The sequence below is a fragment of the Marmota flaviventris genome, chromosome 10, assembly GCF_047511675.1.
Source record: "Marmota flaviventris isolate mMarFla1 chromosome 10, mMarFla1.hap1, whole genome shotgun sequence".
NCBI lineage: Eukaryota > Metazoa > Chordata > Mammalia > Rodentia > Sciuridae > Marmota > Marmota flaviventris.
The window spans coordinates 113,013,915-113,226,414 of NC_092507.1; the positions used below are offsets into that span (position 1 = coordinate 113,013,915).

At 43.8% G+C, this 212,500-nt stretch overlaps 10 protein-coding genes, 2 long non-coding RNA genes and 21 other non-coding genes across 35 annotated transcripts; 15 read left to right on the top strand and 18 right to left on the bottom strand.

Moving 5' to 3' along the window:
- Nucleotides 1-385: 385 nt before the first annotated feature.
- Nucleotides 386-457, bottom strand: Trnag-ucc (transfer RNA glycine (anticodon UCC)). Its single transcript has one exon. It is a non-coding gene; the product is annotated as a tRNA-Gly (tRNA).
- Nucleotides 458-888: 431 nt separating this feature from the next.
- Trnad-guc (transfer RNA aspartic acid (anticodon GUC)) lies at nt 889-960 on the bottom strand. The gene has a single exon. It is a non-coding gene; the product is annotated as a tRNA-Asp (tRNA).
- A 504-nt stretch (nt 961-1,464) lies between these two features.
- Trnal-cag (transfer RNA leucine (anticodon CAG)) lies at nt 1,465-1,547 on the top strand. The gene has a single exon. It is a non-coding gene; the product is annotated as a tRNA-Leu (tRNA).
- An 833-nt stretch (nt 1,548-2,380) lies between these two features.
- Trnag-gcc (transfer RNA glycine (anticodon GCC)) lies at nt 2,381-2,451 on the top strand. Its single transcript has one exon. It is a non-coding gene; the product is annotated as a tRNA-Gly (tRNA).
- A 2,622-nt stretch (nt 2,452-5,073) lies between these two features.
- Nucleotides 5,074-5,145, bottom strand: Trnae-cuc (transfer RNA glutamic acid (anticodon CUC)). Its single transcript has one exon. It is a non-coding gene; the product is annotated as a tRNA-Glu (tRNA).
- A 346-nt stretch (nt 5,146-5,491) lies between these two features.
- Nucleotides 5,492-5,563, bottom strand: Trnag-ucc (transfer RNA glycine (anticodon UCC)). Its single transcript has one exon. It is a non-coding gene; the product is annotated as a tRNA-Gly (tRNA).
- Nucleotides 5,564-5,994: 431 nt separating this feature from the next.
- Trnad-guc (transfer RNA aspartic acid (anticodon GUC)) lies at nt 5,995-6,066 on the bottom strand. The gene has a single exon. It is a non-coding gene; the product is annotated as a tRNA-Asp (tRNA).
- Nucleotides 6,067-6,570: 504 nt separating this feature from the next.
- Trnal-cag (transfer RNA leucine (anticodon CAG)) lies at nt 6,571-6,653 on the top strand. Its single transcript has one exon. It is a non-coding gene; the product is annotated as a tRNA-Leu (tRNA).
- An 833-nt stretch (nt 6,654-7,486) lies between these two features.
- On the top strand, nt 7,487-7,557 carry Trnag-gcc (transfer RNA glycine (anticodon GCC)). Its single transcript has one exon. It is a non-coding gene; the product is annotated as a tRNA-Gly (tRNA).
- Nucleotides 7,558-10,183: 2,626 nt separating this feature from the next.
- Nucleotides 10,184-10,255, bottom strand: Trnae-cuc (transfer RNA glutamic acid (anticodon CUC)). Its single transcript has one exon. It is a non-coding gene; the product is annotated as a tRNA-Glu (tRNA).
- A 346-nt stretch (nt 10,256-10,601) lies between these two features.
- Trnag-ucc (transfer RNA glycine (anticodon UCC)) lies at nt 10,602-10,673 on the bottom strand. Its single transcript has one exon. It is a non-coding gene; the product is annotated as a tRNA-Gly (tRNA).
- A 431-nt stretch (nt 10,674-11,104) lies between these two features.
- Trnad-guc (transfer RNA aspartic acid (anticodon GUC)) lies at nt 11,105-11,176 on the bottom strand. The gene has a single exon. It is a non-coding gene; the product is annotated as a tRNA-Asp (tRNA).
- A 504-nt stretch (nt 11,177-11,680) lies between these two features.
- Trnal-cag (transfer RNA leucine (anticodon CAG)) lies at nt 11,681-11,763 on the top strand. The gene has a single exon. It is a non-coding gene; the product is annotated as a tRNA-Leu (tRNA).
- Nucleotides 11,764-12,596: 833 nt separating this feature from the next.
- Nucleotides 12,597-12,667, top strand: Trnag-gcc (transfer RNA glycine (anticodon GCC)). Its single transcript has one exon. It is a non-coding gene; the product is annotated as a tRNA-Gly (tRNA).
- Nucleotides 12,668-15,290: 2,623 nt separating this feature from the next.
- Trnae-cuc (transfer RNA glutamic acid (anticodon CUC)) lies at nt 15,291-15,362 on the bottom strand. The gene has a single exon. It is a non-coding gene; the product is annotated as a tRNA-Glu (tRNA).
- Nucleotides 15,363-15,708: 346 nt separating this feature from the next.
- Nucleotides 15,709-15,780, bottom strand: Trnag-ucc (transfer RNA glycine (anticodon UCC)). Its single transcript has one exon. It is a non-coding gene; the product is annotated as a tRNA-Gly (tRNA).
- Nucleotides 15,781-16,211: 431 nt separating this feature from the next.
- Nucleotides 16,212-16,283, bottom strand: Trnad-guc (transfer RNA aspartic acid (anticodon GUC)). Its single transcript has one exon. It is a non-coding gene; the product is annotated as a tRNA-Asp (tRNA).
- A 504-nt stretch (nt 16,284-16,787) lies between these two features.
- Trnal-cag (transfer RNA leucine (anticodon CAG)) lies at nt 16,788-16,870 on the top strand. The gene has a single exon. It is a non-coding gene; the product is annotated as a tRNA-Leu (tRNA).
- Nucleotides 16,871-17,703: 833 nt separating this feature from the next.
- Nucleotides 17,704-17,774, top strand: Trnag-gcc (transfer RNA glycine (anticodon GCC)). The gene has a single exon. It is a non-coding gene; the product is annotated as a tRNA-Gly (tRNA).
- A 19,187-nt stretch (nt 17,775-36,961) lies between these two features.
- Trnav-cac (transfer RNA valine (anticodon CAC)) lies at nt 36,962-37,034 on the top strand. Its single transcript has one exon. It is a non-coding gene; the product is annotated as a tRNA-Val (tRNA).
- An 8,984-nt stretch (nt 37,035-46,018) lies between these two features.
- On the top strand, nt 46,019-67,618 carry Cfap126 (cilia and flagella associated protein 126). 2 transcript variants are annotated; one of them, XM_027950684.2, is made up of 6 exons: nt 46,019-46,177; nt 64,586-64,761; nt 65,794-65,856; nt 66,030-66,110; nt 66,566-66,742; nt 67,278-67,618. In XM_027950684.2, exons 2-6 carry the CDS (start codon nt 64,735-64,737, stop codon nt 67,500-67,502), a joined length of 573 nt encoding a protein of 190 aa, XP_027806485.2. In that variant the 5' UTR covers nt 46,019-46,177; nt 64,586-64,734; the 3' UTR covers nt 67,503-67,618. The 2 variants fall into 2 exon arrangements, with proteins under 2 accessions (XP_027806485.2, XP_071474883.1); XM_071618782.1 differs by having other exon boundaries at nt 64,614-64,761.
- On the bottom strand, nt 53,110-53,182 carry Trnat-ugu (transfer RNA threonine (anticodon UGU)). Its single transcript has one exon. It is a non-coding gene; the product is annotated as a tRNA-Thr (tRNA).
- Nucleotides 67,619-69,537: 1,919 nt separating the features above from the next.
- Sdhc (succinate dehydrogenase complex subunit C) lies at nt 69,538-110,333 on the bottom strand. Its single transcript, XM_027950796.2, has 6 exons — nt 110,275-110,333; nt 101,472-101,528; nt 99,369-99,470; nt 91,761-91,822; nt 74,261-74,424; nt 69,538-70,373 (listed from the first exon to the last, which is right to left on the bottom strand). The coding sequence occupies exons 1-6, from the start codon at nt 110,292-110,294 to the stop codon at nt 70,269-70,271; spliced, it is 510 nt and encodes a 169-aa protein (XP_027806597.1). The 5' UTR covers nt 110,295-110,333; the 3' UTR covers nt 69,538-70,268.
- Nucleotides 110,334-113,919: 3,586 nt separating this feature from the next.
- Mpz (myelin protein zero) lies at nt 113,920-118,077 on the top strand. Its single transcript, XM_027950806.2, has 6 exons — nt 113,920-114,031; nt 116,600-116,766; nt 117,057-117,270; nt 117,491-117,626; nt 117,786-117,846; nt 117,976-118,077. Exons 1-6 carry the CDS (start codon nt 113,935-113,937, stop codon nt 118,075-118,077), a joined length of 777 nt encoding a protein of 258 aa, XP_027806607.1. The 5' UTR covers nt 113,920-113,934.
- A 5,938-nt stretch (nt 118,078-124,015) lies between these two features.
- LOC139707480 (uncharacterized) lies at nt 124,016-125,902 on the top strand. 2 transcript variants are annotated; one of them, XR_011709043.1, is made up of 2 exons: nt 124,016-124,357; nt 125,169-125,902. It is a non-coding gene; the product is annotated as an uncharacterized lncRNA (long non-coding RNA). The 2 variants fall into 2 exon arrangements; XR_011709042.1 differs by having other exon boundaries at nt 125,172-125,902.
- A 12,585-nt stretch (nt 125,903-138,487) lies between these two features.
- Pcp4l1 (Purkinje cell protein 4 like 1) lies at nt 138,488-158,267 on the bottom strand. Its single transcript, XM_027950797.2, has 3 exons — nt 158,042-158,267; nt 140,377-140,431; nt 138,488-139,785 (listed from the first exon to the last, which is right to left on the bottom strand). Exons 1-3 carry the CDS (start codon nt 158,048-158,050, stop codon nt 139,643-139,645), a joined length of 207 nt encoding a protein of 68 aa, XP_027806598.1. The 5' UTR covers nt 158,051-158,267; the 3' UTR covers nt 138,488-139,642.
- Nucleotides 158,268-168,936: 10,669 nt separating this feature from the next.
- On the top strand, nt 168,937-174,521 carry Nr1i3 (nuclear receptor subfamily 1 group I member 3). Its single transcript, XM_027950723.2, has 7 exons — nt 168,937-169,070; nt 170,002-170,132; nt 171,741-171,910; nt 172,125-172,264; nt 172,879-173,024; nt 173,423-173,528; nt 174,392-174,521. The coding sequence occupies exons 1-7, from the start codon at nt 168,937-168,939 to the stop codon at nt 174,519-174,521; spliced, it is 957 nt and encodes a 318-aa protein (XP_027806524.2).
- Nucleotides 171,388-182,565, bottom strand: Tomm40l (translocase of outer mitochondrial membrane 40 like). The gene is made up of 10 exons (XM_027950724.2): nt 178,164-182,565; nt 177,696-177,943; nt 177,348-177,415; nt 176,957-177,049; nt 176,576-176,677; nt 176,321-176,426; nt 175,998-176,120; nt 175,819-175,895; nt 175,490-175,592; nt 171,388-175,354 (listed from the first exon to the last, which is right to left on the bottom strand). The coding sequence occupies exons 2-10, from the start codon at nt 177,808-177,810 to the stop codon at nt 175,215-175,217; spliced, it is 927 nt and encodes a 308-aa protein (XP_027806525.1). The 5' UTR covers nt 177,811-177,943; nt 178,164-182,565; the 3' UTR covers nt 171,388-175,214.
- Apoa2 (apolipoprotein A2) lies at nt 180,739-181,737 on the top strand. Its single transcript, XM_027950687.3, has 3 exons — nt 180,739-180,790; nt 181,060-181,192; nt 181,569-181,737. Exons 1-3 carry the CDS (start codon nt 180,739-180,741, stop codon nt 181,687-181,689), a joined length of 306 nt encoding a protein of 101 aa, XP_027806488.1. The 3' UTR covers nt 181,690-181,737.
- Nucleotides 182,566-184,450: 1,885 nt separating the features above from the next.
- Nucleotides 184,451-187,691, bottom strand: Fcer1g (Fc epsilon receptor Ig). Its single transcript, XM_027950786.3, has 5 exons — nt 187,552-187,691; nt 185,573-185,664; nt 185,385-185,420; nt 184,957-184,977; nt 184,451-184,816 (listed from the first exon to the last, which is right to left on the bottom strand). The coding sequence occupies exons 1-5, from the start codon at nt 187,598-187,600 to the stop codon at nt 184,754-184,756; spliced, it is 261 nt and encodes an 86-aa protein (XP_027806587.1). The 5' UTR covers nt 187,601-187,691; the 3' UTR covers nt 184,451-184,753.
- A 517-nt stretch (nt 187,692-188,208) lies between these two features.
- On the bottom strand, nt 188,209-198,840 carry Ndufs2 (NADH:ubiquinone oxidoreductase core subunit S2). The gene is made up of 14 exons (XM_027950782.3): nt 198,709-198,840; nt 197,991-198,097; nt 195,638-195,828; nt 192,654-192,774; nt 192,342-192,454; nt 191,782-191,856; nt 191,524-191,601; nt 191,302-191,387; nt 190,967-191,086; nt 189,825-189,954; nt 189,074-189,169; nt 188,818-188,901; nt 188,617-188,674; nt 188,209-188,443 (listed from the first exon to the last, which is right to left on the bottom strand). The coding sequence occupies exons 1-14, from the start codon at nt 198,801-198,803 to the stop codon at nt 188,406-188,408; spliced, it is 1,392 nt and encodes a 463-aa protein (XP_027806583.1). The 5' UTR covers nt 198,804-198,840; the 3' UTR covers nt 188,209-188,405.
- A 2,127-nt stretch (nt 198,841-200,967) lies between these two features.
- On the bottom strand, nt 200,968-203,096 carry LOC139707286 (uncharacterized). The gene is made up of 2 exons (XR_011708925.1): nt 202,853-203,096; nt 200,968-201,323 (listed from the first exon to the last, which is right to left on the bottom strand). It is a non-coding gene; the product is annotated as an uncharacterized lncRNA (long non-coding RNA).
- Adamts4 (ADAM metallopeptidase with thrombospondin type 1 motif 4) lies at nt 202,064-211,323 on the top strand. The gene is made up of 9 exons (XM_027950780.2): nt 202,064-203,104; nt 204,237-204,560; nt 204,812-204,944; nt 205,467-205,637; nt 206,880-207,166; nt 207,271-207,457; nt 207,914-208,089; nt 209,262-209,437; nt 210,120-211,323. Exons 1-9 carry the CDS (start codon nt 202,427-202,429, stop codon nt 210,544-210,546), a joined length of 2,559 nt encoding a protein of 852 aa, XP_027806581.1. The 5' UTR covers nt 202,064-202,426; the 3' UTR covers nt 210,547-211,323.
- The last annotated feature ends 1,177 nt before the right edge of the window (nt 211,324-212,500 follow it).

Consider the following 212,500-nt stretch of genomic DNA (forward strand, 5'->3'; position numbering starts at 1 on the left):
GGTGAGAGCGCCGAATCCTAACCACTAGACCACCAGGGAGCGTGGGGTGCCTTCACCACGCGCGTGCCATCTGGGGCCAGCGCCTCGGTCCCAAGTGCTGGGCGCTACCTGGGCACCTGGCGCGGTCCCCGTGGGTGCCCGTGGCTTCACATGGCAACCTGGTGCAGCCGCCCGCCACCGGCTGCCCCTTGATGCTGGGGGCACCCTCAAAAGAATGCAATGCTCGTCCTCCACCCTGCTTCGCCTCGCCTCGCCTGGGCTCCTTCCCCGCGTGCGCCCACCAGCAGGAGGACGCGCGCACTCACAGGCATGCTACCTCCCACCGAGCCCGCGGGGCCAGAGCCAGGTCGGCCGAGGCCCCGGCCTCGTCAAAAGGACGACTCGCTGCGTTGGCCGGGAATCGAACCCGGGTCAACTGCTTGGAAGGCAGCTATGCTCACCACTATACCACCAACGCCATCCGGCCGAGAGAGCCTCTCCGCGCTGGCCCCGGGCTGCCGAGCGGCGCCCCGAAGTCGTCGTGCCACCGCCGCCTCCTCTCCGGGGGGAGGCCCTGAACCAGCGCTGCGGGGCGAGGCCTGGGTCGGCCGGCTCAGGGTCTTCTCCCCTCCAGCGACCCAGCCCGTGCACTCTGGCTGGGAGCCCTTTTCCACACCCACGCGGGGCGCGGCCGTTGGTCTGTGGCGACAGAAGCTCCGGGCGAGGAGGAAGGCACGGATGCCTGGGGAGGGGTGTGGACGGGGGACCGTGAGGACGGCGTGCCAGGGACGAAGTGGCATCCTGCGCCCAACTGGAGAGCAGGGGGCGCCGAGGGCCGGCGGCGGCACGGAGAGCTAGAGGCCCGGGCGCAGCTGCGGCGGCGACCACCACCAAAAAGAGGGCGACTGCCTCCCCGTCGGGGAATCGAACCCCGGTCTCCCGCGTGACAGGCGGGGATACTCACCACTATACTAACGAGGACGGCGGCGCCCGCCGTCGTGGCGCCGGTCCCCTCTCCGACGCCTAGCCCGACCCCCTTGCCCCTGCCGGTCCACCGCCGGACGCCACGGAGGCACCCTCAAGGAGTTGGACACCACCTGGCCCTGGCCTTAGCCCACGCCCTGGCCCGGTGCCTGGTGCCCGGAGAACGACCCTGTGCGCTCTGCCGGCTTCCCACTGCGCGGGCATCCCAGTGTCGGTGTAAGCAGGGGGGCCAGGGAGCTAGCGAGCACGGCGGCCGACAGGAGGAGGAGCACGATGCGCCGGGTGGGCTCCTGCCAGCACAGACGGTTAGTGGTACCTGGCCGGGCTCGGTGGGGGATGCGACCGCACCGATGCGCGGACTTGGCTTTCTCCCGGCGCGCCAGGCCCGTCCGTCCGGCGCGCGCGCAGACCGCCGGGCACGGCGCACCACCGAGCCAGCCAAGGACACCTGCGCCAACGCCGGGTCCCAGCCAGGCGAGCCGCCACGCGCTCAGGCCCGCCGTCAGGATGGCCGAGCGGTCTAAGGCGCTGCGTTCAGGTCGCAGTCTCCCCTGGAGGCGTGGGTTCGAATCCCACTCCTGACAGGCCCACCTTTTGGCTGCCGCGCGGGCCCTTTCCGGATCTCTCCCGTGGGCAAAATCCGCCTCTGGGCCCCCGCCCGCCCGTCGCCTATCTCTCTCGGCCCTGCAGAGGACCCTGTTCCCGTCGTGCCAGACTGTGGCCGCCAGGCTCCTTCACTCCAGGGCCTTTCCAAACCACCCACGCCTGCCGGCCACTGCACAACACAGCAGTTCAGAGGTAGAGACCTCTCTGATCGCCACGCACCGTGGGGTCACCGGGCGTGGCAAGACAGCCCAGCCCCGGGACCATGGCCCTCGTGAGTGGCGGGGAGAGAACCCTAGAACCGGATCCCCACCGGTGACGGCCGAGCCGCGGCCACGACCCTACCACGAACCCCACGTGGGCAGCGGCTGCCTAATTCCTGCCCACCACGTCCGTGCTGGTTGGGGCCCGCCCCACCCGACCCGGGCTCGGCCCCTGCGACCGGGACTTCGCGGGTGGGCGGAGGCAGCCACCGAGCCACAGGTCCCCTGGCCTGATTGGGGTTCCCGTGAGGGCAAAGCCCGGACCGGCTCCTGGCTTCTTCAGGCGGCAGCGGACAAGGCCGTCTGGGGGGGCCTGGGCTGGCCCGGAAGGTGCAGGGATCCGGAGGTTCGCGCCAGCGCTTCGCGGGGGCACACGCACGCACACACCCCGCCGGCGGCCGGACCCCCGGGACCCCGGCAGGGTGCCTGGAGCCCCTCCTTTAGGAACGGCCCATCCAGCCCCCAACCCTCGGTCCCGGTCCCGAGCAGCAGCTCCTCACCGGAGGCGGTGACCACTGTCGGGCGGTTGCGTGGAGGCGCCTGCCATCGGTGCATGGGTGGTTCAGTGGTAGAATTCTCGCCTGCCACGCGGGAGGCCCGGGTTCGATTCCCGGCCCATGCAGCACTCGGTCCCCTTTTGGTCCCGCAGCCCCGACGTCTAGGCCGCCGCTGTGCACACCTCCCCTGAGCCCGGACCCCACAGCCTGCGCTGCGCGCTCGCTCTGCCCTCTCTGCCCTCGAGCGCCGCGGCGGCCGCTCCGGTGCCTCTCTGACCGTTCCTTCCGTGCAGGCCCCATTCGCCCACCACCGGGCCAGACACCTGACTTCTCGGTGCTTCTCTCTCCGTTGCCTTAACCTCTGCTTCCATCACACTCATTTCGCTTCCATGGAAGCCGGCAGGCACCTCGCCCGCAGATCTACCGCGGGACACCAAGGCACCTCTCCCAAGAGTGACACGCCGGGCCCCTTAGGGACTCACGGCCTCCATTGCAGGGCACGAAGGATTCCAAAGGCCTTGCAGTGATATCATCCCGTTGGTCCCCGAAATCTCTCTCCTCGACCCCCACCCCGCCACAACTCTCACCGCTCCCCACCCACACCCACGCACACGTCGCCTGTTCCGAAATCACTCTGTTGGGGGGGGGGGGGCCGCGGGGACCCTGCTTGGCCCTTGTGCGTTGCGGCTCTTTGCATCTGGATCGCAAGCACCCGGGGACCCCGGCCCACGTGCCTTCCCTACCCGCTTTTTCACACCTCACCTAGACACGCTCCCCCGCCCCCCAGCCCCACCCCACCCCCGCACCCGCTCGTCGCTCTCGTCGCTTCCTTCCGCGCTCGGCACCCCTATCTCGGACGGGAGTGGGAGGGCCTCTCGGACCCGCGCCCAATACGGTTCGTGGGCGCCTCCTCCCCACAGACTGGCGTCGACAGTCCTACTTGGTCATCCCCGCGGACCCACGGACCCTGAGCCGACCGCTCACGGACCCCCGCCGTCCCGGCCTCCTTCGGACTCCTCAGTCCCGCCACCCGGACCGGGCAGACGGGCGCCAGGCCGGTTGACACGTACCCCCGCCCTCCCCCCCACAACACCCCCCCTGCGCACCCGCGGGCCGTCCGCCGGAACCCCGCCTCACCGACAGGCCGCGCTCCCTGCCCTTTCCACGCAGCCAGCGCTTCACCCACACAACCCCCAGTCCCGGCTAAGGCAACCGGCTCCCCACCTCTCAGCCCGCTGGCGCCTGGCACTGCGCGTGAAGACCCTGCATCCTGCACTCTTTCCGTACCGTGGCCTTTGCCCGACCACCGCCAGGGTTGACCCCCGAGACAACGGTGGCTTCCTCTCGTCACTGTCACGCACTCACGATCCTCGGGCTTGGGAGCTTCCCCGGGACTGCTCCCCCCACCCCCACCCCGCCCCACGAAGGCAAGCCCGGGTATCCCAGCAGAGGCGGGCTGCCGACTAGGGGACCCGTCGTCCTCCAGAGAAGTCGGGCCAGCGCGCAGACTGGTGCCCCTTGCCTGGGCGTCCCCTTGGAAGCCAAGCAGAGTTCCAGCTGTTCCAGCAATGACTGAAAAGCCCCGCCGCTGGCTTTCGGCCCGGCCCACACAACGTGTCGTGAGCCGGGCTGGGCAGAGAAGGGATCAAGAGCTGGGGGGGGGGGGGGGCGGGAGTTCTCTGTTTGCTCCTGCACCCTTGAGACGGGGGCAGGGGGTAGGGGGCCGCGGGACTCCTTTCACACCCAGTGTCGTCTACAAGTCTATCCCGACACCCGTGAGTCGCCACCGGCTCCGGCCGGCCTGGCCCAAGGCGGTGGCCCCGCCGCCCGACTCCGCCGCTCTGTGCTCTGGCTCGCCGGGCCTCTCCGGATTCCTTTTCGCGCCTGTCACTCCCGGGCAGCCTGACCCGGGTGTGGGCTCCCACCTGCTCTGCCGGCATCCCGGCCAAAGCCGCGGACACAGCTGGAGCGCAGACCCCAGTGGCGGCCGGGGTATCCGGGCCCTGCCACGCGGCCGACCCGGTCGGAGGAGATCCCCCAGGATGGGGAGCAGTGATGTGTCAGGCGCCAGGCTTGGCCTCGCCCAAGCAGCTCTGAGGAGGAATCCAGAACCTCTCCGGGGCCAGACACAAGAGCCAGCGAGTGGGTTCCCGAACCCGGCTCCTTTCGCCCGCCACCAGCGCCCCCGGTCACTGCCTGAGCACACGGGGCAGCAACAGAGAGGGTTTGTCACTAGGGGGCCCAGGCGCGCGAAGGAGCCGGGGGAAGACTCAAGTCTCCAGTCTCAGGTGCGCCCCCCCCAGGATAGGAGAGTTCTGGGGATGCGCTCACGTTCAAAGCTGATTGCAGGCTCGCCGGAGAGCAGGAGACTCAGCAGGCGCGAAGCCAAGAGGGTTTCTGGAGCAACTAAGATCACCGGCGGTCGGAGCGCGGCGTGCTCCCGCGCGCGCACACGGACTCCAGCGTAGGTGTGTCTTTGGGTGCTGGTGGTGGTGGTGCTGCTGGTGGTGGTGTACCCCCTGGCGGCCAGGGCCGGGAAGAACTGTCGCAAGCGGGCGACGGGCAAGGACGAGGGGGGAAAGTGAAAAGGCATAAACGTTGGGAGGGCTCAGAGTGGCAAGGATCAGTGAAGCTGGACGCCGCGTGTGGCGGGCGTCCATAAGGGTCCGTCTTCGGGACACGGGTGGTGTGAGCGAGCGGACCAAGGCCTTGGCCAAAAGGGGTGAGAGAGGAGGAAGAAGAAAGGCTTCCCTGACCGGGAATCGAACCCGGGCCGCGGCGGTGAGAGCGCCGAATCCTAACCACTAGACCACCAGGGAGCGTGGGGTGCCTTCACCACGCGCGTGCCATCTGGGGCCAGCGCCTCGGTCCCAAGTGCTGGGCGCTACCTGGGCACCTGGCGCGGTCCCCGTGGGTGCCCGTGGCTTCACATGGCAACCTGGTGCAGCCGCCCGCCACCGGCTGCCCCTTGATGCTGGGGGCACCCTCAAAAGAATGCAATGCTCGTCCTCCACCCTGCTTCGCCTCGCCTCGCCTGGGCTCCTTCCCCGCGTGCGCCCACCAGCAGGAGGACGCGCGCACTCACAGGCATGCTACCTCCCACCGAGCCCGCGGGGCCAGAGCCAGGTCGGCCGAGGCCCCGGCCTCGTCAAAAGGACGACTCGCTGCGTTGGCCGGGAATCGAACCCGGGTCAACTGCTTGGAAGGCAGCTATGCTCACCACTATACCACCAACGCCATCCGGCCGAGAGAGCCTCTCCGCGCTGGCCCCGGGCTGCCGAGCGGCGCCCCGAAGTCGTCGTGCCACCGCCGCCTCCTCTCCGGGGGGAGGCCCTGAACCAGCGCTGCGGGGCGAGGCCTGGGTCGGCCGGCTCAGGGTCTTCTCCCCTCCAGCGACCCAGCCCGTGCACTCTGGCTGGGAGCCCTTTTCCACACCCACGCGGGGCGCGGCCGTTGGTCTGTGGCGACAGAAGCTCCGGGCGAGGAGGAAGGCACGGATGCCTGGGGAGGGGTGTGGACGGGGGACCGTGAGGACGGCGTGCCAGGGACGAAGTGGCATCCTGCGCCCAACTGGAGAGCAGGGGGCGCCGAGGGCCGGCGGCGGCACGGAGAGCTAGAGGCCCGGGCGCAGCTGCGGCGGCGACCACCACCAAAAAGAGGGCGACTGCCTCCCCGTCGGGGAATCGAACCCCGGTCTCCCGCGTGACAGGCGGGGATACTCACCACTATACTAACGAGGACGGCGGCGCCCGCCGTCGTGGCGCCGGTCCCCTCTCCGACGCCTAGCCCGACCCCCTTGCCCCTGCCGGTCCACCGCCGGACGCCACGGAGGCACCCTCAAGGAGTTGGACACCACCTGGCCCTGGCCTTAGCCCACGCCCTGGCCCGGTGCCTGGTGCCCGGAGAACGACCCTGTGCGCTCTGCCGGCTTCCCACTGCGCGGGCATCCCAGTGTCGGTGTAAGCAGGGGGGCCAGGGAGCTAGCGAGCACGGCGGCCGACAGGAGGAGGAGCACGATGCGCCGGGTGGGCTCCTGCCAGCACAGACGGTTAGTGGTACCTGGCCGGGCTCGGTGGGGGATGCGACCGCACCGATGCGCGGACTTGGCTTTCTCCCGGCGCGCCAGGCCCGTCCGTCCGGCGCGCGCGCAGACCGCCGGGCACGGCGCACCACCGAGCCAGCCAAGGACACCTGCGCCAACGCCGGGTCCCAGCCAGGCGAGCCGCCACGCGCTCAGGCCCGCCGTCAGGATGGCCGAGCGGTCTAAGGCGCTGCGTTCAGGTCGCAGTCTCCCCTGGAGGCGTGGGTTCGAATCCCACTCCTGACAGGCCCACCTTTTGGCTGCCGCGCGGGCCCTTTCCGGATCTCTCCCGTGGGCAAAATCCGCCTCTGGGCCCCCGCCCGCCCGTCGCCTATCTCTCTCGGCCCTGCAGAGGACCCTGTTCCCGTCGTGCCAGACTGTGGCCGCCAGGCTCCTTCACTCCAGGGCCTTTCCAAACCACCCACGCCTGCCGGCCACTGCACAACACAGCAGTTCAGAGGTAGAGACCTCTCTGATCGCCACGCACCGTGGGGTCACCGGGCGTGGCAAGACAGCCCAGCCCCGGGACCATGGCCCTCGTGAGTGGCGGGGAGAGAACCCTAGAACCGGATCCCCACCGGTGACGGCCGAGCCGCGGCCACGACCCTACCACGAACCCCACGTGGGCAGCGGCTGCCTAATTCCTGCCCACCACGTCCGTGCTGGTTGGGGCCCGCCCCACCCGACCCGGGCTCGGCCCCTGCGACCGGGACTTCGCGGGTGGGCGGAGGCAGCCACCGAGCCACAGGTCCCCTGGCCTGATTGGGGTTCCCGTGAGGGCAAAGCCCGGACCGGCTCCTGGCTTCTTCAGGCGGCAGCGGACAAGGCCGTCTGGGGGGGCCTGGGCTGGCCCGGAAGGTGCAGGGATCCGGAGGTTCGCGCCAGCGCTTCGCGGGGGCACACGCACGCACACACCCCGCCGGCGGCCGGACCCCCGGGACCCCGGCAGGGTGCCTGGAGCCCCTCCTTTAGGAACGGCCCATCCAGCCCCCAACCCTCGGTCCCGGTCCCGAGCAGCAGCTCCTCACCGGAGGCGGTGACCACTGTCGGGCGGTTGCGTGGAGGCGCCTGCCATCGGTGCATGGGTGGTTCAGTGGTAGAATTCTCGCCTGCCACGCGGGAGGCCCGGGTTCGATTCCCGGCCCATGCAGCACTCGGTCCCCTTTTGGTCCCGCAGCCCCGACGTCTAGGCCGCCGCTGTGCACACCTCCCTGAGCCCGGACCCCACAGCCTGCGCTGCGCGCTCGCTCTGCCCTCTCTGCCCTCGAGCGCCGCGGCGGCCGCTCCGGTGCCTCTCTGACCGTTCCTTCCGTGCAGGCCCCATTCGCCCACCACCGGGCCAGACACCTGACTTCTCGGTGCTTCTCTCTCCGTTGCCTTAACCTCTGCTTCCATCACACTCATTTCGCTTCCATGGAAGCCGGCAGGCACCTCGCCCGCAGATCTACCGCGGGACACCAAGGCACCTCTCCCAAGAGTGACACGCCGCGGCCCCTTAGGGACTCACGGCCTCCATTGCAGGGCACGAAGGATTCCAAAGGCCTTGCAGTGATATCATCCCGTTGGTCCCCGAAATCTCTCTCCTCGACCCCCACCCCGCCACAACTCTCACCGCTCCCCACCCACACCCACGCACACGTCGCCTGTTCCGAAATCACTCTGTTGGGGGGGGGGGGGCCGCGGGGGACCCTGCTTGGCCCTTGTGCGTTGCGGCTCTTTGCATCTGGATCGCAAGCACCCGGGGACCCCGGCCCACGTGCCTTCCCTACCCGCTTTTTCACACCTCACCTAGACACGCTCCCCCGCCCCCCAGCCCCACCCCACCCCCGCACCCGCTCGTCGCTCTCGTCGCTTCCTTCCGCGCTCGGCACCCCTATCTCGGACGGGAGTGGGAGGGCCTCTCGGACCCGCGCCCAATACGGTTCGTGGGCGCCTCCTCCCCACAGACTGGCGTCGACAGTCCTACTTGGTCATCCCCGCGGACCCACGGACCCTGAGCCGACCGCTCACGGACCCCCGCCGTCCCGGCCTCCTTCGGACTCCTCAGTCCCGCCACCCGGACCGGGCAGACGGGCGCCAGGCCGGTTGACACGTACCCCCGCCCTCCCCCCCACAACACCCCCCCTGCGCACCCGCGGGCCGTCCGCCGGAACCCCGCCTCACCGACAGGCCGCGCTCCCTGCCCTTTCCACGCAGCCAGCGCTTCACCCACACAACCCCCAGTCCCGGCTAAGGCAACCGGCTCCCCACCTCTCAGCCCGCTGGCGCCTGGCACTGCGCGTGAAGACCCTGCGTCCTGCACTCTTTCCGTACCGTGGCCTTTGCCCGACCACCGCCAGGGTTGACCCCCGAGACAACGGTGGCTTCCTCTCGTCACTGTCACGCACTCACGATCCTCGGGCTTGGGAGCTTCCCCGGGACTGCTCCCCCCACCCCCACCCCGCCCCACGAAGGCAAGCCCGGGTATCCCAGCAGAGGCGGGCTGCCGACTAGGGGACCCGTCGTCCTCCAGAGAAGTCGGGCCAGCGCGCAGACTGGTGCCCCTTGCCTGGGCGTCCCCTTGGAAGCCAAGCAGAGTTCCAGCTGTTCCAGCAATGACTGAAAAGCCCCGCCGCTGGCTTTCGGCCCGGCCCACACAACGTGTCGTGAGCCGGGCTGGGCAGAGAAGGGATCAAGAGCTGGGGGGGGGGGGGGGGGGCGGGAGTTCTCTGTTTGCTCCTGCACCCTTGAGACGGGGGCAGGGGGTAGGGGGCCGCGGGACTCCTTTCACACCCAGTGTCGTCTACAAGTCTATCCCGACACCCGTGAGTCGCCACCGGCTCCGGCCGGCCTGGCCCAAGGCGGTGGCCCCGCCGCCCGACTCCGCCGCTCTGTGCTCTGGCTCGCCGGGCCTCTCCGGATTCCTTTTCGCGCCTGTCACTCCCGGGCAGCCTGACCCGGGTGTGGGCTCCCACCTGCTCTGCCGGCATCCCGGCCAAAGCCGCGGACACAGCTGGAGCGCAGACCCCAGTGGCGGCCGGGGTATCCGGGCCCTGCCACGCGGCCGACCCGGTCGGAGGAGATCCCCCAGGATGGGGAGCAGTGATGTGTCAGGCGCCAGGCTTGGCCTCGCCCAAGCAGCTCTGAGGAGGAATCCAGAACCTCTCCGGGGCCAGACACAAGAGCCAGCGAGTGGGTTCCCGAACCCGGCTCCTTTCGCCCGCCACCAGCGCCCCCGGTCACTGCCTGAGCACACGGGGCAGCAACAGAGAGGGTTTGTCACTAGGGGGCCCAGGCGCGCGAAGGAGCCGGGGGAAGACTCAAGTCTCCAGTCTCAGGTGCGCCCCCCCCAGGATAGGAGAGTTCTGGGGATGCGCTCACGTTCAAAGCTGATTGCAGGCTCGCCGGAGAGCAGGAGACTCAGCAGGCGCGAAGCCAAGAGGGTTTCTGGAGCAACTAAGATCACCGGCGGTCGGAGCGCGGCGTGCTCCCGCGCGCGCACACGGACTCCAGCGTAGGTGTGTCTTTGGGTGCTGGTGGTGGTGGTGCTGCTGGTGGTGGTGTACCCCCTGGCGGCCAGGGCCGGGAAGAACTGTCGCAAGCGGGCGACGGGCAAGGACGAGGGGGGAAAGTGAAAAGGCATAAACGTTGGGAGGGCTCAGAGTGGCAAGGATCAGTGAAGCTGGACGCCGCGTGTGGCGGGCGTCCATAAGGGTCCGTCTTCGGGACACGGGTGGTGTGAGCGAGCGGACCAAGGCCTTGGCCAAAAGGGGTGAGAGAGGAGGAAGAAGAAAGGCTTCCCTGACCGGGAATCGAACCCGGGCCGCGGCGGTGAGAGCGCCGAATCCTAACCACTAGACCACCAGGGAGCGTGGGGTGCCTTCACCACGCGCGTGCCATCTGGGGCCAGCGCCTCGGTCCCAAGTGCTGGGCGCTACCTGGGCACCTGGCGCGGTCCCCGTGGGTGCCCGTGGCTTCACATGGCAACCTGGTGCAGCCGCCCGCCACCGGCTGCCCCTTGATGCTGGGGGCACCCTCAAAAGAATGCAATGCTCGTCCTCCACCCTGCTTCGCCTCGCCTCGCCTGGGCTCCTTCCCCGCGTGCGCCCACCAGCAGGAGGACGCGCGCACTCACAGGCATGCTACCTCCCACCGAGCCCGCGGGGCCAGAGCCAGGTCGGCCGAGGCCCCGGCCTCGTCAAAAGGACGACTCGCTGCGTTGGCCGGGAATCGAACCCGGGTCAACTGCTTGGAAGGCAGCTATGCTCACCACTATACCACCAACGCCATCCGGCCGAGAGAGCCTCTCCGCGCTGGCCCCGGGCTGCCGAGCGGCGCCCCGAAGTCGTCGTGCCACCGCCGCCTCCTCTCCGGGGGGAGGCCCTGAACCAGCGCTGCGGGGCGAGGCCTGGGTCGGCCGGCTCAGGGTCTTCTCCCCTCCAGCGACCCAGCCCGTGCACTCTGGCTGGGAGCCCTTTTCCACACCCACGCGGGGCGCGGCCGTTGGTCTGTGGCGACAGAAGCTCCGGGCGAGGAGGAAGGCACGGATGCCTGGGGAGGGGTGTGGACGGGGGACCGTGAGGACGGCGTGCCAGGGACGAAGTGGCATCCTGCGCCCAACTGGAGAGCAGGGGGCGCCGAGGGCCGGCGGCGGCACGGAGAGCTAGAGGCCCGGGCGCAGCTGCGGCGGCGACCACCACCAAAAAGAGGGCGACTGCCTCCCCGTCGGGGAATCGAACCCCGGTCTCCCGCGTGACAGGCGGGGATACTCACCACTATACTAACGAGGACGGCGGCGCCCGCCGTCGTGGCGCCGGTCCCCTCTCCGACGCCTAGCCCGACCCCCTTGCCCCTGCCGGTCCACCGCCGGACGCCACGGAGGCACCCTCAAGGAGTTGGACACCACCTGGCCCTGGCCTTAGCCCACGCCCTGGCCCGGTGCCTGGTGCCCGGAGAACGACCCTGTGCGCTCTGCCGGCTTCCCACTGCGCGGGCATCCCAGTGTCGGTGTAAGCAGGGGGGCCAGGGAGCTAGCGAGCACGGCGGCCGACAGGAGGAGGAGCACGATGCGCCGGGTGGGCTCCTGCCAGCACAGACGGTTAGTGGTACCTGGCCGGGCTCGGTGGGGGATGCGACCGCACCGATGCGCGGACTTGGCTTTCTCCCGGCGCGCCAGGCCCGTCCGTCCGGCGCGCGCGCAGACCGCCGGGCACGGCGCACCACCGAGCCAGCCAAGGACACCTGCGCCAACGCCGGGTCCCAGCCAGGCGAGCCGCCACGCGCTCAGGCCCGCCGTCAGGATGGCCGAGCGGTCTAAGGCGCTGCGTTCAGGTCGCAGTCTCCCCTGGAGGCGTGGGTTCGAATCCCACTCCTGACAGGCCCACCTTTTGGCTGCCGCGCGGGCCCTTTCCGGATCTCTCCCGTGGGCAAAATCCGCCTCTGGGCCCCCGCCCGCCCGTCGCCTATCTCTCTCGGCCCTGCAGAGGACCCTGTTCCCGTCGTGCCAGACTGTGGCCGCCAGGCTCCTTCACTCCAGGGCCTTTCCAAACCACCCACGCCTGCCGGCCACTGCACAACACAGCAGTTCAGAGGTAGAGACCTCTCTGATCGCCACGCACCGTGGGGTCACCGGGCGTGGCAAGACAGCCCAGCCCCGGGACCATGGCCCTCGTGAGTGGCGGGGAGAGAACCCTAGAACCGGATCCCCACCGGTGACGGCCGAGCCGCGGCCACGACCCTACCACGAACCCCACGTGGGCAGCGGCTGCCTAATTCCTGCCCACCACGTCCGTGCTGGTTGGGGCCCGCCCCACCCGACCCGGGCTCGGCCCCTGCGACCGGGACTTCGCGGGTGGGCGGAGGCAGCCACCGAGCCACAGGTCCCCTGGCCTGATTGGGGTTCCCGTGAGGGCAAAGCCCGGACCGGCTCCTGGCTTCTTCAGGCGGCAGCGGACAAGGCCGTCTGGGGGGGCCTGGGCTGGCCCGGAAGGTGCAGGGATCCGGAGGTTCGCGCCAGCGCTTCGCGGGGGCACACGCACGCACACACCCCGCCGGCGGCCGGACCCCCGGGACCCCGGCAGGGTGCCTGGAGCCCCTCCTTTAGGAACGGCCCATCCAGCCCCCAACCCTCGGTCCCGGTCCCGAGCAGCAGCTCCTCACCGGAGGCGGTGACCACTGTCGGGCGGTTGCGTGGAGGCGCCTGCCATCGGTGCATGGGTGGTTCAGTGGTAGAATTCTCGCCTGCCACGCGGGAGGCCCGGGTTCGATTCCCGGCCCATGCAGCACTCGGTCCCCTTTTGGTCCCGCAGCCCCGACGTCTAGGCCGCCGCTGTGCACACCTCCCTGAGCCCGGACCCCACAGCCTGCGCTGCGCGCTCGCTCTGCCCTCTCTGCCCTCGAGCGCCGCGGCGGCCGCTCCGGTGCCTCTCTGACCGTTCCTTCCGTGCAGGCCCCATTCGCCCACCACCGGGCCAGACACCTGACTTCTCGGTGCTTCTCTCTCCGTTGCCTTAACCTCTGCTTCCATCACACTCATTTCGCTTCCATGGAAGCCGGCAGGCACCTCGCCCGCAGATCTACCGCGGGACACCAAGGCACCTCTCCCAAGAGTGACACGCCGGGCCCCTTAGGGACTCACGGCCTCCATTGCAGGGCACGAAGGATTCCAAAGGCCTTGCAGTGATATCATCCCGTTGGTCCCCGAAATCTCTCTCCTCGACCCCCACCCCGCCACAACTCTCACCGCTCCCCACCCACACCCACGCACACGTCGCCTGTTCCGAAATCACTCTGTTGGGGGGGGGGGGCCGCGGGGGACCCTGCTTGGCCCTTGTGCGTTGCGGCTCTTTGCATCTGGATCGCAAGCACCCGGGGACCCCGGCCCACGTGCCTTCCCTACCCGCTTTTTCACACCTCACCTAGACACGCTCCCCCGCCCCCCAGCCCCACCCCACCCCCGCACCCGCTCGTCGCTCTCGTCGCTTCCTTCCGCGCTCGGCACCCCTATCTCGGACGGGAGTGGGAGGGCCTCTCGGACCCGCGCCCAATACGGTTCGTGGGCGCCTCCTCCCCACAGACTGGCGTCGACAGTCCTACTTGGTCATCCCCGCGGACCCACGGACCCTGAGCCGACCGCTCACGGACCCCCGCCGTCCCGGCCTCCTTCGGACTCCTCAGTCCCGCCACCCGGACCGGGCAGACGGGCGCCAGGCCGGTTGACACGTACCCCCGCCCTCCCCCCCACAACACCCCCCCTGCGCACCCGCGGGCCGTCCGCCGGAACCCCGCCTCACCGACAGGCCGCGCTCCCTGCCCTTTCCACGCAGCCAGCGCTTCACCCACACAACCCCCAGTCCCGGCTAAGGCAACCGGCTCCCCACCTCTCAGCCCGCTGGCGCCTGGCACTGCGCGTGAAGACCCTGCATCCTGCACTCTTTCCGTACCGTGGCCTTTGCCCGACCACCGCCAGGGTTGACCCCCGAGACAACGGTGGCTTCCTCTCGTCACTGTCACGCACTCACGATCCTCGGGCTTGGGAGCTTCCCCGGGACTGCTCCCCCCACCCCCACCCCGCCCCACGAAGGCAAGCCCGGGTATCCCAGCAGAGGCGGGCTGCCGACTAGGGGACCCGTCGTCCTCCAGAGAAGTCGGGCCAGCGCGCAGACTGGTGCCCCTTGCCTGGGCGTCCCCTTGGAAGCCAAGCAGAGTTCCAGCTGTTCCAGCAATGACTGAAAAGCCCCGCCGCTGGCTTTCGGCCCGGCCCACACAACGTGTCGTGAGCCGGGCTGGGCAGAGAAGGGATCAAGAGCTGGGGGGGGGGGGGGGGGCGGGAGTTCTCTGTTTGCTCCTGCACCCTTGAGACGGGGGCAGGGGGTAGGGGGCCGCGGGACTCCTTTCACACCCAGTGTCGTCTACAAGTCTATCCCGACACCCGTGAGTCGCCACCGGCTCCGGCCGGCCTGGCCCAAGGCGGTGGCCCCGCCGCCCGACTCCGCCGCTCTGTGCTCTGGCTCGCCGGGCCTCTCCGGATTCCTTTTCGCGCCTGTCACTCCCGGGCAGCCTGACCCGGGTGTGGGCTCCCACCTGCTCTGCCGGCATCCCGGCCAAAGCCGCGGACACAGCTGGAGCGCAGACCCCAGTGGCGGCCGGGGTATCCGGGCCCTGCCACGCGGCCGACCCGGTCGGAGGAGATCCCCCAGGATGGGGAGCAGTGATGTGTCAGGCGCCAGGCTTGGCCTCGCCCAAGCAGCTCTGAGGAGGAATCCAGAACCTCTCCGGGGCCAGACACAAGAGCCAGCGAGTGGGTTCCCGAACCCGGCTCCTTTCGCCCGCCACCAGCGCCCCCGGTCACTGCCTGAGCACACGGGGCAGCAACAGAGAGGGTTTGTCACTAGGGGGCCCAGGCGCGCGAAGGAGCCGGGGGAAGACTCAAGTCTCCAGTCTCAGGTGCGCCCCCCCCAGGATAGGAGAGTTCTGGGGATGCGCTCACGTTCAAAGCTGATTGCAGGCTCGCCGGAGAGCAGGAGACTCAGCAGGCGCGAAGCCAAGAGGGTTTCTGGAGCAACTAAGATCACCGGCGGTCGGAGCGCGGCGTGCTCCCGCGCGCGCACACGGACTCCAGCGTAGGTGTGTCTTTGGGTGCTGGTGGTGGTGGTGCTGCTGGTGGTGGTGTACCCCCTGGCGGCCAGGGCCGGGAAGAACTGTCGCAAGCGGGCGACGGGCAAGGACGAGGGGGGAAAGTGAAAAGGCATAAACGTTGGGAGGGCTCAGAGTGGCAAGGATCAGTGAAGCTGGACGCCGCGTGTGGCGGGCGTCCATAAGGGTCCGTCTTCGGGACACGGGTGGTGTGAGCGAGCGGACCAAGGCCTTGGCCAAAAGGGGTGAGAGAGGAGGAAGAAGAAAGGCTTCCCTGACCGGGAATCGAACCCGGGCCGCGGCGGTGAGAGCGCCGAATCCTAACCACTAGACCACCAGGGAGCGTGGGGTGCCTTCACCACGCGCGTGCCATCTGGGGCCAGCGCCTCGGTCCCAAGTGCTGGGCGCTACCTGGGCACCTGGCGCGGTCCCCGTGGGTGCCCGTGGCTTCACATGGCAACCTGGTGCAGCCGCCCGCCACCGGCTGCCCCTTGATGCTGGGGGCACCCTCAAAAGAATGCAATGCTCGTCCTCCACCCTGCTTCGCCTCGCCTCGCCTGGGCTCCTTCCCCGCGTGCGCCCACCAGCAGGAGGACGCGCGCACTCACAGGCATGCTACCTCCCACCGAGCCCGCGGGGCCAGAGCCAGGTCGGCCGAGGCCCCGGCCTCGTCAAAAGGACGACTCGCTGCGTTGGCCGGGAATCGAACCCGGGTCAACTGCTTGGAAGGCAGCTATGCTCACCACTATACCACCAACGCCATCCGGCCGAGAGAGCCTCTCCGCGCTGGCCCCGGGCTGCCGAGCGGCGCCCCGAAGTCGTCGTGCCACCGCCGCCTCCTCTCCGGGGGGAGGCCCTGAACCAGCGCTGCGGGGCGAGGCCTGGGTCGGCCGGCTCAGGGTCTTCTCCCCTCCAGCGACCCAGCCCGTGCACTCTGGCTGGGAGCCCTTTTCCACACCCACGCGGGGCGCGGCCGTTGGTCTGTGGCGACAGAAGCTCCGGGCGAGGAGGAAGGCACGGATGCCTGGGGAGGGGTGTGGACGGGGGACCGTGAGGACGGCGTGCCAGGGACGAAGTGGCATCCTGCGCCCAACTGGAGAGCAGGGGGCGCCGAGGGCCGGCGGCGGCACGGAGAGCTAGAGGCCCGGGCGCAGCTGCGGCGGCGACCACCACCAAAAAGAGGGCGACTGCCTCCCCGTCGGGGAATCGAACCCCGGTCTCCCGCGTGACAGGCGGGGATACTCACCACTATACTAACGAGGACGGCGGCGCCCGCCGTCGTGGCGCCGGTCCCCTCTCCGACGCCTAGCCCGACCCCCTTGCCCCTGCCGGTCCACCGCCGGACGCCACGGAGGCACCCTCAAGGAGTTGGACACCACCTGGCCCTGGCCTTAGCCCACGCCCTGGCCCGGTGCCTGGTGCCCGGAGAACGACCCTGTGCGCTCTGCCGGCTTCCCACTGCGCGGGCATCCCAGTGTCGGTGTAAGCAGGGGGGCCAGGGAGCTAGCGAGCACGGCGGCCGACAGGAGGAGGAGCACGATGCGCCGGGTGGGCTCCTGCCAGCACAGACGGTTAGTGGTACCTGGCCGGGCTCGGTGGGGGATGCGACCGCACCGATGCGCGGACTTGGCTTTCTCCCGGCGCGCCAGGCCCGTCCGTCCGGCGCGCGCGCAGACCGCCGGGCACGGCGCACCACCGAGCCAGCCAAGGACACCTGCGCCAACGCCGGGTCCCAGCCAGGCGAGCCGCCACGCGCTCAGGCCCGCCGTCAGGATGGCCGAGCGGTCTAAGGCGCTGCGTTCAGGTCGCAGTCTCCCCTGGAGGCGTGGGTTCGAATCCCACTCCTGACAGGCCCACCTTTTGGCTGCCGCGCGGGCCCTTTCCGGATCTCTCCCGTGGGCAAAATCCGCCTCTGGGCCCCCGCCCGCCCGTCGCCTATCTCTCTCGGCCCTGCAGAGGACCCTGTTCCCGTCGTGCCAGACTGTGGCCGCCAGGCTCCTTCACTCCAGGGCCTTTCCAAACCACCCACGCCTGCCGGCCACTGCACAACACAGCAGTTCAGAGGTAGAGACCTCTCTGATCGCCACACACCGTGGGGTCACCGGGCGTGGCAAGACAGCCCAGCCCCGGGACCATGGCCCTCGTGAGTGGCGGGGAGAGAACCCTAGAACCGGATCCCCACCGGTGACGGCCGAGCCGCGGCCACGACCCTACCACGAACCCCACGTGGGCAGCGGCTGCCTAATTCCTGCCCACCACGTCCGTGCTGGTTGGGGCCCGCCCCACCCGACCCGGGCTCGGCCCCTGCGACCGGGACTTCGCGGGTGGGCGGAGGCAGCCACCGAGCCACAGGTCCCCTGGCCTGATTGGGGTTCCCGTGAGGGCAAAGCCCGGACCGGCTCCTGGCTTCTTCAGGCGGCAGCGGACAAGGCCGTCTGGGGGGGCCTGGGCTGGCCCGGAAGGTGCAGGGATCCGGAGGTTCGCGCCAGCGCTTCGCGGGGGCACACGCACGCACACACCCCGCCGGCGGCCGGACCCCCGGGACCCCGGCAGGGTGCCTGGAGCCCCTCCTTTAGGAACGGCCCATCCAGCCCCCAACCCTCGGTCCCGGTCCCGAGCAGCAGCTCCTCACCGGAGGCGGTGACCACTGTCGGGCGGTTGCGTGGAGGCGCCTGCCATCGGTGCATGGGTGGTTCAGTGGTAGAATTCTCGCCTGCCACGCGGGAGGCCCGGGTTCGATTCCCGGCCCATGCAGCACTCGGTCCCCTTTTGGTCCCGCAGCCCCGACGTCTAGGCCGCCGCTGTGCACACCTCCCTGAGCCCGGACCCCACAGCCTGCGCTGCGCGCTCGCTCTGCCCTCTCTGCCCTCGAGCGCCGCGGCGGCCGCTCCGGTGCCTCTCTGACCGTTCCTTCCGTGCAGGCCCCATTCGCCCACCACCGGGCCAGACACCTGACTTCTCGGTGCTTCTCTCTCCGTTGCCTTAACCTCTGCTTCCATCACACTCATTTCGCTTCCATGGAAGCCGGCAGGCACCTCGCCCGCAGATCTACCGCGGGACACCAAGGCACCTCTCCCAAGAGTGACACGCCGCGGCCCCTTAGGGACTCACGGCCTCCATTGCAGGGCACGAAGGATTCCAAAGGCCTTGCAGTGATATCATCCCGTTGGTCCCCGAAATCTCTCTCCTCGACCCCCACCCCGCCACAACTCTCACCGCTCCCCACCCACACCCACGCACACGTCGCCTGTTCCGAAATCACTCTGTTGGGGGGGGGGGGGGGCCGCGGGGGACCCTGCTTGGCCCTTGTGCGTTGCGGCTCTTTGCATCTGGATCGCAAGCACCCGGGGACCCCGGCCCACGTGCCTTCCCTACCCGCTTTTTCACACCTCACCTAGACACGCTCCCCCGCCCCCCAGCCCCACCCCACCCCCGCACCCGCTCGTCGCTCTCGTCGCTTCCTTCCGCGCTCGGCACCCCTATCTCGGACGGGAGTGGGAGGGCCTCTCGGACCCGCGCCCAATACGGTTCGTGGGCGCCTCCTCCCCACAGACTGGCGTCGACAGTCCTACTCACCACTATACTAACGAGGACGGCGGCGCCCGCCGTCGTGGCGCCGGTCCCCTCTCCGACGCCTAGCCCGACCCCCTTGCCCCTGCCGGTCCACCGCCGGACGCCACGGAGGCACCCTCAAGGAGTTGGACACCACCTGGCCCTGGCCTTAGCCCACGCCCTGGCCCGGTGCCTGTTGCCCGGAGAACGACCCTGTGCGCTCTGCCGGCTTCCCACTGCGCGGGCACCCCAGTGTCGGTGTAAGCAGGGGGGCCAGGGAGCTAGCGAGCACGGCGGCCGACAGGAGGATTGCCTGCTGCGCCTGGTGGGCTCCCGCCAGCAGACGTTTTGTGTTACTTTGCCGGTCTCGGTGTGGGCTGTTATCGCCCAGTTCCTGTGATTTGCCTCTTCTCTTCTATGCCATCTCTGATTGGCACAGCCAATAGACAGTCCAGCCTTTTCGGGTATCTTCATTTGCGTTTTCTGTTTGGCTAGAAATCCCTTGTTTTGGTTCTCTCTTATTTTCCATTTTGACCTGTTTGCCGATGTAAATGAATTGCAGGTTTTTTCCGCTAAATTCTTGTCTTTCTGAGAAGACGATTTCAAATGTTTTCAAAAATATTTTATGCTTTTGAGTGTGTGCTCACGCACACAAAGTGTTAAGCACAACAAAAGCGTGCTGTGAGAAACTATGAACTCTTTGAACTGTGTCCTTGTTGCTGTCTTAAGAAGATAAAAGAATGGTTTGCAAAGTTTAACATCTGTATAGATGTATATATGTGCTTGCCAACAAATTAACTAACTACAACTCAGATAATAAGAAGTATGGAGCACTGTGACCATGAACAAAGTTATTCTGAGAATGTTTATTCATGCTTGATAATATTAAGCTGCCGAAAAGCTGTGTTTCTTTTTTGCTGTATAAAAGAAGTAGGGGAAAAATAAAGCTGCTGCTAATTTTCTACTGGATGTGTGCGTGTGGGTATGTCTTTCTTTATACATCTCTGCTGTACCAGGAATTACAGATTGTCAGCGGGTTCTGATATTTGAGAATGCCTAAAGATTTCTCCGGGCATTCTTTGCACCATAGAAAAGTAAGTTTTGTTTTTTTGTTTTGTTTTGTTTTGTTTTAACAGCGTTTCCATGACTCACAGTTAACTGGAAAATTAGTTGTATAGTTTCAGTGTTAACATTATTTTTGTAGTAATTATAAATTTGTCATTGTCTATGGAGAATCATGGTCCATTTGGGTTATTTTTTAATAATCCTATTTTTTTGGTGGGTGTGTGGAGGGTTTATGTGTTCAACCTATTCAATCTCTTGAATACTCAACTGTTCTTGCCATGGGATATTTAGAATTTTTTTCTTATTATTTATTTTTTAATACAAGTCTGGCATTTACTATTTTATTAAAATATAAAACATTTAAAAATAAATGCTCGGCTAGAAGGGATATTTATTATTTTTTTGTCCTTATAACTTGAGAATCATATTCAGCGCAAGTTTCAGACTTCACTGCCATATCTTAACTTCATTCTTTTAATTTTTTTATTTGTTTGAATAACTTATGCATGACAGTAAAATGCATTTATGCACTTTGATATACATTAGATGGGATATACTTTCTCATTTTTTTCTGAGCATACATGTTGCAGAATTATATTGGTCATGTAGTCACATATATACCTACAGTAATAATGTCTGTTTCATTCTACTATCTTTCCTATCTCCACGTACCCTCCTCTTCCCTCCCATCACTTCTCTCTACCTAATTTAAGGTAACGCTATTCTTCCCTAGTGCCCCCCTCCCACTTTATTGTGAATTAGCATCCACATATTAGAAAAAACATTCAGCGTTTGGTTTTGTGGGATTATCTTATTTTGCTTAGCATGATATTCTCCAACTCCAAATATTTACTGGCAAATGCCATAATTTTACTCTTCTTTAAAGCTGAGTAATAATGACATTCTTCATAGAAATAGAAAAAGGAATCATAAAATTTATTTGGAAAAATAAGAGACCCAGAATAACTAAAGCAATCATTATCCAAAAAAGTGAAACAGGAGACATCATAATACCAGACCTTAAACTATATTAAAGAGTTAACTTCCTCTTTTAACAATGCTCAGAGTCTGGTTTAAAATTCAAAAAGAGAGATTGAAGGGTGTTAGAGCAAAAAGACCAGGAGGAAGGCAAACTTCACAAATCAGCTCAGCACTTTATTCAGGAACTAAGTCTCACACAGGAGCAGGGGATGCAGGGACGTAATGACACAGTGGTATGTTGGGACCCACCTTCCTGGTGGAAAATGAGCCCCCAAACAAAGAAAGGGCCTGGGCTTATATAGGTTATTCTGAGAGGTGATCTAATAAGCATATTGATTTTCGTTGGGCACCCAGGAATTTGGAGTTTGTTCTATCAAACAGTGAGGGGGTCAGTTCTAGTGCTTAGGAATTTGGAATCTGTTTTACCAAGGGAAGTGGGAGTCTAGGGTCAGTGGTCAATTTCTGGAATTTATCTTACTAGACTGGTGAAGGGCCTGGAGTCAGTGGTTGGTATCTGGAAAGGATTTGTTTACAGAAGAATTAATGCTTTGGCCTCTTCCCAGAGACTGCCTTTCCAGGTTTGATGGACACCTCTTCCTCAGGGTTTGTTTTATCACAGGGAAAGAATGTGTTGGGAGGGGCTGGGGTTGTGGTTCAGCAGTAAAGTGCTCCCCTAGCCCTGGGTTCAATCCTCAGCATCACATTTAAATAAATAAAATAAAGGTATTGTGTCTAACTACAACCAAAAATTTTTTTAAAAAATTAAAATTAAAAAATAAAAAAGAATGTATTAGGAAAGGATAAATGCTCTCAATATATGGCTTTTCTTCTTAATCCCCTTTTCCCAGGTCTCACTACTTTTGGGGTTTGTCATTTTCCATATCTAATAAAGGGCTTCAAAGAACTTTACTGAAATGAAGACATCAGGCTGGCCTCCCAAGCTGGCCTCCCAAACATGGAAGCTAGTTCAAGTGAGCAGCATGCTATTTTTCAAACACTCCCTGTTTACTGTTCCCTACTTCATTAAGCCAATATTGAACTTGACTACTTATTTTCTGGGTCTCAACTGAGGGAGAAAGAGGCCAACTTTCTGTTGGTGCCAAAGCTCTCAAGGACTTGAATAAAGTACTACAAGGAAGTTTAATGTTCTGAGACCTAAACTAGCAATGTTAAGGTGATGAAGCAGAAATTCAGGCAGTAAACTTCACAATTTGATTGAAGTTCTATGGCACAATTGGCTAGTGCACTTATGTGTTCAGCTGCTAATCAAAATGTTGGTTCGAGCCCACCCAGGGATGAGGTAAGTTTTGACCTCTGTCACAGAGGTTGCTTCCTGTCTCCAAAATCCTTTAAGAACTTTTTCCCTGCAGAACCTCTCAGCTAGTTGGCCTTTGTAGATGGGTGCTGGTAGTGTGATAAACAGCTATATGGCTCTTTTCCCAGTCAATTCTCATAGCAGATGCTCAAGAGAGAATCTTGGAGAACCCAATGATCTCTGGCTCATTTGAAAGGGGGCAGCAAAACTCCACCTCCATCCTCTTTAGATTTCCAGCTGGATGGGAGAATTAAATTGACCTAAAGTAGATTAACAGGAAAAGCATATAGATTTCTTTCATATACATTTTATGAACCACAGGAGCCCTGGTAAGGAAATGAAGACCCAAAGGATCAGCTGCATTTAGTTACTTGTATATAAACTGGATTGGATAAAGAGTAATCAGTTGTCGCCAGGCACTGAGACACACACCTCTAATTCCAGACACTTGGGAGACTAACACAGGAGGATCCCATGTTCTAGGCCAGCCTGGGCAACTTAGTAAAACCGTATCTCAAATTGAAAAATAAAAAAGGACCAGGGGTATAGTTCGGTGGTAAAGCACCCTTGGGTTCAATCCCTAGTATCAAAAAAAGAAAGAAAGAAAGAAAAAATAGGAACTTCAAAGACACTGGTAATTTTATTCATTGACTTATTTGAGTTAAGTTTGGTGGTGGGACAGAAGAGTTGATAGGAGTAACTGATTTCCTCATTTTTCACAGCTGATGTTAACATGTGGAGAGTGTTTTGTTGCTGTTTTTGGTTTTCTGTGCTGGGGATCAAATCCAGGTTCTCATGCATGCTAGGAAAGCACTCTACCACTGGGCTATACCCTTAGCCCTAACATGAATGTTTTAAGCACCATACAAGAGAAAATAAAAACTAAAAAAAGAAAAAGAAAAGAAAGAAATGAACTGTCATTACTAAAGTGGATTGAATTGTGTCCTCCATAAAAATAATTTCAAGTCCTAATTGCCAGTACCTACGAATGTGAACTTATTTGCAAATAGGGGTTTTGCAGAGATAATCAAGTTAAGATGAGTTCATACTGGATTTGTGTAGGCCCTAAATCCAATGACTGGTGTCCTTAAACAACAATGACATTCAGAGACACTGGGAAGAAGGCTTTTGCAGGGACACAGAAACTGTGATATTACAATTGCAAGCCAAGGAATACCAAGAGGTACTAGAGTCACCAGAAGTTTAGAAAAGGCAGGAAGGAGTCTCCCCTACAGGTTTCAAAAGCAACATAGCTCTTTGACATCTTTATTTTGGATTACAACTCTAGAACTTTGAGATAATAAATTTCTGGGTTTTTATATCTCCCAGTTTGTCACTGAGCTACAACCCCAGCACCTAAATCTTTAAAAAATAATATAATAATATAAAAGATGTTCTACGCAGAAATAAAAAAACTAAAATGGGGCTGGGATTGTGGCTCAGTGGTAGAGCGCTTGCTTAGCAGGTGTGAGGCACTATGTTCAATTCTCAGCACCACATAAAAAATAAATAAAGTTACTGTGTCTGTTATAGTTAAAGCTTCGTCCCGGGGTTTCATAAACTGACTTCCAGATCACTCAAGTATAATCAAATCAAGCCTTTATTGAAGCACACCAGTGGCGGTTGACCAGAACATAACACTGTTCCTGATCAGCCCCGAACAATTGCAAGGGCACTCCTTATAAATCTGAAAACCCCAAAAGGGATGTTTGGGGGTCTAGCCAATGCAAGCAAGTCATGTTACAGAAGTGGGAGAGTGCAGTCAAGCGGAGAGAATCCTAACCAATCACAGTTAGCCCAGTCACCCCAGTTACAGAAACAGAGCCCCGTTACCCTAGTTACAGAAACAATGCCGCATTAGATAGTTCTGTGTTCTTATAGGTTTCTAAAGCAAAAGGAAAAGAACATCTTGCCCCAGTCATGACCCTTCTACTTGGCATGGTTGTTTTACAGGATGAAGTCATAAAACAAAATGGAGTCACAATTGCTTCTACTATCACATGTCCATCAAAAAAAAAAAAAAAGAAAGAAAGAAAGCAAAAAGCTAAAATGTCTGTAATACTAATACATTTAAAGTAGTACAAAAGGAAGTAACGATTATCTGATTAATCTTCAAATCAAAACCAATGACATTAAATTTTTCTCATTTTGTGATCTTCAAAGTTTGGGAAATATGAACATAAGCATGAACAAACTCAGGTACTATTGGGCCAGGTCTGTAATTCCAGCAATTTAGGAGACTGCAGCAGGAGGATCTCAAGTTCAAAGTCAGCCTGGGCAAATTATCAGAGACCCATCTCAAAACATAAAAATGGCTAGGGATGTAACTCAGTCATAGAGCACCCCCGGGTTCAATCCCTAGTACTGCAAAAACAAAACAAAACAAAAAATCATAGACAGGTTAGAATTCTTATGAAAGTCCAGTTTTGGTTTTTGTAATTCCCTTACAAGACTTTTTTTTTTGGGGGGGGGGGGGGGCATGGTTTTGGCTCCTCTTACCCATATTTTTGTCCTCCTACCTTCTGTAGGGGAGAAAAGTAATATCTTTTCCTCACCCACCATGAGGTTCATAGCTGACACCTAAAACAAAATATGATTAACAATAGGAAAGTATAACAAATTTATTTCATGTAAATTTTACACTACACAGGAAACTTCAGAAACAAAGACCCATAGGCCCAGGGACATCTATGTACCTATAGACAACAAGCTGAAGTATACAAAAGATACAGTCTAATGAAGATAAATGGGAAGAATTTACCAAGTCTTGTTTTCCTCAATTCTTCTTGGTCTCTGAATAAGGGCAAGACTCCTTTGGGATAAAGGTCTTAAGGAAGGTAGTTAGGATAAACCATTTTTTTTCTGGGTGTGATGGCTCATGCCTGTAATCCCAGTCACTAGGGAGGCGGAGGCAAGAGGATAGCAAGTTCAAGGCTAGCCTCAGCAATTTAGCAAGACAGACCCTGTTTCAAAATAAAAAATAAAAAGGGTTGGGGATTCAATCCCCGGAACTAAAAAATAAAGAAAAAAATTTCCCCATGTCTAAGCATGTGTGCGCGCGCACACACACACACACACACACTTCCTATTGAATCTATTTCTCTGGTTACTATCATCCCAAATCCAAGAAACTTTATAGGCCCCTCCTTCTTTCTCATTAACTCCTAGCAGAAGATCTAAATGTTCTTGAAACTTAAAGGAAGTGGAACAGTTTTATAGTATTTTTAATTGGGAAAATGCTATTGAATACAATGTTAAGGGGAAACATGCATATTGTTCATCTACTACCCTGAGCTTGGCACTGTTTAAGCTTGGCAGTGTCTCATTAGAGGGCAAGCCACAAAGGTGAAAACAGGATGTACTTGAATTTTACCAGATTTGGTGAGTAGGGGAAGACTCTGAACTTGTTTTTCCAAGGGTGCTATGATTCACTAGTGGTAAAACCCCTGGGAAGTTTTCCTGGCTGGGGGATGAAGAAATATGATCTCAATTTGGAAAAGTGACTTAAGATGCAACCTTAATTGGATCCTGGGTGGGCCTAGAGGTCAGAGAAGTAAATGGGTTGCTGTAGTAAGAGCTTTCCTCCAACTTTGACAAAAATACCTTCTTAAGGATTTGTGAGGCCAGGTTTGCATTTAGAATTATGTGAATACTCACAATTCTGTACCTGAACATGGTGGTACAGACAGGGCTCTCTCCACTTAACTCTGGCTCCTTAACTCTTGTGTAGGTTTTGGGGCCCTTTGTCTGCCAAGTCTGAGCTCTGTCCATACCCCTACTAATAGCCTTGAACTGACCACTTGCCTATCCTTGTTTGCACACACCGGAGGCCTAAGCTATCTTCAGCAATACCAATGGGGAAAGAGGCCTGGTCAGACTTCTACATTTGTGTGGGTATTTCTCACAAAGAGCGATATTTCTTCAGAGCTTGGCCTAGAAGAGGGATGCACCTCCATGTTGACATGTACCCTTAGTCCTGAATGTTCTTCCATCAGCACTGGGGTTTGGGGATATGGTAGGGGTGGAGGTGGGGCAATCAACTGTGGGAAAACTGTGAAAGTGAGAGAGACCCACAGGTTTTATGAGGGAGGGAAGAAAATAAACCCCTATGGTCAGAGGGAATGACAAAAATGTTGCAGGAGATATTTTCTTCTCCCCTAATTTGACTTATGACAATCTTTCTTCCAACATTTTCACTGCTAAAGCCTCCTGCTACACTCTGACCCCAGTGGCATCAGTGTACCCAGCACCATAAAAATTCCCTTCAAAATATCCTTCTGTAAATTACTAAAATGCACTTAAATTATTCCTGAGATCTTTGTCATGAGTGCTGCTAGGTAGGCCTTCCTGTTTCTCCCTGGAGGTCTAGTGATTTGGATTCAGCACTTTTGCTGCTGTGGCCTGGGTTTAATTCCTGGTCATGGAGGAGTAGCTTTCAGTACTTCAGATAAATGACCTCTATGTGGTTGAGCATTCTAAGTCCATGTTCCATGAACTTTACTTTTTTTTTTTTTAAAGAAGAGAATAATGAAAGGGGTGGGGGAAAGAAAAGAAAAATGAGTCTCTTTAAAACTATGCCTGTGCCAATCAAACACTTCTAGATTTAGAAGACATTTGAAATAACAGATTTGGTTCATGTAAAAATTATTCATATTGATAAAAACAAATTAGTAATTTTCAACAGGGTGAAGTAGAGGTGAGTTTGAATCTGCATAAAGACCATTTTCATTTTTTTCTCCTGGATGCTGATAAGTTATACTTCAGAACATTAGGTCAATGGTTCCTTGTAGGGTGCCTGCAAGAGAACTGTAGCTAAAAACAAGGAGGTGGGAGCATCAGCAGTTTCAACAGGGGATAAAAAAACTACAGCTTTCCCTGACCTGGAATCAAACCCAGCCCTAGTGAAAGCATCAAAATCCTAACCACTAAACCACCAGGGACAGATATTTGTGGGTTATAGGCAGTACCTTATGGAAAAAGATCTTAGGATGAAAAATTTCTCCACTGCAAGCACATGTTAGAAAACTTTCAGGGACATCTGAAAAAAGTTCTCAGCATTTTAAATACTTTCGCTTTTGTGTGTTTTGTAAGTGGAATTCCATGAAACATGGAGATGGCACATGAGCAGAGAACATTCCAGAAATATCCTTGTTTGCCTTTCTTCACTTGATCTTAGTCAAAAGGCAGAGAAACAGTTTTTGCTTGCCTTTCTTGTTGCTCATTTGTATACAGCATTTGCTGTAACTGATGAACCCAGAATTCGGGTTAGAATCACAAGGAAGCTACACTTCCCATTTAAACCAGAACTTACTTCAAACGTAAAAAGTGGATAATAGCATTTTATTTTATTCTTTTTAATATTTATTTTTTAGTTGTAGTTGGGTACAATACTTCTATTTCATTTATTTATTTTTATGTGGGGCTGAGGAACAAACCCAGGGCCTCGCATGTGCTAGGCAAGTGCTCTACCATGGAGCCCTAGCCCCAAGGTAATGGCATTTTAAGAAACACAAATGACAAAACATATCCTTTATTATGTTACTTTCCTTCATTAGCCAACTTTTTATGCCATGGAAAGAAAGGGAAACAGAGGGCAACCACACTTCCTTTTTCTTTCAGTCTTCCCTTATTTATCAGTAAGTGAAAAACAGAAAGTATGGGTAAAATGTGTACATAAAGAAGTGAGTTAAAAACAGTAGAGTTAATTTTGTGTGGTGTTGCCACTGTTACAGTAAAGACAAAAATACATACGCCTGTAGTAACTATGGTTCTACTTATGAGCTAAATGCTTTTTTATATTTACGTTGTCAAATAAAAATAAATCTGAGCCGGGTACAGTGGCACATGCCTGTAATCCCAGCAAATCAAGAGGCTGAGACAAGAGGATGGCAAGTTTGAGGCTACTCTGAGCAATACAGGGAGACCCTGAGCAACTTATCAGGACCCTGTCCTGAGGATGGTAGAATGAGACAGACATTCTTACCCTACATATATGATTACACTATTGGTGTGACTCTGCACCATGTGCAACCAGAGGAATGAGAAGTTGTGCTCCATTTGGGTACAATGTGTCAAAATGCATTCTACTGTCATGTATAACTAATTAGAACAAATTTTAAATTAAAAAAAAGACCCTATCTTGAAACAAAATGGGCAGAGATATAGTTAGTAGTAAAGCACCCCTAAGTTCAATCCCCAGTACCAATAAATAAATAAATTAATTAATTAGAATACATCTGGACCTAGGGGGCTGGGGCTGGGGCTCAGTGGTAGCGCACTTACCTGGTATGTGTGAGGCACTGGGTTTGATTCTCAGCTCCACATATAAGTAAATAAATGAAATAAAGGCCTACCAATTAATTAAAAAGTAAGTAAATAAATAAATCTGGCCTAGAAAAGGAGAGACTTTTCAAAAAGGCTATTTTTGTAGTAAGTAGAATATTCTGATCTCAGAAATCTACAAGGGTCTCTAAATCAAACAGAAAAAGGTCATTACTTTCACAGGGAGAGATAAGCAGGTTTTTTGTTTGTTTGTTTGTTTGTTTTTTGTTTTGGGTGGATGGGTTTTGGGGGGGATTTTTGCAGTATTAGATATTGAACTCAAGGGTACTCCACCACTACAGCTACACCTCCAGTGTAAGCAAAAATTACCAATCCGGTTTCAACACCACGATGAAAATACAGAAAAACGGAATGGAAGCAGACCTCAAACAGATCAGCAAGCTTTTCTTTATTTCACAGCAAAGTCAATCAGTCAGGTATGGGAAGGCTCCTTTTCTGGGTGGAAATGGTCCATGGTTTACAGAAGGAGCCTGGGTTTTATAGGTTCAATGAGGGTGAATTAATTATTGGAGACTGAGGCAGAACGTGTTGATTAGGGCAGTGAGGAAAGAAGTTGTTAGAAGTCGGAACTCATTGTCACAGGGAAAAGCTCAGAACTAGGTGTTCACTGCTTATCTCCCTTCCTCTGGGACCCATTGTCACCTAGAACTTCACTATTTACTTTTCTCCTTCCAGGACTCAAGGGCAATGGGAAACAGTAAAAGTCCAGGGCCCAGCATTTCAATATCCCCCTCCTCCCTTCAGGCCCCACTGTGGTTGGGAAGGAGTGAATGTCTTGCTTTGGGTGAAGATGTGAGGGATGAACCCAGGAAGGGATGAAACTTTGCTTTTTCCCTCAGGGCCCATTGTCACTGGAAAAGGATTTACTGGAAGAGGTTTAGTGTTTGGATAATTTCCCTTCCTTTTTCTGAGCCACACTGTCTTTCCATTCCCCTCCCCCCCCCCCAGTGGAGGGTGCTGAATTTTGGGAATATTATTTTCCATAACTATTTGCCCAGCCCTTTTTAGTTTGTTTTTGTTTGTTTGTTTGCTGTTGTATTTTGTTTTATTTTGAGACAGGTTCTCACTAACTTTTCCAGTCTGGTTTCCAATTTGCCATCCTCCTGCCTCAGCCTCCTCAAAGCTAGGATTACAGGCATGGGCCACTATAACAAACTTAGCAGAAAATTTTAAGGACAATTTGAACAAACAAATGCAGAATGAACAGACATGATGATCAGAGTACTTTCCTAGGAAATATGTCTCCATATGGAACTGATTCTCAGGATAAGTTAATAAGGGGTGCACGTTCTGCATTATAGCCCTTATCCAGGTTGGCTAAGGCACACCTTATATAGGGCCTATGGAGAAAGAAGCCCGATTAAATTTAGGTGGACACAAAGCAAAGAATCAGAAATGGGCAATAGTGAACATTTGGTCAACATTTACAACTGGAATCATACAATGTAAAGATAATGGGTAAATTTGTGCTAATTATTTAAATTACTGATTTCTACATAGAATGACATTAAATGTTAACACAAAAAATCAGAACAAGACAAAGACCATGAAAGAAAGGAAAAAGATTTATAGTTTATTACCTTTAACAGTACATTTTTTTTCTACTTTAGAACAAGTCTCTTGCATTTTCACTTTGCATTGGATCCTATAATTTACATAGTGGATCTTGATACCAGAAGGTAAGATGAGTTTCCGTGTGTGTATGTGTGTGTGTGTGTGTGTGTGTGTGTGTGTGTTTGGCAGTACTGCAAATCAAAACCTAGGACATAGCAATCTGTATATGGGGTAAAAATGGGAGCTCATAACCCACTTGAATCAAATTGTGAAATATGATATATCAAGAACTATGTAATGTTTTGAACAGCCAACAATAAAAAATTAAAAAAAAAAAAAAAAAAAAACTAAAAAAAAAAAAAAAAAAAAAAAAAACCTAGGACATAAAGCACACCTAGGCAAGTGTTCTACCACATCCCAGTCCATGCCAGTTTCATTTTTCAGTTTTATCTCCTCTATTTGCTTTTTTTTTTTTTTTTTTTTTTAATTTTTTATTGTGGGTTGTTCAAAACATTACAAATTTCTTGACATATCATATTCCACACTTTGATTCAAGTGGGTTATGAACTCCCACCTTCACCCCATACACAGATTGCAGAATCACATCAGTTACACATCCATTGATTTACAAATTGCCATACTAGTGTCTCTTGTGCTCCACTGCCTTTCCCATCCTCCACCCTCCCCCCTCCCCACCTCTCTCCTCCCCTCCCCTCCTCTCTCTCTACCTCCTCCACTGTATAACCCTGAGGGTCTCCTTCCATTACCATGCAATTTTCCTTCTCTCTCCCTTTCCCTCCCACCTCTCATCCCTGTTAAATGTTAATCTTCTTCTCCTGTTCTTCGTCCCTACACTGTTCTTAGTTACTCTCCTTTTTTTTTTTTTTTAATTTTTTATTGTTGGCTGTTCAAAACATTACATAGTTCTTGATATATCATATTTCACAATTTGATTCAAGTGGGTTATGAGCTCCCATTTTTACCCCATATACAGATTGCAGAATCACATCAGTTACACATCCATTGATTTACATATTGCCATACTAGTGTCTGTTGTATTCTGCTGCCTTTCCTATCCTCTACTATCACCCCTCCCCTCCCCTCCCCTCCCCTCTTCTCTCTCTGCCCCCTCTACTGACATTCGTTTGTCCCCCTTGTATTATTTTTCCCCTTCCCCTCACTTCCTCTTGTATGTACTTTTGTATAACTCTGAGGGTCTCCTTCCGTTTCCATGCATTTTCCCTTCTCTCTCCCTTTCCCTCCCACCTCTCATCCCTGTTTAATGTTAATCTTCTTCTCATGCTCTTCGACCCTACTCTGTTCTTAGTTACTCTCCTTATATCAAAGAAGACATTTGGCATTTGTTTTTTAGGGATTGGCTAGCTTCACTTAGCATAATCTGCTCTAATGCCATCCATTTCCCTGTAAATTCTATGATTTTGTCATTTTTTAATGCAGAGTAATACTCCATTGTGTATAAATGCCACATTTTTTTTATCCATTCATCCATTGAAGGGCATCTAGGTTGGTTCCACTCTATTTGCTTTTTAGTTATATCTTTTTGTATGTTCTTTCAGGGGGTACACTAGAAACTAAAACTGGCTTCCTTAATTTATGACAGACTAACTTAATTTACTTACCACATCATGAATAATGGAAAATGCTGAGTGTGGTGGTGCATACCTATATTCCCAGCAGTTCAGGAGACTGAGGCAGTAGGTCTGTGAGTTCAAAGCCAGCCTCAGCAATTTAGTGGGGCCCTAAACAACTCAGTGAAACCCTGTCTCTATATAAAAAGATACAAAAAAGGGCTGAGAGTGTGGCTCAGTGGTTGAGTGCCCCTGGGTTCAATCTCCAGTACTATTACTATTACTATTACTACTAATAATAATAATAGACCCTTTCAACCATTCAGTTCCATCTATCCTTCCTGTCATTGTGTCTTATCACATACTTTATTTCTTTATATGCCATATACTATGCTATAAACTCTTCAAGAGGTTGGGGGTGTAGCCCCTGGTATAGTGCTCGAAAGAAAATAAAAACACTCCACATGACATGATGATTATTGTTATTTAAAACAGTCAATAATCCTTCATATGTACTCATTTTTACCCTTGACAGTGCTCTTCATTTGTTCTTATACTTATGTGTTTGTTTAATCAGTTTTTTCATCGCTGTGACCAAAGGCCTGACAAGAACAATTAGAAGAAAAGTTTATTTGCTCACGTTTTCAGAGGTCTCAGTCCATAAATGGCTGACTCCATAGCTCTAAGCCTAAAGTGAGGCAGAACATCATGGCAGAGGAAAGCAGCTCAGGACATGGCAACAGGAAGCAGAGAGAGATCCACCCCACAGCCACGTCCCCAGTAATGATCTTCTAGCTACACCGTACCTGCCTACAGTTACCACCCAGTTAATCCATATCGGTAGATAAATGCACTGATTCCTTTAAGGCTCTCAAAACCCAATTATTTCACCTCTAAACTTTCTTGCACTGCCTCACACATTAGACATATCTAAACCATTACAACCCTGTTCCTATGTGGAATCATTTTCCTTTAACCCAATAATCTCTCTTCAGTCTTCTGGAAATACATTGTTCAGCTTTCATTTGTCTGAAAAATGTCTTTATTTTGCCTTTATGTTACAGATACTTTTACCTGTGTATTATTCCAGAATTGCAATTATTCCTTCTGTTTTTTTAGCTTTTCTCTTCTTTTTTAATGCTGGGTATTGAAACTAGGGCATTGTGCAGAGACATCATTCTTTCTTATGTTGTCATTTAGAATATAATATTGTTTTTTCTCTATCTCCTGTAAGATTCTATCTCTACCTTTGATTTTTAGTAATTTAGTTCTTTTAGTTATTTAATTATGTAAGAAAAAATACTGAGTTGTGATTTTTTTTGGATTTGTCCTTCTTGGGGTTTGCTAAGCTCCTTGAATCTGGAGATAGAGCCATTCATCGGTTTTAGAAAGTTCTCAGCCATTGTCTCTTCAGATATTGCTTCTGCCCATTATCCTTCTGCAACTGAGTACACATCTCTGTTATATCCTATTTTTTCCTGTTTTTGCATGTGCATGTGTGTGCTTCCATTTGGATATTTTCCATTTATCTGTCTTTGAGTTCACTCTTCCTGTCTTCTGTTTTATCAAATTTGCTCTTAAACCCTCCTAGAAAGTTCTATTCTATAAGTCCATTGATGACTCTTTATTGATTCCAGGTGTCTGTTGGTGTTTTCAATCTTTTCATCCACTTTCCATCTTTTCCTTCTATTATAAAAAATTATAATCATAATTATTTTAAACTCTTGTCTGTGACCTTAAACAATTGGATTATCTTTGTTTCTGCTTCTGGTGATTTCTTCTCCCCCACTGCCCACTTCATTATTTGTCACATTTTCCTTTGTCTTCATACATATCTCCTAAATTTTATTGTATGCTAGACAGTGTATAAAACAACTCCAGAGACTGAATTAAATGCTTCCTTCCAGCAGGTTTTCTCTATTCTCTATCAGAGAATGTTATGGGGAGTCTCTCCAGAAAGCACTCTAAGTCCGAATTTCAAATCAATAGAGAGCTTTATTTACCTGGCCAGGGACTGTCACCCACGGCAGAGACCCAAGCTCTTTGGGAGGACAGCAGCCTCCTGGTCCATCCAAGGAGAATATAAGCACAAAAGCCACAACTCAGTGACTTGCTTATCATCATGTAAGCTAGCCAATTACAGAAATTAAAACATTAATAAGTGGGACCTGTGGGCTCTAAGCAGGACTGGAATTTTCCAGTCAGCAAGCAAGCTATAAACAGAAGCAAAAAAAGCATTAGCTTTGCAGTTCAGTTGACCACAGTCCTGGGTTCAAGCAGGTACTAGACAGTTGCATCCTGAATTTGGGCAGGGGTCAGCGGAGCAAGAATCTACTTCAAAGTCATGTAGACCCACAAGGGCATTCAAACCCAGGATGTAGCTCACTACGACCACCACTACATCCTAAGTAGGGTACAATTTATGGGGTACAAAGTACAGAAAGACAATTTTTTTATAAGAAAACAGCTTTCATTTCAGTTTCTCAGAAACAGCTCTTATACCAGTTTTTTTATAGAAGTCAGCAAAATGGAGTCTTAGGCCTGTCTGTGACAGTTCTTGCTTTATCTCATTTATCAAAATCTTACATCTATAATCTATATTTTTTACTAATCTATAACCTATAACTTGCACTCTTATTGATTGTTTTATCAGTTCACACCACAACAAGAAGATGAGATTTTATCACCTTAATTCAATTTAGAATCAATCTGGGTAATGAATAGGGTCAACATTAATCAAACTCAGTCTAACTCTGATATTAGTGGTCTCAAGAGTGAAATCTGGTATGTATTTATTGCTGGCAGTTCCTCCTAGTAGTCTTTCCCCCAAGTACCCAGAGATTGCAGGAGGTATCTCTGCCTTTTCAGCTCAGCACAAAGTCTCCCATGCTTGTCCAGTTCTCATTAATGTTGTGACGGGGAAAACAAACATTTGTTTGATGTTCCAACTGGCATGACCATCAGGAGTTCTACTGGTTTCTCTTTCTCTCAGTAGAGTTTCACTACCTAGGTCATATCTGATCCTTACCTCAGGACCAAACTAAGCAAACTTCCAAGGGAAGAGAACAGTCGTCAATCTCAGATTTTCTAGATGAGACTCTTCCCTTTTTATAATATAATATAAGACTTTTTTTTGGACTGTGGATTGATGTGGCGAGCCAGCCATGGGCTGTGTGGTGTGTGTGTAAACTGTGAGCATGAGCACGTGAGTGGACTGGACTGATGTTGCCTCTCTGTTTGGACTGGCGAAGGTATGTGTTCTTTTTGGTGGCTCTGCCTATGATCCCCACAGAGCACCTGATGGGTGTGGCCTTCCAAGATGTCAGTCAATCTGCTGACCACAGGTCACTAGGAAGCTAGTCTCAACCCCCCTGAAACTTTACCCCTCTCATGGGGTGGAACTTTCTCCAGTGTCTTCCTCTCAATAAAAAGGGGCTTCAGAATGTCCTCTTCCTCTCTTTTTTTCTGCCTCCCTTGTGGGAGCTGGAGCGGACAAGCCATCTCTGAAGAATCGAAAGAAAAAGGTATTTTTTCTGCGTTGTTATTTCATGTCAACTCAAATTCACCTGGAATGACCCTGAATGACTTAGTGGGCAGATTAGACTAGATCCAGGAATACTCTACTGCTGAGCTAGATTCTTAGCCTTTTGTGTATGTTGCTGGGGATTGAACCCAGGGCCTTCCTATGTAAGGCAAGCACTCTACCAACTGAACTATATCCCAAAGCTGGCCTCCAGCTTGCAATCCTCTTGACTCAGCCTCCAGAATAGCTGGGATTACAGGTGTAATGCATCATCATGCCTGGCTATGATATTGCTATTTATGTATATGAGAGAGTGTGTTTAGTTTTATTGTAGTCTGTTTCTTGTTGTTTAACAAAAAATATCTAAGGCTGGGAAATGTGAAAAATAAAGAAGTTTATTTGGCTCATGGTTTATTTGGACACACTCAATATCCAAACCATATTCCCACCCCTGGCCCCCAAGGTTCATATCTGTCTCACAATGCAAAAATGTTTCACACCACCCTTCATTATCCCCAGGTCTTAACTTTGTTCCAATATTACTCAGAAACCCAAGTACCAAGTCTTATCTGAGAGTCAAGAAAAATTGTTTCCAGTTGTGAGTCCCTGTAAAAGAAAAAAGTAGTTTCATATTTCTAAGGTACACTTTCAGGTATAGATACAGCAACCCACTCCTCAGTACCAATTTTTTAACAAAAGGGAAACTCAGATATCTAATACATAGATTTACTTAGCAACATGGAGAGAGTGCAAAATACACCATATTTACAAAAATACAGTGAAAACAGCATAAAACTTATACCATGAACCCATTTTTGTAAGTACATACTATCACATTTTGTAAAATTGCTATAGTTTGAATATGATTTGAGTGTGTCCCCAAAGGTTCATGCATTAGAATCTTGGTATTTAGTTTGTTGATGGTGGGACCTTTAAAAGGTGGAACAGTGGGAAGTCATTGGAGTCACCATGAAAGGTCCAGACATAATAAAATTTTCTTTAATACAATTATCTTGCTTGGCTTTTTGTTCCTTACTTTAAATTTTCTTTTGTCAGAACATAAGAGCTGATGAGGTTTGAAGCTTCAGCTCCCTACTCTCCTGCAACAACTTGACTTCAATCAAGTAGCATGTCTCATTCCTTTTGCACACAGCATAGAAGGACCAAGAGAATTTTTGAGCCTCTGTAAAGACTTGCTTGTATTCTACATTTACCCAGCACTTGAGGCAATATTTTCCCTTTATTATTTAAGCCAATTTAAATGAATTTTCTATGAACATGACTTAGCCTTATAAACTAGAGTTTATAAGGCTAAGTCATGTTATAAACTAGAGTTTATAAGGCTAAGTCATGTTATAAACTAGAGTTTATAAGGCTCAACACTACCATTTCCCAACCCCTTAACATTCCTCCTGTACTTCTTCATCCACAATCCACTTTCTACTCCAGGCTGTTCCATCTTAAGCCAGTCAAATTTACTTCAGTCTCTCCATTTTTAAAACAGTTTTTAATACCGTTTCTAAATGAGAAAGTGTGCAAATGTCTCCTAAATTAAGTGCTGCACCAACCTAAAGTCTATTTTTAAATTGTTTTAAATATTGGCTTCTTTCAGGCCAAGTCCATCACTTTTGTCTCTTTCTGCCTGGGGTTAAATGCTCTATTTTTATCTCTTGCGCAAAGTGCCAGTGAAGCTGGATTCCAGAGCAGTGCACCCAGTAGCACCCTGTAGCCTGATTGACAGGAAAGGAAAGCTCTTGCCTTATGACCTCGGGGTCCTGGCTGGAGACCTAATTGTGCTGGAAGTTTCCTGAGTAGGCACCATCAAGTTCTCTGTGTGTTCCAGTGGTTACAATTCCCCGAGAGTAGCTTGGGCCTAACTCAGGCTTGTTAACTCCTTCCCTGCAGTCTGAATGCGACGGGGGACCTTAGCTGGCTGGCCCCAGACTTTTCCTATGGACTGGGGACGCAGCGATGAACTATTACGTTTCAAGGGTGATTTGCGAAGGACCAACAGCCGACGGTTTCCGTAGTGTAGTGGTTATCACGTTCGCCTCACACGCGAAAGGTCCCCGGTTCGAAACCGGGCGGAAACAGTGTCGGGGTTTCTTCTTTTTTTCGGCATCGTTGAAACCTTGTGAAAAACCCTCCGGTATTGCAATGACAACTCGGGCCTCTCCAGTACCATGCAGGCTGGAACAAACAGTCCAAGAGGCATCCGATGGCGCCCCCTTGCGGAGGTGGTGGCATTGGGTGACTTTCTCCCTCCGGGCCAATGACACAGTTCAGATCAGCAGGTCCCTGTGCTGTCGGGCTCTCTTCAGTTTCTATGTCGTGTCTTTTCTGACCCCGGGAGGGCGCTCCTGATAAACTGGGAGCCAGAAGTGGCTGCTCAAGGAAAGAAATCATTTTGTTTGGATGTGGACCTCAAAGGACTAAGTCCTGGCCCGAGGGCGAGTTCTGAAGGGCGGTCCCTTTTTCAGATCCTTTGTCAGGCTCCAGCCTCTTCGGATCAGGCTGCGAAGCATCGATCTCCTCCAGGTTTTACAAACTGGTATCGAGGCCCAATCGTGTGCCGGATTGCTTTACACAGACTGCCGGATCTTCAGCCCCCACCATAGTACAGAGAAGTGAATCGAAGTGATGGCAGAGCCAGAGTCACAAGTCACTCTGCTCTACCGTGCTGCTCAAACCTGTCTTCATTTTATTTTCCCATATAACCGGTCGCCATCCAGTTCTCACACACGAAAATTCTTCCCTCGTTCTCCCTCCCTGTCTTTCCCACAAGGAATCTCAAAAGACCCTTGCTTTAGATGGAAACGATATTTATTTTCTTTTAATTAAAAAATTATTTTCTTATTCACCCTCCCCAAAGGGGACAAACAGTTTGAACAGACACTTTTTATAGATATTTTTTTTCTTTTTTGCCATCTGTGTATGATCACTGAAGGACATATAGAGATGACAAATAATCACACGAAAAGATTTTCAACATTATTAATCATTAGGGAAATGCAAATTAACAACAAAATGAGCTACCACTACACATATATTAGAATATTAAATAGATTGATCATACTAAGTTCGAAAGGATATGGAAGAATGATAACTTAAAACATTGCTGATAGGAATGTAAAATGGTACAGCCACTTTGGATAAAAGTTTGGTTTGTTCTTTCTTTCCTTCTTTCTCCGCCCTCTCCACCCCATATCCACCGCCACCTTGGTACTGAGGATAGAATCCAGGGTGGCTTTACCACTCTGAACTATATTTCTATGTCCCCTCCCCCCATCCCACATACACACTTTGAGATAGATTCTTGCTAAGTTGCTCAGGATGAATTTGAACTTATGATTCTTCTACCAAGTAATTTGGCGGTTTCTTAAAAAGTTAAACTAGGGCTAGGGTGTAGTTCAGAGATAGAGCATGTGTTTAGCCTGCTGGAGGCTCTGAGTCTAATCCCAGCAGCCATCCTCCAAAGCTATACTACCACAATGTGATTCGTCCACTTAATTTCTAGGTATTTGTACAAGAGGAAAAAAAGCAAATGCCTGTACAAAGGCCACTCTGTAATTAGCCCTAAAGTGGAAACAACTCAAATGTCAGTCAATGGGTGAAAGATGAATCCATACAATGGAATAATATTAACAAAAAAAAAATTGATACAACATCAATCTCAAAATAATTATGCCTAATCAAAAAAGAGCACTGGATGATTATATATATATATATATATATATATATATATATATATATATATGAATGATTATATATATTTTTTATATTATATATATGCCATATATATATATATATGCCATATATATATATATATATATATATATATATATATATATATATATAATATTTTAGAAAGGGGTTAGGGTGTAGCTCAGTCAGTGGTACAGTGCTTCCTAGCATAGTTGAGAATCCTGGATTCAATCCCACTGCAATAAAGACCAATCTATAGTGACAGAAAGTAGATCAGTGATTGCCTGGGGATGGGAGAGGAAGATGGGCAGGCTCTATAGAAGAAATGAAGTGGAGTAAGGGATATGTTCCTTGTCCTAGTTGTGGCAGAGCTGCAAGATAACTTCACTGGCCCTAGGTTCTTTTATCTTTGTGGGCCCCTTCCATCATAAAATTCTGATATTTAAAAATATACTAATACAAAAAGATTTTATAGCTCCACATTTATAAAGATGATTATTAATATATTATAAAATATTTATTTGATATAAAAGACCTTAAAAGAATTTAAACTATATTATAGAATTTTAAATTTAAAATAAATAAAACATGTGTGTGAACCCTATGAAGCATGCCTACCTTGCCTAATGAGTGAGTAAATTTTGGATCTTGGTGATGGTGTTCCATGGGTGGATACAGAAAACATTTTCTGTTTCTTTCATGTCACGATTGTTAATAAGAAGTATGTTTTTTGATAATAAACATATTGAGCTTTGGGAATATTTTTTACAGAAAAAAACATGTGCCAAATACATGTGCTAAAACTTGTACATGCTAAATAAATCCAGTTTATTATATGTCAGTTATGTCTTAATATAACAAAGTTTTTAGTATTTCCTGGTGGGGGAGTGAGCATATTTGAAGTCTCTTCTGAACATTTATATAAAATACATATTTTAAGTTTCTTATAAAAAATGTTGTATAGTTTATGCTTGTAATCTCAGTTACTTAGGAGACTGAAGTAGGAAGATTGCCAAGTTCAAGAGCAACCTGGGCAATTTAGCAAGACTCTATCTCAAAAGAAAAGAAAAAAAAGGGCTGGGGTATAGCTCAGTGATAGAATATTTTCCTAGCATGTGTGAAGACCTGAGTTCAAGTATCATAATCTCTCTCTCTCTCTCTCTCTCTCTCTCTCTCTCTCTCTCTCTCTCTCATACACACACACACACACACACACACACACACACAGTCATATGAAACAAAATTATATTCACAATATTAAATCGTTTTTCAACAAAGCTCAGGAAAAGTGTTAATCTCAATTCATTGCTCTTTATTTATATGGATGGGGCAAGGCTTTTATCTTGCTTATTTTTGTCTTCATTTATTATTTCCTATTATCCTATTCTCTTAAAAATTGTCTTCTTTTTTTTTTTCCTAAAGGCAAAGTTTCACTATATTGCTTATGTTGCCTAGGCTGGCTCAAATTCACAATTGTTCTCCCTTAGCCTCCCAAATAGCCACGATTACAGGCACATGCCACCTCATTCTGCCTCTTTCATCACATTTCTCTATCTTGGTGTGATCCTCTCCAATGAGTTTGAGTTTATATCCTGATAAAATGTATAGTTTTCTTACACATAAGTATTTCTTAATTTTGCATGTGATTTTTTTCACTCAGGATAATGACTTTATGGTCTACCGCTGTTGCTAGGTGCACACCTGGTCCTTTTGTTTCCCACTGCTGCAAGTAATTCCAAGGTAGCTACCTTCCATTTCACTTTTCTTTCTCCATGATGGGTGCCAGATTGTCTGCTAATTCTTGCTCTGATGAAGCCATCATACTTCTTTATTGAACACATATTTACTGAGTGCTTACTACACGCTTGGCATTGTTCTAACCTCTGGGGATTCAGTAATGACATAAATAGGGAAAAAAAAAAAAGAATCCCTACCCTCATGAAGTTTACATTCCTGAGTGAGCAGACAAAAGTAACCTCTAGGAGGGGGAAAAGGGTGGGAGATTGTCTTAATCCCCAATAGTCAATGATTTGATCAATCATGCCTATGCAATGGAACTTACATAGAACCCTGAACAACAGGCTTAGAGAGCTTTGTCAAAATAAAAAGAAAATTTTTAGGATGAAAAACATCATTGAAAGAATTTTTTAAAATGGACTCTAGAAGCCCTGAAGAAGTAGAATGCACCTTAGGATATTGTAAGAGTTCAATAAAAAATAATTTGGTTAAAAGAAAAGAAAAGAAATAGAATGTGTGATTCTAGAAATGTAAACTTTGGTTACTGTTATTGTGTCCCCCCACCCCCCAAAGCTCACATGTGAGACAATGCAAGAAGACAATGCAATAACCCAAAATTATTGGGTTATGCCCTTAGCCTAATCAGTTAGTTGATGGAATTAACTGAAGTAGTAGGGTGTGGCTGGAGGAGGTGGGAATTGGGGCGTGGCTTTGGGTATATATTCCTATCTGGCAAGTGGAGTTTCTCTCTGTTTCCTGGTGGCCATGATGTGAGCTGCTTTCCTTCACCACCCTCTCTTGCTGTGATGTTCAGCCTCACCTCAACCCCAAGGAATGAAGCCAGCCTCTATGGACTAAGACCTCTAAAACCATGAAATCTCAAATAAACTTTTCCTCCTCTATAATTGTGCTGGTCCGGTCCTTAGTCACAGCAGCAAGAAAAAGTGACTGAAATAGTTACCTTTGTTCTTTGATTGCAAGAATCTAGAACAGATAATTATACTGTGCCACTCAAAGTGCATATCAGGAGGTTATCTTATGTTATTTTTACTAAGTATATACATTCTCTGTAGTCTGTTGTTCACATGGCTCTTGTCATACAGTATCTATTCTTTCTCAGTTTCAACAGAAGTTTCTGTTATGAGAAATAGAAAGTCTGGTGGCCCATAGGGGCTGGGGATGTGGCTCAGCGGTAGAGTGCACACCTTGAATGCGTTTGGCCCTGGGGTGGATCCTCAGCATTATATAAAAATAAATTTTAAAAAGTAAAGGTATTGTGTCCAACTACAACTAAAAAATGATTATAAAAAAAAGAAAGTCTGGTGGTCCATTTTCAGAATACAGTAGTAATCTTTAATTGGATCCAGTTGTTGCCCTTCCCTTTTCCCTCCTCCCAAATTCTAAAATTAGCCATTCTTGTAGATTGTAATCCCAAACTCCTCCAATCAGAGTGAAGGACAGCACTACAGTAGATTCAGCAGGCAGACCCCCACCCAAGCCACTTGCTAGTCAGTTTCCTGTGGCAAGCCCTTCTGACAGAAGTAAAATTTTGCCTTGCTCATGCATTTTTGACATGTGTTTGATTTCTTGTGGCACCTCCTTATTTCTAACACTGTTATGGTTTTTAAAAGCTTCAGGGTTGATGCAGAAATGTTCAGAGGTAAAATGATTGGATACTTATAGCTGTAACCTAATCAGTCCATCCTAGTTTGATTGGACTGACTGGGTGGTAAGTGGGTCACTATAGGCAGGTGGGGCATGGCTGGAGGACTCACTGGTGGCATACCCTAGAAGGGTTCATCTTCCTTGTGTCTCCTTCCCTGCTCTCTCTGCTTCTTGAATGCCATAAACCAAGCAGCCCTTCTGCCCTGATGTTCTGCCTTACCCTGGGCCCAGAGCAATGGAGTCATCCTATCATGGACTAAAGCTATGAAACTGAGCAAAATAAACTTTTCTTCCTCTAAGTTGTTCTTTAAAAGAAAATATTAGTTGTAGATGGACACAATACCTTTATTTTATTTATTTATGTGGTGCTGAGGATCAAACCCAGTGCTCCACGCATGTGGAGGCAAGTGCTCTACCACTGAGCCACAACCCCAGCCCCTCTAAGTTGTTCCTATTGAGTATTTTGGTCACAGCAACAAAAAGCTGACTAACAGTTTCCTACAAAAGAATTGTTATCTCTTTGCACTCCTTGCCCACTAAAGTTCCCACTTTCTCTGCCTTATTTGGAACACTGATTTAGAACTTTTTGAACCTGTATGTCTCCCAAATTGAAATTCTTTGGTGTTTTGGTACCAGGGATTAAACCCAGGGCACTTAACAATTGAGCCACATCTCCAGCCCTTTATAAAATATTTTATTAGAGACAGGGTCTTGCTGAGTTGCTTAGAACCTTGCTAAATTGCTGAGGCTGGGTTTGAACTTGCAATCCTCCTACCTCAGCATCCCAAGTGGCTGAGATTACAGGAGTGTCCCACTGCACCTCAGCTCCAAATTGTAATTCTTTTTTTTTTTTTTAATTTTTATGTGGTGCTGAGGATCAAACCCGGTACCTCACACATGCAAGGCAAGAACTCTACTACTGAGTCAGAGCCCCAGCCCCCCCAAATAGTAATTTTCTTAAATCCCCAAATAAACTCCTTTTAATTTTTGCAGTTTTTGAGTTTGGATCAATAAACAGCTTCCAAGTTGGTGAACAGAACAAGGTGCTGGAAGGGTGGCATTCCTGAAAAGAACTTGGAAGCTCCAAGCCCCTCCCTGATACTTTGCCCTGTGTGCCTTGTCCATTTGGTTGTGCTTTGTAAAAAATCCACTACATATAAGAAAGTATCTCCTTGAATATTGTGAGCTGTTAAAGCAGATTATCAAATAACAAAGGGGGTTATGGGAACTCTCAATTTATAACCAATTGATCAGAAGTACAGGTGACAACTTGGGACTTGACATCTAAAATGGGGCAGGGCAGTGTGGGACTGAGCCCTTTCATGGGATCTGCACTAACTCCAAGTAGTTATGTTACCAAACCCAGGTCCAGAAGTTCATCCTTCAGAAAAACAAATGTCTGAGAGATGAGCATTAGGAAGAAAGGCTCTATTTAAAGACCACTGCCCAGGTCAGTAATTCTTCTGAGGCTTAAATACTGCAGGTTAGGGCTACATACACTAATGGGAAAATTGGTTCCATCAGGTTGAGTCAGGAGCCTCAGGCATCAACATTCTGCTGAACTCCAGTAAGAGTACTGGAAAGTTTTCTCTGTTGAAAAACAGCCAATACAAGGCCAAGGCCAGAAAAGCATCTTTAATTATTATAGTTGGGCCCTTTGCCTATAGGGGCAAAAAGTTGGAAGTACTTTCAAGACCACAGAAAGAGTTTAACACACTTTTCATCTTGCATATGGACTGGTTCAAGGTCTCCAAAATACATTGCTAATGGAAAAGACTGGAGTGTGGAGCAGTGTGTAACATATATTTGGGTAAGGAAAAAAATAGAGGAAATAAATTTGTACACATGTAACTACTGTATATACATGTATATACATGTATAGATAGATGATCTACAAGCAACTGGTCATACAAGAAACCGGAATTAGTGGGTGCTTCTGGGAACTCAAGTGCAGAGATGGAGAAAGACTTCTCTTTTAAAAGTCCCCTCCTCCTTATGCAAAGCTTCACTCACTTTCCTCGGCTTCAGTTACCTGAAGTCAGTCTCAATCTGAAAATATTAAATGTAAAATTCAAGAAATAACTAATAAGTTTTAAATAAACTTTATTATAATATTTTGTAATAATTGTTCTATTTTATTGTTATTAAACTCTTATTGTGCCTAATTTATTAATTAAACTTTATCATACAATATTATGTATAGGAAAAAAAGCAGTACTCTCAGCTCTACCTGTGGGTTCTGAACCTATGGATTTAAACACCTGTGGATTGAAAATTTGAGGGGAAAAATAAATATGTACTGTATAGACATTTTTGCCATTATTCCCTAACAAACAATACAACTATTTACATTGTATTAGGGGTTTTTGTTTGTTTTTTGTTTTGTTTTGGTATCAGGGATTGAACTCAGGGGCACTCAACCCTGAGCCACATCCCCAGCCCTATTTTGTTATTTTATTTAGAGATGTTCTCACTGAGTTGCTAAGCACCTCGACATTGGTGAGGCTGGCTTTGAACTCCTGATCCTCCTGACTCAGTCTCCCTATTTTCTGGGATTATAGGTTAGCACTACCATGTCCAATACTAATCCCTTTTTCTAAATCAGACTACACATATAAGGTTCTGTATTCTCCCCAATTTCAGGCATCCACTGGAAATCTTGGACTTACCCCTTGGTTAAGAGGAGGCTAGTGTACACTTTAATGTTTGAATTTGTTTTTATTGTGTCTACATATTACCTATTCAAAAATTATCCAATGTTTTTAAGATGAAAAAATACCATTAAGACAAAATATGGCAGGACACGGTGGCACATGCCTGTAATCCCGGCAGCTGGGAAGCAGAGGCAGGAGGATCACAGCCAGCCTCAGCAATTTAGCAAGGCCCTAAGCAATTTAGCTAGACCCTGCTTTTAAATAAAATATTAAAAAGGGCTGGGGATGTGCTCAGTGGTGAAGCACCCCTGGGGTTCAATCTCTAGGACAAAAAAAAAAAAAGACAAAATACGAACGTGGGAAATGTATGTGACATATTCTTAAGTGAAAAATGTCAGCGCAGCACAAATTGGATTGGGCAGACGAAATAAACATACTAAATATGAGAAATAAAACATACAAAATATGAGAAAGGAGCCAGGCACGGTGGTGCAAGCCTGTAATCCCAGTGATTCAGGGGCTCAGGCAGAAAATCACAAGTTCAAGGCCAGCTCTCAATTTAGTGAGATCCTGTCTCAGAATAAAAAGGACCAGGAATGCACTTAGTAGTAAAGTGCCCCTGAGTTAATCCCCAGGATGATGATGATGATGATGATGATGATAATAAAAACAGTAATAATGATAATATTACAACAGTAATAGTAAAGGGCTGGGGTTGTATCTCAGTGGTAAAGTGTCCCAGGGTTCAATCCCCAGTACAACACAATAGGAAGGGGTTAAAAACAAACAAACAAAAACTAGTTTGTGAAAAATAGATTATGAGTGCGTTTTCAAATTTTTCATTACAAAGATAAAGAAAGCATGGATATGCTAAAACAAAACTGGAGCATTTCCCCCAAATAAATTAGTCACATGGTGGTGACTTCCCCTTTCTATTCCAGAGGGTGTCCAGGTTGCTACTAATCCCCTCACTTCTTTTTGGGGAGGCAACAGCTGAGCCAAGCCTGGGGCCTGCCGGCGCAGAGCGCAAGTCACAAGTGGGTGCCCAGCGGCAGCAGAACTGGGCGCCGACCCTGCACATCCGCCAACTTTGCCGGCCTAACCTTAAGTCGGGAAGACCTCGTCTCCTAGGCGGGGGACCTGACGCCCCAAGAAAACTCGGTGCACTTTCTCACAAGTTCTGGGAGGCCCCGCCCCGCGGAGGTCAGGAGTTTTTCAGGGAAGTCCTGAGTCATCGCGGGAAGGGTTGTCAGGGCTGACCTCATTTCCCAGCAGTGGGGGCAGGACGACAGTCCCCGGCCACGAGCCAATGGAAGGGAAAAGGAGCAGAGCGCAGAGTGTGGCGGCGCCGGGAGGAAGGGCGAGCCCCGACGTCCTGCCCTGGGAGTCTGACGTAGCCGGGGGTCAAGGTCTTTCCCCGGAAGGATAGAGCGGAGCCAGGACTGGCGCACCTTGTACTCTGAGTTCCAGCAGAGGTTGGTTCACTCCAGCTGGGCCTTCTCGACCTTAATCCACTCTCATCCCAATTGTAGGTGTTATTCTAAAGGGTTCTGTGAACACACCAACCAGGGAAATTCTGAGTTTCACAGTTAAGCAGTTCTCTTTCATGGTTTTGGAGTCTTCGTAATCATAATAACTAACGTTTGTTTTACATCGTAGAATCCGACTAACTTATAGTATAATTTAATCCTTCTAATCTTATGAAATAACGATTATCATAATGTTACAGATGAAGAAATAAATTGTAGAGCAATCTTGATATCCCATTCTGTTAAGTGATTGAGCAAGATCCAAACTCTGGTTTCCTTTTGTTGTTATTATGCCAGGATTTGATCCCAGAGCCTCCTACAAGCTAGGCAAGCCCTCCATCAATGAGCTATACTCCCAGTCAGACCCTGGTCGCTCATTTATATTGATTGTTCACAAATTCTTTTTTATATTGGGGCATCACTTAAAACCAGTCCTAAAAACAATACTTCATCTTAAGAGAGGGTAACGTCTAATAAGGAATTGTGATCCCTCCCCCTATCATGGAAGGAGTGTGTCTGACTTCTGCCCTCACCCTCCCACAGGTAAGGCAGTGAGGAAACTTCCAGATGAGGTCTATGGGCCAGCAACACTTCTGTCTTAAACACAGTACACTCTTCTGCACCTTTTGCAGGGCACTTCTGAGTATTCCAGTAAAACCCTGAAGTTGGGGCCGGTGCTAAAAGGAGTGTCAGCCAGGGAGAGGAATGGCAAAGAGAATAGGGGTATTTGTTGCCCAGACTGGCCTCAAACTCCTGGACTGTAACCCTCAGCCGCCTTAAGTAACTAGGACTACAATCCTGTACCAGGGCACCTGGTTTAAACCTCACATTTAGGAAAAAGATGTAATACCTTCTAACAATCCTCTTGAAAAACGCAATCAGCCATAAGATGGAAGAACCAAGCATTTACCTGGAGGTGCTAAATAATCTCAAAATATTCTATCTTGGTTATCTATTTCTGTGTATCTACATGAGAGATGGACTCTATATTCCTTTGTAGTTTAAGTGAGCTTTTGACTTAAGTTGAAGTGATACAAGATTTTTTTTTCTCTTTTTTTTTTTTTTTTTTTTGAGAGTGATACATTTTTCATTTGGTTATTTTAGAATGCACTTGGGATCCAGTGAGCCTATAAGGAAGCAGAGAGACTAGGAGTCTGAGGCAGGAGTAGCACAAGTTCAAGGATAGCCTCAGCAACTTAGCAAGACCCTATCTCAAAATAAGCAAACAAACAATAAAAAAGAACTGAGGAGTAGAGCTTGGTGTAAAGTGCCCTTGGGTTCAATCCCTAGTACCAAAAAAAAAAAAAAAAAAAAAAGAAAAGAAAGAAAATTTCAACCTCAAAGTTTTCAGCCTTTCTATCTCATTCTATTGGTCAAAACAGATCACAGAACCAACCTAGATTCAAAGAGAAGAGAAACAAGCAGCCTCTTGAAGGATAATTGTCCATATTACATTGCAAGGGAGTTTGTGGATGAGAGATATATACCTTTATAGACACAATCACCACTACTATTAAGAAGAAACTACCAGGCAGGTAACATAAATCTGTCATTCCACCTAATTAGGAAGCTGAGGGAAGAGGATCACAAGTTCAAGGCCAGCCTGAGCAAATTAGCAAGAAGACCCTGTCTCAAAATATAAAGGGTAGGGAAATATGGATGAATGGTAGGGTACCTATGGGTTCAGTCCCTAGTACCAAAAATAAATAAATAAAGGAGTAAAATAAAAAAGAAGAAACTACTATATTTCTAATTGGGCATTTAAAATTTTCCCCATTTCTCTGCCTAGTGTGTGCCAGGATTTGGGCTTAATCAACACCAAAAATAAAATAAAATTTCCCCCATTTCTCCCCATATTTTTCGGGGGGTCTACTGGAGATCAAACTCGGGGGTACTCAACCACTGAGTCAGCCCTATTTTTGTATTTTATTTAGAGACACTGTCTCACTGAGTTGCTTAGCAAGCCTTTCTTTTGCTGAGGCTGGCTTTGAACTCATGATCCTCCTGAGCAACTGGGATTGCAGCATGTGCCACTGTGCCTGGCTCTCCCATTTCTCCTCATCTTGTAGGACAGACACTTAAGAACAAAGTTAGAGCAGTATACTGATATTAGATCAGTTATGAAATATCACTCCTGCCCCATGCACATAAGCTCAGCAGTTAACAAGACCCTGTCTCAAAATAAAATAAATAAATAAAAAGGGCTAGGAATGTGGCTCAGTGATTGAGTGCCCCTAGGTTCAATTCCAGGTTAAAAAAAAAAAAAAAAACAACTGGTTTAAACTAGATAGTCTTAGTTTTTGTTTTTGTTTTGTATTGTGATTGAAACCAGAGAGGCTTTACCACTGAGCCACAACTCCAGTCCCTTTTATTTTTTTTATTTTGAGACAAGGTCTCACAAAGTTGCTGAGGCTGCCCTTGGACTTGAAATCTTCCTGCCTGAGACTCCCACATCACTAGGATTACAGGTGTGTACCACCACATCCAGCAAGAGTCTTACTCTTAAGAAATAAAACTGAAGAACACTGGATACCAATGGGAAGTTAGGAAAATTAATTTTGGCCAGGCATGGTCAAAGGAGCATGCCTGTAATCTCAGTGCTACGGAGGCTGAGGCAAGAGAACTTCAATTCAAGGCCAACCTCAGCAATTTAGCAGGACACTGTATCATAATAAAAAGGGTTAGGGGGTCTGGGGTGGCTCAGTGGTAGAGCGCTCCCCTAGTACAGGAGGGGCCCCGTTCAATCCTTAGCACCACATAAAAATAAAGGTATTGTGTTGTGTCCATCTACATCTAAAAAATAAATATTTTTTTAAAAAAAGGGTTGGGAACTTAGGTCAGTGGTAAATCGCCCCTGGGTTTAATCCTCAGTACCAAAAAAAAAAAAAGAAGAGGAAGATGATTAATTTTGATTTTGCTATTAAACTACCACAGATTTCTAGTCAGTGTCTCTCTATCCACAGTTGTGATTATTTAATCCATTCTCCATTTATGTATCTCTATATTTTAAGTCCTTAATACTAAGAATATACTTTTTTTTTGTTTTAGTTATACATGACAGTAGAATGCACTTTGATATATATAATAGAGTATACCATTCTTCTGATTATACACGATGTAGAATCCCACCAGTCACATAGTTATATATGTACATAGGGTGATAATGCCTGATTTATTCTACTATTCTTCCTGCCCCCATATCCCCTCCCCTTCCTTCACTCCCCTCTACCTAATCTAAAGTAACTCTATATCAAACATATTTATATTTTTATTAGTGATTTCATTATAATATTTTTAGATCCTAAATCTGAAAAGGAACTTAAGAATCAACTTTTTCATTTTAAGGATGAGGAAAAAACTTGATAGAAGCTATATAAGTTGCTCCAAGGCAACTGCTTAGTTAGTGGCCTAGCTGGAACATGAAAAGTGATATTTTCATTTATCACCTTACCTTTGAAGTAAAGATGGGAAACATAATAATAATAATGCCTTATATTTGTTGTCCTATATTTATATTTTTCAATACTTCTTTAAAACTGATTCTAGGGGCTGGAGTTGTAGCTCAGTGGTAGAGCGCTTGCCTAGTATGTGTGAGGCACTGGGTTCAATTCTCAGCACTGCATATAAATAAATACATAAAATAAAGGTCTATTAACAACTAAAAATATATTTTTTAAAAAACTGATTCCATCTTAAAACAACCTGGTGTATTTGACAGAGGAGATGTTATTATCCTCCATTTGTAAAATTAAGACATTGAATATTGAGAAGCTTGGTGACTTGTTCAAGGCCATAAATAATTGGTAATTGAATTGGACCTATGAATAAATGTCTTCAGGCTACTCTTTCAGGATTTTAAAAATGCTTTTCTAAAAGTTTTTTTTGCTACATGGAACATACCTGTAATCCCAGCAACTCAGAAGGCTGAGGCTGGAGGATCACAAGTTTAAGGTCAGCTTTGGCAATTTAGTGATCCCCTGTCTCAAAATTTAAAAAGGACTGGGGATGTAGTTCAGTGATAAGAGTGCTGCTGGATTCAATTCCCAGAAATGCAAAATAAAATAAAATATCTCAAATACACAAAGAATATCTATAACTGATAAGAAAAAAAATAAATTGAAAATGGGCAAGAGATATGAATGGGCAGTTCATAAAAGAGGAATTCTTGGAACCAATGAACATATGAAATTTTCCATTTTCTAGTCAAGAAAATGGAAATTAAAAGAATAATGATACATTGTCACAAGCCATCCATGGGCTGTGTGTGTAAGATATGCCCATTTGAGCATATGAAGGGACTGGTCTGGTGTTATGCTCTTATTGGGCTGTGCGACAGAGTGATCCCATTCTGCCTGTGATCCCACATGGCACCTGAGATGGGTGTGACTTGCCAAGAGTCAATCAATCTGCTGACCACAAGACATCACCAAGCAAGACTCCACCCTTCGAAACCCAATCCCTTGCCTTATTTGGGTGGAACTTTCTCTTGAATGTCCTTTCCCCAATAAATAAAGGGGCTCAGGGTGGGCTCACTCTCTTCCTTGCCTCTGTTGCTCTCCTTGCCCTCTTTTCAGTGTGGGAGCTGATCTTTGAGGTCACAGAGCTGTCCCTGACCCCAGCAATTGAGAAAAAGGTATTATCAGGTTTGTGTGGTTTCTTTGCTGTTTTCTTAATTGATACAGCTAGCTCCTTGAACCCAGCTCATCTCATCAGCCTGGTCTGCTAGCAACAATACATCATTTTTCACTCTTCAGATTGATAAAAAGAGTGATAAAGTCAGGCATGGTGGCACATGTCAGTAATCCCAGAGACTAGGGATGCTGAGGCACGAAGATTGCAAGTTTGAGACCAACTCAGAAACAGTGAGGCCCTAAGTACTTAAGCAAGACCCTATCTCAAAACATAAAAAATGGGCTAAGGATGTGGCTAGTGGTTAAGTAACCCCGGGTTCAATCCCTAGTTCAACAAAAACAACAACAACACCCACAGTGAAAATATTCGGGAACTGAAAGGAGGGAAGAAAAGAGGCACTTTTGTATGCTTCTGGTTGGAATATATATCACTACAAAATTTTAAGTTATCTGGCCATGTACATGAAAAATAGAAACACTGCTATGGTTTGTCTAAGTGTTCCTCAAAGGCTTGTGTGTTAAATGCTTGGTACTATTGGGAAGTGGTGGAACCTATAAGAGGTAGGGCCTACTGGGAGGTCTTTGGGTCATCAAAGGTGTGCCTTTGAAGGGTACAGTGGGACTCCAGTCCCTTCCTCATTCACTTGCCAGTCATGAGGTGAGCAGCTTTGCTTTACCACATGCTTCTGCTACAGGTTCCATAGCAACAGGGCCAACTAAGCATGGACTGAAATTTATACTGTGAACAACAACAACAAAAAAAAAACTTTTCTCTTTAGTTGATTATCACAAATATTTGTTATAGTGATGGAAAACCTAACCAAAGGCTTTTGCCCAGCAACAGTACTTTTAAGAATCTAAGCTCAGTATGGTGGCCCGTGCCTAAAATCCCAGCAGCTGGGGAGTTTGAGGTAAGAGGATCACAAGTTCAAAACCAGCCTCAGCAATTTAGGAAGGACTTAAGCAACTCAGCAAGACCCTGTTTCAAAATAAAAAATAAAAATACCTGGGGATGTGGCTCAGTGGTTACGCACCCCTGGGTTCAATCCCTGGCACCAAAAAAAAAAAAAAAAGAGGAATCTAGCCTAGCCTACTGAAATAAAACCATCAGTATATAAAGCCAAATGTACAAAGATTTTTTATTATAACATTGTGGTGTCGAAAAAGTAGACATATTCTGTATTTCTATGGCATACTAGGCCGTTATTTAAAAAATTGAAATAACTACATATTCATATGATTTTCTTTTGGAGACATTTCTGATTCTTTTTGGCTATTGAGTCTCTGAACCTATTTCCTATGTTTAGAGGATATCCCTCCACTTTATAAGAGACAGATATTCCTCATTGCTTTTTTTTAATATATATATTTTTAGTTGTATGTGGACACAATATCTTTATTTATTTTTATGTGGTGCTGAGTTTCAAACTCAGTTCCTCACACATACAATATGTACCACTGAGCTACAACCCCAGTCCCTCATTGCTTTTTTAAAAAATTATCATTATTAGTTTATTATTGTAGTACTGGGTGAACCCAGAGGCACTTTGCCCCTGACCTATATTCCCAGGCCTTTTTACTTTATTTTTAGACAGAATCTCACTAAATTGTCAAGGCTATCTTCAAACTTGGATTCTCCTGAGTCAACCTCCTGAGTGGCTGGAATTACAGGCATGTGTCACCATGTCCAGATCCTCCTAGCTTCTTAAAGCTGCAAAATACTCATTGCGTAGACACAGATTATCTTATTGACAGATATATGGGTTGTTTCCAGTCTGTAACTATTATAAATAATGTTTGATTTAATAGACTTCTGCATACTTCTTTTCATTTTTGCCAGAGTACTTTGAGATTAATTCCCAGAAGTGAGATTGCTTAACTAAAAGCCATCCCTAATTGAGCTAGCCAGTTATTACCAAATTCCTTCCCCACTATGAAGATTGTGGCATTTTGTATTTCCACACTCAACATTTTTTTTTGTACTAGGAATTGAACCCAGGGGTGCTTTACTATTGAGCTACTTTCCCAGCCCTTTTACTTTTTATTTTGAGATAAGGTATTGCTAAATCGCTGAGGCTGGCCTCTAACTTGTGCTCCTCCTTCCTCAACCTCCTGGAGTAGCAGGGATTACCAGTGACATCACAGGCAGCCTGTGAATAGTATGAATACATATGAATAGTATCTGTTTTCTTACTGCCTGGCCAGCAGATTATATTCTCAAAGTTTTGGATTTATGCTAATTTCATGGGGGGGTGCTGGGAATTGAACCCAGGGCTTTGTGCATACAAGGCAAGCACTCTACCAACTGAGCTATATCCCCAGCCCCTCCATGTAGTTTTAATTTGATATATTTTTTAACTTATTTCCTGGGAATTGAACCTAGGGATGCTTTACCACAGAGCTACATCTCCAGCCCTTTTTATTTTTATTTTTTATTTTTGAGATGGGTCTTGCTAAATTGCTTAGACTGGCCTTGAATTTGTCATCCTCTTGCCTCAGCCTTCAGAGTAGCTAGGATTATAGGCATATTCAGCACTTTTCTTTTAATTGTGGTAAAATATTCTTTTTTTTTTTTGTAGTTGTAAATGGACAGAATGCATTTGTTTATTTTTATATGGTGCTAAGGATCAAACACAATGCCTATACATGCTAAGCAAGAATGCTCTGTCACTGAACTCCAGCTCTAGCCCAAAGCTCCAAAGCTCCACTTTTTTTTTTTTTTTTTTGTGGTGCTGGATTGAACTCAGGACCTTGTGCATGCTAGGTAAGCACTCTGCCAACTGAGCTATACCCCCAGTCCTTGTAAAATATTCTTTTTATCTTCTTTCGATGCTTTTAATTTTTAATTTGTTTTTTGGTACTGGGAATTGAACCTAGGGCACTTTACTACTGAGCTATGTCCAGACCCTTTTTATTTATTGCTATTTATTATTTTTACACAAGGTCTAAGTTTCTGAGGTTCTCACTAAATTGCTGAAGCTGGCCTTGAACTTGCAATCCTCCTGCCTCAGCAAACTGAGTCATTGGCTTTATAGACCTGTACCACTGAGCCCAGCCTCTTTTGACACTTTTTAATCAGAATTCTACTCTCTTACATGATTACAATGGCATGATTAATTTAAGGAGAGTTAAATTAAAAAAGAAAAAAATCTAGCACATTTTTAGCTTTCCTGAATCTCTTCTCTTAGATGTTTTACACTACTGGAGACTAAATCCAGGAACTCATACATGCTAGGCAAGCTCTTTTACCACTAAGATATATCCCCAGGCCTAGATGTATTTGTGTGTGTGTGTGCGCGCACACGCTCATATGTGTGTGTGTGTTTTAAGTTGTAGATGAACACAATATCTTTATTTTTTTATATGGTGCTGAGGATTGAATCCAGTGCCTCATGTGTGAGAGGCAAGCGCTCTACCACTGACTACATCCCCAGCCCCTAAGATGTGTTTTTTAAAAAATATAAATACAGCATAGTGTTGGATTTTGCTTTGTTAGTCAATGTGAAAACATTTTCTTTTAACAGGTATGGTAAACCTATTGATATCTATTAACATTATCAATGTTTGGCCTCTGATCTGCCTTACTATTTTAAATGTATCTTCAGTATTCAGAAAGAGTTTATAATTTTGTTCTAATGGTTACCTTAATTTTTTTTTTTTGTACTGGGGATTGATCTTTACCACCGAAGTACACCTTCAGCCTTTTATTTTTGAGACAGACTTTCACTAAGTTGTCCAGACTGGCCTGGAACTTGCAATTCTCCTGCCTCCACCTCCTGAGTGGCTGGGGTTACAGTGTGTGCTACAATACTTTTGTATAATACACAAGTTCTCTTTTTGGCTATTGCTTATATGAGCAATACTAAAATTATTTAGTAACCTTTTATTTTCCCTAGCACTTAACTTGAGGAAAAAATCCATTTAATCTTTTTAAAAAAATTTTTTTTAGTTATACATGGATGCTGCAGTCCGGCTGCAGCAAAATAACCGGGGGGGGGGGGGGGGGGGTGACGAAGAACTCGTTTATTGCAGGACAGGAGCAGTATTTATACATTCCACACAGCTTATCTAATTAACATAAACTAGATACATCAGTCAACCAATCAGGAATCTCCACACTTAATGGCTCGCTTTTGTTACTTCTCAAACCACTCCCTCTGGCATTTTGCCAGGCACCATCCAGACTTGTTTACAAACTCTAACATTCCCCTGGCAAAATGCCAGGTGTATTTTGACTTGTTTACAGACTCTAACACATGGACACAATATTTTTATTTTGTTTATTTATTTTTATGTGGTGCTGAGGATCGAACCCAGGGTCTCTCCTGTGCGAGGCGAGTGCTCTACCACTGAGCCACAACCCCAGCCCCCCCATTTACTCTTAATTAAAATCTATATGTGACAATCAAAATACTTCTATGTCTCATATACTCTCTCTAATGTCTCCTCATTGATAATTGTACTATATTTACAGGATTGTCAAGAAATCTGGAAAAACAAGTAAATATATATTAATGGCTTATTGATATTACATTTTAATACACAATAATAATATCTATTTTCATACTTTTATGGCCACCCTGAATATTGTGAGAGTTTATAGCCAGCATATATGCAATGTTTCCATTATAACAATTATTTATTCTTAGTTATGCAAATAAACAAAATTTAATTCTTACCACTAGTCAGAGCCATTGCTGTCTCATCCATCATTTTGGTTGTTTAAAGTTTGTTCTCTAGATTCCTCAAAAAGGAATCTTTCATGAAAAGAATACTTTTGTGGGCTGGGTTTGTGGATCAGTGGTAGAGCACTTGCCTAGCACGTGTGAGGCACTGGGTTCAATCCCCAGCACACACATACACACACACACAAAACCTAAATAAACAAAATAAAGGTGTGTGTGTGTGTGTATGTGTGTGTGTGTGTGTGTGTGTGTGTGTGTGTATTAGTTTGTGGCATATGGAGGCTGGAGGGAAATGTAATAGCAATCTCCATTAGAGGGAGCCTTAGTCTCAGAAAAGAAAAATGACTTGGATATTTGACATCTATAAGGAAATTCTGAAACTATAGTTTTTATGAATTTTTATTTATGACCATACATTTTTCCAGGGTTTACCATATAACAGAACTGTATTTTCAGTTCCTATAGGGAAATCTACAAAAGCCAGGGTATAAATAGTTCAAAATTGGACCAGCAGCTTGGCTCAGTGAGATCGTCTTAGCTCGGTGAGGCAACTTACAGGGCACCTTGGAGCTACTTGGAAGAAAACTTGGGAAGATGATGAAATAATTAGAGACAGTGATTCAGGAAGTCAAACCATGAAACAGATGAAATACATGCCCAAGTCTTTATTAATAACTAGTTATTCATCATTTTTCTGATTTTAAATTTTTTCCAGGGCAAGAAAAATATGTTATAAGTTCAAGTTGTTGACTTTTGGCTATTATATATTAGAAAGCACTTAATATGATAGTTTATCTAAAACACAAATTTTTGAAAATTTGTGTCACTAGACAAAGTACCATATTTAGTGCTTTTAGAATACAGGAAATAATATGAGATGAAAGCAAATAGCTTAGAGATCTAATCAATCTAGAAAGCCTTCAAAAGCTGCCACAGAAATAGAAGATACCATCAAAAAAACCAAGATGGATACACAGCCGAGTGCTACTAGACTTTTAAAGAAGAACTAATACCAATACTCTTCAATTTATCTGAGGAAATAGAAATAGAAGCAGCACTTCCAGACTCATTGTAAGAGGCAAATATCACCCTGATTCCAAAACCAGGCAAAGACACATCAGAAAAAAAAAAAAAAGAAAGAAAAGAAAAAGAAAACTTTAGACCAATATCTCTAATGAACATAGATGCAAAAATTCTCAATAAAATTCTGGCAAATTGAATACAAAAAAATATCAAAAGGATCCTGCACCATGATCAAGTGGGATTCATCCCAGGGATGCAAGGTTGGTTCAACATATGGAAATCAATAAATGTAATTGACACAATAGACTTAAAGATAAGAATCATATGATTATCTCCATAGATTCAGAAAAAGCATCTGACAAAATATAGCACCCCTTCATGTTCAAAACACTAAAAAAAATAGGAGTAACAGGAACATATCTCAACATCATAAAGGCTATCTATGCTAAACCCTAGGCCAATATCATTCTAAATGGAGAAAAATTGAAGACATTCCCTCTAAAAACTAGTACAAGACAGGGATGCCCTCTTTCACCACTTCTATTTATAGTTCTTGAAACACTGGCCAGAGCAATTAGACAGATGAAAGAAATTAAAGAGATACACATAGGAAAAGAAGAACTCAAATTGGCACTATTTGTTGATGATATGATTCTATATCTAGAAGACCCTAAAATTTCCACCAGAAAACTTCTAGAACTAGTAAATGAATTCAGCAAAGTAGCAGGATATAAAATCAACACCCATGAATCAAATCCATTTCTATATATCAATGACAAATCCTCAGAAAGGAAAACTACCCCATTTACAATAGCCTCAAAAAAAAAAAAAAAACTTGGGATCAACTTAATGAAAAAAGTGAAAGATTTATATAATGAAAATTACAGAAGCTAAAGAAAGAAATCAAAGAAGGCCTTAGAAGATGGAAAGATCTACTTTGCTCTTAGATACAAAAAAAATCCAAAGCAGAATTAATATTATCAAAATGACCATACTACCAAAAGCACTATATAGATTTAATACAATTCTGATCAAAATCCCAATAACATTCTTCATAGAAATAGAAAATGCAGTTATGAAATTCATCTGGAAAAATAAGAGACCCAAAATAGCTAAAGCAATCCTTAGCAGGGAGAGTAAAGCAGGTGGCATCACTACACCAGACCTTAAACTATACTACAGAGCAATAGTAACAAAAACAGCATGGTATTGGCATCAAAATAGACTGGTAGACCAATGGGTACAGAATAGAGAACACACAGACTAACCCACAAAACTACAATTATCTTATATTAGACAATGGTGCCAAAAACATGCATTGGAGAAAAGATAGCCTCTTCTACAAATGATGCTGGGAAAACTGGAAATCCATATGCAACAAAATGAATTTAAACCTCTTTTCTCACCATACACAAAAACTCAACTCAAATGGATCAAGGACCTTGGAATAAAACCAGAGACCCTAATAGAAGAAAAAGTAGGCCCTAATCTCCATCATGTGGGATTAGGATTCAACTTCCTTAATAAGATTCCTTTGGTGCAAAAATTAAAATCAAGAATTAATAAATGGGATGATTCAAACTAAGAAGAAAAAAGTTTCTTCTCCGCAAAAGAAGCAATCTGTGAGGTGAATAGAGAGCCTATATCTTGGGAGCAAATCTTTACCCCTCACACATCAGATATAGCACTAATCTCTAGGGTATATAAAGAACTCAAAAAGCTAAACACCAAAAAAAAAAAAAAACTCAACCAAATAAATAACCCAATCAATAAATGGGCCAAGGACCTGAACAGACACTTCTCAGAATATGAGAATATTGATCAAAAAATATATGAAAAATGTTCATCATTGCTAAAAATTAGAGAAATACAAATCAACACCACTTTCTTGGAAAATTTGGAATGGAACCACCATTGACCCAGCTATCCCTCTCCTCAGTCTATACTCAAAGGACTTAAAAACAGCGTACTACAGGGACACAGCCACATCAATGTTTATAGCAGCACAATTCACAATAGCTAACCTGTGGAACCAACCTAGATGCCCTTCAATAGATGAATAGATTTTTAAAAAACTGGCATATATACACAATGGAATAGTACTCAGCAATAAAAGAGAATAAAATCATGGCATTTGCAGGTAAATGGATGGAGTTAGAGAAGATAATGCTAAGTGAAGTTAGCCAATCACAAAAAAACAAAGGCTGAATGTTTTTTCTGATGTAAGGAGGCTGATTCATAGTGGGGTAGGGAGTGGGGAGCATGGGAGGAATAGATGAACTCTAGACAGGGCAGAGGGGTGGGAGGGGAAAGGGGGGGATGCTGCAGTCCGGCTGCAGCAAAATAACCGGGGGGTGACGAATAACTTGTGTAGATTGATACAGCAGGAGTAGGAGCCATTTATTGCAGGACAGGAGCAGTATTTATACATTCCACACAGCTTATCTAATTAGCATAAACTAGATACATCAGTCAACCAATAAGGAATCTCCACACTTAATGGCTCACTTTTGTTACTTCTCAAACCACTCCCTCTGGCATTTTGCCAGGCACCATCCAGACTTGAACTCTAACAGGGGGACATTGGTGGAATGGTGGAATATGATGGATATTATTATCCAAAGTACATGTATGAAGACAAATTGGTGTGAATATACTTTGTATACAACTAGAGATGTGAAAAATTGTGCTCTATGTATGTGTAATAAGAATTGTAATGCATTCCGCTGTCATATATAAATAAAAAAGTTAATTAAAAAAAAAAAGAGCTTCCACAGAACTGGCATACATGGCTGAAGGGGGAAAACCTCTACAGAAGGCACTTTGACAATCCCTATCAATACAAACATACTCTTTGATTTTACAATTTCATTTTACAAACTTATGCTATAGCTATACTCACCCAAATGTAAAATGACATATGAACAAAGTTACATATTGCCACATTGTTGTAATAGCAAAAATTTGGAAGCAACCTAAATGTCCAACAGGAAATGAATTAAATTATAGAACATCATCAGTGTATTACCCATTTACAGCTATAATAAAAGAAGCTGTTTATGCATTAAAGTGTAATGATATCCATGAGGCAGGAGAATCACAATTCAAAGTCAGCCTAAACATCTGTGAGGCTGTCTCAAAAAAAAAAAAAAAAAAGACATAATGGTATCCATCCAAACACAGTGGTGCCACATCTATAATCCCAGCAACTTGGGAGACTGAGACAGGAGGATCACAAATTCCAGGCCAACCTGGACAACTCAGTGAGGCACTGTCTCAAAATATAAAAAGGGCTTGGGGTGTAGCACAGTGGCAAATTACCACTAGATTCAATCGCAGACAATTGAAAGAGAGAGAGAGAAGAATTGGAAAGAATAGATAAGTTGGGCAAATGCCTGCTTAGGATAAAAACTCTATTTCTGAGCCTGACAGTACCAGCAAGTCAGATATGAAGGCCACAGTGGCTGTATCCACTGGGAACTGAACCACAGTTCAAGTGCTAGTTCTGGATTTTTCAGGAATAATTTAAAATCCAAGTCTAACTTTCCATCCCAAAATTGTACAAACTACCCTGTGCATTTTATTATTTGTTTGTTTGTTTATTTATTTATTTATACCAGGGGATTGAAACCAGGGGTGATTAACCCCTGGTTTAATGCTCAAAACTAAGATTAACCTCATTTCACATATGAAGGCACCAAGACCAAAATGGTTAATTTCCCAAAGTCTCACACTTAAGGCAGAGCCAGAATTTAACTCAGGTAATTCGACTCCAGGACTTATGCTGGTGGTACCCTTACCTAGGTCCAGTTTATACATTGCCTATAGAGCCAAAGTAAACTTGCACTTCGATAGCAGATAATCTCAATGCAAATAAAAGATTTCCTAATGGTCTAATTTCAGACATCAGAGAAATTGAATGATGAAAATACCTTGAGATATTTTGGGAGTTGCAGGGAGCCATCCTTGAAAACACATGAGAATCTTCTCTCAGCATGTAGCCAGGGAGATTTTAGGTTTAATCTTGGGAAACTATCCATGGCTCTCCCACGAAATAGATTGCCCAAGGCACATGACCTTTATCTTCACTCTGCTAGGACATTCTCTCATGGTCACTCAGGAGATGGGTGTAACCAGTTGGGAACTGGACAGCCCACCTTTTATGTTTTTTTGGAGAAGAACATTCTACGGAAGGCCTTTGATGTCCCCCGAAATAAATAAAGCAGGTTCAGGCTTCATTTTGCCAGAGTATAGAAGCTCCATCCCTATGATCAGCTTGCTCATCCAGACCTGCTTTTTGAAATTATTTTCTGTGTCCTGTGGGTTTTTTTTCTTTTATTGTTGTTCTATTTTTCCTAGCTTTTATTTTTCAGCCAGCCCATTCCACAGAGGGGAACCTCATTTCCATTGCCTGCACGGGACGCAGGTGAGAGGGAGTAGGGTTTTTATGAGCCTTTTCAAAGAACTGAATATGGTCCTAATGACCTGAGGTCAACAAGTTCATGTAAAGAAATGCTAAAATCAATGCAATTTTATTAGAAGCTTAATTGCCTATTTTGATTTTTATGACAATTTTCTAGTATCTGTGAACTTTTAGCTGGAAGAATTCATACAGGAGCAAGTTAGGATTGCACCTTAGATTTTAGGTTTAAGAGAAAGAAATAATCTAAAATGGTCATCCCTCTCCCCAGAACAATGGATTATGGGATCCAGAAACAAATCCAAATATATTAGAGAATATGATAAAAGTGGCATTTCAAATTAGTGGGAAAAGATAGTTTATTCAATAAACAATGCCAAGAAAATCAGTTAGGCATCTAATACCTCACCTCTGTCTGTTCACTAAAACAAAGTCCAGTAGGAACAAAAGTTAAATTGTTAAAACTGAAACCATGAGCTAGTCAGTCTTTAAACATTGAAATTTATGAAAATCTATCAAAATCATAAAGTCTAGAAGTATAAAGAGTAATAATTTGACTACATATTGAAAACATAGCTGGTGCATGCCTATAATCCCAGCCACTTGGAAGACTGAGGCAGGGGAATTGAAAATTTGAGGCCAGCCTGGGCAATTTAATGAGAACCTATCTCAAAATAAAAAGGATTGGGCATGTAGCTCAGTGGTAGAATACCTGTAGGTTCAATCTCCAGTACCTGCCCCCTTCAAATGTCCATAGCAAAAAAAAAAAAAAAAGTCCCAAAGAAAACAAAAGTAACAAACTGGGATAAATGGTTGCATCATGTCTGGGAAAGGGCTAGTTTCCCTAATATATAAAGAATTCAAACAGATTAATAACAATGATTGACAGTCTAATCACAAATGACAAAAGACATGAAAAGCCATTTTTATAATCCCAGCAACTCAGAAAACTGAAACAAGATGATCATAAGCTTGAAGCTAGCCTCAGCAACTTAGCAAGACCCTGAGCAACTTAGTGAGACCCTGTCTCAAAACAAAAAATAAAAAGGACTGGGAAGGTAGCTCAGTGGTGGAGTACCCCTGGGTTCAGTCTCCAGTACAAAAAAAAAACAAAAACAACAACAACAAAAACAACCAAAAACCAGCTGGCAGCTGGGCACAGTGGCACATGCCTGTGATCCCAGAGGCTTGGGAAATGAAGCAGGAGGATCTCAAGTTCAAAGCCAGCCTCAGCAACTTAGTGAGTCTCAAAGCAACTTAGTGAGACCCTGTCTGAAAATAAAAATAAAAAGGGCTGGGGATGTGGCTCAGTGGTTAAGTGCCTCTGGGTTCAATCCCCATTATTAAAAATAAAACAAAACAAAACAAAAAACAGAAAAGTAAGTAGGCACTTATTATGCACTGTCAGAACAAACTGACGTAATATTTTTGAGTGATAATTTTAAGTACCTACCAATAATTTAAATGCACAAAGCTTTGACTTTGCAATGTACTTTTATAAATTAATCTCATATATTATATATCTTCATAAAGATACATAGTATATATGACCTTAGAGATATAGGTGTACATACAGTTTTCATTGCAGCAATGTTTGCAACAGCAGATAACTTAAATGGTCACTTGTATGGGTCTGAATAAGTGGTGGCATATCACAAGTGGAATACTATACTGTCATGAAACATAGCCCCCAAGATACTCAAAAGCAAATCACAAAGCATTGCAAACAATTTGCTCTCATAATTGTTTGAATGCATAAAATATCTCTGGAAGAAAACACAAAATATTGACAGTAATTGCCTCTGAGGAGCACAACTGGAAGTTGAAGTCAGATGAAGGTTTGTTTTTTCATCATTTTCTTATAAATATGGGATTCTTCCCCCATGTACAAGCATATTACTTTTTCAATTAAACAAAAACTAGCAACTTTAGACTCTGCAGAGTTCCCACTAGATGCAGCCTCCTGATCATGAACTTTTCAGTATTTGGAACCACGAGCCAAATAAAAAAAAATTTTTTTTGAATGCTAGGGATCAAAGCCAGAGCCTCCTGCATGCTAGGTAGACACTCTACCATTAGGCTATATCCCTACCCCATCCCTCTTTTAAAATTTTATTTTGAGACAGGGTTTTGCTAGGTTGCCCAGGCAACCTTTTTTCTTTATAAGTTAAAAAAAACAAGAACACAGTCATCCCATATCATTATATTCCTATCAGAAAAGCAGGTGAAAACATATCAGCTGAAGACAGAAATTCCAAGAGAAATGATACTTGCTTAACTATCATTGCGACTTTAAAGTCCAAAATGGATATTCTAGAGCAAAGACAGTTTTGGGTCCTTAAATAACTCCCATCTCTTCCATCACTCTTGAGACTAATGAGAACAACAGGGACTAAAGACTCAAGTCCTCTTTCCAGACTTCACATTATCCATCTGGTAACTGTCAGAATCTAGGAAACGAGTTATTTTTTAACCTTCTCTAAAAGTGTGAGGAATGTTCTTACACTTGAATTGGTTGGGATAAGGACTTTGGGAGAAAGAGAATAAAAGGATGACAATTAATTATCCCTTATAGTGCTTCCCTTGTCTCACTTACCTATTTCTTTGGACAATTTATTTTCAAAGTTGGGAGCAAACACAGAGAATCTTGTGCTCATTAGGCAAGTATTTTATCACTAAGGTATACCCCGCAATCTGGAGATCACTTATTTCTTTTATCTTAACAGCTTATATGTAGACAATTGACAAAGCACAGTTCCACTTCCTTATTAGTTCTCCTAACAACCCAGTAGATGAGTATTTTAAAATCAATCTAGATGAGCCTCAGAGGGTTGGTTGCCTAGTCCTATGGACTTTCTGTCATCATCCCTGCTCAATCTCCCTGCACAAGGCTCCAGATCTTACATTATCCTAGCCATTGCTAAGCATCTGTGCTCTTAAGTTCTGTTACTCGAGAGTGACAGAGAGACAAGAGTCATTTAAGGACTACAGACAAGATGTAATTTTCCTTTTGGGAACAAATTTGAGTCAGTCATTTTTTTAGACATTGTTTCTTTGTTATGCAACCTGAGAAAATGAAATAGTGGGCCCTATAAACAGTATCTCACCAGTATTGAGTATGCACCATGATAGCACATTATCTAGAACGTGTGAGGCACTGGGTTCAATCCTCAGCACACGTTAATTAATTAATTAATAGAATTAATTAATTATTAATGATAATAAAGGTATTGTGTTCACCAAAAAAAAAAAAAAAAGACTAGACACATTACTCACTTTATCTCACTTACCTATTAAACCCAGGCCCTTCACCACCACAACAGATATTTAGTGAAGGGAAGCCAGCTGCTTAATGCCATATAGCTTCTATGTTCCTATGTCAAACAAAGATTCAAACCCCAGTTTCTAGCTCTACAGTCTGTAGTATATTATGCTACATTGCCCAACAAACACAGCTCTTGGGATTCCATGGTTTGTTAAAGTTTTTAGAAATACCCAACACAACACGGGAAGTTCTTAAGCAGGGGTAAGTTATGTTAGAGAGGGGAGGGTGGGAGGTGGGTCTGCTATCCAGCTAATTTTCTCATGTTTACAGTGCCTCACTTCTCTAAAATGAAACTAAGTTTCAGAGAGAAATATGGGGGCAATGTGAGCCAATGAAGTAACAGGCTGATTGGAAGGTAGTCCAAGAAGTTCTGCCTTCTGAGGTTGCCAGGCAACAACACATGTAAACAGTACAGGATCATGGCCACCAACTACAGTGCCAATCAGGTAAGTTCTTTCTCCACTTCTCTAACATTAAATTTTGCCTTCCCAATTCTATCTTTGGCCTGGCTTCTCCCATAGGATTCTGATTTTTGAACAGACAGCTGACAGTGGGCTGATTGGGAGGGTCCAGAGATAAGCAAAAGGTGTCTCTGGGTTCAATTTGTAAGATGTAAACCAGAGGTCAGAATTCTTTTCAGTAACAGGTCAGAAAGTAAATATTTTAGGCTTTGCTGCCAAGTAGCAAAGTCAAGAATATTATGTAGACACTTATATAAGAGAAATACTTCTCTGTAAAATTTTTAGCAAAATTCAAAACATAAAAACTGAGCACATCTTTTTTTTTTTTTTTCTAATACTAATAAAAAATGGAATTCTTTCAGGGTGAGAAAATATTTTGCTTAATTGGTATTCATAGTGTTCCATTTTGGCAAATCAATTGCAAACATTTATCTAAATCATTCATAGCTCTCAGGCCATCCCAATACAGGTAGTGATGTGGATTTAGCCCATAAGCCATAGTTCACCAACTCTTGGTCAGCACTGCTCAATAAAAGAGTGGGAGTCACAAATATAATTTCAAATTTTCTAGTAGCTACATGAAAATTAAAATTAATTTCAGTGTTGTAATTTAACCCAATTTAAATCTAAAATATTTGAACATCTAATCAGTATTTTTAAGTTATATTCAGATATTTTATTGTACTATGTCTTCAAAGTCCTTTATATTTAAAAAGCTCTCGATTTGGACTACTCATATTTCAAGTGCTCAATAGCTACTTGTGGCAAGCCCTTAGTTTTAAAATCTAAAGAACTATGTTTAATGCTGGGCATGATGGCATATGCCTCTAATCCCAGCAATTCAGGAGGGGCCTATTCATCATTTCCTAGGTTTGGGACTTGTTTTTCTTTTTAAAGCCATGCTGAGGATTGAACGCAGGACCTCCCACATGCTAAACAATCCCTCTCCGGCTAAGCCTATATCAGCCCAAGCTTGGAAACTTTTAACTTGATACAAATTCTCATTTGTCTCTACAGTATGAAAAAGCTTTCTCACCTAAGATTCTGCAGAACTGGTCTCCTGCCAAACCAACAAAAGAGGTATACCATGTTTGTTATGATCCTTTACATTATGCTCTCTGTAATCCTATCACCCCTTTTTAGTCTTCTCTAAACTTTCTGTCCTCTACTCCCCAGACTCTAGTTCAAGCTCCTCAGATATATCCTCCCTCTATTGTACTATTAAGCATTTCTCTCTTCCACCTCTACCCCAGAAAATCTCTTCCCATGAAGGCTACACCCAGATTATCGCCAATGATCGTGGTCATCTGTTGCCTTCAGTGCCCCGTTCCAAGGTAAGATACCCATCTCCATTCTTATCAAGAAAGGTTAAAGAACTGAGGCATAGAACTGGGAGACTGCAGGCACTCTCTTAAGAAATTAAAGTTCAATCTAATTCATGTTTTGAGTATGCCAAACTCCCAGCTACTTTATCTAATAGGAAAGAGTTGTGCTTAGCATACGAATCTATAAACAGATGAATGAACTGTATAAACAAATGTCCTTGGGTGATGATACTTGGGGGACTCTTGATCCTCTTAGCCTAAGGATGCAGAATTTAGAAGGAAAATGTTGAAAAAAATTCCTAATTGAGGGAGAGGGAAAAGGCAGGGGAGGGATTATGCTTTTAGCCTTGTTTCATTACCATGCACTCCCTAAGGAAGAAAGAATGGAGAGAAGACAAACAAAGGTCCTACCCATAGGAATTTACAGGCAGTGAGAAGCCCTGAAGAATCCCTTTTCCTTTTAGGTAAGTCCCTGGGGTACTTTCATGGGCACCTGGCAAATGCCTCAGAAGATACCCCCTGCTCGAGTGACCTTGACTTCCCGAACAACTGCTGGTGCTGCCTCCCTCACTGAATGGATACAGAAAAATCCTGATTTACTCAAGGCCTGTAATGGGTTGCGTCCTGAAATCTTAGGCAAGGTATTTATTCTTTCTACCTAACCCGAAATCCCATCACCTCCAACCTCAAAAAATGTCTATTGTTATGCCAACATTGTCCCAGCAAGGGGAACTCTAACCATTCTATCTTGTCTAGTCCCTAATCACTTTCTGAGGCCTGAAGGGATGAACTGTGGACTTATTACCAGCCTCTCAACATAATAGAAAATAATCTAATCTCAAGGGGAGGTTAGGAGAACCAAATTTTTATTTGAAACCTACCAAGCATGGTGGTGCAGCTACAGGGGAGGCTGAGACAGGAGAACTGCAGTTGAAGTCCTATCTGGGCAATTTAGCAAGACTGTCTCAAAATAAAAATAAAAAGAACTGGGAATGTAGCTCAGTGGTAAAGCACCCTTGGGTTCAATCCCTAATGCGTGTGTACACAGACGCACACACAATCAGAAACCCAACTTTCTGCCCATGGTAGGGGAATAAGGGAGTCAGGATTCTGAGGTGGATTGGGAATATTCTGGGCCTCACCAGAAACATGTCTGTTCTATTCTCCTCTCAACAGCCCAATGATCCAGAGAGTCAGAAGAAACTCAGGAAGAAGTCTATCACAAAGACTGTACAACAAGTACCAAGTCCAACCATAATTCCAAACTTTATAGCTACCTATCCTAATTCCCCAGATCAACCCCATAGCCCACATCCCTCTGCAGGTCATACTCCAGGTCCCCAAAGCCCAGTTAACTCTTTTAATAGTCCACCTAGAAGTGCAGGTGTGCTGGAACACTGAGATAGCTGAGATACAGAAATATACTTAGAAATCTGCCTAGAGATTGAGTAAAGTAACCAAAAGCACCTAGTCCAAAATGTGGAACAGAGAAATTTAAGACTGGAGTAAAGGCAAATTTAAATAATAAATATTGTTTGTTGAATCTTTACTGATTTGGATTTTCTCTCTCTCTTTTTTTTTTTTTCCCTTATGGTGCTAGGGATTGAGTCCAGGGCATCTCAGATGCTAAGCAAGGCCTCTACCAAATAGCTACATGCCCAGGCCCAGGCAGTATGGCTGCCTCATGTAACCCATAATTAGGAAGGTTGAAAGTAGAGGTGAAAAAAAATGTACAATGGTTTGGGGTGCAAACATTTCCACAAGACTGAGTTAGTTATACTCAGAAATGACCAAGAGAAAACTGGCTTAATTTTATAGCAAAAGGGAAGAACCTCAAAAAATCCATTCTTGCCCTTCATTTTTCATTCTACTTCAAAATCTGAAGTAAAATATATAGAGAGTATGTTTGAAGAAGGTGGCAAGGAAAGATATGGAGGGGCTGAGGGTATATCCCAGTGGCAGAGTGCTTGCCTAACATGTGAGACCCTGGGTTCACCACAACTAGAAACAACAAAAAAGGGTATAGAAATCCAAAGTAGAAGACATTATCCTTATCTAAGCAAAATTATACAGTTTGGAAACTTAAGTATGGAAATGATTAGAAGACACAAGAAAAATAAAATGAGGGAGCAAGAACAAATTTATGGTTGAAAAACAATCATGATGTCCTACTACTCGACTCTTAAATAATTGGACTGGTGACAAGCCACCAAAAAATTCAAGAAGTAGAGGCTAGGGATGTTGCTTAGTGGTAGAGCACTTACCTAGCATGTCCAAGGCTCTGGGTTCTATTCCCAGTATTGAAAAATGAAAGTCAAAAAGCCTCCGATCCATTTTGCAGATTCCAACATGCTTATCATTGACCCTGTTCTGCATCTTCCTGGCTGTTAAATTTAATGCCCTTGCCAATCCTTCCCCAGTTTCAAAGCCAAATCATTCTCTCATGAATACTAGTACCTCACTCAAAGGACAAAGTAGACGTGAGCTGGATTAAGCTGGAGGAAAGCTGCAAGACTTCCCAGAGCAAGGCTAGCAAAAAGGGGAAGTGATCATTACTTAGATGGAAGACTGGGAACTGGGAGAGAAACTGTTAAGGTAGCAGTTTTCACTGTCTTAAGACTTTCCTATCCAACTGACACCAGTTAGAGGTCACTGTTATTCCTCTCCTACCCTCAGGTTTAACTAGCTGGCCAACAAGAACCATCTCTTTCCAGGCAGTGACAAAAGCTTGTAGTATCAGTTACTTGGAGGCCAAGGCAGGAGGATCCCAAGTTCAAAAACTAGCCTCAGCAATTTAACAAGGCCCTAAGCAACTTAGCAAGACCCTGTCTCAAAATAAAAAGGGATGGGGAATGTGTCTCATTGGTTGAATGCCCCTGGGTTCAGTCCCTAGTACCAAAAACAAACAAGACAAAACAAAACCCCCAAATTTGCAAACTATCAAAATAGTACTTCTGCCAAGGGATTTAGGGGCCCAAAGGCCAGACCTATATGGGTTATAAAAACATTAAATGTAACCATTTTATATATATATATATATATATATATATATATATATATATATATATGGGGGGCCCCTCAGATTTCAATACCCTCTTGACCCCCTAAATCTTAGGTCATCATCCCTTAGCTGGTCCTGTGGTGGGATAATTTGCTGAACTGTAATATGAGGCATATAATTCTCAATAGGATTTTGGAGCCTTTAATAACCTAGAAGTTCTGCACATGCTTAGCTTCTTTTCCTTTTCTGTGGAGGCTTCTCTGTGATATTTGAATCTCTGGCTAATCAGATTTTCAATCCATGAAAATTTCTAAGTGGTCAGTTGTAGGGTCCCTCCTGGGAAAATTCACTAGCGGGTATAAATGCCTGAGACCTGAGGGAGGTAAAGGAAAAGTAATTCTCTTGGTTTTCTTAGATTTCAAGGAGAGTCAGAGATAAAATGAGTGTTTTAATTCAGTTTCAGAAAAAGATAATACATGAACTTGGATTAGAAAACATGACATTAAAAGGTTTGCTTTTCCAGAAATGCAAAAACAAAACAAAACAAAAACCTTCATTGCAGTTGATGATAATTTTCTTGATCTTCCTCTTGCTATATATCTTCTTCCCGAAACATCTACTCCAAGAACCAACTCACCCTCTTTATCTCCATGTAGCTGGGCCTGGATAATTCTCTACTCCTACCTATCTCCTTTCAGTCACACTGTGTGGGTGCTAAAGGCCCTGGGCTCTGACCAATGAACAGAACTGTCCTTTAAGCCAGCAACCCACAGGCAGTGGCACCCAAAGCCTCACCCCCAGTTCCCAGGGCAGAGGCTACAGAGCTGGCATTGTTTCCACTGTCTTGGGAAGAAGGAGCCAAACGCTGATCCTCAGCACAAATCAAAGTCCAACATGGAAAGAGAATAAGGGCTCCTTGGCTCAGTGTAGGCTGTGAGCTGTGGGCAGGAAAAGGGAGTTTTTGCAGCCACTCCATCATTAGAAACAAGGGGAAAACTGGACCTTTTTCTACTATTGTGGTTCTACAAGCTACAAAGGGATCTGCAAGCACAAAAGGATTTAAACACATTAGGAGAACTGTTCACTGGAGATAAGAGTGACTGACAAACAGGAAAGTAAATCAATGTAATAATTTGTAGGAAGATGATGCTGGGATCTTCAGTTCTTCACATGGCTGCCAGCCCCAGAGAGGACAATACAGTAAGAACTAAGACAACCACTCCAGACTGGTAGAGTTGGGTAATCTTCAGGCCTTTTCCTAGGTCCCACATCTGTAGAAAAAGGAAAACAAAATTAAAAAAAAAAAAAAAAAAAAAAAAAATCCCCCCCTCCCCTAGTACCCAAGAACCTGGTCACAGCAACTTTCTCAAAAACAAATTATCTATTGGAATAGGCACCTCCTTTCTGCGTGAGGAAAAGCACTTACATCTTAAGGTTTGACCTTTACTCTTCTCAATATGGTACTTAACATCCACTTATCCCAATGACAGAAAATCAAGTCCCACTGTGTGGTGGTAGTAAAAAGAGTATTCTCTAGAACTGCCACAGAACCTTCATACAAAAGCTTCCACACAGAACAGATAAACCTTTTTCTCCTGTCAACATATGTAGTCCACATAGACCAGTGTTTACTGAACTGTGTTTCTCCACAACTTGTTCTGCATAATGTTGTAAGGCATTATATTGAGTGGGGGGAAGTTCCATGGTCATATAAATCTGACAAACATTTAACTGAAAGACTCTCAATTTATTAATGTGTACCGTTAATCTTGAAAAGGGGATACAATATTCATGTATGGTCAATCACAAAATTCCTTGTTAGAACATCTATCAGAGTATTAGTATTTTAAAGAATACTCTGGGATCTAAAATACCGTTTTTCAATTTTGTTTTGACTATGACTCCACTAATATCTTCCAAATTGGAACCAGGTAGAACTCTGTGTATAATATACCAAAAGTTCATGAAACAACAAACATTTACCCACACCACTGTGTACTGCATTTTATATTTTCTATTTTTGGTGGCAGTAACTCACTAAATTTTCTACCCACTGGGTTGAAACCACACTTTAAAAAACACTAGTCTAAGTTGGGCACAGTGGCACACTCCTGTAATCCCAATGAGGCAGGAGGATTCAAGTTCAAGGATAGCCTCAACAATTTAGTGAGGCCCTTGGCAATTTAGTGAGCCCCTACTCAAAACAAAAAAGACTAGGGATGTGACTCAGTGGTAAAGTGCTCCTGGATTAAATCCCCAGTACCTAAATAAATAAATATATGAGTTTAGATTCTTGTACTCTAGGGATATTAACATATTACACTCTAAATTACTATAAGAGCCCCTGAGGAAAAAAGTAAGTTTGCCCACAGTCTGAATTTTATAGACTCGTATAAAATTAATTAAATTGGAGTCACTTTGGGGAAAAAATTGTAGAGAGACCCAGAAAAAAAAAAACAAGGTGAAAACATTCCTTTACCTACACCCCCAATTATGTTCTACCTAAACCAGATTAGGAGTCAAGCAGATTACACAGTATCTGTAAGCTGTTTTGCTTACAGAGGCACAGTTATGAGTCCTACTGGGTGGTGGGTAGTAGGAAGGATATTCTCTACAATGTTCCTACTCTTTGACATCAATATCTTTCTTCATTCCCCCATTAGATCTTCCAACAAGGCAAATACCAAGCTCAGAGGCCAAACACTAAACACTGCCACAGGAAATAGTTAAAATGCTGAATCATACTCAGAGCTAGTACTTTTTAGAAGAAAAATTTTAAATTTAAAGGCTTAAGAAAAGCCTTTAGGCCAGGTACAATAGTACATGCCTGTAATCCCAGTGGCTCGGGAGGCTGAGGCAGGAGGACTGCAAGTTCAAAGCCAGCCTCAGCAACTTAGTGAGGCCCTAAGTAATTTAGCGAGACTCTGTCTCAAAATAAAAAAGGGCTGGAGATGTGGCTCAGTGGTTGAGCACTCCTGGGTTCAATTCCCAGTACAAAGAAGAAAAATGAAAAATCTTTAGGTTCATACATCTCTTACCAAAAAAATTCCTCTAATATGCAGGAACCAGGGCAGAAAAGTCCTGAGTTCGGGAATTGTGTAAAACCTCTCTCCTTGTAACAGTGGTCCACTTTATGCTTTGAATATAGCCCTTGCTGCTCTGCCATTGTAACTTATTTTTAAAATTGTTTCTTTCTCTTCCTCTCACCCTGCTCCTCCCTAATCTCAGGGGAAACAGAATTACCTTTCTTCCCCATCCCAGGCAGTTATCTGTCCCTGAGTACCTACCCACCATAGGAACAAAGTCATCCAGACTTCGGGGATGGTACCAGAAGATCTCAGAAATGACTATCTCCCAAATGAACAAGTGAATTACAACTCCAGACAGAGAACACATGGAATGCATCCTTTGAATCACCACTTTAAAAGCCTCCTGTTCCTGGTGATGGGCAGAATCACAGCCTTTGGAACAGGAGTCCCCTATGTTTCTCCTTTGCTAGCAAAGCAATAGACCTTTTTCCTTTTTCTCAAAACTGTGTCCTCATTACTGGATTGGTATCAGATACAAGAACTGAGCTTTTGGCAACATCCCTTCCCTCTCCTTCTCACCAGGATGTGGATGGAGGAAGCTGATCAGGGATTTTCTTTAGAGAGCTTTGTTCCTTGGAATAAGAAGTCATTAATGGAAATGCCCTTCCTCCCCACTAACTTTCCCTCAGGGAAGTGAAAAGTCATTTTAAATCAAACCAAACACTACCCTAGGGAACAGTTAATAGATACATTTAATTTAATAGGTCATTAAGTTTGTTTTATTTTTTAATTTTTTATTTTATTTCATTGAACCACCTATAGGAAATCTGACAAGTGCTGCATCTCTCTAAGGCTCTAATGTGGAAGGCAAAAGCATCTACCTGACACTTGGCTCAGGTTTAAATGTAATGGAAAACCAGATTTTTTATTGTTTTGTGGTACTACGGAATGGACCCAGGTCATTCTGCAACTGAGCATTACATCCCTAGTTGTTTTTATTTTTTATTTTGATATAGGGACTTGCTAAATTGTACAGGTTGGCTTTGAACTTGCAATCCTTCTGCCTTGGCCTCCAGAGGAGATGGAATTACAGGTGAAAAGAAAATTTTAATTGTCTTTTTGGGGAAGGACACAAGACTAGGAGTAGGGAGACTGACTTAAAAAGCTTAATTCCTGTATTTATTGATTATTTTGGGCATTGGGCATTGATTGGGGTTCTCTACTACTGAGCTAGATCCCCAGTACTTTCTATTTTTTTTATTTTGAGATAGGGTCTTGCAAAGTTGCTGAGGCTGGCCTCAAACTTGGGATCCTTCTGCTTCAACTCCCTAAATTGCTGGGATTACAGGTATGCACCATTGCACCCAACCCCCTTCATTTTCTTCATGAGAAGGACAGAAACACCTGTTCTGAATTGACACCAAGGCCATATAGGAGGCAACAGGAACAGTCTACAGTCCACTAATAAAAGATTCCTAAACCCAAGATAAAAATCTGGGATCCATGGCACCCAGTTTCTGTTAAAGTTGCCCCTTCTCTATAATCACTCAAAAGCAACAAAAACAGTTAATATAATTTAATGTCAAGCTAACAAAAGCTAATATAAAAAGACTTGTCACTTTGTGTTGACAGGAATGGTAAACTGAAAACAGCAACCATGTTCACTTAACTTATAATTGACATCCCCAGTATTTTGAACAGTGCTCGGCACCTAACAGGTACCAATTCATATTTATATAATAAATATGCTCCTATGCCAGATGAATGATTTGGCTTCAGGAGTCTCTTTTAATTATATTTTTCTTAAAACTGGAAGAATTCATACTGACAGCCTGCGAGTTCCTGCCTGGACTACACCTGATAAGGAATGCTGAGGAGGTCTTATTTAACTTTCCCCCAGAGGACCTTGAGTGAAGGTCCAGCACAACTAACCTTAAGAATAGCACTGAGGGTTTAAAGTATTGCTCAGTTGGTACAGCATTTATGCTTAGAATGTGTGAGGCTCTACGTTTAAGCCCCAACGTCAAAAAAGAAAAGAAAGAAGAAGAGCACTAAACTCAACAATGAGGATCCTCTCAGCCTCCCCACTCCCATCACTCAGAAAACAGGCAAATCCATAATCAACTTACCAAGTGTCGAATTCCATTCCAGGTGTGATACATGAGAGGGAAAACAAGTGCAAATTTAGCTGTGTGGATCAGTGATGGTCCCAGACCCAGGGATTTCACAAATTCCAAATATGACTCGAAGTTTCCAGGGAGCAACAGGGCTGACAAGCCAAAGAGGTAGACCCCTAAGAAGAAAAAAAGAGCCCATCACAACTGCATACCAGTTATAAATCATAATGTGTAAAACAGGGTATCATGAAAGCTCCTGGAACCTTATACAACTCTGAAATACATGTTCAAGTTTACAGTGGCAGATTGGTTAAGATGCAACCTGATGGTAATCTCAATACAAAGTTTTCTTTTTAATCTGTGTATTTGGTACTAGGGATTGAACCCAGGGCACTCTTCCACTGAGCTACAACCCCAGCCTTTTTTTTATTTCATTTTGAGAGAGGGTCTTGCTAAATTGCCCAGGCAGGCCTCAAACTTGAGATTCTCCTGCCTCAGCCTTGGATATTGGTACAGGCCACCATGCCTGGCACATTGCAGTATGTTTAGTAGATTATTCCTCCTTTCAACATCCTGCTTTATAACAACCTTTCCTGACAGAAGTAGTCCTCTTGCTGTATCATCATATCAGTAAGAAAGACAGTGTATTTTCTCCAAGGAAAGGAGCAAAAAAAAAATCAAGTGACTTGGGAGGCTGAGGCAGGGGGACCATGAGTTTGAGGCCAGCCTCAGCAAGTTAGCAGGACCCTGTCTCAAAATTAAAAATTAAAAGAGCTGGGGATATAACTCAGTGATAAAACACCCCTGGGTTCAATCCCTAGTACTATTAAAAAATTTTTTTAACTCAAAACGGATCATAAACCTAATTGTTATATAATTAAAATATAAAACTCCTGCAAACCATATGTCTGATGAGAAACTTTTTTTAAATATACAGACATTTATCAGACGGTATTCTTTTTTATTTTGTACTGGGAATTGAACCCAGGGGTGCTTTATCACTATATCCTCAACCTTTTTTATTTTTTTGTTTTGAGACAGGGTCTTGCTAAGTTGCTTAGAGTCTGGCTAAATTGTTGAAGCTGGCTTCAAACTGGTGATCCCCCTGCCTGAGTTTCCTGAATTGTTGGAGATTACAAGCATGTGTCACTGTGCCCAGATATTTGGTGGTATTCTTGAGACCAATACTTGGAAGGAAAAGAAGCAGGATTTGGCAAATTTAATAATTAAAAATAATTTAATTGGACCTTTATCCAGAATACATAAAGAACTCTTTTTTTTGGTACTGGGGATTGAACCCAGAGGGGCTTTACCACTGAGCCACATCCCTAGCCCTTTTTATTTTTTGAGACAGCAGCTCATTAATTTGCTTAGGGCCTCACTAAGTTACTGAGGCTGGCCTTGAATTTGCAATCCTCCTGAGTCAGCCTCCTGAGTTGCTGGCATTACAGATGTGTACCACTGTGCTGGGCTTAGAAACCCAAGCATTTATTTATTTATTTTGCAGTGCTGTGGATTGAAACCAGGGCTTCACAATGCAAGGCAAGCTCTCTACCACTGAGCTACACACACAAAAAACAAAAATCCTGAGGCAGGAGTACTTCAAGGTCAAAGCCAGCCTCAGCAACTTAACAAGACCCTAAGCAACTTAGCAAGAACTTGACTCGAAATAAAATATAAAAAGGGCTGGGGGTGTAGCCCAGTGGTAAAGTGCCCCTGGGTTCAATCCCTAGTACCTAAATAAATAAATAAATAAGAGAACACTCCAAATGACTATTAATTAATGGATGTGTAAATTAAACATGATATGTCAATACCACAGAATATATTATTCACCAATAAAAAGAAATAAAGTAGGTCCATACTATTATATGAATAAACTTTGAAAACATGCTAAGTGAAAGAAACCAGTCATGAAGGACGATACATTATATAATTCCATTTATATAAAATGTTCAGAATAGGTAAGGGTATGGACACAGAAAGCAGATAAGGGGTAGTATGGTTTGAGGAGGATGCGGTAAGGAGTGACTGCTAATGGATAATGAAGTTTCTTTGAGGAGTAATAAAAATATCCTAAAATTAATTTGTAGTACAACTCTGTGAATGTATAAAAATCATTTAATTATACATTTTAAATATGTAATTGTTAATGTGGTCTGCATAAAGCTCCACAAGGCTGTTAAAAGAAATAATCTCTTAGTTCCTATCCTTACATATTTCCCTCAGCAACTGCAGAATGATTCTAAACAGTAGGATGAAAGGGCACACCTGCTGAAAATATATAGGGTTATTTTAATAAGCATTTACTGCTCCATTTCCACTCAAGGCCAAACAGTGGTTAGAATCAAAACAATTCAACTACCAGGAACCGTCTCCTTTTTTTTTTTTTTTTAATATTTTTTAGTTGTAGATGGACACAATACCTTTATTTTATTTATTTGTATGTGGTGCTGAAGATCAAACCCAGTGCCTCACACGTGTGAGGCAAGCGCTCTACCACTGAGCCATAACTCCAGCCCAGGAGGAACCTTCTGATATTAATGTTATTGAGATTGTTGTGCCAACTCCAAGTCTTAAGAGAACATGAAACATTCATAAATGGTAGGAAATGGAAAGCAGGACACAGAAAGTATGATTTTTAGAGGCTTGTTCTATTTTCACATGTAGCAGACACATTCTCTTTTACTTCTTTGACACGTTTTTGTGGGGGGTACCAGAGATTGAACTCAGGGGCATTCAACCACTGAGCTGCAGCCACAGCCCTTTTTGGTATTTTATTTAGAGACAGGGTCTCACTGAGTTGATTAGTGCCTCGCTTTTGCTGAGGCTGGCTTTGAACTTGTGATCCTCCTGCCTCAGTCTCCCGAGCCTCTGGGATTACAGGTGTGTGCCATCGTGCCTGACTCACTGACACTTACTGAGGGCTTACTATGTGCTAAATTTGTGAAAGGAAAACCAAGCCCTCATCTCTGACCTTAAGAAGCTTACAGTCTAGTAGATATATTTAAATACATCAACCTACAGTACAGAGAGAGAAGCACTATAACAAAGGTATATGTGTGCACAGCATGTTATGAAATAAAAAGTAAAAGAATCAAAATCCATCTAGTAGGAGGGGGAGAATATCAGTATCTCCAAAGGCTTTTTCTCAGAGATTTACTCAAGCTAAGTTTTGAGGGAAAAATAGAAAGCTGGTAATCGGGGAGAGGCAGGATATGATGTTCAATCATAAAGGTCCTTATGTGCTAAACTACAGAGTCTAAGTCAGTCTTTTTGGTCAAGGATAACAAGTAGATTTCATCTTGGTGCCAGAGTTCATCTCAGTTCCAATTTCTATCAATTAGCAATATCTGTCTAGAGTACAACAGTAAGAAGGCTTCTTAGGCCATATCATAGATAGAAAAACCTGCCATGGCCTCAGTAAGAGGGAGAGTTACTTGAGGCAAATATTACCATAATTAATGGAACTGGAGAGTCATTAAGCTGGAGAATGATATGGTCAGAGAGGTCCTTTAAAAAGATAAACGTGACATCAATGGGGGATAAATCAAAGGAGAGAAATAAGGCAGGAATTTTAAATAGAAAATCATGTTAATTCTAAGTCTTAGTTGATAAAGCTTAAATAGTTTAAATGGACAAAAAAACAGCTAAAAAAAGACTTAAAGGACTGCAGAAAGCCATCTGTGAAATACATGAGGATCTTCTCTGGGCATGGTAGCCAAGAGAGATAGACCTGGCACTAGAAACCTTCCATGGCTCTCTGATGTCAATAGATTGCCCAGTGCACATGACCTTTCCCTCCACTCTGCTGGGACAGTTCCTCATAGTAGTTCGGGAGATGGGCATAACCCATTAGGAACTGAACAGCCCACTTTTAACCTTTTTTGGAAAAGGACATTCTATAGAATCTCTTTGATGTTCCCCCATATAAATAAAGCAGGCACATGCTCCATTTGATCTAGAAGCTCCATCAGTCTCATCAGCTTGCCTGTCCTGCCTCCACGTTTGAAACTACTTTCTGTGTCTTGTGGGTTTTTTTTCCCATTCTATTTCTCTTAGTTTTAATTTGTCAGCCAGCCCATTGCACCAAGGGGAAACCGCCAACAAAAAATGCAGGTTGTTTTTTAGTTAAGTTCACTTCAATAGTATTTTTAAAATAAATTTAAAAAAATTTAGTTGTAGATGGACACAATACCTTTATTTTATTTATTTATGTGTTGCCGACGATCAAACACAGTGCCCCATGCATGCAAGGCAAGCGCTCTACCACGGAGCCATAACCCCAGCCCTCACCTCAGTAGTTTTGATATGCTTGGGGCTTGATATTGATTTGGGGAGGAGGGGGAAGATAGGTTCATTTTAGAGTATGTTTATATACCAGATGCTTAAGAAACATAAAAGTGAAGATGTTCAATAAGTAGCTAAAGGTCTAAAGCTAACTGAGTTTTGATTTAAAAATATGAATTTGGGGATCATCTGCATGTAAGTGATAAGTGAAGTTTTAAAGTGTGGAAGGGGTAATTCAGGGAAAGTAGAGTTAAAAGAAAAATAGGCAGCCGGGCATGGTGACACACACCTGTAATCCCAGAGACTCAAGAGGCCAAGGCAAGAGAATCCCAAGTTCAAGGCCAGCCTCAGCAATTTAGTGAGACCCTGTGTGGAGAAAGTGGTGACTTGGAATATGGTCTTTGTCTGCTTTGGAGCTGTGGTTGTACTTTTCTCTGGGAACTTTCCGTGTAAAGGTGCAGGGCAAGATTGCCCAGGAGCTATGGTAATGAAGCCCTGCTTGAGGAAGTTTGGGGTACTGAATAATAACATTCTTGACCTTGAGCTCAGACACAGCTGCTAGGGATACAGAATTCTGAACATAACAAGATAACCAGCATATCTTGCAAGTGGGGCAAACTTCAAGCCTGCTTGCTTTGCAGAAACTCTGGACAATGGGCTTCCTGGGTGCAGCAGGATAATAACAGGATGTTCTTAGCATTGCAACAGTAGAATAGCTACAATAATGTTTCTAGTTCTGTAACTTTTTAGTGCACAAAGAACCCCTATAGTTTTAACTTCCTGATTATGAGACCCTATATAATAAACATGCTGAGCTAGCTCCAGGTCACTGGGTCACTGTTCCTCCATCAGAGGTCGGTATTCCACCTGGTTCCAGCTTTCTCTCTGTGTTTGTGTGTCTCTTAAACCCCCATCGCCCCTTGCTGGTTTCTAGGGTTCAGCAGTGCAGGTTGCAGCAATCCTGTCTCAAAATAATTTTTTTTTTTTAAAGCTGGAGCTATGGCTCAGTGGTACAATATCCCTGGGTTCAATCCCCATTTCCACAAAAAAACAAAAACAATACTGGCACTGGCAAAAAAAAAAAAAAAAAAAAAAAAATTAAACCAGTGGAACAAAACAGAGCCGAGAAATGAATCCATGAATATCCATGAATGTCTGAGGTCAACTATGATTTTTGACAAAGATGCCAAGAGTACATCATAGGAAAAGAATAGTCTCTTCTTTAGTGTATATGTGAGAAAGGAGTGGTACTAGAGCCCAGGGGTGCTTTACCACTGACCTACACCCTCAACCTTTTTTTTTTTTTTTTTAGTTTTTTTAAATAATTTTTTAGGACAGCATCTCATTGAATTGCTGAGGCTGGTCTTGAATTTCTGATCCTCCTGCCTCAATCTAGCAAGTCACTGGGATTACAGGGGCGTGCCACCACACCTGGCTAAAAATAGTTTCTTCTTGGGAAAACTGGATATCTACATGCAGAAGAGTAAAACTGACCTCTATATCACACCATATACAAAAATTAACTAATAATTATACCAAGCTAAAAAGCTTCTGCACGCAAAGGAAATAACAGTGTGAAAAGACAACTTATGGGGACTGAGAGAAAATATTTACAAGCCATACATTTGATAAGATTAATATTCAAAATATAAGGAACTCAAACAACTTAATAGCAAAACCCAAAAAACCCAATTTAAAAAATGACCAAGAATCCTGAATATATATTTTTCAAAAGAAGACATACAAAATGGCTAACAGATACATGCAGAACTGTTCCACATCGTTAATCATTAAGGAAATGCAAATCATTCACACGGTCAGAACAGCTACTGGCAAAAAAGAGGAAAGAAAAGTTTCTCAAGGATGTGGAGAAGAGGGAACCCTTGTACACTATTGGAAGGAATGCAAATTGCATAGCCATTATGCAAAACTGCTTGGCAGTTCTTCAAAAAACTAAAAATAAAAATTTCATATGACCTAGCAATCCCACTTCTGAGTATTTATTTACCTCAAAGATTTTAAATCAGTTTTTTAAAGAAATGTCTGCACTCCATTGTTTACTGCAGCACTATTTACAATTGTCAAGTAATGAAATCAAACTAAGTATCCATCAACAGGTAAATGGTTAAAGATGAATGATTAAAGAAAACATTTTTCTCTCTCTCTCTCTCTCTCACACACACACACACACACACACACACACACACATTGGAATACTACTCAGCCTTCAAAAAGAAAATTCTATAATTTGGAACATGGATGGAACTGGAGAACATTAAACTAAATGAAATAAGCCAGGCATAGAAAGACAAATGGTGTGTATTCTCATTGATTTGTGTAAAATAATCAAACTCAAAGAAGCAGATAGTAAAATGGTGGTTATAGAGACTGGGTTGTAAGGGGAGTGGGGTCATGATGGTCAAAGGATACAAATCTCAGAAGGAATAGTTTTTATTTTTTATTTTTCAGCTTTATTGCAAACGTGTTCAATGAAAAAAATAATAATAGTGTATTGTATTGTACATCTCAAAACTGCTAAAAAAGTAAAAAAAAAAAAAAAGCCAAAATCTTATCAAGGAAATTTAGGTGAACTCCAGGTGATATGCTTGGAATTGTAAAATTTTTTTTTTCTTCTTTTGGTACCAGGGATTAAACCCAAGACACTTAACCACTAAGCCACATACATCCCCAGCTGCCCTGCTCCTTTTTTATTTTTTTGGTACTGGGAATTGAGCTCAGTGGCACTCAACCACTGAGCCACATCCCAGTCCTATTTTGTATTTTATTTAGAGGCAGGGTCTCAACATGCTTGACCACTCTGTAGTTTGGGTCACAACTGTTTTCCTGTTTTTGTTTATTTAAACATTTAAATAACCTACCCTCATTAAAATATAGAATATTTCATCTTTCTACTCTTGACTGGAATATCCAGTAACATTAGGTCTGAATTTCTGCATAACAATAATCAGCTGAAGATATACATATATCAATGTATATCTCAGGAACCCTGACAGAACCCTCAATACTCATTAATGTGTCCCCAACATTGAACTAGATGTCAATTATCTCTGTACTCAGACTTTTTTGTTTTAGGAAGGAAAAAAGGTACAATTTTTCTTATGGTTGTGTCTCTATAAAAAGTGGAACAGCTATGTATTTCACTTGATTACTCATCTGCTTTACTTATTTAAGTTACCTGCCTAGCCTTTATAGATTGTGAGATTTCAAGGTCATGCTTTTGCATTTTTCTAACAAAACCAAATCCCAGAAACATTAACCCTAAGAGTTTTATTTTGCTCTAGCTTTGTCTTAGATACACTAACATAATCTTATGTATATCACATATTTTTCTCCTCTCCCCTACAACAAGGTCCTACTAATCTTGGCAAAGTTTGGGAGATTGAGAAAGAATTCTGCCTCCCCTACTACCTATGCTTAAGCTCACTTAACTTTTCAAAATCTAAATTCTCATTTATAAAATGGAAATCCTATCTATTGTAATAATTTTTTGGAAGTGAAATGAAAGTGCTGGTAAAAGTAAAAAGACTAAGCATTCTTAAGATACTATTATTTTCTCTTCTATTTCTTGCTCCAATTCTACCAACCATATCTCTGTCCATAATCTAATTCTTCCGGAAGCCTGAGATCAATATTCAAACCATTCAAAAGCTTCAAAAACTTCTTTTGATCAAGGAGCTCAGTTTCAGGATAAAATATTGATTAAATTCTAAGCAACAGACACCAGTGCACTAACACCAAATGTATTTGTTACTCCCAATCTGACGTCTGTAAAAGAATACTCACTTTTCCATAACTGCAAATATGCACGTTATGGTTCCAGTGTTGTGATTTTATGAACTCTGGAAGATTATCTCCCTATGTAGGAAAAAAAGGATGGAAATTATAAGGTCTGACAGGGCTATATTACATTAGTAAGTAATTATAGATATTTGTGAATATACGTAAATATATTTCCACATATGTGTATAAATATTTCCATTTATGTGAATTTTTTCTCCTAGTGCTGGGGATCAAACCTAGGTCCTCACACATGCTAAACAAGTGTTTTAACAGTGAGCTACATCCTCAGGCCTTTTTATTTTATTTTGAGACGAGGTCTCACTAACTTGCTAATGCTGGTCTTGAACTTGATATCCTCCTGCCTCAGACTCTGGAATGGCTGGGATTATGGGCACGTACCACCACTTCTGGCTATGTATATATTTTTCAAATGATTATAAATTGGTAGGACCAGGTGTTTGGATATAACCACTTAGTAAACAAAACTGATACTTCTTTTGACTTAGCAAAATTGAAAAAAAAATTACTGAAGACACAAGGGTACCATGAAGTGAGATAATTTGAGAAGGTTTAGGAAGACATTATGACCCAACGGAATTTTGTCTTTGATAGTCTGGGTAAATAGGAAGCTAGAGATTGAAGGAACAACTCCACTATTCTTTGATTTTCAGTACCAATACAAAGTTTAGAAACTTCAAATGCCACTTACATTGCTTAGACAGCAGAGCAAACTCAGCCCTGATCTATGTACTAAATGGTACAGCAGGCTAAGAGCCAAGGCCCAGGAATGACCCTCCGAGCAATACCCCTAGAATACAAGGCTGTGATATGGCTGCCTTATCACAGGAAATACCACCTTCTCTCACATAATCTGCCACAGCCAAACTCAATGAAAATCCTGAGATGGGAATAACAGTGTCTTTAGCTTTTGCTTTTCCCATGAATCAAATTATATTGATTAGCTTAATCAATTCAAAAGGAAGACTGTCTCCAAATAAATCAACTATTTCTTTAAACTATTTTACTATACAGGCCCACATCAATGTTTTCAAGATTAGTTTTTTCCTTTCTTTTTGATGCTGAGGATTGAATTCAGGGCTTCCTGCACATTAAGCATGTGTTCTAACACTGAGCCACAACTTGGCCTCAAGATCAGGATTTGACAAAAACACTACTGAGTCTGAAATAACAATTAAAAATCAAGATTTTAAGCAAAGTAGGGTGGTACACTCCTGTAATCCCAGCAACCAGGGGTGCTAAGACAGAAAGATCTTAAGTTCAAGGCCAAGGACAGCCTAGGCCACCTAACAAAGACCTTCTCCCAAAATAAATTGGCTGGAGATTTACCTTGGTGGTAGAATATCCCTGGATTCAATCTCCAAAGCTGCCAAAAAAAAAAAAAAAAGGTGCAGCGTTGGTGGAAAGAATCTGAATTTAGGTTTCAAGTCCTAGCACATTTAAATACTGAGTAAACTTGGCTAATCCTGTTTTTGTTTATTTCTTTAGCCAATAAATGGCTATGGCAACAAATTTATTTGAAATAGCTGGTATGTTCTGGTGGGTTGATTCCTTAAACACACAAACAATACATATTTTTTATTTTTTATATATATAAAAAGTGAAATCAAGTCTCTGGCTATACTCAGAACAGAGGTTATCCCTGAGTGGTGGGATTATGGGGAAATCCTCTGAACCATATATTTCTGTCATATTTTAATTTTCTGTCATTATAATGCTTTTATAATCAGGAAAGAAAAAGTTTTTAAAATATTGCCTCTAGTAGGTCAAGGTGATCTGGAATCATTATACAAATGCCAACCCAGACATGAATTGAAGAGACATAGGTTAGCTGGATGCCTGTTTATTTTTTCCCACAAAAGAAGCTCACCTCTTCAAATAGGTGCATCAGTTAACTCAATCAAAAGTTACCTTAGCCAATTTTTCCCTCATTACATGTGAGAAACATATGAGATGAAATTAAATACAGGATTTCTTAGATCTTCCCCCTGTATATATAATGTTCAGTATACTAGGAATCAGGAAATAGTCTATACTCTTAGAACACGAGCGCCAAAATAGACTCCTCTAACAGTAAAACAATTGAAACTGAGAAAAACAAAGCCACTGAAGCTGTCCCATCTAATCATTAAGAAAAATTAAATGGCACTTTTGTTTAGCTGCCAAGACCAGCCCCTGCTGGTTCCACTGCAGTTAAGTGCTATATACAGAACTGTGCAAATTGTAAGTCTTATTGCCACTTCCAAAAGCCATCAAAAGCTCTTTCAGACACTTTTTCCTAGCAAGCCGCTGCAGTTATCACTGCAAATGAAATTGAAAACATCTACAAGAGCTGTGATAAAGCTGTCCAAGTGATGATTAAAACTCAGGTTGAGAGCATCTGATTGCTCTTTTATCTAAAGTGTTGTCACACTAATCTCACCAGGATGTAATCTGCCCATTGTTCCCTTGCAATGTCTCTTGGGTCAGGAGTATTCATGCACTGAAGAAAAGTAAAATATTTTTGAGAGCATATTCTCCTCTGGTGACAATCAGTTTTTCAAGTCATCCCATTTTGGTGATGCATGAACTACAACAAAATAGTCATAATGTGCAAAGGGCTGAAAATGAGATTTTTTTCCTACCCACAAATGATCAGACATTTTCTGAGATGTACCAGATTAACTATTCCAATTATTAATGTAGCCAGGAGTGGTGATACACTTCTATAATCCCAGTGACTCAGGAGACTGAAACAGAAAGATCACAAGTTTGAGGCCAGCCTAGGCAACTTAATCTCGAAGTAAAAAATAAAAGAGAGGGCTGGGGATATAGCTCAGTTGTAAAGCGCCCCTGGATTCAATCCCTGGTGCATGTATATATGTGTGTATGTGTGTGTGTGTGTGTGTGTGTGTGTGTGTATAAATATATAATAATAATCACCATGAGGTCTGTATTAGAAACTTATATAAAGTATTTAAATTCTCACAATGATAACTAGGCATTATTATATGTAGAAGAAAATGATGATCTAGTATATTAAAAGGCAACCTACCCTTCTCAATTTCTCTCCAAGGATCTCAATGGTGTCAAGAACTCTTGATGTATTTTTTTTATAGTCCAAGTCTACCTGGTCTTTAATTGTCTAAATTAAGACTACAGTACATAAAGCAGACTGCAATGAGTTAGTATATACGGCAGCAGCTGGGGAGGCTGAGGCAGGAGGATCGCAAGTTCAGACAGCCTCAGCAAAAGCGAGGTGCTAAGCAACTCAGATCCTGTCTCTAAATAAAATAAAAAATAGGACTGGGGATGTGGCTCAGTGGTTGAGTGCCTCTGAGTTCAATCCCGGCTCAGTGGTTGAGTGCCTCTGAGTTCAATCCCGGGTACCGCAGTGGTTGAGTGTCCCTGAGTTCAATCCCCAGTACCGCCCCCTGCCCCCACCCAAAATTTAACAGATCAAAAAATAAGAAGGAAAAAAAGAAAAAAAAAAAAAAAAAAAAAGCAAATCAGAGCAAAGAGTTGTGAGACAAATGTCATCCAAGCCAAGTGAGGCCTGATAAATCAGAATCATTCACCCATGTGTCACAAGACTACTTCTCCATGGACTGGAAAATTGGTGTTCTCTGGGTTCAACTCTCTCTACCCTCTGAACTCTTAAGACAATAAGCACTTTCATCACCAGTCCCTGGCATTCACTTTTTGCATTTTCTTTTCTCCTTCCTACCTATTCCTCTCTGATTGTCACCCCCAAGATCCTCTACCCCTCCCAATGAGCAAGCCAAATCCAAGTGCCTACAAAAGCCACACAAATATGTAAGTCAAGCAGAACACAAAAACACGTATTATTTTTAATGGATGCACAGTAATCATACACGCTTACGGGGTACAATATGATGGTTTAATCACATATACATTGTGTAATGACCAAATCAGGGCACTTAGCATTTTTAACATTTATCATTTCTTTGTAGTGAAAACATTCAAAATCCTCTCTTCTACCTATTTTGAAACATATGATACATTACTGTTAACTATTGTTATCCTAATCCAAAACTTTGAAATTATTGGAAGAAAACATATTTGGGAATCACCTTATGACATCAGTATAGGCAAGAATTTTTTTGGATAAGACTTCAAAAGCTCAGGGACCAAAAGCAAAAAGAGACAAGTGGGATTATATCAAACCAAAAAAATTCTGCAACTACAAAGGAAACAATTAACAGAGCAAAGAAACAGCTGACAGGATAGAAAAAAAGGCAGGGAGTCAAGGCATATCCAGAATATATAAGGAACTCAACTCAATAACAAGAAAACAAATAATCTGATTTTGAAAAATTGGCAAAGGACTCAAGTTCTATTTTTTTTTCATTACAGTATGACCAAGCAAAATACATCTGTTGACCAAATATGGCCCACAGGCTGCCAGTTTGTACCCTAAAATAGAATATAATAGTACCAACTAGATTCCTGCCTTACTTAATTCAATCACATTCTGGTCCCATGTCTCTAACATTATTTGGTCATGTTGGTTTATTTAGTTAGTTTTATGGAGGTATAATTGATACATTCAAAACTATACATATACACTGTATACATCATATACATTGAACAAACTGTATACATTTTGATGCATTTGGAAATTTCCTTGATGTTCTCATCTGTACTACAGTATGTCCATAAACTTTCAGTTTATTCCAACAGACAACAAATCATACTCATTTCATAATAATTTATATTAATTTTACAATCCTTAAATTCTAATTGTTGCTCCCATATACAGTAAAAAAGTATTATCTACATTTGTAAATGAAATATCTGAGGCTGGGGGCTGAGGTTGTGGCTCAGTGGTAGAATGCTTGCTTTGCACATGTGAGGCACTGGGTTTGATCCTCAAGACCACATAAAATAAACACATAAACAAAAGTACTATGTCCATATTCAATTAAAAAAAAATTTAAAAAATCTTATCTATCTATCTGTTTATCGGAGGCTAGCACTAGGGATGCAGCCCAGTGGTAGAGCATTTGCCTAGCATGTGCAAGGCACTGGGTTCAATCCCCCCCCCCCAAAAAAAAAATTAAAATTAAAAAATAAAATTAAAGGCTCAAGGAACCAAATAACTTGTCCAATATCTGACAACTACTTAGTGATAGAGTTGCATCTGAACTCAGATCTATCTCATTCCAAAGGTTTTCATCTTCTCTATACTACCTCAGTCTGGAATGACTAGAATTCCTAAGGTGTAACAGATAACATTTAAGAATCAATAAAAAATGTTAGAAAAGCCCAGAGGAATTAAAGGATCCTTTTCAGAATTCATTAGTTACTTACAAATCTATTAGTTCTTTGGCTTTTCTGGGGGGGGGGGGGGGGGGGGGGGGGAAGAATGCCTAAGCAGCAGGTTTGCTTATGAATTAAGGAAATCTCAACCCAAAGTTTTTTTTCTCTCTTTTTTCCCCTCTCTCTCCCTCCTTTCTTTTTTCTTTTTCTTTTTTTTGATACTGAGGATTAAATCCAAGGGTGCTTTTTCAATGAACTACACCCCAGCCCTTTTAATTTTTTATTTTGAGACAGGGCTTTGCTAAGTTGCCAAGGCTGGCCTTGAACTTGCAATCCTCATGCCTCAACCTCCCAAGCAGCTGGGATTACAGGTGCACTCCACCATGTATGGCTCACACCTCAACTAGCAGTCTATTAAAAAGTCAACATTCTTTTTTTTTTTCCGATTCTGGGGATTGAACCCAGGGGTGCTTTACCATTGAGCTACATCGCCAGCCCTTTTTAAAGATTTTTATTTTGAGACAGGGTATCACTAAGTTGCTGAGGGACTCACTAAGTTACTGAGGCTGGCCTGGAACTTGTGATCCTCCCGTCTCCTCCAGAGGTAGTGGAATTATAGGTGTGCGCCACCACACCAGGGCTGGGGTTGTGGCTCAGAGGTAGAGTGCTCGCCTACCATGCGTGAGGCACCGGGTTTGATCCTCAGCACCACATAAAAAAATAAAATAAAGATACTGTGTCCACCTATAACTAAAAAATTAAATAAATATTAAAAAAAAGAAAATTACAGCCTGAAAAACGTTTCCCCAAGAAGTTTTAGGATGAAACTGCTCATTAATACCAACAAGCAAAAAGTGTCAACCTAAAAATTTCTTACTCTAAGCACAAATAAAAGCAATCATTAAAAAAAGTAATTATAGGGGCTGGGATTGTGCTCAACAGTAGAGTGCTTGCCTTGCACATACAAGGCCCTGGGTTCGATCCTCAGCACCACATAAAAAAATAAACAAATAAAATAAAGATATTTTTAAAAAAGTAATTATAAATTTAATCAATAATTCACGCTATTAGTCAATGCAAGCAGGTTTAAAACCAGGAACTACACACAGATTCCTAGGCAACATCATATACCTGCATTCTAATATCCCTTTACCAACCAAAGCAATGATGGCATAAGAATGACACCATCAGATCTTAGGAGTTTCTATCCTTATATGATTACTACCACCAACAACGGGTATGTGTGTGTACATGCATAAGATTAAGAACAGCAGAGACTTAGCTTCAGATAATTCCTGCCAATACCTAAACTATAGCTCCCTAAATGCAAGATCCTACACTAAAGCCACTAGGCTGATGAATCCTTTAGGTAAAGAGAAAAAAAAAAAAAAAAAAAAGTCTACAGAAGTCTAGGAGGGACCCTGAAGGACAGTATGAAAAACAGAAGAGTACTTTTCCAATACCACCATCACTTTACCAAGAAAATCAAAAGATATCTCTTTCTTACCCTGACAGCTCAATCTGTTACCAAATGTCTGGATCAAGCGCATATTACACACTAGGACCTGAAGGCTGCCTGCCATCTGTTCCACTCGGCACAGTGGGTCATTTCCTGGCAAGTGAGCAATGATGCCTGATGTGTGAATAAAACTCAGACTTTGCTCCCAGGCTAAAGTAGCAAAAGAAAGGAGGCAAAGGGACTTGGAGTCTTCCTTAATACAAAACAGTGGGGCTTCTGTCTCTCAGGTATATGACCTCACACAGACTCTAGGCAAGATATGCTCTTACTCTGAGGATAAGGTTAAAGGCATAGCAGGGAACTATCCACAGGAAAAAAGAGTTTGCATATCTGGCATGGATTTATGCTGTTCAAAATCATAACCCCATTTTCCTTTGCCAGCAAAGGGCTTAGAAGTAGCAACTTAAAACAGAAGGCTTGTAGAACAAGTACTTACACCTCATTCTGCATTTCTTTTAGGAAGCATTCTACCACTCTTAGTTTATATTTGTTCCTCTGATGGATTTTTTTTTTTTAATATTTATTTTTTAGTTGTAGTTGGACACAATACCTTTGTTTTATTTATTTATTTTTATGTGGTGCTGAGGATCGAACCCAGGGCATCTACACACTAGGCAAGCGCTCTACCACTGAGCCACAACCCCAGTCCCCCTCTGATAGATTATAAGAGCTAGATTACCTTTGTTAGAAGACAGCACAAGTTTCCAAGATATCTTAAGGAGACTGAAGAAAAATAAATTCAGATTTACCTATGCAGGCCTCTATAACCTCTCTGTGCTTCCTCTCAATCAAGTAGCTTTCAAACCTAAGGAAAGAACCTGAGCATAGCAGGCACTCATAATTAATTGATAAAAAAGAATGAACGAGGAAGCCAAAGTGGTGGCACACACCTGTAATCCCAGTGGCTCAGGAGGCTGAGACAGGAAGATTATGAGTTCAAAGCTAGCCCCAACTTAGTGAGGCCCTAAGCAACTCAGTGAAACCTTATTTTTACATAAAATATAAGAAAGGGCTGGGGATGTGGCTCAGTGGTTGAGTATCCCCGAGTTTAATCCCCAGTATCCAAAAATAAATAAATAAGTGAATGAGGAGCTGGGCATGATGGCACATGCTATAATCCCAGCACCTGGGAGACCAATGCAGGAGGATTGTAAATTCCAGACCAGCCAAGGCAATTTAGTGAGACCCTACCCCAAAACAAAAATAAATAAATAAATAAAGTTGGGTATGGTAGCACATACATATAATCCTTCAGCAACTTGGGAGGCTGATGCAGGAGGATCACAAGTTTGAAGTCAGCCTTAACAAATTAGTGAGACCATCTCAAAATAAAAACAAAAAAGGCTAGGGATATAGCTCAATGATAAAGCACCCCCATATTCAATCCCCGGTACCAAATAAACATATAAATTTTAAAATTAAAAGGGCTGGGGATGTGGCTCAGTGGTAGAATACCCTTGAGTTGTATCCCTAGTACCATGAAAAAAAACAAGAAATGGATGAAGGCTGGGAATATAGCTCAATGATAAACATTTACTTGGCATGTACGAGGCCCTGGGTTCAATTCCTAATTAAAAAAAAAAAAAAAAAAAGCAAAGAAGTAATGGCCATTTTTGCTGAATGCAGTGGCATACAGCTATAATACCAGCTATTCAGAACGCTGACCCAAGAAAACGACAAGTTGGAGCCTAGCCTGGACAATTTAGTGAGTCCCTATCTCAAAATAAGAAAATAGGGCTGGAGGGCTGGGGCTAGGGCTCAATGGTAGCACACTTGCCTAGCACATGTGAGGCACTGGGTTCAATTCTCAGCAACACATATAAATAAGTAAATAAATAAATAAAGGTTCTACTGACAACTAAAAAAATTTTTTTTAGATTTTTAAAAAAGTAAATAAACTTACATTAAAAAAAAAAGTAAAAAAACAAAAAAGGGTAGAGTTAGATTGGTGGGTATAGCTTAGGTGTAAAGTGTTTGCCTAGCATGTACAGGCCTGGGTTCAACCCTAGCACCTCAAAATAACAACAAAAGAGTAAAGTAGAAGAAGGCAGAAGGTGACGGGGCTGCAGAAAGACAAAGGGGAAGTATTGGATCGAAATGAAGCAAATTATGTAATATGCATGTATGAATATGTCAAAATTAACCTATTATGTATAACTATAATGCGTTAATACAAAATAAATTAACTAATTAAGAAGGGGTGGGGACATACCTCAGTGGTAAAGTGCCCCTGGGTTCAATCCCCAGTACCAAGATAACATAACAAATGATGAATGCAGGAACTTAAAGGGACTCGTTATAGCTGGGCCTCTAATCCCTGTGACTCGGGAGGCTGAGGCAAGAGGATCACCAAGTTCAGAACCAGGTTCAGCAACTTAGTGAGGCCCTAAGCAACTTGGAGAGATCTTGTCTCAAAATAAAAAATAAAAAGGGCTGGGGATATGGCTCAGTGGTTAAGTGCCCCTGGGTTCAATCCCTGGTATCAAAAAAAAAAAGACTCATCAATCTCTGAGTTGCAGAAGGCAGTGAGTGACAAGAGTCACAGAAATAGCAGTTCTTCAAAGAAGTGTGTGTGTGTGTGTGTGTGTGTGTGTATGCGTGTATAAAAATGCACATACATACCTCCACTTAAGGCCATACCAGTACCACGGTGGCAGATGGACATTGCCATAGGAAGAGACCAGCTACAAAGAAACACATAAAGACAATTTAAAAACGGAAAAATTGACCCCATAGCAGAGTGTCCATCTTGGCAATGAAAACATACACTAATTCTGAAATAGGCACTATTTTTTTTTTTTGGTACCAGGGAGTGAACCCAGGAGTGAACTCAGTGAACCCACTGAGCCACATCACCAGCACTATTTTGTATTTTATTTAGAGACAGGGTCTCACTGAGTTGCTCAGAGCTTTGCTTTTGCTGAGGCTGGCTTTGAATTCCAGATCCTCCTATTTCAGCCTCCTGAGTTGCTGGGATTACAGGTGTGCACCAGTGCACCAAGTTGAAATACGCACTATTTAAAAAAAAAAAAAAAAACAGTTTTCAAATTCCTTGCTTTCACTTTTTATTTTGAAAACTAGGCTGGGGTGTAGCTCAGTGTTAGGATGCCTTCCTAGCATGCATGAAGCCCTGGGTTCATTCCCCAATACTGCAAAATTGAAAAATAAAATTAAAAAAAAAAAGACATTTATTTAAAAAGTGTCCCTCCTTTTATCAGACTTCATCACTGTTAGAGCTGAGAGGAGAAAACAATTACAACTTCTTTCACAAGGAGAAACAGAGATCACTATGTTGTCACCAATAAAAGTTGGCACAATTAGAGGAAGTAATCATTGGAACATAACCACCTGGATCCTTCTGTTTCTCCAGTTTTAACACTGTAGTGGAAAATCTAAGTGAGTTTTACTTACCCAGTTTCACAAAATATATGATCATTCTTGAACTCTCCCTTATTATATCCCCACAAATATTGAACATACCATTTATTCCCTAATAAATAATTTTGCTGGATTTAGTCCTGTTCCCTTCTCTTCCTTTCCCTTCCCCTGTACTTTAACATTAGGTTACATCCCCAGTCCTTTTTTTATTTTTAGACAGGGTCTCCCTAAATTGCTGAAGATAGCCTCCAAATTGTGATCCTCCCACCTCATCCTTCAAAGTCACTGGAATTAGAGGCATGTGCCACATGCCCAGCTTAGTATATATTTCTTATCATAGTAGTTCTAAAACACTTTGTCATGAAATCAAGTTGGGCAGGATGGCACACACCTTGGGAGGCTGAGGCAGGAGGATCATAAGTTCCAGGCCAGCCTGGAAAATTTAGCTAGACTCTGCCTCAAAATAAAATAAAAAGAGCTGAGGATGTAGTTCAGTGACTCTGGACTCAATCCCCAGAATCCACTCCCCCCCACACAAATTCCTTTTTAAATCATAAATTACCATTTTGCCAAAGCATTTCCATAGAGGAACAATCAACATCGTTATTCTAGACCTGTTCTCATTCTCAAGAGGGAACTGATTGGTAAAATAGAAGGAATAGCAGTCTTGGAGAAAGTTAATGTTCATTTGGAAAATCAGCTTAGAAAGGGAATACTGACCAAAATCAGACCACATATTTAATACCCTAAAGAGAAATTACTGAAGGTTGAAAAGATCTCAAAAAGAAATTCTAGGACTGGGGATAGATTTCAATGATAGAGTGCTTGCCTAGCATGTGCAAGGACCTTGATTCAATCCTCTACCTACAAAATAAAAATGTTCACAATTAAGCCAGGTGTGGTGGTGCACATCTGTAATCCCAGGGGCTCAGGAGGCTGAGGCAGGAGGATTGTGAGTTTAAAGTCAGCCTCAGCATCTTAGTGAAGCCCAAGGCAACTCAGCAAGACCCTGTCTATAAATAAACTATTAAAAAGGGATGGGGAATGTGGTCCCTGGGTTCGATCCCTGGTACCAAAAAAAAAAAAGTTCACAGTTAAGAAAAGAGTAATATTCAGAGAAACCAAAAAAACTCACTAGAGACCATTCTGATTAACTCAGATTTAATGGGATAAATATAAAAGATGGAAGAAGAGCCACATAACCAAGGACAAACAGAACAATGGCATAATTTGGCATGAAGAATCAGGAGAGCTGCAGCTTGCAAAAGACATTAAGGACAACAAAAAGGGGCTTTTAAAATTGCATTCAGGAACAGAAAGCCCCCTAACTAGAATAGGGAATTTTGATGACAAAATTGTGAAACAGATTGCTTAAATATTTTGTCAAAGAGAAAGACTATCAGTCTAAAAAAGAACAAATATTTATTTGAAAGGCCTGAAACCCAAGAGGTAAGGAAATTTTAAGGCATTACTTAGCATTCCAAATGCAGTTTATGGGGGCTCCTAGCCCACATAAATTAACTCCCATCACTAAAAGAGAGAAAAATTCAAATGTTACCCTATTTTTTTTTTTTTTTTTTTTTGTACTAGGAATTGAGCTCAGGGGCATTCAACAACTAAACCATATCCCCAGCCCTATTTTGTATCTTATTTAGAGACAGGGCCTCAGTGAATTGCTTAGCAACTCATTTTTTGCTGAGGCTAGCTTTGAAATCACAATGCTCCCACCTCAGCCTTCTGAGCCACTGGGATTACAGGAATGCACCACCTCACCTGGCAAATGTTACCATATTTTTATTTCTTTATTTGTTTAGTAGCAGGAATTGAACCCAGGGGCACATCCTTAGTCCATTTTTAAAAATTTTTTTGAGACAGGGTCTTGCCAATTTGCTGAAGCTGGCCTTGAATTTGCAGTCCTCCAGGGCATGAACCAACATGCCCATGCCCGGCTACCCTAATTTTCAAAAGTCATTAAACCATAATAGCCCAGTTAGCCTATTACTGAGTGGGTAAGAACATTCTACTTGCCAAAATTAACCACAACATTACTTCTTGTACCACATGCTCTTCCAGAATCTTGTCATTCTTTACCAAGTATTTAGTCCCTTCCTTTAAATCCAGGCAGAACTTCATGACTAACTGCTTCAAGAAACAGAACACAGAAGAAATAAACATGCATGACTTCCAAATTTCCCTTCCTCATGCTATGAGGAAGCCCAAAGTAGTCAATGCAAAGAGTTTATGGGTATATCCAAATGAAAAGAAAAGAATTGGTACCAAGAATGTAGCTCAGTGGGAGAGTGCTTGCCTAGCATGCACATGGCCCTGGGTTCGATCCCCAGCACCACAAAATAAAACAACACCAAGAATTCAAAATTAAAAAATTATGGGAAACAGCCCATGTGGAGAAAATAAGGGCCACTCCCAACAGCCAGGATCAACCCAAGACATGTAAGCAAACAGAACTTGAGATTAGTTTAACCCTTAGACTGTGTTTTCCAGTTGAGATTCCAAACATCATAGAACAAAGATAATCACTACCACTACTCCCTGTTCAGTCATTAAGAGTCTAGTACAGAAAACCAAGACTATTTTAATTCACTTACAAAAAGTGGAAATCAGTATGATTTCACTTAGGAAAAAAAATTTTTTCAGGAAATACTGAGGTTTTTCTTTTTCTTTTCTTTCTTTCTTTTTTTTCTCCAGCACTGGGGACTGAACCCTTGTACATACTAGGCAAGTACTCTACCACAAAACTACATTCCCAGTCCTTATTATTTTGAGACAGGGTCTCACTAAGTTGCCCAAGCTCGTGAATTTACCATTCTCCTGCCTCAGTCTCCCAAGTAGCAAGGGTTATAGGCATCCACCACAGGGCCAAGCCTGAGATCCTTTTTGAAGTTTATTATCTTATTTATCCATTTCCAACTCCTAAAAGAGTATCAAACATACTGGGAATCATAAAAAAAAAAAAAAAAGTCTACTTTTCTATTTTTTGACTTTGTTAATACAATGGTAGGCAACTAGAAACATAAGAATATATGAATTTCAGCAAGTGATCTAACAATTGTGCTACAAACAATACCTTCAAGAAAGTAAAAAGACATGGTAACACACAACTACAATCCCAGCAGCTCCAGAAGCTGAGGCAGGAGAATCACAAGTTCCAGGCCAGCCTGGGCATTTAGAAAGGCACTGTTTCAAAATTTAAAAAAATAAAAGGGCAAGAGATGTAGCTCAGTGGTTATGTACCCCTGAGTTTAACTGCCAGTACCACACACAAAAAAAAAAATGAGAGCCAGACATGGTGGCAAATGCTTGCAATTCCAGCAACTCAGAAGGCTGACACAGGAAGATCACAAAATCAAAGCCAGCCTCAGCAATTTAGTGAGATGCTGTCTCAAAATAAAACATTTTAAAAATGCTGGGGATAATAAATTTTTTTTTTAATTTTTAAAAATTTTTTTAAAAGGGCTGGGGATATGGCTCAGAGGCTAAGCACCTCTGGGTTCAATTCCTGATTCAAAAAAAAGAAAGTAAAGAAAAAGCATTTCTCCAAGGAAGATATACATGATGCTCAACAATCTCTCTTCCAAAACACTCTAGAAGTTACCAATAAAAGTACGATTTCAAATATCTCAGATACATTTCTCTGACACGTCACCCTTGAAACAGGCCCACATTCCTTGATGTTTCCTTTTTGTATCCCACAAGTGTGTATGAAGTTCCATTACTGGAAGAGCAAACAAAATAGTGGTAGGCTTACCTCAGCAGCCTACTACCATTTTTTTGTGTATGTGTGACTTGTAAAAAAAGATCAAGGCTTTTAACATAAATTGAGAATAACTTGGGAAGTTCTCCATAATTATAATCCCCCTCCCCACCAAAAAAACAAACAAACATTTATCTCTGAAAAAAAAAAAAGTTTCACCAGGGACTGGGGTTATAGCTCAGTGGTAGAGCACTTGCCTAGCACATGTGAGACACTGGGTCTGATCCTCAGCACCACATAAAAATAAATAAATAAAACAAAGGTATTGTGTTCATTACAACTAAAAAAATAAATAAATAAAAAATTAAAAGTTTCACCATAAGATATTAAGAATTGAGATCACTAGCCAGGGATTACAGTGGCTTAGAGGCTGAAGCAGAATGATTACTGGTTTGAGGCCAGTCTCAGCAATTTAGTGAGGCCCTTAGCAACTCAGTGAGACCTCTCTCAAAATAAAATAAAACAAAATTTTTTTTAAAAAAGGACTGGGAATGTAACTCAGGGTTCAATCTTTAATGCCCCTGTGCCCTCAAAAAATAACTAAGATCACTTATTAGCCTACTTTTATTTTAGTAAAATGTCTAATTCCTGCCATCAGAATTATTCCTGGAATTTGGGTTGGGGAAAAAACTGAAGGGTTGTGGTATTTGTGGAGGTGGTTAAAAAATGGCCAGCCTCACTGGCAGGAAACCAAGTAGAGGGTAGCAGAGCTCAAGATGTTGCTGGGTTGGCTTTAAAAAAAAAAAGCAGATCAACAGGGACTTATCTTAGGAGGCACCAGCTATATACACTGTATATATAGTCACATATACACAGTGAGGTATGATTGGACCCATATTTATCTTAGCTCTGTCCACTGAGAGGGCCTAGAAACAATGACATGCTGGTAGTACCAAGCACATCTAACACCCAAATACTCATTTCACAGAAGCCATCAATACCCACTGAGCCAACTGTGGTTGGTACATACCTGATGTACCTACAACTAAAGCAAGAGGATTACAAGTTCAAGGCCAGACTCAGTAACTTAGGGAGGCACTATCTCAAAATAATAAAAAAAGGACTGGGGGATGTAGTTCAGTGGTAAAATGTTCCTGAGTTCTATCTCTAGTACCAAAAAAAAAAAGGAGTGTGTGTGGGGGGGTCCATTTGTCAAGTCTGGCTCCATCTGAACATCAAAATAAATGAGACTAACAGAGTATAACCCTCTCGGCAAAATAAGAATCCCTGAGTCCATACTAATAAAGAAGGCAAACTTTACTCTATAGAAATAAATAAATCTAGATGGGACATGGAATTAGAAAAATCACAGTTTGGCAACCATCAGAGTAATAATCTAATTTAGTAAAATATTATCCACAGATGTTGTTGGGTAAGTGTCTGATGAAAAACAGAATATTTAGAGTTTCAAAGTATCTTCCCACAAAATATTATTAATTATTAAATATGCCAACTTTACATGAAAAAATCCAGTAAACATATCTTAACCAGTGATAAAAGCTCATATCAGCTGGGCACAGTGGTGCATGCCTGTAATCCCAATGGCTCGGGAGGCCGAGGCAGTAGGATCGCGAGTACAAAGCCAGCCTTGGCAATGGTGAGGTGCTAAGCAACTTGGTGAGACTCTGTTCCTAAATAAAAAACAAAAAAGGGCTGGAGATGTTGCTTAGTGGTCAAGTGCCCCTGAGTTCAATCCCAGTAACCGCTCCCCCCCCCCAAAAAAAAGCTCATATCACCAATAATGGATTAAATCATCATCATGTACCTCCTGATATAATATACTGAGAAGAACACAGCATCAACTCAGGAGCCTGCCAACAATATATAAATCAAAAGTAGATTGTTTCTTGAGTTTTACAGAAGACAATTAAATGCACCTCAGGAGGTATTATACTCACCCATATCTAATTTTGACAGTGATATTTAGATGAAATTTTAAAACTTGGAGTCAATGCTATAATGGGTTAAAACTTTTGGGGCCAATGGGATGGGGTGAATGTATTCTGCCCATGGGACAAACAATCTCGGGGGGACTGGGATAGGCAGATCAGTTCAAATGTAATTACAAGAGTCCTTAAAAGTAGAAGGGAGAGGCAAAATAGATTAGAATGATATAAAGTGAGAACAAATCTGCTGTTGCTTGCTTTGAAGGTGGAAAAACAAGGCCACAAGCCAAGGAATGTGGATAGCATCCAGAAGCTAGAATTGGTAAAGTAATGGATTTTTACCTAGAGCCAATGGAAAAGAACGCAGCCCTTGCTAACACCTTTATTTGAAATCTATGTCACACTTCTAAACTTCAGAACTGTTAAGACTATGAAATTCTGTTATTTTTAGTCACTAAGTTTTAAAAGGGCTGGGGAGGGAACTCAAAGGTAGATCACTTTTATCATACTGGGTTCCTTTCCATGTGAAAGGAACCCAGTATGATAAAAAAGAAAGAGAGAGTAAAGAAAAAAAAAAAAAAAACCTGTTCTTAACTCATTCAGATATGTCAACAATCTGGGAATCTGCATAAAGGTATATGGGAACTCTGTATAATTATTTCTGCAACTTTTATGTATATTTGAAATTATCTCAACATTTTTTTTAAGTTTTGTACTGGGGATTGAACCCAGAGACCTCCCACAGGCTAGACAAGCACTCTACCACAGAACTAAATTCCCAGCCCTTTTTATGTTTTTAATTTTGAGACAGGGTCTCCCTAAGTAGCCCAGACTAACCTCAAACTTCAGAGTGTCCTGCCTTAGCATCCTGAGTAGATGAGCTTTATAAGTATGCACCACCTCAACAGACTCAAAACATTTTAATTAGTGGGAACTGTATTGGGACGCATTAGAATTTCCTAAATAGTAGTATTGCAAGATAGATTAAGGCTAGATGATAGACTTAAATCATGTCCAAATTTAAAAAGGCTTTATAAGTTATTTCCCTCTACTGTGAAGGGTATCTCATCTACACAGCTACTTTCCATCTGAGCAAATATTTCCCTCCAATTGCAGAGAATATCAGGGAGGCTAAGGACAACCTCCAGAACTTTTACCCATCACCTCTAGATTCTCTGGCTCCAGAAACTTTACCTGTAGATAGTAATATGGGGAGATACAGGACGGTTTGAACCTGTGTTCTTATTCCAGAACCGCTCCATCTCTTCTTTGGCTGTGGTTCCCATCGGAATAGCACTAAAATAAAACCAAAAGATTAAAAATGGATTAAAAGTAAGCTTGGTTTAATTTCATTTGTTTGTTTTTTGGTGACACTGAGGACTAAGCCCTAGGATGCTCTACCACCGAGCTACATCCCCAGGCCAGGCTGACCTTGAACTTGCAATCTTCCTGCCTCAGCCTCCTGAGTCTCCTGGTGCTGGCAGTTTCATATTTTATATAACAAAAATTTAAAAAAAAAGTAAGGTGAGCTGGACAAAGACAAACCCAACAACTTAGGAAAACATGTTCCTCCAATAGTATTATTTTTATGCCAAGTTTGCTTCAGTTAATAACCTTGGGGCTAGGGCTATTGTTCAGTGGCAGAGTACTTCCCTAGCATGTATAAGACCCTGAGTTCCATCCCCAATACCACAAAAACAAACAAACAAAAAACTAATTAAAAACATGATCCCATTCCCCTCAAGAAAATGTCTCAAGAAAAGTGGGTATAGCTCAGTGGTAAAGCACATGCTTTGCATATATAAAGGCCTGGAATCAATACCCAGTACCAAAAAAGAGAGAAAAGAAAATACCTCCTCATAGATTACTCAGGAACTACGAGGGGAAAAGGTAGTAATCTTATGGTAGAAAAAACCTAGCAGACATTTTCTCACTCAAATGATCAAAGTTAAAAGCCACTGATAATGGGACAAATGGCATTATATGACCACTGGTATGATGTACTGATATTTCTTATCATTAGGAAACAATCACGAAAACTCAGCTAACACTACAAAATAACTGTACTGTAGTCTTCAAAAATTCAGCCATAAAAGATAAAGACTAAGACACAGTTTCAGATTTTAAAATATTAAAGAAATATGACAACTAAGTACACGTGAGTCTAGTTAGATCTTGGGTAGAAAATGAGATACTGGATTTCATAAAGTACGTTATTTGGAAAAAATAGAAAATCTGAAAATCAACTGTGCATTAGATAAGCATTCATCAACATTAAATTTCCTAAATTTGATAATTATGCTTGTATAACTATGCTGTGTTATGTAAGGTAATTTCTTGTTCTCAGAAGAAATAGTTACAGGTAAAATATCATGCTGTTCACAACTTACTCTAAAAGAATTCTGTGAAAATAATAAATATATATTAGGCTGGAGCCCAATAAATTGACAACTATTCAACTACTTTTGACCTACAAAAATAACTGTTTCATGTGATACAACCTAAAATAGAATGAATAAACAAACAGCAAAATGTTAACAATTGATAAATCTGGATAAAAGTTGTATTGAATTTCATCATACTACTTTATAACTTTTCTGAAAGTATAAAATTTTTTTTCAAAATAAGAATTTAAAAAAGAAGGGGAAAAAAAGGCAATTAACACCAAAAGACTAGGAATGACTGTTTAACAGGGGGAAAATATTTTACAACTAATTAAGATGTGAAATTGCCTAAAATTAAAAATTACAAAAAAATATTATTAAGGAAAAAAAACAAAGTAGAAAAAGGAGAATTAAATATCAGTGAAGGAATCAAGAAGTTGGAGCACAAATTAAAAATAAAAAATAAAAAGTTGGAGCAAATCAGTGAAGTTAAAAATATCAATAAAGCTCTCACCAGGCATGGGGGCACACACCTGTAATCCCAGTGGCTTGAGAGGCTGAGGAAGGAAGACTGCAGGTTCAAAGCCAGCCTCAGCAACTTAACGAGGCCCTAAGCAACTTAAGGAGACCCTGTCTCAAAATAAAATACAAAAACAAGGCTGGGGATGTCACTCAGTGACTCAGTGCCCCTGGGTTTGATCCCCAGTCCAAAAAAAAAAGCAATAAGGCTGGCCATCTATAGTGGTGCACTCCTGTAATCCTAGTGACTCAGGAGGCTGAGGCAAGAGGATTCAAGTTCAAGGCCAGTCTCAGCACCTCAGCAACTTGGAAGACCTTGTCTCAGAATTTTAAAAAAAGAAGTATCATAACAAAGAAAATAATAATAATAATCTCCACAGACTTAGAGACTTACTTTCTGACATAGAGCTGAGGACTTAGGTGAGCTCGGAGGCAATGACGGCCAACATGTCTGCAAGATAAGAGAATCAAGAATCATACATATTTAAAGGTCAATTTTAATATATCAGCATCCCATTTTTGTACTATATTAGACTTGGGGGAAGAAGGCTAGAATAAAAATAAGATGAAGGCCGAGGATGCAACTCAGCTGTACAGCATACTTAGCAGGCAGAGGACTCTGGGTTCCCATCCCCAGAACCAAAAAATAAGATGAAAACAAAGTCATTATCAGTGTCCCTATTTTCTAGTTCAAATACTACAAATTCTAAGTAACTTAAGAATGATTAGAAGTATTACCTATAAATACAAAATAAAATTTAACTTTTTCAAAATAAAAATTTAAAAAAGAAGAAAAAAAAGGCAATTAACACCAACAGACTAGGAATGACTATTTTGCAGATGTAGGTTGGAATCTATGGCGTGCTCTGTCAGTGCTACTGTTTCCCAGACAAATAACAAAATATAAGGTAAAAGAATAATCAGAGCTGGACCAGCTGTGATGGTGCACACAAGTAATCCCAATGACTTAAAAGGCTGAGATAGGAGGATTCCCAGTTCCAGGCCAGGCTCAGCAGTTTATCAAGACTGTCTCAAAATAAGAAATAAAAAGGACTGAGGATGTGGCTCAGTGGTAGAGTGCCTCTCGGTTTAATCCCCAATAATGCAAAAAATAATAACAATCAGAGTTGATAATATTCAACAGAATACAGAAAGTGATTTTTTTAAAGATAGGTCTCATAGGAGGCAACACTTAAAAGACAGGGATTAAAAACATAAAGGGCAGGGGCTAGGGTTGTGGCTCAGAGGTACTGTGCTTGCCTAGCATGGGAGAGGCACTGGGTTCGATCCTCAGCTACCACATAAAAATAAAGGTATTGTGTCCACCTGTAACTAAAAAATGAATTTAAAAAACATAAAGGGCAGTACAAAACAGAACAGAACAGTAAGCCACAGGCAACATCAAGCACACAGTTTAGCTATAGTGGAGATATGTTGCAAATGAATGAACTAAAATTTGAAGAAGGGATTCATAGAATGAGGGTCCTAATAGTAAGCTAGGTCATTTCAGGAATTAATACAAAGTTCCAGACAACCTGGATGAACTTCAAGTCAAAAAGTCATTTAAAAAAAAAAAAAAAGCCTCTCATATAGTAGTGCAAAAAATATGGGAACACAAAAATAAAATTTTACCACTACCACAAAAAGGTAAAATTTTACCACTCCCACTTTAAAAGGACATGTAAATTCCCTACCTAAAAAGTTGCTATTTTTGAAGTATGTACTTTAGTGCCAGAACTGTTTTTTAAGTCAAAAACTAACATGTGACCAGACATTTTATATAAGAAAAATGTGACCCAAAATTTACAAAGCATTATAAAAAACACAAAACTATTATACCTTTTAGTCACATCAATACATCAAATCTGTACAAAAGTATTTCAGAAAGTGATCACAATGAATGAAGTTCTAGAAGTAAAAATTAAAAATATGTTGCTCTTCAAAAGTTTATTGTGTGCCAGGTTTGGTGGCACAAGCCTATAGTCCCAGCAATTTGGGAGGCTAAGGCAAGAGGACTGCAAGTTCAAGGTCAGCGTCAGCAACTCAGTGAGCCCACAGGCAACTTAGCAAGACCGTCTCAATCTTTTAAAAAAAATTTAAAAGGGGGGACTGGGAATATGGCCCAGTGATTAAATATCCCTAGTTCAACCCCCAGTATCCCCCTCAAAAAAAGGGGAAAGAAGTTTATTATGCATCTACTACATGCAAGACACTATGGGGATTAATAGAGCTCATGATGTTCCTCATGCCACTGACACTAGATCCACAAACATTTCAAGGTCTATGTTTTATAACAGTACACTTAAAGGGCCCACTACTTGAAGGGAAAAATCCAACCAATACTTCCTTCTTTGGTTCTTCCCTCTTCCCTGCTTTGGAGGCAAGAGGTGAATACAGACATTGTGTACCCAATGCTCCCAGAAAGAAGTGGGAACAAATCTCTTTAAATCAACTGAATTGTCTATGAAGTTGCAGGGCATGCATTCCTCACACCAGGCTAGGCCTAGTCAGCCAGCTACCCAGTAAGAGTTTGCAGATGTGGGTTGGAATCTATGGCGTGCTCTGTCTAGTGCTATTGTTTCCCAGACAAATATCAATGCAAGATTTCCACAAGGCCCTTACAGAATTGAGTTGCACAAACTTCATAATCTTATTTAAAATATGACAAAAGTAGATATCTATCCTTGTTTCATGTGAAACCAGGAACTTTGAAAAGACTTTCTTTCTCCACCCATGAATGGTGCTTAAAATATTAGCACTAGAAAGTAACAAAACTTCATATTATCTTTAAGTCAGAACCTATAATTTCTACTAAGTATTGTCCCTTTCTAAACATACTATACAAAAAATGTAATCATTAATTGGATCATTGTTGGTTTGTTGTTTTTGCTATTGTTTTTTGATACCAGGGATTGAACAGCTTTTCCACTAAACTAATTCCCCAGTACTTTAATTTTTGAAACTCTTCTCTGGACTGGGGCAACAACAATACTAGAAAAAAAACACTGCAAAGTAAAAATGATAGTCTTAGATCTGTAACTTGAGTTGTGTAATTTGAGTAAGTTACTAAACTTCAACCTTTTAATTTATAAAATGGGATTGATAATATCTACCCTTATTGATTGTTGGGAGAATTACATAAGAAAATGTACAAGAGCCATGAACAGTAGTACATGCCTATAATCTCTCAACTGGGCTGGGCTGAACACTGGGAATACGAGGGAGGCTGAGGCAGGAGGCACACAAATTCAAAGATAGTCTCAGCAACTTAGCAAGACCCTGTCTCAAAATTTAAAAATAATAAAAAAAAGGGGGGGGGGGGAGCTGTGGATACAGCTCAGTTGGTAGAGTACTTGCCTTGCATGTACAAGGCCATGGGTTCAATTCCCATCACCATAAATAAATAAATAAATAAATAACATTTTTTTAAAAACTGGGGATGTGGCTCAGTGGTTAAACGCCCACAGGGTCAATCCCCAACGCAAAAGAAAATTTAAAAAAAAAAAAAAAAAGAAGAAAGGAAGAAAACATACAGGAAAGCATTCTCTGAACTATAATACACCATTTATGTGTAAGAGATCAGTTCGTTGGTCTCCCTAAGAAGAACTTCATTGGTCTTTAGAATTCTTATCACATTTTCTTCAAAACATTCAGTGATGATAAAAACACTCATTTGGGAAAAAAAAAAAAAAAAAAAAAGGTTATTCAAAGCCATGTCTGTGATCAAACTGAAGACCATTTTTAATTCAAAACAAGACATGACTGCAATATAATGAGCTTCTTTTATATGATTTATAAACTTGATTTGATGGCATTGAAAAGGTCTTATAAACATCTGCATTTGCAATAATAAAATAGATACATATAATCTTTTTTTTTTTTTAATATTTATTTAGTTTTTTTTTTCGGCGGACACAACATCTTTGTATGTGGTGCTGAGGATTGAACCCGGGCCGCACGCATGCCAGGCGAGCACGCTACCGCTTGAGCACTTCCCCAGCCCAGATACATATAATCTTAAATGAAATGAACAATTTATTTTTTTGGTACGAGTGATTGAACCCAGGGCATTTTTACTACTGAGCTATATCCCCAGGTCTCTTTAATTTTGAGACAGGGTCATGCTAAGTTGTTGAGGCTGGCCTCTAACTTGCAATCCTCCTGCCTCAGCCCAGCTTCGGGAATCACTGGGGTCATAGGTGTGCATCTGACACTAACTCCCAAGCTATAACATAAGTCATCTTTGACTTCTCCTTTTCTGTCACCACCTATATATATGCATGGCATCATCCAATTCTACCATTACTATTTAGAAAATTTCATTCCAGTCCATTACTTTAGTCCATATCTTCTTTATATATTTCTCCCCAGAACTGTAACAGGAGCTTCTGAACTGACCTACCTAGCAACAGTCTCTTCCCTATCATTCAACTTCACCAACATGAATGTACTGAAAAATAAAGTTACTCTCATTCTTACATCCACTACTTGCATTGCTATATAAGAGTCAAAGTGTGGGCAAACTCTCCAGACCTACCCTCTCACAAATTCCCATCAGTCCCCTATACTTCTGACACACTGAACATTACATTATGCCCAGACAGAACAAGCCTCCTTATGACTACACGTCTTTGCTCATGCTCTTCTAATTGGAACTCCTTACAGCCTCTTTTTTTTTTAAATATTTATTTTTTAGCTTTAGGTGGACAATATCTTTATTTTATTTTTATGTGGTGCTGAGGATCGAACCCAGTGTCTCACGCATGCTAGGCAAGCGCGCTATTACTTGAGCCACATCCCCAGCCCTCCTTACAGCCTCTTAAACTCATCCATCAAAACCCAACTCCTAGATGGCAAGATCAAGTCACTTCTTCAGCCTTGCTCTATCAGCCAGGCTCTCATACATGTTTCTATCATCATTTGCTATGTTGTTTAATGATTCATCTATTTAACTCTCCTTCTAGACTTTGAGCTCCACAAGGGCAAGACTGAAATTCCTGACATTGATAGCACCTATAACAACTGAGAACTAATTTTTTTTTCTTTTTCCCCTAGTGCTGGGGATCACACCCAGGGCCTCACACATGCTAGGCAAGCACCCTACCACTGTGCTACATATATTGGCCAGACAGTTGAATCACAGTGACTGTGCTTAAGTGGCATAAACATTATTAGATGGAAGCCCAGCTGTCTCTATCTATCTCCTTCTTGGCCTTGGAAAGTCATTCCTTGACTGAGTGTCAATGGAATTCATGTTACTCAGCTGTGAACAGCTCTGGCTGGTCCCTGGACTGTTTAGGGAATATACAAAATATGAAGCACTATTCAAAGGCTATGAAATATAATATTCTTTTTTGGAGGGGAAACTGGGGATTGAAATCAGGGGCACTGAACCACATCCCCAGCCCTATTTTCATATTTTATTTAGAGACAGGGTCTCACTGAGTTGTTTAGTGCCTCGCTTTTGATGAGGTTGGCTTTGCACTTTCGATCCTCCTTCCTCCGTCTCCTGAGCCACTGGGATTACAGGTGTGCGCCACCATGCATAGCTACAATATTCTGATAACTAATAATTTTTAATTAGCCAAGCATCAAAAATTTTTAACTGGAGCCAAGAGTGGGAGTGCACTCATATAATCCCAACAACTTAAAAGACTGAGGCAGGAGGCTCTCAAAATAAAAAATAAAAAGGACTGAATCCGGTACAGTGGAGCACGTCTATAATCCCAGCAACCCAGGCAGGAGTAACTGGAATACAAATTCAAGATCAACCTCAGCAACTTAGTGAAACCATAGGGTCTCTAAGACCCTAAAGACTTAGAGATCCTGCCTCAAAATAAACATAAAAAAGGACTGGGGATGTGGCTCAGTGGTTAAGCAACCTTGGGTTCAATCCTGATACCAAAAAATAGAGTAAAAATAAAAAAGACTGGAGATGTAGCACAGTAGTAAAGCATCCCTGGGTTCAATCCTCAGTACAAACAAAGAAAATTATTTAAGAGAGAGAAGGGAAGAGTTTAGGGAGATGGTGGTAATGGATTGAAAATTTCACTTACATACAAATAAGCTCTAGAGCTCTCTTGAAAACATGGTGATTTTCGATTTAAATTTTAAAAATGTATAAACTTCAACTGATACATAAAAAATTGCACATATTAATGGAAGTACTACAGAATACCTTTATACATGTCTACATTGTTCAGTGTTTAAAGTGGTGATTTATAGTTAATAACAATGTATTATACACTTGAAAACTGCAGCTGGGCATGGTGGCACATCCAGCTACTCGAGGGGCTGAAGCAGGAGGATCAGTTCAAGACCAGCTCTGGCAAGTTACTGAGGCCCTGTCTCCAAATAATTTTTTTTAAAAAAGGGTTGGGGATGTAACTTAGTGGTGGGGCACCCCTGAGTTCAATCCCAGGTACCAAAAAAAGAAAAGAAAAAAAAATTGCTTAGAGCCAGCATGGTGGCATACAACTGTAATCCCAGCAACTCAGGAAGCTGAGGCAGGAGGATTTTGAGATTAGATTAAGCTTCAGTAACTCAGTGAGACCCTGTCTCTAAATAAAATATAAAAAGGTCTAGGGATGTGGCTCCGTGGTTAAACGCCTCTGGGTCCAGTCCCTGGTACCCCCCACCCTCTGCCCCAAACTCCTTAGAGTAGATTTCAAGTATGACACACATACACATACACACAAGTACATGGGTACTACATATGTTGACTAGCTATATTTATCACAATGTATACATATTTTAGAACATCAAATTGTACACCATAAATATACACAATTTTTATTCATCAAGTGAAAATACACATTTTGTGAAATTTATTATTTCTCCTAAGTGGGCTCAAGTTATTACTATTTTCAACTCACAAATGAAGAAACTACAATCATAGAACTAAGGACCCTGACTTGTCCAAAATAAGTGAAAAGCAACCCTTAGAATTTCTTAAAAGATACCTTCCTTTGAGATTAAAATCAGTGTACTATAAACAGTATCAAATTCCTCTAGTTGAAATGGTATTAGGATGGAATCTTCTATGGGGGAAAAACAGTTTTAATTCACTATTTCTCCATCCAATAAATAAATAAAAGCCCTTGTGAGAAATAGAAAAGTGCCCTTCCATAAGAGCTTAAGGTTACCACTAATGAAAAAGAAGTGTATTTCTTGGCATTGAATCCTAGTATGGACAGAACAGTGCTACACAACATAAAACGACACTGTCTGGATACACTTTAATGAATATGGTTACAGGGGATTAGCTGCAGGACCCTCAGCAGATACCAAAACCCATGGATGCCTATATCCCTTCTATAAAATCATGAGGTGATTGCATATATCCTATGTACATTCACCTTATTATTATTTTTTTTAATCTTTTGGTACTGGGGATTGAACACTGGGGTGCTTTACCACTGAGTTACATCCCCAGCAATGCCCACTCCCCCCTCTTTTTCAGATAAAATCTCACTAAATTACTGAGGCTGGTCTGGAATTAGTGATCCTTCTGCCTGAGCCTCCTGAGTTCCTGGGATTGCAGGCATTAGCCAACAAATACAGCTATTCCTATATACTTTAATCATCTCTAGACTATTCAGAATGGCCAATATAATGTGAATGCTGTGTGAATAGTTGTTACATTGTATTATTTAAGGAACCACAAAGAAAAAAAATACATAGTGCAGTCCAGGTACAACAATCATAGTTGAAGACTGCACAGTATGTAAACAGAAAGTGTAGCAATTAACTCTGAAATAGTAAGTTCTGTAGAGAGGAGAGACTGAGAATCTATGAAATGGTGGGAGGCTAACGCAGTATGCCTAAACACTACTTCATTTATGTGGACTCAGCATAATGCTTGGCAGGCAGCAAATTCAAGTAACTTCTTGTAACTTTCTGGAATTTGTTTTTCAAGTATTTGAACCCATGGAGACAAAACCCAAGGATAATAAGGGGTGACTGTAATGACCCTCAGCTTCTAATCACTAATCCTGAAGCTCATCAAATAAACTGTTTAGAACAAATACGATCATTTCAAGCTAAATGTTAACTCCTCCAAAAGCTCCTAACATCTACTAAAATATGATATCAAAATCCAAAGCCATTCAATTATGATCAAGTCAACTGGAAAAAAGGAAGGAGCTCCAGCAAGACTGGCCTCGGCATATCTGAGAGAAAAGATACATACGAAGATAAAAGGCAAAGAGAAAATAAAGGATTAAGATAACTGATCTCAACTCCCAAGAAGAATAATTTCGTCACAGAGAAAAACTAAACAAAATCCCCTATTTTTATATTGCCTGACTGAAGTGGAAAGAGAAATGAGAAGACATTTGGGGAAATCGGGAATTGAAATCTCAACAGCATTTAAGCTAACCTTCCATAACAAATAGTTTCCAAAAATAGGGCTGGCACAAAATTATACTGGGATTTGTACCAGGAACATCCACAGGCGCTAGAGGCTAAGGACTAGAAAGGCTTGGGAGTAGAAAATGAGACCTAAACAGTGGAGAGTTCTAAATGGAAGAAAATCTAGGATATTACTACCGATAGTGAATTGACCTTTTAGAGAAAAGCTGGGATCATCGCCCTTTAACCCCAAGTAAAAAGATAAACTAAAAACGAACTCCCTAGGGTGCAGCAGAGGACCTCTTGTTGTTATTGCTAATCGCCGGCCTCGTAGCGGTCCAGGCTTCTTCCATCCTCTGCTACGGGCCTGTCGGGAACCTGGACAGAGTCACCCATTGCCAGCAACCGCTGGTGTCCGCAGAAGTTAGAAGCAAAAGTAAGAACACCAAGATCTCTCCCTCCGCCCCGAGGCCCAATCCCTAAAAAAGATCTCGAAATTGTAAAACTCATGGTCAGCTGAGTTAGAATATTTTCTGGTCTCGGCTCTGGGTTTTGGGGTCACGAGAGTAATCTGGGGGAGAAGTACTAAAGCAGGGGAAAGTAGAAAGGGCAAGAACCGCGCCACTCCTCGGTACGCAGTTAAGTGACCTCAAAGCCCTACCGAGCTGCACCCAAGCGGCTGGGGGAGGGGGGTGTCTCTAGGATCCCGGAGCGGTGGCCTCCACACCCACGGGTCATTTCCCAGCCCAGGCACAGGGTAAAGCGCTGTCAGCCAAACGTTAAGGATCCGTTCTGGTCTCCCAAGGGTCGCGGACACCGACTCCCAACCCCCGCGCTAAAGTCACCTCAACAAGAGCACAGCCATCTTGGGTTCCGGTCTGGACGGAAGTGACGCAAGCGGCGGGGCGTCTGAGCTGGGGCGGGGGTGAAGCCCGGAAGAGTCGTCACGTGATGACACCGAGTTCTTTAAAAGGCTTCGCGCCTCTGCTCTAGGTTCTGCGCTTTTGGTGGCAGATGTTCGGAAATAGTTTGTTCTTCCCCTCTTCCTAACGGTTTTTGCCAGGACTGCAGCAGAGATTCCGCTGGGTTTAGAATCTGCCACCCGCGTATGTGTTCATTTTTTTTTTTAATCTCCCTTCCAATCAGCAAGAATTGCCCACAGTCTTCACTGAGTCGGAGTTTGACTCCACCTCCCTCCCTGGCCAGCCTAAAAATATCAGAGTTGGTTGGCTGAGACAACGGGGAAAAAGATACTTTGGGCTTCTTCTCATTCTAATGTTTTGGTCAGATAGATACACAGGTTGAGACCCACTCAGGGGAATGTGAGATGGGTCCACGAGAGGACCTTGCAGTCACCTCAACAAGATGAGGAACCCAAGAATGGGGAACGTCTAATCAGGCCTCAGGATTCCTAGGCTTGAGCTGCTGCCTGAGCTAGGCGCCCACCAGCCAAAGACAACGCTCCCTTGTTCCTTGTTTCAGTGCTGTGTGGGCAACACCCACCATCAGAAGAACCTGAGATATGGGGGAGAACCTGCTTTGATTTATACATACTGCATATAAACAGTTTTGAGGAACCCAAACGTGGTGATCAATTTCAGAGAACTCACGACTGGAGAGAGAAAAAAAATCAAGTGAGAAAGGAATAAAACAATGCAAAAGTTCTTGGCCCTTTTGCGGGGAAAGGGAAACAAGGCGGGAGTGGAGGTCACAGCCCAGAAGAACTCCTCTTCTACAATAAAACATGTTCAGTCACATTAATATTCAGATCTCATTTATATTTAGCACTCCCGAATTTTTACTTTCAGGATTTAAATAGCACAAATTCATTTATTTCTGAACCAAATGCTATTTTTGCATTTCTATAATGCTAAACAAAAAAAATAATAATAAAGCATTATTATAGATTTTTTAGGATTGGAAGGGACCTTAAAGACTCTATAATCCAACCTTCTACCAAGGACAAAAATCGCTTCTGAAGCATCCCTAACAGCTGATCTTCTAGACTGCTGGAACTTGTCCTGTGGTAGTAAACAGCTTAATCATTACAAAGTTGTTCTGCTATTGAACTTCCAGTCATTGATCCTCCTATTGAACTTTCAGTCATTGATACTCCTTTGGCCTTCTGGAGTATCACATTAGCAAATAAATGAAGACCTCATGCACTTAGCCTGTTGTTGTTGTTTGGGGTTTTTTTGGTTTTTTTGGGGGGGGGTTATTTTCTTTTTGCTTGTGTGTTTGTTTGTTTGTTTTTTGTACTGGGGATTGAACAGAGAAGCATTTAATTGCTGAGCCACATCCCCAACCCTTTTTATTTTTTATTTTGAGACAGAGTCTTGCTAAGTTGCTTAGGTCTTCACTAAGTTGCTGAGACTGGTTTTGAACCACTGGGCTAGCTTTACTTAGCTTTTTAAGAAATTTCATTTAATATGTATGACCTGTTGAGTTTCTGCCACAGTCTCTGAAAACTACTACAGGGGACTCAAAGACACAGACATATATTGTCCTCAACAAATTTATAACCTTAGCAAGATCCCTGAAGAAATACAACAAAGAAAGTGGTCAACACACAAAACAGGTATAACTAAAAGTGGTGACTAGATAGGAAGAAAGTGATTGTTTATAGCTGGGAGAGGTAAGAATTGCAACATTTGTTGATGATGATTTTACCTGTGCAGTTTAGGACTGGGGTTGTAGCTCAGTGGTAGAGCACTTGCCTAGCACAGGTGAGGCACTGAGTTCAACCTTCAGTACCACATAAAAATAAATAAATAAAGGTATTGTGTCCATCTATACCTAAAAATATTTTAAAAGGTCTTTTACTTATTTATTATTTATGTAGGTATTGAGGTGCTTTACTACTGAGCTACATCCCCAGTCCTTTTTATTCTTAATTTTGAAACAGGATTTCCCTAAGTTGCTGAGGCTGGCCTCAGACTTGCAATCCTCCTGCCTCAGCCTCCTGAGTCACCAAGTCCTATTCCCATCCCTAATTCCACCCCAAAATCTTAAAGAGATGGGTAAAATGCATCAGATTAAATTCACCCTCTTTGAGCTATCATTAAAGGCTCCTTAGGAAAAGGCTTCAACTTTTCTGTTCAGACTTATTTTCCCTTCAAGTTCCCCCAAATTAAAGTGGATGGCTCAAGATCTTCCCTAAGTATCCCCAGTACGTCACAAACCTGTCCAGCTCACACATGCACAAAAATGCATGCACAAAACACATTTTCTCACATTCTTGTACTTAATTTTGTTGTTCTATCTATCTGGTTACTCTCTCTGCTCTTTCCTTATTTTCAAAATGTCACTCATCCTTCAAGGTTGATCTATATCTAACATTACCTCTTAGACCTGAGTGCCTCTTCCTCTGAACTTCATTTATTAAATGCAGTTTATTTTTGTGTTTAATCTCCCACATGACTTAACCTTCATAATGTTGTAGCTGTGTGGGTGCTCTGTTGTATTCCCAGCTCTTTGTTCATTACTAAAGCAAGCATCATGGTTTATTGTAATTGGTTGTTGATGGGTTTGTTTTCTGATCCTCTCTCCCTCTTCCTCCAAACTAAATTTTGAACTTGCAGGAGGGACGTAATTTTTATTCCTCTTTCTATTGCCTGCATTTCCATACTTTACATATAGCATTCAGTACAATTTTGTTGTCTTGCTCTAAATTGAAATGAACTTAAACTGCAGCATAAGTCATCAAAGAACTTCTTAACAAAGAGGGAAAGGTCTAGGATTTCTTCCCTTGAAATTTCTCAGTCAAGTTTCTCTCTGGAAAGAATCTCCCAGGATGCAGGAACATTGTGGGGTGAGGGAGATTCCCAAAGAACCTGGTCATCTCAAGAAATCTATAATGCAACCTATCGTAATCAAGATAACAAGAGAGTTGGAGCTGTAGCTCAGTGGTAGAGCACTTGCCTAGCATATGTGAGACACTGGGTTTGATCCACAGCACCACATAAAAATAAATAAATAAAATAAAAGTATTGTGTCCATCTACAACTAAAAATAAATATTTTTTTAAAAATAACAAAAGATATCCTGTTTTCAGAGTTCTCTGGGGGGAAATTGCTTATAGCTTCTAGGACCTCAGGGGCCTCCTGTCAGGCAAGGAGGCTAAGGAGAAATCACATTTCATGGTCTTTGGATTTAGGTTTCTCTGCCTAACTATCCCTCAGAGAAGTGTGTTTGTGTCCCTTTTTCTGTCCCTCTCCTTCATCTCCCTCCCAACATTCCAGCCTGGGGCAGGGGAAGGCCAGAAGACACAAAGCGCTCTGTGTGTGGGGTGGTATGTGTCCCCCCCATCCCTCCACCCAGAGTATACAATGCCCCTTCTGCTCTCTGCACCCTGTCCCCCCACCACCACCTCTCAACTGCACATGCCAGGCCGTAATTGGTTACTGGCTCAGGACAGCCCCCTCATGCTGGGGCCCCAGGGGATTTTAAGCGGGTTCCAGGAACCCCCGCTCAGTTCCTTGTCCCCCACTCTCTTCACCCCACAGATGCTCCAGGCCCTAGCCCCTGCCCCAGCTATGGCTCCTGGGGCTCCCTCATCTAGTCCCAGCCCTATCCTGGCTGTGCTGCTCTTCTCTTCTTTGGGTAAGTGGAACCACCCCAGTCTAGGTACCCTGCAACTCAGCCGGTTTCAGCATCCCCCCACTGCCTTTGTTGTACCCCTTATTGCCAAAAACCAGTAAGCAAAAGCAGGAAGGTGGTATTGTATTCAGAGAAAAATATATATCATTTGGAGGGAGTCAGGAAAGATATTCTGAGAAGGGAGATGGTAAAAGAAAGTTTGAACAGCATTTAGAGTGGGCATGGCTGGACCCAGGTTGGAAACCAGTAACATACCCCTAGAACCATGCTAAGAACCTGATAGGAATTGGTGTTAGAGTTTGGGAAGAAACAGGATCAAACACTGGCTTCTGTTCCCCATTCATCCCCTAATAGGGCAAGAGGTATCCAACTTTAGTTTTCCAGAAGTGAAAAGTCAGGGAGTATAATCTAAGGAGGGAGCCTGAAGTTGTGGCCTCAGCTCCTTACACTTTTTGTTTTCTTGGAGCCTCACATTCTCTCTGTTGCTCCTCATCTATTAAGTGAGTGGATAGAATAGAAGGAAGTTTCTATGAGATCCCAAGATCTTGTCTCTCTAAATCTGTCTTCCTTCGTTTGTTAGCCCATCCTTTCCTTGCCCTCTGACAAGTGTTGGATAAGCAAGAGAAAGTCAAAACAGTGGATTGAATGGATCCTTTCCTTCTCCAAACTACCCTGAGTCCTGGTGTCATGGGTGACAGTAGGCAAGCTAGGATGAGGGTGAGGGAGAAGTCAGCAGGGGAGGGACTTAAGTTACAAAGCCCAAGGTTCTCTGCTGTCAGGTCCTTGAATCCTAAACCCAGAACCTAGACTCTTACGCACTATATTGAACTGTTCCAAGTACCCTGAGAAAATATTAAGGATAAGGAGTTAGAGAAGGGAGTGATGAGAGAAATGGGGAAAGGTAATCTTGGAGTACAGGAGGGAGGGCGAGTTCAGTCCCAACGTCTGTCCCACTCATAGAACCATTGAGCTGAACTGAGAAGGGCAATGATTGGTATTATAACAGGAGGAATAGAAGTTAGATCCAAAGAATAACCTCCCTTGTTACCTTATGATTCCCAAGAAGGCTGTAAGAAGGAAGTCCTAGGAGGTGAGTAAATAAAATTGATGCTGAGGTGGGAGATTCAGGACAATGGGGGGGTGGGGGCTGTAGAATTCCCCAATATTGGCCAGATAATGGGTCTTTGTTTGGTTGCCTCCTCCTCCTCCCCCCATAGAACAAAAGGGTCTACAGTGGACCCCATCTAGGGCCAGCCCCCACACATAGTCTCCCTGGAATGGCCTTTCTTGTGTGGGTGAGTCTTGCGGGTGGCACTAGGCTAGGCAGCCAAAGAGGAATGAGGATGATTGAACCACAGAGGCTCCCATGCAATGTTATTTGAACTCTGAGCTTGGGATCTTTCTCTGTATCCAACTTCTCCAGAGAAGAGTATGAGTCCTTCCCTCCCTGGCTCCCCAGTCAAAAGCAAGTTGTATGGCAACCAGGAATTCAGTAGTGAGGATTGTCATGCCAGGGAAGACCTATATTCTCTAGTTCTCTCCATTTGGTGGGGTGGAGGGGCAAGAAATTTGAGTTTGCTATACTGTAAAATATCATACATCTGTTGAAAATAAGATTGATGTCAAGACAGGTGTAGTGGTGCATGTCTGTAATCCCATCAACTCAGGAGGCTGAGGCAGGAGAACTGCAAATTAGAGGCCAGCCTGGACAATTTAGGGAAACTCTACCTCAAACTGAAAAATAAAAAGGGCAAGGGATGTGGGTTAGTGGTAGAGTACCCTAGGGTTCAATTCCAAGTCAATTCCCACGGGGGGGGGGGTGGCAGAGAATGTTATGCAATGTATATAAAAAAGCTCCACAAGCAAACTTATCCATTTCTTATAAGTACAATTATATCTTGAGTTTATTGAGTTTGACAACCAGAAAAGCATACACATTAAATTGGTAACTGTGGTTCTGCGAGGCGACTTCAAGAATTGGTTGGAGTGGGTGTGAAAGGAAACTAACTTTATCTGTATTGCTTGGATACTATATAAGAAGAATGCAATTTATATTACCTATATAATTTATAAAAACTTTTAAACTCTGCATCTAAGGGATAACTTAAGACTTGGATACTACCAGGTGTAATGGTGCATTCCTGTAATCCCAGTGACTCAGGAGGCTGAGGCATGAGGATTGCAAGTTTCAGGCCAGCCTCAGCAATTTAGTGAGATCTTGTCTCAAAATTTTACTTGATTAATTAAAAGAACCAGGATATAACTCTAGGTTCTATCCCCAGTACAGAGAGAGAGAGAGAGAGAGAGAGAGAGAGAGAGAGATTTTATCAAAGGGAAAATGAAACTTGAAAACAGCCCATCTTTTGGAAGTCCCCAAGACAATCTGTTACTACATACTGAGAGCTTGAACAGATATAACATTTACATTCATCAATTCAGTTAGTCCAGAGAGGTTCAGGCCTCAAAATATTATTATTTCTTTGACTCAATCCTTGATTGCACTTTGGTCTCACATCCTCCATAACCTTTACTGGGCCACATGTGTTTCTTATTTCCCCTCTGTGCTTGCAGTGCTGTGCCCTGCCCAGGCCATTGTGGTTTACACAGACAGGGAAGTCTATGGTGCTGTGGGCTCCCGAGTGACCCTGCACTGCTCCTTCTGGTCCAGTGAGTGGGTCTCAGATGACATCTCTTTCACTTGGCGCTACCAGCCTGAAGGGGGCCGAGATGCCATTTCGGTGAGTGCCTGGGGGATACTGGGGTTGGATAATAGAAGGGGTGCCTCAAAAAATCAACAGAAAAGAGAACTTGGGCTAGGGAAGGAAAAATCCTTTATAAGCCATAACCCCAACTTTGGCAAGTAAGTTGCATTTTTGTCACCCTGAGTAGGATGACTGTCTGCATTGTCTTTCCACCCACAGCACTACCCTTTCCAGGCCAGAATTACTGGCCCTACCCCCGGGTGCCAAACTTTGACAGCTTTGTTCTCACTAGGGTCCTCTTACATGCTTCCCCTCATTCCTCATAGATCTTCCACTATGCCAAAGGACAACCCTATATTGATGAAGTGGGGACCTTCAAAGAGCGTATCCAGTGGGTAGGGGACCCTCGCTGGAAGGATGGCTCCATTGTCATACACAACCTTGACTACAGTGACAACGGCACTTTCACTTGTGATGTCAAAAACCCACCAGACATAGTGGGCAAGACCTCTCAGGTCACACTCTATGTCTTTGAAAAAGGTGCGACAAGGAGTTCAGAAAGGGGAGGGGGGGAGACTGATAGACTGGGGAAAGAGGCAAAAAGCCCCACCCAACGATGTTTAGGCTTTGGGAGGGAGAGCAGGAGGCAGCCTTGGTTAGGAGTCCTGTATCCCTAACTTCTGGGAATAGACGTGGGTCAATGGACCAGAGACAGAGGTACCGGTTCATTTCCCCCACTTCTTTTCCCTTCTCTTCCTAGTGCCAACTAGGTACGGGGTCGTGCTAGGAGCTGTGATTGGGGGCGTCCTTGGGGTGGTGCTGTTGCTACTGTTGCTTTTCTACCTGGTTCGGTACTGTTGGCTACGCAGACAAGCGGCCCTGCAGAGGAGGCTCAGGTAAGGGGCGGAGCCCGATTCCCCACCCTTAATCCACTATTTCCCATCTTGGTGGAGACCACTTCAGTGGGTGGGAGGGCCAAAGGAAAGAGAAAGCTGCGAGCCGCTCTGCAAAGGTTTTGGGCGAGACCAAACCCACAGCAACCCCTTTTCCTGCAGTGCCATGGAGAAGGGGAAATTGCACAAGCCTTCCAAGGACTCGTCGAAGCGCGGGCGGCAGGTTAGCGGGACTTGGAACTTGGACAAGCTGGGGAGGAGACCTGGGAGTCGCAGGGCAGCCGTTAGGGGCGGGATGGGAACAGTCAAGCCCCTCGGGATTCGTGACTGAGGTGAGCATCCCTCCCCACAGACGCCAGTGCTGTATGCCATGCTGGACCACAGCCGAAGCACCAAAGCTGCCAGTGAAAAGAAGTCTAAAGGGCTGGGGGAGTCTCGCAAGGATAAGAAATAGCGGTTAGCGGGCCGGGCGGGGGATCGGGGGTCAGGGGCAGAGTCCGCTAAAGGTTCTCAGGTGGTGGTCATCGAGATGGAGCTACGAAAGGATGAGCAGAGCTCGGAGCTCCGACCTGCTGTCAAGTCCCCCAGCAGAACCAGCCTCAAGAACGCCCTCAAGAATATGATGGGCCTGGACTCGGACAAGTGATCACCCCTCCAGACCCTGCCAGAGCAGGGGGACCTAGGCTCCTCTTATCCCCCGTCTAGGTGCTTTCCTCCCTTGCTCCTCTGCCCTGCCCTGCCCTGCCCTGCCCTCACCTCCCTTTGAGATGTAAGTTTCATTCTAAAATTCATTCCCAAACACTTGTATCGCCCCCCCCCTTGCCTGACTTTCTGGGATCCCAGGGACTAATCATACCCCTCACCTGCCCCAAGGGCTGTGTGTTTGGTGTCTGTCCCTCAGGCACTGAGAAGAAAGGGAACTTGATAGCCCCTGCCTCAATTCCAGGCCACCTGTTCTTCCATCCCTTGCACCCTAGCCTGACCCCTCTGGCTCTTTCCTTTCCCGCCCCTCCCTCCCCTCCAACAAGTGACCCAGCTCCATTATCTGTCCTGTTAACACTCAGATCACCCCGATCAGACTCTCCTTCAGGGTTTATTTAGGTTGTTGATTATTTTTTATTTTTTAATCCTTTGTTTGCTTGTTTGTTTACCTGTGCCCATGCTCTGCCCTTACCCCCATGACTGAGGACCGATGACGTCATGTGGCTTTTTCAGGCCCCCAACCCCATTAAACAGAGGGGCCCCTGATCCTCAGACCTCAGCTTGATACTTCCTGATCACTTTGGAGCACTGTTCTAGGACTCAAGAACTTGGAGAAGGATGAGGGGAGAGAGAATGGATCCTCAAAGGTCAGGGGTGGAGGAGGGGGGCAAATGAGCCTTAAGAAATGGCTTTAAACAATCAAATAGAAAGCAGGAAAAAAAAAACAAATGGGAAGTAGGGGGAAAAGGAAGAGGCTGCTCTCCCAGCTATAGGGAATTCTTAGGAATTTTCTACATTCTGTATATTGCTTTTCAAAACTCCAAATGTCCTTAAATGTTTAATAAACACTGACATTTCCAGAAGTTTCTGGCTCCCTCTTGAATTCCTAGTTCTCCTGGGAATAATCCCTGCCCCTTCTCTCATCCCCAACATCCTATGATTCTGCCTCATCAACAGTTTAGTTGTTTAGTTTGGTCTTGTGGTATTGTATAGTGGGAAGAATTCTGAAAAAGCTCACAAGACACATTGGGACGTTCAACAAATACCCCAAAAGCTTGTACTAAGCTGGGTCAGGCTTTGTTTTTACATAAGTGAAAACACACTAACCACGATTCAGATTCTAAAATATCCCAGCCACTCTAGCTGTGTGATCCAGGATTGCATTTCATTTCATTTTATTTTATTTTATTAATATTTATTTTTTAGTTTTTGGCAGACACAACATCTTTGCATTTCATTTTAATTTATCTAACTTTGGTAAGCTTGTTTATGCATTTGTCAACAACTAAGATCATGATATCCACTCTGCTTAATGCCCAAGGATGTTGTGAGAATCCATCCTATATATGGAAATCTTGGTAAATTATAAATTGATATACAACTAAGATATTGAGGATGAGTTCTTTAAAGGTGTTTCTAGCTCTTGCTTAAATAAGTACATTTTATAAACTAGCACAGATCTCTACAAAAACCCACATTTGTTTTGTTGGTAAACTATTTTAGCTATAATATTAATATCTCATTAGCTAGTTTGCTGGTATGTAAATTTAGGTGCATAATTAATATCCTTGAATCTTTAAATGATTGTGAAGACCATATATGCATCATCTTTGCTTTGGGTCAAAAAACAAGGCTCTCAAAAGCCATTTCTTCTCCTTATTAAGACTCAAAAGATGTGATTAACACCAGCTTTGCCAAAAACCCATAGTGCTACTGTTTATTTGGGGGTATCTTTCACTACTTTTATTTTATTTTTAATTTAATTTTTTATACTGTGGATTGAACCCAGAGGTGCTTGACCACCGAACCACATCCCTAGCTCATTTTAGTCTTTATTTTGAGACAGGAATCTCACCAAGTTTCTCAGGGCCTCAATAAATTGAACTCATGATCCTCCTGCCTCAGCCTCCCAAGTGGCTGGTGTTATAGGCATGCACTGCAGCACCCAGCTCTTTTCACTGATTTTAAAAGAAACATTTATCTGAATTAATTCTAATATAAAATGGATTCTGGAGAACTTTTGGTTGGGGGAGGAGAAAACAGTCAAAATCAATAAAGTTAGGAATATCTAAGTTAAAGATTTGTTATTAGTGAAGATACTAAAATGTTCATTATTCATCAAATAGTTGTAGCTGAGTACCCTGTTTGAGTTTCCTGGGCTGTTATGAGAGTCAAATGAAACTTTATGTCAGTTCTGATAAATAGCATAGCCCAGAGTATCACATTTCATTACATTTTTGTTCTAAAAATTATCAGCACCTGCATTTTACCAGCTCAGTTTACCCAATTGTTGAATATTTCTGATTCCATCAGGATTTCTGGTACCCTGGAACAGTATTTTGCAAACTTTCCATTAGGTGTTTTCACAATCATTCCATAGTTTTATGGGCTTATTCAGGACTACTTCCCATTTTCCACAATGTAAACCATATCTTTCTCTCTTCTGCAATGAAGCATTAAGTAGAGCCTAGAATAGTGAGTCACATAAAGGAAAATAGCAATATTATATGGGATAGTTTGAATTCCATCAAATTGCTACTTTTAAACAAATCATTTATGATCCTCAGTGCATCATAAATAACAAAATTTATCTAGGCATGTGGCATATGCCTGAAATTCTAGCAGCTCTGGAGGCCAAGGCAGGGGGATCCCAGGTTCAAACCAGCTTCAGCAACTTAGCAAGGCCCTGTCTCAAAATAAAAAATAAAAAGGGCTGAAGATGTAGCTCAGTGGTAAAGTGCCCTGGGTTCAATCCCCAGTACCAAATAAAACAAATAAACAAAATATTAATAATAATAATAATAACATAAATTTGACCAGACATTTGAGTACTTTGAGAATAATTTAAAGCTTTTTAATGTAAATTCAAAATAAAAAGACAAAAATTATAATACAGCTTATGAATATACATAAAAACATTTCAATAAAATATTACCAAATAGAATCCTACAAGTTAATAAAATAATAAATTATGACCATGAAGAATTAATCCTGGGAATGAAAGAATATGTCTATACCACAAGAGGGCTAGGGTGTAGCTCAGTGGTAGCTTAGTATTCACAAGGCTCTGAGTTTGATTTCCAGCACTGGGGGGAAAAAAAAAAGCATAAAGTAATTTGTGGGCCAGGTGCAGTGGTACATTCCTGTAATGCCAGCTACTCAAGAGACTGAGGCAGGAGAATCATGAGTTCAAGTCCAGCCTGGGCAACTTGATGAGACCCTCTCTTTAAATAAAAAAATAAAAATGCATGGGCAACTTGATGAGACCCTCTCTTTAAATAAAAAAATAAAAATGCAGTGATAGAATGTTCCTGGGTTCAATTCCTAGTACTGAAAAGAAAAAAAAAAGAAAGAAAGAAAGAAAGAAAAAAGGAAATATCATGTAAAACACTACACCTCTTTGTCATTAAAATAGAAAACAAGACAGTTTATTCATTACCTCTAAAAGTACTCAACACCATTTTCAAATAATTTAGTTGACATAATAAGTCAAGAATAAGAAACCTCTCTATATATTAGAAGAAAGAAAAAAACTATCTTTATTTGCAGATAGTTGTATTCCTAGGAAATCCTTAACTAGAAAGTTACTGAACTAATAAGTCAATTTGGTAATATGATTATAAGATAAATGTATTGCAATCTATAATGAGAAATCAAGATAGAGACAGAAATAAGAGAGGAGCCCATTATTGACAATGAAAAGAACAAAAACAATCACAAGGTGTATAACTTGTGTGAAGAAAATTATAATATTTAGGCCACACCATGGCCTGGAGTTCTGGAGGGAGAGCCTGCCCTCCCTGTGCCCGGAGATATGCAGTGAGCCACCCTGTGCTTGGGTTCCTTATTCACCAAAGCATGGCTCCACAGCCCAAAATCAAGGTACATATAGGCTTGAGGCTGCCATAGCCATGAAACTGGGATATTGCGGCTTCTATCAAGGGACAACAATAAGGACCTGGTAAGATATCATCAAGGTCCCTGTGGCCTGGCTGCACCAGAGGGTTCTCTACTAGGGGTGCAACAGTTATCCTGTTGCTGAGGTAACAGGGAGTCTTGCATGGGGTTGCCTATCTCTTGTTTCTCCCACTAACAGCCAGCTTCTTATGATTATCCTCTCACTAGTCATATAATCTAATACTTCCATATTCTCACATCCCACCTCCTAAACATCTCAGCCAACCCCTCAGGACCCCCGTCTACCTTTAGAAACTGTAAACCATTACTCAAACCTATTGACTATAAGGTAGAAGATAACCGAACTCATCATTTCTGATTATAGTGACAAAACTGTAAATGTAAAAATAGAAGCTAACTCATATATGGCTGCATATTGGGTACATTGAGTGCTGTAATATTGATCTCTCCCTTAAAAGTGAGCTATTGGTAACCCATAGGAACACTATAAGACAACAGGGCAGAAGCTGTAATACCTCGGATCTACACTGCAAAAGAGGAAGACTCATAGACATCATGAAAAAACAAGGGAGAAAAGTGCCCCAAACAAACCAAGATATACAACAATAGAATGCATAGATAGGGGAGTAGGTTAAATGTCAGAGAAGGAGTTCAGAATATACATAAGTAAAATGATTTGGGAATTAAAGAACAACCTAAGTGAGAAGATACAGGCAAAAATCGATCACTCCAACAAAAAGAGAACAAATACAAGTTGTAAGAGATTACTTCAAGAAAGAGATAAGAGATACTGAAAAAACAAACAAACAAATCCTCGAAATGAAAGAAACAATAAGCCAATTAAAAAATTCAATAGATAGCATCACCAACAGACTAGATCACTTGGAAATCAGGACCTCAGACAATGAAGACAAAATATATGATCTTGAAAATAAAGTTGATCTCACAGTGAAGATAGTAAAAACCATGAACAGAATACCCAAGAATTATGATACCATCAAAAGACCAAATTTAAGATTTATTGGGATAGAGGAAGGTTCAGAGATTCAAACCAAAGGAATGCACAATCTCTTCAATGAAATAATAGCAGAAAATTTCTCAAGCATGAAGAATGAACTGGAAAATCAAATACAAGAGGCCTATAGGACATGAAATGTACAAAATTACAACAGATCTACACCAAGACACATTATAATGAAAATGTCTAGCATACAGAATAAGGATAGAATTTTAAAGGCTGCAGAGAGAAAAATCAGAGTACCTATAAGGGAAGACCAATTCAGATCTCAGCAGATTTTTCAACCCAGACTCTCAAAGCTAGGAGATCCTGGAACAACATATACCAAGCTCTAAAATATAATGAATGCCAACCAAGTATCTTATATCCAGCAAAATTAAGCTTCAAATCTGATGATGAAATAAAAACATTCCATTATAAACAAAAGCTAAAAGAATTTACAGCAAGAAAGCCTGCACTACAGAACATATTCTTGGCAAAATATTCCACAAGGAAGAAATGAAAAACAACAATGAAAATTTGCAAAGGAAAGAACTACAATAAAGGAAAAGCCAACCAAAGGAGAAACCAAGTCAAGCTAAATATCAAAAATGACTGGTAATACAATTCATGTCTCTTTCAACTCATTTTGATAAATTTTTACACATAAAAATTTTAACTACAATATCATCTTATTTTTCAGATTTTTGTTTATTTTGTATTTTTTGTTTTCCATTTCTCTTCACAAAGTTACACAAATATGTGTTAGAGTCTGTAAACAAGTCAAAATAACACCTGGCATTTTGCCAGGGGAATGTTAAGAGTTCATAAACAAGTCTGGATGGTGCCTGGCAAAATGCCAGAGGGAGTGGTTTGAGAAGTAACAAAAGCGAGCCATTAAGTGTGGAGATTCCTTATTGGTTGACTGATGTATCTAGTTTATGCTAATTAGATAAGCTGTGTGGAATGTATAAATACTGCTCCTGTCCTGCAATAAATGGCTCCCTCTCCTGCTGTATCAACATACACAAGTTATTCGTCACCCCCCTGATTATTCTGCTGCAGCCGGACTGCGGCAGATGGTGGCCCGTTACGGGGAGCCCCGGGACACTCGGGGGTAAGTGACAGAAAAAATAAAAGCTGCCCATCCATAGATAGGACGGGAGCAAATCTGCTTGTCCCTAGGCAGATAGAGCGAGAGGAAAAATGACCATTTCGAGAAAATGGAGAAGATTGATACAGTATGTTTGTGTCTTGTTTTGTCTCAGTGTATTGTATTGTCTTTATGATGAAAATATGGAAGGGGTGAGAAGTAAATGACTAAGGGAAGAAGGCACCCCAGTGGAACCAAGAATAGTTAGGGCGTGTGTTTATAGAAGCCCAGGAACTCTAGTCAGAAAGAAACAAAGTTCAGAAGAAGAAAGATTATCAGAGGAGGAAGGATTATCAGGAAAAAAGTTGCAGCAAAAGGCTATTACTGAATACTTTTCGTTACTGGAGGGTGCGTGAAGCGGAGAAGCGGCTGCCGAGTGTGCAAGCCGGTCATAGCGCAGCAAGGATTTTCCAAGAGGCGTCGGCGACTGGCTCTTCCCCGCCTCCTGGCCGGGGAGCTGGCTCTTCCACTGCTGCGAGCCCAAATCTAGACCTGACCTGGAGGCACAGTCTCGCAGGCTCTTGCTCCCTGTGCCTGGAAGCAGTTTGAGTCCGGGACACTCCCCAGGGCTATCTGGGGCTGCCCAGGACGCTACAGCCGACAAAAGATGCTACTGGCGTCCCTGATGTTTGGTCATTTTTAATGCCAATAACTAAGCTACAATGGTTCTCCCACACCTGAAAGCTGATGAGTAATGAGCACTATTAATGCTTATTTCAAATGCAAAAAAACCTTGAGATAATGTACTAAATTGTTCAGAAGGTTGTTTTCTTAGTAGAATGCTACAGGATTTTCTTTAGCCATCCGGAGTTCCTGCCTTCGTCCCAGTGCCGGTAAAGACCAAGGTGGAAGAATTTCCAGTGTTGCTGAAAACCGGACGAGACTTCGGCTGAGAACCAGACAAAACTTCAGATCTAGCTAGCTGCCTGCAGAACTTACCTGGACTGTGATTTAAGCTAACTGCCTGCAGAACTTACCTGGACTGTGATTTACCTGGACTGTGAGTTGATCTGTTGAGACACTGCTTTACCTGGACTGAGACAACAAACTGTAATCTATAACAAATTGTAACTCGGTATCTTTGCTAACAGTGTCATTGCTGGTATAATTTTTCCAAGGGCTTCTTGCATGGAGCCATCAATTGGCTTGGTATTGTGGCATTTTGTATCCTCCCTTTCTGTTTGTAGCAGGTTATTTATGGTGTTTCTGTAAAAACCACTATGGTCATTATTTAAATTAAACAAAAGGGGGAAATGTTAGAGTCTGTAAACAAGTCAAAATAACACCTGGCATTTTGCCAGGGGAATGTTAAGAGTTCGTAAACAAGTCTGGATGGTGCCTGGCAAAATGCCAGAGGGAGTGGTTTGAGAAGTAACAAAAGCGAGCCATTAAGTGTGGAGATTCCTTATTGGTTGACTGATGTATCTAGTTTATGCTAATTAGATAAGCTGTGTGGAATGTATAAATACTGCTCCTGTCCTGCAATAAATGGCTCCCTCTCCTGCTGTATCAACATACACAAGTTATTCGTCACCCCCCTGATTATTCTGCTGCAGCCGGACTGCGGCAAATATGTTCTTTAAAAGTTTTAGCATTTTATATGTTATATTTTAATATATAATTAATCTGGTATGTGTGTATACATTGCCTGTGATATGAGATGAGGTATATTTTACTCTCCTATAATTAAAAATCCATTATTCAAGATTCCAAGATGAAAAAAAGATCAATCAGAATAAAAATTGTTTAATAAGGTATTTATAAAGGTAAGGGCAAGGTCGAGGGAAAAACCAACAAATTTTGTGAAGCACCTTTCCTTCCATAAACTTGGAGAGGTAGGAGGTAAAAGAAGAGAGAGCCATTATGAAAACCTTGTAGGAGAAGGTGACCTAATTGAAGTTATTCCCACCAAAAGCATGAAGAAACCAACCCACAGTCTACTAGAGTCTTACAGGGAGAAATAAAACACCTCGCTCTACTCTTGTATATTCTAAGTTCATCTCTTTGGTGTCCCTTTCTGATGGAATGCAACAAGAAACCACATAACAAGGTGACTTACCATGCACCCTACAGCATATGTCTCATCAAAAGGTGAAAGATGGAAAAAGGAGCCAATATGACAGCCAGTGGTTACATGAGGCCACTGAGTATTTGAAATGTGTCTAGTCTGAATTGAGGTGTGCTATGTGTTAAATAGACATTAGATTCCAAAGAATTACTAGGACAAAGAAAATGAACATGAACTATCTTACTAACAATTATTTTCTTTGCAAATTATGTTGGTAATCTATTGGGTTAAATGGAACTATATTAAAATTAATTTTTCTATTTGTATAAAAAAAATTAAAGGAGAACAAGGTAACATATTCTGTATCTTGATGGTAGTACTATATACTATATATTTTTTTATATTTGTATTATCAAAATTTATATAACTATAAAACTAAATAGGCAAATTGTACCATATATAATTTATATCTCAACAAACATGATTTTAAAAAGAAATCTAGTTCATAAAGTGTTTTAACAGGATTAAGCACATACTAACCACCTGATAAATAATGGCTATTATTATGATTCATTAAAACAACCAGCATCAAGCTGTTTCATAGTAGGGTAGGAGGGGGAGCATGGGAGGAATAGACGAACTCTAGATAGGGCAAAGGGGTGGGAGGGGAAGAAGGGGGCATGAGGTTAGAAATGATGGTGGAATGTGATGGACATCATTATCCAAAGTACATGTATGAAGGCACAAATGGTGTGAATATATTTTGTATACAGCCAGAGATATGAAAAATTGTGCTGTATATATGTAATATGAATTGTAATACATTCCGTTGTTATATATAACAAGTCAGAATAAAAAATAAAATACATAAACTTTAAAAAAAGAAAGTTACAACATGTATAAAAGGGTTTAGGATCTGAATAAACAACAACAACAAAAAAAAGTTTCATTCTACATTCTTTCTTTTTTTGCGGGGATGGCGGGTAACCAGGGATTGAACTCAGGGGCACTCAACCACTGAGCCACTTCCCAGCCCTATTTTGTATTTTATTAGAGATAGGGTCTCCCTGAGTTGCTTAGCACCTCGATAAATTGCTGAGACTGGCTTTGAACTTGTGATCCTCCTGCCTCTGCCTCCTACATTGCTGGGATTACAGGCATGTGCCACCACACCCGGCTTCTTCTACAATCTTAAGGAAGACTGAATAGAATAAAATTGTCTTCCACCAATAACATATAATAATCCACTGGAAATCCCAATAAAATAATTTTAGAAATGTAACTAACTGTTTTAAAATCCATATGAATGAATAAATATGCAAGGGTTTCTGGGAACATTCTGAACAAGAAAAATAATGAGAAGTGTCTTGATACACGACTAAATCAGTCAGAGTCACTTCAGGTGAACTGGGCTGGCATGAAATAATCACACAAAGACAGAGAAAATACCTTTTTCTTTGGGTTCTGTGGTGGCTCCTCTGACCCACCTCCCACAAAATGGGCAAGTCAGGCAAGAAAGAGAAAGGGACACTCCTGGAACCCTGGTTTTATTGGGGGAAGCTGTTTGAATGAACATTCCATTCATATAAAGCAGAGGAGTAATGTTACAAGGGGCAGCCCACTCCCATTGGGTACCGCCCACTCCCAAAGCTTGCTCCTCTGCTGAGCAGAGATGGGGATCCACCTGCTTCCTGGTTAGGGAAGCCAGTCTCCACATTTCCATCACTCAAAGCTAGGGGGTGCTCAGCTCCTACGTGGCAGCTCAGACAGAGAAGTGCACCTTAACACATATTAAGAAGTGCTGTAAAGTACCTGATACAAACAGGTTTAGATGCATATATAAGTAAAACAGAATACAGCATCTAAAAACAGGCAAATGAATGTAGAGTATATTATAGTATATAAACAGTATTACAGTTCAGTGATAAATAGGTTATTCTTGAATTCCTGGGCTCAAGCAATTCTCTTGTCTTAATCCCCCAAGTAGCCAAGAACATAGGGGCAAGATGACATATTGGGCTCAAATGGATTATTTAATAAAAGATACCAGCACAATTGATTTATATGCCTGGAAGAAAACAAAGTAAGATTTTAATTCCACAACATATACAAAAATAAAACCTAAATGTTAAAAAAAATTATAAACATTTAAAATAAATAAGAATATTTATTTAATTTCTAACTGGGAAAGCTCTTTAAGAAAGACAGAAAATCAGCCAGGTGCAGTAGCATGCCTGTAATCCTGGTCTCTGGAAGGTTGAAGGAGGAGGCTCACAAATTCAAAGCCAAAATGGGGAATTTCCCAGGTCTGTGCCCCAAAATTAAAAATAAAAGGAGCTGGGGATGGAGCTCAGTGGTAGAGTATCCCTGGGTTTAATGCCCAGTACAGCAAAAAACAAAAATAAATTTAGAAAGAAAGACCAGAAATCAACCAGTCCAATCATGCCTCTATCCCTATCAATCCACTAAAACTGCTCTTGTCAAAAGGTATTTAACTTACTTTTGCATCACTGTGACCAAAATACCCAACAAGAACAATTTAGAGGAGGAAAAATTAATTTGGAGCTCACGGTTCCAGAGGTCTCAGTCCAGAGACAGCTGAATCCATGGCTCTGGGGCCAAGATAAGGCAGCACTTCGTGAGGAAAGGGCCCCAGACTCAGTTCATGATGCCAGGAGTTGGATGGTTTGAGGGGAAGTGTCCAGAAGCAGAGAGAGAGAGAGAGGGAGTGGCAGAAGGAGCCTCAGGGAGGATACACTCTTCCAGGGCAAGCCCCCAGTGATCTACCTCTTTCAGTCACACACCATCAGCCTACAGCTACCCATTTACCACTCAATCAATCCATTCAAACTAGGATGGACTGATTGGGTTACAGCTCTCATAATCCAATCATTTCATCTCTGAATATTCCTGCATTAACCGGTGCATTGCGGTGGGGGTGGGGGGACATCAAAACCATAACAAAAGGTACTAATAATGTCCATTTTACCAAATCCAATGGTTACTCTCTCTTTCCCCCAGAACTGGGGATTGAATTCAGGAGTACTCTACCACTGAGCTATATCTCCAGCCCTTTTTATTTTTTATTTTGAGATAGGGTCCCCCTAAGTTACCAAGGATGAGCTTTCGTGTTGGAGGCCATATATATAAATTATGGTTTGTTTGAGTCATTAAGGCAGGGGTCCACTTTTTCAGGAACTCCTGGGTGGAATCCCCCTTTGGAGAATGCCCGGATAATGCTGATGCCTGTTTTAGCTCACAGCATTAGGATCAAACAGCTTCTGGGAGATGGGCATATCCTGCCAGATAACCTGTTCACTGCAAGACCCCTGCCACACCAGGAAGCAAGCACCAACACAAGATCCTCACCCCTGCCCACCCCAGCTCTCAACCAGAAACCTTATACCTACCAATCACCTTTGATATGTACCTCTATAAATAAAGAAAGCTCAGGCTTTTTCTTTGTTAGGAGCCAGACCCTTCTGGTTGGCTCAACCGGTCACACCCTTGCTTTGAAAATATATAATTCTTGCCTTTTTGTCTTTTTTTCTGATATATTACTTTCACAACTCCTGCCTTAGTCTTCCAAATAGCTGGGACTATAAGCTGCACTGCCACACCAGGCTCAATGGTCACTTTTGAATCTTTCTCCTCTTTTCAGCAGAATTCAACAGTTTCAGCCACTTCTTTCCAATAACATTATCCCTTTGCTTCATTTTTTTTTCTCCTACCTATTTCAGAAATGCATAAATTTAGTTTAAAGCAGAGATTGCAACAAGCCATCTTTTTACTATTGTCCCACACAATGTGTTTGTTTATTCAAATTAGTGCCACAATTGTCACTGGGCTACAGTCACCTGGAGCTGAATATTGTTTTTCTCCCCTAGAAGGAGTGGGGCATCCTTGCTTCTCTCACTTTCTTATCTGCCTAACCACTCAACATATGAATTTTCTACACTGCCTTAAAATGTCTAAGAAATGGTTGGACAGGAAAAGCTCACGGCCCACTCCTGTAAATCCAGCAACTTGTGAGGCTGAGGCAGGAGGATCACAAGTTCAAGGCTAAATTCAGTAATATAGGGAGACCCTGACTCAAAATAAAAAAGGACTGGGGATGTAGTTCAGTAGTAAAGTGCTCCTGGGTTCAATCCACAGAAGAAGGAAGGGAGATAGGGAGGGAGGGAGGGAGGAAGGAAGGAAGGAAGGAAGGAAAATACACCAAGTTATCAAGTTACTACAGTCTTCATTTCTGCAACTGGTCAAGGAGCCATAATTGGACTATGAACTTCTTCCATAACCCTTTTTTATCCCCATCCCCGCCCACCCCAGCTCTTAGCCAGAACGTCAGGTGGTCAGGGTCCTTTACCTATAGAGAGGGAATTTCCATTTCTGACTCAAGGTCTGAGTTCTCTCAATTGTCCTCCCTTTTTCGGGTTGCTGTATCCCATTAATCTTTGTTTATGTATTGATTTCTTGTGCATGGGTGTGTCTTGCTACAGCCCCATGGGTGAAGCTATGCTCACCTGTTCCTTGTAAATATAACCCCTTGCCCTGTTTAGTTTAGAATCTTCCATGGAAGTGCCTTGTGTGTGTCCCCTTCTCTTACTGTGCCCTTGGGTGTGGCCTATCCAGGTGTCAGTCAACTTGCTGACAGTGGACATCATGAAGATACTCAGCCCCCTGAAACCTGACCCCTGGCCTCATTTGAATAGCTTCTCCTCAATAAAAGCGGTCAGTCAACGTGTGTGCTCTCGCCCTCTCTCTTTCTACGGACCATTAAGGTCAGAGGAGCTGTCACAGCGACCCCAAAGAAAAAGGTATTTGTGTCTCTTGTGTGGTAATTTCGTGCAGCCCAGTTAGCCCAGTTTAACTTGTGAGGCTCAGATCCCTCAGATCCCACAGGCTTGCCAAGATGTCAATCAACTGCCAAGACATTGGGAAGTAAGACTCTGCCCTTGAAACCTTATCCCTGCCTTTGATGTACCCCCTTAAATAAACCATGGGAGCCATTTCTCTTTGTCTAGTTCAAGAACCCATGTGGACTAGATCTATCAAGGGCTTTGCTGTTTGTAAATATATTTCTGAGTGCTTGTGTTTTATTATTTGTTAATTATTTGAGATATTAAGATTTAGGGTAGCTTGGACTCCTCTGGGCAGGAGAACCCCCCAGTGAGATGCTAGCTCTCTTCCTTGCCAAAAGAGAGTCCCTGAGTTCAATCCTAGTTCAAAAAAAAAAAAAAATTAAGGATTGTCTAGATACTCACCTGTTTCTGGTAAGACCTAAAATGAGATCAAACTACACCTGGTTTATGTTCCTGCTGTAGCTCTGTGTGACCTAGGACAAATCACCTGACTCCAGAAACTTGAATTCTGTGAAGTTAATATCTGATGGTTTATTTAAGATAGCAAATGGGAGGATATATGAAAATACAAAAAAAAAAATTAAGTGTTTGGCATAGAGTAGAAGCACCATCCATGCATGTTCCTAGTTATTCCCTTTCTCCCTCTGTTCAGTTGAAGGGAGTGGGGGACTCTCCCCCAATAAACACTCAGAGATCAGGGCCCAACTCACCATCCAGGGGTCTAGTCTATCACTGTCTGCCTCATAATCAGACTGCATCACAACTCAGGTACTATCCTTTTGTCCTGCGAACCCTTTTCCTTCTAGGCATTAAGTGTGTCTCCCAACTGAGCCCCCACAGTCTATCCTGCAGTCCTGTCTTGAGTGTCCAGCCCATGGCAAATAATTGCAGCTTGACAGTGAGGTTTGGGGGACCCTTTTAGAAGAGGATTGGAAAGAAGAGAAAGATAAATCCAGGAGCACTTATCACTGAGCTGCATCCCTAGCCCTTTGGTTTTATTTATTTATTTAAATTTATACGTGACAGTGAAATGCATTACAATTTTTAATTGCACATATAGAGCACAATTTTCGTATCTCTGGTTGTATATATAGTATATTCACACCAATTTATGTCTTCATACCTGTACTTTGGATAATAATGATCATCACATTCCACCCCTTTTGGGTTATTTTATTTTATTGTAGTTGTAGATGGACAGAATGCCTTTATTTTATTTATTTTTAAGTGGTGCTGAGGATTGAACCCAATGCCTCATGCATGCAAGCAAGTACTCTGCCACTGTCCAGTACTCTGCCACAGTCCCAGCCCTGTTTTTTTTTTTTTTTTTTTTGTTTGTGGTTTTTTTTTTTCAGACAGGGTCTTGCTAAGATGCTAAGGCTGGCCTTGAGCTCAGAATCCTCCTGCCTCAACTTCCCAAGTCACTGGGATTACAAGCATGTGCATCACTGTGCCCAGCCAACTACTTTTAATTTCAAGAGAGCCTGGATACATGTTCCCTGGAGTAACAGGGGAGGCAGCTGGATCAAGGCACTGATACAATTCGGCAGGAGTCTGCTAGACCAGTCAGATAAAGCTAGCATCTGATCCTGAATAAGAGAGGGTTCAGGCCTTACCTGTCCAGGCTAGAAGAAACCAAATTAGATATGCCTGAGCTCAGCTAAGGGAAACTCTGCTCTATTCCCTCTAAGCTGGACAATATCCTTAATAACCAATCTGGCTACACTTCATTTATCCAACCCTTTATGTAGTATTAAAAAAAAAAAAAAAAAGCACAGACTGATTGAATCAGACTGCCTGAGTTCTGGGTCTAATTCAACTACTCATTTGTTTTGAGAAGGTCCTTCAATATCTTTGACTTCTACATTTGTAAAATGGGGATATAATAGTATATAATAATATAAAGTATCTGTGTCATAGGCTTGTAATGAGTTAATATATATGAAAATGCTTAGAACAGGATCTGGCACATAGCACTTTAGGAACTTTATTTTTTTAAAATATTTATTTTTTAGTTATAGTTGGCCACAATACCTTTACTTTATTCATTTATATGTGATGCTGAGGATTGAACCCAGGGCCCCACATGTGCTAGGCGAGCATTTCACCGCTGAGCCACAACCCCAACCCCAAGGAACTTTAGATATTACTATTATCACCATTCATATCCTGTATGCAGTATGAAGCTAGAGAATCACCAAAACGTGGAGAATGAACATCCCTTAGGACTCTACCTATGAATAACTCTAAGTTGACAGGACCTTATATGCGAGTAAGAACACTCTCGAGTACTGAAGATGGCTTTTCTTGCTTTGTTCTTGAAAATCCAGGTGATTTGGTAAATAAAGAACACTGATGATGATAATGATGGTCATCATCATCATGAGAAAATAAAAGGAAAATTTTGATAAAAGAAATATTGAGAAAGCTTTTTAAAATGGAATCAGAAACCAGGCATGGTGGCGCAGGCCTGTAATGGCACTTACTCAGGAGGGTGAGGCAGGCGGATCACAAATTCAAGGTCAGCCTTAGCAACTTATTAGGACCCTGTCTCAAAAGAAAAAAGAAAAAAAGCTGAAGAAGGTATAGTTCAGTGATAGAATTGGATTCAATCCCCATTATAAAAAAAAAAAAGTCAGAGGTGGTGGCACACACCTATAATTCCAGCGGCTTGGGAGGCTGAAGCAGGAGAAGCACAAATTCAAAGCCAGCCTCAGCAATTCATCAAGGCCCTAAGTAATTTAGGGAGACCCTGTTTCAAAATAAAAAAGAAAAAGGGCTGGGGATGTAGTCTAGTGGTTAAGTGCCCCTGTGCTCAATCCCTAGTAAGGGAATTGAAAGGCACTATGTGAACAAGTAGTTGCCTGGGAATGTGAACTTTTGGGCACTTTGACCCCTTAATTGCAGGCAGCTGGAATGACCAGATAATTACACTGTGACCAGAGACTCAATATGTATGTCAAGCGATTATAAGATTGTTGTTTTACAGACATTTTAAATACATTTATACATTCTTTTCTTTATCTGATTAGTCTCATAGCCCCTGCCACTTAAACCCTGTTCTTTCTCAACTTAATAGAAATTTTCTTCAAAGGAATTTTTACTGCTTTGCAATAAATTAGTACTACTTGTCTACATAAGTTTCCTTTTTTCTTGCCTCCTTTGGAACATTCACTCCGTGGTATCTGAATTTGTTTCCTAATTGTAACCCAAATAAATACCAAATAAAGTTCTTTTATGTTATCCATGATGGCACACACCTATAATCCCAGCTGCTTCAGAACCTAAGGCAAAAGGACCACAAGTTTGAGTATAGTCTCAGCAATTTAGCAAGTCCCTGTCTCAAAATCAAAAGGGCTGAGTCTATAGTTCAGTGGCACAGCACCCCTAGATTCAATCCCCAGTACTGGAGGGGGCGGGGGGGGAAGCAAACTTCCTAACCACCCTTCACAACCCCTCAGTTTTCAGAGGCACAGACAGCAGAGGGACCAGTTGGGGAGATGATTAAGGACAGGAAGAGGGGCTTGTGGGTATAACTCAGTGGCAAAGTGCTTGCTCAGCATGTGTGAGGTCCTGGGTTTAGTCTCCAGTATGGGGGGAAAAAAAAAAGAACAGGAAGACAACAGCTCACTGGAAAGTGATTCCAATTTCCAGTCAGAGTTGGTTCGCAGAGACTGAGGATAACAGGAGCAGAGATGCTGCCAGAAACTGCTTCCAACTGCAACAATTTCAGAAACTCATCAAGGGCAAGAAGAAGAGTGGAGAGAGAGAGGCAAAGAGGTGGACAGGAAGGGGGAACTGGAAACTCCCAAAAAAAGGATATTAAGGCAGGATTTCATTGTAAGAGGAATGGAAAAGACAGAAGTGGAAGAAGCTGACTCTACATTGTGGCCAGATGAAGGTGAGGTCAAGAGTTCCATTCAGCAATATCAAGTCTCTGAAAGTAGGACGTGAAAGGTTGTCTAGGAAGCAGAATCCTTGTCCCTTTCACTACCTGAATTTTCCACCCAGAACCTTCATCTCCAAGTTTGGGTTTTAGAAACATATTTAAAAATATATCACTTACTTAGACCTACAGACTTTCTCTGCCTTTATCAGGACTATAGTTCTGTTATACTGTACAGTTGAAAATACACCAGAAGAGTAATCAGTTATTTGGATGTGATACTAGGATAGACTAAGAAATACATATATTTGGTCTTCATCCTCAGGTTCTGGCACAGAGCTCCTAAAGCCCTTGGAATTTCTTGAGTGATGACTGTTATTCATGATAAACCCCTCTTGACCATACTACATATATGCTAGTGAGGTGACTCTTGAAGGGTGGAAGGCTTACTGCTAGAAAAACCAATCTTATGATTAGAAAATTGAACTTTCAATCCCTCTCCCATCTCCAGAGGGAGAAGGGCTAGAGATTGATTAAATCAAGTCACTAATGACCAGTGACTTAATCAATCATGTTTATATAATGAAGCCTTTATAAAAATTGTAAAAAATAAACTTCAGGTTTCAGATAGCTTCCAAGTTGGTGAATATACTTATGTTCTGAGAGAGTGGTGTCCCCAGAGATGACATAAAAAGCTTCACGTATCATCCTCCCTACACCTTGTCCTATGTATTTCTTCCATTTGACTTTTTTTTTTTATCTCCTATAATAAATCAGTAAAAGTAGGTAACACATTTTCCTGAGTAATGTGAGCCATTCTAGCAAATTATCCAACAGGAGCAAGGGGTCCTGTGACCCCCTGATTTATAGCTGATTAGTTGGAAGTACAGGTCACAGCCTGGGACTTACAATTGGCAACACACATTTGGTGTCAGAAGTGTTGACTCTACTTTTCATTTTCTTCCTCCCCCCCCCCCCTTCATGTCTTATCTGCTAAGCCATTTATAACAGAAATCAACAATTCCACAAAGACTTGTCATTTTTATTACACAAAATAAACTACTCAAGAAAAATCCTTCAGTGATTAGTACCCAAGGATCATTTCTTTAGCTGTACATACTAGAGGGAAGAGAAACAGGAATCTAGAGCCCCAGGAATGAGATCCCAGTGGCTGAGGACATAGCTCAGAGAAGAGGCTCAATTTGAATATCCATGGTAGGAACACGCAGCCTGGCAGGGAGAAATCAGCTTTTAGAACTATTATTGAGATCTACCATTAGTTTGGTAAAGATACCTGTGTAAGTTATTTTTTCATCTCTGTGACCAAAATAACAAACAAGAACAATTTTGAGGAGGAAAAGTTTACTTAGATTCCTGGTTTTAAAAGTGTAGTCCATGGTAGGCTTCTTCCCTTGCTCTGGGCCCAAGGTGAGGCAGGATATCATGGCAAAAGGGCACTGCTTGTGTTATGGTGGCCAGGAAACAGGGAGACAGAGAGTGGAAGGAGAAAGGGCCGCAGGGAAGATGCATCTTTCAGGGTACGTCCCCAGTGACCCACCTCCTCCAGTCATGCTCCTCATACTATGGTTACCACCCAGTTAGTTCATTCAAACTAGGATGGACTGATTAGGTTACAGCTCTCTTGACTCAGTCATTCACCTCTGAATATTCCTGCATTAAAATGGGAGCTTTTGGAGGACACCTCATATCCAAACCATAACAATGCCCAAGGCTCTCTTTTGGTCAAAATTATCCTTCCCAAAGTAATGACTATGTGTTTATTACTAAGGACTTAATTTAAAAATATGCATGAGGATAAACATAACCTTTTTGGAGTAAGAGATGGTGAGGGGAAAAATCATTCAGCAATATGCTCCAGATCAGTGTGGCAAGGAACAAATTAGTGGAGATCCCGCAAGCAGAAGATACTATAGAAAGGGGCTGGTGACAGAGAATTCCATCCTTGCCTTAGCAACAGCCAACTCTCAAGAGCCCAAGGCTCTAAGAAGAAGGAGCAATTTAGTCTGACCACAGGCAAAGACTAAAGTACAGCACCAGTCAATTCTCATCTCATCCATGGGATAAGGGAACAGGAAATACTCCTATTTTACTAGAATATGCTGGAATACACAAGGTGTAGCAATAAAGTTATTCTCGTATTTGCCTAAGAGGCTGGAACTAAAGGCCACTATCATTACTATACTGCCCTCAGAACATAGTCCAAATATAACAGTAAAACTTCCTTTTCTCTAGCATCAGGAGGAGGGAGGTACCGCCTTTTACATATGGCCTTCCCATGAATCACTCTTTAATTCTCCTAAAATGCCATATGCCTGGTAGGCATGGATATACTTTGGGGTAAAGTTTGCATTCCAGTGATATTGTCCTTTGTTTCTTATTCATACCTGCTATATGTTGTTGTTGTTCTGCAGTTCTGGGGATTAAACCCCAGGGTGCTCTACCACGGACCTACATCCCCAGACCTTTTTATTTATTTTGAGACCGGGTCTAAGTTGTTTAAGCTGACCTGAAACTTGCAATCTTTCTGCCTCTGTTTCCCAAGTCATTGGTACGTCAGGCATGTGCCACCATGCCTGGCTTGCTATTTGGTTTTGACTTCTATATTCTTGAATCAAGAAGGGAAGTATAAATACTAAGAAGTAAGGGGAAATCTTAGAGACAGGGAATGAGACAGTGTTTTCTAGAGACTGGTAAGAAAGAGAATAGGGAGTTATTGTTGAAACGTTTCAGTTTTACAAGATGAAAAGTACTATGGAGATAGTAGTGAAGGTGGTACAACATTGTGAATGTATTCAATACCACTGAACTGGATAGATAAAAAATAGTTGAGATGAACTAGACATAGTGATGCATGCCTGTAAATCTCAGCCGCTCAGGAGGCTGAGACAGGAGGTTCACAAGTTCCAGGCTAGCCTGGGCAACTTAACAAAACCCTATCTCAATCTTTAATCATTTGATTTCTGGTTTCAATGTATAGTCATTTTACTTCATTTGTGATTTGAACTCTTCTGTGTAACACTGGTGCTCTCTAGTGACCGTAATCATTGCTACCTTCCCTTAAGTTTGATAAACACTGGCAGAAGAAGGGAGAATGTGGGAGGAAGAACAAGCAGGATAGGTCATTTGGGGATAGGGAGCAAGGAAGACTAGTTTTGTTTTCAGAGTGATAATTACCAAGTTTGCTCTTGACTGGCAGGAGTACAGGAAGATGAACTCCCTGCAGGTGCACACTGTGGGTGGTGAAAGCAGCAGACACAATGTGGGAGGCACATCAAGGTGAGGGCAAGGTCAGGAGAAGGAAGGCAGGACTGGCTTCACCCTGAAAACTATTCAGCCAGTGTTGGTTTCTGTACCACCATGTAATCCATGCAGTTGCTCTACCATTCTCCCTGGGTCCAGCTCAGGCTTAAGTTCACATTCCTCCAAGACAAAAACACTAATAGAGTTAAATGGCCCCAACTTGAGGCCTTTTTATTATCGTTGTTGTTACAATTATTAAACATGCTAAAATCACATAGAGTGGCTATTTCATTTCTGCCCTGACTCCACAGTGGGGCAAGGGGGAACTACAAGGGTCACATGCCTCTTGTGGCTTCTGGGGATGTCTAGAGTTGGGGGGTTAGAGGTAGGCAGGTTAGCAAAGCCCCAAGAGAACAGGGAATGAAACAGTGTTTTCTAGAGACTGGGAAGAAAGAGAATTTCTTCAGGTAGTACACTTTTACTGACAATAACTTGTAGCTTCAGAGACTTCCCCTTCTTCACTTTTCTTTCCTCTCTAATACACCCTCCTCCTCATTCCCCTGCCTATGGCTCCTTAGGACCTCTTCTGCCTGTGCCTTTTGTGGTCTTAGACTGAAAGATGAAGGAAACTTTTCCATGCCTCTACCACTCCCAGTCTCCCTTCCTTGAAACTAATCTACTCAGCATGCACTAATGTAGTAAGCTGTTTGATTTAGGGCCACCAGGAGAGAAAGGGAAGCTCAAGTTCCCATTGTGGCTTTGATCATAGGAGGGAGATTGGAGGTGTTGGTGCAGAATAATCTGAACGGGAAAGAAATGTTACTTTAAGTATGAATGTTACAACTGGCAGAACAGTGCATACACGTACCCTTGGACACCCTACTCTGAAGTTTTTTTCCTCCTTCCCATATCATTGAGGGGTGGGGTCCATTCTACTTCAAAGCCTCTTGTTTTCCAACCCCACAAGGCAAGCATAGGCATTAATGAGAGAGCCTGAGCCCAAGGAGAAACTGATCCACCCTTTGGCAAGTGGCTGCCAATTGAAATCTTTGTCTTCTCTGTGTCCCTGTATCTCTCCTGCTGTGATGTCTCAAGAGGGTCAGAGAAAAAAATATTTAAAGGTTGAACCTGCCTCAGTGAGAGGCCAGAGGGATAGAGGGACAAGATACATGGGAGTCAGGGCTACAGAGAAAGGGAAAGAAGGTAGCAGGGTGAAGGGCTAGGCTAGCCATTCAGGAGCTGGGATCCTTTTTCCTTTTCTGGAATCGTCGGAACTTGCCCTGAATGGCGAGGGCAGCCTTCTCTGTTTCCGGTGCTGTCAGATCAATGTCAATTTCCTCCTCCTCCTCAGACTTCTTGACACTGCCAGCTTTCCCTGTGGAAAGTTGGGAGATACATTAATGAATTAACCTGCTTATTCTAGCCTTTTCTTCCAAGCTCCAAATATAGTGGGTAAGGTCCATTTTGTGCTACACTCTTTGGGGTAGACCCCAGTCTTTTCTAGGACTATGAATGCCTGATGATTCTCCAAGAAGTTTGAGTCAAGGTACTAAGTCTGGGAGTCAGCAATAGTTACTGAAGCTTTGCTGTTTTTGAACCAAACGACAAATGTCTTCTATCATCACTTATTCCTCAATTCTACAGTTCAAGTCCCAAAATGCATTCACTTTCCCCAGTTTTTCCTCAATTTCCATTGGAGACAGAGACTGATATTTCTCCTGCCTCCCCAACAACTTCTGACCTAGTTTCCAAAATCAAAGAGGAAATACTGATAGGTTTACTTCTTAGTAAAAAGTAGAAAGAAGCCTATAGATGATAGTAGTTCTAATATAGTCCTTTGGCCCATTTTTTCACATTTTTATTCCATTGACATCTGGCCTTAGGTGCTTCCAGATTTGCAGCTCTACTTGTCTTCATGTTCCCACCTTCACTAGCTCTACAAATGGCCTAGCCCAACCCCACTCACCTTTCTCTTCTGGGCCAGACGCCTGGTTGCTTCCTGGAGATGTTTTGGTGTTAAGCTGGAAAAAAAATCAGGATATCAGATATTCATGGAAGTATTAAGGTACCATCCCTTTAGATCACTTTGGTATACCTAAGCTCTGCTGCATTCCCTTAGTCTCTGGAAGAAGTAGGTCTTAAGATTAAGAACAGAAGAAAAATTATCAAAAAATTTATCAAATGAATATTTATTGGTGCTACAGAAATCACAGAGGACAAAACAAACAAAGAAACCCTGCCCTTATGGAGTTTGTTTAAGAATATACTCCAACAAATAAATAAATAATGATGATGTTGGGTGGTGGTAAGATTTATAGGGAAAAGGCAGAGAAGAAAGATAATGAATGCTGGGGGAGAATAGAGAACAGTTTGACATAGAGTCATCAAGAAAAGTCACTTGCAAGATGGCATTTGAGCAAAGGGCTGAAGGAGATGAGGGAGTAAAGTTTATTTTATCAATGGCAAGAGCTTCCAAGGGTGCTGGAGTGGAAGCATGATTAGCCTATTTGAGAAATAGCAAGAGACCAGTGTAGCTGAAGAGGAGAGAGGGAGGAGGAAGGTGGGAAATAGATGGAGATGAAGTCAGAGCTAACTGGGGCTGGAAGCAGATGATGTAGTGCCTTGGGAGTCATTTTAGGGAGTTTGACTTTTACCACAAGTGAGATGGGAAGCCATTGGAGACCTTCAACTGACACAAAAGGGGCATGAGGGAGGAAGCAGACATGCCTGTTAGGAGGTTATTGCAGAAAACCAAGCAAGAGATGACGGTAGCTTGAATCAGTATGCTGACAATAGAGGTGGCAAGTAGTTGGTCTTGGGTGTATTTTCAACTTATGACCAACGTGAATTGTTGACTAAGTGGCATTGTGATAGAGAAAAGTCAGGGATAACTTCAAAATATTGGCCTGAGGACTGAAAAACATGGAGTTGCCATTTTCTGAGATGGAGAAGCCAGAAAAAGGAACAGGTTTTAATGAGAGGATCACCAGTTTGTTTTTGAACAAGTTTGAGATGTCTATTAATTATCCAGGAGATGTTTTTATAAGCAATGTATATTCAAGATGAGTTTAAATGTAGAGTCTGGGCTGGAGATATAAGCTAGAGAGTTATTAACATATGGATGGATTTAAAGTCATGAGACTGAATGAGATCACCAAAGGAGTAAGTTTAGTTAGAGAAGATAAAGGATCAAATCCTGGGGCATTCCAGTGATTAGAGTTGCAGAATGAACAAAAATTAGCAAAGAGAACTGAAAAGAAGTAAGGTAGGAAAGAAGCCAAGAGATTATAGTAAAGTGGAAACCATGTGAAGAAAATATTTCAGGAAAAAGAGAGTGCTTAACTATGCCAAATTCTCAGTAAGCCAAATAAGATGAAGACTGAGATTGACCACTGAGTCTTTCTTTGTGGTGATCACTGTGACATTGACAAGAGAAATTTTAGTGAAGAAATTTCAGAGAGAAAAGTAAGCTAAGCATAGTGGCACACACCTGTAATCCCAGCTGCTCCAGAGGATGAGGTAGAAAGATCACAAGTTTAAGGTCAGTCTGGGCAACTCAGTGTCTCAAAACAAAATTTTAATAAAGGGTTGTATAGGGCTGGGATTATGGCTCAGTGGTAGAGCGCTCGCTAAGCACGGGCGGGACCCAGGTTCGATCCTCAGCACCACATAAAAATAAAGGCATTGTGTTGTGTCCAACTACACCTAAAAAAATAAATATTTAAAAAATAAATAAATAAAATAAAGGGATGTCTATAGCCCCCCAAAAGAGGTTAATCCAAAAAACTAAAGGCCAAATGTTCTGTCTGATATGTGGATGCTGAATCACAATAGGCATAGGGGTGGGGGGAGTGGAAGTTCACAGGCTGGGGGTGGGGGACGGGGATGGGACAGGAAAGACAGTAGAATGAAAATGGGACATAAATTTCCTATGTTCACCAGTGTGACTCCACATCATGTACAACCACAAAAATGGGAAGTTATACTCCATGTATGTAATGATATATATCAAAATACATTCTATTGTCATGTATAACTAAAAAGAATAAAAAATTTTTAAAAAAGTTTAGTCCACACTGAAAAAATATGACATAGATGGATGTGCAGTAATAGGATAACAGCCAATTGTCCAGACAAGAGGGTCAGGGGTCAAGAGGCAAGTTCTATAGTTCTATGATCACTAACTTCAAATCCTCCTTTCTCTATTATCAGAAAATCCCTGTCTCTCTGATTTTTGCTTTAACCATTATCCGTTAGACTCTAAACCTGTTGCCTTAATCCATCAACTCTTCTCCCTCTTCCCACCCCTCCCCTTTGAAGGAAAAAAATCTGGATTCCCATTCTAAATATCTCTTCTCAGGTGGCTGTTTCCTCAAATTTTCTTATATCAGCTGACCTTGAGAATTCTTTAATCAAGAGTGTCAAGATTGAACCACCCAGCCTGCCACTTTCCCTGCCAGCTGCCCCACTTCCTGAGCCTCTCCTGAGATTTCTATCCCTGGAATGAAACAGTGGCTCAGTTGCCATCTGGCTTTCCAGGAATCCCAGATCCATTTGCATTAAATTTATGAAAGAGCAAGGGTCTCCACTGGGGAGGACAGAAAAGTGTGTTGTAAGGAGAAGAAAACTCCTAATGCTCAGAATGCCCCTTACACCTTCTGTTGAAAAGCAGGGTGCTAGAGCTTCTACCTCCTTCTCCTCCTCCCTCCATTTTCTCTAGTCAGTTCTCAAAATAGCCACTGTAGACACTGGCTTTAGTTGTTTGCAACTTGCTGAGGTTGCCTCTCACCACTTATATGGTACTCATTCCTTCATTAATTCCTAGACTTTGCCTCAACTTTCCTATTCATTTTCCAGAAATTCTGTAATTTTAGATAAATTGAGGTTCTCTGGTATGTCCATGTACAGGCCATCAGACTAGCCATACTTCAGGTAAACTAAGGAGGCATGGAAGTCCACTCTGCATAAACCAGAAACCACACTGTTTGTAAGAGTACCTTTTAAAAAAAACTCACACCTCTGGAGGAGTGATGCTAACTCACAAAAACTATACAGATCAGTATTTCCCATCCTCTCAATCCCTCATTCCAGGCAGATACAGATTATATTCCATTATATTCTCAGTGCTATTCCACTTCTTCTAATATTAGGCTTTTCTGATCAGAAATAACAACAGTGAAATGGTTTAGCAAGTCCTTCCTTCTCCTTAGGGAATCCAAGTAGAGAAACTGGTAAAAATCAAGGAGTTTAGAACATTACCTCACTTATTTTACTAATGATCACATGTATAATACTTTGTGCTCATCACTTTCTGTGCACTTTTAAAACACACTGAATCATTTTTAACAGTCTCATAAAATAGATATTGTTATTATTCTCATTTCACTGATTAGGAAACTGAGGTCAAAAGATGTTAATTTTCTTGCCTAAGGTCATAGAGCTAAGAAGTTACAAAACCAAGATTTGAACTCAGGTAGTCTGGCTTAAGAGTCCAGGTTCTTGAACATTATGCTACACTCTTTCTGAAGATCTCCAACCAAAAGCATGGGTCAATGTGTGCACACTTGAGGAGGATGTTGTGTGTGAGATTGATCTGACTACACAAATTCTCCCACTCAGCAAAGCAATTCCCAGATAGAAAGGAGTCTTAAGAATCATGGTTTTATTCCATTCCCACAGTCAGGCAGCTGAACACAAGGCCTGGCTTCTCAATCCCCAGTCCTCAACACTTTCTTCATATACACGACACAGAGAACATAAAGAACTGAGTCCTGTTCTCCCATTATGGAGCAATCTTATGTGTTATGTGAAAACTTAATCCCACACCATACCTGACAGATGACTGCTCTAACCCTGATGTTTGCTCTGTGGGCCTCCTTACACATACTAGGCTGACCCCTAGGGGACAGTCCTAGCTTATGTGTAAGTTCTTCACTCACAGGGCAAAATCCTACCCCTGCAGCATCTGAAAACTCTACATATAGTATCATCCCATTGCTTTCCATTTCACATGACTCCCTTGCTTACATTAAAACCTATTATTACAAGCTTCTAGTGAGCTTGGAGCTTGGTTCAGTTCAGCCTCATTGCCCACACAGGACTAAATGTTTCTTACTTCTTAATACTTACCAAACACTAATTAGCAACAGTGAGGCCCATCAACACTTGCCTTTCCCTAGAGGGCCTTAGTTTCTTTCCTTGCCTACCTTCCTGTATCCCTTTCCTGCTCACCTTGGGATCTGATGTATACCAATGTTCCATTCCATCATCTAGGCAGTAGTTGCCAGTTCTCCATGAGTATGCTTTTGTACCTTCTTCAACTCAAAGTTTGTATCTTCTTCAACTCAAAATTACAGGCTCTCCTTTCTCGTAGGGAAGAAGGAGGTAAAGCCCAACATCTTAGGAGTATTCCCCTCTACACCACCCTTTTAGGCTTTAAAACTATAGAAAGGAACATAATACAGCAACATCCTTTATTCTCTAGTATGTCCTCCAAGAGTATTGACCTTTTTGATTTACTCCCACTTCTAAAAAAAAAAGGAAGCACTATACTATACATTTGCCCTGTCCACCTCCTCCTAGGACATTTATTAACATTCAAATGAGATCTTGTTGTTCCATCTGCGTTCTAGATCCTATCCCCTCCTCCCCAGGAATCTTGATCTTCACTTTCTTATATATAAAGCTTCTCCCCCTCTTTAAGAAAAAAGGAAAAACCCTTTCTCAATCTGAATTCCTTTTTGAGTACCATTAGAATAAAAAGAAGCAGGTCTAGGACTCAGACTTGGGGAACAACAATATTAAAAGGTTAAGGAGATCTTTTCAACAAATAGTGCTAAAATGATTGAGCAGCCATATGCAGAATAAAACAAACAAAACAAAAAAAGGCCCACCTCAAGCCATACCTTGAATCTTATACAAAAATTAACTCAAAATAGATATAAAACCTTAAACTAGCTGGGCATAGTGGCACATGCTTGTAATCCTGGTGGCTCAGGAGGCTGAGGCAGGAGGATCTCAAGTTCAAAGCCAGCTTCAGCAACTTAGTAAGGTCCTAAAAACTCAATGAGACCCTGTCTCCAAATAAAATACAAAAGATGAGGATGTGGCTCAGTGGTTAACTGTTCCTAGGGTTCAATTCCTAATACCAAAAAAAAAAAACAAAAAAAAACACCTTAAACTATAAAACTTTTAGGGAAAAAAAATATTTGCAACCTTGGAGTAGGTAAAAATTTCTTAGATACACCAAATACACAACTCATAAAAGAAAAAAATTATAAATTGAAAAATTAAGAACCACTCTTAGACACTCCTAAAAGAATGAAGGGACAAGCTATAGACAGGAAGAAAATATTTACAAATTACATATCTGACAAAGAACTTGAATCAAGGGTTAAAGATATAGTTCAGGGGCTGGGGTTGTGGCTCATTGTTAGCACATTTGCCCGGCATGCATGAGGTGCTGGGTTCGATTCTCGGCACCACAGACAAATAAATAAAAATAAAGGTCCATCAACAACTTAAAAAAAAAAAAAAGATATAGTTCAGTGGTAGAGTGCTTGCCTAGCATGTGCATAGGCCCTAGATTGTGGAGTGGGGAAAATTTGTATTCAGATTTTTTTCACCAGTACTAGGGATTGAAACTAGGGGCATTCTACTACTGAGCTACATCCCCAGTACTATTTATTTATTTATTGTAGTACTGAGGATTGAATATGGGGTGCTCTATCACTGGGTTATATCCCTAGTCCTTTTTATTTTTTGAGAGAGTTTCTCTTTAAGTTGTTGAGGAGCTCACTAGGATGCCAACACTGTCCTCCAACTTCAGATCCTTCTGCCTCAACCTCTCAAACTGCTAGGATTACAGACATGCACCACCATGCCCAGTGCTTTTTATCTTTCACTTTGAGACATGGTCTCATAAAATTGCCCAGGCTGACCTCTAACTTGTGATTCTCCTGCCTCTCAGACTGCCCAGTCACTGGGATTAAAGTGGACACCATGCTCAACTAATGACTCTCCTTTAAATAACCAGTATTTTCCATGATACTAAATCGAATGCAAAAGTTTCAGCTCCATTTGAGTAGACTCTTGACTACTCCCCCTTCCTTAACACATACTCCTTGCCTGGCTTCTGAGATATCCTAGTTTTTCCTGGATTTTCTCCTACCTTTCTGGATACTTCTGTCCAACATTTAAGGGTTAGAGATTCTCAAGATTTGGGATAAGTCCTCTTCTGTTCTCTCTTCCTAGATGATCTCATCTCTACCTATTACTTCCTAGATGATCTCATCTGTACCTATTACTTTATACCAAATTATACTTTATACCAGCACTATCCAATTCAGAGACTGACAAACCACAACTCACAGGCCAAATTGGGTCTGCAACCTGTTATTGTAAATAAAGTTTATTGGAATGCAGCTATGCCTACTTGTTCACATATTACATATGGCTGCTTTGGCACTACAGCAGTAGAGTTGAGAACATAGTTCCACAAAGTCAAAAATATTTACTTTCTAGCCCATTAAAGAAAAAGTTTGCAGACCCTTTTACTGTAACTTTCTACAGTGCTAGAAAGCTTTTATATCTGCACTATTATGATATCCACCAGGCACATGTGGCTATCGTGTACTTTAAAATGGAGCTAGTGCAATTGAGAAATAAAATTTATAATTTTATTTTATTACATAAGATTTAAGTTAAATAGCAATATGTGGTTAGTGGCTATCATATTGAATGGCACAGAATGGCATTTCTATCCCAGATCACTGCTCTGGGCATCCACTCTGTGGCTAGTTCAGAGGTTGTGGGGAAGGTATCAGAAGCCAGGTCTTAGCCGGGCTTGGTAGCTCACACTTATAATCCCAGTGACTTCAAAGGCTGAGGCAGGAGGATTGCAAATTCGAGGCCAGCCTCAGCAATTTAGTGAGGACCTCAGCAACTTAGCGAGACCCCATTTCAAGATAAAAAATGAAAAGAGCTGGGGATGGGGCTCAATACCATGTGCTCCTGGCTTCAATCCCCCATACCAAAAAAAAAAAAAAAAAAAAAAAGAAGCCAGGTCCTTGCTTTTCTTCCCTTTAGCATATATACCTGAAAAAGTGCTGAGGGTGAAAGGAAGGTCTTCTTAGAAAGTAGAATTCATATTACCTGTAAAAAAAGACCCCATTCCTTTTTCATTTTTCATTTTGAGACAGGGTCTTGCTAAATTGCTTAGGGCCTCACTAAGTGGTTGCAGCTGGCCTTAAGCTTGCAATTCTCATGCCTCAGCCTCCATAGTCCCTAGGATTATAGGCATGCACCATTGCACCTGGCTAGTAATTGTATTTTTTAAATTGATGCATTATAATTATACATAATAGTGGGTTTGTCACTTATTTATATGTGCACATAATAACAATTTGGTCAGTTTCATTCCCTAGTACCCATCCTGGTTCTCCCCTCCTCCTCTCTCTAATTATTATGTCTTATTTCTCCTTCCCTACCTTCAGCACCCCTCCAGACTTCATTTCATTGAAAGCACAGTCCATATATTTTATTTATTTGTGTGCCACCTATAAAAACTACAACCCATATCTTGTACATGGTAAGGTATTCAATAGATATTTGTTTATATGAATTAATATTTTCTCAGACTTTAAATTTCTGGAATGTCAGTGCAGTCAAATAGATCACAATTCATATCCTACAGCTGCATAGACTATTTGTTCAAATCCCAGCTCTGCCACTTATAATTGTGTGACATTGGATAAATTAGTAAGCCTTGCTGTGCTCAGATTGATTATTTGCAGAAGAGAGATAATATCTATTTTAAAAGGTGAAAATAGTAGAGGAAAAATATATAAAGTGCCTAGAGTGTATTAAAATAGTTATTATTCTGAAGTAATATAACCCTGGATTAAATGTAAGAATAGCTCTATGCTTAGCATATGCAAGGTCCTAGGTTCAATCCCCAATATAGGAAGGAAAAACAAACAAACAGTCCAGGTCAAGTTACTGGGGGTACTGCACAGTTAAAGTACTGGGATCAAGAATGGAGTTAGCAGGGCATGGTGGCAAATATCTGTATTGCTAGCGACTCTGGAGGTTGAGGCAGGAGGATTGCAAGTTTTAGGTCAACCTCAGCAACTTGAAAACAAAACAAAACAAAAAGAGTAGAGTTACCACCAGGTGCACTAACATTACAGCTATAGTCCTGGAGACTGGCAGGCCAGGGCAAGAGGATCACAAGTTTGAGGCCAGCCTCAGCAGCTTAGCAAGGCCCTAAGAAATTTAATAAGACCCTGTCTCAGAATAAAAAATAAAAAGGAGTCAGGCATGGTGGTACTTGCCCATAATTCCAGCAGCATGGGAGGCTGAAAAGGGAGGAGGGAGGATCATAAGTTCAAAGCCATCCTTAGCAAAAAAAATGAAGCAACTCAGTGAGACCCTGTCTCTAAATAAAATATGAAATAGGGCTAGGGATGTGGATCAGTGGTTGAGTGTCCCTGAGTTCAATCCCTGGTACCCTAAATAAATAAATAAATAAATAAGGCTGGAGATGTAAAATAAAAAGGGCTGTCAGTGGTAGAACACACCTGGGTTCAATCCCAGGGAACAACAACAAGAAAGTAGAGTTACCACAGAGTAGACCTTTACTAAATGGTGCTGAATAGCTGGGATTGCTCTAAGGGTCCTTGGGATTTATTCTGCAACCAAAGGACCTTACTAAATGATCTTTTACTCTAAACTAATCCCAAGAAAAACAATCTCCTATCTTCCCAGTATCTGTCCTGTCCTCCAAAATGCTAAGAATGGCTCTAAACCTTTGGAAGCTCATAGACACTTTTTTCTTTTCTCTCTCTCTTCTTCTTCTTCTTCTTCTTCTTCTTCAGTTATAGAAGACAGAGATTAGTGCTTAGAAGCAAATAAATCATATCTCTTTGATCAAGAACTTTTGTCCTGGGCTGGGGATGTGGCTCAAGCGGTAGCGCACTCGCCTGGCATGTGTGCGGCCCAGGTTCGATCCTCAGCACCACATACAAAGATGTTGTGTTGCTGAAAACTAAAAAATAAATATTAAAAAATTCTCTCTCTCTCTCTCTCTCTCTCTCTCTCTCTCTCTCTCTCTCTCTCTCCCTCCTCTCTCTCTTTAAAAAAAACAAAAACAAACAAACAAACAAAAAAAAAAACACAACTTTTGTCCTCTCTAGTATCACAAAGATGATTATGTAAGTCTGTTCCTTGCCCCACAGGTTAGTATTGTCTTGGCAAAGCACCTACAGATAGTCAAAAGAGCATCTCAGGTGTTATTTCCCTGCTGCCACTAATGGGAAAACAGTCACCCTATAACTCTAGGCCTGATGCACCCTGCTCCCTCCTCCTGCTGCATTTCTTTCTTCCTTTGTTGCTTTCCTCTTTAATGGTGTTACCACAGCAACCATTGTCACCAGAAGAGGGAAGATAACATTACCCCTGCCTGCTCCAAGCAGTGGGTTAAAATTAATCTTGGGGAGGGTAAACCACCCAGTTTTCCCTGTACTCTTTAAATCATGGAACTCTTTAAAGAGGGATCACAGATTGTTAAGAGCAGCAATAAACAGGAACAGGGTTCACTTTGTTATACCTGGGTCAACTATACCCTGTACTCTTGCATAACATAGTTTGGATGCTGTGCAAATGAAAACACATGATGAACACATACTGATACTGCCACGATCACTGGCAGTTTAGATGAATATGTTACTGGCAGTACTGTTGCCTCTCAGGGGAAGAGGTTAGGCTACACGCTTGTTGCTTCAAAATAACCAGAGTCAAATTGACAGGATGATAAGTTTTAATCGAAGCCAGCTTTGAAGATTTTCCCCAATTTGATCAAACTGCATAAAACACATTTTTCCTTTTTCCATTTTTTTGCTTATTTTGTAAGCTGGTGGGTAGCCAAATACAGCCAGCTAGTAGCCAGGCAGGGTCCCTGGGCCAGGCTCTTGGGTACAAATAAGTACAGGGGGGCTGGGGTTGTAGCTCAGTGGTAGAACGCTCACCTAGCACGTGCGAGGCCCTGGGTTAGATCCTCAGCACCACATATAAAAAATATAAAAGTATTGTTTACAACTACAACTAAAAATAAATAAATATTTATTTAAAAGAAAGAAAAAAATTAAAAAAAAAAAAAAAGTACAGTTACTCAGAATCCTTATGTCCTACAGGCCAGGGCAGAGAACCTTAAAAGAGTTTGAATCCTAAAAATTCTAAATATGAGCCTTAAAAAGGCCCTTTTCTTGCTTTTGTATGGACTTAAATCCTAAGCTTCATAAAATCCCTACTTGCTCTAGAGATGCAAGAAGTGAAGCAGAACAAGAGTTAGTGGATACTTCCAAATGATTACAAAGAGGTTTTCTACCCCACAGCTTCCCAGGGACTCTTTTATCCCTGTTGACATATTATTCTACAATGTTAAATGAAAGTCACTGCTAAAGGAACTTATAGAGGCATCTGGGATCCCCTGGTGCCCCTGGATGACCCTAGACTGCTGTTTTTGGAGCATTGTTGGAACTGTTTCAATTCTTTCAGTGCAGCAACCAGCTGCAGTCCTCAAACAGTGTCAGAAACTTGCTCAAGGTCACCCTCAAGATAATAACAGAAAAAGAATTAGGAATCCTTACTCCAGGTTCCACAGATACACAATCCTCCCCTAGTATATGGAATATAACCCAGATGCCCTACATCTTGGTGATTTCCCAAGAAAATAATAGAACTGAAACAGTTCTAACTCCCAAGCCCCTGGTTTGTCCCTCTTCCCTTAGCCACCCTACCCCATTTCCTGGAATAGAAGTACCCCCACTGAAGTCAGAGGCAGAATTCCTTATCCATGCCAGCTCATGGTATGCAGTGAGTCAACAACCCCAGCCCAATCCCCCCAGCATGGGCTGCCACAATTTAATGAGTGGTTATTTGTGATACTTTGCACATGGCTTGGAGCTGTGCCTTTACCCCATACTGGGGGATAAGAAATGGGGGAGAGAGTAGTGCCAAAGCATCCCTTATTACTATAATCTTCAATGTGCATCCCACCCCTGGTGTTAATGTCCTAAAATAAATGCATTAATCCCCCCACAGCCTACAAGGCAAACACTCAGCTGGAGGGCTTTGTGTGGGAGGAAAGCAGCACCAAGGACAACAGAATGGTAAATGGCACCTCTTTTCCCCAGGTGGGGGTTGGGAAACCTAGGTGGACATGCCTTCAGGAGTCAGCCCAGAGGGATGTAGACAATCAGGATTTGGTGAGCCTGATCAGTGTGGAGAAATTAACAAGGTCTAGGTTTCTAAACACTTGTATAAAAGCACTTTTAAGGGATACAGACTTTTTGCAAAAAGTAGTTTGAATCTGCTTCTGACTTCGCTTACTCTTGCAACTGAAATATTTCTGAGGCAAGTCAAACCATTATGAGCAGCAGGTCTGGAGTATGGATTTAGAAAACCATGCACTTCGAATTTTGGAATCCCAATAGGCTTTCATTACATACATCACTTACAGTCTAATACAATCTTTCCTCCCCACCTCTTCTTACTTTCTCCCTCTGGAGGGCTTTGTACTCCTTTCTTGGAAGTCAATTGGCCAAATAAAGGAAAACGGAGTACACAGAGAGTATATACAGCCTGTTTGGTTGTCAAGTGTACTAATTTTACTTATATACCCTGTTTTTCTGCACTGGGTTCTCCAAGTCAAATAAAAGTAAGAGGGCTATAGCTCAGTGGTAGAATGCTTGCCTAACAAGTGTGAAGCCTTGGGTTTGATCCCCAGCAACCGACACATACACACACACAATTAAGAGAACTGCTTTCATAATAGTGTGCTAGATTTCAAAAAGAAAGCTTCTCCTTCTGGTTCTTGATACCCTATAATTAAGTAATTAAGTGAATCAATGATGGACATCAAAAACTAAGAACCTATGGCTGGGTGTGGTAGCCCACACCTATACTCTCATCAACTTTGAGGCTGAGGTAAGAGGCACAAGTTCAAGGCCAGTTTGAGCAATTTAGTGAGACTCTCAGTAACTTAGTGAGATCCTGTCTCAAATAAATAAAAAGGATGGGGGATGTAGATCAGTGATAAAGTATCCCTATGTTCAATCCTCAGTATGAAATGAAAGAGAGGAAGGAAGGAAGGAAGGAAGGAAGGAAGGAAGGAAGGAAGGAAGGAAGGAAGGAAGGAAGGAAGGAAGGAATTTAAAAGCTATGAAAAGCTGGGTGTGGTGGCACAGGCCTGTAATTCCAGCAGCTCAGAAGGCTGAGGCAGGAGGATTGTAAATTCAAAGCCAGCCTCAGCAATGGCAAGGCACTAAGCAACTCAGTGAGAATCTGTCTGAAATAAAATACAAAATTGGAGATGTGGCTCAATGGCTAAGTGGCACTGAGTTCAATCCCCAGTAAAACAAAACAAAACAAACAAACAAACAAAAAAACTCTTTTACCCCCTGTCAAAAAAAAAGCTATTAAAAGATGGCCTCTAGACTTCCTTTTTCATTCATCCCTATCAGTTTAGCTACTTCACTCCAGTATATTCAATGCAACCTTTGTTTTTTCTTTCTGTTCTAGAATTGAACCCAGGGCCTCTTACATGCCAGACAAGCATTACCACTAAGCTACATCTCCAGCTTCAACGTACCCATTTTTAAAGTGACTAGGCATCTATCAAAATGTGCCCAATTGATAAATGTTATCCCCTATAGGTCTCTCATCTCTATTTTCTTTCTTAATGTTTATTAAACCACAACTGCTTGCATTTCTTATAAAATGCATCTTTAACACGTTCATGGCTCAGTGGTAGATGCTCACCTAGTGAGGTACTGGGTTCAATCCTCAGCACCACATAAAAATAAATAAAATAAAGGTATTGTGTCCATTTACAACTAAAAAATATATTTAAAAAACCTTAATGTAAATTAAATGATTCTATATTCATTTGAGTAACAAGTTAAAGAGGTCCAAAGGAAAGTTCTTTTGGGATAAGAAGGCAGTTGTACTGTGCCCTAGTTTCAATTCTAGTCCTGCGTAAACTTTGATAAGTTTGGGTATCAGTTTCCTCACCTTTTAAATGAGAATAATGGACCAAATGAAAATATCTCTTTAACGAATTTTAAATTATATCACTAAATTTCATTATTTATTTATTTGTTTATTTATTTATTTATTTTGGTACCAGGGATTGAACTCAGGGGCACTCAACCACTGAGTCACATCCCCAACCCTTTTTGTATTTTACTTAGAGACAGGGTCTCACTGAGTTGCTTAGGGCCTCAGTAAGTTGCTGAGGCTGTTTTGAACTCGAAATCTTCTCACCTCAGCCTCCATGGCCGCTGGGATTACAGACATGAGCCACCTTGCCTGGCATCACTAAAATGTTTTGATATTTTATTTGAGATTATCTTGGTGGAAAATAATATATCTAATGTTCTATCTTTAATTTTTTGCAAAATTTAGTTTCTCTTTTTCCATAATAAATCAGACTTATGAAAGACCATTTTAAAAAGAAAAAAAAAAAAAAAAGGAGGGAGGCATTCACAGAACCACTACCTCGAAGAGACAATTATTGATCCATCTTTTCCTTCTGCACAAGTAACCTGATCTCTATCACATTCATCAATTAAGTCATGAAAGATATATTAGGTCTGTGTATTTGGACTCCAGCCATATTATTTACAGTTGCCTGCACCCAGAAACTTGACATTCTGCACCAGGCATGGTGATATACTCCTATAATCCCAATGACTTGGGAGACTGGAATAGGAGGGTTGCAAGTTCAAGACAAGACTGAGCAATTCAGCAAGATCCTGCTTCAAAATTAAAAGGGCTGGAGACACCACTGGGCATGGTGGCACACACCTATAATTCCTGTCTCAGGAGGCTGAGACAGGAGGATGGCAAATTCAAGGGCAGACTCAGTAATTTAGCAAGGCCCTCAGCAATTTAGTGAGATCTAATCTCAAAATAAAAATTAAAAAGAGCTAGGGATGGGGCTGGGGTTGTGGCTCAGTGGCAGAGTACTTGCCTCGTACATGTAAGCCAGTGGGTTCAATCCCCAGCACCACATAAAAATAAATAAACAAAATAAAGATATTGTGTCCATCTATAACTAAAAAATTCTTTAAAAAAAAAAGAGCTGGTGATGTAAATCAGTGATAAAATACTCCCGGGTTACATCCCCAGTACCAAGGGAAAAAGGGGATGCTGTTCACATTCTAAGGGATAATTGATCACAGCTGCCACTTGGGAGAAAGTCATCTATATTTCCAGGTCACAGGATAAAAAAGTCATCCATTTCTACCAAGTAGAAGCTCCTGCTCAAGCAGCTAAACCAGCTAAAGCAACAACCTAAATTGATGGCCAAGAAAAAGGTAAGCAAGCTTAAAACCCAAGTTCTAGTTTCCTTACTTTGGAAGAAAGATATTTCCAGAGATAAAAGGCATTATCAATAAAAAGTAGCCAGTCCTTATTTTATATATTTAATACCACTATAATAATAAATAAAATAAATGAGAGAGAGAAACTTGGATCTCTTCCAAATCCCTACTAGGTTTCCTAACAACTGACTCACAGAAGATATAACAGAATTATCACTCTGACCTAACATCCATTGTCAGGGAGGTTGCACATTCAGACAGATGTGCAAAGGAAAAAGAATGTGATCCCCAAAGTGTGACATCTCATTCCCAGAAGATAGCAAGAAGAAGAATAAATGAGAAAGTAAAAGCCTTCCACTAATGATCTAGTTGATCTGTCCCTTGCCCCTGCCAGCCAAAACACAGGACAGACACCCAGAGGATTGTCACTAGTAATCCATGACTCCCTTTTCAGCAGAATGATTGCTGGACCAAGGGATTCTTCCCACAAGGTTTCTTACAGATGAAGAATGCAACAGGATCACAGAAGAACCTGCAATTCTACTTTTAAGCAACCAGCTACACTGTATGAAAGGGATTATAGAAAAGAGCCCTTTGGGACCAAATGCATCTCCTCTTCTCATCCTTCACTGAAACTAGGGTAAAGTTATTAAACTATAAGAGACAGACTGTGATTCACAGCAATCAAGTCCTGCTTGCAGCTGTGAATGTAGACAAGCTGGAGATGAGTCCCTGTAGCTCCTCTGTGCATGAGTACACACATTTACAAGGAAATGCTCTGCTGCAGTACTGAGTAACAGCAAAAAGCCACCAAGGCAAAGCAGAGCTAGAGATCCGGTAACCCCAACAGAATCCCTACACTGTTAGTTGCTCTAAGTCTGGAGATTCCTTCCCAGTTTTTATTCTTTAGTTGACATGGGAATCTCTTGAAGACATTCCAAATTCTCTCAATATCATGCAGTTTCTCTAAAGCAAGAAAATAAGCAGATGGGGGAGGTGAAACTTACATAATATCCAGGGTACACAGAACTTTCCTGGCCTGGGCACTTCAGCCTGAAAGAGGAAACCCATGGGGCTGGGTTGATAGAAATGAAGCTGGAGTCTCCCTGGGGCTCCAGAGCTCTGGGCAACACTTCCGCTTTTCATCATAGATTTTATAAAAGGAAGAAAACAGGCTGGGTCTTTGCCTCTAGGGAAGCAGAGATCCCTAGGGTATATGGTTTAAAGACAACTGGTCTCTGTGTACACCCAGGTGGCTGCTTCAAGATATTATAAATACTCATCCCTGTAGTCAGGCTTAGCTCTGTATTAGGAGGCAAGCATGTATAGCTAAATGGCTAGTTAGAACCAGTTTGCTCTGACATCTAGGAGGCTAGCCAGTCTTGTATACACTGAATTAGTCCCTATCCAAGAATCCTACTCTCATTACTCTGGGAGCCCCTTCATTGGGGATAGCCAAGGCTTACTATCAAGAAGAGCCTCAAGACTTTATTTCCCCTAGCAAGAGCCAAATTGTTTTCTTTGTTACAAAACAGCTTTGTCACTTCACCAAATGCCACTATAAATGCTAGCCCTTATAGTGTGTCCTACAGAAGGGCCATTCGCTTCTCCCCCAAAGCATAAGCAAACACAAATCTTCAAGTTGGCATAGCCTTCAGATAAACTCCCAGGGGACGGACTGGATTAAAACTCATATTTAGAAACACTGGGGTGGGAAGGAGTGGTTTGAACCTTAGACCTCAGTGAAAATAGAGCAAAGAAAATCTCTCTGCTCATGTTAGAGCTGAAAAAAATCAAGGGGAGAGAAGGTTGATCCATTTTTTCCTTTTCTTTCTGAAGGACTGCCATAGTCACAGTCATAACCAGCTGAGGGACTAAAAACCACTTTGTTTCTTCTTAAGCCCCCCCATACAAGCTGAATTTTCCAGGATAAACTTAGTGGACATGGCAACCAAGACAACATAGCAGTTGGCACTAATTGGCTCCCTAGGTGACAAATTTTAGTAGGAGCCAGCAGAGCTCCTACTGAAAATCTTCATCTTTTGTATCTAAACTGGGACCTGGGCCCCAGAGACCTTCACTAAGATGATATCCTTGGGAATTCTTGTGCTAGTTTTCTATAATACTATAACTGAAAACAGAGACAAATGAACACACAAACACACACACATACACACACAGATAATAGCTAACATACATTGAGTGCCTACTCTGTGATAGATAATGTATACTTTGATTATACCATTTAGTCTCATTTAATCAGAGAACAACCTGTATTATCCCCATTTGACAGATAAAAAGTCAAAGCTCAGAAAATTTGTGTAATTTACCTAAGGCCACATAGCTAAGTAATAGAGCTAGGGTCTGACAGATAGTTGAGAAGCTGGATTGAACACAATCTGTATGCTAGGAAGGATCTGTATGCTAGGAAGAGGACTGCAGAAAGCAAGCTTGTGATGTTACTTATCCAGACAACTTTGCTTGGTACCTTTTTTCAGGATATGAGACTGCCTGGATAAGAGATTACAAATACAGTCAGACAATGGGAGGGGTCTTTCCAAAGTCTTGCTTTGACTATCCCACCATGGATAGTGTTATTTGAAAAGAGTAGATCAGTTAAAGGACTGGACCTGGCTCCAATGAACATCATAGAGCCCATTCGAAGATAGATGTAACAAGCATTGTAGAAGGAGGTCCACTCTTGAAGGGGACATCTCCCATGGAACTGGACATGCATCCACTACAAGGCTTGTGAACGTCAGAAATGGTCCCTCCAACATTCCTGACAATGAGTGAAAGATGCCACCTTCCTAAAAGAGGGAAAGTGATCATCCCAGGGATGGAAATCTTGTTGGTTGCTACATGAGGAATATAGGAGTAATACAACCCTAGGAGACAAGGACATAGGTGAAGTGAGGGGTCAGGAGGAGCCTGAATAACCTCAGAACAGTAACAGATGCAGAGGGCAGTACCCCGAGGAGATGGTTTATCACCCGATAGCAGAGTCCCCTCCCTCTATGGCCAATTCAAATCACCTCAAAAGCGGCACCCACAGTTGGCAGATTTAAAGCCTTCCCTTATCCAATCCAGTGCCCAGAGGTGGGAGCTTTCCCAGAGGGGCAATGGAAACCCCAGAGAATCTCCGAGGTGTCGCACTCTCCCTCACCTCCCTGGGACCCCAAGCCGCAGTCTCCTCCCCGCTGCAGCCCTCTCCCGGAGCGCGGTGGGCCTGGCCGCGCCGCTCACCTCGCTCATCGCGGCAGCGGGACTAGGAGCGCCAGGCGCGGCACGCGCAGGTGAGGCGAAGGGCCCTCGGGGATGTGTGGACAGCGGCCGAGAGTTGCCGGGATCTAAGGCAGAGACTCCGGCTGACTAGGAGAAAAGAGTAAACGCGGAGATCCGCTGCTTCAGCGCCTGCACCCCTTGTTCTCAGCGTTCAGCTTCCCGCCAGAGATCCCCCTTCGACCCTGTCCTGTCAGAGCCTCTCCGCGCGCCTCCGCCGACCCCACTTTTTATAGTCAGCTTCGGTACCCGCCTCCAGCCTGACCAATAGGAGGGCCCCCTGCGGAAGAGTGACAGCCCCTTGCATCCAATAGTGTCAGACTCAGAGCTTTGCTGCATTTCCAAACTAGGGTAGGACAGACGGTGAGCGGGAAGGAGGGGGAGGCCGTCGGGGGATGAGAACATAAAAAACGAAGTACCGAGAGCAATGAAGGAGAGGTAGAATGAAAGGAAGGAGGAAGAGGGAAGAAAGAGTGTGTTTGAGAAAGAAATGAAAGAAGAACTGGGAGAAAATCAAGAAGGCACGAGGGAAACAGGAACCAGTGAATTAAAGGGGCGAAACTAAGATGTGGCAGGTTAAAATTGAATAGTAAGGTGGCAGTCTGGAGAGACAGACAGACAGACAGACTGGAGCAAATGAACAATGTTCAATGCTCTGAAGCAAAGAACAGGAAAATTGGGAAGTGCCTATTTGACGTGGAAGATCATAAATCTTAGGAGTTGGGAGACATTTTAGGATTCATTAATCCTATTTCCTACAGGAGGCTAAACAAAACAAAATCTTTCCAACAGAATGTTGATCTTCCAGGTTCACTTGAATAGATAATGAGCTCTTCCTGTTAATTTACAACTGCACTTTTTCCCCCCAGCTCAATCTAACAAGTTACTCTTAGCCTCTATTGTGTCATGACTATGAGGCTTTTTTTTTTTTTTTTTGGTGCTGGAAACTGAACCCAGGGGTTTAACCATTGAGCCATATCCCCAGCCCTTTTTCATATTTTATTTAGAGACAGGGGTCTCCCTGAGTTTCTTGGGGGCCTCACTGAGTTTGCTGAGGCTGGTTTTGAATGTGCAATCCTCCTGCCTCAGGCTTCGGAGCCGCTGGGATTACAGGCAAGCACCACCACACCCAGAACTATGAAGCTGTTTAAAAAAACAAAAACACACACTGCCAGTGGTAATGGTGCACACCTGTAATCCCAGTGACCAAGACAGCTGATGCAGGAGGATCTCAAATTCAAGGCCAGCCTCTACAATTTAGTGAGACCCTGTCTCCAAATGAAAAGTAAGCTCTCTGCTTCCTACTGCCATGTTCCCAGCTGCTTTCCTCCACCACACCCTTTTGCTGTGATGTTGTGCCTCACCTTGAGACCCCAGGAATGGAGTTAGCCTTTCAATAGACTAAGATCTCTGAAACTGTGAGCCCCAAATAAATTTTTCCTCCTCTTAAATAGAAAAGTAAAAAGGGCTGGGATGTAGCTGAGTGGTAGAGCACCTCTGGTGTGGATACCCAACACCAAAACCAAAAAACAAACAATACAAAAACAAACAAAAAACCCAAGACACACCTTGAACCTATTGTTGTCACTAAAACATGTAAGTCTTGTCTCTTAGAGGCCAGCTTGTTTCCCCTGCAATTCAGGTAGCAACCTACCATTGGGGTGGTAGATATCTAAATACAAAAGCTAACAGAGTGGTCTCTCCCAGAGCATAAGGAACAGATGTGAAAGATGAAGCCCACAATCCAATCTATATAGATTATTTCCAAATAATATGGAAGTTTACTAAATAATTACTAGGCTGTATAGTTTTTAAGAAAAAGATGATTAAGGAAGAAAAGAAATAGAACATCTAGGTAAAAGGTGTAATTCCTGCTTGTCTATCTAGCTTTCATTTTTTCTTTTAAAATCCTTTAAATTCTCATGCCTATGATTCTGGGCATTGTAAAACCTTACTTACAGCTTTAGTCAGCCAAGACTAAATATTTTCAGCTTTAGCAGTTAAAATCTTTTGGTGGTGTGTTGGTTTGTTGCAGTTCCAGGGATGGTATCCAGGGGCGCTCTACCACTGAGCTCCATCCCTAGCCCTTTTTATTTTGAGGAATGTTCTTGCCAAGTGGCCCAAGATGACCTCAAACTTCCAATCCTTCTGCCTCAGCCTCCTCAGTTGCTGTGATTATTATAGGCGTGTGCTACCACAACCAACTATTATAACAATCATGAGAGCCTCAGTCAGCAACCACTTTCAGATCAGTTTCAGACCACAAATAGACCTTTCTCTAGTTAGACCCTCTGTGTTTTTACACTTTCTCTGCCTGGTTGGAAACAAAAAAGATTGGGAAAAAAAGATGACCTCTTTTCTGTCATCCACCTTAGATCCTCGACTCTCACTTTCCAATGGGAATCCCGTTGCCTGAGTTACTAAATTTCTAACCAGCCTACTCCTCTGGCTTCCCCCCTTTCTAATGAACAGCTAATTAGCATTGAAAAGATTGCCTTTAATGAAACAGACCTTTCTGAAGTTTTTAAACAGCTATGAAAATATTCTAAAGAGAATTCAAGACCTTATATCAGGGATCAGCAAGCTTTCCCTATAACAATCAAATGATAATTATTTTAGGTTTTGCAGGCAGTATATGTTCTGTGGAGACTACTTAACTCTCCTATGATAGCTTGAAAGAAGCCTGAACAATATGTAAACAAATAGGTATGGCTATGTTCAATAAAACTGTATTTGTGAGCACTAAAGTTTAAATTTTATATAATTTGCATATGCTACAAAATATCTTTATTTTTAAATTTTAGTGTAAAACCATTCTTAGTTTATATACAGCAAGCTGGATTTGGCTCACAGACCACAAATTGCCAATCCCTGCTATAGATGATTACATGTTCAAGTATGCCACAATACTAAATAGTATGATAATAAATAGTATTGTTCAAAGAAGGAAGACATCAGATAGAACCAAAAGAATCAAAAGATTCCTGGGGAAAATGATAGGTTGGGCCTTAAAGAAAGAGCAAAATATAGGCAAGTGGAGGAAAGAGAAAGGAAGGAAGAAAAGATATGTCTTCCTGGCATCTGAGTAATAATAAGAGAAAGAATGAAAGAAGACAGTTCTATGATCAAGTTGATTCAGGAGATATGTAAAGGTCCTGGATATCAAAATAAGAAAATTAAACATAGCCTTCATACAAATAGAATTTCTATATTATTCTTGCAGAGAAAAGAGCACTGATCTACAAGAGAAAGACTAAAAGCAGGTAGAACTAAGATGGGTATACTGCAGTTGTATAAAACGCAAGAGCCAGGTGACTGTAATGATGGTAATAGAAGAAAAGGCACAGTATCAGGAGACATATGGCATAAGGAATCAATAATACCTGAAGAATAAGAATATTTAGGCGAGGATTCAAAGTGACTCTTGGAATTCAGAATCAGGAAATAGGGAAAATTATAAATCATCCATTGGCTATTAAGCCCACATTATGGCCAGGACCAATGTGGCTGTCAGGATAGAAAAACCCATGCAACACAGATGTTACAATCCAGTAGGCAAGGGACAGTTATGTGAATATAAAGGTATGGTATTGTTGCAGGCACCATAATAGAAGTCTGAGAAAGTGTGGCTGCAGTCCAGGGAAAGCAATAGAAGACTCCTAACTTGAGGAAGCATCAGAAGTAACTACAAAATTGCTGGGCTTACAGATGGCACAGGCCTGTAATCCCAGTAAATCAGTAGGCTGAGGCAGAAGATCTCAAGTTTGAGGCCAGCCTCAGCAACTAAGTGAGACCCTGACTCAATAAAAAGATTTGGAGGTGTAATTCAATGGTAGAGCACACCCCTGGGTTCAATCCCTAGTACCTCCCCATCCTCCCCACCACACACACAAAAAAATATTAGCTATTTTACTTTTTTTTCTTCTTGGTACTGGGGATTGAACCCAGGGGTGTGCAGTATGCCCATCTTGGTCTACCTGCTCTTAGTCTTTCTCTTGTCAGATCAGTGCTCTTTTCCCTGCAAGAATAATATAGAAATGCTATTTGTATGAAGGCTATGTTTAATAACCACTGAGTCACATCTCTAGATTTTTAAAATATTTCTTTATTTTGAGACACTGTCTTACCAAGCTACTTAGGACCTTGCTAAATTGCTGAGGCTGGTCTTGAACTTGCAATTCTCCTGTCTCAGCCTCCCAAGCTATCAGGATTACAGGCATGTATTACTGCACCCAGAAGCTACTTTACTTTTTTACTGAAGACTTTTATATAGAGGAATCATTAGGGCAGAACATTATAACACAGTTATAATGGGGAATTAGGAAAAAGAAGAATCCATTAGAGGAGAAAGAAAAAAATAGCTATTAGTATATTGGTGCAAGGGTTGGGGGTGTAGAGAGGAAGAGAATGTAATTGTCAGGGGTTCAAAAGCAGTAGGAAGGTTGATTGTTGATTAGGAGAAACATGGGAGAAAGCCCAGTGAATTCAACAGACCACGGGAAATCATTGATGATTTTAAAGAAAGGAGATTAAAGCCAGATTATAAAGCTCCAATGAAAGGAACCCTTCCTGTTCCAAGAAGTGCTTGTGCCAGCACCTGGGGTGCCAAACAGATTAGAGCAATAAATAGAGCAAGCCCAGATTAGAAATTTGGCTCAATGGACACCTGAGTGAGGTTGGCCAGATATCAACTATGAACATGGCAGGTAGGAACAGCATGTAGCAGTAGTTAAGAAGTCAAAACCACCCTCCCCCCCAAAAAAGGAAGAAGAAGAAGTCACGAACCAGTTAGGAATCAGACCAGAGGACTAGTGGAGAGCTGGAGGTATAGCTCTGTGATAGAGCATTTGGCTAGCATACAAGAAGCCCTGGGTTCAATCCCCAGGTACACACACACACACACTCTTAATGGAAATCCTGCCAGAGAATCAGGACAGCAAAGGATGACCAACTATGAAAGACAGTAGCTAAGAGGAAAATAGGAATGTATCCAAATGACCCCTTGGAACTTACAGTGCTAGCGAAATGTCTGGCACAAAATAGGTTCCCCTTAAATATTTATTGGACAAACAAACAAATGGCACAAATATAGGATACAATGCCATGTGGAAAGAGCAGGAGTTTGGAATCAGAACTTAATTCATACCCTAGCCCATTTACTCATCCATAAACTTTCATTATATATGCCTGAAGTAATAAAAAGATGTGGCCCTTGACTTCAGCAACTCATAGTTGATTGACAGAGTCAGAAAGAAACAGGCAATTGTTCTGCAACGTAATTAAGTGCTGTGACAAATTTGTGTGCAAAGGTACAGCTCTAGCCTCTACAGCTCACAGGTTCTCCAAAGTGATCTGCTGCATTCAGGCCAGAAGAGCCAAGAGGATCAGGAAAACCAAGGATAGAGTGTTTGAGGTGGGGGTGCTTGAGGTGATTCCAATCAGACAGAACAACAAGGAAAGCTGCTCAGAGGTGAGTGAGCACAGCCTGTTCAGGGAACTCCAAATGTTTAAGCACATCTAGAGCCAGAGTGCTTTGTGCTAGGTCAGCGGAGGGAAGTGAGGTTAGAATAGATGAGGACAGAGTGATAAATAGGGGCCAGATCACAAAGGACTTTGTGTGACATGCTAAAGAGATTGGATTTTTTTTTTTTTTCCCTGAAGGTGATGGAAAGCAAATGAAGAATTTTAAGCAGGGGAGAGACATGATCAAATTTGCATTTTAGAAATAGCAACAGCATGGAGGATGGGTTGGAAGGAGATGAGGCTGGGAATAGGGAGAATAATTTAATAGGCTACTGCAGTGATGAGTGAAAAATGATGAGGCCTTGAACTCAGCTTAGAGATAGTGGGTGGTTAGAAGTCAAGAGACAGAAATAACAGGTCATGGGCATGAGGGAGAGAAATGAGGCTAGGTGACCCCCACCCCCACATCTTCTGGCTTGGCATCTGGGAAAGGGTGGGGAAGGAAAGGAAGAAGGGAAAAAATGAATATGTATCTATTTTCCTCCATGTTCCAAGCACTGTTTGAGGAATTTTACATATATTACTTTATTTAGCCTTCACAATGAACCCAGATAATGGGTGTTATTAACTCTTTCTTCCAGATTAAAAAATAAAAACAAAAATCTAAAATTCAGAGAGCTCAATCCACCAGGCTATGGCCAACACAGGTATTTTTTAGACTCTGGCTCAGGATAGATGTGTTGGAAGAGGATGGGGGCATCAGTTAACCCTGAAGTCTATTTGGATGCCAGGTGCCTTCTGCAGCAGATACCAGTCTCAGTCTGATCCACAGAAGAGACTCTAAAGTTGGGAGACATTTCTGTCTCCCAAGCTCAGGGAGGTCTGTCCCCAAGGCAACTTTATCCCAAAGAACTGTTAGGTGAACTTCTCCATGAACAAAGCTCACAATAATCCCCAGACCTCCAGTCAAGGGACAGCTCTGAGCCAGAACATCTGTCTCCACCTGGCCTCTCCCTAAGCATTAAATATTGACCTAGGAGAGGAAGTGTACCAGTTGGCCCAGCATGATGATATATGAATCCCAGGCCCCATGGAGCTGGGTTAGTCATGACAAATAATTTAGGAAGAAAATGAATTCAAGTATCAAGGGCCAGAGTCACAATTTGAACCTAAGTCTGTATGACTCCAAGGTCCATATTTTTTCCACTTTCTCAAGTTGGGATAGTCACCAAGTTAGATTATACAGAGAAGTTAGTTTGTGGGGAATTGGACATAGTGACATTTTAGACCTAGTGAATTTGAGATGCCTCGGTGACATTCAAGTGAAGTCATCTAATAAACTGTTGGATATATTGTTCCCTTGTACAAATTACTTAAAGTATCTGAGTTGTTGAAAAAAATACTAAAGTCTCTGAGCCTCAGTTTCCTCATCTGTAAAATGGTAATATTATCTATCTTAAAGGGTTAACGGAGGTAAGATTCTTACATAGTACGCTGCTCACATTAGGCAGTCAATAAGAATAAATGAAGCTGGGTGTGGTGGGGCATGGCGGCACATACCCATGATCTCAGCGGCTCCAGAGACTAAGGCAGGAGGATTGCAAGCTCAAGTCTAGTCTGGGCAACCTAGTGAGACCCTGTTGCAAAATTAAAAAAAAAAAAAAAAAAGCGGAAGTGGCGGGGAGGCACTGGCAATGTAGTTCAGTGGTAGAGTGCTCTTGGGTTCAGTCCCCTGAACCAACTACACACACACACACACACACACACACACACACACAAAAGAATAAATGAATAAAGCACTTGCTACCTATGATATTATGCATATTCATTACTGCACAATTTAGAATGTGATTATTTCCTTTTTTAAAAAACATATTTTTTAGTTGTAGATGGACACAATACCTTTATTTAGTATTTTTTATGTGGTGCTAGGGGTCAAACCCAGTGCCTCACACGTGCTACGCAAGCGCTCTACCACTGAGCCACAACCCCAGCCCTGCTTATTTCCTTTTAAGATTTAGTAGTTTAATTAACTTAGTCTCCATAGTTAGACTATAAATTTCTTTGTAATACGGATGCCGTCTTTTGTTATTCCTTATGATGCCTAATCAGAGAATGGGGACTTGACAACTTATTACTAGAAAAAAAATGTTGATGTGGAAGTGGATTGGGACCTAAGTATGGGAGATGCTTTTCCTTTCGTTGTCTCTTTCCCACCGGCTGCTTAATCAACCAAGCTAGAAACCTGGAGCAATCTTTAACTCTTCCTCTTTCTCAACCCAGACATCTAGTAGTCACAAAATTCCAAATTACTTCACCTATATATCTCAAAACTCTGTTCTCTCTCTGCCACTGTCCTAAACCACCTGATCTCTCACCTCCATTATGGGTTTTCTTTCATTTGTTTGTTTTTCTATTTATTTATTTATTTATTTATTTTTATGGGGTGCTGAGGATCAAACCCAGCGCCTCCCACTTGCTAGGTGAGCACTCTATCACTGAGCTACAACTCCAGCCCTGGGCAATAGTAACTGGTTACTTTGCCTCCAGTTCTGCCTCCTCAAATCCATCTTCCAAAGAGTCAACAGAGTAAACTACACAGAACACAGATCTGGCCATGTCATTTCCCAGCTTACCCTTTCAAAGCTCCCTGATGGACTCAAACTGTTTAGTCTGATACATATGGTCCCTAATGCTCTATACATAGCACCACTGTTCATCTGAATATATTTCTTTATGTTTCATTAAAGGTCTGTCTTCCTACCAGCATTTCAATGCCATGAGGTCAGGAAAGCATCTTATTCATCATTTTGTCCCAAGTATCTAAACACATAGTAGATTCTCAATCAATATTTGTTGAGTGAACAAATTAGTATGAAATCTCAGTCACATTTGAGCAAAGACAACAACAAATATATATACACATAGATATACTCACCATCTCCCAAAGACCAGATCCAAACACCTCTCTAAACTCAGCTTATTTTAAAATACCAAGTTATGCATAGTTGAATATTGTACCACTTGAGGTTAAGGATTCTACCAATTCATTCTGGGAACCTAAATGAGGTTCTTTTTTCAACTTACTATTGTGTGTGTGTGTGTGTGTGTGTGTGTTTGTGTTTATGACTCTAAGCTGCACTTGGGTTTTTAACCCATCTTTAAAGAAACAATTATAGGTTAGCTCTTAAGAAACTGAAGACATGAGAGAAAAAGGAAGAAGAAGGAAAAAATTCTCTTTTATTCTGTGGGAACAGTTTATGCAGGGCAGAACCAATTAATACCTAGGAATCCTCAATGAGAAGAATCTCTTTTTAAAATTTATTTATTTATTTTGGTATCAGGGATTGAACTTAGGGGTACTCAACCACTGAGCAACATCTCCAGCCCTTTTTTGTATTTTTTTTTTTTTTTAGAGACAGGGTCTCACTGAGTTGCTTAGAGCCTTGCTAAATTGCTGAGGCTGGCTTTGAACTTGTGATCTCCTGCCTCAGCCTCCCCAGCCCCTGGGATTACAGGCATGCACCACTGCACCCTGCTTAATTTTTTGTTGTTGTTGTTTCTTTTAGTTGTAGATAGACACAATGACTTTATTTTTATTTATTTATGTTTGATGTGGTGCTGAGGATTGAACCCAGTGCCTCATACATCCTAGGCAAGCATTCTAACCCTGAGCCACAAACCCAAGCCCCCTACTTCTGATTCTTAAACGCATTAATCAGAAGTCCTTCATCTTAACTCCAGACATGCTGTGTACATAGTTTTGGAGATCCACTGAAAAATGAAAACCCTTATTTAAAAAAAAAAAAAATCTTATTTCAGGACTGCAGAGCAGAGCATTGACCCAAGCAATGAACTCCTCTGAATGCAGGGCCTAGTGCAATCTACATAGGTCACACCTGAAGTCAGCTCTGGCACAGGAGTTCACAAATCAACCCCAGCTACCTCTGATTTACTAGAATTCACTCTGAATTAATTCTCAGCCATTCATAGTAAGAAAATGGGACCCTCTTCTAGGCTCTTAGTTAGACCAATTCCTCCCACCCCACTTACCGGGGATTGAACCTAGAGGCACTTAACCACTAAACTACATTCCCAGCCTTTTTTTTTTTTTTCTTTTTCTTTTAATATAAGCTGGGAATTGAACCCAAGGAAGCTAGACAAATCTCTACAATTGTAGACAAATGAGCTACAGTTACAGCCCTTTTGTCTTTAATTTTGAGACAGGTCCTAAATTGCTGAGACTGGACTTGAATTTGTGATCCTTCTACCTTGTCGTCCCAAGTCTCTGGAGATTACAAGCCTGACTCTTTTTTTTTTTTCCAGTTGTAGATTAACACAATATCTTTATTTTATTTTTTTAATATGGCTCTGGAGATCAAACCCAGTGCCTCGTATGTGCTTGGCAAACACTCTCCCACTGAGCCACAAACCCAGCCCTTCTGCCTGGCTCTTAAATTTTTTTTATTACATCCTTCCATTTTATTTCTTTCTGAAGCCTAATTTTAAAGTCTTTTTTAAAAGAACTTTTCTGAGTCTGGTATAATTGTAAGATATCATTGTTAGTAAAATAGTTAATTTTACTACTGACATAGTGCATGTGAAAAGTTTGCTCTGTCTCTCCCTTTCTTTCCCTCACAGCTTGTCCAGGATCCATGTATAGAGGAGGCTGCAGATCTACCCTGAAGCTCAAAAGTAGAAAAAAAAACTTGGTGAGCCTGATAAGAAGCAGCTTCTAATGAGTCGTGAGGTCCCGCCCACCAGGAACCCTCCCCATGTGCCACCAACCAGCACCTTGGGCATGCTGGTAAACTTCCTACACAGGCCTTTGCCCTAGGTCCAGAGTATGTGCCCTACCTACCTAGGGCTCTGAGAGCACCCAGAGGCCACATACATAGACATCCCTTGTTTTCCAGGTAGTGAAAAATACCATAATTGCTAACTCCTGAGATCACAAGGAAAGCAGAGTCACTGTGGGAATTTGGCAAGACGCATCCTGCACCAAATTCTGTGGCCTGTGGTGTGTTACCTAAGAGAAGCAGGTAAGAAATCTTTTGGGGTCCAGGTGTGGTGGTGCACACCTGTAATCCCAGCAGCTTGGGAGGATGAGATAGGAAGATTTTAAGTTTGAAATCAGCCTCAGCTAGCAAAATTCTGCCTGGGGATGTAGCTCAATAGTAAAATACTCCTGGTTCCTGGGTTCAATTCCCAGTATCCCCCCACCACCACCACCAAAAAAAAAAAGCTTTTTGTTCAGGGCCAGAGACTTAAGCAACTGTCTTGCTTTTAGTATAAATAGTGCTGGGAAGCAGGTTTGGAAAGAGGCTCTACAGAAAGAAGAGAAAGTCACAAGTGGCTCAGAGCTGTCTGCTAAATCTTCTTACATTCAGGGGTCCATGACAGCCACATCAACACCTGGAATCATAGCTAGTGGGGAAGATGAGCCAAGGAACTGTGTGGTGTGTGGGGACCGAGCCACAGGCTATCATTTCCATGCTCTGACGTGCGAGGGCTGCAAAGGTTTCTTCAGGTAAGACCCTCCTCCTCCATAGAAACAACCCTGTTCCCAGCTCCTATCAGTCAGCCTTTAAACCCTGGCACATGCCCAGCCTTGTCCAGCTACATTCCTCCTGTATTTAAGTCTCACTACTCTGTGGCTAGCACTCTACATCTTGCCAACCACACCACTGTATAAACTGACGGCATGATAAAAGAGAGAGGACCAAATGTTTGTCCCATGCACACAGTCCATTTGTTCCCCCCCCTTTCTGTGTGCGTGTGTGTGTGTGTGTGTGTGTGTGTGTGTGTGTCAAGAGTACTTATTATGTGCCCACTGCAAAGCACTAAGGTAATACTATATTGACTAGGCTTGCCCCAATGATCCTGTGTGTTGTGCTTTATTCACTCCTGAAGTGCTTTGAACTTGTGCTCTATTCACTCCTGAAGTTCTTTGCTGAGTGAAGGTGGGAGACAGCTGTAGTGCCAGCTACAGAGGCTGACATAGGAGGGTGGCAAGTTCCTGGCCAGCCTGGGCAACTTAGCAAGACCCTGTCTCAAAATAAAAAATAAAAAGGGCTAGGTATGGGGCTGGGGTTGTGGCTCAGTGGTAGAGTGCTTGCCTAGCACATGTGAGGCCCTGGGTTCGATCCTCAGCACCACATAAAAATAAATAAAAATAAAAGTATTGTGTCCAACTACAACTAAAAAATAAATATTTTTTAAAAAGGGCTAGGTATGTGGCTCAGTGGTTAAGGCCTCCCCCCGCCCAGGAGGGTTTGATTCCTAGTACCATAAAAATTAAAAATGTCTCTGTTGGGGCTGGGGTTATGGCTCAGTGGTCTAGAGTGCTTGCTTAGTACGTGTGAGGCATTGGTTTCAATCCTCAGCACCACATAAAAATAAATAAAATAAAGGTATGTGTCCATCTACAACTAAAAAACAAAAATGTCTGTCTTTCACAGACGAGCAGTCAGTAAAAGCACGGGTCTCACCTGCCCCTTTGCTGGAAGCTGTGAGATCAGCAAGACCCTGAGGCGCCACTGCCCGGCCTGCAGGTTGCAGAAGTGTCTAGGTGCTGGCATGAGGAAAGACAGTGAGTTGGTCTCCTACCTTCCCAGTTGTCCATTGACTGTCTGTGTTTTGTCTTTGTTCCCAATAGTACATTTTGCATTAACAAGCACAGTAAGATTTTTTTTTCAAATTCGACAGATGATATCACTATTCTACTCAAAACTTTCAATGGCTCCCCATCTCTTTTAAAGTACAAGATCTCTTGATCTGGTTCCTGCATACCACCTTTCAGACTTCATTTCCTCTTTCCCCCTTGCCCAATCCAGTCCAATGACATTGACTTCAATGCTCTTCTTAAACCCACCAATCACACTCTTCCCCAGGACTTTTGCACTCCTCATTCCCTCTACCTGAAAAGTGCTTCCCTTGGTATTCATATGGCCGGCTTTTTTCTTTTATCTCTTGAATATAATGCCTATCACCTAGTAGATGCTCTATAATTTTTAATTAATTAATGCTTTCTCTGTGCCAGGTAACTATGCTATGCTCCCAATAGATGATATAACTGGGACTCAAAGAAGTTAACTTACCCAAGATCAACCAGCTAAAAAGTTGTACAGTCAGTATTCAAATTCAAGTCTTCCTGATACTAAACTCTTGTTTTTTCCATAAGATTGCAGTACTTTTCAATAGGATGGAAAGAAAACTATTTATAAACCAAAAGATCTTAGTTTGAATTCAGTCTGCATCATTTGTTTTATGACCCTGGACCTGTTGCTGGAATCTAAGCCTATTTACATTTCTGAAAAATATGAATAATACCTACTTTGTCTACCACAGTGTTGTTTCATCCAGTGAAATCTAACCTCAGAACCTTTGAAATTATAATGCTGTGTCGTGGTTTGGATCTGGAATGTCCCCAAAGTCTTATGTGTTGAAGTCTTGGTCTCCAATGCAGTAATATTCAGAGGTAGGGCTTTTAGGAAATGACTGGATCATGAGGGATATAACCTCATCAGTGGATTAATCCATCTGATGGAACTAATAATTTGAATGGACTATTGGGACGTGATAGAAACTGTAGGAGTTGGGACCTAATTGGAGTAGCTTACTGGGAACATGCCCTGGAAGGGTTTGTCTTATCTTCTTCCTCATCTTCTTCCTCCCTGTGCTTCCTGCTGCCATGAGCTGAGCAGCTTTTCTGCCATGATGTTCTGCCTTGCCTCCGCCCCAAAGAACAGAACCAGCCAACCATAGACTGAAATTGAGTCAAAAGAAATGTTTCCTCCTCTAAGTTATGTCAGGTATTTTGGTCATGGCAATGAAAAGCTAACATATTATACAAACACAAGGGGCTGCCTTAGCACTTTATTAAGCCCCTCTTTATTGTTTCCCCCCAAAGCCAACCATCTTATACCTTTCCCACTTTACTCTCCATCCTTCTCTCCTTTCCCACAGTGCATTGTTTTCTGCCATGTGCCTTACAGGTAACTGAGGTTGGTGAAAGGGGGCAGGAATTCCCCACACCTGAGGTCTCTAGGAGTCAATCAAGTTCAAGGAAGCCTCAGGAACTCTCCTTCCTTCCCCAGTTCTTCCTTGTGTAGGGCGGTTGAGGAATCCCAGATCAGGGACTGGCTGAAAGATGTTCTCTGCTGGTCTAAATAGCTTTGTTACATCTCGTCTGGTACAGTGATACTGTCGGCAGAAGCCCTGGCATTACGACGAGCAAAACAGGCACAGCGGCGGGCACAGCAGACTCCTACACAACTGAGTCAGGAGCAGAAAAAGCTGGTCCAGACCCTTCTGGGGGCCCACACTCGTCATGTTGGCACCATGTTTGACCAGTTTGTGCAGTTCAGGGTGAGCACTGATCGGGGCTGAAAGTGACCAAAAGGGTATCTAGGAGGTGGCCTAAGGGAGAGGGCTGTGTACCATGTACCAACAGAGGATAGATCTTCTCCAGAACCCCAGTCTGGGCAAGTTCCTCTAAAGAACCTTTCCAAGATAAGGCTGGTGAGGCCTCAACAAAAGCCCTAGGAGCCAGGGACTCTGGCTCACATCCTGATCTCTACAGCCTCCAGCCTACCTGTTCATCCATCATCATCGTTTGCCTACCCTGACCCCTGTGCTACCTCTGCTCGCTCACATCGCAGACATCAACACTTTCATGATGCAGCAAATTATCAAGTTCACAAAAGATCTGCCCCTTTTCCGGTGAGTGATCTTCCCTTCTCTATCATGAAGCAAGGGCTTCATAAATTATATACCATCTTCATCTCACCCCACCCCTAAAAGTTGCTGATCAGATGGGCATGGTGGCTCATGCTTGTAATCCTAGCTACTCAGGAGGTTGATGAAGGATTGCAAATTCGTGGCCTGTCACAGCAACTCAGTAGACCCTGTCTCAAAATAAAAAGTGCTGGGGGTGTAGCTCAGTGGTAGAGAGCCCTTGGGTTCAATCCCCAGTACTAGGGTTGGGGGAGTCCTAACACACATGGTGGTGCATGCCTGTAATCCCAACAATTTGGGAGCTTGAAGCAGGAAGACGGCAAGTTTGAGGCCAGCTTCAGCAATTTAGCTAGGTTTTAAGTAACTTATATGAGACCCTGTTTCAAAACAGAAAATAAAAAGGGCTGGTGATGTAGCTCAGTGGTTCAGCATCTCAAAATAAAAAAGTCATTCAACAAATTACCACACCCCTTAGTCTTTCCAAGCATCAGGTCTCAAAACCAGGTTTGTTGTTAAGTGTGTCACTCGGGACCGGAAGTTCCTCTCCCTCTCCTAAGCTCAGACTTGTCTAAAATGCCCTTTTTTTCATTTCTCCACAGATCCCTGCCCATGGAGGACCAAATCTCCCTTCTCAAGGGAGCAGCTGTGGAAATATCTCACATTGCACTCAATACCACTTTCTGTCTCCAAACACAAAACTTCCTGTGTGGACCTCTTCACTACACAATGGAAGATGCAGCCCATGGTGAGAAGGTGCTAGAGCAGTAGGGGCATGTGTCCTTGTGGTATGGGATGAGGTGAGGTGACCTAGAGGCTCTAAGCCTCATATCTCCTACAGCAGGGTTCCAGGAAGAATTTTTGGAGTTGGTATTTCGCTTCCATGGGACACTAAAACGACTGCAGCTCCAGGAGCCTGAGTATGTGCTCATGGCTGCTATGGCCCTCTTCTCTCCTGGTGAGCATTTCCCAAAGCCCAGAAACTTTGGTCCCACCATCTCTACCCAAACTGGGTCCCTTGAATCCATCCGTCCATGGCCATCTAGCCTTTAAACCTTTGGAGTGGGTCTCTATCATCCTCAGACCCTGGGACACTGTGCAGGCCTCCCCCCTCCCCCTTGTCCCTCCCAGCTCTCTCTCTTACAGATCGGCCTGGAGTTACCCAGAGAGAAGAGATTGATCAGTTGCAAGAGGAGATGGCACTAACTCTGGACAGCTACATCAAGGAACAGGAACCAAGGCCCCGAAATCGGTAGGTGGGAGCCTGGGAGCTTGGAGGCTGCACTGGGGAAAGAAGAGGTTATGGAAAACACTGAACTCTGGATGAATGCTTTTCCTGTCTTTTCCTTTGGCAAACCACATCTCTTGGGGTCTGGTCCTTTCCTCTGGCCATCCCAGTTGCACAGTTCCAGCATTCAAATTGCTCTTACTGATGTTTAATCTCACTTTTTCCAAATTTTTTTTTTATTCAGTAGAGATGCAAAGTAGTAGCTCACAGGCTCTTATAATAGCATTCCTGAGATTGATGACATCTATCACCTTAGCACTACAACTTCTCCAGACTTAAGTGGACCATTAAGAATCTTGCTCACTTTTGTTCCTTGGCCCTTTCTCGCCTCTCCACTTGGCCAATTCCTTGAATTTTTCATTTCCCTTGAAGTTAGGGTCATTCACAGTTTTGTGTCCCTGATTCAGGATCTATCTAGGCTCTGAGGTATGTGCAACTTCTGTTCTTACTCATTCCTCAATAAGTCAGTTTGCCAGAAGGAGGATACTTTGTACCACAGAACAACCCACCCATCTTCTAGAACTTGCTCTAGAAGGCCAAACCCTCAGACTCTACTCAGTTGAAGTTCTGGCAAGGTCTGGGGCTTCTTTCACACTTGGCCCTCAGAGTTCAGGAAAAACTGGGCATTGTGAGAAGATAGTATCAGACAGACACTCCTTTGGGGACTTTTCAACATTTGACAGATTTTCATATCAGAGCATGATTTTCTCTAAATTTCAGACTTAGCTTCACTGAGGGTCAATTCAGTGGGTCAGGGCCTCAGGACAAGACTTCTAGCTGTCTTATTTCCTTCCTCTTCCCTGGTAACCCCACTACTTCCTTCAAAGGTTTCTATATGCAAAGTTGCTGGGCCTGTTGGTTGAACTCCGGAGTATTAACAACGCATACTGGTACCAAATCCAGCGCATACAGGGACTATCTGCTATGATGCCACTGCTCCAGGAGATCTGCAGCTGAGCCCCAGCCTGGCCTCCTTCCCCAGCCCACTTGGGACACACTGGACTGGAAAGGGGAAATTGCTAGGACGAGGAGAAAGGGAGTTCAGTGATTGTAATGAAAGACTAAAGCAATAAATGCCTCTTCATGCGATCATTGGGGTACTTAGGGGTGACCGTGGGGATAAGGTTGTCCTTTGGATGCATAGAAGATGAAGAAGAGGAAGCCTCAGGCTAAGAGATAAAACTTCTGGGAATGGGTAGGTCCCATTTTTCAATGCCCAAAATTTAGCCCTTCAGCCCTACTTTCTCAGCCTCTGGGATGGGAAAACAGGATGGGGAAGCTAATCCCATGCAGTCTTTTCTGCTCTGGAAAGGAAGGAGCTAGGGGCTTTAATCCAGAGGAAAACAAAGATGGAAATGAAGGGGGGAGTTCAACCAGACATATTCCTTAATCCTTCTCCCTTAGTCCAGAGCAACAAGAGCGTGGGGAAGATGATACTGGGGCTGGTGGCAGAAGTGGGAGCCTCAAACCACTGCCTTATCAGCTGACCCAGTGGCAGTGCCAGTTTTGAGAAGGGTATGGTCCTGTTCCCCACTCTGCTCCTAGGACCTAGAGGTCACCCATCGAGGTGGGCTCTGGAGAGGAGCCTTGTCTCTGGCCCTAGGACACCTGACTCAGGTTCCAGCTGTGGGGGCTGACTCTGGGACAACCTCAGCCCACAGTGATGCTGAAGCCACAATGGAATCTGTTGCGCCAATGATTAAGGAAGGCTCCAAGGGCCAAGGTGACGGGCAGCGGGGGCATCTTCTTCTCCAGCACAGCACCTACACACCAGTTACTATCCACCAAGCCTATTGGGAAAGAAAATATCAACTAGGTTATTGAACAAGACTTGGAGAAAAGGGTTGGCAAAAATAAGGTAGAACTTCCCTCCCTCTGCATCCCCTGATCCTTCAGCACTTCTGAATGCTGTCACTAACTCTTACCTCTAAACACCATGTTGGCCTGGGGCAAAGTCAGGTGGTAACCAAAGGAGAAGGTTGTGTCTTGTAGCCTTGTGTTTGCCTCAAACTCCACTCCAACCTGAACCTGAAAAACAAGGGCAAGGATAAGAGGGGGATTCAGTCTTGGTGAAGACCAGAGGGGCCCTGACAGGGGATCAGCAGAATGAAGACATCCATGAAAATGTATACCTTGTGTGGGTAGGAAGAATACTAGGCCAGCAAGAGCCTGGGGGGGTGGGGGGAGGTTGTCTACAGAGGCAAAAGTTTATATAACTGACTTGCTAGCATAGGGCATGAGATCAGTAGCTCACCTGTTCATTTGCCCTGTGGTAATAGCTTGCATGGGCCCCGCCAGATCCCACATTCAATGTAGCTACCCAGTGTACAGCTGTAAAAAACAAAATACAAGGGGAAAGGAGAATTACTGTAGTAGGATGCATTCCAGGGACCCCAGCAAAGTCCAGAATTGCCATTCCACTTCACCCCATACCCGAGTACTTCCCAGCCAGAGTCAAGATGGCCCCCTCTTCGCCCGGCCGCCGGTGATAAACTAGCTCTCCTCCTAGCACCAGTCGATGAGTGAGGCTCTGCAGAAAGTGAGCGACCATGATCACTGTGGGGGAGTGAGGAGACACGGAGTCAGTCATAGAGACAATAGTGAGGCCTACTCCTTCACCCCCAGTTCCCTCCTACAACCTGCCCCAGAAATTCCTTTTCAAACTCCCAAACTGTACAGAAGATGAGGAGGCATGTCCAACATTAGCAAATAGAACCCTGTTTAAGGTTCAAAAGAACCCTGTCCCAACTCCTCACCCGATTCCCCAATCAGGTCAGGATTTCCTAGGGTCAGAGTGGCTGTGTAGTCATCTCCTCGATACTCGCCATCAAACTGCCATGTCAGGAACTTGGCCTGTTGTGTCTGTGTGGAGAGAGCAAGAAGTAAAATCTCCAACCATCTTTTTATAATCACTATTGCCTCTGATCCTCCCCCTGGCTTCCCCGGGGCAGGATACCCATAGAGGAGAAAGAGAAGTGCCTCGATGGATGGAGGCAGGAACTGTGGGTCACCTGGAAGACAGCCTTAGCTCGGAGCCGCTCTGCCAACAGAAGTAGGACCTGGGCGTTGAGACTTCCACTGCTGTCCATATCCCCTACCACAGTGGGGAACACCTGGTGAGGAGTGTAGACAGTAAGGCTGAGCTGGGTAGCATTACTCAACTTAAACCCAAACACTGGGATTTCATTAACATTACTCAGCGCCCCCTGGTGGAGACACAAAGAAAAACTCTGGCATCGTTTCATAGAATTGTTTCCCCACCCTTTGCCATTCAGAAGAGACAGAATCTGGTTACTGTCAATTCTTCCCTGAACACACACATTTCCTCCTCCTCCAGACCTAAGTCCCAGGTGCGCTTTTAGAGAGTGGACCCAGGTATGTGGAGCCCTCACCTCTGTGGGGCTGAGCTGCCAATCCCCTGCATAGGCTGCATGGAGGTGATAGCCAGGCAAGCCCAGGGCACTCATGTGCACAGTGTGAGCCACCTGCAGAAAGAGGAGTCAATGGAGGAAGAGAGCATCCATGTTTCATTTCAATACCTCATCCCACCCGTCATCTTCTCCCCATTCAGGGGGCCTTTTAAGAATCCCAAATATCCCAACATATGCAGTGGGTTAACAGATTTAAAGCACCAAGTCCCGCAGGCAAGGGAGGTAAAGAGAACCCCACATCCTCCCTCATTTGTCCCACATAGCCTAGCTAAGGCTGGAGTGCAAAAAGGAAAGGAGGATCCAAGGATAGGCACGAAGGAATGGTAAGGATGGGACAGAGAAGTGGGAGCACCTGGAAATGGCTGCTCAGAACCTTGTTGACAACGAGCTTCACTCCCTCCATCTGTGCTGGGAATACATCTGAAGGGGGTGGGGGGGAAGGGAAGGAATAAGCACAGACAAGGAATCCCTACCCAAAGAGATAGTCTCCCCTTTCAATCCCATATGAAGCACTGGAGGGATTGACCTCCTTTCAACTCCTCAAACGAAATGCTCCACTTCATTTGGGCACCTGATTCTCCCTGAACTGAATGCCGCAGCTGTGATTTCCCCTTTTCTGTTCCCATCACCGGACATCAGGTTTCAAGACCCTCCCTTCCTCCGCCCATTCAACTTGAGATCCAAATGACAGAGTTCTCACCTTTGCATAGCCGGTGCAGCTCATCGAAGCTCCCAGGGTTGGGTAGAGGTTCCTCTCGGCGGGGGCTCCGGCGGGGCAAACTCCCCATCGGTGCCAGGCCCAAAGTATTACCCATTTTAGTCCAGAGGACAGGGAGGGGCCCGGGTTAACCTGGGAAAGGATTCTGGCTTCCTCTACCCCCCACGGGCCCCACCCCCCATCATCAGGCTCCCCAGTCTCAGAAACTTCCACATGATCGAATGCTAGTCCTGGAACAGGAAGAGTGGGGGGAGAGAGCACCGATGGAGAGATAGAACCCTAGGCACACTCCCACCCCATCTTTGATCCCTCACCCCCACCTGTCACCCCTGTCCTCGCTCCCATTTTCTAATCCTAACCCCCACCACAGACCTCACCTGGATTCCTAGTCTTTCTAATCTTCATTCCCACGCCCTGAGGACAGGCCCGCAATAGAACAGTAGCCCTTACCATCTCAGACCATCCTGCGGTCCCTTTCCCCCCGGCACACCCCGGTCATCTTGATGGGGGCAGCCATCTTGGTTAATGGCAAAGCTTCGGCTTCACATTGCATTTCCAAAGTGGCCATGAGCGCCATCTTGGAACCGGGCAAAGGAAACTACCTAAGACCCAACCCTCTCCAGATTCGGTCCCGCCCAATGGGTGGGAAAAAAGGCACTTCAATCTCCTAGTCGCCAATGAGAAAGAAGGAAGCAAAAGAGTGGCAGGCATGGCAGCCGGAGAGCTTCACCCTGGCGGGGCAGAGGCCAGCGGGATTTGATTGGTGGTTCCTTAGACTTCTGCAGAAGGCCTTAGATTGCCCTGCCTCTCCAAGGTCGAGATAAACCTGTGAACGTTCAAACCACTAGAGGGAGTATCTTGTCGCTTGGGTCACTGAAACTCCTTGCACCGGCCACGAAAAAAGTGAAACTACAGCCTGGAGGCTGTTTTATTTTTGGTACTGGGGATTGAACCCCCGGGAGCTCTACCACTGAACTACATCCCCAACCTTTTTTTTTTTTTTACTTTTTTTGAGATAGGACTCGATTAGTTGCCGAAGCTGAACTTGTGATCCTCCAATCTTAGCCTCTGGAGTAGCTGTGATTACAAACGTGCGCCACCACACCCAACTCAGATTTTGTGTTTAGTGATGAATGATGAAGGAATGTCCCTGAAGACTTCTTTCGAACCTAGTTCATATCATGCCCCACATCCCCATTGAATCCACAGCCCTCCACAGCCCGCCTCTAAATGACACATAAGCACAGCTCTTCCCCAGACACAAACCCCCTCATCTTCTAGAGGTCTACACCTCTCAGGAGTGTCCCCTCTCGGTAGAAAGGAAATGGGTGTGTGACAAAACGTTTGGGGTAGATGAAGCTGCTTGCAATGAGGAGCAGGCTCTGGGCAGAACTATTCCTTAAAATACCATTCTAAGCCCAGCGGCTCCGGAGTCTGAGGCAGGAGGATCGCAAATTCAAAACCAGCTCAGAAACTTAGTGAAGCCCTAAGCAACTCAGTGAGGCCTGTAGCTAAATAAAACACAAAAAAGGGCTGGGAATGTGGCTCAGTAGTTAAGCGCCCCTGGTACACGTCCCCCAAAATAACAACAAAAACAGGTACCTCTATTGTTAATCCTTCTTTCTTTGAGTTTTCAGGCAGGGTGAACAAATAAAACCTAGGAATAAGTTTCCAGACCACAAATGTGCTCTGCCTTAGGGCCAGGGGCAAGCAATAGACTACACTCAAGAACTATGAGCTCTACTGGGGAATAATTGAAAACGGAATAAAATTTTTTAGCCTTTGTTCCCTACCTTCCTCACTAGCTCCCACCACTCCCTCCCATCTTTCAGGAATGTTCCACATACCTAGGGAGCAAACTTTGAGGGCAATAGGGCGGAAGATACAAATGCTTCTGGTATCTAGTTAACTAATTCTACTGAAATGCTTTGGACCTAGGAATGTAACCCCCCCTCCCCTTAATTAGGGCTGGGACAAGGGCCAGGACCTTGGCCATAGGTATTCTATGGCCCCTGCTAATTCAATATTGGCTGACCACTGCCTTGAACTGATAAGGCAGTCAGATGACCAGGTATATTCAACCCTTATCCTAGCAGGAGCCTCTTGTGTCTTTTCCTGCCAGAGCTCTCCAACTGAGAGAGGAAGGGCAGAGGCTGTTTTCTGAATTTGTTTTTATTGGGGGAAGGGTATGCTCATTGATCAGCAACCAGGAGGGCCATTCTGGGCTCTGGGTTGTTTTCTCCCCCTGTCTCATTATACATTAACTGAAAAAGGACAGAGTCAATCACACCTGCCCTCTGACCCTGACTCTCATTCTCCTAACCCCCATTCCCTTCACTACTGCCCCTAATTTCAACTGCTTTTTTTTTTCTTTTATTCTTTTCCCCAATACTTATCTTCAAAGTTGCAGTGAAGACAAGTAGGGTTGGGGAGATGAAATTTACTCAGAAAAGAGATAAAAAATCAAGGATCAAGGGTTTGATGTCAGAGCTTTCCAGAGAAATGATTAGAAATCTTGCTTCCCCACTGCATACAAATCCAAAGATAACTAGCCCCAGATCCCAAAAGAGTCAATCTTAAACAGATGGATGTGTACACTTTTGCCCTTCACTAAGGCCTGTACCCTCTGCTTCTCATTTCATCTCCATGAGTTCCTCGTTTCTTGTCCTCTCCTCCCCCATTTCTCCAATCTGTTTACTTCAACATGGTCCCTCCCCCAATATCTCCCCAGAATCTCTATCACCTGACAGGGGGTGGTGAAATGGACAGGTATATAGTCCCTGCCTTTCCAGCCAGGCCAGCAACAGACACCAAAGACAGAGACGCTGAGTAGGTATGGTGAGAGAGCAAGAGCTGTGGGCAGCATGTGAAGAGGACTGGGCTTTGATGGTGGAAAGGAAGGGAACCAGGGTGGAGAGGGCTTCTGGATGTGAGATCCCTGGGGAGGGGGTGAAGCCCATTTGGCTTCATCATCCTTCCTCACCACCAGCACTATATTCTAGGCCACCTTTCTACTGTCACCACGATGAAGCTACTTGCAATGACTGTGCTTCTCCTTACCATCTGTAGCCTTGAAGGTGAGTATGATATGGAGGGAGGGGGACAAAGAAGAACAGGAGATGGTGGTCCTCACTACCCATTTTCTGTGTTCCTATGCCTCAGTCTGGCAACCACGGAGCTTTCCTCTCTGAAGTCCAGAAAGAAAAAAAAAAAAAATCCAAAGATTTGTCTATATATCTATTTGGAAAGGGGGCTGAGAGCTGGGGTGGAGAATGGCAGAGGTATGGTGGGAGACCAGGACTCATTGCTGGGGACCCAGTTGAGAAAAGTGTGCCTATGTTTCTAGGGGCTTTGGTTCGGAGACAGGCTGAGGAGCCAACTCTGCAGAGCCTTTTCTCTCAGTACCTCCAGACTGTGACGGACTATGGCAAGGACCTGGTGGAGAAGGCCAAGGGCCCAGAGCTTCAAGCCCAGGCCAAGTAAGTGTCAGGGGTAAGGGTTTGGAGGTGGGACAGTGGAGAGAAGGAACAGAAGATGGAAGGTCTTACTGGAGACTGACTCAGGGGTGGGGGTTAAGAAGGATTAAGCTTAAACTGGGGAGAAAAATTCTTCCATTGCCCATAGATCGTGTGTACCTTTTGGACAGATAGAGGCAATAGGAAGTGGTCCCTGAATTTCAATCTCTAGAGTCTATTGCTCTGTCCAGTGGCGGGCTTGATTCTCCTAATAGGTGCTTTGCCATGGCAGGAGGGACCAGATACCTAGTTCATTTTGCTCCTTCTCACCACCAACAAGGCTCCTCCCTGCCAGTCATTAGGTTTCTTCACACTGACCTCTAATCCCTCCCCTATCCAGGGCTTACTTTGAAAAGACACAGGAACAGCTGACACCCCTGGTCAAGAAGGCTGGAACTGATCTGATTAACTTCTTGAGCAATTTCATGGACCTCAAAAAAACACAGCCTGCTGAGCAGTGAGGAGAAAGTACCATTTCTTCCAACCCCAGGGACCAGGCCTAGTGTCCCTCTCCCTACCAACTCCCCATTTTCTACAATAAATGTGGAAGGATTCAAATTGTGAGTCTCGTGTGTTCAGGTGACTGGGAAAAGTAGCAGAGTTGGGAAGGAGTAGAAAGAAGAAAAAAAGATAAATCTGCTTCTAAAAGGGAGAAGGGTTTGGGTGTGGAGGGATGGAGAAAGGGTTGAAGAGACAAATGATTGAAATGATATAGCAGTGGTGTGTGGTATGCCTGTGATTCTTCCTCAAGCCCAGGGAATCTCCCACAGCCCAGGCATGGCTCTGCCGTGGAGTGATAGTGCCACTGCATAGGACATGGAACTGTGAAAGAAAGGAAGGATTCATAAACTCAATCCCTAGACTTCTGAAAATTACAGGAAATGAAGGCATCCTTCAGAATTTCCCCTTAATCGTTCTAGAAAGAGAAAAATATCTTCCTCAAAATGCATCCAGTGGTGTGACCCAAGACCCTTTCTTTCCTTATGAGTAAGGAGAATACTCTTGTTTCTCCATCTCACAATAAAAGAGAAACCATGGTTTCACTCCTTTCCCTAAAAGTGTTCTAATTCTTCCCTCCTTTCAAAACCTCTGAAAGCTTGGACCCATTCCAAGCCCTTCCCCTACCATTATCCGGGCACTATTCAAAGAACTGGCCTAGTAACCATCTTAGAGCCTGGAACTGGTAGCCATTTAAAGGCCTGACAGTTATCTAACTTGGTGGACATGGGATATAAGAGATGCTGTGATACCTGGATTAAATTAAAATGGAAATCAGGTTGGGTTGATAGGGGGAGATACACAGTTCTAAAATGAGGCCTTTTCCAATAAAAATGAATTCCTATTTTACTTATTTATAGTATAAGGAATCAAACCAGGGATTCACACATACTAGACAAGTACTCTACCACTGAACTACAACCTTAGCCTCCTCCTTTAAAAGTTATTTTCTCGGGGCTGGGATTGTGGCTCAGCGGTAGAGCGTTCCCCTAGCACGGGTGGGACCCCGGTTCAATCCTCAGCACCACATAAAAATAAAGGCATTGTGTTGTACCCATCTATACCTAAAAAACAAATATTTTTTAAGAAAGTTATTTTCTCTGTATGTCTAGCTACTTGGAAGGCTGAAGTAGGAGGATCACAAGTTTGAGACCAACCTCACCAACTTAGCGAGACCCTGTCTTAAAATAAAAACTAAAAAGGACTGGGTTTGTAGCTTAGTGGTAGAGTGCCCCAGGTTCAATACCCAGTACCAAATTAATTAATTCATTATAACAGTTATTTCCCTGTCCCGGCTCATTTCATATACAGCATCTGAAGTCATTTTTCTCCAGGAGACTGGAGATGGCTTCAATTTATTCTATATATTGATCAACCTCCTTAATCTGGCATTCAAGACTCTCACCATTCATAATTATTCCCCTACCCTTTTCTTTCAAAATATCTACCTTTTCTCATGAGGCAAAGTGTACAGAAACAAAGATTTATTAGTCTGTTATTTGCAAGGTGACAATTTGGACAAGTTAATTTCAAAAAGCCTGAATTTCCTTAGGAGTTGACAAGTGAATCAAATGGTACAACTGAAAAATAGTTTGAGAAGCATAAATTACTACCAGTACAAAGTATTGCTTGGCACAAGGGGTTGCTGGAAGCTTGGGGACCCTAGACCCATTCAAGAATGCCTGCTGGGTTAAAGGTAGAACTGGCAGCATCTCAGGAAGTTTAAATACTTCCAGGCAGAGCTTTCTGGCAGTTCTGGAAACAGGACAGGCACAAACATGGGATTCCTTGGTCACTCACCCATGGGCTTGGGGGAGATGACTTCTTATCTGGGCCCAATTTGCTTCCCTTTGCCTTACCTGTCTTTAATCCCTATTTGGCCATTTCTCTAAGGTCCCTTTCTCTATGTGTGTATGTGCTACTAGGGATTGAACTGACCTACATTCCTGAACCTTTTGATCTTGCTAAATTGCCCAGGCTAGCCTCAAACTTTTTTACTTTTTTTTTTTTTTTGAGTGCTAGGGATTGAACCCAGGGCTTTGTGCATGCACGGCAAGCACTCTACCAACTGAGATATAGCCCCAGCCGTGGCCTCAAACTTTTGATTCTCCTGCCTCAGCTTCCTGAGTCACTAGGATTACAGTAGTACACCACTGCATCTGGCTCTTAAAAGTTCCTCTTACCTTAGTATTCCCCTTAAAATCACTCTTTCTAGAAAACCTTCTATTAGGAGCTTCACATAACCCTGGTTATCCCATTTTTTTTCTGCATGGTTGGCTTTTCAACTGTGCTAATTCCCATATGCATATACTGGATTGGTACATATCTGGATTGGTGAAAATCTGGGATTGGACAGACAGGCTCCCCCACAATCCAACAATTGTCAATTTTCAGACACAGAAGGCCACATTGTATGCAGATGTCATTTCTTAGGTTCTGATGTCTCCAAACATGGCTACATTCCCAGCAGAGTGGTGTGTAGGGAGCATACTCCCTGCTCTAGTTCTATCTCAGAGCATCTGGGGGTCAAAGGTCTCATCCCTCCCCCAGCTATAATCAGCATTCATTCCTTGTTTGAGCAAAGTAGCTTTTAAAGTTCATTAAACTGTGAGTTCTGTGAGGTCAAGAACTGAGTTTGCCTTACTCAAAACTGCATCTTCAGTATCCTGCCTAGTGCCTAGTAGAGGCTGAATAAATATAAGATAAATGAATGAACAGATAGAGTACAGTCTGTGGCAGCTTTATTAAGGATCGCCCTTCCCATTGTTTAACAAGAGTTGGGGAGGGGGGAAGGGAAGAATGGTTGGGCAAGGGAGTGAGACTAGAAAATAAACACATTGAAGAGCATCTGAGCATAAGTCTTTAAGTGGGAGGAGAAATCCCTGGTGTACATTAACATGAGGCCTGGCATCATTATAGGGATAAGGTCAGTTGGCATTAAGAGTGTGGAGGCATATACAATGCTGACCATAAGGGCTGGGAGGTGAACTGAAAGCCACAGAAAGATGTGACCAAGGATATCTAAAGCTATTGGGGTGGTTTCTCATACTTCAGAGTCTCATATGTCTCCTGGTTCCGGGTGCTCAGGCCCTGAAGGTGGGAGTCAAAGAATGGTCAGGGGTTTGATCTCACCCAAGAAGCCCCACCCACCCCACAGACCTTGCCCCAAGGTCACCCCAAACCCCACCCTCTTTTGCTGATTCTGAGGGGGCACAATTAGGCTCACTCACCGTGTAAACACCATCTGATTTCTGCAGAGAGGAAAGGGGCAAGGCATTACAGACCCATATCTCTTTGAGGGCTCTTCAGCATCTGCTTTCCCACCCAGGGAGTATCTGGGTCACGGTCAGAGTTAGCTGCCTAACACTGGAGGTCATTCACATGATAGGGACATGAATACACATTTGCCAACATGGATACAAACACAAATAACACACAACTCTCATGCATTCATTGTCACCCTGTGCTTGATTCTTCCCTGTTACCTGCCAGACATTTTACTTGTGGCTTGGCCAGCTGGCAGGGTAAATAAGGTAAGGTGCTAAGGTGTATGCAGATCAGTACAAGAGATGCATGCTCTCCCAGAGGACTCAGACCCTAACTCTAGAAGGGCAGAGTCTGAAAAATTATCAACACCCACATGTGGGAAGGTCCATACCTCATAGTTGGCTATAGCTGCCTTTCGAACCTGGATCTGGAGTGGAGGAAAGGTAATCCGTGAAGAGGAAATTAGAGGCCCATCCCCTTCCCTCCAAGTGGGAGAACCCCTTGGGTTCCCCTTCCTCCATTCCACACTGCTGCCACCCTCCCACTTCTCCTTCTAGCCCTCACCCCACTTTGCCTTACCTTGAGTCGACAATAGAGCAGGGTGAGGACAATACCATATAAGAACAAGATGGCGTCCAGGATATAGCAGAGCTGAGGCTCTCCCAGGGCCTCTGAGGGGATAGAGGGTACCAGGGGGTCAGGGACACGGTGGTGGGATCTTGTGCTCAGAGGAGAGAAGGGAAAGACTTAGAGGGAATCCCTTTTAGGAAAGAAACTCTATGGTCCTTTCTGAACTCCTATTTTTCTTACTTTTCTCTATTCTCCCTTACCAGAGAGTAGGGATAGAATAAAAAGGGTTCTATTGCAGTAGGACTTACATGGTTTAAGAGTTGAAGACTTTCCCCTTAACCCCAACCCTCTTTAGCACTGTGGTTCTTTGGGTTCCATTGAGTGCTTCATCTATTCTCAAGGACAGGTCTAAATTCACTGGGCTGAGACCAAAACCTCAGCCCAGCCGGGGAGGGTGATAGAGAGGCAGTGGCAAATTTCAGCTTAAGAAACCACAAGAGTGTCTCCGCTAAGTCCTGTGACCTGTGGCTGAGAGCTGGACAGGAAGGATGTGAGCTGGGGAAGGGAGGGAAGGCAATTACTCTATTATTGGTCATCTCCCAGCCTCAGCCTCATTGCTTTCTGTCCCACAAGACGCTTAAATATGCCAAAAACAAAGTATCTACTTTCCTATGCCTGCCACTGGCTCTGCACATGGAGCTGGGGAAATGACTACAGGCTCAAGGGAATGATCCCAAATTAAATGCAAAATATGAATTCTTCCTCCTGCTACTCTGCCCTGTTACTCACTGTGAGCCTCTCAGAGGGGAAGTTTTGTATGATTAAAAAAAAAAAAAAAAAAAAAAAAAAATCACATAGGATCTGGGCTTCCAAGACTGTTCCCAGCCTGTATCAGAACTGATGGGATGCATCTGACTAATATGGGCCAAGTACTGACATCAGTAAAATACTTTTTATTCTGTAACACATGCACAATATTACATAAATCTCAAAACTACCCTGTGAAGGAAACATCACTGCCGTTTTATGGATGACGAAACCCAGGCTTTCGGAAAAGCTAAGTAACTCATTCAGGGCCACAGTTAAGCAAGAGACTGGAACTGAAATCTAGTATTTATTTTCTGCCTCCAAAGCTTTTCCTATGCCCTGGAGCTCTGGCCTCCCTCTCCATCCCATGACAGCAGATAAGTGGCTCACTTAATCCTTTTTCTCTACCTCAACTGGGTTGGTGGGACTCCTCAGGGCCTTCTCTTTCAATTTCTCCAGTTTCCTTAAAGTTAACCAACTCCTTCCTCCCCAACTGACACAACCTCTGTTCAGAAGAGAGACACCCTCATAGCATAGACAACCTAAAGTAAGCAAAAAGTGAGAGTTCTTCAATTGACTAGAGTCTTAGAGCTAGAACCTTGTTATTTGTGCCTCTGTTTCTCCGCTGATGCCCAGGTCTCTAGAAACAGGCATTTCATATGGCCCACCTTCCTATCAGCTCGTGCTGTAGTGATGATCCGCTGAAACAGCTATCATGCCTACTTATCTTGAATACCCCTTGTCTTGCTCCTAAGTCCAAAGACAGGCCTCTGCTCTCTAAAAGGGAGTTTTGTATATTTATAATTAACTACAGACCAACTCCCCCTAGACAAAACCAAGGATACCACAAAAATAATGCTGATCAGGGAAAATGGAGCCCTCTCATACAAGACCAGCTCTTCATACTAAACAAATACCTGCTTTTCCTGCCAAACTGACAGTTTCAAAGCCATCCTGAAGTCAGTCTGGAATAAGGTTGGAAAGGGACTAAAATCAAAGAAACCATGACTAGTGCCTTGGATAGGACCTGGATAGGACCAGACTCAGGGTCTCTGTATCTCAGCCCTGTGCCCACATGCCTACCACTGCCTCCCTCATTCTGTCCCTGACTAGAGCCCTCCCATATATGCTCTTGGTTAACACACTGAGGCCCAGCGCAGTGACGCTCACCACACTCTCACCTGCTTGTTCAACCAAAAGGAGTAAGAGCAAGATCACTGCTGGAATCATCTTGGGCAGGGGGCTGAGGAGCCGAGAGCTGGGATCAGACGCTGACAGCACTGCGCAGCTGTGCTCTGCGAACAGTTCCCTGACCACAGAGTTCCCCCCTTCCTGCCACGCCTTCCCCCACATTTTGGCCCCTTCCCCTTCCTGCACTAGAGACTGGGCGGCTCCCGGAAGGGCTAACTAAGGGAGCTAGAGGATCTGGACTTAAGATTCAGCCCTTCGATGACCAACCTCAGCCCACGGAACGAGGGGACTCTCAAGCTTGGGAAAGGCTATCTACACTGCCACCTTTCACTCCGCCCCTGTTCATAGACACACGTTTGATAAACTGACTTGATAAACTGCCCCTCAAGATTCCCTCTATACTCTTAACCCTTACCACCTGAAACTTTATACCCAGTCTTGATTAAGGAGCTTACCATTTTGTGTGGACATTGAGGTTAAGGCAGAGGGAACTGAGGGAAAAAGAGGAAATGAGGAATAGAGAAGTGGAAAGGGCAAGAGTCAGCAGAGGGGTGGAGATGAGCAGGAAAAATTGCTGAGACCTAAATTTAACAGAAAAACAAAGTGAAAGACAATAAGATACCAAAAAGACATATCAGAAGATTGGGCATAGGGGCTGCAAGGCAGCTAATTTATTATAATTTTTCCTTTTTAGTACATGCACAGAAAGTCTGTACAGATATATGTGTATGTGTACACACACATACATACACACGCGCGCACACACACACAGACCCATTTTCAATGAGGAACAGGCTCCACAGAGGAATCTGATAGACAGGGCAGGTCAATGCTGTTCCCCTGCTCACCGATCTACTTCTCCAAACACAATATCTTGGGTACCTAGGTCAGAGGATAGAGAGAAGTCGTGTTACCAAAGAGCCAAAGCTCATTACTATGTCCAAGAGACGGAGGCCTCAAGTCCATGTCAGTCTATGCCGAACAGGGAGTGTTTGGTTTCCCAACCACAGCCTGACACCCCTTGTACCTCCAGTACACAATAGGATGCCTCATACCTATAATGGCAACAACATCTGCCAACATGTGTCCCTTAGACATCTTGTCCAAACCAGCCTGGAGAGACAGAGAGAGCAACAGTGTGAGCAAAGATTTGCAGGGTAGGAGGAGATGGAAGGAGATTTCATAAAATCTCAACCAAGGTCAATAAATTTCTGGATTAATTTATTAGCATTTGAATCACTGGGATTGGTTCTTACCAAGTGGGCAAAACCAGGAGCTTTGATCTTGCACCGATAAGGGCGGCTACTGCCATCAGACACCAGGTATACCCCAAACTCGCCCTGTGCAAGGAAGAAGGTTGGGTGCCACTGTTAATAGGAAGAATATTCTTCCCTGCCAACAAAACCTCTCTGTTCATCCTCACATCCTCTTGCTGATGAGAGCATTCTGTTATATATCTGTCTATAGCCACTCACCCCACATTTGGCCTTTCCCCTTCCCTCTTCTCCTCACCTTAGGAGCCTCAATAGCAGTATACGTGGCTCCTGGAGGAACCTGGTAGCCCTCAGTATACAACTTGAAGTGATGAATCAATGACTCCATGGAAGTCTAAAGGGAGGGAAAACAGAGCATTAGTAAACCAGACCCAAATTCTTTCTCCTGAGCCTTCCTCCAGCACAAAAAATAATGTGTCCTCTTCAAGTCTAAAAACCAACACGGAAGCAGAGAGAACACAGAATAAAAGAGTGCCACAAGACGCTCAGAATCTTTACAATGTGCCAGGCCTGGTGGTGCACACCTACTACTCAGGAGGCTGAGGCAAGAGAATCACAAGAACAAGGTCAGCCTCAGAAACTTACTGAGACCTTTTTTTTTTAAATTTATTTTTGAGAGAGAGAGAGAGAGAATTCTAACATTTATTTTTTAGTTTTCAGCGGACACAACATCTTTGTTTGTATGTGGTGCTGAGGATCGAACCCGGGCCGCAGGCATGCCAGGCGAGCGAGCTACTGCTTGAGCCACATCCCCAGCCCAGAAACTTACTGAGACCTTTGTTTTAAAATAAAAAATGAAAAGAACTGGAGAGTAGCTCAGTGGTAGAGCACTCCTGGGTTCAACCCCTCCCCCAGTACCAAACAAACAAAAAGACAAAAAAACAAAAAACAGAAAATTCTTTGAAAAAGCAAAAATAGGATCTAAGGCTACTCCTCCCTGGCCACCAACCCCTTCCCAATACCCTCCTCATCCTCTCCCTACAGCCAACCTTCATCTCTGCTCGCTTAGGTGGAGACACTTTAGCATCATCAACCTTGATCTCCCCAGAAGGCATCTTGTTTAGACACTGTAAGATGATGCGAAGGGACTGGCGCATCTCTTCCACCCGACACAGGTACCTGAAGTCAGTAAAACAGACTCAGAATAAGGCTGAGGAGCACATATGGGGCTGGAAAGATAACTTCTGATTGACCTCAAGAGAGTTAATAAATGGTCCTCACTCTTTTCTCCTAATACAGCATTTCTGCTTAGAGTGGTTACCCATAGAGATCCTGCAGTATTTTGATTTTACTACAGCCTTTCTCCAAATCCTCTTTATTTTCTCAGACCATGGCCTGTAGTATTTCCCTGTTTATCCTCTCAAATACTTTCTGGGACTAAAGAATGGAGGAGACAAGCACAGGGGCAAATGCCTATAATCTCAGCAACTTGAGAGGTTGGAGCCTTGTAAATTTGAGGCCAGCCTCTGTAACTTACTGAGGCCCTAAGCAACTTAGGGAGACCCTGTCTCAAAATAAAAAAACAAAGAGAGCTGGGACATAGCTCAGTGGTAAAATGTCCTTGGATTCAAAGCTCAGAAACAAAAAAGAAGAAAAAAAAAATGAGAGAATCAAATGGAAAAACAAGCAAACAAAACAAAACAGAAAAACAATAGTAGCAAATCTTATTCTAATCTTACTCAGGGTCAGTGAAGAGGAGTGGAATTTAAAGCTTAGAATCTAGTGGAAAGAGCACAGGATCAGGCAGATTCTAGTCTTAACCACTACTAACACAATAATCCCAGGCTAATCCCTAAATTTTATGCCTTAGATTTCTCAGCCATAAAATGCAGCCCAAACTAGTTCTCTCTAAGACAGGGATAGCATAAGGGTAAGATAAGGTACCAGGTATGTGCAATGTAGTTTGGGGATTTTGTTTTGGTTTTGGTTTTTGGTACTGGGATAGAACCCAGAACCTTGTATATGTTGAGCAAGTGCTCTCTCGCTGAATTACACCCCCAGCTCAAGCAACCTAATTTGACACAGGAGCTCCTATAGGGACTTGGAAGTAGGGTAAAAAAGAAAGTAGTAAAGAGACAAGCAGGGGAACAAGCTGGACAAACAGCTGAGAAAGGAAGGACTGGGTCCTTACCTATCATAGCAGTCTCCTCGAGAACCAATCGGAACATCAAACTCAACCTGATCATAAACATCATAGGGCTGAGTCTTCCGCAGGTCCCACTGGATGCCTGAGCCCCGAAGCATCACTCCACTGTAGAATAGACAGCATAAGGGCCACTTTCCACAAACCAAGAAAGGAGGCACATTCTTCCTTAGTCTCCTCCTTCCCTTCCTGACATTCTGGGCATGAGATACAAACTCAGAAAATGGCAAAGAGGGTGCCAAATATTCTTTCAAGCCAAGGTACTGTGCTAGAACTCCCTACTCCTATCCCAACCCCTAAGGAGAGAAGTAGTATTCTCCTACCTAAAGCCATAGTTCAGCGCGTCTTCTGCTGTCACAACCCCAATGTCAATAGTTCGATTTCGCCAGATCCTATTGTTGGTCAGCATCTATTAATCAAGAAAACTGATGCATTAATGCTCTTTATAACAATATTTAAATTTGTCTATATTTCTTTACAATTGGAAACTAAAATTCCACATGTTCTTTTAGGGGGGATTTTTTCCCCATTGACTTCTATCTTACCTCCTCTACCTCATCAATCCGAAGAGAGAAGTTCTTAGAAAACTCATAAATATCATCCATAAGCCCAAGGGGTAGGTCCTAGAAGCCAAATGGAGGTAATAATGAAAATAGTACAGTCTCCATTAAGGACAGTCAGCTCAGCAACTCTCCCTCATGGCTACAGGGTTAGTTTCCATCAGCCAGCACTGCCCTCCAGCGGCCACAGAGGGAAGAGGCCTATACTAGAGATTTGGGAGGCAGGGAAGCCCACTCACTTACCTGGTGCACTCCTCCTGGGCGGATGTAAGCAGCATGCATTCGGGCTCCAGATACTCGCTCATAGAATTCAAACATCTTGATAGGACACATTGGGAATCAGTGACCTCTAAGTCCAACACACTATACCACCTTTTTTTTTTTTTTTTTAATGCTGGGATGAAACTTAAGGCCTCACACATGCCAGGCAAATGCTCTACCAAAACCATTCCCAGCCCCCACTACCCCATCTTCTGCCCTTTTTATTTATTTTTTAGTTGTAGTTGGACACAATACCTTCATTTTATTTAATCCATTTTTTAATGTGGTGCTGAGGATTGAACCCAGGGCCTCACGTGCGGTGAGCACTCTACCACTGAGCCACAACCCCAGCCCATCTTCTGTCTTTTTATGTTTGACTAACCCCTCATGATATGGAGTTCCTAAGAATAAAACTCAAGTAAATATACCTTCTTCTTTTAAATAGTCTCTCCATGTTCTCTTTTTCCTTTTAATCTCGTTTCCTTCATGCCCTCTCTACTTTCACTCTTCCTCCCCTATTCCTATCCTTGCCTCCCTCATACCTTCTCCCTTTCTTCAAACATCCAGAAGAAAGGGGTCATGGCTCCAATGTCCAGGGCATGTGTGGTCACAGCCATAATGTGGTTCAAGAGTCGTGTAATTTCTCCAAACAGCACTGGGGAGAGGCAAAGACAAGAAGAACAGAAGGATATAGCAGCCAAGGATTCATTCTGAAAACAGTCTGGACAGAGCCTGGGGTCAGAATAATGAATACCAACCTTGAATTCAACGTTCCTAAGGTGGAGAAGGGGTAGGGTAGAGAAGGCATGGTACTGTGCTCATAATGGGCAGCAAGAATAAGTGGCAGAGCATACCTCGGATCCACTGTGCCCGGGGAGGAGGCTGGATGTTTAGTAACTTCTCCACAGCTAGCGAATAGGCCTGTTCATTACACATCATGGACACGTAGTCTAGTCGGTCAAAGTATGGAAGAGCCTAGGCAGAGGGAATAATCTAGGTCATATCTAACAAGCCCAGGAAACCACAGTCTGGCTGCCAGAAGCCTTCCTTCCAGTGGACAGGAGTCCCAGCAGTGCAGGATGAAATATCCCAACAGCCAGTAGTATGCTGGTAAATGTTTCAAAACTGGCTCTCCAACATGAGGGGAGGATCCTAATTTGCCATTTTTGTCAATTCCATAGTGAAAATACTCCCACTTTAAAGCTATCAACATTGTGTGATGGAATGCAGCATTGGGAAGAGCAGCACATCAATATATAGTATTTGTAATACAGAAACACAATAGTACCTTAAAGGCAGCCCAGTAAAATATAATAATAAATAAATAATAAATTCTGAGTATTTCCTGCTTTTTAATTTTTTTTGGGGGGGGGTACTTGGGGTTGAGCTCAGGGGTGCTCGACCACTGAGCCACATACCCAGCCCTATTTTGTATTTTATTTAGAGACAGGGTCTCACTGAATTGCTTAGCACCTCACTTATGCTGAAGCCGGCTTTGAACTCGTGATCCTCCTGCCTCAACCTCCTGAGCCACTGGGATCAGAGGCATGCACCACCATGCCGGGCTTCTTTATGATTTTTAATGCATTTTATTTATTTGTTTGTTTATTTATTTATGGCATTGGGGATTGAACCTGGGGATGCTTTATCACAGAGCTGCATTCCCAGTTCTTTGTCATTTTTTAAATTTTGAAACAAGGTCTTGCTAAGTTGCTGAGGGCCTAAGTTGATGAGATCAGTCTCAAATTTTAAATCCTCTTGCCTTAGTCTCCTTCCTGAGTCACTGGGATTTTAGTGCACCACAACATCTGGTTTAATGTATTTTTTAACTAATATACAAAAACATAAAAATTGGGGCTGGAGATATAGCTCAGTTTGTAGAATGCTTACCTCACATGTACAAAGCTCTGGGTTCAATCCCCAGCACCACAAAAAAACAACGTAAAAATTATATATATTAATAAGGTATAATATACTGTTTCCATAAATATGCAGAGTTTTAAGTATTTCTTATCTGTCTTTTTTTTGGGGGGTAGGTTACCAGAGATTGACCTCACGGTACTCAACCACCGATCCATATCACCAGCCCTATTTTGTATTTTATTTAGAGATAGAGTCTCATTAAATTGCTTAGTGTGTCGCTGTTGCTGAGACTAGCTATGAACTCAGGATCCTCCTGCTTCAGTCTCCTGAGCTGCTGGGATTAGAGGCAAGAGTCACCTTGCCTGGCTTCTTATCTGTTTTTGTTTGTTTGTGGTACTGGGAATTGAACTCAGGGGTACTCAACCACTGAGCTACATCCCTAGCCCTATTTTGTATTTTATTTACAGACAGAATCTTACCGAGTTGCTTAGCACCTCGCCATTGCTGAGGCTGGCTTTAAACTCACGATCCTCCTGCCTCAGCCTCCTGAGCCACTGGGATTATAGGTATGTGCCTCCATGCCCTGCTTCTTATCTGTTTTTAATTAATGTATTGTCATAAAATTAAATTTTTTAAAAAATCACAACCTTATATAGTTTAATTTTTAATAATGTCTGTGTTCAATAACTGGCTCACAAAAATCCCCGAAAATTTACCATTTACTCTCTTGCTAGTCAGTATTAGCTGGCACCAGCACATCACTCAACAATCCTCTGCTCCAAGTGACACCTCTGCCAAAGACTGGCCTAGACTACTAACTCTATTTTCTCATAAGTCTCTTAAAACTGAGCAGGGCACAGTGGCACATGCCTATAATCTCAGATACTTGGGAGGCTGAGGTAGAAAGATTCCAAGTTCCAGGACAACCTGGCAAATTTAGTGAGACCCTGTCTCAAAAAAAAAAAAAAAAAAAAAAAAGATGGGCTAGGGATGTAGTGCAGCGGTAGAGTGCTCCAGAGTTTAATCTCTAGTACAAAAAAGAAAACTGAGATGTTGAAGTCGAGAAAGGTAATCAGTCTTAGGAGTATCTGGGAGCAAGAGATTTAAGAAAAACAGAGCACCAGCTAGAAATGGTCCTTCCCCCAGAAGGCCAAGAAAAACGAAGTCCTAGCTGTCTACTGAACAACCTTCAGTTTCCAGGAAGGAGGCGGAGCTAAAGTATCTCTTGTTGGGACAGCCTGTTCTTGTCCTGATGTCACTGTGATGTGGGATAGTGCTACAGGGATTAACCCATAGATGCCAGAACCAGAATCTGCTGTTGCCTATAATTCTCTGGGGGAATCATGCACTAGTCACTGTTCATCCCAAAACAGGGCTGAGTCTAAATCCTAACCCCAACACCACCATTATGTTTTCAGGACCTTTCTTCGTGACAGTAAGAAAGAAACTTCAGATTCCCAGATCCAACTCCTTCAAGTCTGACCTTCACCACTTGGGTCACATGGTTCTCCTAAAACAGGCAAACTGTCACAAATCCCCTCCCAGTCACTCTGACTCACTGAGTGTTTCAAAAACAAACTTAGACAGCTGGAAGATACAAGAATCAGCTGTTAATCCTAGAGGGCTGACGTCTTTCTCCTCTTTCTCTGCCCTTAGGGACACTAACTTTGACGCTAGTATAAGAGCAGGAAAACTGAGGCACTAGGGTACTAATGGTCAAGGAGTGAACCAAGTTAGTCATAGAAAAATTAAGAGTGTGGCTCTGGGTCCAAAGCACTGCTACTGGATAAACCAAATCCAAAGGACTCCATCCCCTAATATTACCCTCCATCTTCCCAACCAAGACTGTCCTAAAAACCTCAATGTGCTACCCTCCTCAACACCATCCTTCTCTGAAGTTTTGGGGCAGCAAACCTTACAAAGTGCCAGGCTAAAACCCACATCCCATCAACAGACCCCTGTTCCCCGCTCACACCTGCAGATAGGTCTTATATTCAATGAGCTTCTCAGTGCCTCGATGAAGGAGCCCAATGTGAGGATCACATTTCCGCACCATCTCGCCACTCAGTTCCATCACTAGTCTCAGGACTCCATGGGCTGCTGGGTGCTGGGGCCCAAAGTTCAGGGTCAGGTTGGACACCATTTTGTCCTTTGGAGGGTCCACATCTGAGAAGTGGCAAATAGTTGAGAAATAAATGGTAATTCCCTTGGGAAACTCCAAGAGACAACAAGAACTTAGTCTCTCCCTATAGATCTTCCATCTCCCTATTCCATACCTTGTTAATTTACTAATCACCAAAAGAACTAGGGAAAGTTCCATCAGAAGAGGAAAAAGGGAGATCTAAACTTTCCGATGAGAAGGACCATGAATCTCACCAGGTGTGGTGGAAGGCTGAGACAGGAAGATCACAAGTTCAAAGCCAGCTTCAGCAATTCAGAGAGGCCCTAAGCAACCTGCCTATCTCAAAATACAAAGGGCTGGGGATGTAGCTCAGGGTAAAGTGCCCCTGCCCCTGGGTTAAATCCCTAGTACAAAAAACAAAACAAAACAAAAAACCACGAATCTCATTTTATGTCTCCTAGAACACACTTACATAACCCTTTTCTATGTCTTCATCTTTTTTTTCCCCCTTGTACTAGGGACTGAACACAGGGGCATTCTACCATTGAACTACATCCTCAGCACTTTTTATTTTTTATTTTGAGACAGGTTGTGGGAGACCAACCTCGCATGTGACTGGGTTAACTCCCCTGCTGGGCGATGTGGCTGTCTGGTAGCAGCCATGCAGCTATACAGCCCCATGGGTGGAGCTACGCTCACCTGTTCCTTTGTAATATTACCCCTTGCCCTGTTTAGGATACAATGTTCCACGGAAGTGCCTTGTGTGTGGTCTACCTAGATGTCAGTCAACCTGCTGACAGTGGACATCATGATATTGGACTCAGCCCCCTGAAACCTGACTCCTTGCCTCATTTGAATAGCTTCTCCTCAATAAAAGAGGTCAGTACATCTCTCTCTCTCTCTCTTCCTTCGGACCCTTAAGGTCAGAGGAGCTATCACAGTGACCCCAAAGAAAAAGGTATTTGTGTCTCTTGTGTGGTTATTTTGCATAGCCCAGTTAGCCCAGTTTACCTGGAGTGACCCCTGAGCCTTTTAGTCTTGAAAAGAAACCCAGCAACAGGTCTCACTAAGTTGCTTAGTACCTCACTAAATTGCTGAGACTGGTCTTGAAATTGCGATCCTGCTGCCTTAGCCTCCGAGAGTCTCTGGGATTATAAGTGTGCGCCTCTGCACCCAGTCTTGATCCAGTTTTAATCTCCCTGCAGTTTCCTCACATTTGGGATAATACCCTCACAGCATTGTTGGAAGGATTAAGTGAAATAACACATACAAAATGTTGCACAGCTGGGTATAGTGATATATGTCTGTAATTCCAACTACTAGGGAGGCTGAGGCAGAAGGATTTCAAGTTAGAGGCTAAACTCAGAGGCCAGCTAAAGAGTGGACAACATCAGTGGCAGAAACCCAATAAATAGACTCCTGAGATAATTGTCTAATATAAGATAAATATGAACAAGAGCGATGGCAATGAAAATTAAAAGAAAGAGATGACCTGGTATGAATATTATGAAAGAATCTATGTAATCGGATGACTTACTAAACAAAAACATAGAAGCCAAAAGAGAAAAAGAGTCAAAGATTACTAAAAAGTTTCAATTCTGAAGAAATAAGAGAAATGAGGGTATTACTGACCAGAAAATTTTAAAAAATCAAGAGCCTATTTTAAAATTATTTTTATTTTTATTTATTCTAATTTGTTATATATATATATATAAAACAGCAAAATGCATTACAATTCATATTACACATATAGAGCACAATTTTTCATATCTCTGGTTGTACACAAAGTAGTGTTAACACCATTCGTGTCTTCATACATGTATTTAGGGTAATTGAAGAAGAGCTAATTTTGATGTGGGAAAAAATATGGTTTGTATTCAAGTAGGTTATATTTGAGTGCCAGTGGGGAAACTAGCTTGTCCAGATGGAAAATGTATTAAACCTGGAAAAAGGTAACACTAATTATTGAAATTTGGTAGGAACCTTTAGGTAATAACTAGGACCTACTCTTTCTTTTCTTCTGGAATGTCCTTCTTTTCCTTGTCTATCCTGAAAATACCTGTTATTATCATCAATATGTTTGCTGAATTGGGTGGTGAAAGAAGCAAACACAGCAGAGGCTAAAACTTGCCTGAGACAGAGGGCTTAGCAATCAGCATGGGGCAGGGATGGCTGTGGTTTGAGACAGTGGGTTCTGGGTACTTACCATTCCAAGGTGGAGGCTTCCAGTGTGCTGTTTCCTTGGTGGGGTACATGACAGCTCCCCCAAACTGCTGTGCCCATTCCACATCTGGTTGCCATTGCCGAGCGCCTCTGAGAAGTTAAAGACAAGATTCTAGACAAAGGGAATGAACCCATGCTTGCTTCCTCCGTTTCCGATTCTATAATGCCCTAATTTCTGACAGAGATAGTATAGCTTTGGCAAAGTAAGGTAGAACTTTAGGGGTTACACTCCTACTAAGACTTATTTCTGCGTTCACTCCACCCATCATCCTTGTGCATGAAATACTGGGGAACCTGGCTCCTTCATATTTCCATCACATTCATGTGAATGTGAGAAAGGTGTTTCTATAAGGTCATCTTAAGAGGGTGGGGGGAGGGAGAGGAGAAAGAAAAAGAGAACGGAGAGTGAGGGAGTGAGGTTCCTTGGCTGGGCTCTGCTTAGGTATGACAGGAGAGGTGCACTCAAGTTGTCTCCCACACCACTGATTCGCCGCTGGCACAACGAGCTCAAGCCCCTGTTCCCTTCCTTAGCCACAGCGGGCTCCATTGCATCTCGGAGCCTGAAAAAATCAGGTCTGGGCGAGGGGACCACGGGCCTGGGTCATTCTTTCCTAGGGGGGTCACTGGGCCCATGGAGTGTCCTCATCTTTAGGAAACTCTATCATTGAGGAGAACATATCGAGGACTGCCCTCGATCTCACCTGCTGGGCTGAATCGACAGACGGATCCCAGCCCCGGGCCGCAGCGCCTGGGTCCCGACACCCCGGAGGCTGCATAGGGCCCTCAGCGCCGCCATCTTACCCTGGGTGCAGACTGCTGGAAGGAGAACCGGGCGGAAGTGATTCCTGCGCGCCTCCTTGTGGGCTTCTCGTCTATTAGCTCAATAGATCCACCATCTGGGAAGCTGGCAACGCCGTCTGCTACGAACCTGACAACATCCGGGTTTTGCGACTTAGCTTCACTTGCACTTAAATAACAGTGAATGCCGCCATCTTTACTTAGGGCGGTTTCTCCCACGGCTCCTGGTTGGCTTTTCCCGGCGTGAGCTAAGGGAACTTGCCGCTGTAGCAGGGGCAAAGTTGCACTTCGCCTTTTCTGGCAAAGCCGGTCTGCGTGTACCTGGGAAAATGTCCACTTGCTCCGTCCCTGGCTCACTTTCATGTGGGTGTTCCTAATCTCCCTTCCACCCTGGTGTGGTCCTGCCCTCCTGGGGTAGCCCCAGGCTTTGCCAATAACCTCCCTCTCACGGAATGCTAAAGATTTCTAACAGGGAAAGCCAGCTAATTTCCAGATGTCCCAAATGAGGATAGGGATGGTGGCCCAAGTGCGTCTGGGTAGGTCTGAGAGCTCCCGCCAAACCAAAACAAAAACAAAAAAGAGTAGGATGCCAAGGCCACCAGCATTGGTGGAGGGGGATGCCCGGGTGGGTAGGAGCCACCTCATCCCAGATGGGGGAGGGAAGATCCTCCATGGGTGACCAGATATCTTGTAGGCATTCTGAACCTACAGAATCACAAACCCATAAAGCTCCCCTATAGATGTCTCATACTCCACTTCCATTCTGTCAGTCTCTTTTTCCCTGCATGTCTTTCTTTGCCTCAAGCCTTGGTAGAGGCTAAAAGCATAGAAATGTAATCGCACCAGGACTCTGATCCCGATTCTGTATGGACAGAGTTTTCCCATCTTGAAGTCTGGTTCCTGTCTCTTCCTCTGCCTTCAAGTCCAGTTCCAGCTGGGCCACCCACCCGCTGAATTTGTACAATTTCCCACCCTGAGAGTGGAAAGAAGCCTTCTCCAGATCTCCCCTAGGCAGGGTCCCTGGGACAAAGCCCACCAGCAGTGCAACAGGGTGGAGCATGCAAACCAGGGGAGTGGCAGAAACAGCTGCAAAGAAAGGGAAAAGCCAGACTTCTAGCATGAATATTGACCTAATGGGAACTGTACCAAAGGGTGGGTCCAGATCCTTGGCTGTGGGAACTGGCCGGGACTTAGGAAGGACAAGGCAGTCTCTGCAGAATCAGAACAGAGGCTTGGTCCCCTTTCCCTCCGATGTCCTCACCCTTTTCTTTGGCCTTCTCTCCCTATAGTTGAAACACTAAATACGTTGATGAGGTTGGGGCGGGGTTGGGGGGTGGGGATGCTGTATTTATTTGCCTTAATCCAGCCTAGGAGAAATCAGGATATACTCGGGCTGCTTGGCCCTGGGGGCAACTTGAGCTGGGACTGGGGTGACTGCTCCTGGGGGGCTGCTTAGGACACTGCATCTTTTGTGCCTTCTCTCTGCTGCCAACACCCCCCACACATACTGCTGTTGCCACTCTAAGGCCCTTTGTCTTTCACTGCTTAGTCACCCCCTTTGTCTTCATCTCAGATGGGGGGATGGAAAGGAGCAGCAGGAGTCCTCTGGTGATAGCTCCTCTTGCCCCAGCCCCTTCCCTCCCGTAAGACCAGGGAGGGTCAGGGCATGTGGTGGGTCAAAAGACAGGTCTTATAGTTACCATGGGGTGGGTGATATAGGAAGTGATAGGCCCCAAGGCAGGTATTAGTGACCTGGGCAGGAAGGGAGGAGGAGATGAAGTATTATGGCGGATATGATGTGGGGGACAGGAGGTGACATGGCAGAAAGTGATTAAGGGAATGGGGGAAGGGGGAGGTGATTCCCCTCTAGGAAAAGGAAGGGACTGCTGACTGCACTCTCCTTCCTGGGGATTTCCTGGGGAAACAAGTGGCTGAAGGGTGGGCTGAGCAGAAATTGCCCCTACTTCTGAACCCTTTATTTCCTTGCCTTGAGAATTCACCTTAAGACCCCTCTTCTGAGTCACCTCCAATCCAGAAGAAAAGGAATCATTTGCTTTCTTTCTCCAACACCACCCCTTCTCCCCAGCCTCTCTCCTCACCCCAGACATACTCCACTCTTTCCCCATCCCCATGGAGAATGAGAAATCAAAGATTACTAGATATTCCAGGAACTATTGGCTTTTCAGGGCAAGGTGGAGACACAGAAGGGAGCCAGGTTGGGGATTTCCTCAGGTTGACACTGGGTAATTCTGAGTTCTTGAGAGAGCAAGTCTTGCCTCTACTGGGGGCTTGCCAACTTGAGGCTGGGGAGGGGTTAGGGTAGTTGGGAGTGGGTAGGAGCAGGGCCAAGAGCCTGGGGGAAGCTGCTGGGAGCTGGGCCAGGGAAATGGGGAGTCAGGAAGCAGGGGGGGATCCTGGGGAGTGGAGGCGGAATAGCTGTTCCGGGCTTTGTGGGGGTAACTCAGGAAGGGGGAACCTGAAGGAGAGGAGAAATAAGGTGCCACTCTGGATCCTCTTTCTATAGGAAAAAAAAAAAAAGTTATTAACCCTCCCTGCAGTGTTGTCTGCCTCTTTTATATATGTCCATTCTAGCAGAATCATCCTATCTTTGGACAGTAAGCTCCCTGATCGCTGGCTCGCTGGCTCGCTGCCTCCCCCATCTTTCTGCCCCCTCTGCTCTCTCCAGCTGTTTGGTCCCATCCTGAACTATGACAAGGTACCTCCTTTCTTTGTTCTGCATTGTCTGCTTCCTCGTCTGTTCCCCACCCTCTCTCCCCCAGAGAGCCGGCTCAGTCCCCTTAGCCCTGGCAATCAGCCTGTGAGGGCAGAGGGCAGCATTGAGGGAGCCTTGGGAAAGGGGAAGTCAGCCAGGTCAGACAGTAGGAGCGGGAATTCTCCCAGGGTATGATTCTATCTGTGCGTGTTATCTAAGCCCTTTCCCTGGCTCCCTACCTCCCTTGGGGCTCTGTCCCACCAAAAAGGGAAAGAGACAGCTAAGGGCTGAGTGTGGGGTTTGGGAAAAGGCTATGTCATCAGCTGGCTCAGTTCCTATAATCCATCCGGCTGCTAGAGATTCCCCTCCCCTGGGCAAGTCCCATTTTTTTTTTTTAAAGGAAAACAAAAATTAGGATTTTGGGAAGCAAAGTCTGTGTCCCACTGACAGAGCTCCCGGCTGAGTGGCTTACAGCTCAGCCAATCACAGAAGCTCTAGATGGATTAAAAGAGCTGGCGGGGAGAAAGGCTGGGGAGAACCCACAGGGAGACCCATGGACACTTAGACACGAGAGAGACAGGAGGAGAGAGACAAAGGCACAGCGGAAGGAAAGGAGAGAGAGACAGGGCAGGCCGAAGGCGAAGCCAGACAAAGTTGTACAGAAGGAGAGGCCAGAGAAGCTGCGGAAGACACTGGCAGGGAAAGACAAAGATCCAGGAGAGGAAGGCACAGGAGGGCTGTTTGGAGGAACCAGACCCCTGGGCACCTCTCCTGAGTCTAAGGGTTAAGTTTTCTCCATCTCTTCTGAAGGTCCTCAGCCCCTCTGAAAACTGCCTCTGACCTTGGCACGAATCCTAGCCCCCAGGCTTTAGAGAGGAGCTTTCCACAGCTAGAGTGTGGAGGACTTCATGCTCCAGATGGCCTCAGTTCCTCCCAGCTGCAGCGCCCGTGCCATGTCCCGGACCAGCTCATATCCCGGGAGGGGCTTGGCGGGGTGCTGGCTGTGGGGAATCCAACCCCGCCTGCTGCTCCCCACTGTGCCCCTCTCTGGGCTGCTGTGGCTGCTGCTGCTGCTGCTGGCCTCCCTCCTGCCCTCAGCCTGGCCGGCCAGCCCCCTCCCCCGGGAGGAGGAGATCGTGTTTCCTGAGAAGCTTAACGGCAGCGTTCTGCCTGGCTCAGGGGCCCCCGCCAGATTGTTGTACCGCTTGCTGGCTTTTGGGGAGACACTGCTACTGGAGTTGGAGCAGGACCCTGGTGTGCAGGTTGAGGGGCTGACAGTGCAGTACCTGGGCCAGGCACCTGAACTGCTGGATGGGGCAGAGCCCGGCACCTACCTGACTGGCACCATCAACGGAGATCCAGAGTCGGTGGCATCTCTGCATTGGGACGGGGGAGCGCTATTAGGAGTGTTGCAGTACCAGGGGGCTGAGCTCCACCTCCAGCCTCTGGAGGGAGGCACCCTTAACTCTGCCGGGGGACCTGGGGCTCACATCCTGCGCCGGAAGAGTCCTGACAGCAGCCAGGGTCCCATGTGCAACGTCAAGGCTCCTCCTGGGAGCCCCAGCCCCAGCCCCCGAAGAGCCAAGGTAGGCAACCCTGGAGTCTGTGTCCTGCAGTGTCCTTCCTCCATGTCTGTCCTACTGACCCCTATTCACCCTCTCTCCACCCACTTCTACTTCTGGCTATGCTGCTTCCCTTCCTTCTGTCTGTCTGCCTTTCCTCTCTCCACTGGCCTCCTGTCTTGGGAAGGGTTCTCTCTCTCTCTCTCTCTCTCTCTCTCTCTCTCTCCCCCCCCCCAACCCTTCTCCTAGTCAGACCACTGATCCACTCCAAGTATTCCTGGAGGTGGGTCAGATACTCTAGGCTGGGAATGGCTGCTTTCCCTTATCCCACCCCCCTACCCCTGCTTGGCTTTCGCATCTCCTACTGGCACAGTCCCCAACAATAAAGCTCTCCTAACAGCCCCCATGGCTTTGGCTCTTTTCTCTGCCTCAGTGATTTTTCACCCCCACACTCAGCTAAAGGAGTGAGGTTTGAGTCCCAAGGGATTGGCCTCTGGCTTCTGATGCTGCCTTGAAATTTGTTCTGGCAAACTGCAAACTAGGACAAGAGTGGGCAGGGGAGGAAAGGCATCCCAATACCTCCTCTGGTCAATCCCCTTCCCACACTGTGGACTGACTGAGGCTGCCTGAGGCTCCATCCTTTCCTCCCTCCCACTCCTGTCTCCCCCTTCTTCCCTTCCTTCCTCCTCCCTCTCTAGGTTTAATCCAGACCAGACGCTCCCTCCACACCCGCCACGCTGAGATCTGGCCCTGGCTCTAGCTGCTGACTGAATTGTTCCTCCAACCACACAGGGCAGACACGTTGCAGCCCAGCCCTCTAGCCCTAGTCCCACAGGCCCCAGCCGCACTCAGGCCTGGGTACCCCAAAACACCTCCTGGAGGCATTCCAGTTGCTTTTCACTTCTGGGGCCCACAGTTCCAGGACATGGCACCCCCTTCTTTCCTTCTCAGAACCAACAGCTGGGTCCTCAGCATTACCCCAAAAGTCCTAGAATTTGGGATGGGGGGAAGGCCCAGCCCAGATCCGTCAGGAATCTATGGGGTATGTGGGACCCAACGGGCTGTGCTGAGTTTCAGACCCAGGAAGTGATGGAGGGGAGTGATCATGGGTCTCAGAGGCCATTTCAGGATCCTCCTCTCCCTTTTTTCTCTACAGCGCTTTGCTTCACTGAGTAGATTTGTAGAGACCCTGGTGGTGGCAGATGACAAGATGGCAGCCTTTCATGGTGCAGGGATAAAGCGCTACCTGTTGACAGTTATGGCAGCAGCAGCCAAGGCCTTCAAGCACCCAAGCATCCGCAACCCTGTCAGTTTGGTGGTGACTCGGCTCGTAATTCTGGGGTCCGGTGAAGAGGGGCCCCAAGTGGGGCCAAGTGCTGCCCAGACCCTACGAAGCTTCTGTGCCTGGCAGCGTGGCCTCAACACCCCCAATGACTCAGACCCTGACCACTTCGATACAGCCATTCTGTTCACCCGCCAGGTGAGGCTCCACTCAGCTCCACAGGCCAGGTGCCCAAACACCAAGAAGCACCTCTAAATAGATGGTGTTGGAAATAGTGCTCCCGGAGTGGGACAGCAGGATGCCTGGCCCTGGCCAGGCAGCCATGTGTGGCTATCTGGGCCTTGACAGTTCTGGGTACCCAGTGCTCAGGTCTCCACTAATCTGGGATCCAGCCTAACAGATCCAAGTGTCTTCACCCCCCATGCATCTTCTATGATCCCTCTCCACAGGACCTGTGTGGAGTCTCCACTTGTGACACTCTGGGTATGGCTGATGTGGGTACTGTGTGTGACCCTGCTCGGAGCTGTGCTGTCGTGGAGGATGATGGACTCCAGTCAGCCTTCACTGCTGCTCATGAACTGGGTAAGGTGGGAGTGGTGCCATGGGGCACCTGGGATGCATAGCAGCAGTATCTGGGGAGCAGTATCCCCCTAACTAAGGAGACAGTGAGCTCATGGGAATACAAACAAGAGTCCTGATGTGTTCCTTCCTCCTCCCAGGCCTAGGTTCAGCTCTGGATGTAGATGAATAGATTTTCTTATTCAAATAAGATAGTATATGGAAACCTGCTATAAAGTATATGTGTGTGTATGTATGTATGTATGTATGTATGTTTAGAGGGGGAGTAAGTGAGGGAAGGGAGGTTCAGGATTGGTAATGTTGGCTAGAATGAAAAATGAGTAGGGAAGGGTCTTTCCTTTGGAGAAGGGGAGATGGAGCAATGGTGGTTCCACGTTGAGGAACTCTTAGAGCACCAGAAAGGGGTTGGGGGCAGGATTGGTTAGGAAATGGATCTGATCGTCCACAGCTGCAACCAGATTAATAATGGAGTTCCCTGAGATCACAGGGAACCCTTAGTCACTAGCAGGACCTCTGCCCTTACAGGCCATGTCTTCAGCATGCTCCATGACAACTCCAAGCAATGTGTCAGTTCGAATGGGCATGGGAGCACCTCCCGCCATGTCATGGCTCCTGTGATGGCTCATGTGGATCCTGAGGAGCCCTGGTCCCCCTGCAGTGCCAGCTTCATCACTGAATTCCTGGACAATGGATATGGTAAGAAGTGACACTCATCTTTCCCTGTGTAGGATTCAATTTCTGCCCCCACTAGACTCTCACTTCCACTATATTTCCCATAGGCCACATTGACTCCCCTATACTTCCTCTGCAGTGTGGAATGGGGTGAGAAATGCTGCTATCTTTGTGTGGTTCCTACTTCCTTTGAGAATAAATAGCACAACTAGAGAAGGCAAATTTTGGATCAACAGAATTGGAACCTGACCTAAGGGCTAGAACTGTCCTACACTGAAATGGACTAGTTGTTGAAGGAAGTGATTACCTTGTCTCTGAATGAAATGTTCCAGAACAGCAGGCTGACTGTCACTAGGCAGAGGTTGGTTGATAAGAAGCAGACTCTAGAATCCCATGGTAGCTAAGAACAGGTGGGAAGCTGGGCATAGTGGCTTATGCCAGTAATCCCAGCTACTAGGAAGGCTGAGACAGGAGGATCACAAGTTTGAGGCCAGCCTCAGGATAAATGTGGCTCAGAGGTAAAGGTCTCCTGGGTTCAATCCTCACTACCAAAAAAAAAAAAAAAAAAAAAAAAGGTGGAACAACTGTGCTTTAGATTTCTATCCTATCCTTCTTCTTTAGTTGTATGCAGATGCAAGACTGTAAATCCCTTCACTTCTCCATGTTTGTATCTAATGTATAAAATGGTATAATAATGGTGACTACCTTATAGGTATTTGCCATGATTAAATGTGATAGTGCTGATTAAATGTGATAGGTCAAGCATTTAGATAATCCTCATTGGATAATAAGCATTCAATAAAGCTTAACTGCTATTTATTTTATTTTTTAGTACTGGGGATTGAACCCAGGGCACTCAGTTTACCACTGAGCTATATTCCTAGTGCTTTTTAAAAAAACTTTTTATTTATTTGTTTTTATGTAGTGCTGAGGATCGAACCCAGTTCCTCACACATGCAAGGCAAATGCTCTACCAACTGAGCTATAACCCCAGCCCTCTAGTGCTTTTTATTTTTTATTTTGAAACAGGGTCTCACTAAATTGCTTACAGCTTCACTGAATTGCTGAGGCTGGCCTCAAATTTGTGATACTCCTACCTCAGCAATGGGATTACAGGCATAGCTGCAATTTCAAGCCTCTTTCAGCGTCAGGATTTTTTTTTTTTCCCCTAGGATCCCTCAACCCAGGGAGAATAAGCTTTCAGCTGGCAATCCTGAATTCTCTTCTCAGTCCCTTGCTGACTTTGTGCCTCAACCCCCTTTCCAGGACACTGTCTCTTAGACAAGCCAGAGGCTCCACTGAACCTGCCTGTGACTTTTCCTGGCAAGGACTATGATGCTGATCGCCAGTGCCAGCTGACCTTCGGTCCTGACTCACACCATTGTCCCCAGCTGCCACCACCCTGTGCTGCCCTCTGGTGCTCTGGCCACCTCAATGGCCACGCTATGTGCCAGACCAAGCACTCACCCTGGGCCGATGGCACCCCCTGTGGGCCTTCACAGGCTTGCATGGGTGGCCGCTGCCTCCATACGGACCAACTCAAGGACTTCAATGTGAGACTCTAGGGCAGGAGTTGGATAAAGGACCTGGGCGAGTGGGGACTAGCCCTCAGTCCATAAGAGTCCTTATCCTATCTTTCCATTCTGTCCTTCTTTAGGTTCCACAGGCTGGTGGTTGGGGTCCCTGGGGACCTTGGGGTGACTGCTCTCGGAGCTGTGGGGGTGGTGTCCAGTTCTCTTACCGGGACTGCACGAGGCCTGTCCCCCGGAATGGTGGCAAATACTGTGAGGGCCGCCGCACCCGCTTCCGCTCCTGCAACACTGAAAACTGCCCAACTGGCTCAGGTGAGGCATGGGAGGGATGGGAGCTCTTGGGAAAGGATGGTAAAGAGTAGGAAGGACTGTCCCAAGAGGTGATGATTGCCCCGGCTGCTTGGGGAAGTGACTTTGCACTAAAGGAACTACCCCTCTCAGTCTATGGGGAAAAGAAGTGCCATGCAGTTTAAAGTGCTAAGTGGAACCATCAGGCATGGTGACACACACTTTCAATCCCAGCAGCTTGGGAGGCTGAGGCACGGAGATCATGAGTTCAAAGCCAGTCTCAGCAACTTAGTAAGGTTCTAAGCAACTTAGTGAGATCCTAACTCAAAAAATAAAAAAGACTGGGGATGTGGCTCAGTGGTTAAGAACTCCTGGGTTCAATACCTGGTACGGGGGTGGGGGTGGAGGGAGGTGCTGCTAGAGGAGTTTTGGGGATAATGTGAGGAGGGAGAGGATCTGACTGTCCATTTCACCCCATAGCATTGACCTTCCGTGAAGAGCAGTGTGCTGCCTACAACCACCGCACTGACCTCTTCAAGAGCTTCCCAGGACCCATGGACTGGGTCCCTCGCTACACAGGTGTGGCCCCGCGGGACCAATGCAAACTCACCTGCCAAGCCCAGGCACTGGGCTACTACTATGTGCTGGACCCACGGGTAAGGGACAGGCACCCCTACAACCTGTTCGTGTTCACATATTCCCCAGTGATCCTTCTGCATTCTGATGGCAAAGATTTTCCAAAATTGCACCATCGCTGGCATAGCCACACCATGCCAGCCCATGGGTCTACTCAGACTTATCTGTCCAAGAGTATTGGGAAAACAATTTGCAGACGGTTGCTCTAGGCTGTCCCCATTTCCCTGCTTCTTTCCCTCTCTCTTTCGTCTTTCTGCATTTGGTGAGAATGGAAGTGTGGGATCTTTGGGGCAACTCCTCAACCCTCCTTTCTATGGGTTCCTCTGTCAAATTACAGTGGTGGCTTCATTAGACTAATGGAAGCCAGTCCTTCAATGGACAAGCTTCTGGAAGTGCCTGATGTTCCTGCACTCCCTCAGTGTGATAGGGCGATCAATGGGTTGAAAGTGGAAGAGAAAACAAACCCTAGTAGTATTTGGCTCCCTCTCTTTGCCCAATCTGTGGAGAATTCCTGCAGTTTGGCTGCCCTCTAGTGTCCATATGAAGACAGTACCATCAGATTCAGGAGTTGTGAGTGGGTCTCTGACAGACCAAAAATTGGGGGTCTTAGTTCCTTTGCTTGCCATATCTGTAAATTTTAGGCAAGTTCTTTGCTTTTTATAAACCTTAATGTTCCATATCTAAAAACCTCAAATAACAGTTGTGAAATTTGATTTGAGATTTATATATATTTTTTTCTTTTTGAAACTTTTGTAGTACTGGGGATGAAACCCAGGTGTGCTCTTCCACTGAGCTACATCTCTGGTAATTTTTATTATTTATTTTGAGACAGGGTTTCATTGAGTTTCCCAGGCTGGCCTTGAACTTGTGATCCTCCCTGCCTCAGCCGCCCGAATTGCTGGGATTCCAAGTGTGCACCAATGAGCCCTGCTTGTGTTCATGCTTGTAGAGCATTTAATTTAGCACACTGCCTGACTCATAGTCAGAACTCTGAAAATGGTGGCTTTTATATCAGTTGTTATGATTATCATCCCGTACAGTGTCTGGGACTCATCTTACATACCATTCACATCCCCTACCTCTCCCAGCTTTTCTGACACCTCTTCCCTTTTGGGACCTGGGTTGTATTTGGCTTATCAACCTCTTCTCACTTAGGAAGAACCCATTGCATTGTTCCTTCTCTTTTCTTCAGGTGGTAGACGGAACCCCTTGTTCCCCAGATAGCTCCTCAGTCTGTGTCCAGGGGCGCTGCATCCACGCTGGCTGTGACCGCATCATTGGTTCCAAAAAGAAGTTTGACAAGTGCATGGTGTGCGGTGGGGATGGTTCCAGCTGCAGCAAGCTGTCAGGCTCTTTCAGAAAATTCAGGTTCCTTCACCATTTGTTTTTTGCCCTCTACCTTTATGGATGCTGTTCTGGGGATACAGAAGTGAACTCAACACCGTTTCTGCAGTCTAGTGGGGAGACCGATGAGTAGGCAGTTATGATGCCATGACTCACATGTTCCACAGAGAGTGGCACAGGGTGCTGTGAGAGCCCTTATGGGCATCAAGGATGACTTCCTTGGGAGTGACTATAAATTGAGTCTAGGCTGGAGAGTAGGAACTGGACAGGCATCAGAAAGTATGTATGGGGGGCACTAGGAGGCACCTGAATAAGAGAATAGTGGATATAGCTGGATATGGTGGCATCTACCTGTAATCCATCTACTTAGGGAGCTGAGGCAGGGACATGGCAAGTTTAAGGCGAGCCTCAGCAATTTAGCAAGCCCATGCCTCAAAATAAAAATTAAAAAGGATATAGCTCAATAGTAGAGCATCCCTGGATTCAATCCACCCCCCCCCCCGAAAAAAAAAAAAAAGAGAGAGTAGTGGGTGTTCCTGTCCAGGTATATGGTTAGGAGGGAACATTTGCATGTAGATCTGATCTGCGACAGTTCATGTAGGTTTGAGGAGATGACCCTCTACTCACATACAATCAGACAAACACACCTCAGAAGACTGAGAAAAATTAGAAAATGCTGAGCTCCCTATCTCTTTTCTCCACACAGGTACGGATACAACAATGTGGTCACTATCCCTACAGGGGCCACCCATATCCTTGTCCGGCAGCAGGGAGCCCCCGGCCTTCGGAGCATCTACCTGGCCCTGAAGCTTCCAGATGGCTCCTATGCCCTCAATGGTGAATACACACTGATGCCCTCCCCCACAGATGTGGTATTGCCTGGGGCAGTCAGCTTGCGATACAGTGGGGCCACTGCAGCCTCAGAGACACTGTCAGGCCATGGGCCACTGACCCAGCCCTTGACGCTGCAAGTTCTGGTGGCTGGCAACCCACAGAATGCACGCCTCCGATACAGCTTCTTCGTGCCGCGGCCAGCCCCTTCAACACCGCGCCCCCCTCCCCAGGACTGGCTACATCGCAGGGCACAGATTCTGGAGATCCTTCGGCGGCGCTCCTGGGCAGGCAGGAAATAACCTCACCATCCCGGCTGCCCACTCTGGGCACCGGGGCCTCAGACTCAGCTGGAAGAATGAGGGGGCTTGCAGCTGCCTCTTGCTAAGACACAGTGGGAAGGGGCTATGGGGGTGAACCTGCTTCTCCTCTCTGCCCTAATGTGCAGGCTGGCCCTGCCCTGGTTTCCTGCCCTGGGAGGCAGTGATGAGTTGGTGGATGGAAGGGACTAGGAGACAGTCCCCTATCTAAACTGCTCCCTCAGCCCTGCAGGTCATGGGAGGGAGGGGGAAGGCAGGATGGGCCCTGGGCCCAAGTTGTATTTATTTAGTATTTATTCACTTTTATTTAGCACCAGGGAAGGGGAGGACTCTGGTCCTGGGGAAATTGACTCCCACCCCTCAGAGCCCTCACCCTGGCTAGGAACTTGAGGGTGGCAGTGATAAGCATGAATGATTGTTTGTGTGTTTGTGTGTGTGTGTGTGTGTGTGTGTGTATGTGTAAGTGTATGTGTAAGTCTATGTGTATTTACATTGAGGTATAACCTGCCTTGCTTTCTTCTCCCTGAATTTTATTTGCTGGGGAAGGAAGAATCAAGAGTAGGTTGGACTTTTAAGGAGTGAGGGTTTATTAAGTTTCTAAAATATAAATTGAATTCTGCTATTTATGTACTCCTTTTGGAGTCAGACAGATGTGGGTTGTGCCTTGGCTCCATGTCTCTAAGCATTAGTTTTATTCATTTGCCAGTAATAATACCTCCCTTAGAAATGTGTTGTAAGGATTAAATAATGTAAATAAAGAACTAGCATAATGCCTAGCACTTGGTAAGTGCTCAACAAATGGCAGCTGCTGTTAGTTATTATCACCTTTCTGTTCACATCCACCCTCTACAAGGTCTGCAGTGTGCTTAAAGGTGGCAAAGATCTGCATCAATGGTGGCTACCCTCACCCCCAAGCATAGTTCCTTTGGTTGGCAGAACCCAATCCTGGATTCCAAGGGACTATCAGAGAAAAGACATTCTGTCCCTACTCCTGTGGTGCCTCATTCACAGGAAACACTTGTCAGGTGCATGTGTGGTAGAGTGCTTGTCTGTATGCCCCAGGTCCTGGGTTCAATCTCCCAGTACCACATACACACACACAAAAGCATGTGGCAATGAGAACATGAAGGTGCAAAAATAAGATCAACTAACTACATCAACACAAAACAGGTGTTTAATAGTAGCAATAATAGTTGAGGGGGTCAAGTCAGGGAGGACTCTTATAATAGACAGAGTCCTGAAGCAGGAGCTGATGGATCTGAATTTGAGCTAGAGTTTAGCACCTTATTAGCTGGATGGTGTTGGATAAGTCACTGATACAGAACTTTAGATTACTCATATATGGAATGGGACTAATAATACTTGTTCCCAGATAATACTTGTTCCAGGAGCAAATGTTTAAATATTTTCAAATAGTAAAGGCTACAGCAATGTGAGAAGTTACCCTCATGGCTACTCAGTGAGACTGGGTCCCCAGAATCAAATAATATAAACCCAGCAGTCTTCTTTGAAGATGTGAAGTTAGAAGAGAATTCAGGCCAGGCACAGTGGTGTATGCCTGAAATCATAGAAATTCAGGAGGCTGAGGCAGGAGGATCATGAATTTGAGGCCAGCTTCAGCAATCTAGTGAGACTTTAACCAACTGTGTTCAACCAATTTTTTTGTCACAAAAAATAAAAAGGACTGGGGATATAGCTCAGTGGTAACATACTCCTGGGTTAATTCCCCAGTACTCCCACTCCTTCCACAAATAATGGAATTCAGTATGAGGAACAAAAATAATTGGGTAGGAGCCAGGTATGGTGGTGCAAGTCTGTAATCCCAGTGATTTGGAAGGCTGAGGCAGGAGGATTGCAAGCAATCTAGCAAGACCTTTTCTCAATATAAAAAATAAAAAGGGCTGGGAATATAGCTCAGTGGAAAAGTGCCCCTAGG

What these genes read in the sequence shown, in the direction of transcription:
- Tomm40l (XM_027950724.2), bottom strand. Translation starts at nt 177,810, where the DNA reads ATGGGTAATACTTTGGGCCTGGCACCGATGGGGAGTTTGCCCCGCCGG. An exon ending in GCTGCACCGGCTATGCAAAG is followed by an intron (nt 177,416 to 177,695) that starts GTGAGAACTCTG and finishes CACCCCCTTCAG; the next exon opens with ATGTATTCCCAGCACAGATG. An exon ending in ACCACAGGGCAAATGAACAG is followed by an intron (nt 175,593 to 175,818) that starts GTGAGCTACTGA and finishes CTTGTTTTTCAG; the next exon opens with GTTCAGGTTGGAGTGGAGTT.
- Apoa2 (XM_027950687.3), top strand. Translation starts at nt 180,739, where the DNA reads ATGAAGCTACTTGCAATGACTGTGCTTCTCCTTACCATCTGTAGCCTT. An exon ending in TACCATCTGTAGCCTTGAAG is followed by an intron (nt 180,791 to 181,059) that starts GTGAGTATGATA and finishes CTATGTTTCTAG; the next exon opens with GGGCTTTGGTTCGGAGACAG. An exon ending in GAGCTTCAAGCCCAGGCCAA is followed by an intron (nt 181,193 to 181,568) that starts GTAAGTGTCAGG and finishes TCCCCTATCCAG; the next exon opens with GGCTTACTTTGAAAAGACAC.
- Cfap126 (XM_027950684.2), top strand. Translation starts at nt 64,735, where the DNA reads ATGGCCACCAACTACAGTGCCAATCAG. An exon ending in CCAACTACAGTGCCAATCAG is followed by an intron (nt 64,762 to 65,793) that starts GTAAGTTCTTTC and finishes TTGTCTCTACAG; the next exon opens with TATGAAAAAGCTTTCTCACC. An exon ending in CTGCCAAACCAACAAAAGAG is followed by an intron (nt 65,857 to 66,029) that starts GTATACCATGTT and finishes CCTCTACCCCAG; the next exon opens with AAAATCTCTTCCCATGAAGG.
- Adamts4 (XM_027950780.2), top strand. Translation starts at nt 202,427, where the DNA reads ATGCTCCAGATGGCCTCAGTTCCTCCCAGCTGCAGCGCCCGTGCCATG. An exon ending in CCATTCTGTTCACCCGCCAG is followed by an intron (nt 204,561 to 204,811) that starts GTGAGGCTCCAC and finishes CCCTCTCCACAG; the next exon opens with GACCTGTGTGGAGTCTCCAC. An exon ending in GGCTCTTTCAGAAAATTCAG is followed by an intron (nt 209,438 to 210,119) that starts GTTCCTTCACCA and finishes TTCTCCACACAG; the next exon opens with GTACGGATACAACAATGTGG.
- Mpz (XM_027950806.2), top strand. Translation starts at nt 113,935, where the DNA reads ATGCTCCAGGCCCTAGCCCCTGCCCCAGCTATGGCTCCTGGGGCTCCC. An exon ending in GCTGCTCTTCTCTTCTTTGG is followed by an intron (nt 114,032 to 116,599) that starts GTAAGTGGAACC and finishes CTGTGCTTGCAG; the next exon opens with TGCTGTGCCCTGCCCAGGCC. An exon ending in GGGGCCGAGATGCCATTTCG is followed by an intron (nt 116,767 to 117,056) that starts GTGAGTGCCTGG and finishes CATTCCTCATAG; the next exon opens with ATCTTCCACTATGCCAAAGG.
- Pcp4l1 (XM_027950797.2), bottom strand. An exon ending in GTCTGGCCCAGAAGAGAAAG is followed by an intron (nt 139,786 to 140,376) that starts GTGAGTGGGGTT and finishes AACTTTCCACAG; the next exon opens with GGAAAGCTGGCAGTGTCAAG.
- Nr1i3 (XM_027950723.2), top strand. Translation starts at nt 168,937, where the DNA reads ATGACAGCCACATCAACACCTGGAATCATAGCTAGTGGGGAAGATGAG. An exon ending in AAAGATCTGCCCCTTTTCCG is followed by an intron (nt 172,265 to 172,878) that starts GTGAGTGATCTT and finishes ATTTCTCCACAG; the next exon opens with ATCCCTGCCCATGGAGGACC. An exon ending in GAACCAAGGCCCCGAAATCG is followed by an intron (nt 173,529 to 174,391) that starts GTAGGTGGGAGC and finishes CTTCCTTCAAAG; the next exon opens with GTTTCTATATGCAAAGTTGC.
- Fcer1g (XM_027950786.3), bottom strand. Translation starts at nt 187,600, where the DNA reads ATGATTCCAGCAGTGATCTTGCTCTTACTCCTTTTGGTTGAACAAGCA. An exon ending in TGCTCTATTGTCGACTCAAG is followed by an intron (nt 185,421 to 185,572) that starts GTAAGGCAAAGT and finishes CCTCCACTCCAG; the next exon opens with ATCCAGGTTCGAAAGGCAGC. An exon ending in AATCAGATGGTGTTTACACG is followed by an intron (nt 184,817 to 184,956) that starts GTGAGTGAGCCT and finishes TCCCACCTTCAG; the next exon opens with GGCCTGAGCACCCGGAACCA.
- Sdhc (XM_027950796.2), bottom strand. Translation starts at nt 110,294, where the DNA reads ATGGCTGTGCTCTTGTTGAG. An exon ending in ATGGCTGTGCTCTTGTTGAG is followed by an intron (nt 101,529 to 110,274) that starts GTGACTTTAGCG and finishes CTTATCTTGCAG; the next exon opens with ACATGTTGGCCGTCATTGCC. An exon ending in TGGTATGGCCTTAAGTGGAG is followed by an intron (nt 74,425 to 91,760) that starts GTATGTATGTGC and finishes TTTTCTTCTTAG; the next exon opens with GGGTCTACCTCTTTGGCTTG.
- Ndufs2 (XM_027950782.3), bottom strand. Translation starts at nt 198,803, where the DNA reads ATGGCGGCGCTGAGGGCCCTATGCAGCCTCCGGGGTGTCGGGACCCAG. An exon ending in GAAGCCTCCACCTTGGAATG is followed by an intron (nt 195,829 to 197,990) that starts GTAAGTACCCAG and finishes GCCACTTCTCAG; the next exon opens with ATGTGGACCCTCCAAAGGAC. An exon ending in TGTTTGAAGAAAGGGAGAAG is followed by an intron (nt 191,857 to 192,341) that starts GTATGAGGGAGG and finishes TGTCCTATCAAG; the next exon opens with ATGTTTGAATTCTATGAGCG.